This window comes from Notolepis coatsorum (assembly GCF_963971535.1).
Source record: "Notolepis coatsorum genome assembly, chromosome: 19".
Taxonomy (NCBI): domain Eukaryota; kingdom Metazoa; phylum Chordata; class Actinopteri; order Aulopiformes; family Paralepididae; genus Notolepis; species Notolepis coatsorum.
Genome location: NC_140183.1, coordinates 46,536,327 through 46,824,684, shown reverse-complemented (window position 1 = coordinate 46,824,684; position 288,358 = coordinate 46,536,327). Strand labels below are relative to the sequence as shown.

Below are 288,358 nucleotides of genomic sequence, written 5' to 3'. Positions count from 1 at the left end.
GGAACAGTGGCGGTGGCGAGGGTGTCGTCCACCGGGTAGCCGCTGTCGGAGCCGAGGAACAGAGTGCTGGAACAGTGGCGGTGGCGAGGGTGTCGTCCACCGGGTAGCCGCTGTCGGAGCCGAGGAACAGAGTGGCGCGCCACACCTTGGTGTGCGCGTCGGAACCGAGAGACGCATCGGGGTGCGTCTGCGAGGAGGAGTGTGCCAAGCACGAGGATCTTTGGAAAATGCGCGTTGGAGACTGGAGAGCGTGCCAAGCCCTTGAAGATGCGCGTTGCGCGCTGGTGACTGGAGAGCGTGCCAAGCCCTTGCAGATGCGCGTTGCGCGCTGGTGACTGGAGAGCGTGCCAAGCCCGAAGGTCTAGGAGATGCGCGTCTGCGCGCTGGTCGGGAGAGCGTGCCAAGCTCGAAGGTCTGAAGTGGAACACTGGAATACCTCCCGTAGAGGATTAGAGAGCGCAGTACAGTGTCTCCCTCCAGGCAAACGGCGACAGGTGGCGAAGGCTTGAGCGCATCTGGCGCGCTGGTCTGGAGTGGAACACTGGAATACCTCCCGTAGAGGATTAGAGAGCGCAGTACAATGTCTCCCTCCAGGCAAACGGCGACGGGTGGCCAAAGCTTGCACCTCGTCTCACGCCGGGCGCTGGTCTGGATGTGCGTCAGGACGACAGCTGCGCGGGGGGTCTGAAGTGGATGACTGGGATGCCTCCCGTGGAAGTCTAGGGAGCGCAGACCAGTCCCACTCTCAGGCAACGGCGACAGCAGGCGAAGGCTGGAGCATACATCTCTACGCCGGAGAATCAATACAGCATAGGCAGAACAGAGGACCTCCCGAAAGAGTCTAGATGTTTGAGAATATGATACGGCATGTTTACAACACGACCCCACGCCGAAACGAGGGGAAGAGCCCTGGTATTTAAAGCCCACAGGGGAACTAATTAGCCTGCCACCACAGGTGCGAGAGGTAATTGATAATAGTCCAGGTGTGGCCACTGAGAGTAAACGAGAGTAAAGAACGAGAGGGTGGGGGCTAGAGAGAGTGAGTGAGAAGGGAAAATAAACAGTATAGGCTTAAAGAAACAGAGAAAAGGTGGTGAGCAGCGGGCAAAACCTCACACCAATGGGCACATCCTAAAATGTTCGCCACCATTGGAGGGGCACATCCTCTATTTTTTTCACTCAAAAGGGCACTTTTGCATGATGTTTTTCAACTGTAGGGGCACATGGTCAAGTTTAGACCATTGGAAGGGCACTAATGGGCACGTCCTCTAGTTTTTTCCACTCAAAAGGGCACTTTAGGTTTAGGGCAATGTTTTCAACTGTGGGGGCACATGGTCAAATTTAGACCATTGGAAGGGCACCAATGGGCATGTCCTCTCATTATCGACACTCAGGGCATTTTAGCTAAATATATTCAACTGTGGGGGCACATGGTCAAGTTTAACCATTGGAGGGGCACCAATGGGCACGTCCACTAATTTCTTTCACTCAAAAGGGCACTTTAGCGCAATGTTTTGAACTGTGGGGGCACATGGTCACGTTTAACCATTAGAGGGGCACCAATACTAGGGCACATCCTCTAATCTTTTCCACTCGAAAGGGCACTTTTGCATGCCATTATTTAACCGTGGGGCACATGGTCAAGTTTAGACCATTGGAAGATCACCAATAGGGCACACCCTCTAATTTCTCGCCACTCAAAAGGGTACTTTAGCACGCGTTTTTCAACCAGGGGGGGCGATACCCCCCCTGAGTCCGCCAGTGCTGACGACAATGTGAAGGGTATAACTTGTGGTTGTCCAACACATGGCCTAAAGATTAGGCTATCCATCTGATAGCCCATAAAGATAACTCAATTATTAAAGGCCTATTCAAACAATCAATATGTTTTTCAAGTTTAGGCTGTTTGTTTGTAAGAAAAGAAAAAACTATAAAATAAATCTTAAACCTATATAGATTATATAAATCGTGAATATATATGTATACAGTATATATATATATATAGTCCATGTGCGAAGACAATGGGCTTGCCAGCACGTGGTGTTTTCATGGGATAAACATAAAATGAAATCACAGTTGTAATAACAACAGCTTGTATACTTCTCCCATCCTCCGAGTAGGGTATAACTGCAGTGCCGCAGCCCCATACATAGGAGGGGCCTGTACTGTGCGTTGGGGGCCTGTACTGTGCGGTGCACTACTGTGCATGCGAGAAACAAAGTGACACTAGAAACATAAAGTAACATACGGAAAATAGGACCTAATGTCCAAAATATTTTCTTAAATTGAATATCAATTGGATTAGGAGTAACCAAATAAACTAAGCATTCAATGCAACCAATTGTCTATAGACTAGAATTTTTATCTTAAAGGGGAACTATTTTACTATTTCTTTCACTATTTGGGCACTTTTACACAATTCCTGTGAGTCTATGGAACACCTCTGTAATATATATATTTTTTTTATTCATTGTTTTGTATTTCTAATCAAGTCCTCAAAAACAGCATTTTTCTACCTCAAGATCTTAAGCCGTTTTGAGCCTAGGCTCCAACCACAATGGTAATGGTTCTGGTTCGCCTGAACATTATCATGCAGCGGTGTCTCTCTGACATCACAAATCGCGCACATTTTCAGATGACTCAGTTCAGTGAGGGTGAATATTGTGAGAGGAGTATTGGAAGAATGCGCCAATATGAGAATTTTGAGACATAGATCATATTAATATAAGTTCACATAGCTAGGAAACAATGCTAAACACTCAAAAAGGCCATTTATAAGATAGTTCCCCTTTAAACTGAATATCAATTGGATTACCAGCCCTGACTGTTAATTACCTATATGTCCCTATGCCATAAATGTCATGTATGTTGTGTATGTCATAAATGTCTTCCTTGTGGTGTTCCACAAGGAAGCATACTAGGACCGCTACTCTTCCTAATTTATGCAAATGACATGTCGTCAGCCTGTGACTGCAACTTGTTCCTGTTTGCGGACGACTCAGCCCTGCTGGTCTCTGACAAGAACAAATTGCAGGTTGAAAAAACCCTCAGCACGGAACTAGGCAAAATCTGCATATGGCTCGCTGATAACAAACTATCATTACACATGGGCAAAACAGAGTCCATTCTCTTCGGTTCAAATAACAAACTCAGCAAGACCGACGGATTCTCAGTTACAGTGGGTGACAATATTGTCACAAGGAAAGACGAAATTACCTACCTGGGTTCCATCCTAGAAGCAAATCTTTCCTGTGACAAAATGGCATCCAATGTAATAAAAAAAGTCAACCAACGAACTAGATTCTTGTACCGGATCTCCTCTCTGGTAAACAAGAATACCCTGAAGACTCTGGCAGGAGCACTCATTCAAGGGTACTATGACTATGCGTGCACCTCATGGTACCAAAGCACCTCAAAGGCGCTTAAAACAAAATTACAAACATCACAAAACAAACTGGTCAGACTACTACTTGACCTGAACCCCAGAACCCACCTCACCCCTGCCCACTTTGCCAACCTAGGATGGCTTAGAGTAGACGACAGAGTACAGCAACTTGCAATGGGCCTGGTCTACAAGATACACTATACGACCGGGGTGCCCATGTACATGTCAAAATACTTCCCAAAGGTCAGTGAATACCACAACCACTACACCAGAGGAAGCTCAACAAATCATGTTAAACCCAGATTCGGCTCAAACAAGGGACTAAACACGTTTCGCAATTATGCCACAACAATGTGGAACGCCCTACCCAAAGCTGTAAAGGAATGTGAATCCCTGCCCACATTCAAAACCGCCCTTAAAGAGCACCTACGGGAGGCTGCAATTCGAAACTGGCCACCGTAAATGCCCAAAACCCCCACCACCTCCTAATAGACAGTCTCCTCCCCACCGCATGTATATATTCCCTCCCCGCCGTATGTATATTTCCCTCCCACCCACCCACCCCCTCCTAATGTACAGTCCCCTCCCCATCATATGTATATACTCTGTCAGGATCTAGGGGTAACAGTACTGTATATTTGAATACCGCCTATGTCACAAATGTATCAGTACTAAATACCTATATGTCCCTATGCCATAAATGTCATGTATGTTGTGTATGTCATAAATGTCTATATGAATTGAAAATGGGGGACCCTGATGGAAACAAGACAAACGTCTTTCTCAGGTCTGCATCCCCTTAACAATTGTATGTATTGAGCCGTACTGTATTGTACCCATTCTGCAATCTGTTAAATAAAGTTTTCATTCATTCATTCATATATGAATTGAAAATGGGGGACCCTGATGGAAACAAGACAAACGTCTTTCTCAGGTCTGCATCCCCTTAACAATTGTGTGTATTGAGCCGTACTGTATTGTATCCATTCTGCAATCTGTTAAATAAAGTTTTCATTCATTCATTCACTCTAGGGAGTCTAGGCTAACCCGCACAGTACAGGCCCCCAACGCACAGTGCAGGCCCCTCCTATGTATGGGGCTGCGGCACTGCAGTTTTATGCTATTGCATCCTCCTCCCTCTACAACGCATCACTCCTTCCCTCCCCCTCCCCCGAGATGCATCCAGCTGCAGAACTACAGCACCAGCAAGCTGGGGTCCCGCAGGCTGAGGTCCCGCAGGCTGAGGTCCTGCACGCTTCCATTGGCTGATTTGGGTCACGTGACCGTCCCACCCAATGGCTGAATTGGAGTGTTGCACTGCCGGCATTGGCTGATTTGGGTCACGTTGCACTGCGGGATTGATTGATTGATTGATTGAAAACTTTATTAACAGATTGCAGAATGGGTACACGTGACCGCCACAGGCCCTGATTGATTGATTGAAAACTTTATTAACAGATTGTAGAATGGGTACAGTGACCGATTGATTGAATGTTTGATTGATTGATTGATTGATTGATTGATTGATTGAAAACTTTATTAACAGATTGCAGAATGGGTACAGTGACCATGACAGGCCCGGATTGATTGATTGATTGATTGATTGATTGATTGAAAACTTTATTAACAGATTGCAGAATGGGTACAGTGACAGGCCCGGATTGATTGATTGATTGATTGATTTATTGATTGATTGAAAACTTTATTAACAGATTGCAGAATGGGTACAGTGACCGTGACAGGCCCGGATTGATTGATTGATTGATTGATTGATTGGTTGAAAACTTTATTAACAGATTGCAGAATGGGTACAGTGACGTCACAGGCCCGGATTGATTGATTGATTGATTGATTGAAAACTTTATTAACAGATTGCAGAATGGGTATAGAGGTGTGATAGGTGTGATAGGTGTGAGAGGTGTGATAGGTGTGAGAGGTGTGAGAGGTGTGATAGGTGTGATAGGTGTGATAGGTGTGAGAGGTGTGATAGGTGTGATAGGTGGGATCGGTGTGAGAGGTGTGATAGGTGGGATAGGTGTGATAGGTGTGAGAGGTGGGATCGGTGTGAGAGGTGTGATAGGTGTGAGAGGTGTGATAGGTGTGAGAGGTGGGATCGGTGTGAGAGGTGTGATAGGTGTGATAGGTGTGATAGGTGTGAGAGGTGTGATAGGTGTGAGAGGTGTGAGAGGTGCCTGCCGCCTTCACCACCCTCTGTAGAGCCTCTTGCTCTGCCTTTGTGCAGCTGGAGAACCACACAGACACACCGTAGGTCAGCACACTCTCTATAGTTACTGTCTGTACAATACTGCTGTAGGCCTATAATACTTATGTAAATAAGTAAGGCAATTGAAATATATCTGCAGTACAGCTCAATACACACAATTGTTAAGGGGATGCAGACCATGCAGTACTGTTACATTTGTGACATACAGTAAATATATACAAGGGGGAGGGAACTGTACATTTATGATGAATTGAAAATGGGGGACCCTGATGTAAACAAGACGGAAGTCTTTCTCTGGTCTGCATCCCCTTAACAATTGTGTGTATTGAGCTGTACTGCAGATATATTTCAATTGCCTTACTTATTTACATAAGTATTATAGGCCTACAGCAGTATTGTACAGACAGTAACTATAGAGAGTGTGCTGACCTACGGTGTGTCTGTGTGGTTCTCCAGCTGCACAAAGGCAGAGCAAGAGGCTCTACAGAGGGTGGTGAAGGCGGCAGGCAGGATCGTCGGGACTCCTCTACCAAACATCACCTCCGTCTTCACCTCCCGCTGCCTCCACCGCTCCAAGTGTATCATCAAGGACCAGTCTCACCCAGCACATCACCTCTTTCAGCTCCTTCCCCCAGGGAGGAGATACCGGTCCATACATGCCAAGAGTTCAAGATTTAAGAACAGCTTTTTCCCCCAAGCAGTCAGACTGTTAAACGCTCATTGACTGTCCCCTCACGTGCACCATGCACTTACCTGGACTTGATAATCACTGTTACCACTCATCATGCACTTTATTTAAAATATTCTGTTATGTACAGTGTTATATGTGTTGTTCATGTATGTATATATTGTACTATGGTCTGTGGGAGCTCCCCTGAAATTTCGTTGTATACTGTGCAATGACAATTATTCTATTCTATCTTGAATGAATGAGTTTATTTATTTCGAACATAAATTGAAAATAAATAATAATAAAAAACAAGTAATAAACAGATGAAAAAAAACAAGCAGTTCATGTACAATATTGTAAAATAGCTTAGACATAGCCTACTTGCATATAATAGTCATGTATAATAATTCCTTATTTCATGGCGATCCATATTTATTATGAAACTGGCACTAGGGCGCCATATGACCGATGACATGTACTGTGTGGTTTGTTTGGTAATTTAGATCCCCAGTATTTGGTGGCTTAGCCAACTGCTGCTCTCTGGGGTCAAACATAAGAAACATTTAATTGAGAATAGAATAAACACAAGTGCAATAAAATAAAATAAGAATGTGCGGGTGACTTCAAAGATTTGTGAAGCCCCATCTACAGTGTGACATCACAACCCCCCAATTAATTAATAATAATGGTAGTTTTCTCAGAAAGGTTGTTCATCACTGGGTAGCTCATCTTGTTTCTCATACATGGACCTGCTTTTAGCAACCCAGCACAATATCCAGCCCAATAATAATAATAAATATTTGTATAGCACATTTCATACAAGAATTGCAGCTCAAAGTGCTTCACCGCTGTGTAACGTTTATGAGATTTTAAATGTCTTTTAAATGTGTTTTATAGCTTTTTATGGGTTTTCTTGCTAAAGCTTGCTTGATATTGCCTTCAGTGATATACTGACTGGATTTAGTCTGGAAATCTGCTTGGATTACCTGCTTGGATAAACAAACAAGCCTGCTAGGAGCAGCCAGCTAACACCAGGCCAGGCCATGCCCAGGCTCCAGCAGCAGCCAGCTACCACCAGGCCAGGCCCTGCAGCAGCTCAGGCCAACCGGGCTGCACCAGGCCACCAGGCTAGTAGTAGCCTAGCTGCTACCAGCCATCACCACCAGGCCAGCCCCAGCCTACCAGCTACCAGCCACCAGGCCAGCCCCAGGCTACACCATCAGGCCAGGCCCAGGCATCACCAGCCCAGCTAACACCATCAGGCCAGGCCCAGGCTTCACCATCAGGCCAGGCCCAGGCTTCACCATCAGGCCAGGCCCAGACATCACCAGCCCAGCTACCACCATCAGGCCAGGCCCAGGCTTCACCATCAGGCCAGACCCAGGCTTCACCATCAAGCCAGGCCCAGACATCACCAGCCCAGCTACCACCATCAGGCCATGCCCAGGCATCACCAGCCCAGCTACCACCATCAGGCCAGGTCCAGGCTTCACCATCAGGCCAGGCCCAGGCATCACCAGCCCAGCTATCACCATCAGGCCAGGTCCAGGCTTCACCATCAGGCCAGGCCCAGGCATCACCAGCCCAGCTACCACCATCAGGCCAGGCCCAGGCTTCACCATCAGGCCAGGCCCAGGCTACACCATCAGGCCAGTTTAACTGTTTAACTGTGTAGAGGGGCATTTCTTGTACTGAAATACCGCACAGGGATAGCACACTGGATCCTTCTGAACAGCTGTTTCAGCTGGAGCATTTTATAGACAAACATTACGACAATATCAACATGTCGCAACAGAAGCCTGTGAAACTTAACATTCAGACAAAGTCACCGAAGATTACAGACTGTATTAAGCCCAAACTGAGTAAAAGATCACGTTCTGACATTGAAGATGCAGAGGAAGCTTCATTGGAGGAAGCGCTGACAATAAGAGAGGTTGACATGAATCTAACATTACAGGCCATCAATAAGAGACTTGATAAACTGGATATGTTGGACTTGATGATGCAGGAAATTAAGAGCCTCAAAGAAAGCTTGGAGTTCAGTCAGAGACAAATTGATGAGCTGGTCAAGGATAATGCTGAGCTGAAAGGAAAAGTGGAATACATGGGAAACAAAGTAGACATAATTGAGATAGACAACAGGAAGTTGAAGGAATCTCTTCTGGATGTACAGTGTAGGTCTATGCAAGACAATCTGGTTTTTACAGGGATAGCAGAGAAGGAGAGCAAGGACTGTGAAACAGTCATAAGGGAGTTTATGACCAGCTATCACACCTATCACACCTATCACACCTCTCACACCTATCACACCTATCACACCTCTCACACCGATCCCACCTATCACACCTCTCACACCTATCACACCTATCACACCTATCACACCTCTCACACCGATCCCACCTCTCACACCTATCACACCTATCACACCTCTCACACCTATCACACCTATCACACCGATCCCACCTATCACACCTATCACACCTCTCACACCTCTCACACCTATCACACCTATCACACCTCTATACCCATTCTGCAATCTGTTAATAAAGTTTTCAATCAATCAATCAATCAATCAATCCGGGCCTGTGATGTCACTGTACCCATTCTGCAATCTGTTAATAAAGTTTTCAATCAATCAATCAATCAATCAATCCGGGCCTGTGACATCACTGTACCCATTCTGCAATCTGTTAATAAAGTTTTCAATCAATCAATCAATCAATCAATCAATCAATCCGGGCCTGTCACGGTCACTGTACCCATTCTGCAATCTGTTAATAAAGTTTTCAATCAATCAATCAATCAATCCGGGCCTGTCACGGTCACTGTACCCATTCTACAATCTGTTAATAAAGTTTTCAATCAATCAATCAATCAATCAATCCGGGCCTGTGATGTCACTGTACCCATTCTGCAATCTGTTAATAAAGTTTTCAATCAATCAATCAATCAATCAATCCGGGCCTGTGACATCACTGTACCCATTCTGCAATCTGTTAATAAAGTTTTCAATCAATCAATCAATCAATCAATCAATCAATCAATCAATCAATCCGGGCCTGTCACGGTCACTGTACCCATTCTGCAATCTGTTAATAAAGTTTTCAATCAATCAATCAATCAATCCGGGCCTGTCACGGTCACTGTACCCATTCTACAATCTGTTAATAAAGTTTTCAATCAATCAATCAATCAATCAAACAATCAATCAATCGGTCACTGTACCCATTCTACAATCTGTTAATAAAGTTTTCAATCAATCAATCAGGGCCTGTGGCGGTCACGTGTACCCATTCTGCAATCTAAAGTTTTCAATCAATCAATCAATCAATCGCGCAGTGCAACGTGACCCAAATCAGCCAATGCCCGCAGTGCAACACTCCAATTCAGCCATTGGGTGGGACGGTCACGTGACCCAAATCAGCCAATGGAAGCGTGCAGGACCTCAGCCTGCGGGACCTCAGCCTGCGGGACCCCAGCCTGCTGGTGCTGTGGTTCTGCAGCTAGATACTATTGCCTCCCCCTCCCCCTCCCCATACTCCACCCCAACCTCTACCGACGCCAGACACTGCATGCTTAGCGCGGCATCCTTCTAGTGGCAGACCATGTCATTTCACACGCGTATCAGCTTCCCCCTCTGTAGTTTGGCATCTGGGGCACACTGGGGAACCTCTTGTAAAAGGACTATGAGTGTCTACAAAAAACGATTTTGTGTGTGCGTCTGATCCTGGACTCCCAAGCTGGAGACGAAAAGAAGGAGCAGCATATTCATGATCGCTTTGCCCCCGCGGCAGAGGATGGTCCCAGCGGGGAAATGAAACGATCTGGCTGTTCGACAGAAAGTGTTCACGCCATACCTGTAAATACGACAAGACGTTAAAGGATATCATGAAGGAGAACGGTGGATAAAAACGATTTTGTCAAATAGGTAGCATATCATTTCACAGAGAAAGGACACAGAAACCTCCGCCGTGCATGGAAAATCATTTTGAATTTTGAAAAGGACTGACGCACAGAACTTTATTCTTTCAAACAAATTAATATGATACATTTCTGGATCTTTTCTTTTGGCGAGACGCGGACGCTGGTTAATCGTAGTCCTCGCGAAGCCATAATCTGACCCTATCGCGTTCTCAATTTACAACCCACCGCTAAAATGAGTAGTTGAAAAGCTCACTTTCTCGTCAACATATATGCATTAAAATCGACAAAATTGCGAATATTTACAAACATTTTAATACACGACCTGACGACCATTAACTTCACAGCCAGACCACATTGGTTTAGTCTGGTGGGAGCATTAGGACAATGAGGTTTGTAGGCAAATAGCAACACCTTCCAGTGCACCAGGGAATAGCTAATGTAATAAACAGATATCTTATATTAATGAGTAACCAGCTCTATGCTCAAGTCAACATAAAGAGTTATCAGGCACTGCCATATTTCATTGTTTAGTAGTCTAGGGCTTTATTTCAAGGGCAAAAGTTAGGCTACAGTAGCTTCCTGTTATTCAGTTGTATGTACGTAATAAAAAATAAAGCAATAGCATTGGTATAATGCAGCAATAACACTGGGAATATGATCATTGTATTTCCCCCCTAAGACCAAAGACAGGTAGATTTCAGAGAAAATGCATACTTCCATTTGCAGTTGAATTCACACTGGATCTATCTGGCATTACTATTTTTCTCAGGCCATGTCTGTATAGACATAGGTGTTGGAGAATCATATCATAGTGTTATTGAATGTTCTATGTATAGAAGCATGCATTGTCTTCAGTCTGAACCGTTACTCAAACTCATTGCACCATGAGAGACTACTGCCTCTTCCATGATACACACACACTCCAGCAGCCACCTTAACAACATGCTCTATCCACTCAGCCTAAGTCTTCCAGAAGCTACTATCGTGAATCACTGATTGACCGGCTGAACCTCAATCTACTTCTCATTGGCATCATTCGGTGCATGCTGTTCCATTTTAAAGCTACACAGTGCCCCCCCCCCCATTAAACTTCCACTGAGCCAGATTATAAATTGTTGAATTTAGGAGCAGCACGAGACCGTAACCCGAAGCTGAGGGTACTTCCTCCCACAGTAACTCTATGACTCGCAGCCCTTCAGCTTGACCAGACCATCTCCAGCCAAAGAGTCTTATGATTTAGACAGCGCAGGTTGAAAGGTAAAGAGTCTCCTGATTTAGACAGTGCAGGTTGAAAGGTAAAGAGTTCTGATTTACACAGCGCAGGTTGAAAGGTAAAGAGTCTCCTGATTTAGACCGGGGAGGTTGAAAGGTAAAGTGTCTCCTGATTTAGACCTGGGAGGTTGAAAGCTACCACCACCAGGTGCTAAAGTGGCAGTGACAAGGTCACAGGCCGGATCCGACCTCCTCCTTTTCCCTGCCGGCACCCCTTCCCCCACCAGCCCAGAGTGGCAGGTCCAGCATCGGCTGAAGAGGAGGAGGAGGAGAACGAGACATTCGGGCGGACTGCGTTCTGAGCCCCACCACCATCACCACGAGATTTCCCACATAAACACTTGTAGGGGGGAGGGATCACTTCCTCTTGGTGTTTGGATGTTTCTATCATCACTGACGTGAAGGAGGGGTCCCCCTCCTCCTTGCTGAGATTCTAGCTGTGGTCATACCTGGAACAGCTGCTGAGGCTTGCCTTGTCTGTCTGTCTCTCTCTCTCTGTCAGGCGTGAGTGTGTCTGTGAGAGAGGGGAGTGTGTGTGTGTGTGTGTATGTGCTGGCATCATTGCTGGCCACAATCCTTTCCTCAGCCAGGATGCCTGACTCTGTACGGACGATGCTGTTGCTGCTACCTGTGGTCCTCCTGGCACTGCAAGGTGAGTGAGCAGTGGGTTTTTGTTGCCATGGCGATGCCCCCATGGTAACGCCTTGGCATGCATGAGCCCCCATCCAATCACCTTCACTTTGTGTATGTTTTGTGTTGTTTATTCATGAGTTTGCTGCTGTTTGGACTTGATGTGGCCCACTTCAGTTGTCTTTGTCTCTGTTGGTTCTGAGCTGGTTTGAAGTGAAGAGGAGAGGGTGATATATGCATCTAGTCAGTTTATTTGTGTGTGTGTGCAGACATGTGCTAGGGCTGCCCCCCTCTTGGTCAGTTCAACTCTTTAGTCAATCTGTCCATTTTTACGTTTGTTTTGATGTTGAATGAATTATTTCCTGAAAAGTGACACTCTACAATAATCGCTAGTTTTCATTTCTTTAGTTGAGGACCGCACTTGCGCATGAGAAGGCTCTTGATTTTGTGCTGACATGTATGTGTCCACGTTGTACCCTCATGTTGTGCATGTGGATCTGCGTACAGATGTGCCACGACAGTGCCAGTAGAGCCTCTTTTCCCTTATTGTGCTGAATTGCTCACTAAAAGCCTTAACCAGCTGCTGTTGTTTTCAGAGTAGAGTAATGAGATGAGGCCATGTGGTGGCATTAAGATGAAGGACACGCACACACACACATACAAACAAACGTATTAGCAGCAGCCATCGCAGTATGGCAGAGTCTAGAACAGTGTAGATTAGGCTTCACTCTTCCTCGGTGTATGTGTGTGTGTGTGTGTGTGTGTCACATCTCTGGCTTTCCAGAATGCTGAATCTTTGGATGGAATTCATATAAACCACACATTTCCTACAGCAACACATAACCCCCTGGGACGCCACATTACATCTTGTATACGTTCTCAATTAGGCAGTGCAGCAAGGCCAGGCATGAAGTAAACAGCCTTGGAAAATGAGTTCTTGCTTTAAAATGCTAATGCCCTGGCCGGGAATATGGCACAAATTCCCTGTGGTGCTATTCCTGCATCTGTACATGAGGGCTGTTGATCATCCATCTCTCCCTGCAGAATGCTATGACAGGGTCACGGTGCCTGGCCCTCCACGTGGAAACATTGTTTGGGTTGACTTCATGATTGCCTGGAGAAAGCACATACACTCCATGCGGATATCCGATTTGTAGATGGGATCTGTTCCTATGTGACGGCAGCGGTGATTGAATGAAGATATGTGTTGTTCTGACTAAATATCCTAGGCTTTGTTGTGTGATCATGATCACACAGTAATCGTGGGTTTGTTAGTAGCAGAGTCTACATTTCTCTGCAGTGTGGGGGGCATCTTTTAAGCTTTTATTATTATTATTATTATTATTATTATTATTATTATTATTATTATTATTATTATTATTATTATTATTATTATTATTATTATTATTATTATTATTATTATTATTATTATTATATATTTTTTTTTTATCAGGAATAATCTCAATCTCGCTGATGTGGCCGGGGCACTAAGAGAGAACATTAAAGGGAAGTGTCTTAAACCAGAGAATTACAGGCAGTTTATCCCCTTCTACCAGACACCCTTGTTCTCTCAATCTGACCCGACCTCTCCAAAATACACACACACACACACTCCCTGGTAAAAACACAACCATGTTTGTGACCACAAATGTGATTTATGATGACTTTTGAAAAGCTGTTGTAGCCCGACTCGTAGTTCAGTGTCTCCGGACATGCTCTCGCTACGCACTGTGCTGCGTGGAATGAGGGTTACGATAGTGCCAAGCTGGACAAAAAGGTCACAGAGTGAGAAGAGAGACATGAAGTAAGGCTGTTATACAACCCAGCTTGTGTAATGCTGCTGGGTAAACAGATGCTGGTCTGGTGACCCTATAGCCAGTGGGTGAGCTGAGGACAGGCCAGACAGACCATAGTGAGAGCACATCTGGAGCCAACCAGGGAGAGAATGTAGGACTAGAAACAGATTGAGCAAGAAAGAAAATACTGGCCTGTATAGTCAAGTGTTCCTTTATTAATCGCCTTGGGGAGATTCAAGTGTCATATCACTGCAGCATGGGGGAGGGGGGTGGTGGGTAGAGCACTAACACTAGCAGTATTGGGGGTTCCTGCTCAATGGGTAAAACATGGCACCAACATAGCCAAAACTGAAGGTTGTATATATCTCATGGCACTAACATTGCCGAGGTTAGTGATTCAATTCCCAATCGGGCCACAGACACAGAAATCCACGCACTCGAAATAAAAGCATTTATCGACACGTTATATTATTTCTCAACACGATGCTCAGTGTCGTACGGTAAGCGAGGTTCAAACCCACAGCCTCTCACACACCGCAAGCTCTGTCTCTCCTCCCTCCTAATCAGCTTTGAGGGACACTGAATCAGAGCAGTGTACAGGACGGCCTAAGTGCTCCCGCCCCCCTCCTCCGATGTGGCATAATGTAAACTGTCCTAATCAATCGTCTGAGTCATTCGTCCTTGCCTCCTGACAAGAGGCCACCGTTGAGTCTCATAAAGCTTAATCTCATAGAAGTGCAGCCTTGAAAAGTGGCCATACAGACCGACACAGACCCATCTGAGCAGACCCACTGGGCTGTACAAGGCTTGCTAAACAGAGGAGGTCAATGTTAACAGGATGGTAGACGTGGCAGGGTGGCTTCTTAGCCCAGAGCGGTTTTGAGATCCACTCCATGATATCAGCCAGACCTCTGTAATAAAAATTACATTATCCTCGACATACAAGCCTTTCGTTTACTTAGCCTATGGATAAGTTGTCTTAAGGTTGAACTGGAGAATGATTGGTTGGTTGGTTGGTTGGTTGATTGGCTGGATGGAGGGATGGATGAGTGGATGGGTGTGTGGTAGGGGTGGAAATCATCAGAGGCCCCCCATGATACTAGAGTCATGATATTGTAATATTGCGATATATTGTGATATTGCAATTTATTACCTTTTTTCAACTGGAAATTATTCTGTTTTAACTGGAAATATCTGTTTTTATCAAATAAGATATTTTTTGTCTGTTCACCTCACTCCAATCATTTCTATTGTAGCATAATAGGATTGTCAAGCAAAAATCTTTTTTACATTTTTATATATATGATTGATTGATTATTTTATTTCAGTGTCATGCACACAAAGTGCCCAACCCTCATGGGTTTATAAGACACCAAATGACTGTTGCAGTGGTCCATTATTTCATTACATTTAATTACATTACCTAAATACAGATTACAGCTTGGCCTTAAACAAAGAATTCTGCCTTCTCTCCCAAACCTTTTTTTCCTGCTACAATAAAAGTTCCCTTCCTGAAGCACAACTCAAGTTTTTCATATTCATCCCGGGCAAGAAAATCAACATGAATGGAAGACATTTTCCTAGACTAGAGAACATACTTCCCTTACATCCTTGTAGACGGGACAGTAAAACAAAACCTCATTTTGTTTAACCTCATTCTCAATTTCACCGTGATCACACACCAAACAAAGTCTGTCCTCCCCTGGGGTGGCATTAAATCTGCTGGTCTCTAGGGCTAGCGGTAATGTCCCTGACCGAATCTGTGCACATAATTACATATTATTTTAAAATATTGATACTTGGTGCCAGTGTATCGATATAATATTGCATACAAAATATTATCGCTGTATCAATCTTTTAGTGAAACGGGGGACCCTGATGTAAACAAGACGAAAGTCTTTCTCTGGTCTGCATCCCCTTAACAATTGTGTGTACAAGATACAAGATACAAGCGTTTTATTTGTCACGGCATACAGGTATACAGTAAAATGTGGGGGGTCTCGCCCGCAATGATGTGCATAATACAAGTAATAATATAAGAGTCCAACCAATAGAGCGACATAGTGCAATAAACAAGTAAACAAAGTAGGCATATCGGTATCTGTACATGAGCTATTTACAGAGCATGCCACAGGTCCTGTGGCAGTGCAGTACACTGTTAGCTACGGATGAGGCATTGGGTCTTTATGTACACTGCTATACAATGCTATATTATACGATCTCAAGCTATACTATTCTTGAAGTGATCTTTCCTTCTGTAAAGTGTCCATAGTGTGAGCGTGTGCAGCATGAGTGTGTATGTGCTCATGTTAAAGTGGCTGCTAGTGTGTGAGCGTGTACAGTGTGTGTGTTGTGTGTGTGCTCATGTGTGCTTGTGCGTGGAGAGTTCAGTGTTCAAGGCTCTGATGGCCTGGGGGAAGAAGCTGAGCCTAAGTCTCTCTGTCCTCGTTACTGTATTGAGCTGTACTGTATTGTACCCATTCTGCAATCTGTTAATAAAATGTTCAATCAATCAATCAAATTAGTGGGTGGATGCAGCTATTTGTCAGCTCTTACAAGGAGCAGCTGCTCCAAACATATCCCTTCCTGATTGATGCACTTATTTGAGTGGGTTCCAATCAGAACGACGGCTGAGAATGTGAATGGAGACAGTACAGCCTTCTCCTCAATCATGCCCCATCTGTGGCCTTTGTGTGAGACTCTGCAGGACTTAGGATGTGCCTCAATGGTGGCGTCTGAAGGACTTTTCATTTAGATTTGAATCATAGATTCAGTTGTGATTTGCAGTTTGCCTCAAATGGGATCTATTCTAATCCACTAATCTGGAGCATATGGAGATATCACAGAGGTTTGGTGCTGTAATCTGATTGGGTGGTGTATGCCCCCTGCTTGCTTGCCTTTTTCCTGCCACACACACACACACACACACACACACACACACACACACACACACACACACACACACACACACACACACACACACACACACACACACACACACACACACACACACACACACACACACACACACACACACACACACACACACACACACACACACACACACACACAACACACACACACCTGTGCCCTTGTTCTTCCAGCTGCGAGACAGGGGCTAGAAATGCTCTAGGTCTAGGGTGCCTTGGAGCTGCTGGAGGGTGGTGGGTGAGAGGGGTTGAGAACATTATATATTATATTGAGGGTAAAGAGTGGTTCTGTGACGGACATAAACAACCATTAGATGAGAAATTGTGTGTGTTCTCCAAATGACCCATCATATATCTTAGACTGCGTCGATGAAGTGAATCAGGGGCCGCACCAACGGGAGTTTCTGGGAAGGGAGAAGATGATTCAATATCATGAGATCAATGTGCTAATGTGATAGAAACAGAGTGATGGGCCAGACAGAACATCAAGGGCACTCTCAGATATGTGGTCAGAGATACTGTATATCAAACACTGTAACCAGGCTCCCATCAACACATAAGACGTACAAGAAACTGTGTTTGTAGAGTTAAAAGATTAATTATTAAAATTATTAATGATTAAAAGGTTTTAATCGTCTGATCATTTAGTTCATCATCCATTTGCACTGATGGATATAGGGCAACAAAAGATACCTCTACATTACATGTGACATGTAAAGTATCAATCTGGCCAAAGTTACTAGCCTACACCAGGCTTTCCCAACCATGGAGATCAGACCCCGAATGAGGTCACCTGATATGAGATGGTGTCACTTGGAGAAAAGTTGTTATTTTAGAATGGAAAAACCTTCGAGCAACAAGTAAAACCCCAAATGCTTCTTGCCAAGGAGTTGTCATTGTGGTTCTGTGTAGCTCAATAGGTAGAGTGCTTGCTGTTCTGAGCGTAGTTGAAACAATGCCTGGGTTAGGGGTTCGATTCCCCCTGCGGCCACCCATACTGAAGGTCATTCTCTCTTGTAAAGCACTATGCATCCTAGTATTAGAAAAGCACTATAGCAATGCAGGAATTTGTTAATTAATTTAGCAGCCCACAAATACAGCTTGATGTCTGTCCCCTGAGAGGTGAGGCATTGTATTTATCCCATAGGCCTTCCCTAAACATAGGGATAATGTGAACTCACAATTTAGTTGAGTATTACAAATGTTGGGGTTGTGGTGGAACCAGAGAAGTTAATCGTGCGTGTGGTCAAATCTTCATGGTTGATACAAATGTAAACATAAATCAAATACAATTTTAGATTCAGGAGTTCAGTAGAGGACTTGACTTTCTATGGCCAGGAGAAAGGATGAAGCACCTCCCTCCACCCTGTGAGTTTGCCTCTTAAGCTTTCTGGGAGAAAGGGGGTGGGGGAGGGACCAACAGGTGAGGGGAGAGGAATAATAATAATAATGATAATAATGCAGGACCTGTTCAGAGGTCTTTAATTGGCATGCAATTATCCTCAATGTTTAGCGGTTAGCACACACGGTTAGCATACACACACACACACACCGGAACACACACGCATGCATTGTCTCTTGTAGGATCGCCGATGCGATTCGTCTCTGCGATTAACCCATCCCATCGTTCTTCCCCCCAAGGGCAGCCGGGAGCAGACAGGCGTCGGCGAGGGCCGCGCCAGGGGACCAATCCAAGTGCTCCTGCCCGTCTTCGTCAAGGACGCCACAGCGTTAGCGATCTGTTGTTGTGCATGTTTTTCCATTGGGTTTATCTTATCGGGGGGAAACCCTTGCGAGCACGGGGAGAACATGCAAACTCCACACAGAAAGGCCTGGGAGATACCCCACCTGGGTACCTGGCATCATGGAAACCTGGTCCCCAAGCGGGAATCGAACCCTGGACCTTCTTGCTGTGAGGCGACAGTGTTAACCACTACACCACCGTGCCGGGGAGGATATAGGGAGGAGGGTGTTAAGAGAGGCCTTAGGCTTAGAGGGAACTTCCACATGGTCAAATTAATATTCTGACCTACATTTTGGGCCGTCTGCCATAAAAGTTTTGGAACCTCTTTCCTCCGTGTTGTTGCATAAATCCAAGGATGGGTGCTGTGGAGGAAATTAGCCGGAGACAAGGATATACTCAGTCAAATAGACTTGGTTATTACAGATTTACTAACTCAAACAGAGTATCGAAATACAAGTTAGTCAAGAGTTATGGCGGATGACTCCACAGGGTACAAGGCCAGGATACCAGCACTCCCAGAATAATGTTAACGTAGACCTTTATACTAGAGTTGTTCCGATACCGATACTGGTATCGGAAAAGCCGCCGATACTGGCTAAAATGCTGGTATCGGTATCGGCGAGTACCCTCTAATGCTGCGCTCCGATACCATATGACGTAATTTATCAACAACACTGTGGTCTGTTGAGTAAGCATTATAAAACAAACGTGTGCTTAATCGATTAAAGTGTCAATGCCATTTGTCATTTTAACAGCAGATACTTTCTTAAATGTCATCGTCCCGACAGAGCGGTGTTGACGGCGAGCTCATGGGTTCGCTTGGTGGCTGGTGTTATTAGCATTGAACGGCTAACCGAAAGCTAGCTTTAACATTACCTTGGCTAAAGTTGGGGCTATTCATATAATCCAGCAATAATGGCTGCAGACCTGCAAGCAAAGTACAGCAAGTTGGCAAAGGAGTATTCCAAGTTAAATCACAATGTCACCAGTAACGTTACAGTCTTCTATGGTCTTCCCATATACCGGTAGCTCATGCTAGCTAACGGTAACGTTGTCATTGCACAATTGCACGTCGCGTACACAATTAATGACATGTTGCGGACAGCCATATCGGCGACAATGTTTAGCTTTTAGTGCCAAATGATAAGAGTCTGAGGCGGAGTCTCAAAAGAGAATGTTGAATATTTATTGTGCAAAAATCAAAACAGATCCGATTCCGACTGCTACTGAACGGAGCCTTGTAGACAGACTGAGTAGGGTATATCTGCAGAGCCAGTGGGTAGCGAGTGCAGCAACGTATAATGTCCGTGTGGATCATTGGAGTAGGGTATATCTGCAGTGCTGAAGCCCCATACTCATTGATTAATGATACTAATACAAATCTATACAATCACCTGTTGTTGAATAAATACCATTACTTTCTAGTTATGACTAAAAAACAGTATATATAAAACAGTATTTGTTAAAAAAAAAAAAAAAAAATTATATTTATAAAAAATTTATATAATATCGTTTTTTTTTTTTTTTTATGTATGCACTGGTATCGGATAAGTATCGGTATCGGCCGATACCCAAAGCTTAGGTATCGGAATCGGATCGGAAAGGAAAAAATGGTATCGGAACATCTCTACTTTATACCTGACCAAAGGGGGTGTGGTCAGGTGATCAAGTAGTCAAAGTCAGCTTTATTGTCAGTTCCCATAATGTGCAAGACAAGCAGAAAAATGAAATTATGTTCCCCCCTTCCCACGGTGTATATAAAAAGATCTCGACAATATAAACATGAAGTAACATATAGGACACAATATACAACACACAATATACAGGACTAGGAAAGAGATATGAGGATTATTGGGTCAGGGAGGGGCTGGAGAAGGGGGAAAGAGGGGGAGACACAAATGGGTATTCGACATACAAAGGTAAGGTGGGGGAGGTGTTAAGACAAGATGTCTACCACAGTGCCATTTGCCGTTTTCACTTTGCCGCCATCTTTGTTTTCGTAAATGAATCGCTATGAACACGTTTCAATGAGCTGATGACCAATTCCCTTCCCTGCATTTCAAAACATGAGAACTATGGCAGTGGAAAACAATCTGAGTCAGGTAATCATGAGCTTGTACATACACAAGGATACCAAATACATCAACCGTACTGACCTTAACCATGATGAAATTGAAACTGTTTGGATTGAAATCTTATTAGACAGGGCGAAACCAGTACTAGTAGGCACAATCTATAGACCACCAGAACAGAGTGGCTTTTATGACACACTTGATGGGTGTTTAGCTGGGGTGGAGGGGGTAGAAAAAATTCTTATTGGGGACTGGAACACGGATATGCTGCGTAAATCAGCACCCGTCTTCAAGGCCTTCAGTAGGTTTTCTGATCTGCACGGTTTCAGCCAGCTAATAACCCAACCCACAAGGGTATGCGATTCGACACAAACCACCATTGACCTCATTTTGACCACTGACAAGTCAATGATCTCCAGTAAAGGGGTGATAGCATGTGGGTTAAGTGATCATTATATGATTTTCTGTACCCGCAAAAAGCTAAAACAGAAGGCCGGCTGTCACAAAACAGTCACATCTAGAGACCTCAAAACTTACTCTAGAGAGGCCTTTAACCTAGAACTGGGGAGCTTGGACTGGTCAGATGAACTCAGTGGTACACAGGTTGAAGAAACATGGCTTGGATTCAAAACCAAATTCACAGCAATACTCAACAACATGGCACCGATAAGAACCACCAGGGTTAAAAATCGCGCTGAGGCATGGATGCACACTGAAATACTGGCCGCTATGAAAACCAGAGACAAAAAATGCTCTGAACTTCATAAAAGTCAGACAAAGCTTTCCAAAAGCTCAAACAGTGAACTCCAAGCCCACGTGGTTGAACTAAAAATCCAAAGAAACAGACTAAGAAATGACGTAACCACCATGATCAGAACCGCAAAAAGAAATTTCATCAACGACAAAACTGAGGAAAACAAAAACAAACCCCGCGAACTTTGGAAATTACTCAATAATCAACTAGGCTGCAGTAAAAAACTTAAAACCAGATTCTCAAACATAAACATAAAGACGGACAACACGCTCATCACAGACAAGCTGGATGTAGCCAATTACTTAAACATCTTCTTCACAAACATAGCCACAACACTGGTAAACAAACTACCCTCCCACTCAGGGCATTATGGGGTAGAACACATAGTAGCATACTACAAAAACCTAGGGGTCCACAAAGACGACTTCAAACTTGAAATGGTAACAACCGATGAGGTACTCAAAAAATTGAGCGCCCTCCAACCTAACAAGGCCACTGGCCATGACAACATCCCCTCCAAATTCCTCAGAGACGCAGCAGCCGCCATCACCCCAGTCATCACACACATAATAAACCTCTCTATAAAACAGGGGCACGTCCCCAAGGACTTCAAAATTGCGAGAGTGACCCCTCTACACAAAAAGGGCAGCAAATTAGACCCAGGCAACTACCGCCCTGTTTCTATTCTTACCTCCATCTCGAAAGTCATGGAGAAAATAGTCTATGAACAGGTCGAAAAGTACTTGGCGGAAAAAAATCTAATCTACGAATTCCAATCTGGCTTCAGAACGTCCCACTCCACTGACACATGCCTCCTCTATTTGAACGACCACATCAAACAAGAGGTGGACGCGGGCAAATACTGCGGCATGGTCATGCTGGACCTACAAAAGGCCTTCGACACTGTCAATCACTCCATTCTAATGGACAAGCTAAAAGCAATTGGTTTTGATAGCTTATCAGTGAGCTGGATGCAATCCTACCTGGAGGGGAGAGAACAGATGGTAGAGGTAAACGGTACTCTACCCCCCCCCCCTCACAGTGAGCTGTGGTGTTCCACAAGGAAGCATACTAGGACCGCTACTCTTCCTAATTTATGCAAATGACATGTCGTCAGCCTGTGACTGCAACTTGTTCCTGTTTGCGGACGACTCAGCCCTGCTGGTCTCTGACAAGAACAAATTGCAGGTTGAAAAAACCCTCAGCACGGAACTAGGCAAAATCTGCATATGGCTCGCTGATAACAAACTATCATTACACATGGGCAAAACAGAGTCCATTCTCTTCGGTTCAAATAACAAACTCAGCAAGACCGACGGATTCTCAGTTACAGTGGGTGACAATATTGTCACAAGGAAAGACGAAATGACCTACCTGGGTTCCATCCTAGAGGCAAATCTTTCCTGTGACAAAATGGCATCCAATGTAATAAAAAAAGTCAACCAACGAACTAGATTCTTGTACCGGATCTCCTCTCTGGTAAACAAGAATACCCTGAAGACTCTGGCAGGAGCACTCATTCAAGGGTACTATGACTATGCGTGCACCTCATGGTACCAAAGCACCTCAAAGGCGCTTAAAACAAAATTACAAACATCACAAAACAAACTGGTCAGACTACTACTTGACCTGAACCCCAGAACCCACCTCACCCCTGCCCACTTTGCCAACCTAGGATGGCTTAGAGTAGACGACAGAGTACAGCAACTTGCAATGGGCCTGGTCTACAAGATACACTATACGACCGGGGTGCCCATGTACATGTCAAAATACTTCCCAAAGGTCAGTGAATACCACAACCACTACACCAGAGGAAGCTCAACAAATCATGTTAAACCCAGATTCGGCTCAAACAAGGGACTAAACACGTTTAGCAATTATGCCACAACAATGTGGAACGCCCTACCCAAAGCTGTAAAGGAATGTGAATCCCTGCCCACATTCAAAACCGCTCTTAAAGAGCACCTACGGGAGGCTGCAATTCGAAACTGGCCACCGTAAATGCCCAAAACCCCCACCACCTCCTAATAGACAGTCTCCTCACCACCGCATGTATATATTCCCTCCCCGCCGTATGTATATTTCCCTCCCACCCACCCACCCCCTCCTAATGTACAGTCCCCTCCCCATCATATGTATATACTCTGTCAGGATCTAGGGGTAACAGTACTGTATATTTGAATACCGTTATGTCACAAATGTATCAGTACTAAATACCTATATGTCCCTATGCCATAAATGTCATGTATGTTGTGTATGTCATAAATGTCTATATGAATTGAAAATGGGGGACCCTGATGGAAACAAGACAAACGTCTTTCTCAGGTCTGCATCCCCTTAACAATTGTATGTATTGAGCCGTACTGTATTGTACCCATTCTGCAATCTGTTAAATAAAGTTTTCATTCATTCATTCATTCATTGTAGTTCCCATATATTCTATATTCTGCCTGATTTGACTATTTCGGTTCTTGAAGTGGCATTTCTTTTATAGCTAGGTTTTAACATTGAAGTGAATGGGCACATCCACATTCATACCTCACATTACATCAGACTTGACCACTATGGCGGCGATGTGAATAAAGTGAATGTTTGTCTCATCAGGAGAACCTGCTGTAATCTACCTGTAGAAAGTTGTTGTTCTGAGTGTAGGTAGAGTTGGCGCTCTCACAACATGTCTCCAGACCAATGTCCCTCAATCTCTGTCTCGTTTGACCCTATTTGACCTTAACCCAATGTTCTCAAATTTGAAGTGAGAGAAATTTGATAATAAATGAATGAACGATAAAGGAACAACGCTCATAGAGACCATTCAATGTAGACGTGTAATACCTTTATATACTCTATTTATTGATCTCGCTCTCTAAAATAACACAATGATGATCACAAGGCACACAGAAGAAACCACGGATAAATCACTCGGAAGGCGAGAGAATGAGAGGAAGACAGAGAGACATAGAGACCGAGAGGAAGACCAGGGAGCTGCAGTCACCATGTCGGGCCTGTAGAGAAAGGGAGACCAATAACCACAGAGGTTCGTTAAGTGCTTTTTCCACTGGGTGTCAAAATGCTCTCTCATGCTCTCACGAATGACGTGCTGTATCGCTCATAAACAAACCTCACTGAGTTAGTGGGCATTAGTGTGTCCGTGTGTGTAGTTGGTTGCGTGCATGTGGGTATGTGTCAGTGCCAATTAAAGCTGTGCAAGGACAAACAAGCATTATGAACCAGGATGTAGACAGATCATGTTCTCCACAGAGACATCGCTGGATGGACGGGAGCAAAAGGACATTTTCGACGTCGATATTCTGTAAAGGACATTTCCAGTAAAGCCTGGACTACTTCTGTGGCAGAGAAAGGCTTTGAACGTGACAGTTCTTTACTTTTTCACATTTCTTTACACATTCACCAAGTTGAATAATAGGCCTTTGAGCTGTGGAATTTATGATTATTAATGAATGCGTCCCCATATGCACTAACAACTAGGGATGTGCATGACTGACAAATCATTTTCGAATTGTCTACTGTTCTTAAAACAGAATATTTTAATATTCAACCCCCCCCCTCCAACCACCCCCAAACATTATTTTTTAATTATATAAAAAAGATATTGTTACTTTCTGTTTCAGATTAAATTCAGTTAAAATGTTCAGTTTCAGTTAAATTCAGTTATTCTTTTTAATAGAATGGATCATTAAAATCGAAGGGTATTACACATAAATAGGCACTTCAGAATCTGAAGTTCAGATAATCCTTCAGAACGTTGATGGCTCAGCTGACCGACAATAAATCAAAATGACACCATTCACCATCGTAGTCTATAATAATAGAATTGCATTGGCCTACCAATCGGTTTTAATAAACAAACATAAACAGTAGCATGTGCATCTTTTAGATCAATTAGGCTATGGAAATTAGGCTGCCTCTAAATATAAAAAGGAATTAAATAAGAATGGTTTGCTTCAATAAAAATTTTAAAAGGATTTTATAAATAAAAAAAAAAAATTGACTCTGACATGAACATCGAATGTGGAAACTGGCATAGACTATTCGAATATTCTAACTCATCCCTACTAACAACAGGGCTGTTGCTGTGTTCTCAAACAGGTGTGTCCCAATGGATGAAAATCCTAGAGAGAGATGTAAAGATAAACAAAGAGAGACAAAGAGTTGTTTGGGACATGGAGTGGCAAAAGGCATGTTCTGTATAAGCCAGTGGAGCATGTCAATTTACCAAAATCAGTGGCCATGGCTGCTCTGGATGTGACAGCTCTGTGTAGTTAGAGAGTGGAGGAGACTCACCATTCGGGTCCGTTCCAGTCCGTTCCGTCCTCGTTCTGTCCTTGGGTGCAAACTTCCCCCCTCCCTCTCCCCCCTCTAGTTTGCGTACACACTCAGTCTTGGTGCGCTCTGGGTTTTGTTTACGGTTTGCGTTTTGAGCGTGTAAGCTTGCCGTAGGCGATGATGTCACGCTCGAAAATTTAAACACAGGAAGAGTGTTAACACGGCGGTGGAGACTGGATGCTGATATAAAAGAAACAAATAACCAATAAATATGAAGTTATATTTGAACCTCTGTTGTCAAGCCTTGTCAATATAACCCACCCCCCTTTTCTCACAAATGGAACTGGTGTCGTGCAGTCCGCTTGAGCGTTTTCCAAGGGTTAATGCTAAGCTAATGCTAGTTAGCTTACGCTAACGCTAGTTAGCTTAGCCTATTACTAGTCTATCTAGTCTACTAGACCTATCTACTAGTTAGCAGCTAACATTAGCCCATCACTCGCGGCAATTATATTGCATGTCAGTTGATGGAACTGGTGTCGTGGATTCCGCTTTGAGCGTTTCCCAGGGTTAACGCTAAGCTAACGCTAGTTAGCTTAGCCTGTTCAGCAGCTGTTCAGCAGCTAACATTAGCCCATCGCTCGCATGTCATTGATCTACCGGTCGACCACGGCCGACTGGTTGGGCACCACTGGTCTAATAGAAATAAATGCATTCGAACAAGAAACCAATGTATAGACATAGCAATGGCAAACAAAATCGCCAGGCCTAATGCGAGCCAGGGAAGTGTTGTGCTTTGTAACGTGGCTTCATGTTTTCATCCACTGAGCTGTGAGGCTCCACATGCTTGTTTGGTTGAGGTCTGAACTCGCAAATTGCCCATAAATATAGTTTTTGTGGGTATTGTCCAGTTGTTGCTGTGTGTTTTTATCTGCCCAAAATTCAAGCAAGCATGAAAGCATTACAGTAACGACGTTGTGTGTGTCACGCCCCCCGCTCCCACTAGCGCGCACCCGAGACCACCTATTTCAGCGGTCCAGGTTTGGAGCGAGTCAGCGTCCCGGGGGACGGGGGGGAGCGTTCTCAGTAGAATGAATGAATGAATGACACACCCTTTTCTGGTGTGATCCGGCGCTGATTCGACCCCGAATGGTGAGAAAGGGCCCTAACAGTTCAGTACAATGGTTCATGGAAAGTTCTTGGTGTCAAGGGAAATGTCATGGATGCTTGGCATTTCCCCAGGCTCTGTGTGTGTGTGTGTGTGTGTGTGTGTGTGTGTGTGTGTGTCACTGTACACAGGTAGCAAATCTGTCATGGAAACGGGTGTTCTCTCATCTCCTTTTCTCTCCACCAGTCACTTCCTATCCTTTTCTCTCTGTCCTCATCTCTGGTTAGCTGACCTTCCTACCTTCTCTATAGCCCATAGCAGTCACCTGAGAGCAGTCTGATAGCCTTTTCTGTAGCTAAATCAGTTCTTTAGTTATTTTGCCCCCCCCCCCCCCCCCCAGGGGCATACACCAGACTAAATTGATATGAGGGATTAACCACCCTGCCCCCTGTCAATAAAATCTCCTAATCCGCTGTTCCTGGAATATTCATTGCATAACCCTTTACCCCTGTCATCCACAGATTATGCAATGGATTTGAACATTGCATGCTATGTATGTGTGTGTGGCTTTACTCAGGGAGAATGGATGCTGTGTGGGCCTGGGTTGGTTCACCCTGCACTTTGAATGTGTCTTCCTCCCTTGGTCTGTTTATCTGTCTTGTCCTGTCCTGTCCTTTGTCCCCTCAACTCTCAGCTTTGAACAGTCAGCAGCATCGTTGCTTCCCTTGCACAATGTCCTCTCTCACCCCCCCTCTCTCTCTCTATCTCTCTAAGTAGCCTAATGCTATTGTGCTTGGTTGATTATATCATACGTCTCTCTCTCTCTGTCAATCTCTCTCCTGTCTGTGTCTTGTTGCTGCAGCTGTAGTGCATCAGCAGCACTCTCCCTCCTGTCTTACTGCATCCCCTGTATGTCTCCTGCCATTCGTTGGATGATCTGTCTGTCAAAATGTTTGTAATGCATCTGCATTTCAGGTCCCACCTCCTTCTCTTTGAGTGGTCAATATGTCAGCCATCTCAAGCCGTTATATGTGTGTGTGTGTGTGTGTGTGACGTGTGTGTTTGTTTGTTACAGCATGGACTGTTCTGCTTCCATGTCTATTAGGGCTGAACAATTCATTGAAATTGTATGGAATTATCACAACATGGCCTCTAGTGCAATATCCAAATCACAAAAGGCCCGATATTTTTAAAAGGCTAAATGTGTGTCAAAATACCATTCTGAATGAAGTAGTGCTGCTGAGACGTCTTGGACTACAGACTTAAGAAAACATCTTTGTTTGTTACAGATCTCCACAAAAATCACATCATGGTCATTTTAATTTCTTTCAGCGAAAATTAGAATAATGAAGCAAGAAATTGCCATTCCTTCCAATGTTGTGAATCATATTCATATATATCAGTAAAAGAATAATCACAATTAGATATTTTTTCCAAATCATTCAGAATCAGCCCTAATGTATAATGTCAGTGATCTGAGTCTCTCTCTCTCTCTCTCTCTCTCTCTCTCTCTCTCTCTCTCTCTCTCTCTCTCTCTCTCTCTCTCTCTCTCTCTCTCTCTCTCTCTCTCTCTCTCTCTCTCTCTCTCTCTGTAGTCTCTCTGGTTAAGTAGCTTATGTGATGGAATTGTGTTGTGATCTTAACTTTCTCTACTCCCCCTCCTCCTCCCTTCCTTCTTCTCTTCTCCTCTCTGCAGTATCATCAAGCATTAAAAGCCTATCCCCCCACCTCCTCCTATGCTTTGGTAGAAATGGTTGTTGTTGTAGAAGGCTGTGCTAACTCTCTCTCTCTCTCTCTCTCTCTCTCTCTCTCTCTCTCTCTCTCTCTCTCTCTCTCTCTCTCTCTCTTTCCTCCCTCATTCCTCATTCCTTCTTCCCCCCATTCCCCCTGTTTTTGCCTGTTTCTCCCCCTTCTTTCTCTGCAGTGTGGTGGTATCTTTCTCTCTCTCTCTCTCTCACTCTCTCTCTGTCTCTGTCTCTCTGTCTCATGAAAGTATTGCAATAATTGCATTCCAGAGAGTGCTTCAAAGAAAGAGCATTCTCTTATTGGCATTGGAGGAGGAGGAAGATGATGATGATGATGATGTGAAACTCAACCCAAACGACTTGATAATCTTTCAGAGCCACTGTTCTTTTGACCAGCCGTGTACTATGTGTCTCCCTGTTACCCTTCACCCCCCCTTCATCTTACAATTCAAAACAAAAGCATCCCCAAAGGTCAAAGTTGAAAATAGATCATTGATTGAGAGCGATGGTGGCGCGTCAATGGAAGCTGCAGGGTGCAGGTGTGAGAGAGAGAAACACTCACAGGAGTTACAGGTGTGTTACTGTCGGCCCGTTGAGGTAATGACGGCATATATAGACTCACGCTTCTATATATGGATTTAGCCCGGTCCGACTGCAAGGAAGTAGCGATTATTATAGCATCGCTCACTGCAATCTGTTTATTTCCCCTCAGTCTCTCAAGTCCAAACAGTCCAAATGTAGACTGCCTCAGAAATATAACATTTTAAATGTTTTATATTTTAACATATTGTGATTATCCCAATTCAAAATAAATCCTTAACTGAAATGATGAGTGGAAATAAAAAAAAAAATTAAAGCAAGAACTAAAAGCTACAGTATGCCCAGACAGAAAACAACCAGCATGTCATGAGCGATGGGAGCAAGCACGCAAATACAGAGTCACTTTGTTTTGTGACTAGTACCGTCCAGACAGTTTTGCCTGCACATATTTAAAATATTAGAAAACACCAGAGCTTTGCCCCTGTATCAACCTTTTTCTCAAGCCACGGGTTCATGAAAAAAAGGATGATGCCCCCCCCCCCCCATGGCTCTTGCCTCAAAACCAACATACCATACTAGAAATAGAGTAATACCTTGAAAAATAACATTGCTAACTGTATGTTCATCCTTTCTCCCCATGCTGTAGTGTCTCTGTGCCATGCTGCCTGTGTGGAAGTGGATTCAGACAAGGAGGCTGTGGCTCACGAAGGCTTCAAGCTGGGCTGTATCTCCTGTAAGATGAGGGGCGAGGTGCGTGCCACTGCCACAGTGGAGTGGCACTTCATGGCCAGCGATGAGGCCGAGTTTATCCCTGTGAGTACAGCCTGCTCAGGGACTCGTACTGTATTTAGCCAAGCATTGGAGCATGGGCCTTCATTCTGGGGCTTCCCCGCCAAGGGTTGCTGGTGCAAAACCCCAACAGGAGGGTCTAGAACTTGGACTCTATGGGTCGGCAGTTCTGTGTACGCAGTCACAGTCCTCATGGAACTGTTATGAGTTTCTGTCGAGTTTGACCTCTTAACACTTTGGATGCCCAACCCGAGTTTTCTCGGGTTTACCCCCCGCGGGTTGAATGCCCATAACGAGAATATTCGTTTTTTTTTTATTAGCGATCTGAATTCATATCTCAACCGAGTCTACCGTTGGTAAATCAGCCACTCCAGGCGCTCATATGTGAAAAAAGCGCCCCCTATCGTCTCCCAGATGGTAATTCACCCTTTTGCATTGGACTCAATGAAAAGGCATGAGAAAAAAAAACCCTGACTCCACATTTTACTTCTCACGCATGTGACCGGAGTCGATCAGCTTCATTCTGGACCCTCAGAGCAGCGGGATTATGTGTTGTACAGTATACACGGTGGATCAATAAAAGGATCGATTTTCGGAATGGCGATCAGGAATTGGAATAATCCATTTGGATACCATCTGATCTCAGGTAAGGAATCTATTTTACCAGTATTAGGATAATCAGACCCGTTTTCACGGAGATATACGCTTTTTCTTTTTTTTGTGATATGGCTGTTTGACTCTAAGAGCGATCAGGAACTGAGAGAATCGATTTTCAGCGCGCGGCACTAGCGTGCACACGTACACACATACTATCGATAATCTAGCGTTTATTTGAAAACTATTCATAAATAGGCCAACAAATGACAACGTTCTAGAATATTACAGTACGGGGCGATTATCATGGAATCCTCTTTTTTTTTCTCGTGAAAACGAGGGGGTTTCTAAATGCTATGAAACGGAAATGAACCGATAAAAAAACAATCTGCTTCGACAATGTTGACTGGAAATAGGTCATTGATAATGCGACGGGCAGATTAGACACATAGCCATAATTTAAAACATAGATTAGGCGATATTAATGTTAACATTGAAGTGGATGTGGGCATTCAAGCACTAAATGTGCGCCCCCTGCTGGGCATTCAAAGTGTTAACAGGCGCCCCCAAAATTGGCCATTGTATTTTTCGTTTTTGAGGACTTTTTGCAAACCAAAATACTATACTTTATACTATATACTACCATATGCATGAGCCTGGTCTCTTTTGAAAGATGACATTCTGAAGTTTCTGATACAATAAGGAAAACTCACCTTTAGTGCTAATGAAATAGAGTAACATAGGTCTGAACTTGAGTTATAGAAAAACTTGTTACTCACGAGACACATAGCCTGAAGTATTATGTAGTACATGTCGAAATTTCATAAAGATCCGTTCAGAAATTTGTGATTAGGAGTGATTTTGGTAAACTGTACAAAAGAAAAGCTCAGTTTTCAATTCATTCAGCGGTTTTTCTCTTCCTGTTTTCGCTTGTGACTTTTCACCTAGATCCCTGATTCGTACATCCCCAGGTGGGGTATCATTGGAAAGCCACACTCATTGGCTACAACCCTATCCAATCATTTTCGAGATCGCCAAATGATTGACGGAACTAGAGCCCCAAGAGTCGGGAGTAGTATTTGCGCAATACCGTGTACTTCGTGCAAGCCTCACATATCGGCATGTAACTCGAGAACCGCTGAGCGGATTTTGTCACCTAAAAGGGCTATCGACAGGTAACAAATGGGGCTTTAGTTCGATATATATATTGTATAGACAAATATGCACAACCGAGCCACTAAAGGTCGCCAAAGTGCAGGTGTGCAAATCGTCCTCAAGAGGGCCCACATGTGGGCCCCCACCTGATAAGAGTAACTCGTCTTATCCGTTCCAAAGATTTTAACCCTTTCACTACCATCTGTAGTGTGGTAGTTAACCCTTTGTCATGTGGCAGTGAAAGGGTTAACCTTCTGTATTGTCGTAGTGAAAGGGTTAAAAGGCTTTCTGTCTTCCATCCGCCACCATCCTCAATTCCTCCATGACCCAGAAATGGAAAGGTTTCTTGCCATATTTAAGGTCGTTCCAAAGCCATGGGAAACACACAGAGGAAGCCTGAGGTTTCCTCACTTGTCTCCTCCAGCATACATATGTGTGTCCTCATGCGGAAGCGTTTTTTTCCAAGATCTCGGCCATAGGCTGTTAAAAAGGACAGAATTGCCTTCCTCTTTGCTAGTTTCTGGAGACCCCGAACATTCCAGGAGCAGAGCTTAAAGCTTTCAGAATTAGACATAGCCATAGAATATTAGGGGATATGTAGACAGGGCAGACCTAGAAGGGCCTATAGGTACACCATCTTTGCTTATTTTCAATAGTAAACACACGTGTCTCGAGCCATACATTAAAAACATTAAAAACATAGAAATGCGGAACCAGTGGGCCTTTCCCCAACATCACAGGGACTTACCATCGATTCTACAACCCTCAAACCTACCATAAGTAGATTACTTTCTGGGGCGGCTATGTGGCGCAGTGGGCAAGGCGTTCGCCACCAATGCAGCAGATGCTGGGTTCGAGCCCAGCTCTCGGCATTGCTACCAGCTTGGCTGGTCGTTCATACTAATACAATTGGCAGTATTAGGGGGTGGGAAGCTGGTGGGTGGGGATCGGACGTTGTGGACAGCGACTCCTACAGGTCTGTTGGTGCGCCTGCGCAGCAGAATCAGGAAGCAACGAGGGCAGCGTGTCCCTCGCCGCTGAGAGATCGCGCTGTACAGGTGAAAAGATGCGACAGCTGCCTCCTCGTGTACCGGAGGGGACATGTGATGCAAGGCTTGGTCCACATTGCAGCCGGCCTGTGGGAGGCATGGCCTAACAGCGTTCGAGACAGGGGAGGGTAGAATTGGACAATACGAAATTGAGATGGGAGAAAAATTGAAAACGGGAGAAAAAGTAGATGCAAAAAAAAGTAGATTACTTTCTCAGTGGCTGCCTGAGAGAGAGAGGGAGAGAGAGAGATAAAGAGTGAGAGGAGCTTCTGTCGGGGAAACAAACACACGCATTTACACACACACAACCTGACCGGCGCGCGGGGAAACACAAACACACACGCATTTTACACACAACCTGACCGGCGAGTGTGGAGGGTCTTCTCCCTGGTAGACTCGTAGAGAGAGAGAGGGACCGCGCGCAGGAGTGTGTAAATGTGTGTGCGCACGGGGCTGGTGTGGGGCTATTCCCTGGGATATCACTGTCAAAATATCTTTGACTCCCACGCGCACGCCCATATTCCGATCCGTGCAATAATATTCACAGCGGTATATATTGTCATTTGAAACAAGTTACCAATGCATTGTCCCATGGGATTATGCCTCCCGCGGCGAAATTAATTAGTATCCCCCTCAATCTTTCTACCTCTCTCTCTGTGCCAGTCGCAGACTGTGGGCGACTGTCACTCAAAGCGCTTATGGGCAGAGCCCAGCAAAAACAGCTTGGAATCTTGAAGTCGAAAACTTTTGCTTTTGAGTAATTGATTAAAAATATAAAACAATTAATTTTTTGGAAAAAAACTTTACAGATGTGTTCCATAGACTCACAGGAATTTTGTAAAGTTGCCCAAATAGTGAAAGGAATAGCAATGCATGTCCCCTTTAACACAAGAAGAAGAAATCTAGAACAGGAACAATAGTAAAAGAAGGGGGGGGGGGGTTAGATAACCTTCATGTATATTACATTACAACAGGTGTGCAGTACATCCACCAGGCCGGGGGGCGATATTTTGTCCATAGGTCCGTTATCTCCTATGATTCGCTCAGAGTAGAGGTCACATAGTAACTTGCTGCTTTGACATAGTGCAATTAGACCTCCGCGTCAGGAGAGGGTGCTGTGCAAAAGTCCGTCCGCCATCTTAGCAGGTTCGTTTATCGACAGCAGGTCGAAACGTAGCTGAAAGAGCGTGGCTGATGAAGCCACGAGACCCCAGTTAGTTAAATATATAAACAAAAAACACCACGGCAGCATTGAGCCAAGACGTGGCGGGGCGTTAGTGTCACACATAAAAGTTATAAACGTAGTAATAATATCAAAAAGCATAGATTAGGCGGCCGAGTGGTGCAGTGGGCAAGGCGCTCGCCACTAACGCAGGAGATGCTGGTATCGAGCCCAGCTCTCGGCGTTGCTACCGGCTTGGCCGGTCGTTTATACTACCACAATTGGCAGTGGTAGAGGGTGGGAAAGCCGGTGGGTGGGGATTGGACGTTGTGGACAGCGACTCCTACAGGTCGGTTGGTGCGCCTGTACGCCTGTATCAGTTCCGCAACCGTTTCCATTTCCGGGGTAGGCCTGATTGGCCGCGACAGGCACGTGACCCGCCGAGGCCACGCCCCGCGGCAGCCCCAGGACGCGGCAGCCTCGCCCAGTTTTTTAACGTGCATTCTTTTGATTGTTTTGATGTGAAAAGTGATGCTGCATAAGGCGTCTGCACTTAGCACTGACTGAGAAAGTACATAATAGTTCTACTTTGACGTTTTAATGTTGGACCAAAGCAGGTCGCTGGAGCGCAACAGTAAGAAGCATTTGCACTGCAACACGTACACCTTACTGTAAATTGTACCTCATCCCATTTCTGCTTTGCACTATAGCGTATTGTATATTGGCACATTGCATAGTATATTGTATGGTACAGTAACGGTCTCTGGAGCGCAACAGTAAGAAGCATTTGCACTGCAACGCATACACCTTACTGTAAATTGTACCTCATCCCATTTCTGCTTTGCACTATAGCATATTGTATATTGGTACATTGCATAGTATATTGTATGGTACAGTAACAGTCTCTGGAGCGCAACAGTAAGAAGCATTTGCACTGCAACGCATACACCTTACTGTAAATTGTACCTCATCCCATTTCTGCTTTGCACTATAGCGTATTGTATATTGGTACATTGCATAGTATATTGTATGGTACAGTAACAGTCTCTGGAGCGCAACAGTAAGAAGCATTATGTACTTTCTCAGTCAGTGCTAAGTGCAGACGCCTTATGCAGCATCACTTTTCACATCAAAACAATCAAAAGAATGCACGTTAAAAAAAAAATAAAAAAAAATGTAAGGGATTCGAACTTGTCACCAACGGACCGCAGGAAGGCAGCGCTGCCAGTTGAGCTAGTTGTCGATGGTAAAAAAGGGGGGATTACTGCTACATAATGCTGCCGCGACGGAGCTCCGCCGCGACAATATTATTAAACAGCGGCTCTGTCATTGAAGTGGGAAAAGTGAGCCGTATTGTATATTAGTACATTGCATAGTATATTGTATAGCGTATGGTAACTCAGTGGGGAAAGTGATGACAATTTGCTGCTGCGGCGTTGAAGGCGGAAAGCGGCGGTGAAACACAGCAGCCTCGCCTTGCCGCGTCCTGGGGCTGCCGCGGGGCGTGGCCGCGGCGGGTCACGTGCCTGTCGCGGCCAATCAGGCCTACCCCGGAAATGGAAACGGTTGCGGAACTGATACAGGCCGTCTGTACAGCAGAATCAGGAAGTATCGGGGGCAGCGTGAGCCTCCCACGCGTTACTCCTCGCCACTGAGAGATCGCACTGTTCAGGTGAAAAGATGCGACAGCTGCCTCCTCGTGTACCGGAGGGGACACGTGATGCAAGGCTTGGTCCTCACTGCAGCCGACCAGTGGGAGGCATAGTCCAGCAACGTTCGAGACAGGGGAGGGGAGAATTGAAGGGAGAATTGGCGCGCGAAATTGGGATGGGAGAAAAATAGAAAATAAGGAGAAAAAATTGATAAAAAAAAAGTAAGCATAGCTTAGGGGAAATGCAAAATGAGATACGTTTATTTAGTTATTTTTTTAAGGGAAAGCTAGCGCTTAGCTCCCCAGCACCTAGTAGATGCAAAGAAATGTGCAACAACACAATAGTTATATAAGACAGAACGGGCCAACCCCACCCCTTAAGTCAAATGTCGAAAAAGGTAAACTCCCAAGCGACACCTAGCGTCACATAGTCATCCATATTTATATGAACGGAGAAAAATAAAAGGTGCTACACTGCTCAGTGTGTTAGCCATAGCGGTATGCTAATGGCCCAAAATCAAGCTACTACCGCGTCTCAGACTGATGAAGCCGGTGTCGGAGCCTCTTTGAGCCGGGTCGCGTGAACTCTTTCGGCAACCAACATGCGCTTCCGCGTTGCTCTGAATTGCTCTGATTGGCCGAGCGCGCGCATGAGCTGCCACAAGCTCAGAGGCAGGAATACTAAGCTCCCCCTTAAGCTCCAGGAGAGAGGAGAGAGGCTGAAAACCTGCAGTTCTTGCCCGACTGATGGGACCCGAATCCCGGATCCGATTTTTCTGATGAATACCCCCAAAACATGGAGGTCCCGAACGCATGGAAGTATTGATTGCGCCGTAACGAATCATTAAAAAAATATACCGTTAACTGGAATATGTTGTGCCTTTACACATATGTTGGATTATGTAATTGGTTTGTCATGACAAACTAATAAAAAAGCGATTTACCCGGTGGCTACAACAACACACAGTGACTACATGCGATTTTTTATTAGTTTGTCATGACAAACCAATTACATAATCCAACATATGTGTAAAGGCACAACATATTCCAGTTAACGGTATATTTTTTTAATGATTCGTTACGGCGCAATCAATACTTCCATGCGTTCGGGACCTCCATGTTTTGGGGGTAGGCTATTCATCAGAAAAATCGGATCCGGGATTTGGCTCCCATCAGTCGGGCAAGAACTGCAGGTTTTCAGCCTCTCTCCTCTCTCCTGGAGCTTAAGGGGGAGCCGCGCTCGGCCAATCAGAGAAACGCGGAAGGCGCTCGGCCAATCAGAGAAACGCGGAAGCGCATGTTGGTTGCCGAAAGTGTTCACGGAGCCGGGTCTTCAAGAAGTCTGCGGCGTCCTTAGGCAATGGAAGATATTTCCTCGTGCCATCTTCGGTCCTTATGACGAGTCTCGCAGGGTACTGGAGCGATGGTTTGAGTCCCTGCTGGTACAGGGGGCCCATGACGTCTCTGTAACGGGAGCGCGGTTCGGGTGTTCCACCACTTCGGGACAGTAGTCTTCGAAGATTAAAACTGGTTTCCAGTTCTCGAGCCTCCCGAATAATAGTCTCCTTGGTTCTGAAGCGGTGTAGGCAGGCAATCACCGCCCTCGCTCGGGTGGTGTAGCAAGCACTTCCTTGCCCAGAATTTCTACCAGCACCTCTGCAAAAAAATCATTGGGCCGGTCACTTTGAATAGACTCGTCTAGTCCTATTATGCATATGTTTGACCGACGGCCACGCGACTCAACAACGATTAGCTTGGTCTTCAGTTTGCTTTTTTTCCCCCTCCTCCAGAGCCACACACCTAGCCTCTAATTCCACCACCCTGCCGGACCATGCATTTAGTCCATCCTCCACAAAGGTCAGACGCTCGGCATGGTCAGCTACAGACATCTGGGGGCTATCCAGTTTGGAGTCGACTGTGGCGGCGGAAGCTCTGAATTAGAGCATGAGGTTCTCTATTAGTTTGGCAATGGCCGACATATCCGTCGGTGCGTCGTCACTTTTAGCTTCCTTCCTCAGCGTTGTGGACAGCGACGTCTACAGGTCAGGTCTGGGCGCCAGCTCAGCGAAAGGCAGCGTGACCTCCCACGCGTTACACTTCACCAATGAGAGTCCTCGCTGCCAGGTGAAAAGAGAGCCACTGGCTGTCTCCACATGTGTCGGAGGAAGCATGCGGTAGACTTCAGGGTTCCCTTGTACCGACCAGTAGGGGGAACATGCGCACAATGACCAGGTAGGGGAGGGGGGGAATTGGCATAACGACTAAATTGGGATGGGGAGAGAAAGAGAAAAGAAATCTGAGAAAGAGAGGATAAAAAGAATATAAATAAAAATACTTAAATAAAAAAAGAGGCTTTTAGCATTAGTTTAAAAAGTAGGGGAGTTGCAGCGTGGTAAAGCACGTCTACTCCATCCTCGACCGGAACCGGAACCTCCAAGAGGCAGGTGTTGATTCTCAAACAAAGGATATTCTTTTATTGTAAAAATGTGCAAGGCGTACACGCCGACAACGGCGTTCAAAGAAAAGGGGAGAATCCTTTGTCTCCAAAAAAGGGAAAGTAAAGGGGAGAATTCAAGTCTCCAAAAACACGCTATAGCATAACACGTAAACTGAACTGTATAACAAATGGGGAAAGCAAAGGGGAGAAAACGTCTCCAAAACACATAAAAAAGAAACACGCCGGGCGCATCATAACGTCATACGCAACAACACGGTAATCATGGTGGCCCCAAGAAGACGTCAAGTCAAGAGTTTTATTTGTCACGGCATACAAGTATACAGTGAAATGCGGGGGGTCTTGCCCGCAACGATTGTGCATAATACAATAATACAATAATAAGAATCCAATAAGATGAGAATGCGACATTTGTGCAATAATACAAGTAATAAGAGTACAGACATATCAGGTATATGTACATGAGTTTTACAAAAGCATGGTAAGACATGCTAGGTCCTGTGATAGTGCAATACACTGTTAGCTACGGATGAGGCACTGGGTCTTATGTACACTACTATACAATGCTATACTATACAATCTACAGTTATACTATGTGTCCTTATGCTAGCTTGCTATCCATCAGCTGAGCGTACCAATCTCTGTAGGGCCTTCTTGTCCTGTGCCGTGCTGTTTCCATACCAGGCAGTGATGTTTCCAGTCAAGATGCTCTCTACAGTTCCGGAGTAGAAGGACTGGAGTATCTTCCCCGATACTCTGAACTTCCTTAACTGTCTCAGGTGGTAGAGGCGCTGCTTCGCCTTCTTTACGACTGAGTCTATGTGTGTTGTCCATGTCAGATCCTCTGAGATGTGGACCCCCAGGTACTTGAAGCTCACCCTGTCCACGGGGTGTGTGTGTCCCCTGCTGTGTTCTCCTAAAATCCACAATCAGCTCCTTGGTTTTACCAATGTTCAGGAGCAGGCTGTTGTCCTGGCACCAGCGTTCCAGTACCTCAACCTCCTCCCGGTAGGCCTTCTCGTCGTTGTCAGAGATCAGCCCCACCACCACTGTGTCGTCCGCAAACTTCACTATGGAGTTGGAGCTGAACTTGGCCACACAATCATGTGTGTATAGTGAATACAGCAGGGGGCTCAGGACACAGCCCTGGGGGGACCCGATACTCAGGGTGATGGTATTGGAGGTCTGACCCCCCACCCTGACCGCCTGGGGCCTTTCACTCAGAAAGTCCAGTATCCAGGCGATCAGAGCGGAGCTCAGTCTGGTGGGGACTATGGTGTTGAATGAACAATGAACAACAGTCTCACATAGCCCCCCTTCTGGCAGTCTAGGTGAGAGAGGGTGCTGTGCAGTACTTGGGAGACCGCATCGTCAGTGGACCTGTTTGGCCTGTATGCAAATTGCATAGGGTCCATATCGCTGGGGAGGGAGGCACAAATGTAATCCTTAACCAGCCTCTCAAAACATTTCATGGCCACAGAGGTGAGTGCCACCGGTCTGTAGTCATTAAGACCTGTTGGGGAGGATTTCTTTGGTACCGGGATTATAGTAGACACTTTGAAACAGGCAGGGACCACGGATTCCGCCAGGGATAGATAAAATATGGTGGTGAACACTGGGGCTAGCTGGTTAGCACAGGACTTAAGTATACATCCTGTTATCCCATCTGGGCCAGCTGCCTTTCTGGTGTTCACCCGCATAAATGCTCTTCTCACACTGTGTTCCGTCAATGAGAGAGTGCCCCCGCCCCCCCCCGCGGATGCCCCCCCCTCCACGGCGGCCGGCGCGTCAGTGACGTTGTTAGCCGGTGAGCTAGCGTCGCTACTGTTTGCACGAAACCGAGCGTAAAAGGAGTTGAGCTGGTCCGCGAGAGAGGCGTCGGCACTCCCCATTGAGGGGGTGCTGACTTTGTAATCAGTTATCGTCCGTAGCCCTCGCCATAAGCCTCTTGTTTCATTCTGTGCCATTTGTGCCTCCATCTTGTCAGCGTATGACAAGATGTTTTCTGGTTTGGGAAAACCTGCACCTTCTTTGTGGGAACAATGCTATCAGCTAATGTTGCTATAAAGCTAACAACAGTATCCGCGAATTCGCTGACATCACTGGCGCTTCCCTGGAACATTTCCCAGTCGACGTCATCAAGTGTGTCCTGTAGCGCTGCCTCTGATTCGACGTACGGGTCCTCCTCCGGATCCAGTGCTTCAGCGGCACCGAAGGCCTCCGGTCCCGCCTACTGAACTTCCTCATCTCTTGACCATCCGCTACTCTCACTCTCCATCGGACGGGAGCAAGCGTGAGCGGAAGGTTTGAGCCGCAGATCATCTGCCATCAGAGAGACCACACCTGGGCTGGTTGGTGGTCTACCCAGGCTGAACTCTGCGGGGACGCCGGGGATCCTCCTCACACGTGAGGGACCCGCCACGGCCTCCGGGCGGCTCAAACTCTGCACTGCACATCGCGATGGCTCACCCGCCAGCCATGACAGCCGGTCCGGGGAACCCCCGCGATGAGCGGTGGAGGCCGAGCGATGGAAGCGCTGGTGGAGTCCTGAAAAGGACTTTTTTTGTGGTGGCGTTGCCATCTCTAAACTAAATTCACTATCGATACTACCTCTAACTCTCACACTGCAGGGATGCTTCTGAGCAAAAAACGTTCAAATGAAAGAACGAGGGAGGGGGAGCACAGCCACGCCACAGGGTTATATACGTAGCCAGAAGTTGGCGTGGCTGGATAGATGTAAGGTGCATGAGAAATACTTTTAATGTATACAATAGGTATAAACGAGCTAGTCCAAAAGGGCGAGCAAGACGCGCAGCCAGTAACAAAATATAACGTGTCACTGGAGTGGAAAGCTTCTTTGAAAAGGGAGAAAGAGCCAACGGAGTGCCAGAAAAAATATATCTGCATTTAAAAGAAAATACCAAGAGTCCTACTTAAACCACGGGATAATCGCAACAGGTGATTCCACACACGTTAGCTTTTCAGCTTTAGATTTTTTATGAGGGTTTGAGAAATGCGTTATAAATAAAAGTCATTATTATTATGAATATTATTTTTGCTAGCTAAGCTTTCTCCCAATATTCTGATCCATCAACAAGTTACTGTAACTTTGCTATTCTTTAACTTCAATACAATAATTTAGCAATATTGTTTTGCCTGCTAGTGCTAGTTACAAGTCATATCATATTTAATAGTTGGCAACCAACAGTCCAAATGATGTTTGTTTTAATGCAATTTAAACAAACAGGTGAACCTGAGTCAGAAAGGGAGAGGAGGGAGAAGCCTTTGCAGGAACCAGCATCATAGAATAAACTACAGGTGCAATATCGAGTGCCATTGTGTAAAGTGAATTAGAGCATAATACACCAATGCATAGTATGTTCAGGTTGGACTATTCATCATAAATGTGTGATTGCATTACAATAGTTCAAATTAATGCAATTTTTTTTTGCTCTGTGATATTTTATGCCCATCAACCAACAGTCCAAATGTCTGTTTAATATAATTTAAACACAGGTGAACCTGAATCAGTAAAAGAAAGGATGGAGAAGGGAGAGGCCTTTGCAGAAACCAGCATCATAGAATAAACTACAGGTGCAATATTGAGTGCCATTGTGTAAAGTTAATTAGGGCATAACACCATAGTGCATAGTATGTTCAGATGGACTATTCATCATGAATTTAATGAATGCTAAATTATATTTGATGCACATGTCAACCAACTGTCCAAATTATGTTGTCTTAATGTCTGTTTCATGCAATTTAAACAAACCGGTGAACCAGAGGCAGAGAAAGACAGGGAAAGGTTGGAGGAAGCCTAGAAGCCTAGAAGCCTAGTATGGAAACAGGTGTGTGTGATGACCAACCAGTGCCACTGCACAACAGAGTACAAACGGCACAAAAGGTAATTGGAGCATAGATATGTTGTACGTTTGAAAATGAGACCTATTGTTTTGCATATTGACTTGACACAAAGGTAAATTAGCGGATTGTGTTTTGTTATTTGATGATTCGTTGATTGATTCATTGATTGATTAGCTTGATGCATTTTAAATTGTATATGTTATTGCTTGACCGCAAATTCCTGGCCTGCTTTTTGTTGCCAGTCCGCCCCTGCTGGATGGCACAACATTTCTTACAACTCAACGAATCTAAATGTGAAATCCTCCTTTTCGGCCCCCCAAACCAAACCAGTGTTATCGCCAGCAGCCTGGGTAACCTGTCAGCCTGTTGCTTCTTCCCAATCCAACAGTGCAAAAATGCTTCCGCATTCGTCACCGCAGGCCACTACGGTAATGCGCCTTTCTTTTCAGGCCCGCTTAGACAAATGCTATGGCATTTCCGCGTACATTGCAACGACTTGAAACCTCGGCTGGCTGTCTATTGCCATTCTCTAAGTCAAACTCTAACCTTAACCAGCTCCTTAACAGCGCCTAAACTTAACCCTTCTAACCTTAAGCAACTCCGAAACAATGCCTAACCTTAACCAACTCCGAAACAATGCCTAAACTTAACCGGCGAAATGAACGCACGTTAAAAAATATTGCCATTCTCTAAGTCAAACTCTAACCTTAACCAGCTCCTTAACAGCGCCTAAACTTAACCCTTCTAACCTTAAGCAACTCCGAAACAATGCCTAACCTTAACCAACTCCGAAACAATGCCTAAACTTAACCGACGAAATGAAATGAAATGAAATGCACGTTAAAAAAAAAAAAAAAAAAAAATTGAAGGGAATCGAACTCGCCAGCAACGAGCCGTAGGATCCACAGCCATGCAGTCTTGCCAATTGAGCTATTTCTGGATACTGAATAAGGGGCGGTTACTGGCATATAATGAGCTCCGCTCGTGTCGAACCAAGGCGGGATCTCATGCGCATGCGCGGGCACCTCGCGAGCACGCCGGCGCACGCACGCACCTGAGCGAGCACGCCGCCGCCGGTGCACGCACCTGGGCGCTGGGCGAAGGAAAATGAAAGGCGCATTACCGTAGTGGCCTGCGGTGACGAATGCGGAAGCATTTTTGCACTGTTGGATTGGGAAGAAGCAACAGGCAACCTGTCAGTCCTAGTTCAGCCCTTTGTTAAAAACCTGGGTGCGTTCTTCGACCCCGTATTTCATTTTGATAAGCAGGTGGTGGTGAAGGGGTGTTTTTTCCAGCTTCGGACCATAGCTAGGCCATTCTCTCACCCTCAGACCTTGAGAGAGTCATTCACGCCTTTATATCATCACGACATGATTACTGTAACTCCCTGTACCTGGGGCTTAATAAATAGACCATGGCCCGCCTACAGCTACCCCAAAACGCCGCTGCTAGATTGCTCACAGGTACTCGGAAGAGAGCTCATATCACCCCTGTTCTTGCCTCCCTTCATTGGCTCCCAGTATGCTATAGGATAGATTTAAAAGTTATTGTATTCGTCTACAAAGCTCTTAATGGTAAGGGCCCCTTTTACCTAGCAGACCTCCTCACCCCCTATACCAACGCCAGGGCCAGTGGTGCAGTGGTGATTGTATCTCTGGTTGCACTGTGTTTTAATGACGTCACGTGCATACATGTTACCTCGCAAATAAAGACGATGCCTAATTGCCTCTAGGAATGGAATGTAACACATTTCATTCACAGGGTTTGTGTGAATGGTCCAACTGTAGTATTTGAACACACCTGACGACCTGAGCTGTTGTTATGCAAAGTAGCCAGGTGGGTACTTGGCGCAGAGTCGAGTGGAACGCATTCTTGTGTGCACGTGCTCCTGCTCAAAGACCTGGTGGAACAGCGTGCAACCCCGTCCCATGACCACTGCATCACTGGTCAGGGCCCTCAGATCTGCTGATAAGGGTCTCCTAACCTAACCACCCGTAAGTCCAACTTCAAGTTTAGGGGGGGCGTGCTTTTGCTGTCACAGCCCCTGACCTCTGGAACAGCATCCCCATGTCCATCAAATTTGCCCCCTCCATCGAATCCTTTAAATCTAAGCTCAGAACTCACTTGTAGTCCTTAGCGTTCCCTGACTCACTCGGACTCTTGCCTTGTTTGTTTTGACGTGTTGTTCTGTTCCTTTGTTTGTCTGTTGGTTGTTTATTTTCAGTTTATTTATACTTTAGGAATACTTTCTTAGCTACACAGCCCACTGTAAAGCACTTTGGTTGACAAGTGTCATGTTTAAATGTGCTATATAAATACATTTGATTGATTGATTACAACAAAGGACACTTTTGTGGGATTTGATCCTGTGCCAGCAAGGGTACATAGGGCTCCAGACACTAGGGTACATAGAGCTCCAGACACTAGGGTACATAGAGCTCCAGACACAAGGGTACATAGAGCTCCAGACACTAGGGTACATAGGGCTCCAGACACTAGGGTACATAGAGCTCCAGACACAAGGGTACATAGAGCTCCAGACACTAGGGTACATAGGGCTCCAGACACTAGGGTACATAGAGCTCCAGACACTAGGGTACATAGAGCTCCAGACACTAGGGTACATAGAGCTCCAGACACAAGGGTACATAGAGCTCCAGACACTAGGGTACATAGAGCTCCAGACACTAAGGTACATAGAGCTCCAGACACTAGGGTACATAGAGCTCCAGACACTAGGGTACATAGGGCTCCAGACACTAGGGTACATAGAGCTCCAGACACTAGGGTACATATAGCTCCAGACACTAGGGTACATAGAGCTCCAGACACTAGGGTACATAGAGCTCCAGACACTAGGGTACATAGGGCTCCAGACAATAGGGTACATAGGGCTCCAGACACTAGGGTACATAGGGCTCCAGACACTAGGGTACATAGGGCTCCAGACACAAGGGTACATAGAGCTCCAGACACTAGGGTACATAGAGCTCCAGACACTAGGGTACATAGGGCTCCAGACACTAGGGTACATAGGGCTCCAGACACTAGGGTACATAGAGCTCCAGACACTAGGGTACATAGGGCTCCAGACACTAGGGTACATAGGGCTCCAGACACTAGGGTACATAGGGCTCCAGACACTAGGGTACATAGAGCTCCAGACACTAGGGTACATAGAGCTCCAGACACTAGGGTACATAGAGCTCCAGACAATAGGGTACATAGAGCTCCAGACACTAGGGTACATAGAGCTCCAGACACTAGGGTACATAGAGCTCCAGACACTAGGGTACATAGGGCTCCAGACACTAGGGTACATAGAGCTCCAGACACTAGGGTACATAGAGCTCCAGACACTAGGGTACATAGAGCTCCAGACACTAGGGTACATAGAGCTCCAGACACTAGGGTACATAGAGCTCCAGACACTAGGGTACATAGGGCTCCAGACACTAGGGTACATAGGGCTCCAGACACTAGGGTACATAGGGCTCCAGACACTAGGGTACATAGAGCTCCAGACACTAGGGTACATAGGGCTCCAGACACTAGGGTACATAGAGCTCCAGACACTAGGGTACATAGGGCTCCAGACACTAGGGTACATAGGGCTCCAGACACTAGGGTACATAGGGCTCCAGACACTAGGGTACATAGGGCTCCAGACACTAGGGTACATAGAGCTCCAGACACTAGGGTACATATAGCTCCAGACACTAGGGTACATAGGGCTCCAGACACAAGGGTACATAGGGCTCCAGACAATAGGGTACATAGGGCTCCAGAGACTAGGGTACATAGGGCTCCAGACACTAGGGTGTAACAATAGGATTGTTCTATTTAAGTGCTGTTGCACGTAGGACGCTTTTAGAGGTGACACCGAGGGTTCGCTTAGGGTGGAACCAAGCTTATGTTGTAACCATAACAACTGTGAATAAAGTACAAGTAAGCAAGTCTGCTTTAACCCTTCATTGTGTACAGTCGGGACACGGACAGAACGCATTGAAACATGGTGACAGCTGGGTACAGATCGGGAAAGTAATTCGCGCGGTAGCGGGAGAAGTAAAGAGTTGAGCTAGCGAGCTGTCAGTGGCGAGCTGTCAGTGGCGAGCTGTCAGTGGCTAACACGGACTTCGGGGAGAAAACTCTTACTAGCTATCGGCGATGGAAGGGCTAAATGCGCTGAGACCTCCTGGTCTACTACTTTTGGACTCCAGCAACTTGGCGAAGGCATGGAAAAGTTGGAAGGAGGAGTTCACATTGTATACAGACCTTACCATGCCCGACGCTGAAGAGACAACAAAAGTCAAGCTATTTAAATATCTCGTCGGAGAAAAGGGCAGAGAACTATGGACAACTCTGCCGAGTCCGTCGGCGAAGACAACAGTGACGACTATTATCAAGCAATTTGACGAGTACTGCAATCCAAAGGTAAATGAAACAGTGGAAAGATACAGATTCTTTATCAGGAACCAAGGATTGGATGAAAACGTGGACAGCTATGTAACAGACTTAAGAATGCTTGCTAGTAGTTGCAACTTTGAGGACATTAGAGATTCCCTGATCAGAGATCGAATTGTATGTGGTACAAATAGCTCAGAACTGAGAGAGAGACTGCTCAGGGAGGATAGGCTGACTCTGGAAACATGCCTAAAAATATGTAGAGCGTATGAGCTGTCAAGGTCTAATAGCAGGACACTGCAACAAGGGCAGGCAGTGGAAGAGGTACATGCGCTAAAACAGTCAGAAGAGTGGAAAAAAGACAGCGAGGTTGACTGCATGTTTTGTGGGAAAACACATGAGAGGAACAAGAAGAAATGCCCAGCTTTTGGGAAAAAGTGTAAAAAGTGTGGGAGAGAAAATCACTTTGCGGCTAAATGCAAGTCAAAACAGGAGAGCAGCAAGAAAACTAGGAAAGTGCATGCAGTAGCAGAACAGCACAGTGATAGTGATTCTTATGAGGAAGACCTCTGCTGCATAACAGAAGTAAATAGAGAGGATGAAAATGTTAATCAGGTAAAAGACGGCCACAGGCAGGGCCAACAGCTTTTTGCAGGGATGATGTTGGGGGAAACGCTAGTTAACTTCCAAATAGACTGTGGGGCCACCTGTAATGTCATCCCTATACATTTGTTAAACCCTGACACACAGCTAGAACACACTGAGAAAGTGCTGGTGATGTACAATAAGACTAGGGTGATTCCTCTGGGTACATGTAAGGTTAGGATCAGAAACCCCAGAAACAACAAGCGTTACAGGCTAGAGTTTCAGGTGGTAGACCAGAGTAGCAGAATCCCTTTACTGGGCAGGAAAGACAGTGAGGCTATGAAGTTGATAAAGGTCCAGTACGAAAATATCCTAGCTATAGACAGCATAGTGAGGAAAGAGCAGAGTCCAGTGACAGGGGGAGAAAGTGACAGTCACATGACAAGGGACAGAATAAATGCTGAGTTTGGGGATGTGTTCACCGGAGATGGATGCATGGAGGGGGAGTATAAAATATAGATAGATGACAGAGTGCCGCCAGTGAAACTGCCAAAGCGCAGAGTGCCTGTAGCGATGATCATACCGATACAGGAGGAACTCAAGGATCTGGAGAGAAGAGGGATTATCACACCAGTGGAACGCAGCACTGACTGGATCAGCAGAATGATCTCATTAAGGAAGCCGAATGGGAAACTAAGGCTGTGCATAGACCCAAAACCTCTGAATCGGGCACTAAAGAGAAGTCACTATCCACTCCCGACTATAGATGACATCCTGCCGGAGATGTCAAAGGCAAAAGTATTCACAGTCTGCGACGTGAAGCACGGTTTCTGGCACGTCAAGCTAGAAGAGGAGTCAAGCTACCTGACCACATTCGCCACTCCATTTGGTCGCTACCGTTGGCTCCGGATGCCGATGGGAATAAGCCCAGCACCGGAGGTGTTCCAAAGAAAGCTCATGCAGGCCCTAGAGGGCCTACCAGGAGTCTATGTCATAGCAGATGATATGTTAATCACAGGGGAAGGAGCAACACAGGAGGAGGCAGAAAAGGACCACGACAAGAAACTCAGAGGCTTTCTAACCAGATGCAGGGAGCGCAACATCAAGCTGAACGCGGATAAGTTCAAGCTTCGACAAAAAGAGGTGCCCTACATAGGTCATCTGCTCACGGCTAAGGGGCTGAGAATTGACCCGGAGAAAGTACGGGCGGTCAGAGAGATGCCGAAGCCAACAGATGTAAAAGGAGTACAAAGACTGGTTGGGATGGTCAACTACCTGGCGAAGTTCTTTGACCACCTGTCAGATGACTGCGAGATTCTTAGACAACTCACACGGAAGGAAAACATGTGGGAATGGGCAGATGTCCAAGAGGAAGCGTTTCAAAGGCTGAAAGACAAGATAGCCAAAGCACCAGTCCTACAGTATTACAACAGAGAAGAGGAGTTGACGCTACAATGTGATGCGTCCGACACAGGACTGGGGGCCGCCCTGACACAGAAAGGTAAGCCTGTAGCATTTAGTAGTAGGGCGCTCACGCCAACTGAAAAGGGCTATGCCCAAATAGAGAAAGAGTGTTTAGCCATAGTGTTTGGTATGGAAAAGTCATCTCAGCAGAGAGGCTGAGCGCTATCAGAGCTGCAACAAAGGATGACCTAAAGTTACAGAGTGTGGCAAATAGAATACTGTCAGGGTGGCCCAAGAGGAAAAGAGACTTGCCAAGTGACATCAGGCACTACTATTCGTTCCAGGAGGAAATGAGTTTCCAGGACGGCATCGTTTTCCGAGGAGAAAGAGCCGTGATACCAGATGCACTCAGGGGTGACATCACGTACAGGATCCACTCCTCGCATCTGGGAGTAGAAGGATGTCTGAGGCGAGCGAGGGAGTGTGTATACTGGCAGGGGATGAACGAGGAGCTAAAGACCTTCATCGCTAAATGTGGTATATGCAGGTCAGTGGACCCAAAGCAACAGAGGGAGACACTACACCCACATGACATGGCCAGCAGACCCTGGGCCAAGGTAGGGACAGACCTTTTCTCGTTCCACAACAAAGACTACCTGATCACTGTAGACTACTTCTCTAACTTTTGGGAGGTTGACTATCTGTCTGACACTAAGAGCAACACAGTAATCAGAAAACTCAAGGCCCACTTTGCCAGGCAAGGGATACCTGATGTCGTTATGTCTGATAACGGGCCACAGTATGCATCACAAGAGTTTCAACACTTCAGTCAGAAGTGGGGGTTTGAACACAGGACATCTTCGCCGGGATACCCACAGAGTAACGGGAAGGCGGAGTCGGCGGTAAAGACAGCCAAGGGCCTGATGCTGAAGGCTGCAGCGGCGAGAGAGGATCCATACCTGGCTATGTTGGACCATCGTAACACGCCGAGCCAGGGCCTCAACACAAGTCCAGCACAGAGACTCCTAAGCAGGAGGACCAGAACCCTGCTTCCTACAAAAGACACTCTGCTGGAGCCAGAGGTAACGGACAATGACCAGGGACTGAAACGCAACAGACAGAGACAGGAAAAATACTACAATCGCACAGCAAAGGACATGGACACTCTGAAAAGAGGAGACAGTGTGAGAGTACAGCCTGGTGACACACACAGGACTTGGAGAGTGGCAAAGGTGATCCAACCAGTGAGCCACAGATCATATGAGGTGGAGTTAGAGTCGGGAGGTGTTCTGAGAAGAAATCGTCGCCACCTCAGACACGATCACACCACTATAGACACACCAGGTACAATCACACCTGCGTCACCAGTGACTGAGAAAGCCGGCCCGCCAGTCAACCCGGTAGGGAGCCAAGGTACGGTCACTACCAGGTCTGGTCGACAGGTTGTCAGGCCTCAATACCTGAAGGACTATACTTCGTGATTAGAGAATGGACTGGAGAGAGGAAAAAAAAAAAAAAAAAAAAAAAAGTGAAATGGGTTATGTGTGCACAGTCATGTTTTGAGCGGTTGAGTGTGGAGGGGTACTAATGAGCCATTTACACAGTGTTGTTGTTTGGATCTGGTGTAAGTAAGTAAGTAGAACACAGGTTAAGTAGCTGTAAGTTAAATATCGAGATTGTGTATATATCTGTACTTGGAAAAAGAAAAAGAAAGATGTAACAATAGGATTGTTCTATTTAAGTGCTGTTGCACGTAGGACGCTTTTAGAGGTGACACCGAGGGTTCGCTTAGGGTGGAACCAAGCTTATGTTGTAACCATAACAACTGTGAATAAAGTACAAGTAAGCAAGTCTGCTTTAACCCTTCATTGTGTACAGTCGGGACACGGACAGAACGCATTGAAACATAGGGTACATAGGGCTCCAGACACAACAGGGTCTTAACCACTGCACCATCTCTGGACACTGTTGATTCAAGACAGAATACATGCTAGACCCTCAGGCTTTAGTTGAACAGGCTACCTCTTTCATGAAGCTGTTTCCATCTTGAGAGGAGGATTGGAATATATTTTTGGGTCATAAACTAAATTACCATGGCCATGGAATATTATATGTCATCATGTTGCATCCATCTTTTATGAAATTGCTCCACAAACAAATCAGAGCTCACCGCCCAGTTTTTGATTGAGCACTTAGCCTAGCGATGTGTGCCTCTGAACGAAACAGATAGCAACACATCATTAACCACCACTTAGCCTAGCGATGTGTGTGCATCCGAACGAAACAAATAGCAACACATCATTAACCACCACTTAGCCTAGCGATGTGTGCCTCTGAACGAAATAGATAGCAACACATCATTAACCACCATTTAAAGGAGCACTTCGGCGATATTTAACCTTAATCCTATCATTCTGTTGTGATAATCGGACATGTAACTCACCAACGTGTTCTGTGTCTCGAGAGCTCAGCCGCATCGGCACCCCGATAAATTCCTCTGGGTGACGTCACAGAGAGGAGAGCAGACCTGTAGCGAACTGCAGACATTGGTCCTCATTCTCGAACGGACATACTTACCAGCACAACTTACCAAGGAATTCCTTCATAACGTACTTATTCTGCATTCTCGAACGGCTTCGTATTGTAAATTCTTTGTAGGATCTACGTAGGATTTACGTACTCGAAAAGGCAGTCGTAAGTTTGACAGACCGGTGTGCGCCCGTGGTTTCAACAGCTTTCTCTGGGACAAGTCATTGGGGATTGCCAATGCTACAGACATCCGTGGAATGAAATTATTATAATGATTAATACGACAATATTCGTATCATTAATAATTACATTTTGCATGTATAGTTCTGACTCAATGAGGCATTGTGAGCATTACACACACACACTGCAAGCTAAATAAATAAGAACTAAACCGATCGCCGCGGATATAGCTACTGTATAGTAGAATATACTGTATTAATATGCCATATACTGTCTTCTTCTCTACGATATTTATTGTTGGTTTGATGTATAACTTCCTATTGCTAAACAAAATAAATGCATTAGTGAGGCAGCCTGTATATGTACGTGCAAATTTAATCGTTCCAGCAGTAGTCATTCCAATGACTTGTTTTATTAGGTATTAAAGTAGTAAGTCCTACTGTAGAACATGAAATATTAGCATGACATCTCATTTAGTAATGTCAATACTGAACGACTCTTGACATGGCTCTCCAGCAGTGGTTCCAAAACCTCTCCTCGAGGCACCCCAGCCGTTCCGTATTTGTTAATTCCACCACCAGCACACCTGATTCAACTAATAGGGCTAGTTAAGTTGAATCAGGTGTGCTGGTGGTGGAATTTAACAAATACATTGAACGGCTGGGGTGCTTCGAGGAGAGGATTGGGAAGCACTGCTCTACAGACATCCGTATTAAATAATTTTAATGATAATAAATACGACTGTCTCGATGTATTGGCGTGCACCCGAGTTTGGAAGAGCCTTCTTTGGGACAAGTCCTTCGGGATTGCCATCACTTCAATATGACCGATATCCGTGGAATTACATCATTTTAATGATAATAAATACGACTATGTCTCTATGTATTGGCGTGCACCCGAGTTTGGAAGAGCCTTCTTTGAGACAAGTCCTTGGGGATTGCCATCACTTCAATATGACAGATATCCGCAGAATTAAATAATTATAATGATAATAAATACGACACTATTTGTATCATCAACAATCACGTTTGACATATATAGTCATGACTCAACGAACCATGTCCGAAAATAAATAAATAAGAACTAACACCCAATCGCAGCGGATATATAGTGGAATAATAGACTATTAATATTCCTTATTACATGGCCGAAATTCTTGATTGTGATTGGTCAATAGCGCTCAGCAGAGGTCCGTTATTACTCGATAACGGACCTCTGCCGAGCAATAATGGCCGCTGTTCGCAGCTGGAACAATCAAGCCCACTGACACACACTGCATCAGTGCAATCAGACACACCTGCCGGCTGCCGGCGATGACAGCGGAGCCACAACAGAACAGAACTGCGTCTGCATTTGATCTTGTCTTGTCGATGGTGTAAAATGAATTAGGTATATTGTTAGTAAGTTAGCCATGTAATAAGCGGGATAATGTATAGCTATACTCGGTCATTGTCGCAAAATAATTGACCTTCACTACGTTTAGAACACCTCGGCGAGGTGCCTCGGTATTCTAAACTCCGGTGTCGGTCAATTATTTTGCGACAATGACCTCGTAGCTATACATTATCCCTTACATATGCTGTCTTGTTTTTATGATATTATTTATTGTTGGTTTTATTTATTTCTTACATTGCTTGCGCACATCTAAGAGCCAGTAGAAACGGCTTGATTGTATATTACTGTTGCACTTTACTGTTACATTTGCACTCTGGTTGGATGTTGTATTGTACTTGTGCTGTAAAATGACAATACATTTGAATCTAATCTAATCAAATTTTGGAGATTATATAAAATATTATGATTTGGAGTCGCAAATTGCTATCACGCTATGGAGTGCACGCGCATTTGTGTACAGTATCCTCACAATATCTGCTGCATCGTTAATGAGCTAGAGATTTATATGGAATTCGTAATCTATTCTTAGCCTATTCCACTTTATCGCACAATTGGGTTATGCAGCAGGTGAGCCAGGCGGATTAGTGAAGTATACTGTACATACAGAGTGTCTGTGTGTATGTGTAATGCTCAGATTCCTCATTGAGTCATGACTATAAATGCAAAACTTAACACTTTAACTGCCGAAAACGCCGGAACTCGTCATTCCCCGCCATGCTCAAGTTGCCGAGGACGCCGTAACTCGTCTTTGATATCAATATTTAAAAAATCTGTGATCGAAATCATATTTCCCCTCCGCAGCCTTGACACACAGTGCTGATCTCCTCTCAACCCTCTAGCGGTTCAAGAGCGCCATCAGGTGGCCGATCGGCAGATCGAAACCGGATGTCAACCTTTGAACCGGCAGGACTCACTCCATATGGGGTCCGGGCACTCGCTAATGTTAGAGAGACTCTGTCTTCACACAGTGAACATCGATCGGTGGAAATAACTCGAAAAAACAACATGATTTGGACGTATATACTATTATACAACCTGGAAATAGATCGGGCATTTCAACATCCCATAATCGAAAACTGTCTACTCCACGCTGATTGCCCAACGGCCCGAGGAGAGTCAGAGACTGGGGTGAGTTTTAGCGTGTAGTATTACCGTGTTCGATATAAACTGCTATGATGAACATATGACCCACATTAGATGAATGGTATAACGTTGCCCACGGAATTATAAACGCCCCCTCGCCCATCCGGTCAACATCAGATGACGTGTAGTAAATTCTAGAAGTACGTCCAGTTGAAATTTTTGATCTCGCACAGATTCCTACCAAACTGTATTTGATCATCAATATAATGCATTTGGGGCTATAAATCACGTTCTGGAGAAAGCTGCAGAAAGAGATGAAAACATACTTATACTTTAGACCATATTTTAGTATGAATATGTGAATGAAAAAGTTTAACGTTGCTACACCATGAACAATACATATAGGACATTGAATGGGCCCTAATAATGGCAATCTAGCAATAGAATTTAAAAAGTTATAGCCCTGCAAAGAAGGGGAACTTCTCCATGTTAAATAGAGCTGGCAAGGGATGGTATATCATGAATTTAACCTTGGGCAATCAAAGTGTTAATTGTTGTATTTATTATCATTATAATTAGGGATGCTCGATATTGGCTTTTTTACCGATACCGATATTGTCCAACTCTTAATTTCCGATACCGATATGAACCGATACCGATATATGCAGGGTTCCCCCCCCCCAAAAAATGGAATAATTTCAGGTAATTAACATTACATATCTCTTGTTGTGGAATTAACACAACATTATGCATACTTTTGACAATAAATAAAATCAGAATTTGTTCTTACTTGCTTGCCTGGGTAAATAAAGGTTATAGAAATGTAAAAAAAAGGAAAATGTTAAACCGATACCGATATTTTCCGATATCACATTTTAATGCCGATATCGGCCGATAATATCGGTAGGCCGATAATATCGGACATCCCTAATTATAATTATTTAATTCCGATGATGTCTGTAGAATCGACTTGAACGCAATCACCATTTATCCCAAATGAAGCCTTTTACCAGTTCCATCACCTGTGCATTGTATGTTACTATTGATTCAAGATTCAAGATTGTTTATTGTCATGTGCACAGTTAAACAGACAGTTTGCCATACAATGAAAATCTTACTTTGCTAGTCCGCCCTTCACACAAAATCACACAATACTTAACTAAATACTTAACTAAAAAAATAACAATTTAAGTGCAATTTAATTACACTTTACTATTACATTTGCACTCTGGTTGGATGTTGTATTGTACTTGTGCTGTATGATGATGATACATTTAGAATCTAATCGAATTGTGATCAGTCGCAAATTGGTTCCGCCTACCTGTTGAATACAAGGAACAACACAGCAGAGATGCAACAGCTGACCTTCTCACCTCCTTATAATGATCTGGCGGGGCATGTCTGTATGCAAATGAAGATATATGTGAACGCGCCAACGTTTTTGAAGACCGTTTCAAGCATTCAGGAATCCGGAGGATTTTCCGTAAATCTGTTGGTACGAAATTTTTACCAAGATATTTACCAATGCACTCACGAAAACGTTCGAGAATGAGGACCATTGTTATTAAATATATAAAAAAAAATGCATTCAATTGATACAAATTTATCTAGCGCCACATCCGATCCGCTGCCAGGTCATCCTGTACACTATCCATAAAAACCAATATTTCCATCATTTTCTGGTCGGTACATGAGATTTCTCACACAAAAGTATGGAAATCCCATGATATTACCATTTATTATTTAAGCACAAAAGTGGTACCATGGTAATACATATGGCAGTATCATCGCTATGGCAGTATCATGGTAAATTATATGGCCACTACCAAGGTAAAACTGAAACTACCATCAAACTACGATGATACATGTTTGTAAGGGAACCCCACCCCTATCCATTAAAGAGTTTGTAATTGGGAGTGCCCACTTGACCGCTTGATCCCCTGCCCCTTCAAAATGCCTGTGCACTGTTCAGAATTCATGACAAAAACCCCACCTTTCTCTCCGGCAGATATACTTCTATGAGTATGAGTCGGGCGGTGATATCAGGGACGAGCGTTTCGACGAACGCCTGTACTGGAATGGCAGTAAGCAGACCGACGACCTGCAGGATGGCTCCCTCTTTATCCTCAACGTGACCGTCAACGACACGGGCACCTACAAATGTTTCTTCAACCGCATCCTCAACTTCGACAACTACGAGTTCCAAACCAACACCACCAAGTTAATCACTATCACTGTGGTGCCACGACGTAAGGAATCTCTAGACTGTGGAGTGTGGACCACATGGGGATGAAGGGAAGGTTTTTTTTTTTTTCTTTTTTACTGAATTGTTTTTAGTGTGCTGAATTGATTTCTTCTCATATCCCTCCCATACGAAAACCCCACTGACACATTAGCCTGGGATCTGATGCAGCATGTCACAGAATAGGGAGGCTGAAATGTTACTCATTGAGTAGTAGAAAACATTAGTCATTAATAGAACAACATGCAATGTAATGAATGAATTAGTGCAACATGACAGTGGGAATAGAGGCCTTTTCACAGCACCCATTTTGACATAATATCATTGCAGGGTAAACACAGGTGTAATTAATAACATTAATTATGGTCCTGTTCCATTTAGGTGTGTCACAGCCATACCAATGAGCCAGTACCCTGGCCCTGGCATAAGACCTAACAAGGTTAACGGGACCAATGTTATTAATTACACCTGTGTTTACCTTGCGATGACATGTCAAAATGGCTGCTGTGAAAAGGGCCAATGTACCAAAGAAAAAGAATGCTCATGAATATGTTTTACATCTTAAAACGTTTCAGTGTTGAAGCTTTCCAAAGAGGTGAGGACAGGGCTCTCACATAAACATGACCATTCAGCATGGGTCTGTGTTAGCTCAACGCTGTCCTCACTATATCGTGTAACCTTTAAAGGGTCCCCAGACCAAAACAATGACCATAAATGTCCATGAGGTGAATAGTGTGTGAAGGAATATACATTTTTGTCTAGTATTTATAGTCGTGTCCAGGGCTAAAACGTAATGTTTCCTCAAGTGGCCACAATGACTAGTGGATTCAGAATGTCACCACTCAATTTGATTTTTATTGCAGCCAAAGTAGTTTTTAGAACTGAAAAGGACTGATTGAATACAGGTTGGTTCCCTACCAAAGTGGCTGGTAGAATTGTCAGACTTAACAGCCACAGCCACAATTTACCAGCATTAAGGTGGTGATCATGTAATCCCTGGAGTGGCACCTAATTTAAGTTTCAGGTGTGAAGAGTGACACTATAGTGTGTGTGTGGTATGTTAGAGATAGTTCAACCACATTTTAATATTGATGCTTCCTTATTCCAAACATCATCTATATAGAGAAGCCATTAAAGAACTCTATAGAGAACCAATTTCTAATTAGGAACATTAAAAGGAAAGACGTATGACACTCAAATGTGGAATGTCCATGGTGCAGTGACTATCATGGGTGTCCATCTGTGAAACGGGACCGCAAATCTGTTGACAAGCCCAGCTGTGGATAGATGTCTTGTCACAGCCCTGTCACATCTGCTGTCACAACCTTCATTCATTCTCATCCATGTCATGGATTCCCTTATTGACTGTCATGTATAGCAATTTAACCATGGCAGAGAGAGAGGGAGGGAGGGAGAGAAAAAGAGATTTTATCATCAACCTTTACTGGGATTTATTTGGTCACAAAGAAGAAAAGGATTTTTATAAATGGAAGGTAATTCTATTTTTATTGAACCTTTATTTAACCAGGCAGGTCAATTAAGAACAAATTCTTATTTACAATGACACCCTGAACAAAGGGGCCTCTCAACGGGTAAACATAATTATAATAAATAGAATTTACTAATGCCAAAGCTTCTTTCTTTCACCATAGGATCGAGGCCTCTGCCAAGAACCTTCGCAAACTGCATGCTACCAAGTCCTCCCTCCTCACCCCCCCCCCCCCCTCCTCCCTCATCTTTCGCTGCCGAAGACTTTGCAATCTTCTTTGAGGAAAAAGTGGAGAACATCCGCAGCTCCTTCTCCCAACCCCCACCCATTCCAAATACTGAACCGAGAACCTCATCCTTCACTCTGTCATCTTTCTCTCCCATTACAGAAGCCGAGACCCTGACACTGGTAACGTCGAACCGTCCGACTACATGCCAGCTGGACCAGCTACCCTCCCCACTCCTCCAGACCATAGCACCAGACATCCTCCCATTCCTAACTGCAACCATCAACTCCTCACTCAACTCTGGGGTGGTCCCCACCTCCCTAAAACAAGCCAGAGTCACGCCACTCATAAAAAAACCAACCCTGAACCCCACCGCCATAGGCAACTATTGTCCTGTCTCTCTTCTCTCCTTCCTTTCTAAAACACTTGAACGTGCTGTATCCAACCAACTTACTGCTTATCTCTTACAGAATGACCTCCTAGACCCTAATCAGTCTGGCTTCCGGACTGGCCACTCCACAGAAACGGCCCTCATTGCGGTCACAGAGGCACTTCACTTAGCAAAAGCGAAAGGCCTCTCCTCTGTCCTGATTCTCCTAGATCTATCTGCAGCCTTCGACACAGTCAACCATCAGATCCTCCTCGTGGCTCTCGCAGGAATGGGAGTGGCTGGCTCTGCGCTGACATGGCTGACATCATACCTCAATGACCGCTCCTACCAAGTGTCATGGAGAGGGACCCTGTCGGCCACCCGCCCCCTGCGGACGGGTGTCCCCCAGGGCTCGGTCCTAGGACCCCTTCTCTTCTCCCTCTACACTAAATCACTGGGTAACATTATCACGTCTCATGGCTTCTCGTATCATTGTTATGCCGATGATACTCAACTCTTCCTCTCCTTCCCTCCCTCAGATATCCACGTCTCTGAGCGGATCTCGGCCTGTCTGTCTGACATCTCCGCCTGGATGACGAACAACCACCTCAAACTGAACCTAAGCTAAACAGAATTGCTCCACCTGCCGGCCAAATCCTCCCCCTGACCGACCTTTCCATCACAGTCGAGAATGCAGCTGTGACCGCGTCCCTGACCACCAAGAACCTTGGTGTTGTCCTCGACGACCAGTTGAACTTCTCTGCTCACATCGCAGCGACAACCAGAACCTGCAGATTCCTCCTGAGCAACGTCAGAAGGATCCGCCCCTTCCTGACAAAAGAAGCCACCCAACTCCTCGTCCAATCAACAGTCATCTCCCGCCTCGACTACTGCAACGCACTGCTTGCTGGCCTCCCGGCCACTGCCACCAAGCCTCTTCAACTCATTCAGAACGCAGCGGCCCGCCTGATCTCAAACCTACCAAAGTCGGCCCATGTCACCCCACTTCTTAGGGACCTGCACTGGCTCCCCATTGCTGCACGAATCCGCTTCAAGGCCCTCGACCTGGCATACCGTGCCGCAAAGGGAACCGCCTACCTCCGGTCAATGGTCTCTAACTACACACCCTCAAGACCCCTACGCTCTGCATCTTCTGGCCGCCTCAGACCTACTCCTATCCAAGCTCCGGGAGGGTCATCAAAGAGAAGTCGCCTATTATCAGTCCTTGCCCCACAATGGTGGAATGAACTACCCACCCCAGTTAGGACAGCCGAAACCCGTCCAATCTTTCGCCGTCGACTAAAGATGCACTTCTTCAACCATTATCTGAAATTAAAAGATTAAAATAAAAAAATCTAACCCTAACTAACCTTACTGTCATGTACTTGTCCTAATAAACTAACCTACACTGTAGCATGCAACACTTTGATGAACATTGTTACTCAGCTGATAGAGTTGTACCCTTGCTGATGACTTGTCGTACATAACTTGTAAGTCGCTTTGGATAAAAGCGTCAGCTAAATGACTAAATGTAAATGTAAATGTTATGCATACATCAAAAAGGTAAGGGAAATAATTAAAGCACATCAAACAAACTACCAAATAAAATTACAAGGTATGTAATACATGAAGCAGAACAGACAAGTCAGTGGGTTTTTCCTCAGAGGTGACCGGCATATTGTCACTGTTGGATGAAAACCACTTATCTCAATTTTTTTTTCTTTTTCTTCATTTTTACCGGAAAACTTATATTTACATGGTTCTCTATCATGTAAGCCAGTTTAATGACCCTAGGACCAATGTATGACTTTAAAGATACATGGATGTCAATCTGAAAATTATATTTCTTCTGAATCCCTGAAATGTAAACTTTTTGAAGATAAGTGTTTTTCAGCCGACAGCAACGATATGATAGACTAATTGTTTTGAGTTATTGCTGAGGTGTCCCCCAAGGGTCAATGCGTGGACCCCTATTAAATGAAAATTACCACCAAAGAATACTACAATACTTTTCAGTAATGAAGAAAAACATCCTTATTTTCAGACTGATGACCTCTGAAATTACACAAAGTGCCTTGAATGGGTTTCATTGGCCCATAGGGTCAGCTAGTACAGGGTAATGCAAACCTCCAATTCAAGTGAAAACATGTAAAATCTGAAAACAGTATTCCATCCAAAAACAGCTATATACATTTATCAGGCATACTGGCCTCTAGGCGCCATCTCATAACCAAGCTAGGATTAGCAATGACCTTGAAAAGTGGGACACTGAACCCATGTGGAAAAAGGAAAGCTTTATTTTAGCTGAAGCAGGAATCTTGAAATGAGTCGTGAATAATGAGGGTGATTAAATGGGGTGGGTAATGAGGTCGTTAAAATTCATGATGTGAGCCTTTTATGGTACAAATAAACCGAATATCTCCAACCCCCCACCTCACTCTCTCTCCTCCTTCTCTCTTGCTCTCTGAAGTCACCCGGGGCCTGGCGTCCATCTTGTCGGAGGTGATGATGTATGTGTCCATCATTGGGCTGCAGGTCTGGCTAGTGGTGGAGATGGTTTACTGCTATAGGAAGATAGCAGCAGCAGGAGAGGAGGCCTTGAGAGAGAGCGCGTAAGTAGTAATACATGCAAGGGCATAAAGTAGTACACTGGCGTGCACACACACACACACACCCCTGCCACACACACACACCCCTGTCTCATATTCTTGCCAGTTCCAATTCATTTACACACCCTACTGGGCTCCAGACGTCCTGATTTACTATGACCTCCTTCCTTCCTTTCTTCCTTCTCCTCCCTCCTGTCACATTTGGAATAGTTGTGACAGTAGTGTTTGTACAATCTTGTCTCTAAAAAGACATGTATTTTCTTTACCTGCTGATTTAATGCTAATTCTGCTTCTACTCACACTTTCCTACTACTTCCCAAACATCTTTCTCTTTCTCCTTCTCCTTCTTTCTCCTCCTTTTCCTTCTTGTTCTCTTTCTCCTTATCTTTCTGCTTCTCCTTCTCTTTCTCCTTCTCTCTCCTTCTCTTTCTATTTATCTTTATCCTTCCCCTTCTCTCTCTCCTTCTCTTTACCATATTTCTCCTTCTCCCTTCTTTCTCATTCTCTCTTCTTCTCCCCTCTCTCCTTCTATCTCTCCTTCTTTCTCCTTCTCCCTTCTCTTTCTCATCCTCCTTCTTTCTCCTTCTCCTTATACCTTGACTTCCTCTTTCTCCTTCTCTCTATCCTTCTTTCTACTTCTCCCTTCACTTTCTTTTTCTCCCTTCTCCTTCTCCTCCTTCTCTTTCTCTTTCTCTTTGTCCGTCTCCTTCTCGCAGGGCGGAGTATTTAGCGATAGCTTCGGAGAGTAAAGATAATTGTGCAGAAGGTGCTGGTAGGTGTGGATTCTCGCTCTGTTGGTTTTTACGAATTCATTTTCCCTGATTTTCTTTGCTTCCCTCTGTTTACTATTGAAAGCTGCACTGTGTGTAGACTAGTTTTGGGATAGAAATTTGAACCTCTGAAAGAGTCTGTGGAGGTCACCTACTTCTCACCATATTACAATATGTTTAATGTTTACTAAACAAGGAACATCTTCTATACTACAATATGTTTAATGTTTACTGAACAAGGAACATCTTCTAAACTACAATATGTTTAATGTTTACTGAACACAGAACATATTCTATATTATAATATGTTTAATGATTACTGAACGAAGAAGCATTTTCTATACTACAGTATGTTTAATGTTTATTTCGATGTTAGAAGTTCTAAGAATTTGCAGGTAAATATTCAGGAGGTCCCTTTTTCTTCCCCAAACTACATAGTGGAGATTGAGGGGTTTAATTTAAAGATCCAATCCATATGTATTTTAAACCCATAAAAATGTTCCCTATTGAATTACAATTTGCATAATGTGTTTTTTTGTTCAACTCAGAAGTACAGAGCACATCTCCACAGGAAAAATATGAAAAGGGTTCAAAATGTTCTGCACAAATAACAATCTGTATAGTCAAAGTCATGCCTCCAAGAGGAGTTGAGTGGAGGGGATCTTTAAGGGTGTTTATTCTTTGAGATCTAGTGTTTACCAGTCAATCTAGAATCAAATCTATGCATGTATTGAATCGAGAATCCATTATGAATCGAGACCCGTACACCCCTAGTTTCATTCCAAAAAATACATTTAGAAAATGTCAGTGGTAAAAATGTCAACAACATAGACTATCACACCCTGTGAGATGTTGAAAATATTTCCATTCCAACAGAAATCATTGTGTAAAGCTAGATAGGCTATGCTATCTGTTCTTTTTTGTCTACACCTTCCTGATAGCTTTGCTTTCGTATCTTCTTTCAGACCAAGGAGAGGTTTGAAAAGGCCACCTTGATGAATCTACTTCCTCACTATCATCTACTTCCCAACACCCTTGTCACTCCCTTTGTGGAAGACTAGGAATTCAGGACCACAGTTTGGAAGACTAGGATTATTCGCAAGGATTTTCTGCAAGACGAAGGAAAAGACTTCACTGCACTCCATTTGAAAATACAGAGTGGGTACTATGTCTGACATTGGTCCTCAGTGAGAGAGAGTGAGTTGTACTGGATATAGTTGTATATTCATGCAAAGAAAACCTTATGAACACAGAGATAGAAAAACGGTATACGTTGTATCGCAATTTGCATGCTTAGAAGCCTGTCGAAACTAACAAACTAAACAATGTGCTTAGGACATTGTGTCACACTGATTACTTCAAAGTAGCTTCACCTCAAATCAGGACACTTGCTGTGACAAACGGCTGCGATATTTCAATGCGTATTTATGTTGGCAATACATTCATCGCTTCAAGTTAAGATGTTTTAACATGAATAATTTACATGAAGGAGTAGGTCACACTCAAGAAACCCGGATAATGTGATGCCTTCCTTGAGGTTAGAGGATCAAATTGTTGTGCTTAAGGGGAACACCGCCCAATTTAAGAATTCATACACACGTTATTCCAATGGTATAAGACTGTCCAAAATGTTAGTGAATGCGGACAACTCTCACAAATCCAGAAACCTCAAACTTGTGATAGAGCTGCTACATGGACAATGGTAAAGTTGACACTGAGAGAACTCAGGATGTTCTGAGTACACTATTATAGAATAAAGCTTGTTTGGGTATAAAACGGAGAAACATTCTGTCCTTCCACAACGTCAGTCACAAACGTATTGCCAACAGAGCGGCTCCAGACTTCATACCTTCATATCATACCTGACCTCACAAGTTTGAGTCTGACTTCTTTGACTGCTGGCTTTGGAAGAGAGTAGCTCATGTTCACAAATATTGAGTACAAATATTGGATTTGCTAGCTGTTTATGGCCAATCAGTGTTGATGCTACAGGTAGCTTTTCACCCCATCCTGCTTAAAGAGAAACACTGGGCCATTTGGAGTGCCCTTGACTGGGTAGTGGCACTTCAGAACAGAGCTACAAGGGGAAGGGGTTGAAATCTTTACCTAGGAAATGGGACACCCCTTGTTACACCATCAGTAGTAAAATAATGTCATATATGTCATATCTGTAGTGATAGCGTAGATTTTGTACGTATCAGCTTATTTGTTTTTTACAGGGCCTAGAACGTAACCTACAGTGTAGTTTAACATATAATAATTATAGGCCTACGTATTTATTGTATCCATCAAAAACACTTTATTTAAAGCATATTTTGAGATTACATTAATGGTGTGCCTACAATATATATTTTTTAATATTTGTACTGAAATGTTGTGGAACTGAAACTTCTTGGAATAATAATAATAATAATAATAATAATTTAGGACCTGCTCCGAGGTCACCATTTGGCACACATGCGAACCATGCATACAATGCGTATCTGCGATTAATGCCATGCGTCTGGAGAGAAAGGATAGAAAAAGCTTTGTCGGGCGGCTAAGTGGCGCAGTGGGCAAGGCGCTCGCCACTAACGCAGGAGATGCTGTGTTCGAGCCCAGCTCTCTGCGTTGCTTCCGGCTTGGCTGGTTGTTCATACTAATACAATTGGCAGTATTAGGGGGTGGGAAAGCCGGTGGGTGGGGATCGGACTCCTACAGGTCGGTTGGTGCACCAGTACAGCAGAATCAGGAAGTATCGGGGGCAGCGTGAGCCTCCCACGCGTTACTCCTCGCCACTGAGAGATCGCGCTGTACAGGTGAAAAGATGCGACGGCTGCCTCCTCGTGTACCGGAGGGGACACGTGATGCAAGGCTTCGTCCACATTGCAGCCGACCAGTGGGAGGCATGGTCTAGCAACGTTCGAGACAGGGGAGGGAAGAATTGGATAATAGGAAATTGGGATGGGAGAAAAATAGGGGGAAAATGGGGGAGAAAAAGTAAAAAAAAAAAAAAAAAGCTTTGTCCAGTTGAGCAGTTTCACCTGATCTGACAACCATCATGTCCGCCGCCAAAAGAAACCTATAACGAAGGGTGGCTACGTGGCATAGTGGGCAAGGCACTCGCCACGAAATGCTGGAGACGCTGGGCTCGTCAGTTCGAGCCCAGCGCTCCACATTTGCTTTCAGTTTAGCTGGTCGTCCGTACTAATACACATTGGCCGTATTAGGGGGTGGGAAACTGATGGGTGGGGATCGGGCGTTGTGGACAGCGACTCCTACAGGTCGGTTGGTGCGCCTGCGCAGTAGAATCAGGAAGTGTCGGGGGCAGCGTGAGCCTCCCACGCGTTACTCCTCGCCACTGAGAGATCGAGCTGCGCAGGTGAAAAGATGCGACTGCTGTTACCTCAAGTACCGGAGGGGACTTGTGCTATGTATGACTTAGTCCACATTGCAGCCGGCTTGTGGGAGGCAAGAAACAGCGTCCGTGACAGGGGAGGGTTGAATTGGATGATACGAAAAAATTGGGATGGGAGAAAATATAGAAAATGGGAGAAAAAGTGGATAAAAAAAAAAGAAACCTATAACGAGTACTTTTTTCTGGATTTGGAGCAGTGGAAATTGTTGTAATCATGTTTGGAATCGTTTCGAGCAGCATCAGAAAACGCCGGAGGGTCAGTTGGAGGGCTACATGACAGCTACCCCTCGATCCAAAAAGGAATTGGGACACACTACCCTACACACAAAACAGAGGGGTAGGGCCAAGGGCGTATTGGGATTTGGCCAGTCTCAAAGGGTCAAACTGTCGTGCTGTTCCAACTGAAAACACAACTCCTTTATGAGGACTTTCTCTTTAAAAGGGGATATTAAACAGTTGACGATGATAATAATAATAATACCACTTTTGACTAAATGAATACTGGAATGAGAGTAAAACTACTTATATGTAACTGGAATATTTGGATGTTATTGCAGGTATTAGCTGTATTAAGACTTACGACTAATATATATATATATATATAATACTATAATAGACACTGGAACCAAACCTGTCCATTTATCTGGAGGCATCTTAATCAAGTAGACATACTGTTGTTTAATTTGTCTGCATTTTCCTCCAGATGTTATTGTGTTATTTCGCACAGATGTCTTGGTGTCTTTAAGAAACTAAGGGCTTCACAATAGCTATGATCTAACTGCCATGGGCAAACGTACCACACAACCTGCCCAGTGTGCCTCTCACAGTATATAAAGTATATGGAAACCAAAACTGAGAATGGCAAAGAGGTTTGAGTAGGCTTTCCCAACTGGGGTCATGAAATGGATTCCCCAGAAAAACTCTGAATCAAGGAATGAACTGAATATTTGATTGTCTTTTTCCAAATAGAAACTACTGCCAAGGGCTTTTGGGCTGCAGAAGAGCCACTATGAAAAGCCACACAGCCTTCTCGACCTATTCACAATTATTATCCTATTTACCAGTTCTGACCCCTTAACCCCTTAAAATATGAAACATATTCATGGGTACAACACGACAGCCTAATCAAACTATTACCACTTCACGTATAAAAAGGCAGATTGCCCTTACAAAAAAGTATCACGGCTGTTTGATGGTAATTTTTGTTTTATCATGGTACAAGCCATTGTATAAATAATTTATTATGGTACTGCCAAAAGTCAGGTAGCCTATCACCATGGTAACAATTTTGTATTTAAATAAAACCATGGTATAAGCTCATTTAAACCGATGGTATGTTGTCATCATGATAAGTAGTGGGCAGCTTGAATTGCCAGGTCCTAGAACCAGCGCTTTGGGGAGATCTTTTATTTTTAGATCATTAACTCTTTGGAATGGCCTGCCTCGGAACCTCTGCTGCATTTACAGTAGATTCACTTTTTAAAAGAATCTTAAATAGTTTTTAAATAGTTTTTAACACTGTAAAGTAATTTTTTGTTTTTGTTTTACACTAATGTAATTCTAGCTATCTTAATTGTTACAGTAGTTTCATTATGCATTGTGTGTACTGACTTTTAATCATTTTGTTTTTGCAATAGTGATTGTTTTTGTATGTTTTTTGTGTGTGTGGACCCCAGGAAGACTAGCTGGTTGCTATCGCACCAGCTAATGGGGATCCCTAATAAAATCAAATCAAATCAAATAATGATCAAAACATTTTGGAAATTCCATGACACTTTTTCATAAGGGTGGGATATTCTGTGGTTTCTCTCTTCATTCAAAATGTTGAGACGGTTTGAGTGAAAGCCAGAGTATTGCGTTACTACTCTGTACATTCAGGATGAACGTCAACTGTCAGCTAGTTCCTGTATGCTAGCACTAGGTGGCAGCATAACACTGCCGTTTTGCATGCATGCTGTTTTTTTGTACCAAGACTAGATTTTGATACAGTTGAGATATTGAAAGGGGAACATACCAGTAGATACTGTAAGTTTATATAATTGCATGCTTGCCAACGCGAAATAAGCGAAGGCTGAAATTAGAAGAATGATACCATTATTCACCTAATCATGTTTGCTTGAACAATTATTTCCAACTAACCAATATTAACTTATTCATTGGCTATACAGGCAATTTATACACACTGCTTTGATTAATTATATATTGGATATACCAGTAGCCTACATTATAATAGCAACCTTTCCTGCTGCAATGAACTGACTGTTAAACTATTGTTGAGCTCTCTACTCAATAGTTTTCTGCTTTGTCCACATTGTTCTTTTTAATACATTTTCACTTCATACTAGTAGTGGAAATGTAGCTTGCCAAAAATTTCACTAAATAAAACGTGCGTTAAAGAATAAGGCTGTGTCCCATTCCTCCCCTTGGCTCTACCACTTGGCCCTACCCCTCGTTTTGGAGTGCCCTCGATGGGGAGTCACGAAATGGGACAGCACTAGCACTCAGTTGCCAACAGCGTAATGATGCAACTCACCCACGCGCAGACTGTTTACATTACTTACAGGCAGCTTACATCAGAAGGACCACGAAGCTTGCTCTGCATACCATGTTAATTATAACGAATGTCTTCAGTGTTTATGCTTGTATATAAAAAGGTTTTTGGTATCCAAACTCTTGACATTTCGTGTTGTTATTTTGTAGCACAAGTGTTAATCAAATGTTAGTCAGGTTCTTTATATTCATACAGTATGTCAGTCAAATAGAAAATGAATGGGTGGGACTATAATAAAGCATATACAGTAGTACTGCAGTGTATTACATGATACTGGTAGTGGTAGTACATATTAAATTGTACTACAGGATACAACAGTGTACTTCATGTTACATGTTCATGTTCATGTTAAGGATGCTACATGTTACTAAAGGATGCTACATGTTACTAAAGGATAATACATGTTACAACAGAGTACTACATTTTACTAAACATTTAGTATTATGTATATTATTTATGCTTAGCATACACAAAAACCTAACAGCATTTACCAAAGACAAAAAACATTGTTATGCCAGCCACATTGGATTTAATCTTTCCATGTATTATTAATATTGGTCTTGAAATTCTGAAAATAATGATGTATAGGTTTATGTAATAAGAAAATAATAGTTTAAAAGATAAACTTGAATTTCATAACTTTTGTCTTCCATCTCTGCATAGCAGTGAGAGTTGGAGAGACAAACCATATGGATGTACTGGTTAAATTAGCAATTTTTTTATTGGTTTGTTATGACAAACCAATTACATAATCCAACATATGTGTAAACAACTAACATATTCCAGTTGATTCTTCGTTACGAAGAAATCAATACTTCCATTTGTATAAATTACTGGTACCACTCCGCCATTTTCTTTTTCTTTAGATTTGCCGAAATGTTTGCAGTGCATTCTGGGAAATACCCTCTTGCCCTCGTTATTGAGCCTGCATCTTGGCAGACTCCGTTTGTAGGGCCATATGGAGGGCTGAAACGAAGGTTATCCTATAACCCTAGTTATGATGAATTGAAAATGGGGGACCCTGGTGGAAACAAGACGAAAGTCTTTCTCTGGTCTGCATCCCCTTAACAATTGTATGTATTGAGATGTACTGTACTGTACCCATTCTGCAATCTGTTAATAAACTTTTCAATCAATCAATCAATCATATGAGTAATAGCGAGCGCTCTGCTCTATATTGGGATATTCCATGTCACCTACTGTGACCTTGAAAGTTTCCTGCTACAATGCACCTACACCTGTCTGGCCACACCCACTTCCACCCATGTATTTAAGCGAGGGGTGTGACCGTACTTCCGCTCTTCCCTAGTCTTGACCGTTATTCGGAAGACAAATAGGGGCCCTCAGTGAGTGAGAGCAGAGCGCTTGCTATTACTCATATAACTAGGGTTATAGGATAACCTTCGTTATATTTCGCAATAGCTCTGCGCTCTGCTCTATATTGGGACACAAGAGCGGAGCAGAGCGGAGAGCCCGACAAATGCACCCGCTGAGGTCCCCTACAACCATCAGAACACCAGGGAGGGTCCTGGCCCCCCCACCCCCCTAGTGAGGGGTGGGGGGGTAACAGGACACCGACTGTGCGAAAGAGGGGACAGCACCCAACAAACACACAGGGTGAGCAGACCGTGGGACTACCCGACCGCGCGCCCCGCCCGCTACCAGGGAACGTACGTGAAAACATAAGCCTGTGTTACCGCTTCTACACCTCGTGGTGTAGAAGCGGTAAACAGAAAGGACAGCGGGCCTCATTTCTTATTTTGTACGCATACCCAAAATACAGTGAATAGTCACACGTTTGTTATAACAAAAAAAACGTCACGCTCGAAAGAGGGACTTTTTATTTAACATAGTATTTTGAGGGGGGGGGGGGGGGGGGGGGGGAAGAAAATAATAGGGTGTTAAACATGAAACATGACAGCCGGAGAGGGGGAACAGAGGCATCATCTCCCGCAGCGTGTGGAGCGTCCTTGGGGGGGTTCGGGGGTGCAGCTTGCACTCGCAGGTCCCTACCTTTCCCCCCGGGCACAGGGTAGCTGGTACCAGGCCGAGGTACACTGTCGGACTCTCCCCCTCGGTGGCGAGCCTTCTTGCTGGCGCCAGCGGCTGCGCTGGCTGTAGCCCTACGGCGCCGTTGGTGGTTGGTCGCCGTGGAGCCGGGCCGGGGGAAGTGTTGGACGAGGACCGACCGCTGCTCCTCCATCTCCTTACAGGCGACCGTCACCTCGTTGATGGCGGAGCCGAAGAGCCCACCGTCGGAGAGAGGGGCCAGGAGGAGGGGTAGTCTCCTTCGCTCGTCCAGCGATGCCTGCTCCAGCCACAGGTGTCGCTGAGTCAGGGTAGCCAGGGCGCACATCTTCCCTGCAGCTATGGCCTGTAGCTGGGTTAGGTGCAGGGTGGCACCTAACGCCTGCACATGGAAGAAGCGCTGCTCCGGGTCCAGGTCCGCCCCGCCCGCCATCAACCCCAACTGGAACCACGCCAGCTGCACGATGTTAGAGGACGCAGCCAGGCTCTGCATCGAGGCGATGTAGGCCTGGTCGGACCAGTAGGCCAGCTGTCGGGCCAACCTCCCCTTCGGAAGAGGCTTCTTCCGGGGCTCCCACACCATCTCAGGGCAAAGGACGGCTGCCATCGGGTTGTCAAGCCGCGGCACGCCGTCCTTTAGACCCTGGACCAGACCCTCTACCTGCGTGTACGCCAGGTAGGCGGGGGTCAGGCCGACGATGAGGGGCACCACCTGTACCCCATGGCTGGGAAGGCCGGGCACACAATGCTCGACTCCCTCAGCAGGCGGCATTGGAACACATGGCCTACCATGTCGTCGGGAACAGGTGCCGGCAGGGGCATCGGTAACGGAATACCATTAGCACGCGTAGCTGCCGCCATCAGCTCAGGGAAGAGAGCCCGCAGCTCCCTAGACAGCTCCTTTTTCTGGGCAAGGTCTTATAAAAGACTATCTTTCATCAACTGGATGTGTTTTTACAGAAAAATAAGGTCCATAACGAATTCCAATCTGGCTTCAGGAGGGGCCATAGCACTGAGACAGCACTTGTAAAGGTAATCAATGACCTTAGGGTGTCTGCGGACAATAAAGAGATATACGCTCTCCTACTCCTAGATTTAACGGCTGCGTTTGACACAATTGATCACACAATTGTAATGCACTGCCTCGAGTACTGGATAGGTCTGTCAGGCACGGCCTTGTCCTGGTTTTATTCCTACTTAACAGGCAGAAGCTACTCTGTCAATCTAGCAGATTATAATTCTGACAAACACGACATCTGTTCTGGTATTCCGCAGGGCTCCATTCTTGACCCTTTATTGTTCTCCCTATATACTGCCGCTGGGTGGACTTATTACCAATCAGAGTTAACTTCCATTTCTATGCTGATGATACCCAGCTATACCAGTGAGCAGAGAGAATCGATAATTAGTAGACTGGGTAACCTGAATGTAGAAGATAACACTGCATTAAAGAACCTGGGGGTTATTATTGATTCTGAATTGAATTTCAATACACACATTAATCATGTTACGAAGATTGCCTTCTTTCATCTTAGAAATATTGCACGAATTAGAGCCTGTCCCTGGATGATGCAAAAACGCTGATCCACGCTTTTGTTTTCTCTCGGCTTGATTATTGTAATGCACTTTTTTCTGGCCTGCCAAAGAAAACAACTGACAGATTACAACTTGTCCAAAATGCGGCAGCCAGAATTTTAACTAGAACTAAGATGAGGTAACATATTACTATTACAGTTTTAGCTTCACTGCATTGGCTCTCGGTTGTTTTTAGGATTGATTTAAAGATTCTCTTGCTTGTCTGGCACCGTCCTACCTCTGTGACTGCTTACATATATATGTTCCAAACCGCCCCCTCAGGTCCTCTAGTGCGGACCTGCTCGAGGTGCCTACAATGAAATATAAAAAATATGGCGAAGCAGATTTTTGTTTCTATGGGCCGACGGCTTGGAATAATCTCCCACTACATATAAAACAGGCAGCCTCTGTGGATAGCTTTAAAGCACAGCTCAAGACCTATTTTTATACTCTCTATACTATTTTCTTAATCATGTTTTGCTATTTCTTTTTGTGGTTTTCTTTTCTTTACTTTCTTTTGCTTTATTGTCAAATTTTGTGTTTTTATTTTGTTGCTCTGTTAAGCACTTTGAGCTGCGTTCTATGTATGAAAGGTGCTATATAAATAAAGATTATTATTATTATTATTAAACCGGGTTTGTATCCCACCCCCCAGGGCAGTCCCAAGGGTTTCTTAATTGAGCACTTATCCTTCTCATTAGGGCACAGGTATCTTGTGTTTTATCTAGTGCTGTCAATCGATTAAAATATTTAACTCGATTAATCGCATGATTGTCCATAGTCAACTCGCGATTAATCGCAAATTAATCGAAAAAAAATTCTACCTTAAACAGATCTTTTTCAAGTTCCAAGTTTTAATACTCTTATCAACATGCGAGTCAACAAATGCTTGCTTTAAGCAGCCATTTAACACAAAAGGATGACCCTCATGCATTGCACATTTGCATCAAATTCAAAACAGAGTGATGCACAAAATAACTTTAAGAAAATAATAATTTAAAACAATGAATAAAGTGTGCATGAAATAATAGGGGAAAGAAAACGTTAGGAACTTGTTACATTCACCCACACAAGGGCTGAGTAATCACACACCCCCCCCCCTCTCGCTCTCTCACACACACACACACACACACACACACACACACACACACACACACACACACACACACACACACACACACACACACACACACACACACACACACACACACACACACACACACACACACACACACACACACACACACACACACACACACACACACACACACACACACACACTCCCAACTCTCTTTCTCTCTTGCCCCTTCCTCATCTCTCTCACCCCCCTCTCTCTCTATATATCTCACACACACACACACACTTCAGAAACAAACATATAGTATCAATGAAAGCATCAATAATACACCTGAGTGAAGTCTAGGAAAAAAATACGTTTTTTTGTTAATCGTGAGTTAAAGAAATTGTGGCGTTAATAGAATTGGGCGATAACGCGTTAATACCGCGTTAACTTTGACAGCCTTCATTTATTTTAAAGACATCCTATATTTGCCACTTTGCAACGCTTATCTGTGAACACCAACACATCCCACAGGCTTCTTGACAGATTAACATAGGCTGCACAAAACAAAGCCAGCTGGGCTATTTGAAGGCCAACAACATGGTGATACAGCTGTCCAACTATTGAACACACTTGTGCATTCCAATCTGAAGGGATCGCACCTGTGTCCTACATACCTAGGTTTTCTTGGAGAAAATTATGCAATGTACCATCTGTAACATATATATTAAAGGAAGAAAAAATAATGAACCTTCTTTCTGTCTTCTACTATTATGTACTATGCTACCTGTCTGTACTACCCTCTTACCCTGCCACCACAGAACCTGGACTAAGAACACCCCCCCACCCACACACACACACACTGACACACACAGACACACACTACCACTTTTCAAACTCACTGCCACTTTACTTACTGCCATTATTTAGTTTTATTTATTTAGTTTACATCATATTAGTTTACTGCCATATCCATCATCTCACTGCCACTTTACTGCCATTATTTATTATTCATACTTACTATGTACGACTGCTGCTAAAAGTTTTGCACTAAGTTCTCGTTTACCTCTATTTACATTCACTCATACATTCAATTTTTTTTAGCTACTGTCTTGTCTACATTGTATATAGTCCTGTATACTGTCCATATGTTACTTTGTTTATATTGTAGTATATGTTACTTTATGTTTATATTAGATCTTGTTTTTTATATACACCGTGGGAAGGAGGAAACGCCATGTCATGTCTCTATATGTCATGCACATTACGAGAGGTGACAATAAAGCTGACTTTGACTACTATGCTACTATGTACTACAAAGCACTCAGAGAAGCTCTCAAGTTTGGCACTGCTAGACGAACAATACCACTTACCCTTAGCTGCCAGAGGTGTAGCCCTGGCACCTGACTTGTTGTAAGTCAGGATGTGTAAGTCGCTTTGGATAAAAGCATCAGCTAAATGTAAATATAAAGTGGATTATAGTAGGCCAATTATTTAAAATAATATATTCCTTTATTGATCCCCTTGGTGAAATTCAGGGATTTAAGGACAAAAGTGGTACTACTGCAATCCATGACTCATTTATACACTGGAAATACTTTTTGGCAGGGTAATGCCAGTGTTTTGCATCATAAAACATGTGTTGTTATCTTCATGTGTTATCCTCCCTGCCTGGTGACCTTCATAGATCCCTGCTGGTAGTTTGGAATACAGTGGCTTTATTTTCTTCGCAAGTCAGTGTGGCATCTGGTTATGGCATGTAGTCACATGTTGTTTGGTTTGGAGGGAGTGTGTCTGGGAGCCAAGAAGAAACCAGGCTCACCTCACATTCCCTAAACAGGGATTCCTGGCTCTACTGTATGTTCCCTCAACCTGAATAGTTCTTTAGTTTATTTTATTTATTTACTGTATGTTGAGGAAACGTGACGCCTAAAACGGAGAGGAAATGCAATGAAGATCGAGAGCAAGCTCTCATTTACAATGGGGTCATCCCTATGTTCCCCGGGTCCTATGTTCCCAGATTGATTGATTGATTGAAAATCTTATTAATTTGTATTATTTTATTAATTATTAATGTCCGCCTTGTTTCGAACTGGTTATGCTTAGGCCCTCTTTCGAAGTCGGTTAAGGTTAGAGTTTGGAATCAGGGCTGGTGGTCTGACTATTTATCGCTACCAGGGAACATAGGACCCGGGGAACATAGACATGCTCCCTTTACAATGATGTCGAGAGGTACAATACATAATACAAAAACTAAAGAAACAGAAAAGTAAACCAGTGAAACAATTTAAATTAATTAAAACAACTACAGACTGAGGTGAAATGGTTGGCTATTATAGCTTTAAACTGACCAATGGATACTTAAATATTGAGTTTTGAGTGCAAAACATTCCACGTGTTGGAGGCACAGAAGTTAAAAGCAGGACCTTAAGCTTAAGCCAATCACCAGAGTATGGAGAGTTCCAGTCCAGTAATGAAGTGATGTATCTAATGGACTTAAAACTGCTAAATGGAATAATGAGCTGAGTAAAAGTACAGGAGTGAACCCCAACCTTACAGCCATATTGACAGATACTGCCGCAACTATGAGGTCACAGTGGTGCAACACTTCCAGGAAATCAACCAGTTGGGTGAGAGCCAGGGAGCAGCAGGTGGCCAACATGGCTGCCCCATGGTCAACACTAGTGTCAACCACGGTTATTAGAGTTAACTAAAACTAGGTGTGAACATTTTAAATAAAAAACGATATAAAGATCTTTATAAAGAAAAACAAAACAAAACAAAATAAAATACAAATATACAGAACATTTATTTAGTTTGAATCTTTGTCAATTTGGTCAAATTTGTCAATATAGCAAGCATGAGGGGGCATTGGTGCAAGTGTAACGGATATGTACCGCGATAGTGTGACCAGAGATGTGGCTGGCTCGGTAGCGGTACATGGAAGTAAAACTCACTCCCCAGAGGCATCCAAACTGAGCGCTTAGAGAGGAATTCCTCTCTTGGCGCAGCGGTTTGTGTTGCTTCCCCCCGTGCGGACGCCCGGGGCTCGACTCCCACTCAAGGCACGGTCGAAGTCGTGGCAGGTTCTATGTTGAACCGGCTACACAAATATTCATGGAGACCATGGGGATATGGGATGTCTACATGACGATGAGTCAATTGTGATGTCTGTATCACAAAATTCCTATTCCGAACTTCTTAAATCTTGCCCGACAAATACCCATAATAATGGTAAAAAACTAAAACTAATACTGACGCTAATAAAAACTAAACGAAAAAAAGAAATCTGTAAACTAAACTAAACTCAATTGAAAATTAAATATATAGCTGCCTGTACCGGTACCAAGTTTAGTATCAATCGGACTTACTAGTAGGAGTTATGACCTTTCAAAGTTCAAATATTTTACCTTTAATTATAGCGCCCCCATCAGGCCGATTGGGTCATAATTCTTGGACACCACTTGCACACAATTTCCAATCAATGGGTCAAATTCCATGCTGCTACCATTTACCATCTCACAGGATTTTGTGCAAACATTTCTGGAGAAGAAAAATAATAAGTCAACACAAAAACATTAGGGGCTGAAAATACAAAACTATAATAGCCCTGGTGTCAACATGTAGACTAGTATAGAACAGATACTACTCAGAATTTGAAGGCATACCAATGATGAATTGAAAATGGGGGACCCTGATGTAAACAAGACGAAAGTCTTTCTCTGGTCTGCATCTCCTTAACAATTGTGTGTATTGAGCTGTACTGTATTGTACCCATTCTGCAATCTGTTAATAAAGTTTAATTATAGGTTTAAATTGCTGGGGTGAAATTTACCTCAAGGAAACCAAATGTAATGTAAATTGTAAATTTGAGGATAGCAGGACGTTAAATGCACACAAGATTACTTAAGCCTTTCCTGAGCTAGACATTATCAAACAGATCTATAAGCAGACTGACTGTGGTGTTTTACAGTTCAGACAGATCTGGTACAGTAGCTCTGACTGTGGGGTTTTACAGTTCAAACATACACAGCCTCCGTCAGAGGAGAGGATAAAGGGTCTGTCGGGCAGCTGACCATATCTCCTCAATCACACACAGATGACCAGATACACATTCCACACAGGTTCAAGTTGAAGAAGTTTGATTTTAATGTACTGAATAATACAGGTACTTAAATGAATGTTCAATTCATCAAAACATTTAGAGACATACAAATATAGGCCTACAGTACTATGTAAGAAGAAAGCATCAAGTCATGTTTATCATTTTGGACTAAAATAGAGGAATGTTGCTCAAGGTTATAAAATGCAATTGTGCACACTTATGAACCGGGATTTGATTGAATAAGTGTTTAACATAGCTTTAACATTAGTTCAACATTAATAAAGTAGTCAAAACGTGGGCCAAAATAATAGCAACTTCACATTCACATTAGCGTTAGTTGGGTGTTTACAGGGAATATTAGCTAACGTTAGGTTAGTGCAGAACTAGCCCCCATGCTGCAATCCCGGAGCGTGCGTTAGCTAACGTTAGCTCACCACTAAAGCAAATGACAGACGGAAAATTGGCCCTAATGTCCAAAATAGCGAAGGTGCCCCGGCCTAAGGTACTTACATTTTTGGTTATTTTTCAACAAAGAAGAATGAATGTTAAATCAGAGCTAGAAACTCATACAAACATAATTATTTGCTCCACACGCATGCACACTATGAACATCGCATGCGCAGTAGTGCACCTCAGCGTACAGGCCCCAACGCCCCGCCCAATCCAAGTACAGGCCCCGAAGCCCCGCCCAGACATTGGGCCCTGCGGTTCTGCATATTTACCCTACTCAGTGGATCTGCTTTCACCACCAGGAACAAGGCCTTTCAGTAGCATTTATTTCATAGAGGCTAACTTACCTAGCCATGTAACGAGTTGAGATCAACGGCATTCAGTGGTGGTGACTGAGAGTCCTAAGAGAGACTGATGCTGGTGGTTAACATTTCACAAACCCAAACATCCATGCCAAAAACTAACTTAATTGTAGTGGATTACAATTATACTGGTGAAAAACATGCAAATATGCACACAATCTTGTATAATTATACTTGTGAGGACTATTGACTACATTGGTTACCTTAATTCAACCCACCACTACATCACACCACCAATGTAATAAAAAAGGTCAACCAACGAACTAGATTCTTGTACCGGATCTCCTCTCTGGTAAACAAGAATACCCTGAAGACTCTGGCAGGAGCACTCATTCAAGGGTACTACGACTATGCTTGCACCTCATGGTACCAAAGCACCTCAAAGGCGCTAAAAACAAAATTACAAACATCACAAAACAAACTGGTCAGACTACTGCTTGACCTTACTCCTAGAACCCACCTCACCCCTGCCCACTTTGACAACCTAGGATGGCTTAGAGTAGACAACAGAGTACAGCAACTTGCAATGGGCCTGGTCTACAAGATACACTACACGACTAAGGTACCCATGTACATGTCAAAATACTTCCCAAAGGTCAGTGAATACCATGACCACAACACCAGAGGGAGCTCCACAAATCATGTTAAACCCAGATTCGGCTCAAACAAGGGACTAAACACGTTTAGCAATTATGCCACATCAATGTGGAACGCCCTACCCACAGCTGTAAAGGAATGTGAATCACTACCCACTTTCCTTCGGGAGACTGCAATTCAAAACTGGCCCATGTAAATGTCCTAACCCAACCCCCTCCAATGTACAGTAAATGTCCTAACCCAATAATACACGAGACCCTCTTCTTGGAAAGTAAGGTTTCGTCAATAATCCAATGTACAGTTCCCCCCCCCCCCCCCAATGTAGTTTCCCCCTCTCCACCTACCCCCCCCCCCTCAAATGTAGTTTCTTCGTCAAATGTATACTCTCTTTTTTAGACTCTTTTTGTATCACAAACAGTACTGTATTTGTAAATCTGGTATGTCATAAATGTATAGATGTAGCAGTACTGTCTATCTGTATGTCATATATGTTATGATGATGAATTAAAAATGGGGGACCCTGATGTAAACAAGACGAAAGTCTTTCTCTGGTCTGCATCCCCTTAACAATTGTGTGTATTGAGCTGTACTGTATTGTACCCATTCTGCAATCTGATAATAAAATGTTCAATCAATCAATGCCGAACACATTAAAAAGGGAACAATTTAAGAATTCATGTTATGGCTGTAGTCTAAGACACTTATAATATGAGTAAACAAGAACAACAGTCTCCCAAATCCAAAAACTAAAGTGCAAAGACTCAAGCTTGACATCATCAGGTATGGAGTTTGGAGCAGCTCCGTAAGACGGTGAATGACGATAAAGCTGATCACACCCAGAGGAATGTTCCATGTATGTTTCGTTTCAGAACTGCTAGCACCAGTGCAGAATAAAGCTCTTGTGGGCATCACAACTTTTTGAGTCCTACTCCTCTGGTTTCTGGCTTTGGGAGAGTAGCTCATGTTATATTTCATATAGCTTTGCGCTCTGCTCTATTGGAACGGTCCCTTTAACACTTTGACAGCCAGTCCGTGTTTTCCTTTTTACCCCCTTGAATGCCCAAATCCACTCCAATGTTAACGTTAATTCAAGATTCAAGATTCAAGATTCAAGAGTTTTAATTGTCACGGCATACAGGTATACAATGAAATGCGGCTGGTCTTGCCCGCGACGATGTGCAATACAGTGGTACAACATATAATAGAATCCAATAAAAATACAGTGGTACAACATATTAATAGAATCCAATAAAACAGTGCAATAAACAGGTACATGGTGTGCCATCTCGGTATCTGTACATTAGTATTTACAGAGCATATAGGACATGCTAGTTAGCTTTAGTAGTGCAATACACTGTTCCTGATGTTATACTACTTTAAGTGGCCTTTCCTCTGGCCATAAGTGTGCGTGTGTGCGGCATGAGTGTTAAAGTGGCTGCTAGTGTGTGAGCGTGCTCAGCGTGCGTGTCGTGTATGTACTTGTGTGTGGATAGTTCAGTTCTGTGTCTCTCAATGTTCATTGTTCAAGGCTCTGATGGCCTGGGGGAAGAAGCTTAGCCTAAGCCTCTCCGTCTTAGTCTCTAGAATTCGCAGGCGTCTGCCTGACCTCAGCAGCTGGAACAGGCTGTTATTGGGGTGGTGGGGGTCTTTCATTATCCTGCAGGCTCTGGATTTGCACCTCTTGTTGTATAGAGCCTGCAGGGGAGGTAGCGCAATACCCGTGGTACGCTCGGCTGAGCGCACCACACTCTGTAGGGCCTTCTTGTCCTGTGCCGTGCTGTTCCCATACCAGGCAGTGATGTTTCCGGTCAAGATGCTCTCTACAGCTCCTGAGTAGAAGGACTGGAGTATCTTCCCCGATACTCTGAACTTCCTTAACTGTCTCAGGTGGTAGAGGCGCTGCTTCGCTTTCTTTACTACTGTGCCTATGTGTGTTGACCATGTCAGGTCCTCTGAGATGTGGACCCCCAGGTACTTGAAGCTGCTCACCCTGTCCACGGTAGCCCCGTTAATCCTCAGTGGTGTGTGTGTCTCCCGCTGTCCTCTCCTATAATCCACGATCAGCTCCTTGGTTTTACCAATGTTCAGGAGCAGGCTGTTGTCCTGGCACCAACGTTCCAGTACCTCAACCTCCTCCCGGTAGGCCTTCTCGTCGTTGTCCGAGATCAGCCCCACCACCACCGTGTCGTCGGCGAACTTCACAATGGAGTTGGAGCTGAACTTGGCCACACAGTCGTGTGTGTATCGCCTAATCTATGTTTTAAATGATGGCTATGTGTCTAATCTGCCCGTCGCTTATCAAAGACTCATTTTCCAGTCAACATTGTCAAAGCAGATTGTTTTTTTATCGCTTCATTTCCATTTTATAGCATTTTGAAAATCACTAGTTTTCGCGGAAAAAACAACACATTCTATGATAAGCGCCTTTTACTGTAATATTCTAGAACGTTGTCATTTGTCGGCCTATTTATGAATCGTTTTCAAATAAACGCTAGATAATCGATAGTATATGTGTGCGGACGCACGCTCGTGCCGCGCGCTGATAATCGCTGCTCTTATTTCCTGATGGCTTTTACAGTCAAAACAGCCATATCACATATAGGGGAAACGCTTATATATCCGTGAAAACGAGTCTGATTATCCTAAGACTGATAACATAGATTCCTTACCTGACATCAGATGGTATCCAAATGGATTATTTCAATTCCTGATCACCATTCGGAAAAATCAATCATTGTATTGATCAACCGTGTATACAGTAGAACACATAATCCCCGCTGCTCTTCAGGCTCCGGAGTGATGCCGGTCGATGCCGGCTGCGTGAGTGAGACGTAAAATGTGGAGTCAGAAATCCTTTCTCCCATTCACTTTCATTGAGTCCAATCCAAAAGGGTGATTTACCATCTGGGAGACGATAGGGGGCGCTTTTTTCACATCTGAGCGCCTGGGGTGACTGGATCTCCAACGGTAGGCTCGCTTGATGCAATATGATTTCAGATCGCTAATAAAAAAAAAAAAATATTCTCGTGAGTGGGCATTCAACCCGGGGGGTAATAGCACGAGAAAACTTGTGGGTGGCATTCAAAGTGTTAATCATATGCTATCATGAAAACTTTCAACCACATGCATGCTCCTCACCTGCCTGGCCACGCCGACATCCGCTCACACATAAGCGGGGCCATGGCCATACTACCAGCTCCTTCCCCACAGTCCGTGTATAGCACCTCTTCAAGATCAGTGCTGAAGTGTTCGACTCCGGCTGTCGGCGTTGCCTCCGGCTTGGGCCAGCCGTCATACTAACTCAATTGGCAGAGTTAGCGGGTGGAAGGCGATGGCTGGTAATCTGGACGTTGTGGACAGCGACTCCTACAGGTCTGTTGGGGACGCCTGCACAGCAGAGACAGGAAATGGCGGGGGTAGTGTGAGCCTCCCACACGTTACACCTCGCCAATGAGAGTCCGCGCTGGCAGGTGAAAAGATGTGACAGGCTGCCTCCTCGTGTATAGGAGGGGACACTAGGGGGCTTCTATCCTCCCTACAACCGGCCAGTGGGGCGAATATGCGAGCAACGTTCAAGACAGGGGAGGGGAGAATTGGCACAGTGGAATTGGGATGGGAGAAAAATTTTAAAAGAGAAAAAGTGGATAAAAAGAAATATCAGTGCTGAAGTTGTTAGTTAGTTATAGGAGCTGTGTTGGCATTGTCTTTTGTTTTTCCCTCTCTCACAAATTTACGGGAGAAAGAAAGGATAATGTCGTCACCACCGGAGAGTCTAGACTAGAGGATTATTCTGACCTCCACCGGCGCTTCACATTCGGGCTTCCTCAGGGCTTGCCTGCTCCACGTTTGTGGCAGGCAAGTGAGCCTCATCGGCGCCCGGAGGGGAGTGCGCGTCGCTGGGCAGTCCCCCACCAGCGTTGCTCTCCGGCTGTGCAGCTGGATACTATTGCCGCGAGAGGCAGTCGGCTGGCCGACGGTCTCTCTGGGTGGGTGGTGTCTTGCGACGTGGGCTCTCCGCCTCTGCTCGATCACGTCAATTGGCGGGGGCGGACGGTCTAAACAGATGTGTCAGTTGTGCGGGGTCGGCTGCTCAGGCATACGGCCCCGCAGAACAGCCGGCTCCAGGCGAGGATTCCTCCGTTACCTCTCCATCACGTCCGAGATACAGTAACTGGCTGTTAGCCTGTAGCTAACCATTAGCCGGTAGCTAAACCGTTGGCCTATGGCTGGCCGTTAGCTTGTAGCTAGATGGAGGGGACGGGGAGTTCTTGTTTGATGCCCCACGAAGACAGAGGCTTTGTCTTCCTGGGAGCCCCGATTCCGAATCTGGGTTCAAGTCCCCGCCTCAAAGGAGGGATGCCCACTGCCATCCGCACTGGACGTTGGCCCCCGCCTTTCAAGAAGAAAGTGGGCTGGCCTCCCAGCGCGAGGGATGCGAGCTTGCATGTTTTTTATCCCCAAGCTTAAGGCGGCAGCGGCCTGCATAAGCGGGGCTTCGCTGCCGACGCCACTGTTTCTCAGGCAACGCCGTCCTGTGAGGGAGGCGGGCGCTGTCTGCCTTTTTTCTTTGGGCTACAGAAGAGGCAGTCGGCTATTTGGAGTGACCAGGCCTGCATCGCTATTCCCCACCTTTACGCAGCTTCAGTTGCTGACCGTTAGCTAACGGTGGGCTGGTAAGAGCTAGCCGTTAGCCGGTAGCTGGCCGTTGGTCGGTAGCTAACGGTGGGCCTGTAAGGGCTAGCCGTTAGCTTGATTGCTAACAGTCAACCTGGAGTTAGCCGTTAGCTTGTTGCTAACAGTTAGCGATAGCCGTGGGGAGGTAGCGGGCCCTGGACACTCTGATTCAGCGTCATCTCTGGCAGAGGATGTCGTCAGCCTGCACCACGGCCGGCCGCAGGATGTGGGCGAAACGCCGGAGCAGGACTCCAGCCGTTGCCACTGCTGGCCCCGCCAGCAAGAGGCCTCGTCAACGACGTGGACCAGCCATTGTTGCGGCCAATCGTCCTGCGCCCGGGGGTCAGGTAGGACACGTTACCGCTTATGCCCCACTCCCCCCCCCCCCCAAAATGTTTTTGGTTGATAACACAAAGGGTCCCTCCTAGGGGGGAATGTTTTTGTTTAACAAAACGTGTTTACTTCACTGTATTTTGGGGGATACGACGTGTGCTATATAAACCCACAGCTACAAATGCTGGGGGCACCTTCTTGCTTGGGAGTTTGTGCAGATTTCTCTGAAATATGCTTGGTTGCCGTTGTGTATAACTTGCAAGGCCTGTGTTCTAGCAATTAGCCAGGGGCTTATGTCCTTTCTCTCTACCTAAGCCAGTGTTTTTTCTTACGTGGTAAGAGTTAACTTGACGGCTTCATTGTATGATGAGGGTTGTGTGTTTCATGAAATACGTTTTTAGGTTAATTTGAGTCCGCAACTGGTGTGCTATTGTTAGATTACAGAGTTGTACATACATACATAGCGTGTGAACCAAGGACTTTTTTGAGTCCCTCTCTTCAGTCTGTTATTTTTTCTTTGCTTAACACTTTGAGTGCCAGCCACGGCATAATTCGTTATTTCATGCCAACCGTTGAGTGCCAGAAACGAGATATGCCATTTTTTTTATTAGCGATTTCCATTCATATTTCATCAATCTAGCCTCACGTTACCACTGGCACTCTCTCTGAGCTCGAATTGGGAAAATACCACCCCCTATCATCTCTCCGGATGGTATTGCAACCTTTGGATTGGACAGAATCCACATTTTACTTGTCAGGCATGTAATCCGAGCCGATTGCAGTCTTTGTGGTCCATCAGAACAGCGGAGAATATGTGTTTCGACCACCCAGCGTTGGATCAATAAAACGCGATCGATATTTGGAATGGCGATCAGGAATTGGAATAATCTTTTTGGAGAACATCTGATCTGAGATAAGGAATCTATTTGACCAGTCTTGGGATAATCAGAGCTATTTTCACCTATATATCAGCGTGTGCCATATGTGTGTGTGTGCTGATCAGGAAATGGATAATCGATTTTTCAGCCCGCATAAGTACACATATACTATCGATAATCTAGCGTTTATTTGAAAACGATTCATAAATAGGCCGAAAAGTGTTTGTGTATGCCAGTAAATGCAGATTATCACGGAATCTTTATATTTTCCTTGAAAACGAGGGCTTTTCAAAATGCTATAAAACGGAAATGAAGCGATTAAAAAAATCCGTTTCGACAATGTTGACTGCAAACAAGTCATTGATAAGCGACGGGCAGATTAGACACATAGCCATAATTTAAGACCGAGATTATGCGTTCACAACGCTATCATTGAAGTGGGTGGTGGCATTCAACAGGGTTTTACCATGTTAACCAGTGGCACTGGAAGTGTTAATCAATGTAATAAGAGGGATCCTCTCTAGTAACAACAAACCACACGCTGTCCTCCACGTTGCTCAGTTCAGTCTCTTTCTATTTCACTGTCACCTCGTTCTACTTCACGTGATGTGTTGTCCTCTTTCCCCCAGTCTCTCTCTCTTTCTCTCCCCCTCAGGTCTGTCTGTGTGTCTGTCTCTCTTTCTCTGGCCTGTTGAGGCCCTGACTTAAAGGGGAACTATCTTATAAATGGCCTTTGAGTGTTTAGCATTGTTTCCTAGCTATGTGAACTTATATTAATATGATCTATGTCTCAAAATTCTCATATTGGCGCATTCTTCCAATTCTCCTCTCACAATATTCACCCTCACTGAACTGAGTCATTTGAAAATGTGCCTATATGTGATGTCATATAGTCACCGCTGCATGTTAATGTTCAGGCGAACAAGGCCACACAGTGGTTTAGGAGCCCAGGCTCAAAACAGCTCGAGATCTTGAGGTAGAAAAATGCTGTTTTTGAGGACTTGATTAGAAATACAAAACAATGAATAAAAAAAATATATATATTACAGAGGTGTTCCATAGACTCACAGGAATTGTGTAAAAGTGCCCAAATAGTGAAAGAAATAGTAAAATAGTTCCCCTTTAAGTGCAGAAGTGAAACAGTAGGCTGAAACTTTAGCAGACTCTAAGAGTGCATTCACAACCACAAACTCATACTCCCGCGTTTTTCTCTAATCTCTCCTTCGCGCTTTCTCCCCTGCACACTGATACAAATTACCAAAATGTGGCCAGACCGCCAATGCCACAACTGACTTCCTACTCACTGCATTTTGTAGCAGACCTCTGTTGCTCAGCAACATGACTGTTTTTGAAAACATTGCGTTTTGCGAAGCTGACATGGCAGCATGCCTGGATGTTAATAATGTATAATATATTAATACTGTTCAAATGAGACACATGGGATTTCAAAATGTTGAGATTGAGCAGCAACACTACCACCCATTAATGGGGTTTCAAAACCTAGTATTCTGCATGGAAACATATTTGGGTTAGGAGTCAGCAGCTTTGTAGATTGCATCATATAGCCTTGCCCAAACTACAGTATCATTATCATGGAGCATGATCTAAGGGTGTTAAACCACACTACTTTTACTGACAGAAGGAAAGGTTGTTGCTTTTAAAAAAGTGTATTCCAGTAAAAGGCGATTCATGTGGAATCTTAATTTTTTTCTGAAAGTTTCAAAAAACAAGCGTTTTTCAAAATGGTATAAAACGGAAATGAACCGATTAAAAAACAATCCGTTTCGACAATGTTGACTGCAAACAAGTCATTGATAAGCGACGGTCGTATTAGACACATAGCCATAATTTAAGATATAGTTTATGCGTTCACAAATGTGAGCGCTCTGTCATTGAATAGAGCGTTGGCACTCAACAGGGTATCTAGGGCACCCCTTGCTGGCAATCAAAGTGTTAAGGGTAGAGGTAAAAAATAGCAGGTGGCAAGTTTTTTCGCACATAAGCCAGAGCCGTGGGTAAAACCCGTTTTTTACACAAACGAGGTTATCGGCGGAGGTTGGCGTGCATGATGTAAAGCTTTTACTCTACAGAGGTAAGTATGTGCTTTCATGTAGCGCGCTATGCAACTGGTGTCACGGCTCTGCTTTTTTATGGCGTCGTATCAGGGGTGAGGTGTTGAGGGGGGTGGACAGAATAAACCTCCCCCCGGATATAGTTATATCCTTTACGAAACTGATTGGCCGAGAGATTGTTCCATTCTACCTATAGGTAGATAGGTGGGACACGGGCGGCTAAGTGGCGCAGTGGGCAAGGCGCTCGCCACTAACGCAGGATATGCTGGGTTCGAGCCCAGCTCTCTGCGTTGCTTCCGGCTTGGCTGGTCGTTCATACTAATACAATAGGCAGTATTAGGGGGTGGGAAAGCCGGTGGGTGGGGATCGGATGTTGTGGACAGCGACTCCTACAGGTCGGTTGGTGCGCCTGTACAGCAGAATCAGGAAGTATCGGGGGCAGCGTGAGCCTCCCACGCGTTACTCCTCGCCACAGAGATCGCGCTGTGCAGGTGAAAAGATGCGACAGCTGCCTCCTCGTGTACCGGACATTTTTGTCTCTACCGAGCGCCAGTGCACTAGGTTAGACTCGAGGACTCGCGTAAATCTCCGGGGGGAGATGACGGAGTAGATCAAACATTGGCAGGGGGGTTTCACGCCTGTTAGGTGGGCCACCGGGAGCGGTGCGTTCGCGTACTGACCGCCTTGGTGGCGCCCTCTGTGATGTTTTGGATCGACACGCGTACCTACCCCCCTCTTAGGACTGGGGGCGGCGGCGTGACAAAGGCACGGGACTTGTCCTGGTCGCGCCGGACCAGATCAGTTTAACCCGTTGTCCGCCGGGGCGCAGACAAGTTCTGGTACCCCGAAGGACCCTGAGCTTTTCCGGGGGGAAAATGCCTGGGCGGACCGGACGTCACAGGGGTTGATGTCATGAATGTGTGTCATATAGATGCCACTACGAGTTGCCCTTAACAGTGGTGTGCATTGGTCCATACTATGTTGTACCTTTTTGCACAATGTTAGGTGGGTCGGTCCTTCTCCATTCATTTCACCCCTCCCTCCCTGCTAAACCTGGGATGGGAGGGGGCTGTCGGGGAGGCTGCTTCTGTCAACTCCTCTATGCATCCCTGTATAGGTCCCGGTCCTCCAGGCCCAGGTCGGGCCTTGCCCTCGTTGACCTGTTGGCCTGGGTTAACCCTTTTTAAACCTGAAACGCCTTGAACTGCATTGTATAACCCGTGTATACGCGGTTATGTTTCCAGAGTTTCTTAATGGGTTAAGGGAGCAACCATTTTCTGTTAATAAACATAGGGGGGTGGTTGTCTCCCTGGTGTGTTGGTACTGGTAGCAGTCGACTCTCTGGTTGAGCCCGGGTCTGACCCCGGCTGCCCGAGAGTATGCCCCTGCATGTTTCGTGACGTCTGCCAATTGTGTCAAACTCTCTCTGAACCTCGACCCTGCGGGATTAATAAATTGGCAGGGTCAGGGTTCGTGGTGGAATCTGTTCGCTGGCGGAGTTGGCTAACTCCGACTCCGCGAGGTTCGTGGTCCCATGAGATTGTGACATGGTGCACGGCATACCGAACAGCCTTTCCGCCAGGATACTATTCTTACAGTAAGCCCCTTAGGCGCCCGTCTAGTCCGCAGTGCTCCGGGCGCAGGTCGAGTTCTGCTCTTAAGACCTGTCGGCCTGGATTGAGGGATCAACCTCCTTGGAGGGTTGTCTCCCCGGTGCACCAGCTGGCCCCACGACATTGTGGGGGGGAAGCCTCCTTGGAGTGCTTCGGAGCGGCGTGCCAGGGGGAGAAGGGCCTTCACCTATTTTAGGCCCTGTCCGATACGCTGGCGATGTGGGGGGTGGTGTCACCAGTGACCGTCTGGTGGGGTCTCGATGCCGCGGCCTCGTTCACCTCGCCAGGCCCCTTTTTCAGGGGGTCCTGGGGCCTCTTCCGCACCCCGCTGCTACGGCCTTGCCACAGGGTTGGGTCTTTTTGACCCCGACCCTGCGATGTTGGGGGCTGTGACAGTTTTTTTTTTTGCTTCACGTCCGTTCCCTGGTGGCGTGCGGGATGCACGTCTGAGTAGTCGCGGGCCCTTCTATACGAAGGTAAGTCCCACGGTCTGCTCACCCTGTGCATTTGAGGTACTGTTCCCTCTTCGCACAGTTCGGGTCTGGTCTCCCTCCCGCCCCTCACTGGGGGGGGGGGGGGGGGGGCGGCGTGGTCCGGATCCTCCTCGGTATTCTGATGGTTGTAGGGGATCTCAGCGGGTACATCTGTCGGGCTTTCCGCTCTGCTCCACTCTTGTGTTCCAATAGAGCAGAGCGCAAAGCTATACGAAATATAACGAAGGTTATCCTATAACCCTAGTTATAAGAGTATAGCGAGCGCTCTGCTCTGACTCACTGAGGACCCCACGTGTCCTCCGTTTCGGCGGTGAAAGACTGGGGAAGGAGCTGGTAGTATGGCCATGGCCCCGCTTATGTGTGAGCGGATGTGGGCGTGGCCAGGCAGGTGAGGAGCGTGCATGTGGTTGAAAGTTTTCATGATAGCATATGATTAAAGGAACAGTTCCAATAGAGCAGAGCGCTCGCTATACTCATAACTAGGGTTATAGGATAACCTTCGTTCACATTTGTTCTCAACATACACACACACACACAAACAATGAGACTCGTGGACAGAGGTGTTGCAGATTTTTAGAACTTTTCATTTCTCACCATGATGTTGTGTACAATCAAAAATCAAATCTTTTACAGTACATTCTCACCTCAGTCTCCCTCCCGCTTCCCAACCCGCCTCCCCTAATAAATAGTACGTCCTTTCATTGCCCACGGTCGGCCATGCACAGCAAGGCCCACACACACCTCCACAGCTGATATTCAGTGCACAGGAGAGAGAGAATGTGGGAGAGAGCAGGGAAGAGAGAGTTAGGTGTGCGTGTGAGAGGAATTGGAAAACTATGGGAAATAAATGGCTCTCGGTCAGAATAACAGACAGACAGAACAGGTGAACGAAGACAACAAAAACTAAATATTTTTAAAAGAAAGGGGGGGGGGGGGTTGGTGTCAACTGAAAGCTACGAACACAATACTGCAAAACAGTTTCCCTTTTTCTTCTTCCGGGTCTAGAAGGTTCTGGTTGGTCCTTTTGTTGTGGTTGTTGTTGTTGCCGTATGGAAAAGTCCAGCCCAATAGGACTATATGAGTTAGCTTGTTATTGCATCTACGTTACAACCTGGTCAAGTTTTCCAGTAACCCTGAACACTTCAAGTCTTGACTCTGTCAAAAGAGCCTGTGACCAAAATGCGAGACTCCCAAAACAAACAAACAAATAAAATCTTAAAAATCTAAATAATACAAAATGTAACATTGAGGACTTTCTTTCCAAGTGCACATGCACATCCGTCAAGTCAAACTCCATATCTTCTTTGCTTGTCTTTAGACTGCCCCTACACACACGCGCGCAAACACACACAATTTATTATTATATACTACTTTGTTTTCAAACATTCAAAAAGTACTAGAATCACTATTGTCATTATTGCTATGACCAGTAAATTATTCAGAGAGTTCACTTGTAGCTCGTTCTTGGTCCGCGCCGGAACAGCGAAACAGAGCACACAACTAATACACAGCAAGTGACTTCTTGAGAGCAGGACAGGACTTTGTTTTTTCTTATTTTTTCTTTTGTGGAAAAGTCATTGGTAATAAATACTGCAACGGTCCGACTGGCATTTTGGACATGGCTTGCTGTTCCAATGAACAACGCTGGCCACACCCACTCTGATGTGATGAAACAGAGCTAGGATGGAGGGGCTGGGAGATAGGAGTGTTGTGGGTCTCTTATGTAGAATTCACGCCCCTTTATACAGAGGATGAAGTGTCCTAGACGGAGATCAAGTTCAGAGATGGAGGAATAAATCCTCAATGGAGAGGACGAGCGAGGGGGACAGAGAGAGAAGGGGGGGGGGGGGGGGGGGGTTACTGACAGTCTCATTGCTGTCAGCACTCTCCTCACGTGTTCCTTCCATCCTCCCGTTACAACATCTTAGCAGACCCCCTGTGGAGAGTAGACGGCCCCGACTCCCCCCTCCAATCACGAGCAGGCTCTAGCTGGAGCCCACAGTATCTCCTATTTCATAGGACTTATTAAGAAGAAAAATAAAACTCCTCCCAACGTCCTAGAATCCCTGTGCCCTTCCTCTGTGAGAACGTCTCCATGGTGACACGTGACGCCTCCACGTCTCCATTTTGAAATGATGGGACTCTGACGAAATGCATTTCTGTGGAGGCTTTCGCAAATGGAGTCTGGTTCAAGTTCAAAGTCATTCTGAAATGCAGCGTGACATTTTTTTTTATATGTCTCTTGGATCCTCCTGTGGGGGTCTAGGTTGTAGGCAGCAGCGTGGTAGGTTTGTGAGGGGTGAGGGTGTGGTCTGAACTGGCCCTTTTCCTGTTGTGTTTATACATACAGTACACATGGTGGACTCACCACGGTAAAAGCTAGATTATTGCTGTGGTCCTGAGAGCTTCAGAATGAATTAACGTCAAGTCTGTCAACAGGAGTCACCATGGTTGGTCAAGGCTGAGGGATCATGTCGCCACTGCACGTCTCTCAGACCAGGAGAGTTTTGGGTAGTATAGTCCCCGCCCCCAACCCGGGTTCCACTTCCTGTTTTCAATTTGAAAAGGATAGAAGAAGGGGGGTGGAGTCCCCCTCACAACACCACCACCACCACCACCTCCTTTGTCTCCTTCCCCCAGGGACTAGACATCGATAGGACTGTTCTATGGTAGGGGAGGCTGTGTGAGGGGGTGGTGGTGGGGAGATTCAGGGCTCAGACTCAGACTCTGTGGGGGGTGGAGGTGATGGTGGGGGGTCCTGCTGCACCTCTGGGACCACAATGCCACGATGAAGCTTCTCTAAAGACTGCTTCATCTGAGAGAGAGAGAGAGAGAGAGAGAGAGAGAGAGAGAGACAGAGAGAGAGAGAGACAGACAGAGAGACAGAGAGGGGGAGGGAGAGGGGAAGAGAGATGGAGACAGAGAGAGAGAAAAAGACAGCACAAGAGAGACATTGGCACATTGGATTACATAATGCTGTAAAGTCATTCAGTTCATTAGAGTTCTCTAGTGAAAAAGCAGACAGTCACACACGTGCACTCATAGTTTTTATTAATATAGTTGTGAAGACAATTAACTATATTCCACTGACTACATTAATTCCCTAGCCCCAGCCCTTAACCCTCATTCTACCAATAACTCTAAAACTGACCTGTAGCCCTAAAATTGCTCATTTAAAAGTGAGGACCAACAAAATATTTTTCTCTTTGGTGAGGACACCACATACTTGCATATACACACACACACACACACACACACACACACCTGGTCGAGCAGCGTCACAGAGGACTGGAGGATGTGCTGCCATTTGCTGAGCTGAGCCTGGTGGAACTGTCTCTGGAGCTGTAAAATCTGGGCCCACTCTGCTGCTGTCTGGGGTAATGGACTGAGGAGAGGAGAGCGAGAGGATGAGAAGAGAAGGAGCGCGAGAGGGAGAGGAGAGGAGAGAGGGGTAGTGAAGAGGAGAGGGGGTAGATAAGAGGACAAGAGGGGAGAGAAGAAGAGGGCAGGGTAGAGGAGAGAGGGGGAGAGGAGAGGAAAAGAAAGGAGAGGAAAAGAAAGGAGAGGAAAAGACGAGTGGTTAGTTCATCTCCCCACCACCTCCTAATAGACAGTCTCCTCCCCACCGCATGTATATATTCCCTCCCCGCCGTATGTATATTTCTCTCCCACCCACCCACCCCCTCCTAATGTACAGTCCCCTCCCCATCATATGTATATACTCTGTCAGGATCTAGGGGTAACAGTACTGTATATTTGAATACCGTTTATGTCACAAATGTATCAGTACTAAATACCTATATGTCCCTATGCCATAAATGTTATGTATGTTGTGTATGTCATAAATGTCTATGAATTGAAAATGGGGGACCCTGATGGAAACAAGACAAACGTCTTTCTCAGGTCTGCATCCCCTTAACAATTGTATGTATTGAGCCGTACTGTATTGTACCCATTCTGCAATCTGTTAAATAAAGTTTTCATTCATTCATTCATTCATTCATTCATTCATTCATTCATTCATTCATTCATTCATTCATTCATTCATTCATTCATTCATTCATTCATTCATGCTGAAGTAAACTCAATGCTGCTGGGAACAAGTCACCAAACGGCAACACCCAGACAGCCTTACATAACCCTACCTCCCATAAGAATGACTCTAACCCTGAGAGAAACAAACTGCACTATTCTTGCTGTGCCAGATAAGAGATAATATTAGAGTCTTTATTAACTCATTGAACGCCAAAAACTAGTACACTCGTTTTTCAAAGCCAATCGTTCACCGCCAAAAACGTAAATACTTGTTTTTTTTATTATTATTCTAAACAGTCCGCCGGACCTTCTTGTGTGAATTGGAATTGAAATGACGATCGAATCCCAATAGGTGGCAGTATCACCTACCTTTTGAACTGGGCTAGTTTACTGTGGGGAAGGGGGTTGCTCACTCACTGCTGGCCAGAGTCGTAGCCACTAGCCTGTGGACTGTCTATGCCAGGGGTCAGCAACCTTTTTGACATGGAGTGCCTGTTTGAAATATAGTTGTAACTAGTGTGCCTCAACAATATTCCATGCATCGTAATTTTTTTTTCTCATAATCAGGTCTTTTGAATGATAATTTTTACATTATTACATCATTATTGTTATTGTTATTATTAACAATATTATTATGATGGTTGTATCAACCCTAAATCTGAGTTGGGGGGGGGGGGGAATGCAATGCAGACAAACAGCTGCATACAGTGCGACCATTTCACTCACATTTGCCCATTCATTTTTGGACACATCACACACCATTGGTGTGTGTACTGTACGTGTGCTGTCATAGCACCACCTACAGGCCTAATGGAGAACACCAGGATGTGAATGGAGGGTGAATGTGAGGTATATCGTGTAAATAAGTTTTGATTGATCGCAAGATTACACTGTAAAAAAAAATATAATAATAAGTTACCAGAACTTAAAAATATTGAGTTCAGTTACTGTGCATCAAGGTTCAGTTTTCAAGCCATAATAAGTTAACAGAAAAATAAGTACACAACCACATTATTTCAACCTAATAAAACTATGTTTATTGTCATTGTTTTAAGAACACAAGTTGACTTGGTAATACTCACATTTTGAGTAAAAAAATATGGCTTTTAACATGTGCAATGTTCAATGAAATAGAAAAATAAATAATACAATTTGTTGATTAATCCCACTGGTCACAATGGTGACCGTAATAATGTTTTTGTTATAAGGCTCTGCAAATGTTACTGAATGATGTAGCAATGTATTTCCATCTAAATTGAAATAATAAACAAATAAAGGGTCTCAATTAAATATGTGGTAGTAAAAAGAACCTGTGGGAGGATTTCAACAAGATAAATGCGACAACAGTGCAAAATATTTCACTATAATATTTCAAAAAAAAAAAAAAAAAAAAAAAAAAATGCTGCCCCCTGTGCCTATGCAAATGCCCCCACGTGCCTATGCAGGCACGCGTGCCTAGGGTTGCCTACCCCTGGTCTATGCAATGGCGAGCGAACTATTGGAGATTATTATGGAGGACAAAACGATCACACTTAAGGTGCATTTTCACCAGACTACATTGGACTCAGCACTTCTGGTAAATCATAAAAATACTATAGTCAAACCGGCAGAGCATGTAACATCTGTTCACCGCTCCGCGGTAGTCGCAGACACTAGAGTTGAGAGCACTCCAGACTAGGGCCAACTAACGTTCGGCAATGGCGATCGCCCACCCTAGACGAGCGAACCATTGGAGATTATTATGAAGAGGACAAACGGTGACGATCCATCCATAGCATAAGGTGCGTTTTCACCAGACTATGTTGGATTCTAGTATTTTCAAACAGGCTGTTTGGATGTAACGATAACGTTATCTGTTGGGCGCTGCCAGGGCCAACTAACGCTATTTATTGTTCTGACCCAAGACACTTCAGAGCAAGAGTGGATGGGGTTTTGGTGGACCTGCTGACAAAGGTAACGTCTATTTTACCGAACCCCATCATAAAACATGCCTTTGTAATGATCCCAGCATCAGTAAACGATTCCGCGAAGGGACCCCCCCCCCCTTTACTTTCAAATGAGCCATACTAATGTCTCCATAGCTATAATATAGAATATACGATGTGTCTGCAAACATCGTGAAAATGGTCAAACAACACTGGCGCCAGGGAGTACAGATGGAAAAACAGCATGGCAGTCAAAGAGTTAAGACAGCAGCGGCCCTGTGTGGCTTACCTGTCGGAGAGGGAGTAGGAGTGCCACGTCTCCAGTGTGTGGGCTGCTCTCTCCAGGGCGTACAGCTTGTAGAACAGCAGCATGTTCAGGGCCACCAGCACCACAAGACTGATAGACGGAGAGACAGATGTCATGTTCATGTTTTTTGTTCAATCAATGTCAATGAGTTAAATAAGCATGATCTCAATATTGACCAAAATAATAATCATGATTATGATTTTTGCCATAATCGAGCAGCCTCAACATTAGTGCAAAATGGCCACCGTATGAATACGGTCAATCAACTGTGGGGACAGTTTATGGTGGGAGGAAGCCCAATGAAGACGCCAACAGAACAAGTAGAAATGATACCATCTGAGAGACCACGTCACTTTCTGGACCCGGTATTGAATATCCAGATCCAAAATCACTTCTCTATGAACAGCGTTATTTATCTCTCAATCAAAAGGTTGTGTCCTTTTAGCATTTGATTGGTTGAACAATTATATTTGGTGTAAATCTAGTGTCTTTTAGTGATTTGGCAACTTGGTGAACATTTTTATTACAGTGTTGGCACCAAAAAGAGCAGAAGTATTTTGCCATCGGTCACCAACATTAGCTACTGCTAACAGGAAGTGAGCATTTATTCAATCTATTCTAAATTGGCTTAAAATTCCATAAATTAACGATCTTTACTCAGTTCAGAGAGGCTGTGATAGGCTATGATAGCCGCAGACCTTTCGTGATAGTTTGAAATCCTACTGATTGTTGCCACATTGATTGCCAGAAACAAGGTGTTTGCATCCGGCAATCTGCTAAGTATGCTGTGTTTTCAAGAGCATTCGTGGCGTAGTTACTTAGGTGGCCTATACAAGAGGAATGAGGAGGGAACAACAACAACAATGCTTCATCATTCTAAAACACTGACACGTCCATCAAATGAGCAACATTCAGTCAAGCAGAAAGTGATACAGTAGCGCGTCAAAGTCTCTGTACGGTACCTGACACAGATCCTATGCACATGAAGACGTGCAGAGAAGAGAGGAGAGGACAGAGAGACGGGAAGAAGGAAGGAGAGAAGCATAGGGAAGCCGTTAGTGAGCAGAAGAAGAAAAAAGATATGCAACCATATCTGAACGAGGACAAATTCAGATGCGGATTAAAGTGAAAAAAAAAATAGGAACACAGATATTTCTACCAAGTCAAACTATGTTCCATAGTATTGATTGGGCTTGGAGCCAGGTGTCAGGTGAAACATAACTAGAGGAATAAAACGATTATCTCAGAGAGGAAGCTCAGAACAGCATTCAGAAAGAGTAAGAACATGGTTAAAGGGGAACACAGTCCGATTTAAAGAATTTCTATTATAGTGTTCCTACGGCTCAGGACAGTACAATCCGTATGAGAGCTTAAGACTCAAACGTGTGACGTCATCAGGTATACAACGTGTGGGGAAGAGCAGAAAAGGCACCATGGAAGAGCGGCCAGGGAGATGTTCTGTTTCAGAGCTGATGGAACCGAGTATGAAAACTATCCAAACCGCAAAATCACTTTCCCATTCACCATCAATGGAGCAGCCCCAGACTTTATACCTGTTCATGTTCACAGGTAGTGATTTGACTGTCCTCGACCACAGGAATATACATAACGGTAATAGCCTATGGTTTCTTAAATTGAGCGGTATTCCCCTTTATGATTTTATTAGGATCCCCATCAGCTACTCTTCCTGGGGTCCACACATAACATATAAATGACAACAGATAAGACATTTACAGACAAGCAACCAAGTGGTAATGTGGTATTAAAAGTCAGAAAGTGACTATATACTTTCTATCAAACATATTACTATTACTACCAATCATATGGAATCATACATAGTACAATATACATTACAGTATATATTAATATGCACTCAATTCACAAGCAGTGAGATTGATTGTCCATAGTTATTAATCGTGATTAATCGCAAATTAATCACATATTTTTTATCCGTTCTAAGTCTACCTTAAACGGATATTTTTCAAGTTGTAATATTCTTATCAACATGAGTCAACAAATGCTTGCTTTATGCAGCCATTTAACACACAAAAGGATGACCCTCATGCATTGAAAATGTGCATCAAATTCAAAACAGAGTGATGCACAAAATAACTTAAAAGAAAATAATAATTTAAAACAATTAATAGTGTGCATGAAATAATAGAGGAAAGAAAACTTTAGGAACGTGTTACATTCACCCACACAAGAGCTGAGGACTCCAGCCCCCCCCCCTCTCACACACATTCCTAGCTCTATTTCTCTCTTGCCCCTTCGTCATCTCTCTCACCCCTCACTCTCACTCTCACACACACACACACACACACACACACTTTTGAGTCAGAAACAAACATAGTATCAATGAGAGTATCAATAATACACCCGAGGGAAGTCTATTTTATATAAAAAGAAAAAAAAGTATTTTCTTTATTTGTTTATATATCTTTTAACGTTAATCTTGCGTTAAAAAAATAGGTGTTAAAATAATTGTGCGTTAACATGTTAATAACACGTTAACTTTGACAGCCTTACTGTAAACTCTTACCCCGATTCATAGGCACTGGATACAAACTAAACTCTTACCACCTATTTGTATAGGCTACTAATATTCCTGTCACAAAAAATAAGATAAAATTAAACTAGAAGTAACTATGGGTATGTGTGTGTGTGTATGTATATGTCTAAATGTACAGAATGTGCTTACACATTCTTCTAATTCAGTTGACATCTTCTCGTAGGACTTACATGAAGCTGACTATGAGCAGGATGGTGGATATACTGCTCTGTCCTCCACGCACCCGCTCCCCCAGCCTCATATACTGAGCACCTAAAAACACAAGGGGAAGAGAGGGTGTTTAGTGCTCATTTCGATGAAGCAGTTCCAAATAACGCCACTAGGTGCCAGTGTATCACTGAACCTCAATGAATCTGAATGCCATTGCACCTTGGCTGCACTTCGCTGGAGGGGATAATCAAACTTTAATACAGACTGAGTCATGGACCAGATAAAACAAATAAAACATACAACATATATAAAATTACTAGTGCTGTCAATAGATAACTTTTTTTACTAATTAATCTCACATTCTAGATTAAAAATAGCATTTTTCTACTTAAGACCAAAGCTTGTAACTAGGGATGTCCGATATTATCGGCCTACCGATATTGGCATACAAATTTGATATCGGAAAATATCTGTATCGGTTTTCAATTTTATTTTTATTTTTTTACATTTATTTAACCTTTATTTACCCAGGCAAGCAAGTAAGAACAATTTATTATTTTATTTATTGTCAAAGTATGCATAATGTTGTGTTAATTACACGACAAGAGATATGTAATGTTAATTACCTGAAATTATTCAGTTTTTTTGGGGGGGAAAACCCTGCATATATCGGTATCGGTTGATATCGGTATCGGAAATTAAGAGTTGGACAATATCGGTATAGGTAAAAAAGCCAATATCGAGCATCCCTACTTGTAACAGATATTTACTTGAGTAAAATCATGGAATTAATGTAAAATCAACACAAAGAAAGTATATTTAGATTCAAAGACTGCTAATAGCTTTCTTTGAATACAGTTTCTTTCTGTGAAATACAAATGTTCAACAAAACCATCAACATTGACTCAGCTAGACCTCTTTCTTATATCCGAACAAGCAAATATACTGCTGAAAGTTCAGAATGTTGAAGATTTTTCACTCCATAGATTAATCTAGATACATTTATTTTAATGCTTTAAATAATTTTAATTAATCTCCAAAGTTAAAGCATTAATTTTGACAGCCCTAAAAATTACCACAACAGGCAAATATAACATCACTTAAAATACACATTAACGTCCCACAAATAGACAACTGTGCCAATGTCTCCACAACGATGAGTGGTACCGTGTGGCACTGAGCCTAATGTCCGTTAAGACCAGAGTGATCTAATTTCCAGAGTCATTTATCCGACAGATGAATTTATACATAAGATTTCTTAAAACAGCTTGAAAGGTATTGACACGTGCAGCCACAAACATCTCACTTGCACTACACAACCTTCACCATTGGGAGAGGGTTGACATTCCAACACTCTCAATTCATCACGAGGTTCAGCTTAGGTGTCTTACCGGCCTCTCTCCTGTCCCGGTCCTCTCCGATGCCCCTCTCGCCTCGGTCGCCCGTGCCCACTCCTTCCCTCTCCCGCTCGCCCTGACGTCGGGAGCAGGTGCGCTTCCGCCGGCGCAGGGCTGGGGGCGTCTTGGCCGCGTCACCTACCGCCTCGCCCGTAGTCACCACGGTAACCTCAGACTGCAGCAGAATCTCCAGCTTAGACACCTCGCTCTCTGGATGGACAAAAAGAGAGACAGAGAGAGACACGATGAAAGGAGGAAAAAGGGTCAGGGACAATAGAAACGCCTAAAGACAAAACAACTTCAACAATTGTGTAAACAATTTATCAATAAATTCAGTTGGCAATGTGGTCACTCAAAACGACACACACCCCACTCAAAACATAAACAATCCATCAAACCACATCGGATGACAAACAGGTTTTTCCAAAGTGTGACTCAGCCGTGTTTAGTCCCAGGAACTACTTTTCAAGGAACTAAAAGGTTCGTTCAGCACATTGTTGCCTGTGTTTCTACCGCAGTCTAAGGATCTGCGAAGATTAGGCAAATTAGTCCGCTGATGTGTGAAAAAGGTCTCAATCAAGCACTTTTAATGAACTTCAAATATGAGTTTTCACGCATAGAACAAACGTTTTTTGAAATGTGCATTTCCTGATTGACAAGATTACAGTGGTCTAGTAATAGGAATTTTCTAGGGGGACAGCTGTGACCGCGTCGCCGACCGCCAAGAACCTTGGTGTTGTCCTCGACGACCAGTTGAACTTCTCTGCTCACATCGCAGCGACAACCAGAACCTGCAGATTCCTCCTGAGCAACGTCAGAAGGATACGCCCCTTCCTGACAAAAGAAGCCACCCAACTCCTCGTCCAATCAACAGTCATCTCCCGCCTCGACTACTGCAACGCACTGCTAGCTGGCCTCCCGGCCACTGCCACCAAGCCTCTTCAACTCATTCAAAATGCAGCGGCCCGCCTGATCTCAAACCTACCGAAGTCAGCCCATGTCACCCCACTTCTTAGGGACCTGCACTGGCTCCCCATTGCTGCACGTATCCGCTTCAAGGCCCTCGACCTAGCATACCGTGCGGCAAAGGGAACCGCTCCCGCCTACCTCCGGTCAATGGTCTCTAACTACACACCCTCAAGACCCCTACGCTCTGCGTCTTCTGGCCGCCTCAGATCTACTCCTATCCAAGCTCCCGGAGGGTCATCAAAGAGAAGCCGCCTATTCTCAGTCCTTGCCCCACAATGGTGGAATGAACTACCCATCCCAGTTAGGACAGCCGAATCCCGTCCAATCTTTCGCCGTCGACTAAAGACTCACTTCTTCAACCATTATCTGAAATGATAAAAAAAAAAAAAAAAAAAAAATCTAACCCCGACTAACCTTAATGTCATGCACTTGTCCTAATAAACTAACCTACACTGTAACACGCAACACTTTGATGAACATTGTTACTCAGCTGATAGAGTTATACCCTTCTTGCTGTCTTGTCGCACAGAACTTGTAAGTCGCTTTGGATAAAAGCGTCAGCTAAATGACTAAATGTAAATGTAAATGTAAATTGTTGCTAACCCCACCCGCATAGTTATTGTACCTTTGGAAAGTACCTACCCCCAAGGAGGGGCCTTTTTCTGTAACATAATGTCATCAGAACTTAATTTAGACCCTGGTGGAAACACACAGAGTTTCTCAAAAGGTTCCTAGTTCCTAGGGGGAATTCCTGCGGTCTAAATTGTGATCAGGCCAGAGGCTGTGAGCATACAGGGAGACAAGAGGATTGTTCACACTGTGCGTCTGCGAGTCTGTCAGGGGGACAAGGGGATTGTTCACACTGTGCGTCTGTCAGGGGGACAAGAGGACTGTTCAGACTGTGTGTGTGTGTGTGTGTGTGTGTGTGTGTGTGTGTAAGGGGGACAAGAGGATTGTTCAGACTGTGTGTGTGTGTCTGTGTGTCTGTCAGGGGGACAACAGGATTGTTCTGTGTGTGTCTGTCCGTCGGTCTGTCGCCACAACACAGGTCATGAGCCGGGATTTGAACCAATGGTATTTTGATTTACATATCACATACACTTCTAGCCCGCTGATGCAACAAGATGGCCCTGAGCCTCCCCCATGTGTCTGTAGTACTCCCTGAGCCTCCCCCATGTGTCTGTAGTACTCCCTGAGCCTCCCCCATGTGTCTGTAGTACTCCCTGAGCCTCCGCCATGTGTCTGTAGTACTCCCTGAGCCTCCGCCATGTGTCTGTAGTACTCCCTGAGCCTCACCCATGTGTCTGTAGTACTCCCTGAGCCTCACCCATGTGTCTGTAGTACTCCCTGAGCCTCCCCCATGTGTCTGTAGTACTCCCTGAGCCTCCCCCATGTGTCTGTAGTACTCCCTGAGCCTCCCCCATGTGTCTGTAGTACTCCCTGAGCCTCACCCATGTGTCTGTAGTACTCCCTGAGCCTCCCCCATGTGTCTGTAGTACTCCCTGAGCCTCCCCCATGTGTCTGTAGTACTCCCTGAGCCTCACCCATGTGTCTGTAGTACTCCCTGAGCCTCACCCATGTGTCTGTAGTACTCCCTGAGCCTCACCCATGTGTCTGTAGTACTCCCTGAGCCTCCCCCATGTGTCTGTAGTACTCCCTGAGCCTCACCCATGTGTCTGTAGTACTCCCTGAGCCTCACCCATGTGTCTGTAGTACTCCCTGAGCCTCCCCCATGTGTCTGTAGTACTCCCTGAGCCTCACCCATGTGTCTGTAGTACTCCCTGAGCCTCACCCATGTGTCTGTAGTACTCCTCGATGCCGCTCCACGTGTTCTTCTCGATCAGCGCCTTCACTAGGCTCCACGGCTGCTTCCTGTAGCAGATATCCGACGACACTCTGGAGGGAAGAGGAAAGACTGTTGGAAAACTAACAAACAAACACTCAACTAAACAATACAATCCGAAAATTTGCTAACGTAAGAGTCTTTGTTATGAAAAATGTATTAAAAGGAGATGAATTTCTATTGTTAGGGTTAACTTGTGGAACAATGCTGATGTAAATATAAGAAAGAGTAATTAGCTTTTGGTTTAAAAAGAAAATAGTTTGTATAGCTATTTTTGAGGGTTATAAACGTGAATGTTTTTTATTATGTTATTATTTTTTGTTTTGGAGGGTAGCTTAACACTTTCTTCGCCAGGCTTATGTACATCATTATACCCCTCTCTGCCAGCTCTATTTGTCTATGGAGAAGTTCCCCTTCTTTGCAGGGCTATAACTTTTTAAATTGTATTGCTAAATTGACATTACTATGGCCCATTCAACGTCAATTATCTATCGTTCAGGACGTAGGAACGTTATACTTTTTCATTCACATATTCATACTAAAAAACGGTCTAAAGTATAAATATGTTTTTATCGTTTTCTGCAGCTTTCTCCAGAACGTGATTTATAGCCCTAAATGCATTATATTGATGATCAAATACAGTTTGATAGCGATCTGCGCGAGATAAAAAAAATTCAAATGGACGTGCTTCTAGAAGTTACTACTTATCATCTGATGTTGACCGGATGGGGGGGGGGTCGTTTATAATTCCGTGGCCAACGTTAGATGATTCATCTAGTGTGGGTGATATGATCATTAGAGCAGTTTATATCGAACACGGTAAAAAAAAACGCTGAATCTTACCCCAGTCTCCTCGGGCGAGGAGCAAAAATATTCCTATTATGGGATGTAGAAATATGCGATCCATCTCCAGGTTGTATAATAGTATATACGTCCAAATCATGTTGTTTATCGAGTTATTGGTAACGGATTGCTATCCATTGTGTCTAGCTCGAGTCCCGGGACTATTAGCGAGTGATCGGACCGAATTGGAATGAGCACCAGCTACGGTTTCCGGTTTGGGCGATCCGCCGATCGGCCACCAGATGGCGCTCTTGAACCGTTGGAGAGTTGAGAGGGGATCAACAGTAGATCTCAAGTCTCCGGGGGAGAAATATGATTGCGATCACAGATTTTTGAAATATTTATCTCAATGACGTGTTACGGCGTCATTGGCAGAATTAGCATGGCGGGGAATGACGAGTTTAGTTTCTGGCAGAGAAAGTGTTAATTTGATGAGAATATTTAAGGCGTACACTTTAAGACCACTAACAACATGGTTTGATCCCCAAGCATTAGTATCCTGGAGAAATTTTGAAGAAAATATAGTAGCTCCACATAAGCTGAAGGGCATAGTATACACCAAATTACCAATTAAGCAATGCGAACGGAAATTTGGCCCCATAATCACTCATGCGATACGGATATGGCGCGAAACACAAAAAAAATATTCGACGCTACATAAATGGCATAATCATACTCCCTTATTCAATAACAATGCACTCTGGATAGAAAAACAACCTATAAGATTCCCTAGATGGGAAAAGCAAGGCATACACTCATTAGGAGACGTCTTCAATAAACAGGGTTTTTGTAGTTTCAATGAAATACGCATTTTTTTTTTTATCTCGTCAAGTCCACATATTACTTTTACGCACAGTTATTGGCATGTTTGAAGGCTCACGGTGTTCCATTAAATATACCAATTGTACACCACAGATACCACAAATTCTTCTATGAAAGAGAGACATCAAGAGGTTTTGTTTCAGATTTTTATCATCAATTACTAACGTCCTCATATGAAACCCTCCACCTAGACTCAGTCTGGAGGAGGGATATACCAGACCTGGAAAGTGATTTTGATTGGCAAGAAGCCTGGGCAAATATTCGATTCACATCAAGGAACCCGGACCATCAACAAATCAATCTTAACTATATTCACAGGACATACTTGACTCCTATAAGACTGAAAAAAATGGGTCTTATACAAGACTCCAAATGCTCCTTATGTACAAATGGGGACGAGGGGACATTTATGCACATGTACTGGGACTGCCCACCAGTTAAGATATTCTGGAAAGAGGTGACCCAGCAACTATCAAACCTCTTAAATTGGAATATACCTGTACCGGATCTCCTCTCTGGTAAACAAGAATACCCTGAAGACTCTAGCAGGAGCACTCATTCAAGGGTACTACGACTATGCTTGCACCTCATGGTACCAAAGCACCTCAAAGGCACTAAAAAACAAATTACAAACATCTCAAAACAAGCTAGTCAGACTACTACTTGACCTGACTCCCAGAACCCACCTCACCCCTGCCCACTTTGACAACCTAGGATGGCTTAGAGTAGACGACAGAGTACAGCAACTTGCAATGGGCCTGGTCTACAAGATACACTACGCGACCAAGGTACCCATGTACATGTCAAAATACTTCCCAAAGGTCAGTGAATACCACGATCACAACACCAGAGGGAGCTCCACAAATCATGTAAAACCCAGATTCGGCTCAAACAAGGGACTAAACACGTTTCGCAATTATGCCACATCAATGTGGAACGCCCTACCTAAAGCTGTAAAGGAATGTGAATCACTACCCACTTTCAAAAACACTCTCAAAAAACACCTACGTGAGACTGCAATTCGAAACTGGCCCCTACAAATGTCCTAACCTAGTTGTACAGTAAATTACCAAGTAAGGCTTTGTCAGTATTCCAATGTACAGTGTAAAATGTGTGTGTGTCCCCTACCCAACCCCCCCCCCACCTCCAATGTACAGCCCTCACCCAACCCACCCAACCCCACCCCACCCATCCAACCTCCTCCAATGTACAGTTTCTACGCCAAATGTATATACACTCCTTTTCTGGACACTTTTGTATCACAAACAGTACTGTATTTGCAAATCTGATATGTCATAAATGTATAGATGTAGCAGTACTGTCTATCTGTATGTCATGTATGTCATATATGTTATGATGAATTGAAAATGGGGGACCCTGATGTAAACAAGACGAAAGTCTTTCTCTGGTCTGCATCCCCTTAACAATTGTATGTATTGAGCTGTACTGTACCCATTCTGCAATCTGTTAATAAACTTTTCAATCAATCAATCAAAACCCCTCTGTACTACTGCTGAATGATGTTTTTGAGTGTGCAGTACATCCACAGCTAAAGAGATTGGTTTTATCGGGTATCACAGTGGCTAAAAAGCTGATAGCATCACGATGGTTCCAACCGGAAAAAATGTGCCGAAAGGTCTGGATTATTACATATCTCGATGTGATCTATCAAGAAATATCTACAGCAAGAATTTTGGGTCTCAATGAATCCAAAATGACATTGTGGTTAGAAGTGGTGGAGAAAATAAAAGCTAGCATATAATGGTAATGTCTGGTTAGGAGCGAGGGAAAATGGATGGAATATCCAATGGGGGGGTCCGGAAGGGGGGGGTACGAGCTGGAGCATATGTGTGTAGGTTTTTAGATAACAGGTATTAGGGGTATATCCTATATAAGACAATTAACTAAAATGTGATTTCATTGGATGTGCACTGACAACTAATGCTTGTATATCTTATCGTGTGTTGTCATGTTTGTTTATGTGTTTGTTTAAAAAATAATAAAAAAATTAAATACAAATTTGATGAGAATATAGGACATACATATACAGTATAAGCATTATGCTTCAGCCTGTACCTTTACAGTCACAGCCATGATGACTGAAAAACTACTGAATACTACTATTACTAGTCAGAAAACTAGAAAACAAACACTCGACTAAACAAAACAGTCAGAAAATTAACACTGTGGGCCAGATTTGCTAATCATGCCACGGACAACCATTTTAGACCTTTCTTCCAATTCAGTGGGGAATTTCCAAACATGGAATAATAATGTGTAAATGAACACAACTGCAGCTTGTACATTTTTATTCCAGAGCTGCTATCTACAGTAAGATTTGTTCATTCAAACCTTAACTCATTGGACGCCAGACCCGATGATAGTCGGGTTAACTCGACAACCGTTCAGCGCCAATCACGAGTATAGTCGGGTTTTAATCGTTATTTATCTTATTAGCGATATCCATTCATTTTCATCCATCCAGCCTGATGTTATCGTTGGGAATGGGTCTGAGCTCGCAAAAGGGCAAATACCGCCCCCTACGCCTTCCGGCTGGTATTGCACTCCACTGGGAATGGTATCGTTTTTTTTTGGGACGATCCAAGCCGTGCGGGCGTGGTTTAAATAATCAGGCAAGGTAACTTGATTTCAACGATAGATCTGCGAGGCTGCCCCCCCCCCCCCCCCCCCCCTCATATGCAATGCTGTTGAACGTGGCATGGACCTCCGCGCCCAGTACTTCAAATGGCGATCAGATAATTGGATTATTTATTTTGCATTACATCAGATACAAGGTAAGAACATTATATATAAATTCGATAATCAGCCGAAAAATTACAACGTGTTTTGTGTATTCCACTAAAGGGCTATTATCGCGTCTTTCTCTGGAATTACTAGAATTCATCAAAACTATACTCGTATTCAAAACGGTATAAAACGGAAATGTACCGATGAAAAAACAATCCGTTTTGTACATGTTGACTGCAAGCAACTCACTGATAATCGACCAGTGTATTAGACCCATAGCCATAATTTAAGATATATTTAAGCACTCGCAAATCTCCCAGTCCTCCCATTGATTAAAGCGGTGGCGCTCTAGCGCCCTCTCGCGCACTTAAGCGGTGGCGTCCAATGAGTTAATTTCAACTTGAAAAATCTGTTGAGGTTGCCCACATCTGCAATGTGTGACACGCCAGTCAAAATAAATAATTAAAACGCAGATGAATATAAAAGGTAAGAAAGGATCAGTAAAACAGTTACACATCAATACAATTAGGCATCAATAAAAAACAAAACATTACAAGCAAAACGCACCTAAAAGAAAATCTAAAATCAGGGCAATGATCACTAATACCACTAAAGGCAGTAATTTTGTCAACTCTGTTTAAAAAGATAAGATCAATCTTTCCGATTTGGCCTAGACCCTAGTAGGTTCTGTTACCAGCTAGGATAAATTGAGGCCACCACTGAGACAGTCGGATGCACCACACAACCAATTCAGATTAAAGACACCAAAAACAATCAACACAGCATCAGCATCATACTGAGAAAGCAGATTCACTATTGTGCCAATGGAACCTGACTCGCCACAATCACAGAGACAGGTCCTAACTGAACCTTCAGTGCAAGAAGTTCAAAACATCTTGGTAGGGTGACAGCATTTCAATTGTTAAAAAGAAACCTTATTTAACATAAGTACCCAGCGCTCCTCCCCTGCAAACTGTCTACCCTGCTCTATACAAGTTGTAATCCAATAGAGCTATTTCCAAGTCATGGTCACTCTTTTTAAGCCAAGCTTCACTCAACACCAGGATGTCGGGATTAGTCTGCCGGACTAGTATATTTATGATCTAAATTCTTCATGATCTGGAAGCTTCTAAAGTAAACTTCTAATATGCAAGTGAATTACCCCTAATCCCATTCTCTTCTTAAAAGGTAAGTGGGGTAAATTGAGTGTCAAGAAAGGGAACAGAAATAGTGACAGGAGGCTCAGGGAATGCAATTAAACTAGAGGCATCAGCAGTATGACTTGGACAATGAACAGGGTATCTAGCGGTGATTCCAACAGGAATGATAGGAGGAGAGATATTCTGTTCAACCTTGAGAACAGGGGTGGGTCGGGTAGGTAGTCATGGTTAGTGAAAAGCTGTATACTTGATGGATGAGTCTAGCCGCGGTGCATGCCACAGCTTACCATGAGGGGCAAACTCAAATCTAAATTCTCTCCCTGGAGCTGGAAATGTGCAGAATGAATTTTAACAGGAGCGTGAGTAAAACAATAATAATATTAACAACAGCTTTAAACTACACCACACAAGAAATGTGTCATTACGAGGAGCTAGCCAGAATGAAGAGCACGTTCAATTTATTTATTTATTTATTATCATTACTTTTTTACTATTTTTTTTAAATATAAAGTTTGCCAATAGGGATGTATCAGTAGTATTGGCAGTGGTAGTAGTCGTAATAGTAATCCACTATATTTTTATTTTCTAAAAAATAAACCAGGTGTGCTGGTGGTGGAATTTAACAAATACATTGAACGGCTGGGGTGCTTCGAGGAGAGGATTGGGAAGCACTAGTCTAGTCGATTTTGTGTTTTGAGCACAAAGTTCATCATAGATCTAGCCTCTTTATTTTGCTCTCAAAGTGCACCAGATTGATGCATTTAACTTTAAAATGTACCCTAGAGCAAGGGTTCTCAACCTTTCTGCTGCCAAGGCACCCCTGTGTTCAATAAAATATTCCAGGGCACCCCTACATACGATAAAGACTTTTCCGGTCCTGTCGTTTTTGCTACAATGATGACAAAAGTGCTTGCTTTCAAAATAATGTTTATTTAAGAAACCGGGAAACACATTTGTGTGTATGCCTATATAATGCATTATTAACAGGTGTTTCAGGTCTAAATGGCTTAGTACTGTTGACATTACACTGCTTGTAGTAGTAAATCAAATAGCATATTTCTTTAAATAAAATTACAGAAAATTATCACTAAAGTGCTATCTGTTGCAGCTGCACACTTTTCCATAAAAATAGCATATTTGGATAAGTGTGACCATTTCTCAAACTGAAAATCATGTATTTTTTTTCCCTCAAAAAATATAAATAAATACAGAAAATAAGCACTTGTTCACTCAGTGGACATTTCTAGCTCAATGCGAGGTCTGCTGCTGCTGGCTAATAATACGGTCAATACGTGGGGAGATCTTTGACAAGGCAACACTCCATCCTCAAAGCTCAACTTGGCCCTATATTTTGTTTTCAGAGATGTCATGGATGAAAAGCCAGCTTCACACAGATATGTGGTGCTGAATGGTATCAACACCTTAACTGCTGCATCATGAGATACTTGGTACTCAGCACCACACTCTGAAACGAGCTCTCCAGGTGGTATCAGAAGAGATTTCAATGAGTTCTTCCAAGAGTTTGGATGGAGTCAGGAAGCTTTGTCTCAATGTTGTCTGTAACGTTTTTTTTTTTATCCAGAGTAACTTGGTGATCCTTTTCTGTGTTTTATTAAATAATGATTTTCAGATTTTGAGAAATGGTCAAACTTATCCAAATATGGTATTTTCATGGGAAACAGTGCAGCTGCAACAGATAGCACTTTAGTGATAATTTTCTGTAATCCAAAAATAATTCTTTTTTACATCTCAAGGCACCCCTGGCAGCTCTCTACGGCACCCCTGTTGAGAACCACTGCCCTAGAGGGTCGGAGGTTCACCCCCCATAGTCTCTGAAAATCCTGTGGGAAACACTGGATGGTGCAAGACCAAAACAAGCCTGCTTTAGTCAGAATACGGGGATCCCACCTGCTTCATGTGACGGTGACAGAACAAAACAAACCTGAGCCTGCTCTTGTGTTTGTTGATGGAGGTGAGGCAGTATCTGTGGATGGTGTAGAAGTAGTCCTGGTAAGGGATTCCGGAAGTGATCACCTCAGAGTCCACCACGTAGCACTCACCGCGCGCGCTGCTCTTATACAAGGTCTATAAAGTAGGAAGAGAGGGTAAGTAAGTAAGGATTTATTTGTATAGCAGCCTTCCCAGCACGAATGCACAAGTTTGCTTGTGCATTCACAAGTTTAAAAACTAAAAAGAAAATGAACAAGGCAATTCATAACAAACATACAATATAAAGACAGTGTAAAAACAGTGCTTCACAAGTTTAAAAAACAAAAGGGGCACCGTCAGGGACAGTGAATGACATATTATTCACACTCCAAACCCCAAACACTGGCTTTCACCAACGAGTATAAAAACTAGTATCTTAAGGGTGGCTTCAACTTCCAACTCAACTTCACTTCCTTGCAACAGCCAATGAAAACCATGAATTTGTTTTGTACCGTCATTTGGAATATTCAGGATGACATTGATGTCAAAGCAATACTGAAAGCTTCATTTGCAATCTCCAACCAATTGCACAAAAGATGCATAGTGTAAAGTCGGCCTAAAACTGTCAGTACTAGTCAACAATGGGTATATCCCCGAAACAGGACAATTCCTCAGTAACACTTTTGACCAACATAGACACATGAGGTCTATTGAGAATCATGTGAACGGCCTAGAAGGAGCAGGAAAAAAGGTTGTTCTTGAGAAATCGAAATGGAGGTCATATGGTTTCCTGTGTCTCACTCATATACTGTAGAACAGGGGTCAGGAACCTTTTTGACTGGGAGAGCCATAAAAGCCAAATATTTCTAAATATATTTCATTGAGAGCCATATGGTATTTTTAACGTATAATAAATTAAATATGTCTTACTTTTAATGCGACTTCTGGTGCTGCATGGTTTTGCTGATGGCCTTGTAATCTGGTTTATACGTGGTGAGGTTGAGCTTCATGCAGGCGTTGAGGCTTCCATCAGTTAAACGTGAGCGTAGGTTGGTCTTAATGTTCCTCATATGCGAGAATGACTGCCCACATGCATATGTAGAGCCAAACATGGTCAATACGGCGATACTCACGCTACATTGTGTGGTATGTCACAGGAAGCTCGTTCCAAGTTTTAAGAATCAGCTGGTCTTCAGGTTGAAGATCTTTTATTTCTGTCCACTTGTGTTCCCTCGCCAGCTCTGCTCGCTATATCTTCAGCTACAGATACTATTAGCTGTATCTTCAAAACTAATTTCTGTTTACTTTAAAATGACACAGTATTTTTAAGAAATATCACAAGTATTAAAAAAAAAAAATGTTTTTTTTTTTAACTAAAAAAATTCTGTGAGCCATATGCTGTCACCAGAAGAGCCATATATGGCTCGCGAGCCATAGGTTCCCGACCCCTGCTGTAGAATGTAGATAACAAAGATATCACAAAGTACCAACACATTTTAAATGTCATCATGATTGGACAAGCCATTAACACATTCGGGGCCAACCACGTATATATACGTGTTTCGGATCCAACGCTTGAGGGCCAACCACATATATATACGTGGTAAGGTTGTTTTGGCTTTTATTCCATTGCAATATCCTACTCAATGTCACAGAGCGGCTTACCCTACTCTTGGAATTCGGAAAAGTGCATTACCGCCCAGATCCTCGTAGGGGCGCTGTCTCGATAATGCAGTGTTCCCTGTTACAGACCGTTTTTTTTTTTTTTTTTTTTTAAATCATGAATGGACTTTTCTGTTAGCCTAAAGCTATGCGTGTAGCCGATCGCCTGGAATAGTTTTTGGGACACTGAATTCAGTATGCAGTAAAGGAATATAGCATCAGCCAATGGACATATGGATCTACCAGATGACGATCGATAACTGGGAAATCCTTTTTGCAGTCCAACCGGCCACAGGTAAGAGCGATTTGACGTCAATTTCAGCTTGGTCGGGCCTTGCTTTGACCCTAGCCATCCACCCGGTCAGCGAATGAGGCTACTGAGGCTAATGCCGTTATTGGTAATCAATAATCAGAAACGACATCCCCCGCCCCCCCCCCCTTTCATACTATGCTTGAGTAAATTGTAATGAACCAAAAGGAGAATATAAATTATAAATGTTTCTCTTTCTCATCTTTGTCGGTGAATAACACCATACTAACATTGACCAGACGTGAAAAACTGCCACTGAGCTCATTCAGCACCTTCTTGACATCAAGTGTACAAAAATCGAAGCAAATTAATAAAGGGCAGATGATTTACAGGGGGTTTTGTAGATACAGTACTGAATTTTGCCATCCGGACAGATGCAATTTGAAATATGAATATAGAATATCAGGCCTATAATTACCTTATTATGGCCATGTCATACATCTATGGATCGGGCCAAATCTCCTCTTTCCAATGGCCGAGTTAAATCTGGATTTAGTACCACCAGGCTCCCGTTACAGGGCAGCAAAGACTGTGAATGATGTCTACTGTAAGTACAGTTACTTTTGTATAATGTCCATAGCTCCGCCATTTTTTACCGGATTGCAACGCGTTTTTTTCTAGACGTTCACAGAAAGGTAAAGAAACAATATACGTTGCATTTTATGGCAATAACGTTCAGGTTTGTTTGACCATAATCACGAAAATCACGTCAATATTTTCTTTTCACGTCAGCTGGCTGCAGTTTCGACAGCGGTTGGTGTGAGCTGGGTAGTGTAGTTTTATGAAATTTCTACATCCAAAAGCCCTGGGTCTCCTCTTTCTTAGGACTACAACGATGTCATGACGGTGTCATTTTCTCGCATCTAAATCATCCGGGTCATCGAGATTTGTATGAGCTCAAATTTAGCTAATAACACTTATAATCATTGGTAAAAAAACGTAGTGATGAAAATATACACTTTAACTGCTGTTATGATAGGGTTAAGGTCTTTACTCTTGGCTACATTTGAAAAGGAAACGCAACATTACTTAACACATTGGGCGTCAGGTGGGCGGCTACGTGGCGTAGTGGGCAAGGCGCTCACCACGAATGCAGAGACACTGGGCTCGCCTGTTCGAGCCCAGCGCTCCACATTGCTTTCAGTTTAGCTGGTCGTTCATACTAATACACATTGGCCGTATTAGGGGGTGGGAAACTGATGGGTGGGGATCGGGCGTTGTGGACAGCGACTCCTACAGGTCGGTTAGCGCGCCTGCGCAGTAGAATCAGGAAGTGTCGGGGGCAGCGTGAGCCTCCCACGCGTTACTCCTCGCCACTGAGAGATCGAGCTGCGCAGGTGAAAAGATGCGACTGCTGTTACCTCAAGTACCGGAGGGGACTTGTGCTATGTGGGAGGCAAGAAACAGCGTTCGTGACAGGGGAGGGTTGAATTAGATGATACGAAATTGGGATGGGAGAAAATATAGAAAATGGGAGAAAAAGTGGATAAAAAAAAAAAACACATTGGGCGCCAGGCATTGTGCCCATCATTGTACCCAGTCTGCCAGCACTCTAACCCTATGGAGATGTTTACCTTCTTTGCAGGGCTATAACTTTACATTTTATTGCTATATTGACATTACTATGGCCGATTCAACATCGATTATCCATCATTCCGGATGTGGGAACGTTATATTTTTTCATTCATACATTGTTGTGTTAATACCTTCGAGAATATAAGTATGTTTTTAAGCTTTTCTGCTGTAATTCCAAAAACGCTAGTTATAGGCCCTGATGCATATGATAGATTATCGATTGGCGTTTTCTTTCCTATACACGCTATATAAAAAAATTCAAATGTATATGATCGGTATACATTATGCTTCATCATGCGTGAAGGAAAGGGGGGGGGGGGGGGGGTGTTTATAATTCCTTGATCGTCAGTAACAGCTTTATTTAGTATGGGTTGATATATTGATCAGACTGATTGCAAACAAGGAGATGGACAATCGGGCTGAAAATAACGTTAGTGTCCTTTTACCGTTCGCAGATGACTGGAGGAAAAAGATCGCAATAATTTGACGCCGATCTCCTAGATCCATTTCCGGTTTGTATGGCGCAATAAACGCCGAAATCATATCGATTATTGCGTTTCGAAAGCGATCCAAATGCACTCGAGTGTTTGTCTGGAGTCCCGTAACAAGATATGACTGCCGGAGGGATTTCCTCGATGCACCGACCGCCACTTCCGGTTTGACGTGAGTGTAACTCGCCTGACCATCCACCAGGCGGCGGTATTGAGGCGTTGCAATCTCAGACAGGGTGCCGCTGCAGTCCGGAGGGAGGCTGGATAAATTATGAATGCCATGGTGAAAAAATGAAATATTGATCCCAAAAAATCTCGGCCGGGTCGATCGGGCTTAACACTTTCAGTGCCAAAAACTAGTTAAGTAGTTTCTGGGCCTAAGTCATTCAGTGCCATAAACGACTTAAGTCGTTTCTGGGTCGTTTTTCCTTTTTTTTTCGATTTTAATACCCTATTCAATGTCAGGGAGCTGTATGTTGCCTGTAAAAGGCATACTGGGACTCTGAAGGTTAAAGCTCACAGCATGACATCACACAAATGGCCCATGTAGTGACACACCCTGCGATGAGGTGCCGCATTCCCTGGTTAGAAGTGAATGTGCCCGAAGCCATAAGACAGATTGGAGGCCGGTGTCTGTCGGGTGACTGACCTGCGTCTCCACCACGGGGGCCGTCTTGGGGCCCAGGGGGTTGTTGATGGCGATGGTGTAGCTCAGCACACGGCTGGTGTTCCCACTGCTGCTGTCCTGCTGCCACTCCCCTACCGTCAGGTCTGTGTGTGTGTGTGTGTGTGTGTGTGTGTGTGTGTAAGAGAGAGAGAGACAGAGAGAGAGAAGATAGCGAGAGACAATGATGATGAGAAAACAGACAAAATAACATGAGAAGATACAGAAAAGAAAGAGGTAGGAGAGATTGAGAATGTGTGAATGAAAAGAGACGATGAGGAGGGAAAAGCACAGAAGTGGGTGGGGGGGGGGAGAGAGTGAGAAAGAGAAGAGAGCGAAAGAGAGTCACTCCACACTCCCTTCACAAAAAGAAAAAAATGCCCCAATTAAAGCTAGACAAAGCCTGCAAGCTGGCAGGCAGGCAGGCAGGGGCACAGACTGGGGAACAACCACCAAGCAAGTGAACCCCACAGCTTCCCTCGCATCAAGGAAACCACAGAAAAACAGTTAATGTGGAGGTCAGCGTGGGCCCTATGCATCGGGCTACAGCACTCAGATTGTATAACTAACGGCTGAAGCGTGTTGTTGGATTGAAGGGACAATAGAGGGGGGGGGGGGGGGGGGCGAGAGCGAACGACGGAGAGAGGTTAACACAGCGTAAACAAACACTTTGGCCGGCCCATTATCAATACAGTAGCCTACAGTATGTGTGGAGAGAGAGATGGCAGGAAGAGACTGGATATTCATCTCCTTTCATTAATTAGATTACGTGGCGTGATGGATTGATTTAGAGCAATATAGCTAGGAAACAATTGCAGTCAAAAATCCCCCCCCCCCCCCCCCCCCCCCACCCCACCCTGCATAAACATAGAAACAACAATGCAATCCACTTCTTTTGTAGAATAGCAGGGATTTGGCTACATGCAAATTCTCTGGTCTGGCAAAGAGCAAAGAGAGACATGGGGAACTTGAATATCGCTGATGCGTGTAGCGCGGAGCCAGTGCAGCCCTGTGCATAACGTCTATTTGTGTGTGTGTGTGCGCTCAGTACCGGTGAAGTGTCGTTGTGAGAAGAGGTGCTGGATGAAGTGTGTGTCTGCGGAGAAGAGCAGGTCGTGCAGCTTGTCCACGCTCATGCGCACCACAGAGTTGATATGGAGACGGCCGTTCAGGTCGGAACAGAATGACTCCACTTCACCTGGAAGAACAGAGTTAAACGTTACATATTATTCTCCTCTTCAACAAGTTAATAGAGGTCTCTGAGGTCCCAAAAAACATGTCAGAATTTTTGTTGTTGCTGAAAACACCACTCAGATTATGCATTCTAGCATGTCTCTATACCCGTCTGTTTCAGTCCTGTTCTCGGCAGGCTGTTTCTGTGTCTGTAGCTTTAAATGTAAATGAGCTGCTGCTTCCCAACTCTGTGCTCCGGAACTGTGTGTGAACTCTCTTTACCCCTTGTAGTGGTAACATCAGTCTAGCATGTTAGGGTACTTTCTGATCCGAGCCCTTTTGCTTTGTTTACTCGGGGTAGTCCGGTTGGTTTGGGGTTGGTGTGAAAGCTCATTCCAACTCTGGCGCGGACCAAACGAGCAAACTCTGGTCCACCTGAAAACTTGAGTGAATCCTGGTGCGGTTTGTTTGAGGTGTGAAATTAAATCAGACCAAAGGCAGGAAAAGACCCAGAAAATCATGCATTTAACTCATTCAATGCCAGTCACGAGTATAGTGGGGTTTTGGTCGTTATTTCTTTTATTAGCATTCATTTTCATCCATCCAGCCTGATGTTATCATTTGGAATGGGTCTGAGCTCGCAAAAGGGCAAATACCGCCGCATACGCCTTCCAGCTGGTATTGCACTCCATTAGAAACGGTGTAGTTTCTTTTCAGGGACGATCCGAGCCGTGCGGGCGGGATTTAAATACTCAGGCGAGGTAGGCCTTTACAACGATGGCATGGAACAGTAACCCTGCCCGCCCGTTCATGTGTAACGCTCTGTAATGTGGGATGGACCTCCACAAGCTGTATTTGGAATGGCGATCAGATAATTGGATTTTTTTTTTTCCATCTACTTTTTCTCCTCCCTTTTCTGTGATTTTTCTCCCATCCCAATTTACCTCTCGTGCCAATTCTCCCTCCCCTGTCCTGATCGTTGCTCGCATGTGCCCCCCACTGTCCGGTCGTAGGGAGGATAGAAGCCCATCACATGTCCCCTCCGATACATGTGGATACAGCCAGTCACCTCTTTTTCACCTGCCAGCGCGGACTCTCATTGGCGAGGAGTAACGTGTAGGAGGCTCACACTGCCCCCGCCATTTTCCTGTCTTTGCTGTGCAGGCGCCCTGACCGACCTGTAGGAGTCGCTGTTTACAACGACCAGACTACCACCCATCGACTCTCCTCCCGCTGACTCTGCCAATTGAGTCAGTATGACTGCCGGCCCAAGCGGGAGGCAATGCTGACATCCGGATTCGATACCGGTGTCTCTTGCGTTGGTGACAAGCGCAATGTCCGCTGCGCCACCCAGCCGCCCTATAATTGGATTATTTCTTTTGTATTACATCAGATACCAGGTAAGGACTCTATATATAAAATCTTGCGTTGATCTGATATTTCTTTCTACCCCGATCGAAGCTGTCTCTGTGTGTGTGTGTGTGTGGCTGTTTACCATTGAGTGGGAGGAGGTGGCGGGGGAGCCCCGCGCTACGAGGGCCATTTCATTCTTGCATGAGGAAAGATAATAATGATAATCTAGCGTTGATTTCAGGAAGATTCGATAATCAGGCAAAAAATGACAACATGTTTAGCGTATTCCACTAAAACGCTATTATCGAGTCTTTTCCTGGAATTACTCAGAAGCACCCAAACTATATTCATATTCAAAACGGTATAAAACGGAAATGTACGGATGAAAAAACAATCCATTTTGTACATGTTGACTGGAAGCAACTCACTGACAATCGACTGGTGTATTAGACCCATAGCTATAATATAAGATATATTTTAAGCACTCGCAAATCTCGCATTGATTAAAGCGATGGCGTACTAGCGCCCTCTGGCGCATTAAGCGATGACGCAGAATGAGTTAATGAAGCCAATTGTGCAGTTTTTGTTATCATTTCCGTATATTTCCAAATGTGTGATTTTACATCACCAAAACTTTATTATTTTCACAACTAATACGTTAGAAATAGCCATATAATGGCTGTGATATTAAACAAATATCTCGGATGCATGATTCAGGTGACAGTAGCACATGATTGATTACTGACAATTCAGTTGGGAAATGTATAGTATTTCATAACATTTGTGGAAGCAAAGGTGGAGATCACATGATTTCTTTTGTCCACATATATAATCTCTTACCTAGCGATGCAGCTGAATTCAAGAGATCATGAGATTCTGTGTAACAAACCATCTGGTGCATCAGGTTATATAATCTCCCGTTAATTTTTTTTATTAAGTTGTAGCTATAGTGACATGAATGAAATTGGGCTTTGTATGTGTATATATGGGATATGTGTTGCCAGATTAGATTGAGAAAATGTTTTATCCCCTTCATACACTACATTTAATTATTTGTAGTGATGTCCGATATTATCGGCCTACCGATATTATCGGCCGATATTGGCATTAAAATGTGATATCGGAAAATATCGGTATCGGGTTTTCAATATATATATATATATATATATATTTTTTTTTTTTTTTTATATTTCTATAACCTTTATTTACCCAGGCAAGCAAGTAAGAACAAATTCTGATTTTATTTATTGTCAAAAGTATGCATAATGTTGTGTTAATTCCACAACAAGAGATATGTAATGTTAATTACCTGAAATTATTCCGTTTTTGGGGGGGGCTTGCATATATCGGTATCGGTTGATATCGGTATCGGAAATTAAGAGTTGGACAATATCGGTACATCGGTATCGGTAAAAAAAGCCAATCGAGCACCCCTAATTATTTGTGCATATCCTGGCAGCCCAGAGTAAACGTATCTCTTCAGAAATAAAATAAAAGAAATATTTCTGCAAGTTTTTTCACATGTTGGCAGGTATGGGATAAAAAATGATAGACCAATATAAAGGCTGACCTGCGTGATCACATGGCTTCGTTTAGAAAGGTTTAGTTCATTTGTTAATGTGAACAACTTCACTCTGATATTCTGTCCAATAGAAGAGCTGATATTCTGTCCAATAGAAGAGCCGATATTATGTCCAATAGAAGAGCGACCATTTCAACCGTGTGACATTTGTTGGTGTTGCTCGACAATGTTGCAACTTCTCATAAGGAATATTTAGGTACTAATGGGGGTATAATACAGGGTAGAGCAGGGATGAGGCAGCCATAGGAACCTGTGTCTCAAACGGGGGATAATATAAGATTAGGTAGTAAATATGTGAAGCCAATCCTTATGGTTGACGGATCAATATGTCGTTGGCCTCATACGGTAGTTGCCTAGGTCGTTCCCTTTTTTGTTAAATTGAGATTTTTGCCTGACTGTACTCACATTGCTGCATCTTCCTGGCTTATTGCCTGTGTCCTCGGCAGTCGCAACACTTGTTACTTTAAAAAAATCCCCATTTACCTGACTCACTCGTATGACTTGTGACTGACTTCTGAGGCTCATTTACAGTGGTCTTGGAGGATTACTTGGGTGGCTGCCATATGAGGCTGACGATATGGATTAGAAGGGGGGGGGGGCAGGGTTGATAAAGATAAAGGGGGGGGGGGGTTTAGGTGATAGATTAGTGAGGGGGGGACTGGGTATATTTTATTGTTGGGTTTTGGGTCCGTTTGTTATTTCGTCATTATTGTAGTTATTGTTGTGTTTGATTTTATTTATTTTTTATAAATTTGATCACAAAAAAAGACAATGTTGCAACTTCACCCGTGATTTGCACTATAGGTGTGAAAGCAACCATAGAATTGTTCACCTTTTTTTCTTCTAGTGTGCCAATTCCTGCAAGGTGTTAGTAAGTTTGTCCGAGGAGAGCAGCAGTTATGATTGGAGGATCAATAAAAGAAGGGCGGAGTTTGGGATAGGTCAGTTTAAGAGCGGAGAGTCATTAATACGAGTCACCGGCGACATCTTGGATGAAACCCATAGCCAGTGAGCTCCTGACCTGCCTCAGTTGAGTGGCTTGAAATATCCAAGTTTAATACGAACCCTACAGGCAATCGTGTCCTCAACTTGGTTGGTCATTTTAGATAATTATATCTAAATGCTACAATAGCACAAAAGCTCCCCTTTTCCCCACTAGCATAAATAGAACACAAGGTCCCTGGGGGGTTTTCAGCTATTTCATGAAAACTTGACTGACATGGCAGCGAAGCAGCACTCTGTGACATTGCTTTAAAGCTGTGGTTCCCAACTGGTTCCCAATTTCTGATGCTGCACTTTAATTTAGAAAGACATACCGTTCCCATGAAGCAGCACACCTCAGCAAAGTGCTGGTACATGAAAGCATGAAGCCTTCAAAAATAAAATGCCATGGTGCGCCAGGGTGGCACACCACGTAACGCACTGCTGTGCAACGCGGCCGTCCAGGGTTCGACTCCCGGACCCGGCGACCTTTGCCAAATGTCTTCCTCCCATACTTCCTCTCTCTCTGCCGGACTTGTCCGAAAAACCAAAATGCCATTTAGAAACTAAACAAGATAAGTTTGCCTTTTTATTTCATTGCGTTTTTATCCCTAGTTGCATTTCTTTTTGTATATTTCACGTTTTTAACAGTGCATGAAGGCATTGTGTATTACTGCACTATTTTTGGTGAAGTGAAATCTAACTGCACTTATCTGTAAAACTGATCGAAATTAATAGATTTTTATGTGCGAAAGATGTTGAAATTCATCAACATCGACACAGCCTTCACCTCTCTCTCGCACTATTTTAATACATTTAATTAAAAAAAAATAATAATAACTAGCTAAATGAATTGCATCTAGCCGTGGTCGATGTAAGAATCTAAATAACTAGAATAAAGTCCTTGCATGATTCAATAATTATATAATCGATCGTTATTCTGCCGTGACAAGAGTAGTATATTGTCGTGTTTTCACGTGCCCACGCATGTTGGGCCATCTCTCTTATCGCTTTCTCATTTCAATAAACTCTTGGCTACATATGCCTCGATTTAAGATAACCTCATAATCCCCCATGGGGATGTCAACCACACTACACAACAATAGTTTGAGGACATAAATGGTAAAAGGTAAATAAGAACATAAAGAAAACATGACAATAAAATATAATGAAATAAAGAGATAATATAATAAAGAGATAGATACAAAAAAAAGATAGAAACATCGAGGGCACTGTCCCCTCTTTCAATTAGTCGGTCGGTTTGGTTTTAGTCGACCAAGTCATTAATAATATTTGAGTGGCGACATCTGCCTGGATGGAACCCATAGCCACTAGTGTGTGACTCTCTGAACTGCCTCAGTCCAGTGTCTTGAAATATCCTGTCTGTGTTCAAAACAAACCCTACAGGCAATCGTGTCCTCAACTTGGTTGGTAATTTTAGGTCGGTGAGCATAATTATATATATATATAAACAGCTATAAAAAAGGAGGCTTAGTAGCACAAAAGCCCCCCGCATAGCACAAATAGAACACAAGGTCTGCTGGGGGGGGGGGGGGGGGGGGGGGTATGCAGAGCTATTTCATGAAAACATTACTGACATGGCAGTGAAGCAGCACTCCTTGGCATTGGTTTTATTACACTTTCAGAAAGTATCAAAATGTATTTAATATAGCTGTGGTCAAAATGTACGAATTCAGGATGCTTCGAACGTTCGCCTAAGTAACTAGAATCAAGTCCTTGCATGATTCAGTTATTATATAATCGTTGTCGTTATTGATCGTTATTCAGCCATGATGACAGTAGTACATGCTCAGCACATGTTGGGCCATCTATTATTGCTTTCTCCTTTCAATAAACTCTTGGCTACAAACAAAAAAGAGCATTCTTCCACATGCTGAATGAATTATTTCCTTAAAAAATTATTAGCAATCTCTGGTAAGCTCAATCATTCTACATGATTGCTTGTGGGAATTGGGAAACACCATTTTACAGATTTCTCGATTAAATCGACTAATCCACTACTCGACGAAGACCTATTAGTCGATTAAGATACCCTTCAGTAGAGGACAGCCCTAGAAGCATGAGCTTAAATTCCAGTTGGTAGTCGAGACGGCCAGATCAACACTCACTCTCTTCCTGCGTGTCCGAGGAGTTACTGGGGTCGGTGGGCAGGTCCTCGTCGTTGGTGATGTCCAGTGACGAGAGGTTTCCCAGGCTGGTGGACGGCGGGGGAAGCATGTGATTGGCCGACTCAGACAAGCTGTCGCCGCCCTCTTCCAAATTCTAAAAGAAGGCAAGGGAGGGTGTGGGTAGGGGGTGGGGAAGAAGAGAGGAATGCAAAAGAGGATGGTTACCGGCAGGTCGCTAAGGGAATCACACCACCCTCACATGACTTGGGCCTGTAACGTCTCCTGACTCTGTGGACCGCCGTACGCTTCATCTCAGCCTGATTTATGGCCAACAAATGGCTCCATTTATACCACTTTGACGTGGCGTTATCTATACTTGGCCGCATCAATATTAAGGTTGCACAACAAGGGTTACACAATGGTTGTTTTTGAGCTTAACTAATTCAAGGGAGAAGTATTGGGTTACACCCCCTTTTCCGCAATCCATGTCTTGAGGCTCAAAAACCTTTAACTCGTCTCATCTTCATTATCTACCTACCATCTCCCCTCCGGGACTGAAGTGGATTTAATGGGTCAAGTGAGTAAGGGACCATCATCGTTTTCACCTAGCCAGCGGATTTATAAACCGCATTAACCGCAGCTTTAAAGAATACTTTGAATCCTGGTTTCTTAAACCATCTCCTAACTAAGCCTTCTTCTGGTGGGTCCCAGCATGACAACGGAATGAAGGACAGAATACCCAGCATTCCAAATTCAGAAACAGTCGCTTTTGTCATGGAAAGAGCAGGTTTCAATGTTGATAATGTTTTGTACACTCAGTGTCTTATCAGTCACTGTGTCACGTGGTGTGTGTGTGTGTGTGCGTGCCTGCGTTTGAGACATGCTGATATCAGCAGTTCACACAAACTCTTATCCCAGTTTCATCATCCATCCTCCTCAGAGTTTCCGTTTTGCACATAGTATGCAATGCTTTTCATACATAGGTTTCTGTCAGTCCACCACAATATCACGCAAGCCTACTACAACTGTTATATTTCAGTACAGTATCAAGACTGGTTGTACCGCTTTATTGCAACTGTGTGAGTGTGAAACAGGGTGTAGCTGGAAAAACAGCATCCGTACTCAGCGAACCTACCCTGGGTAAAATAACATTTGGCAATGAGGTGGCAACATTAGTTAATAGTGCATGTTCTGTTGCATTTACACCCTCATTACCACAGCTGACTATGTATACCCCACTATTACCTCAGCCACACCAGCTAGCTAACACTACAGTACAAACTACCCGACTATGTATACCTCAGTCACCCCAGCTAGCCAACACTACAAACTACCTGACTATGTATACATCAGCCACCCCAGCTAGCCAACACTACAAACTACCTGACTATGTATACGTCAGCCACCCCAGCTAGCCAACACTACAAACTACCAGTACTCGTATTGGAAGAATTCAGCTCTCCCGATATACTTTAATGACACATGCTTTAGTGCAATATAAAACCTTTCGGGAGGGGAGGAAAAAGGCCAATTCTTTATGGTCAATGAAGATGATAGTAAAATTGCTGTGCTTAGCCGAGATGTGGAGGGATAGATGTTGTTTTTAACACAACAAAGCAATGGACACAATTGTTCCTGTAACTTGTTTTATAAACGGAGAGGTACTCTGACCAGCACTCGTGTATATACGTACACTGTGTGTACACTGTATATAATCTATTAGATATATACCTAATTACTCAACTTTCCTGGATCCGAATCATGTACATAATGAGTTTCTTTTGTTTGTTTTGTTGTTTGTATTAAATAAATCAATCAAATAAAGCACAGGTTTTGTCCACGTACAAATATGCTGATCTCAGCACTCACAAACGATGCCAGGGCCGGGGCTGAGGTGCTGGTGTGTGTGGTGGTGGAGGGCGCTGGGCCGCTGGAGCCGGGTGGGCTGGGTTCTGGGGGGTCGACACCGGTTCCGCGGCCCGATGAGAACGAGGAGGAGGAGGGCACCTCCATGGTCAGGCAGGAGGCGGAGGAGGAGGAAGAGAGGAGGGCGGGGACAGGGGTAGGGCCCGTCGTAGCACAGGGCAACAGGGACGCAGGAGAACTGGCCATGGAGGGACCAGACACAGAAAGGTCCAACAGGTCTGTGACTGAAACGGACTCGTCTCCGGGCCTGGGGGGAGGGGGTAGAGAAGAGAAGGGGGGAAGAGGAAGGGGAAAAAAGGGAGAGATGGAGGAGAGGAGGAAAGAGAAACGGTATGGATAGAGTGACGGAGAGAGAGAGAGATGTGTGGAGAAAACGTTGAGAAATAAAGAGGAAGAGAGAAGAGATGAATTGCACAGACAGGAACAGGGAGGAAGAGGGAGAAGGAGATTAGGAGAAGCAGGGAGAGAGAGGGGGAAGGAAAGAGACAGAGAGAGGGGGAGGGAGAACACAGCATGATGAACTGTTCACAGCAGTGGCTTTTAATTATGGGATCAATAGTACTTAGTGGGGAAAAAAATCAAAGAGGCACGCTCCATCCAAACACACGACAGCTGTATGCTAATGGAGAACTATTTGTCATTCTCACTCACACACAATGTAATTCACACACACACATAAAACAAGCATTTTCCAACAGTTAGTTCCGACCAAGTAATTTGATCGGACAAGAGGCATTCCACGATATATATCCTGATATACAGCACTGGGACATTTAACCGTCACATGTATATCACTCTGCTTAATTACATTAACAGTCATTATCTATCTTAGACTGTAACAAGCAGGACGTTAACTCATCAGAATCACACATAACAGACAGATTTCACTGGTTGCACAATAAATGAAAAACATACAGATAAATGTATGTGACACAAAGCAGCTGGCCTGCAGTAACGTATAAGACATACACAAAGCAGCTGGCCTGCAGTAACGTATAAGACATACACAAAGCAGCTGGCCTGCAGTAACGTATAAGACCTACACAAAGCAGCTGGCCTGCAGTAACGTATAAGACCTACACAAAGAACGAAGCAAGCTAGTGTGTCCAGTCCCAGTCGTAGAACTATTTGTTTTGGCAAAGTCAAATAAATGACTAAATGGCATGTGTAGCACTGTTGTATAAAAGCAATATTTGTAGAACTGTTGTATAAAAGTAATATCACACTAGAGGTTGTGCTGTTATACTGAATAGAGCACGGCTGGGATTATCCTCGGCACCTGGCCTGCAGCCTCGTACCTACGGCCCAATCACACTGTGCTGGTGTTCAGTATAAGAGCACTCCCTCTTGTGTGATATTGCTTCATTTGTGTCCTATACGCCACACTGATGATATTGATGTATAGACTATACTGATGTATGGATATAGAGTTACTGTGTTTATATATATCATGTGTTGTTTGACTTGCTGTAGTGGAACTAAAGAAGTGCTTAAGATACATATCGATTGCATAATGCAAATTGAACTAATAGTCATGGGACCTTTTTGACTGATTAATTGAAATCTGATCAATTGTCAGGCAATTATACAGAAGGATCTTTTTAAACCTAGTACTTATCAGAGAGGTGCTTTCTTCCCCCCGTAAGGTCCCCTTATAAGGGGACCCTGCTTGTTTTTATCATAAATCGATCAATACAGACCGTATTAGATCCCCATGTGGGGTATCATTGGAAAGCCACACTCATTGGCTATAACAGAACATTTTTCGAGATCGCCAAATGATTGACTGAACTAGAGCCCCGGGAGTCGGGGTGGTAATGTGTACTTTGGCGCACAGTCAAAGTGTATAATTTCATTTTTACCGCTTAACAGGTTAAGGAAATAACACTTTCAGCATGGAAAAAAGCAATTGACTCAAAATCTTGGTCAACTAAGACCAAATAGACAGAGTAATGGACGTGTATGTTGTGTATCTTTGCAATGTTGTCATCAGGACAAATTCCTCTACCTTCATTGTATTTAGCAAATTAAGCTTATCTGATTGTGATTACCAGGCATGCACACACACACTTACAGTAGGCCGTTCATGTGCTCGGCTGTGGGGGAGACGTAGTCGTCATCTTCACTAGTGAGGCCCAGCTCTGTGCCGTAACACTGGTGGACAATGTGCCATAACTCCTTAGGGGACAGGGGCTGGTAGAGAGACACAGATGCACATCTCTTCAGGCCGAGTTCTCCAGACTTGAAGTCAATTAACTTTGTAGAAGAAGTCTATCCGATTAGTCACACATGGAAAGTCACTTCAATCTATTCAAAAAGCATTGGCACCATTATTTCCTTTTTTGAGATATTGGAAGTAGTTGATCTGTTGTTAGCAATGCTAGTGGAAGTAAATGGGATCCGTTAGTATGGCTTTTATACAGGTAACAATGTTGTCAAATGGTTAAGAATTTGTTTAGAAGATGCAAAAAATTTCAGAGACACTGGTGCCAGTCGTTTTCAGACAGATTGAAATGTAGTCCTTTACATAGGGCTGTCTTAAATACTTCAAAGCTAGTAAGGGGGGGGGGGGGTTCGAAAATATTAAAAACAAAAATAAAAAATTCAATATATATTTTTACTTTTTTATTTTATTTTACCTGCTAAATCAACTCTGCCTGCCTCTCTTTGTTAACTACAACAAGCAATGCCGTTTGTTATTTAAGATGAGGTCGGACTCGGCACTGACAGATTTGTGTTCATTGTGCTGCTTTTATAAAGCCTCAAATGAACCACCGCAGAGACAGTGGGATCGAATCCAACTGCCAGCGGTACCTCCGGCTTGGTCGGTCGTCCATACTGACACAATTGGCAGTGTCAGTGGGTGGGAAATCCGGTGGGGTGGGTCCTGGTCGTTGTAAACAGCGACTCCTACAGGTCGGTCAGGGCGCCTGCACAGCGAGGGAGGGAACTGGGGAGGGTAGTGTGATCCTCCTCTCTGTCAGGTGAAAAAGAAGCGGCTTCCTCCACTTGGAGGAAGCATGTGATAGACTTCTGGGCTCCCTAGACCGGCAAGTGTGGGGCAAATGCGTGCAACGATCAGGAAGGGGAGGGGGGAATTGGCATAACGACTAAATTGGGATGGGAAAAAATACAGAAAAGGGGAGGAGAAAAAGTAGATCAAAAAAATAAAGCCTCAAATGACGGCTTACAATATTTCATGAAAGCAAAGTGTTTCGTTTGTCTAAGATTTAAAAAGGTTTAAACTTTACACCAGTGACAATTCTCTATAGTATTTTTTATAGTGTCCCGACCCATATAAAAACATGTCTTAATAAAAAATTAAGTCGAATTCTGCCTTTGTCTCCATTAACTACATATCAATATTTATATAATTGTTTGCTTTATAGACGAAGGTTGCAACATAATTATGTAATGTAATGTTGTTGGCTGTGTAACGGAGAGCAGCCGCCCACCTTTACATATGGTCCTTTTTTAAACAAACCAAACTCAGTCTTTTTTAAGTGGACCAAAAAGAGGACTGAGAAGAAATGAACCGAGTCCTCTTTGTGTTCACACCATCTCCTTTCCTGGTTCACTTCAGCTCTGACGTGGCTGTTACGGGAAGCGGTTTGTGCTTCATGGTGTTAAAATGAGATAATATCAACATCATAAAGCTGACATAAACATTTATTATTGAACTTGATCATGTCGTTAAATATGATCGGCTAATCATGATTTGTTTTCAAACACTAGCCCTTTAAATAGTGAGCCATCAGTATTGTCTTATGCAAATATATAAGATAACCAATAATTAAAAATAAGACATTTAGGTGTTCTTATTTAGTAAAATATTTGTAAGAAAGGGTGTGATTGGCTGTAGCATAACACATGACTACACCTGGTGTAACATGTCATAGAACTGGAATAGATAAGAGGCTGCACTGGTCAGTGTGAAGCGCCAGTCAGCAGTCCCCACCTCTGCTGTGCTCAGCAGTCAGTCAAGCAGCAAGGCAGAGACGAGAGAATGCACAGGGAGCAAGGCGCCCGAATATGAATTAATTCATATTAGTGCTGTCAGGCGATTAAAAATGTTTATCTAATTAATTACAGGATTTGTAATTAATTAATCTAATTAATCGCATTTTAATCGCATAACCATTTTAGGCCTGATATTTTATATTCTATAATCATATTTCAAATTGCATGTGTCCGGATGGCAGAATTCAGTACTGTATCTACAAAACCTTCTGTTTAATCATCTTCCCTTTATTAATTTGCTTAGATTTTTCAGGTCTGGTCAATTTAGCATGGTGTTATTCACAGTAAAAAAAAAATTAAAAAAAAATATTTGAATTGATATTCTCATTTGGTTCATTACAATTTACTCAAGCCTAGTAACAGACACAGTATTTCTGACACTGGGAATACATTCCCTGAGATCCATAGATGCAGATACCAAGAACATGCAAATAACCCATTTAAAAAAAAGTCTGTAAAATGTTTATTCTACGTTTTAATGGAATGAATGAGATAAAAAGATATATATATTTAATACTTATTTTTTTGTAATTAATCTTGAGTTAATTTTCATAACACGATAATTTGCTGTGTAATTCATTAATCTAATTAACGCGATAAACTGACAGCCCTAATTCATATACATTTTGAATTCAGCCACATCATAACAGTTCGATCAGTTAACATTTTGCCAGGTTCAATATTAAAAAGAAAAGCAAGCGACAGCCCTGGTCAATATACCGTGTAACTATGTCTCTACAGGTTGACACTACATTCCTCTGTTTAGCCATATCAACAACGTACATGTCCCAGTCCTCCGTGTACGGTCAATGGTCTTTCTTTCTGTACAGGGTGCACTATTCTGAGCTGTGAATTACTGGTCCTGTCGACCGAGCCAGCAGGGCCGCTGGTCAATGGGGAGGGGAGAGGAGGCAGTACCTTGTCCATCAGCGCATTCTGCCACAGACGGAAAACCATCATGAAGCTGCGATCCCTCGCTCCGAAAGAGGTGAAGAAGTGCTGAGTTGGCGAAACGACCGGGCAGCAGGTCGAGGAGGAAGGAAGGAGAGGAGGGGAGGAAAGGAGGGAGAGGAGGGGAGGAAAGGAGGGAGAGAGAGAGAGGGGATTTGATGGATGGTTATTTTCACAGGGGATGTTTTCTTTTGTCAGTGTCAAGTCATGGCAGAGAAGCATCAGCTAGATGGATATCGGTAAGAGTGAGAAACATGTAGAATAAGACCGATCAGACTTTTTCAGTCTCGAGACTGATACCGATACCTCGGCTTTGGGTATTCACTGATACAGAGTACCAATCCAATCCATTACATTTAACACATTGAGTGCCAACGACGAGATTAGTAGTCTTAACTCGCCATGCGTTGAGTGCCAATGACGAGTTCTCGTTTTTTTCTCGTTATTTCTTTTATTAGAAATATCCATTCATTTTTCATCCATCCAGCCTGACGTTAACATTGGGAATGGCTCTGAGCTCGAAAAGGGGAAATACCGCCGCCTATCGTCTCCCGGATGGTATTGCACATCATTGGATTGGATTGGCTGAAAAAGTGCATCGAAAAAATTACTCCGGTCCACGTTTTACTTCTGGGGCATGCATCTGGATACTATTGCATTGACTGAGGGGACTGGAAGAAGCGTCGATTATCTGTTATCTGATATTTGGAATGGCGATCAGGAATTGGATTAATCTTTTTGCAGAACATCTAAGGACTCTATGTTACCAGTTTTGAGTTAATCAGATGTTTTTTTCACAGCGATCACAACGTGTGTGTGTGTGTGCGTAATGTTAACGCTAAGCACGGCATAGATAATAGATTTTTCAGCCCGCTTCTCTAGCGTGCATAAGTACTATATATATACTACTACTACTACTACAACGTGTTTTGTGTATTCCACTAAAGGGCTATTATCGCGGAATTTCTCTGAAATTACTAGAACTCTCCGAAACTATACTCGTATTCAAAACGGTATAAAACGGAAATGTACCAATGAAAAAACAATCCGTTTTATACATGTTGACTGCAAGCAAGTAATTGATAAGCGAGGGGTGTTTTAGACCCATAGCCATAATTTAAGATAGTTTAAGCTTAGGGGGTCCAAAGACAGATTTGACTTGTAACTTTACCTGAGTGATAACCTAGTTGTTTGATGATTGTTGTAGTTTCTTATGCAGCCTTAACACATTGGTCGCCAAAATCGCTTTACAGCGTTATTGCCTGCCATGCGTTGAACGACAACAACGCTGTACAGCGTTTTTGAGATCAATATTTCATTTTTTCGCCATGGCATTCATAATTCATCCAGCCAACCTCTGGTGCTCCAGCGGGACCCTGAATGAGACTGCAACGCCTCAATACCTCCGCCTGGTGGATGGTCGGGCGAGTTACACTCTCAAAACCGGATGTTGTCATCGGTGCGTCAAGGAAATTCCTCCGGCAGTCACATCTCGTTACGGGACTCCAGACAAACACTATAGTGCATATGGATCGCTGCCATAACAGGGCTCTACAGTGCGACCATATTGCTTGCATATGCCCCTAAAAATATGTGTGTGCGAACCTGAAAAATCAATTACTCGCACGGCGTGCGAGTGCAGATTACAGCCCCAGTCGTTCTTTTTATTTCTCCGCTGAGAATCGTTAAAAGACTACAAGTCCCACATTGCACTCAAGCCAACGGTCCAATCACAGTAGAGTGACGTGACTAGTTTCATAGGAAATAAAGCAAATGACCAATCGGAAGCTCTCATTTGGCTTGTTTACTTCCTGCAAGTCGGCCATTGCGATCAGGGCTCCGATTGCGATATGCGAGCGTTTTCCGAGACACTAACTTATTATAGTCTTACCAATAGCAATAGATTTTAGAACACCTAGATTTAGCGATAGCAATAGTAATATAACGTTAATGCAACAAAACGAATGCCTTGCTTTGTTAACACTTTGAGTGCCACTCACGAGATATCTCTGGTTTTTAATAGTGACGTTGAATGCCACTCACGAGATTTCTCGATTTTTTTTTTTTTTTAGCGATCTGAAAAATTATTGCATCACCCGAGCCTACCCGAGTATAGCCGAGCGGCACCGGCGATCACTGTGGAAAAAAGCGCCCCCTGTCGTCTCCCAGATGACATAAGTGATTTTGGAATGGACTCAATGAAAATGAAATGGGGAAAAAAATCCGGTACTCCACATTTTCCAGTCCACTGATCCAGCCGGGGTTACCACAGTTCATTCTGGAACCTCAGATCCCCGCTGATCATGGAGTTCTACAGTATCGCGTTGGATCCATACACGTATTTTTTCGAATGGTGATCAGGAATTGGAATATACCAGTTGGATACCATCTGATGTCAGGTAAGGACTCTATGTTATCAGTGTTAGGATAATCAAAGTAAGTTTGATGAAGATATAGGCTGTTTTGTGAAATGTCTTCTTTCGGTTTCACTGTAAAAGTCAGAGAGGAAATCAACGAGGCGATTATCCGCGCGCGGCCGTAATGTGCTTGCGTGCACGTATAATATTGATCATCTAGCGTTTATTTGAAAACGATTCATAAAAAGGCCGACGAATATCAACGTTGTGGAATATTCCACTAAAAGACGATTTTCATAGAATGCTCCAGAATTAGCTGTTTTTTATATCAAAACGGGGGCTTTTCTAACTGCTCTGAAACGGAAACGACGCGATAAAAAAACAATCTGCCTTGACAGCACTGACTGGAAAATAGTCTTTGATAATGCGATGGGCAGATTAGACACATAGCCATAATTTAAAACATAGATTAGGCGATATTAACGTTAACATTGGCGCTGATGGTGGCATTCAGCCGGTAAAAAGGAAAACCAGGCGTGGCGCTCAAAGTGTTAATCATAACGTTGATGCAGTAGCATATGTCGTTGTGTTGACTAAAGGACATGATAACAACATAAGTCAAGTCAAGTCAAGAGTTTTAATTGTCACGGCATACAAGTCACGGCCGGAGTGCAAGCGGTGTGACGTAATTGGCAGACGCGACTGTCAATCAATGGTCTACCTGACACGCAAACTCATAATAAACAATGTTTCTGTACTGGAGGTGTACAGTATTTCAATAGGCAACCCTGAAAGGATTATTTTTCTAGAAGAGCAACACAGCCAAAACATAGGCATTGTATGCATAAAAGGGGCAAAAGCTAAAGTTAAGTGACTGTTACTTTTGTAGCAGTAGTTTGATTTGATAGTTTATTTGATAGGGACAGCACATGTTAATGAACATCAAGTACAAAATACAAAATGTAAACATGCAGGGTTGTAGCAAGAGCTAATTTACACACATGCACGCACAGTACAAATATACATTTATTTTTGAAAGAATTAAATAAACTGTTACTTGAAAAATTTTCACTGTGCTCCTAAATATTTTTGGGTGCTCCTAAATTTCTTTGTGTGCTCCTAAATTTTTTCATTTAGGAGCACATGTGCTACTTAGGAAAAAGGTTAGCGTAGAGCCCTGCATAACGCAATAATCTATATGATTTTGGCGTTTATTGCGCCATACAAACCGGAAATGGATGTAGGAGATCGGCGTCGAATAATTGGGATCTTTCTCCTCCAGTCTCATCGGCGCACGGTAAGAGGACAGTAACGTTATTTTCAGCCCGATTGTTCATTCATTTCACGGCAAACCATCTGATCAACGTATAAAGCCATAGTAAATAAAGCAGTTACTGACGATCAAGGAATTATAAACGACCCCCCCCCCCTTTCCTTCACGCATGATGAAGCATAATGTATACCGATCATATACATTTGAATTTTTTAATATAGCGTGTATAGGAGAGAAACGCCAATCGATAATCTATATGCTTCAGGGCCTATAACTACTGTTTTTGGAATTACAGCCGAAAAGATTTAAAAAATACTTATATTCTCGACGCTAGTAACACAACAATGTATGAATGAAAAAATATAACGTTCCCACATCCTGAACGATAGATAATCGATGTTGAATGGGCCATAGTAATGTCAATATAGCAATACAATTTAAAAAGTTATAGCCCTGCAAGAAAGGTAAACATTTTTCCATAGGCTTTCAACGGTGGCAGAGAATGGTATAAGATGGGCACAATGCCCGGCGCCCAATGTGTTAAGCATTTACGTTCACAATGGTGATGAATGCAACCTAAAGAATACTTGACTTATGGTACAAGCTTGAATGTAGAAGTGGTATATATATATTTTATATATATTTTTTTTTTTTTTTTTTTGTCTCTCTATGTTTGTTTGTTTTTGTGTAATGGGGAGGGGGGATGGGGTAAAACAAATTGTAAAATGGGAACTGATGTGAATTCAAATGATGTGAAATATACTTGTTGGTATTCCCAAATAAAATACATTTAACACATTCTGCGCCAGACCCGAGATTTCTCGGGTTATCTCGCCAGCGGTTGAGTGCCAAAACCGAGATTTCTCGGGTTATCGTTTTTTCTTTTATTCTATTTTTTTTTATTCATTACAGGCTCACGGACCTCTGTGTTACCATAAGAAATCATTCTGAGATCCAGAGAGTGCAATACCGGCCGCATCCTGCTAGGTGGCAGTATCGCCCATCCTTTGAAACCTTATTTCACACTGTGTGTCACATCCAATTTCGTCCGGGCGGAGAATTTAGACCAAGCCAAGTAAATCACTTCATCCGAGCACTTCGAAACGCATTCAGCACACTTGAGGCATATCTTGTGCCACTTCATGTCAGGGACCCGATCGACATCAATACTGGAAATCGCAATCAGACAATTGGAATATTCTTTTTGGAATAACCCCGATCAAAGGTAAGGACTATCTGACGTCAATTCCACCTTGATCGTACAATGATTTCATATCGATCCAGCCGATCAACGTATGTAGTATTCAAAACGAATGCCGTTGCTGGCGATCAAAGCATAAAAAAACGACCCCCCCCCCCCCCCCCCCTTTCATGCATTCACGATGAAACACAATACCTATTATATACCTTTGATATTGGAAATAGTAGCGTGTCAAGGCGAGCAACGCAAATGCTTTTAGCAAAATTCACATAACGCTCCATAACACAATTACCAGGAATTAGCCAGGATCACTCTGAAACTATACAATATTCACTACGGTATAACACATATAGAACGTATACCAGCGTTTCCGTTAGAACATATTCGTGCCGGTCTGAGTGTCCTGCAAGATTTCTATCACCGGACATATTCGAGATATTCCGTTCAGAGTTTTAAACAGCAGTCTATTATAATCACATTTTTATGAGCTAACGAATTCCGTTATAATTGGACATGTGTATTAATTACATCAAGCGAAGAATGAGAAATTGATTTGCAGAATCAAATTACTATCTCTCGCCTCTCAAGTTAGTGCGATACGCTACCAGCATCAAGCTCCCGCTGCAGCAGCTCTGTCACACGCACCCCCAAATGAATCTCGAGTCGACATCGCTTCACCTCGTTGTATCAGACACGTCACACATATCATAATGTTCAACTTCACATATACAGTCATTAATATATTCCAAATAAAATAAGTCCCTCGATACTCCGTGCTGCTGCTGACTTGAAATAAAATAGACCGATACGCAGTCGGTCCGACACTAAACAGCAGTCTGTTATAATCACATTTTTATGAGCTAACGAATTCCGTTATATTGGACATTTGTATTAATTATATCAAGCGAAGAACTGAGAAAGCAGAGAGACGGCAACATTATCGTGGGTTTGCGTGACGACTCTCTCCACCTCGCAACGACTTATTTGCAAAGAGTATGGCGCTGCAGAGAAGCTGTTCAGCTGTTATTGGCTCTTTTCTGGGAACCGCACAACAGCGCCCCCCACCCAACATTGGCTGAAAATGGCTGAATTGGAGTACTGCTGGAATATTGCATTGTACTGCTGGTACTGCGGCTCTACAGCTTCAGAAAAGTCCGCACACCCAGCACTAAGCTCTCGCCGACAACGTCGTTGTCATTATTAGAAGCAACGAGGAAACAAATGTAATGATCGTTTCGTTCATCGCATAGGCTATTTAATTTTAGCCTATTTTAATACAATTCAAATAATCAAATTGTGCTTAGACTCAGGGAATTATTTTCACCGGACATTAAGACCGGAGAGATAAAATATGTCGGACTTAAACAGATTTTGCCGGTAAAATACCGGTAATTACCGGCTAACGGAAACGCTGACGTATACATGAATAAATTCATTCTTTTTCACATGTTGAACGAGGGATAGTTACTGTCAAATGAGCCATAGTATTGTCTCCATAGCTATAATATAGAATATAGATATAGCCGTGCAAACACCGCGACGCACAGTGAAAATCCCTATATTTTACAGCGGTGGCACAATGAGTAAAAGGATGGCTAAAACGGCTGGCGCTGAAAGTGTTAATAATATAAAAATATATATTTGCTTTGATTTCTGTCATGTTAGATGTTTCTTGGTATCAGACTTTTGTATCAGGGAAATTCTCTGAAATACCGAAATTAGATTTTTAGCACGATATCGTACTGATATTTGATAACAGTATCGATGCATCCCTAGTCATTTTGTGGTTGAGTCTAGATGGTCGTCACATTGTGGCCCGTAACGGCGAGGAACACTTAGACTCGACCATTCAATTACATGCGCATTACATGATCTTTAAAATCTAATTTGGTTCGAGACTCAAGTGTATATAGTTCTCATTCCAAACAATAAAATATCTTAGTGATATGACCTTTCAAGAAGAAACTGTAATCTTTATCTGCCTTGTTAGTATGTGAACTACTAGTTATTTTCTTCATATTACACTGTCCCTATTAACACTTTCAGAGCCCTTGCTTAACCTTGATGTACCTGTTTACCCACCATCCACTTCAATGTTAGCGTTAATAACGCCTAATCTATGTTTTAAATTATGGCTATGTGTCTAATCTGCCCATCAATGACTCGTTTTCCAGTCAACATTGTCGAAGCGGATTGTTTTTTTATCGGTTCATTTTCGTTTTATAGCATTTTGAAAAGCCCTCGTTTTCAAGGAAAATATAAAGATTCCATGATAAAAGACATTTACTGGAATATTCTAGAATACACAAAAACTGTCATTTTTCTGCCTATTTATGAATAGTTTTCAAATAAACGCTAGATTATCGATAGTATATGTGTACGTATGCACACTAGAGACGCGAGCTGAAAAATCGATTCTCTTATTTCCTCATCAGCGATCGTGCACACACACACACACACACACACACACACACACATAGGGCAAACGCTGAGATCTCAGCGAATACAACTCTGATTATCCCAAGACTGGTAAAATAGATTCCTTACCTCAGATCAAATGTTCTCCAAAAAGATCATTCCAATTCCTGAACGCCATACCAAATATCGATCACGCTTATTGATTGAGTATTGGCTGCTGTGAATATATATTCCAGGCTGATTCCCATCCCGCAATGACTTCCATGTTGATTAGACGGATTGCCAGCACAAGGAACCAGCTGGCTCCGCCTCTACATATCTACAGATCCCAGGTCAGTCTAAGCGACTGACCTGCAGTTACACAGGGATAGACGATAGGGGGCGCTTTTTTCCCATTCTGAGCTCCTGGAGGAGCTGCTGTACCAACGGGAGACTCGGTTGATGAAATATGAAATCAGATCGCTAATAAACAAATAAAACTATATTTGTCGTCGTGGGCACTCAGTGGGGGGCCTAATAAAACGAGATATGTCGCCCGTGGCACTGAAAGGGTTAACTGTGATCTCTGTTCGTATGCTTTCTAGCTATGCTTTAGGGCTGGCGATTAATCGATATTATCGATCATTCGAATGAATGATTTGGGATCGATTTACAAAAAAAATTAAGATTTTTTAATTTTTTTTTCAATAGTCACCTTTTATTTGACAAAATGTGATGTTTGGTGAAAGTTAGATTTGCACTTTATTAATCCCAATAGGGAAATTCATTCTTGTTTGATGATCAAGATGTACCTTTTATTTGTTTTAAGTGAAGTTTGGTGAAAAAGCAGGTTATTGCACTATTAATCCCAATAGGGACATTCATTTTTGTTTGATCAAGAGTAACCTTTTATATTATATATATATATATAAAAAAAAAACTGTTTTATTTGACAAAAAAAAAGTATCAAACCAAGATGAATTCCCTATTGGGATTGAAGTGCAAACCTAACTTTCACCAATCTTCACTTAATATCTTTATAATAATAATAATATATATATACTAATAAATCGTATGCTTTCTAGCTATGCTTTAGGGCTGGCGATTAATCGATATTATCGATCATTCGAATGAATGATTTGGGATCGATTTACAAAAAAAACTAAGATTTTTTTTTTTTTTTTTTCAAGAGTCACCTTTTATTTGACAAAATGTGATGTTTGGTGAAAGTTAGATTTGCACTTTATTAATCCCAATAGGGAAATTCATTCTTGTTTGATGATCAATTTATTTATTATTATAAAGATATTAAGTGAAGATTGGTGAAAGTTAGGTTTGCACTTCAATCCCAATAGGGAATTCATCTTGGTTTGATACTTTTTTTTTGTCAAATAAAACAGTTTTTTTTTTAGCTCTCAAGAGAAGAAAATCTATTAAAATCATAAATCGGATTTAAAAAAAATAATCTGGGATTTTATTTTTAGGCCATATCGCCCAGCCCTACTATGGTTATATACAGTATGGTATTCCTATGATTCCTATCATACGATGGCTGGAGTTCCCACCCTCAGACAATGTCATATGTCCATGATCCTGATAGCATATGTTGGCACTGGTTTTCCACTGAGACCAGGTCTTGAGCATTGGGTTCTTCAATCATGGACCCAAATTTAAGAAATGTAACCCCAAAGGAATTTGAAATGGGCAAAAGCAGAAGTGAATTTAATTTTTTTTGCCAACTCCGCCCTACTGACGGTCTGGGGACAGTTTTATTTCACATTGCCAATTACGAATACTAAAAACGATACAAAATCTTGAATTCTAACAAACGTATGTGAACAGAATCTTGTCATTTATACAATTTAGCTTGTCCAATTCACTGTCTGTAATTAATGATGTGCTACTGATCTACTGTTTCCTTAACTATGCATGCAATCTGGTTTCAGTTTAGTATGAAGATGTAATTTGATCATTTTGAATATAAAACTATGATCTTGAAATTGAGAAACATTTTGAGATATGGAAAAATTTCAACAAAAACTGGCCAATCAGGTTAATTACATGCACCTTGTTTTGACAATTTTCGTCTGATTGCGTTTTCACTTAAAAAAATAAAAATAAAACTCCAGGTTTCACTTGGAAGCGGACCCAGACATGATGGTTTAGGTGGCTTGGTGCAGATCCCAGATGGACTAGGGTTCTCACCTCCCTAACCAAACCAGAGCTAAGGGGGTGAACGCTCCAGGGTTCCATTCAACCAGTCTGAACCAGGTAGGTGTGAAAGTGCCCAAAGAAACGCTGGTCATGTCAGTTGGCCGACATTCGAATTCAATGAAATGTGTTTCTGATAAAGACCTCATGTCCTGTGATTTGAGCCATTCGCAGAATTCCAGGATATCCCATGACTTAACCAGTGAGAACTTCCTGATTTGCACTTTCTGCAATAGAACTTCTCAAAAGAAATTCCATGAGACCACGACACGGTTCCAGTCTAATATGCGGGAGACGGTACAAGAGCTGAGCATATAAATCCTGGTGTCTGACCTTGTCGTGGTCTGTGCTGATCTGGATGGCGTTGGGGATGAGCTTGGCAGTCTTCTCCTTGGTCAAGGTGGTCACGTCTTTCAGCAGGATGGTGATCTGAAGGAGGACACAGCCAGACTTAAGGCGTGTGTGTGAGGAGGACAGAGCCAGACTTATAAGGCGTATGCACGAGTGTGTGTGTGTGTGTGTGAGGAGGATAGAGCCAGACTTAAGGTGCGCATGTGTGTGTGTGTGAGGAGGACAGGGTGTGTGTGTGAGGAGGACAGAGGCAGACTTAAGGCGTGTGTGTGTGTGTGTGTGTGAGTGTGTGTGTGTGTGGACAGAGCCAGACTTAAGGCGTGTGTGTGCGTGTGGACAGAGCCAGACTTAAGGCGTGTGTGTGTGTGCGTGTGTGTGTGTGGAGGACAGAGCCAGACTTAAGGAAAACTCCAACATTTTGGGAAATTAGCTTATTTAACATCTTCCCTGGAGTTAGACAAGAAGATACATACCTTTTTTGTCTCTCTGCATGCATTAGGCTTAGGGAACGCTCGCACCGTTAGCGTAGCTTCATCACTGGAAGTGGGTCAGACCTTTACCCTGAAGTTCCCTACAGTCACGAAATACACTCCAAATACAACTCCAAAACGTTCCTGTAAACATGTTGTGACCCGTGTATTTACCAGGTGGAGAAATAAAAAATAATTGAATTCGACATTTACGTTTTCTAAGGAGATATTCAAAGGATCCGAACCAATTGAAGTTATTATGGATACCATGACTGTGGTAAGTTTTCATTTGTGTTTTTAGATGGAAGGCTGTATTCCATCTGTCTAACGTTAGCGAATATTGTGAGATTGATGAATAGGACATAACGTTGCTGGACTATCGACCTAGTTAGCCCCTTTCGTGACTGCGATGCACGGCTACAGGGTTTGGGCGAGTGAATCCACACTTGTATTATTATTATGGTATTATTATAACAAATTTATTGTGTAACGCTAGCCCCTTAAAACTTACCAGTCATGGTATCCATAATAACTTCAATCGGTTCGGATCCTTTGAATGAAATGAAAATGTAAACAAACACTGGCCTCACGTTAGAAAGTAGCACTGGTGACGTGAAATCACTGAGCCGAGAGAGGAGTGGTTCGGCAAAAAATTGTTCCGAGTATATCTGCTTAGAAAACGTAAATGTTGAATATAATTATTTTTTATTTCTCCACGTGGTAAATACACAGGTCACAACATGTTTACAGGAACATTTTGGAGTTGTATTTGGAGTGTATTTCGTGACTGCAGGGGACTGTAGGGAACTTCAGGGTAAAGGTCTGACCCACTTCCAGTGATGAAGCTAAGCTACGCTAACGGTGCGGGCGTTCCCTAAGCCTAATGCATGCAGAGAGACAAAAAAGGTATGTATCTTCTTGTCTAACTCCAGGGAAGATGTTGAATAAGCTAATTTCCCAAAATGTTGGAGTTTTCCTTTAACACTTTGGATGCCAACGACGCTATAAATCGTTAGTTCATGCCGCCAGTTGAGTGCCGCCAACGACATATAGCGTTTGTTTGTCGTATTATTTTTTTTTGGCGATTTGAATTCATATTTCATCAATCGAGCCTCACGCTAGAGTCTCTCTGAGCTCAATTGGGAAGATACCTCCCCCTATCGTAACTGCACGCCATTAGTTTAGACTGATGAAGGGGGGGGGGGCCAGTTTCCTCATTTTACTTTTCCGTCAAGCCAACTGAAGAGACCCAAGTTGATCGCCGACCCGGAAAACGCGTGGAATATATATTTACAGTACCCAACGCTGAATCAATAAACGCGATCGATATTTGGAATGGCGATCAGGAATTGGAATAATCTTTTTGGATAACATCTGATCTGAGGTAAGGAATCTATTTGACCAGTCTTGGGGTAATCAGAGCTTTTTTCACAGATATATCAACGTGTCCCGTATGTGTGTGTGTGTGTGTGTGTCTGTGTGTGCGCGCTGATCAGGAAATGAGAGAATCGATATTTCTGCCCGCTTCTATAGCATGCATAAGTACACATATACTATCGATAATCTAGCGTTTATTTGAAAACTATTCATAAATAGGCCGAAAAATGACAGTTTTTGTGTATGCCAGAATATTCCAGTAAATGCCGTTTATCACGGAATCTATATATTTTCCTGAAAAACGAGGGCTTTTCAAAATGCTATAAAACGGAAATGAACAAATTAAAAAACAATCCGTTTCGACAATGTTGACTGCAAACAAGTCATTGATAAACGACGGGTAGATTAGACACATAGCCATAATTTAAGACAGAGATTATGCGTTCACAACACTATCATTGAAGTGGGTGGTGGCATTTAACCACGTTTTACCGTGTGTGTATGTGTGTGTGAGGAGGACATAGCCAGACTTAAGGCGTGTGTGTGTGTCTGTGTGAGGAGGACAGAGCCAGACTTAAGGCGTGTGTGTGTGTGTCTGTGTGTGTGAGGAGGACAGAGCCAGACTTAAGGCGTGTGTCTGTGTGAGGAGGACAGAGCCAGACTTAAGGTGCGTCTGTGTGAGAATTCGTGAGTCGGTTTCTGTGTGTAATACCCTTATCTTCCCAAGCACCTGGGCATTATCTATATTGCTCTGCAAATTAGCGCACATAAACTAATCCTTATCAGATTGGAGGTGTGATAGCTACCAGGCTGTTTGTGCACGTCAGTGTGCTTGTACAGTGTGTGTCTTACAGTGGTCTCCCAGCGGAAGATATTACTGTAGAAGCAGAGCCAGTTCTCAGACAGATAGAGACGACCCTGGAGCAGGATGTCCTTCTGCAGAGCACAAGAGTAGTCTGGAGGAAGAGGAGGAGAAAGACAGTTACTTACAGCCGTGAACCCATATAAGCCCATATTCAGACAGATGACAAAAGAATCAGGGGAACAGTTCAACCTGTAACTCACCCACTATGAGTCGTTCCGTATCAGGCAGCTTCTTAAAGATTTTACGGAAGTCCTCATTCCGCTGTTTGTACGTGGGACTGAGAACCTGGGAGGCAGAGGGGAGACAAAGGAAAACTTACTAACATACAGCCTTTGGCAAAGTGGTTGTGAACATAGTAGTTCGGTCTAAATGGAGAAAAAGCAAGACCGTGGATAAGTTAATATAGGAAATATTAGGTAGATGTGGTGAAATATCTAACCACAAACTACTGTGATATAAGAATAAGAAGATGTGCACCATAAAAAAAATAAAAATAATCATGCTTAATATTAGCACACTGACATCACCAACTAGAGGCAGGAACATCTCTGGCTCTAGTTTACCAAATATGTGATGGAAAGAGCTGTGATGAACCATCTGATCAAAATGTACTGTCTTAGACTCTTAACCCATTCAGTGCCAACCACGAGTATAGTCGGGTTAACTCGCCATCGCTTGCGTGCCAATCACGAGTATAGTCGGGTTTTAATCGTTATTTCTTTTATTATTCATTTTTCATCCATCCAGCCTGACGTTATCATTGGGAATGGGTCTGAGCTCGCAAAGGGCAAATACCGCCACCTATCATCTCCCGGATGGTATTGCACATCATTGGATTGGATTGGCTGGGACTGTGCATCAAAAAAATAAGTCCGGTCCAGGTTTTACTTCTCGGGCATGCAGCTGGATACTATTGCATTGAGTCCCCTCACTGGGAGCATTGTGGATTATGTGTTTTGGACTATAACGTTGGATCAATGGACGCGATCAAATGGTGATCAGGAATTGGATTAATCTTTTTGCATGACATCAGATGTGAGGTAAGGCCTTATGTTACGAATCTTGGGGTAATCAGATGTTCCTTTCTCTGCCATCGGAGCGCGCATGTGTGTGTGAGTTTCACGCCGATCAAAGTACAGAGAAGCGATTTTTCAGACCCCGCTTCTCTTCGTACATGAGGACACATACTATCGATAATCTAGCGTTTATTTGAAAACTATTCATAAATCAGCCGAAAAATGACAACGTGTTTTGTGTATTCCACTAAAGGGCTATTATCGTGTCTTTCTCTGGAATTACTAGAAATCTCCAAAACTATACTCGTATTCAAAACGGTATAAAGCGGAAATGTACAGATGAAAAAACAATCCGTTTCATACATGTTGACTACAAGCAAGTCATTGATAAGCGACGGGTGTATTAGACCCATAATTTAAGATATAGTTTAAGCGTTCGCAAATATCCCTGTCCTCCCATTGACTAAAGCGCTGGCATAGCGCTGGCTCTGAATGAGTTAAGACACACGTCATATGTGTGTGTGTGTGTGTGTTAAAATCTACAAAACACTTGTGTTTCAATGAATAGGTTCAAACTGTGCAATAATGAAAAATATTTAATTTTGAATAGGATTGTATTGAGGTAGACACAGTAGAGAGGTCACCATTTTAGAAGTAGGATGTACTTTTACATTACAGTCTGGAGGCATTTCTTACCAAGGGTTTAAAGTACCAACTGCTCAAGGATGCTATTACACAGCTTGAGTACAAATGTAAATTGCTGGTGTTTATATTTGGAAGCCTAGGTAATGTCCACAGATTAGTTGAGAGGGCTTCAGATGACAGGAATGTCCAAGACAAAACTAAGGTGTTGGCAAAATGCTGCTCTATATCTGTTATAATCAGCAGTCGACCATATTTGAAGGAGACACTGCTTCTTGTATCCATACACTCAATATATGTCATTTTGAGATTCCAGGACTTGTTTGTGCATCCATTATTGTTTGTGTCCAAGGAGTTTTGTCTCAAATGTGAACACAATTTAAAAATATTAAATGTGTGTGTGCAAGCTCCAGTGTGCTCTCACTGCTCCATTTGCCCATCATAATAAGAGAAATACAAGATCGTTTTGACACTGGATTTGTTTTGCGTTTAGAGGAAAACAACGTCATTGTTTTCATAGAGATACAGTACATTATTTTTCACCCATAACTGTGCTCAACAATCTCTCAACTGTCTCAAGCAGGCTAGTTATAGAATGGAAGAGAAAGCAGTCGGAAACTGGCAGGGTGCATTCTCCCAGAAGAACTGTGTGTGTGTGTGTGTGTGTGTGCACGCGCACAAGGCTTTGAAATGTTGAAACTCAGTGTTTGAAAGCTTGTAATCTAATAAAGAAAAAAGGATTTGCAATATTGAAATTAAGTTTTGAAGGCTTGCATAATGTTTTGATTAGGGTTGGGTATCGAGAACAGAGTACCGAGTGGTACTGGTTCGAACATGGTCAATACTAACTCAGACCGAATCATGTGGGCCATCAAAATGAGCACCAGAATTGTGAGGATCCATGTACTCATACTGTCAGCAGTGGGATACAGCCGTACGTTGGATCCGAGATGCTGGTTTTCAGAGGCAGGTCAGAGGGAGTTACGGCTCTGATAGAACAAGAGATGACATTCACCAAGTTTAAATTGGTGATTTGGTGTTTGCATGGTATTTATTGAAAAAGAAGAAGAAAAGTATCGGTTTTGGCACCAGAATCGAGAATGGGCCATCCCTAGTTGACAGGTTGAACATTATTTTCAAATCTCTGCAAAGATGGCGGCTATGTGGTGCAGTGGGCAAGGCGCTCACCACCAATGCAGGAGACGCTGGGTTCGAGCCCAGCTCTCCGCATTGCTATCAGCTTGGCTGGTCGTTCATACTAATACAATTGGCAGTATTAGGGGGTGGGAAGCTGATGGGTGGGGATCGGACGTTGTGGACAGCGACTCCTACAGGTCGGTTGGTGCGCCTGCACAGCAGAATCAGGAAGCGACGGGGGCGGCTTGCCCTCCCACGCAGACCCCCGACGCTGAGAGACCGCGCTGTGCAGGTGAAAAGATGCGACGGCTGCTTCCTCGAGTACCGGAGGGGACACGTGATGTAAGGCTTCGTCCACATTGCAGCCGGCTTGTGGGAAGCATGGCCTAACAGCGTTCGAGACAGGGGAGGGTAGAATTGGACGATACGAAATTGGGATGGGAGAAAAATAGAAAATGGGAGAAAAAGTAGATTAAAAAAAAAATCTCTGCAAAGATTGTTTTGCTTTTGGGTTTTCCTTCCTCATGACTGCAGCACTCTTTTTTACAGTGTTTCTCCAACACATTAAATGTGTTACCAGTAATATTAGTTTGATTTCGTATCGCAGACTGTTCTTTCAGAGCAAAGTTTACAACATGCACTTTTTTATTTATTTATTTTAATCTGTCCACACAGTTGTGAGTCATGTGATTTCTGGCAGCGTCGTCTCACAGCTCTGGTCTGAAACTCCAAAACTCCAAAAGGAACGATCAGGGGGGGGAAAAGCCAGGTTCTTGGAGGGAGGGGCATTTGCTCTTAACCGATTGTTTGCGCTCTGCTGAAGTAGTCCAATCACATGTCGTATTTACTGGGTTAGGTGGGATTGACAGACGGCTCAGCCAGTGACTGACATGCACAGGATATGCAAACAGGAGGCATGGTTCTCTGTGTCGTCTTTGCATTTTCATGGTATACCAACCTGTCAGTCTCCCCTAGCGTGAGGGATTATATGGTTGCGATTGTTTTGACAGGTGGAAAAAATTATGTTTGCAGATTTTTTTCATTCAGTCCATCAAAACATTATGCAAGCTTTCAGAACTTAGTGTCAATATTGCAGAACTGTTTTTATTCGATTTCGGGCTTTAAAACAGAGTTTCAACCTTTCAAAGCTATTTTTCTTTTTTCAGTATTGAAATATGACATGAGGATATTCATCCCATTATTTTATAGTTGAGGCTTTCAAGCAGTGTGTCCAGTAATATCAGCACATCCATTCATTCTTAATTATATCTCTAATCATACCAGCAAAACTGCCCTGAGAACATTACTCAGAAAAACCTTTTGTTTGCTGCCATTGGCTATAACAATTTCACAACACTATAATATCAAAACAATATTTTGCACACAAAAAAAGAAAAAAGTATTAAGGTTTTTTCTTTTCAGTCAAATCTTTTTCATTTAACATTTGTTAAAAATACTGTGATAATATCAAACCATGAACCCGGTATAGTGCATCGAATCATGTCCTGAGTATGTTGTAACACTCCTAATAGATATAGATAGGATAATAGGAACACTCCTAATATATATAGATGGGATAATAATAGGAACCATCCTAATATACAGTATATAGATAGGATAATAGGCTTCAGGTTAACACTAGAATGAACAGCTCATGCAGAAAGCAAGAAAAGTGGAAAGTAAGGGTCAGCAAATGCCCTATTTTCAGCACCAATTGTTCCAATTTTCACTGTCAAGCCGTTTCACTCTCCTCCCTCTAGGAAGAGCCTTGCATCAGCAGAATGAAGTGCCCTGAAGTGGAAACGCCTAATGAGAGGTTCTTCATGTATACTTACATTGTACCAGCTCTGCATTTTCTGCAAGGAAAAGAACAGCATTATTTCACAGGGGAACAGGTCACAGAGCTGTCTATAAAGCATGAAAAACAGTGGCCAAGAGAAGGTACGGGTTCACCGCTAATGGCTAGAAAAAGAGTCCTTCAAACTTGTTTTCCACGGGTATGGAGGGGCATACTGACCCTCAGGTGTGGAAAAACCTATTTAGAATACATTTTGATGCACTGCAAGACTGACCTGATGCCTGCATGTGATCATAGCTAGCCAATCAGCCACTAGGCTATTGTATGTAAGCCTGAGGCTCACTGTAGTGTTTATGTGCTATCCAAACTGTCAACACTTCTCAATTTTACAAGGTGGGCGTGCGTGTGTACGACGACGACGTGCATGCATATGCGTGTATGTATGTGTGTGTGTGTGTGTGTGGATGCGTCACTGACCTGGTCAAAATGAACACTCATGTAGGCCTATATAACCAGGTGCTACACTCAAAGCAATGAGACTAAAGGGGCTGAAACGCTGAAGCTAACAGCCTGCACCTGCACATACACTGACCATAAACAACCAGAATTTAAACCTAGCTCCATCTAGCTCTATCTAGCCCAGTGGATTTAGGCCTAGCACTACTATCTAGCCCAGTGGATTTAGGCCTAGCACTACTATCTATCCCAGTGGATTTAGGCCTAGCACTACCATCTAGCCCAGTGGATTTAGGCCTAGCACTACTATCTAGCCCAGTGGATTTAGGCCTAGCACTACTATCTAGCCCAGTGGATTTAGGTCTAGCACTACTATCTATCCCAGTGGATTTAGGCCTAGCACTACTATCTAGCCCAGTGGATTTAGGCCTAGCACTACTATCTAGCCCAGTGGATTTAGGCCTAGCACTACCATCTAGCCCAGTGGATTTAGGCCTAGCACTACTATCTAGCCCAGTGGATTTAGGCCTAGCACTACTATCTAGCCCAGTGGATTTAGGCCTAGCACTACTATCTAGCCCAGTGGATTTAGGCCTAGCACTATCTAGCCCAGTGAATTTATAGCGTGGGTACCCATCAGAGGACAGATGGATCATGGGATGAGGGCAGTTTAATTTAGCTCAAAATTGTTAGATGAAGATAATATTGCGTTACTTGTACAGTATTATTCTCTTTACACAATGCCTTTCACCCAAGTTTTAAAACTGGTCTAGCCTATATGGAGGACCACCTCTAAAACTACTGGTCTAGCCTGGAGGACAAACTCTAAAACTACTGGTCTATCCTATATGGAGGACCAGCTCTTACCTTGGCATTGCGGCTGAAGTGGCGTGAGGCGAGGGGGTAGGCGGAGGTGAGGGATGAGGCAGAGGGTATGGAAGGTAGGGGGCTGTCTGCGCCTCCTCCTCCTCCTCCACTGCTCCTCTCCCCACCTCCCTCACTCTCGCTGACCCTGCCACCCCCCAGGACCCTGCGTCGCAGGGAGGGAGAGCTACCAGGGGTGCTGCGTGGAGAGTTACTAGCCGTACTGGAGAGAGAAAAAAAGAGAGAACGAGAGAGAGATGTTAGCAGGAGGCAGAACTCTTTCATAATGGAGGTCTGTTCTGTGGTGCCTTCATCTCGCATGTCTGCCCATGCAGAAATACTGCTGGCGTTCTCCACTCCACAATGTAAACAACATGTCAAGCCGCTCAGAGGACAGAAACAAGGCCATCATTTCACTGAACTGTTCTGCCATTATCGCCATTTGAGCCCATTTTGGCTAGTGTGGCTGGCTAGAGATTTACAGCTGTTTACTGAGGGGTCTAAAGCCAGACTGTGTGAAGAAATGTTTTAACACAAGTTACACAACACAGGATAAGCCCTTTCCCTTCAAATGAAGAACAGGTGAGGTAGCCTATCACAAGTCACAACAGAGACATTTTGACATAGACTGGACTGGACCTCTCAACAGCAACAGTTGTGATTGGAGGATCAAGAAAGGATAGCGGAGCTTGAGATTTGTATTGTCTGCCGTCCTAAATATCTTATGCCATGGTCACTGTATTCCTCTGCCTGTGCCTGGCTGTTACAGTACGGTCTGCTGTACTGTCTCACTCTGCTCTGACGTTTTTATTAACAGACTCAACCAGGCAAGTAAGGACCCACGTTTATGCACATATCACTCAATCTGTACAACGCAAATTAAATCTTGAATGAATCACAGGGGCGAAGATGGAAGTGTTGTACACATGTATGAAAATTAGGAGTGTGTGTGATGAACGGGTGTGTTAATTCCACTGGTTTAAGCGTAGATCAAGAAGAGTGTGTAACCCTACACAACAACAAAACTAGACTGTTATCCAAGCCCCAAGGCCAACACCAACACTAATTAGACAGTCAAACCTGTATATATAATATCACTCCTAGAAATGGAAGATTCTGCCACAGACTGCAACAACTTTAACAGAAGGACACAAGACATTTGAATTCCGTTCACACACACACACCAGTGTGTTTGGGCTGTGATCGCCTTCTTCAACAGGGTTCTACTGCTGTCATAACATGTGCAACTCATGTTCAGGTCACAGCCTCACGAAAATGGCTATATTTATACCACAACACAGTTGCCATAGTTGCACTTCAAGTAGAATCAGTCAGTCCAGTCAGTCTGAGAATTCCACTCATGCACCTATTCATCATAGTCAATAGAGGCCTTGCACGGAATATGTGTGTAGTTCTTTCTTCCAAGATGGCTGCCTGTAACCATTGGTAACCACTTTAAAAATAAAATGTCTAATTTCTTGGCAGTGGTAGAGCAGGTAAAGTAAAATACTGGAAAAGCATATAACTGTTCTAAGATGTAATAAGACACCAACTTATTATGCTTTTGTTGATACATTTTAGCAATCATTGTTTTGTAATCGAAGAGTCATGTTACAGGCAGCCATGTTGGAAGACAGAACTACACAAACATTCCATGCAAGGCCGCTATTCAATTTACATTGGGTGACACATCATGCATCAGGTAGGCTATACAACTATCACTGTCCACAAGCACTTCACGAAAACCTAAAATTATACTATGAGAAGACAAAGCCATGGTCATTGCTAAATTTGAAAGTCTTATACAAGACAATGAGAAATAGAAAGGAGTATTCCCAAAGCATATCAGTAACTAGCCAACGTGATGAATACCCACAGGCTAGTGTGGTGCAGCACTCCTAGCTGTGTGAACTAATTTGATAATGTTGTTACTTACTCTAAAACAATAACTATGGGCCCACTCGGAGGCTCTGGTACTTTTCTCTTGTTCACCCTCTCTTTTGTGTTCACTTTTGTCTCAACATGAACATTCTGTTCCCTTCTTTTCACTGCCTCCCGCTCTCTTCCTTTTGTATTGTCTTCTCTTGCTGCTCTCTCCAGTCCAACTCAAGTCTCTGAAAAGTGCCAGAACAGCTCCTAGCCCGCCGGTCGGGCTGCCGTTGTCGTGGTGACCGGAGGTAGGGGGGCGGGAGTAACGGGAGTAAATATCAGCATCTCCAAGGTAACTCGAAACTCGGGAGCAAGTCAATCTCAATGTGGACATTTAGACTGGTGGTCAACATTCGCAGAGATGCTTTGTCCCTGGCTGCCCGGTGTATGGCTTCAGATAACAGCTCGAGCATATTATCCTCTCAAGGATAATATCTTCAGGCAAATATACAAGGGCAGCAGATTTCACTAACAAGCTTGGTTTGTATTGTAAACACATAGACTACTGAGACACAGATTCACACAAGCACGCGCGCGATTAACAGTTGCTTAATCGCGCGCGTGCTCGTGTGAATGTGTGTCTCAGTAGCCTATATTTTGTGTTTACAAACCCAGGCTAAATCCTCCTGCAGCACCAACGCAATGGAAGCCTCTTTGGGCAACACTGCTAGAACCTTCCCCGTGTTGTGGGTGTAGAACACCCCGCTATATGTCAGACACACACCGGGCACAGCAGAGGCAATTACAGCAAATCTGCGCAAACTATCTCATGTTAATGGTCGGCGATAGAAAAGAGTCGCGTGACATCTCCGGTCAACTTGCCGACTAACTGCACGCGCATTGAGGAGTGAATCAACCAAAGTCATATTGGAAACATTAACATAACGTACACCGAGAGAATGGCTGATTGATTTCACTCCAAACACAACATGGAGGCTGGTTGTTGTCAGTAGAAAGGAATGGGATAGCAGCATTACGCCTCGAGCCGTGAGACCGCGGAATGAACCGTATTTACACCGACGACGGTTGTCCCGAACTTGGCGACCGGCCGCATAAGCTCCGCGTCGGTCCTTTACAAAAGAGAATATTGTGCCCGTCTGTCCCATCCTGCCGTGTTCCTAGCAGCGGGGCGTGCAGCGTGCTACTGCTTCGACTACAACACGAAAGGGACGCCCAGGGACCTCCGTGTAGTCAGAGCATGCTGCACATCCCGCTGCTAGGATTCAGGAACATGGGTGGGACAGACGGGCCAATGTATTTACAACAATGCATCACTTACTCGAACATGTCATGAGGCGTTTGTGGTTAAAGCGATGTCCACGCACGTTGCTTTCTACTATCAATAGGCACCGATCTTGTGTGAACTAGCAAAGCCAGCAGACGCTACCGCTACTGTCCGTCCTTCTGTACCGTTATCCCGGGTTATCATTCAAAACGCATCGGGGTTCCATTATCCCTCGACTTTCAGTTCCCCATCGTGACACCCTGGCAGCCAGGTACCGGACCTCTGCTCCGATTCCGTTTGTGGGACCCGGCCGGTACGGAGCTACCGTTCCTGCGCCCATCAGTAATCCCCCGTTAGTGAACACAGAGGCGAGGGAGGAGGGAGGGGGGAGGAGGCGGTACCCAGCGAGAGAGAGGCCCAGCTCAGACTGTAGTGTGGAACTGGGGGTACCGACAATGGGAATAAGGTCAAAGTCTCTCATTATATAGTGTCTCTGATAAGGTGACAGGCCACAGGGTTCAGCACTGAGGAGTTATCAAATATAATATATAAAATCTCTCAATCAATGACAATTGGTTAATGAAAAAGGGAAGTTCAAATATTGGCAACATTTAGGGGGCACAAATAATAGTTTGATTATCTAAGAACTACACCCCTATGTTTATAACTCGTGTGAAAAAAATATTGAATTGACTTAGGCAGATAGAAGGGGATTTCTTTACTGTGTCATTGAGAATTAAAAGTAGCGGCCATTATGAAAGGATTTCCCTGCACTGAGACATCAGGGCTGAGACCGGAGTAGCTGATGATTAATCAACGGTTTGTTAACGCACAGCCTAGTTCCTTGTTTGTTCCAGCTTATTATTAAATGAAGTGCAGAGTGAGCCCGCTCAATGCTGTTAATTATAGAGCCAAGTGCAATCGATGAGAGTATCATAATGAAAAGACAGGGCAGATCTCAGCTTTTTGTGACACTGTAATTATGGAAGCTGCGGGTTGCCTGCCTGTAGTGAATCCACCTGGACGAGGCTGGAGCCCACCCAATCCCTTGGCCCTCAATCTCTCCCACCATCTCTCTGGATTAGAGACCACATCATAATCCACACTGGGTTTGGCCAGTCATCTACCATGTTCTATCTGTCCCTCCCTCTAATCTGCTTTCCTGAGGTTCACCAATGGCCTGCGGTAATCTCAGAAATTGTGGGCCAAGTGGGCATGGCGAGGGGAGCGAGACAGGGAATGTAGACTGGAGGAATCAAACCATTAAGAGGAGAAGTGCTTACTTTACATACTTTTTACACAGAAAACCACTTACTTCAAGAAAGAGTGACCAAAAAAAGGGGCAGTGAGTGAGGCAAGTCGATGACAGAGATCAATGTCTTTGAGCTAATTAAGAGAGTGCTGCTTTAGGAATACTCAGCACATTTCAGGAGAGCTGAATTTCAGGTGCCAGCTTTTTGCTTGAGAGATCGGGTCTAAACCCATTAAGCAAGTCTAACCTATGAATGTGGCAAACAAGGGTGACCATTAAAAATAGGCTCCCGACCATCCAATAGTCACAATGATGCTTGCCTGGAGACAATTGACATTTCTTTCCTCAGTCAAGTCAAGCTTTTTTTTTCTTCTATCCCAACCGTTGTTTTCCTCAGGCAAGCTAAGAGAAGGCGGAGCTTGATCAGCTGTGTTTGTGTATCAATAGTACAGTACACCTATCCAAACAGAAGAGCTGAACACCAGAGGAATGTCTGTGAATCTATTATTGGCTAGATGAGTCTGAGGAAAGCCAAGAGGTCACAGGGCTAAACAGATAAACAGGGGCAGAGAATTAACTATATGTAGTCAAATAATAGCTTTGCTCTCACCTAGGTTCACCAGTCATAGTAGCGTTCCTCTCACCTAGGTTCACCAGTCATAGTAGCGTTCCTCTCACATAGGTTCACCAGTCATAGTAGCGTTCCTCTTACCTAGGTTCACCAGTCATAGTAGCTTTCCTCTCACCTATAGGTTCACCAGTCATAGTAGCTTTCCTCTCACCTATAGGTTCACCAGTCATAGTAGCTTTCCTCTCACCTATAGATTCACCAATAGTAGCTTTCCTCTCACCTAGGTTCACCAGTCATTGTGCTCTCAATTTAGCCTATTTTCTCGGCACAATAGGAGGGAGAGCAGTGGACCCGTTAGAGAACCCTTAGGTTATATACAATATACAAAGTATGGAATTTCATGAAATATCAGGGCATCCTGGTGGAGCAGCAGGGTACTAAGGCACGTAAAAATAGGGAAACAATGTCCAGGCACGCACTCCAGGTTTTTCCAAATTTATTGGCAGCCTGTAATCATGACGTTTCGGGTGTGAACACACCTTCTTCAGAATGGCTTGCATGAAGCATGAAGGGTAAGTGACCCTAGTATATACAAGACAAACAGGAAGTGACAACATAGGAAGTGACAACACATTCCCATAAGAGATCTACAAAAAAGTACAAAATACCACTTACGCACGTACCACATGCTCACAACAATGTCTTCCCTGTCACTCCTACTATTTAATAGAGCAGAAATCACATTCAAAATCGTACAATTTTGTGACCCCGTTTGCAACCCCCCTAGATAGTGCAGCATAGACAGAAATGGTGAACTTTTGACACACAATAATGATTTTATTTCCACTTACAGGCTTGTTAGTTGTTTGGCTATTTCTATCTGTGATAAGGGGTGTGTGGGGTGGGGTGCGGCTGCTAGAGGATTTGGCAGGAAGAAAGCCCATCTGCCACAAAGTGAATGTTTGAGGTCCATGTTCGTTTTATTATTAGTTTGGTCGGTCAGTCTTAATGAAGATCGACTTGGGAAGGTAGGAAATTGTCTCATGGTGTTTATGGCCTTAAGTCAAGAAAATCCCTCGTTATAATTGCCACAGTCGGCTTTGGGTTCCCCTAGACTAGAGCGAAGCTGTTTCACTGAACAAAGCAGTGTTGGCCTGTGACAATTGTAGTATTGGTAATAAGCTTTTATTATTGTGAAACTCAACACGTGACATCCTTTATGATGATGTAACCTAACTACAATCATAATTTTTTAATAATGTGATGGGAATGGACCCATCTCAAACACTGCCCCTTCTTTTCCTGATCCTCTAATCACAATGTTGCTTTCGAGTTTGTAAGAGGAAGCAACAGTTGCAATTGGAGGATCAAGAAAAGAGGGCAGGGTTTGAGATCGGTCACCCTTGCAGTACTGTAGAAGATGCATGCATGCTTCTTTATCACAGTGGACAAACCCTGATCTGGCACTTCAAACGCCATTGAGGAGTACAAATTGGTTTCCAATAGACAATCACAGCTCCTGTAGCCCCAACAAAGACCAGCAGCAAACTATGTTGCCATCAGCTAAATAAACATGTTGGTTCTGTGCTAGAATAATTTAGTCCTCTATCGGATATCAGGTCGATTCTAGGCTGTAACATAATATAGGTATTGGAGAATTTCACTAATAGTAAGTGCCATGTTATATAGCCTATATCATGTTAGAAATCAGAGCGACTTAATTTTCTGCATTCTGGTCACATGAAAGATTAGATCTCTCCAATAGAGAAAATTGGATATCTCACGCATTTTTTTTTTAAATCTTTTTCCCCCTCCTTTTTCCTCCGATTTTTCTCCCATCCCAATGTTAGTCGTTATGCCAATTCCCAATCCCCTTCCTGGTCGCTGCGCACTTACCCCCCAGCAGTGGCGGCTCTACCACTAGGGGCGCTAGGGCGCCGACCCACCTGCTGGCCAGCTGCTGTTAAATCAGAGAACAAGACAATAAAACTTTTTCGTTTTTGTGTTTTATAGCCCTATAAATAATATAAACATGTTTAAAATTAATAATATTTACTCATTTTAAGTATGTTTGTATTTCCAATGCACAATATAACGTTATTATCTAAATTAAAAAAACATCGGTTTCATGGGCAGGAAGTGACGTTTTTTTTTATTTTTTCGTATTTCTCGCCCGGGCAAGAAGCGATAGCGCTCTGCGTGCGCGTCACAGTTTGATCGCTGTCTCCGTCACAGCCAATCAGTGCATACAGCGTTGTGCGTTGAAATATGACTATTATGTTGGAATCCGAGCGCGATTTGAAGCGGTCTAGCCAGCAGCGTGTGAACTTCCGTGAAGAATTTCCATAGCCGCATTTCGCGGAGACGCTCTCTGATTGGCCGACGCGATGCCAGTTTTTTTCCATTGCCGCATTTCTCGGGTTGGTTAGAGAGAGAATGCAACTCAGTCGACTCGTCGTCAACAACAACAGCAACTGTTACTACACTGAGCTTAGGCACTCTTTCAAAGTTGGTTAAGGTTAGAGTTTGTCTTAGAGCATGGCGATAGAACGCCAGGTAGTTTGCAGGTAGTTTGCAGGCTGTTCGAGGCGAAAATGGACAAAGACACAGCTCTTGGCTAACTAACAACAAGCTATATTATGGAGGCAGTGTGGAGGGACATGTATGGACAATGGATGGACATCAACACAGGCTGGATGGACAATGCCATGGAGTGGATATACTTTATCAACAAGCCAACAACAAGGTAGATTAGCGATCTTAACTCTAGTTTAATACATGATACGTTGTCTACTGATGCCGTTGTACTGCTAGCTGTTAGCTCCGTTAGCTTAGCTGGCCACTTAGTGCATGGAACGGAGTAACGTTAACGTTTAAACGTTATGTCGAGGTCATACAATACTACAGTCGACATAAGGTTAACGTTACCCCGTTTCCATGAAGTGTTTAAATAGCAGCAATCTTGTTGAAAATGTAACTACTAAAATGCTCTCTGATGCTGCTGATGCATAATGAATGAATGGTGAGTTGTTTAAAATGACAACATACATGTGTTAATTATTTGATTTGATTGATCCGAGAGACAGAGAGATCGTCTATGTTTGAATGAATGAATGAATGAGAACTTTATTAACAGATTGCAGAATGGGTACAATACAGTACGGCTCAATACACACAATTGTTAAGGGGATGCAGACCAGAGAAAGACGTTTGTCTTGTTTACATCAGGGTCCCAGATTTTCGATTCATATCGATAGTTTAATAGCTAGCCTTGGCTCGTTTAACAATATGCAAAATATGTGTACAGCCCTGTACTCATACTGAAGTTATTCTTGGTATATAATAGGTCTGATTGTGTAACGAATCGATTCCACGTCGCGCTGTGTGTGAGAGAGCAGCGTTTCCGTTAGCCGGTAATTACCGGTATTTGACTGGCAAAATATGTTGAAGTCCGAATATTTAAATATCTCCGGTCATAATGTCCGGTGAAAATAATTTCTCTAAGCACAATTTTATTATTTGAATTGTATTAAAATAGGCTCAAATTAAATAACCTATGCGATGAACGAAACAATCATTACATGTTGCTTCACGCTGATAAAGCGCGGATGGCGCCGCTCGGATGTGAATCTTTTTTTCTTCCTTTTTTGAGCCTGTCTGGCCACCATAATGACAAACAGGTATATCAGGCCCGAGTGGAAAGTTTAATTATCCTGGCTGAGGTGCGACATTATATCCACATTTTCCAGTTCACTGATCCAGCCAGGGTTACCAGTGACACAGTTCATTCTCATGGAGTTCTACAGTATCGCGTTGGATCCATACACGTATCGATTTTTTCGAATGGTGATCAGAAATTGGAATATACCAGTTGGATACCATCTGATGTCAGGTAAGGACTCTATGTTATCAGTGTTAGGATAATCAGAGTAAGTTTGATGAAGTTATAAGCTGTTTTGTGAAATGTCTTCTTTCGTTTTCACTAAAAGTCCGAGAGGAAATCAACGAGGCGATTTATCCGCGCGCGGCCGTAATGTGCTTGCGTGCACGTATAATATAAAAATATTGATCAGCGTTTATTTGAAAACGATTCATAAAAAGGCCGACGAATATCAACGTTGTGGAATATTCCACTAAAAGACGATTTTCATAGAATGCTCCAGAATGAGCTGTTTTTTATATCAAAACGGGGGCTTTTCTAACTGCTCTGAAACGGAAACGACGCGATAAACAGCCTTGACAGCACTGACTGGAAAATAGTCTTTGATAATGCGATGGGCAGATTAGACACATAGCCATAATTTAAAACATAGATTAGGCGATATTAACGTTAACATTGGCGCCGATGGTGGCATTCAGCTGGTAAAAAGGAAAACCAGGCTGACCGGCATTTCTCGAATATGTCCGGGGATAGAAATCTTGCAGGACAAACAGACCGGCACGAATATGTTCTAACGGAAACGCTGTGAGAGAGAGAAGGAGAGAGGGAGAGATCTGCCTGTGTTTGTAGACGGGCGAGTTTTGTTTCTAACTTTTCTATTTATATATTGTGTTTCAAGTTGTGAATTAGAGTCTAGACTATACTTTATTTGACTGGTTGTGTGTTGTTGTAGTAACAGCTGAGCGACTCGTTCATAAGAGCCGATTCATTGCCGTGAGCGTGAGTCGAATCGCTCACGTCTTGCCATGAGTGTTGCGTGGTACTGTACTGTACTGTACAAAATATTTGGTATAGCGCCCCTAGTGGCGAATACCCACCGGCCGCCACTGCCCCCCAGTCGGTCTGGGAGAGTGGAGGCTATCACGTGCTTCCTCCGACACACGTCCAGCCAATCAACCACTTCTTTTCACCTGGCAGCGTGGACTCTCACTGAGAGGGTGTAACGTGTGGAAGGATCACACTACCCCCCTTAGATCCTATCCGCGCTGAGCAGGCGCCCTGACCGAACTGTAGGAGTCGCCGTTTACAACAACCCGGACCCACCCCGCCAGCTTTCCCACCCTCTAATACAGCCAATTGTATTAGTGTGAACGGCCAGCCAAGCTGGTGACAACGCCGGAGCTGTGAGCTGGATTCGAACAGGCGAATCCAGCGTCTCCGGCGTTTGGTGACGAACGCAATCTCCGCTACGCCACCTGACCGCCGCTATCTCACGCATTTCTAACCAATGACTAAATGCCTGGGTCTAGACTGAAAGCAACAGATAGGATCAGAAGTAGCGGACAATACTTTCAAGTTAAGTACTCTGCACCAAATAAGTGTTATCAGTTCAATCCCTTCTTCTCACAGTCTAGAGGCTATAGCCTAGCCCTAGTGCATGTGGCTGCACAGCATCTTGTAAGAACATGCCTTCTAACATATCTCACATTTCTTTGTCAAGCCATTTCACTCAAGCTGGACTCTCCCAAGTCCCGTCGTTCAATCAAGAAGACACCCACACAACATGCTACTAATAGGACGGGGACTCCTGCATCAAAAATAGCCTACTTCAATGGTGTTTCCCAATAAGAATGGATCCTGGGCCCATATTTACCTCCTACAAGTGTAGGAATATTGATCTAGGTTCACTGCTCAGGTCACGTGACAATATACACCTTTTGGCTTATGAGCCATATACACCTATTGGCTTACGCGTCAATCTGTGCTTGGATCAGCAATTCTACTTTAAGATGCTTATTATACAGGCCCTGGTGTAAATGAGCTGTGATGGGTCTTTGCAGTCAGTTCCCAGCAGGCTGTTTAACTGTTGGTCAATTATCCTCACCTCTTTTCTATGGAAGATCTGTTGCACACAGAGCACAACACTGGCCAGACTTTGTAACAGAACAACCGTTGAGCAGAAAAATGCAAAAATACACAATAAATATAATCACATAGATGCCATGCCATACTAATACTATCATACCAGCCCACCGCTCCCTCCCTCCCACTGTCCACCAGCCACGCCCCATAGCCAACCCCATCCATCCCTACCACCCCTTCAGGTCCAACCACAATTTTTTTCGGAATACCTATTCAAAGAAAAAGGAATAAATACAAACATTACAAAACATCATAATATGAATACCAATAAAAGGGAAGAATAAATAAATAAAACAAGATACTTGCAGAGAGGGAATAAATAACAGCCTTTGTGTATCAGTTTAGTTGAAAGAGCAGGATAAAAAGAAAATAAAGAAAAAAGCATGTCTGACTCACATGACAGTTGGATTATATACTAATTTGAACATAAAAGGAGTAACATGTTGTGGACTGTCTCCAGAAATGTTCGAAAAGCACAGGCTTTACCTTCAGATTATACATTATATTTTCATTTGGTAACATGAGGCCAATGTATTATTAGTCCATCTACTGTAGCAGATGTACTGTAGGTGGTTGTTCATCTTTCCGTTGCATGGCTATACATTCGTTGGCGGTGATAACAGCAATTCTAATAAATGTGCATTTGTTTTTGAGTGACCTTTATCATAGATGTGTCGCCCCCTGTGGGTTATCCTTGGTTCTGTGGGGATAGAGGTCCAATATGAATTTAGACATGGGCAGGCCCGGAACATGCATCAATGTTCCTATTCCAATTACATCTTCGGCAGAACTGGGAATACTGAGGCTTAAGTTAAGGCTTTACTATGTACAGCCTGTCGGGGGCATAGTAATGAGATTGTATTGTGTAATTGTATGTTTAGTGTTAAAATAGAAACACTGACTAGAAATACTAAAACTAATAGACTTAACTACTGAACCCTGCATGGACTCTCACACTTTGCACCAAGACTCACATATCACTCATTCATATAGTCACACCTTCAATCATGCTTGTATATTATGTACATTTATATTAATTAATCATCTGTTTCGATGTTTATTTATACCAGGGTAGACTAGGACTTAGTAAGGACGGATAATTGTATATTTGTACAGGGTAGAGTAGACTTGGGTTGGCTATTTGTATTTGTAGTTTGTATATTATACCAGGGTGGGCTGTACATAGTGATATTATTGATAGTAAATCACATCAATCTTTCGCGGTCGACTAAAGGTAATGTACAGGCAAAGTGCAGTAACTTCAAATACAATGTTGTTTTCCCTCCAGCTTTCATATAACTTAACCTAGCCATTTTATTTGGATCATCATCATTCCAATATAGTCAGGTGTTAAATTTGATTTTCAAAATGGCTAGGTTAAGTTATGAAAGCTGGAGGGAAAACAACATTGTATTTGAAGTTACTGCACTTTGCCTGTACATTACCTGTATAATTATTTAAGGAAATCGTGCAGCAGAGTGCAGTATCTGCTTTTTTTGGGGTTAATTAAAATAATTACGTCATATTTTTGTATGCCTAAAGATTACTTCATTAATACATGTTAAATCTGGGTACTATCATCCATCTACTTATAACACATTTTGGATGGCAAGTCAACTTTAAAGCCATTTTTCTCAGCTTCACTGTTTGGAAGTTACTGCGGTCTGCCTGGGTTTTGAGTGTGATTTTGTAGTTACTGCAGTTTTTAAAACCCCATATCTCCAAAACTGAGCGACATTAACATCTGAAACTTGGTCACAAGATAAAACATTTATTGACAAGTTCAATTTCACTCATAACTCAATTTTGACTTTTTTCTAGTTACTGCGGTTAGCCTTGACAGGGCAGTGTGGAATATATCGCCAAGACCTCTTAATCTGTGTGTAAACAACGCCCCCCCCCCCTTCCAAACCTCCCCCTTCTCCCCCCCTTTTGTTCACCTGGTACTTAACCGCTCCCCAGTTGGGATCTTTTTACCTGACTGACGGAGCTGGTCTGTTTAGGTGAGATCTCCAGCCATATTCTCTATTGTTGTAATGATTTGATTGATCTGGTTAATAAACCTTACTAACTGGATCCACTGAGTGAGTAAGGCATTTGACTCTATTCCTATCTAAGTGTTATTATCCTACAGCAGTATAGCACTCAACACTTTGACGAACATGGTTACTCAGCTGATAGAGTTGTACTCTTCCTGCTGTCTTGTTGTACAAAACTTTTAAGTCGCTTTGGATAAAAGCGTCAGCTAAATGACAAAATGTAAATGTAAATTTAGCTGGCGCTTTTATCCAAAGCGACAAGCAAGTTCTGTACAACTGTTAACAGGTCGCGTGTTGCTTTTTAACAGCGGAGGAGTGCAAGAATGTGACAATGTGACCGCGGCAGTGCGGAAATAGGCTGTCTATTGCCATTCTCTAAGACAAACGCTAACCTTAACCAGCTCCTTAACAGCGCCTAAACTTAACCTTTCTAACCTTAACCAACTCCGAAACAATGCCTAACCTTAACCTTAACCATGCCTAACCTTAACCATAGAAAGAATATTGCCATTCTCTAAGACAAACTCTAACCTTAACCAGCTCCTTAACAGCGCCTAAACTTAACCTTTCTAACCTTAACCAACTCCGAAACAATGCCCAACCTTAACATTAACCTTAACCATGCCTAACCTTAACCGGCGAAAGAATACACGTTAAAAAAAATTTAAATTAAAAAATGTATGGAATTCGAACTTGAAACCAACGGACCGCAGGACCGCCGCGCTGCCAGGTGAGCTAAGCTTCGAATGAGAATCATGGCGGTTTACGGCTAAATAATGCCGCAAGCTCTGCCGCTCCGCTCCGCGGGGCGTGTCGCAGCCAATCAGGGAAAACGCGGAAGCATTCGGCGCACTCCTCCGCTGTTAATAAGCAATAGGCCAACAGGTCAGCATGAAGGGCGCAACTCTTTCAGCTGTAGGGCTGCAACTAATGACTATTTTGGTAGTCGACTAATCTGCCGATTATTTTTTTCGATTAGTCGACCAATCGAAAACCAATGTAAAAAAAAAAAAAAAAAAAAGTGGCTTCTCAGCTCTGGTCCAGCTGAAGACAGAGCAGAGGAACAGATTGGACATTGAGCATGACCTCAGAGTTGCTTGTCTACCATCACCCCAGACTTTGAGACTCTTGTCAGGACCAAACAACAACATCATAACATGATGATCCCATAGCAAATTAAAATAATGACTCATGAAAAATTTTAATTTGGATCTTAAGCCACTTTAAATGAAAATGTATTTGAAGAACAATACAGCAATCACTCATAACAAGATAAATAAATTAAATAATACAAATTAAAGTGGAAGTGTACTTTAAATAACTAAAAAAAAAATAATAAAAAATAAATAACTAGCAGCATCTGCCCCCAGCACCGCGGCTGATGGGGCTGTAACTTGGTCCAGGACCAGGAGGGTGACGTGGAACAGCTGTAAGGGGAGAGGGGGATGAGTCAGATCAGACAGACTTCTAGGTCTTTTGTTTGCTGTGTGTGAGAGGAGTCCGTGTGTGTGTGTGTGTGTCTTACTCTGATCGCTGTGTGAGTGAGAGGAGTGTGTGTACTGTGTAATTTGTGTGTGTGTCTTACTCTGATCGCTGTGTGAGTGAGAGGTGTGTACTGTGTAATTTGTGTATGTGTGTGTGTCTTACTCTGATCGCTGTGTGTGAGTGAGAGGAGTGTGTATGTGTGTGTCTTACTCTGATCGCTGTGTGTGAGTGAGAGGAGTGCGTGTGTAATGTATTATGTGTCTAGTCTGATCATCATCTCCTGCAGGGGAACAATGTTTTCAATGTCCAAAATTTGCTATGGGATCATCATGTTATGATGTTGTCTGGAACCCTGAGAAGCCACTCTCACAAAGATAGGTAGTGCACAAAAAAAAAAAAAAAAAAAAATGACTAATCGACGCAACAATTTCTTGCCAACGATTTTTTATAATCGACGTCGTTGATTATGTCGACTAATCGTTGCAGCCCTATTCAGCTGAGTAACCATGTTCATCAAATGGTGTTGAAAACGTGGGTGCTATAGTGGGTGATAGTATACAAGTCTCACCTGTTCACTCACACAGAGATCCAGTTGCAGATATTTTTATTTTATTCTTATGTTTTATTTTTATATTCTAGTCCTATTATCCTGCCTATAGTACCGCTCCTCCTGTTGCTGCTATGACACATGAATTTCCCCAAGGGGATGAATAAAGGTCTGAATAACGGTCTGAATAAAGGTCCATTACACTCGAGGTCTTCTTCAATTTACATTTCACTCCTAACACTTCTCACCCTATGATTTGAAAATATAAGACATAAACCCTCTTCCTCCCCGTTTGTCACGCACAAGTTTATCTAGAGGCAACTCTTCTAATGATTGTAGATGGCAATCTTGTTCCGAGATGATGATCAAGCGTCTGACGTGGAGCCTGGGCTGGAGGTATTTGAAAAGGTGAGATTCCGATTATTTTCAACCAAGAAACTATTCTTCGATGATCTGGTATCTGATCGATTCCAACCATAAACTGTTCAAATGGAGCGAGTTGTGTTTTTCTGGGTGCGCTGGGGTTCACTGCAGCTCTCCCACCTCCAATCAGAGGAGCCGACGTGGCACAACAGAAAAATAATGTTAACTAAAGTCAGACTTCTGTTCTTGATCGCCCAGAAAAAACACAACTTGCTCATTGGACTTGTGGTCCAATTAACAAGATATTGGTCAGAATCAATGACAGAACAATATGGTCTAGGTTGGAAAATGAAAATAATTCTTGAGAAGCAGACAATTGGCCCATTTCCTAAATCTCTAACAAAGATTTGTAAAATCTCAAACATAGGGCAATTTGACACCATATCGCATTTAGCTATTCAGTCTATGGCAGAATCAGAACCTTGGCCTTTTTGGTTTCATTTCTGAATGTTATCAACGTCCATCGCCTACATCTGGAGTCATTTTTCGCTTCATACTCAGCATAACAGAATAACCGGAGTACTGTTCTCTGAGCAAGCAGCCTACCATCTGAAGATGCACATAAAAACAGACTTGGCTGTTACTGTTAGGCCGAAAAGAGAGGAGCTTCTAGGATTGGCTTCTGTTCAAAGTTAGTCAAATACCCAGATTCACTGATGATCTGTGTGTGTGGTTACTTAGCCTGGTAGGCTAAATGTGCGCTGGGTTCTGGAATTTAAAGATTGAGTCAAATGAATATCGTGTTTTTCAAACTTGTTGCATTTCTTGACATAAATGTACCTAAAATGATATACCGTAACTGTTGGCCAATCAGTCACATCTAGCTGATCAAGCATCTATGTTATAGATGCATCTATATTATATATGCTTAATACTACTACTCCTATGCTGAGTCGTCTCACTCAGCTAGATGGGATTGAGTGATTGATGGGCCAATAGATTCTTTATAGTGTCAAGCCACACCCCCATAGCTTACTGATAATTGGCTGTGCTCAGAGAGGGTGCTATATAACAGTTATAACAAATCAAATCATACATCTGAAGGTGGAAAAAAATATACTTATGACATTAATATTCCACAATAAGCTATTTGTGACTTAAAACATCCATTATACTGGATCTTTAAAATCTCACAAGAGACAGATGACCCTCCATAATGTTAAAGCCCAATTTCTTTCTGATCTAAAATGTCTACTAAAATGTTGCAACTACATCAGGTCTCAAAACAGTAAATCCTCAGGTTTTGGATACAGTGTCAAACCATTATTAAAATCCTCTCCAAGGTTGAGGCATCTTTCATTAGACAAAACAAGATAAAGTGGGTCAATAAACGGCTTGGTAAATTAACAGGACAAGGGCACAGCTGTTGATGTGGAGGGAGGAGAGCTTGCCCTTTGACAGCCATGGAGCACACTGCAGAACTGCCAGGGGCCTTCTCCCATTGGACTGAGGTGACATCATCAGACAGAGAGCCCGCTTCCATTGGCTGAAGGTGATGTCATGCATCAGAAGCAAAATGAGTGGTGCATAAACCCCGCCTCTTGCTCCGTGTGACTGACGAGCTCTGTTTTTTCTGCTGCTACCACTGTCCTCTCAATGTCTTGACAACTCCAAGTTATGTTTTACATTAACTTGTGGGTTAGCCAATTGAAATAGGTAATTTGGTTCAATAAGTCATTCAACTTAATATTCCATTCTTCCTGAAAATATGAAGTAATATCTGTTTAATCATTCAGCTTGTGTTGACAATTAGCATATAGTCTAGCATTGCAATGAAGACGGCAACGTGCTTGCGCTCTGAATCCTGATCATCTCAGTGTTGACATGCTATTTTCTGTGCAAACATCAAACTGTGGCTGCTATGAATCAACTGGAGGTAATAAGGATGTTAACAGCATCATTTGTCCTCTGTGGTTTCAGCCATTAGTTAATTAACTCTGCCATTCATGTTCAGAATTGTTGTCCTGTTGTGACATTTCAGAAAGCTCGTCTGAATGTAGGGTTTAAATCTATCAGATATAAGCCCTATTTCAACACAAATTATATGGGAGATCTCCCATTACAAGCAAATCTGGTGTGTACCTTCATGCAAATTGGCTTTGGTTTTATAGAGCTACAAGCCCAAGTGGCTCATAACAGTCAAGCACATAGCACTGGTGCTGTGAACGCCCTGTTCCAAGCCAGTGAGCCTCAGCACTGCTGCTGTACAAGATAAATGGAGCTCGGCCCTGATAGGAGGACCCTGCCCGACTGCCCATGATGCCTCCGTCTGGGGTTGCCGTTCTTGAGGAAAACACATTTGCTAAGATAGTCCTGTATTCACCTGTTCACACAGACATGCTGTGAGAATGAGATACGGACAGGCAGGCACCCTCCTCTGTATTATTGATATGTGATTGGGACTGTAACAGCCAGAGCACTAACCTGCAGCTGTCCCCGTCAGAATCTCTGCTCAGCAGGCTCTTGAGGGACCAGCGGGAGCGCCGGTTGGGGGACGAGCTGCGCGACCAGGAACGAGATGGAGGCAGGAGGAGGTCCTGGGAGGGGCTGTCCCGGGCCAGCTCTTCCCTGGCCAGGGAGGGGGAAGGTGAGGGGCTCCGCTGCAGAGCGCTCCTCCTCTCCCCGGCATCCGCCTCCACTACGATCTGTGGCGTTCCCTGCAGGTGGCACTTGGGAGAGCTGCCTCGCTCTTGCTCTTCATCGCTCCTCTTCTTGTTCCGGGTCCTGCTGCGGTGGGGTCTGTGGTGGCGGTGGCGGCGGGTGGGTCTGGGGCTCGGAGAGAGGGACCACGACTCTGTGTCCGAGGACGGGGGGAGTACTTTCAGCGTGGGGATCGGGATCGGCTGGGCCAGAACACTGCCTTCTGGGCCTGCTGGCATGGACATTGTCATCCTCCTTAGGACTTAACTTCAGCTAACGGTCTATGTTTCTGCCAATTCAAGGTCCCGAATGAGGGCTTGTTACACAGAGGAAGAGGCGCAAAGGCTCACTGTGTGACTAACCAGGTGGTTGCAGTCATGCTTATGCTTCAAATTATTCTGAGGAACTTCGCTGGAAATCCTATCGTAATTTCTGCCGCGTGGCAAAATCAGCAGGCCATAACAGACAGTAAATTAAAATTAAGGCAAAGCATTTCTCAAATATCCAGTGCAGGTAAGCCGTTCAGGGAGACATCTTCATGTTAAGGCAGGAAAGATTATCCATAGAGTATCCATGTAAGAACAGTAGTCCAGCACACTAGGTTTCCTTCACAGCTAGTGTGTAGCACAGTCAATAATTCTGCTGCAAGAAGGCTGGGTGGCCTTTGTGCCTCACACCTCTTCCTCTTCCTCTTCGCCACCCCTCCCACTGTCCAGGGTCTCTCTCTCTCTCTCTCTCTCTCTCTCCTTCAGTAAAGCCTCCGCTCTCTCCTCCCTTCAGCAGACTTCACAAAGCATGCACTTGCACAATCAGGCTCATCATTGCAAAAGTTGAACTTTGAGTGAAAGACACATCTATGTCCGGTAGTAGCTGGGGGCTGAGGAGAACAGAGACTTTGTATTCAACAGGGTGCAGCAGCCTCATTAACTAACTAACTATCACACTATTTTTCGGAAAACTGCCCTTTTAAAAAATGCAACATTGCACAGTAAAACCGCTCAGTTGGATCAAATTATTGTGAGGCAAAGGCTATTTCTGTTGGATGATGACTGGACTACTGCCTGATCGTCCGCTTCTGCCTTCTGGGAATGGGAGGTATCAAATGACAGTTTGTGTTGTGAAATATTGTTCGCTTTAAGATAGCTGATCAATAGGCATATATATATATATATATATTATGATAGGGTAGCACATGTCCAGTGTTTGGATAACATTTTAGTCAGAAACTATGCGAGGTTTGCTCCTTTCAAATGATAACTCGGAAACAGTTTGACCAGATTAAATAGAAGACAGAGATAGAGACCATTTAAGGCACATTTGTCACCAGGCAGAAATAGATGAATTTCAGCCCTGCTGTTTAAGTGACACCCTAACAGGCCAAAGTCCAAACACCAAATTCACAATCCAGGAAGATGCACAGAATGTAATCTTTCTAGCGCAGTCTAGTTACCAAAAGAACCCCTAACTCTAAACGGCTCATGTTTGAAAGAATGAGCACATCTCCACCGCCAGCTGGGACACAAGATATTAATGATACCACATCGCTGAAAATCAGTGGGCCGAGTACAAGAGGTATCTGGAAACATTGTGAGATCACAATGTAAGATAACTAGATAAAATAAGATATTCCTTTATTGATCCCCTTGGGGAAATTCGGGAATGTGTGTCACTGTGTTACACTCCATTGTTTGCCTTCAAAGCGGGCACTTCTAAGCAAGGGCTAAGCAAGTTTGACAGTATTTGCAGTGATCTGTTTGAACAAGAACAATCTTGGCATGCTCTTGTTTGCTCAGAGTAATCTATCATAATCCCTGCGCTGAACCTCTCTCTCCAGCACCATCTCGGACCCTCACCGGACACGGGCCGACAATCAGACATATCGGGGTCAGGACAGATTTCAAGATGGCCTGCCCTAGTAATGCATCAAGGCAAATTGAGTATGAATATGGACTTGCACTGAATGTCTGGGTAGTTCTATTTCTTCCAGTATGGCTGACTGTAAATTGCCATTGGTCATCACATTCGAAAGAAAATGCCTAATTTCTATGCAGTGCAGAGTAGGTAAAACACTAGAAAGGTGTGATATTGCCATTCTGTGAGTTGTTTACTAGATCCAGTAATAAGACACCACATTATTATGTATTTAGCAACAGTTAGCAACAGTTGTCTCTTTCATTGCCATGTACAAAACAATGGTTGATGTTACAGGCAGCCATGGTGGAAGAAAGAGAACTACACAAACATTCCATGCAAGGCCTCTATTGTTATATATATGTATGCGGTATGAAACAAGTTTCCCCCGATTCTCATTTTGTAGTCTCCAACTACTTCAGCTTGCTTTGTTTACTTTATCTCAAGTAATCGGGGGGGTGTACGTATGTCTTAAGTAAGCAAAAGGTAATTAATTAATTGATTGTTACAAGTTTATTGCTTGACCACACTTTGGCTAGTAGTGAGAGTAATGTTTACTTCAGCTAGAAGGAGACAGTCCCTGGCAGAGAGTATGTGAGCTCCAGCAGGCCTAAGCAGGGCAACACTTCATGACAACAAGAGGCTGCAGTCCCTACCTCCCATTTGATGAATTTCCTCCGTTTCTGTTATCTTGTTCGGCCTCGAAAACAAGCCGAGCGACGGTGCGGGGTGTAACATTAAAATCCACCTTTTCACAGGAACACATCAACATCCTCTGAGAAAACAAGCTAGGTTGAAGAAGCAGCAGCTAACGTTACTAGGTAGCATTAGCCAGCTAGCTAGATAGCAGCCAAACACCCCGAAACTCTGCGTGCCGACAGCTCCCGAAAAGATGACTATCTAGCAAGCTAACGTTTCTAGCAAACTAATTACTAAGCCAACGTCATCCATTTTTTTACTTAAAAAAACATCCTGATATAAAAGTATTTAGCAACCTAATAATGGACAGCTAATGCTTTATAACTCTTAGCTTAAACTTCCAGACTGCGTTTTTGTCCAAAGTAAAATGGAAAAAGAAGTCAATGAGTTGGGTGTGCACACTTTGCACGGCGGGGGTAAAGATAATTATCATCAGCCAAAGTATTGTGTTTGCCGTCGTTTTAGGGTGGGCGGCGAACAATCGTTTACTTTTACTACTTTAATGCACGATAATTTCATAAATATGCGATTCGGAATAGCCGGTTATGTAATTAGATGTACGCTGCTCACCACTATAACATAATGAACACCCCTGACAAACTTTTTGGTACAGTCTGGGGAAATAACTGTTCAGAGGATGTAGGGGCAGCGCGTCTAGCCGAGGCAGACAACTAGGACGACCGTCAAGTATTAATTATGAAGAAGAAAGGATAACACTATTATATATTACCGTATTATCTATTCTGAACTGAACTCTCAAGTAAAAAAATGAATGCAATATGAAATTGTGTCGGATCGGCTGCTTTTTGCTAACAGGTCAGTACCACAGAAAGCGACAAATGTCCCACGTTCCATAAGAATTTCAAGGTATGAAAATGCCGATAAATACGCTAGAAGTTCATATTTCTCGGCCTCCAAATGGAAAACAAACTATTGCAAACAATTGAGCTTATAGTCACAACTGGCCTTCCATGTTCCATGTCCTCTCAATTAATTCCGGCCTATTGGGTAAACATTTAATAGCCCAATTCCAAACTTTAGTTATAGCCTAATCTAAAATTGTAAAGCAAATCTATTTCCATTGTTTCTGGGTTCAAATGAAAGGAGCTTCTGTCACACAAAAACGAATAGGTTTGTCTGGTAAATAAACAGGGGTAGTGCGACCCCTTGTGTCTAATAAGGTTGTGTGCAGTTATTATTTATTAACCGGCTATAGGGCCTTTGCCTCACAATATGACAGTAAAATATATTTAACATTTCTTTATCTCAAAATATGACATGGAAATGTTCATAGCAACACAAAAGTATAGCTGATTTGGTCTAATAGGCAAATTACCATTTTCAGGATCTCACCTCTTCGCTCCCTCTACCGCATTGCTTCCTGTGGTCACTCCACTGTCTTTCTCGCTCTCTCTCTCTGAACTAGTGAATTTCAGATGCAGCCTGTAGGAGATATGATATCATCTCTCCCAAGCCACATGCGCAGGGCCAAGGATAGGTCACCTTGACAGAAGGCTGAAAGCAAGAGAGGAAGTATTGACAAGAGCTTTTCATTCCAGATGATGGATATGTTGTGAGACATGAAGGCCTAAAGACACACAACACACACAAAAAAGTATGTATTTGTAGATTCTATTGATGTACTAAAACACAGATTTAAACCCAAGCAGTGCTTCACAGTTAAAAGTTTATTTTACTTTGAACACTTTGAACACACTTCTTTCCGTATTGGTTTCAAACAAAGTATTAGCCAATTTAAATTGTTCTACCAGATTAATTAAAAACAAGATCTATTTTTTCTGAGTTAGAGTTAGTACCTCTCATTCTCTCTCACTCTTCAGATAATAACCAGCAGCACCTGTTATAATATATATATATCAGACATACAAAAAAGTGGGAGAAATACAGGTTTTGGTGGAAAACAAATTAATTTAGATTATTTGACATTTGCCAATTTAAAATAGGAAATTATCATTTGTAAGCATAACTTACTGTATGCTACCCAGTCATTTGTGTAAGCTCTTCCTCTGCACCTGCTGTCAGTTTAGCCGTCCACCTTATTGACATTCAGCCTATTGTCTCCTTTTCTGTCCTTTCTATAGACGAATGGAACGCTGCGGTGACCTGGCATTTTTACATCCACCCCTCCCCTCATGCGTTTGCAGGGCATCCTCCTCCACCTGGCTCACTCCCTCCATAAACACTTGGGCGGCTCCGCTCCCATCTATGTGCCAACGTGGGGATGCAAGTTTGTGCTGCTCCAGTGTGACAGAGAGTTGTGCTACTGAGAGCCTCGCGGAGCTGAATGCAGGGGGCTGGAAACCCGATCGGAGCTAAAAATAAAGCCTGGCAGTATGTGTGGTGTGGAACAGAGAGAGCGAATAGAAAGAGGGAGGGAGGGAGGTGTGTGTGTGTGTGTGTGTGTGTTGTGTGTGTGTGTGTGTGTGTGTGTGTGTGTGTGTGTGTGTGTGTGTGTGTGTGTGTGTGTGTGTGTGTGTGTGTGTGTGTGTGTGTGTGTGTGTGTGTGTGTGTGTGTGTGTGTGTGTGTGTGTGTGTGTGTGTGTGTGTGTGTGTGTGTGTGTGTGTGTGTGTGTGTGTGTGTGTGTGTGTGTGTGTGTGTGTGTGTGTGTGTGTGTGTGTGTGTGTGTGTGTGTGTTTACGTATGGTGACAGTGTGACCCCACCCTCAGACATGCACATGTGCATAGACATACACACACACACACATACACAGGTTTTATCATATGTCAACATTTCCTGGAGGTTTGTTTTCCTCTCATGTGTTGTCAACTCAAGGTCTCTCTCAACACCCTCCCTCCCTCCGATAGCCACATGCGTACATGGTTGTGGGAGTGCATTACGCTGTCCATTACTTTGTCATCGTTATCATTCATGGGCTAACTCAAGGTTAGATGAGACCCATGGACAGTTCAGCCCCAGAGGACATCCTTGACATCTGGAATCACGTCCAAGTAACATGCCCCGGCTGACACAGACGCTCATACATCCCACTTGTCATGTCTTGTTATTACTCAAGTGCTAAATCAGTTGTCATTATTTTATATAATATATGAAGAATATTATTATTGTCATTATCTACTTTATTCTCTTTTTGTTCTTTATTACTTGGTTGTAAATTGGCTACACTTTTCATTGCATCTTTGACCTCTGATCTCTGATTTATTACTATTATTATTAGCTGATTCGTTCTGAGATGTTGCATCAGAGAGCACCAAAACAGTCTGTCATTACAAGACATGGCCTGTTGAATATGTTCAACCCACCAGCTCACAAGACGGGGCCTTCAGTCCATGTCTGTTTGACAGCCTTGCCTTTAATAGCCTTGCATGTCCATGTACTCTTTGGCATTGACTGGTCACCAGTATCTGATATCGAAGGTGATAACTAGACATGTGCCACAGTGGGTATATCCCCAAACGGCCCGAATTCCCAATCCACCTTTTGACCACACCCCTAATACTAGGCCATTGAGGAGTAGTTCATGTTTTTAGGTTTATGAGAATAGCGCCACCATGAGGCAAGATTACTCAGAATTTCACAGGCCTCCCTATTGTACGGCAAACATATTTCTCAAGTTTGGTGGAAATTGGACAGTGTGTTCACAAGTAACAAATCATTTCCTTTTTACTATACATTTTTCAAAAATGTCAGTGATATGGTTTGGCCTATGAATGATCTAAATGACACATTTGAAGATGTTTGATAAAAACCAGGTGAACAGGCTGAGGGGAGTAGGGGAAAAGTGTTTTTTCAATAATTCAAGATGGGGGAAATTCCAATATAGTGGACGTTTTTTATGAATAGACAAATCTCTGGATACCAGATTATCATGCCTGTATGACTAACGGATCAGGCGATAAACTAATTAGAAAGTTGACAGTTCGGCCTGATGGTGGCACTAGAGTAAAGGTCATGGGATCACTAAAACCAATTAGCTAAACTAATCTAACTAAAGCTTATGGTCACTTTACAAAAGGAAAGGTCACTTTAAGAATAGTATAGTATAACTTGAGATTGTATAATATAGCATTGTATAACAGTGTACATAAAGACCCAGTGCATCATCCGTAGCTAACAGTGTATTGCACTACCACAGGACCTAGCATGTCCTACCATGCTCTGTAAATAACTCATGTACATATACCGATATGCCCTACTTTGTTTACTTGTTTTATTGAACAATGTAGTTCTATTGGATTCTTATTATATATTACTATTGTATTATGCACATCGTTGCGGGCAAGACCCCCCGCATTTCATTGTATACTTGTATGCCGTGACAAATAAAACTCTTGACTTGACTTGGCTTCTTCCTCTAGCCTTCCTGCACCCCTGGGACAAAAAACGTCCCAACTGTAGATACTGTACATACTGTACTTGGGATAACCTTGTCTTGATTTATTGCATATCCCCTGAAATTAAGTCAGGCAGTTTTTCTGGGGCAAAAGATGAAGTCTGCATTTTTTTTTTTGGTCATTTGCAGCCATTATGTGAAAACTAGCCATTACTGTACTACCATTACTAGTACAGTACATTACTGTGTACTAGCCATTTTCACATAATGGCTGCAAATGACCATATGCACACACATTAATTTCTCAACATACGCATGCACACCACACTAAGACCTCCATAAACATTCTCAAATCATTTTAGATAAAAAATATTAGTAATCATGCATATGTAAATGCCCATAAAGGGGCCTAGATGAAAAAAATTATAAAAATCTAAATTCAATCTGCAATGGCGTCAGTTTCAAAAAACGTGTTTAACATGGGAGTCAATAGGGACGTTTTTTGACCAAAGGGTACACCGTGTGCAGTGTTTTTTACACTGTCACTGCACAAAACATTTTTATGTATCAAACTTATTTTTTTTTGCCAATCTTCGACACTCCAGGCTCTCATAATCCCACCCCAAAAAAAATGACATTAGCATTTATGGGATGGAAAATAATCAACCCTTGGTGTTTTTTGTCTTGAAAATAAGCCACGCTTCAATCACACAAACTGGTATTTAAGGGGTTAAAATCCTGAAAATGAATGAATATTTTATATGTATGTTAAGGACTGAATTTAATAATGGTATTCATACATCTTTTTTTTAAATAAATTCATAAGTAAATATATATATATTACATGTAAAGTACATGGGACAGAAAACGTCCCAAAGGGGTCAACGTGTGCAGTGTTTTAGTGGGGTGCAGGAAGGCTAGGGGTCATGAATCTGTACTGCAAATTTGAAAACGATTTGAACAAAAGGTATTTGAGATTCTCTAATTCTAAAATTGAAAGTTTGACCTGATGGTGGCACTAGAGGAAAGGTCATGGGTTAACCAACAGAGTTCATCCTCCAGTGTTCCTGAATCTACCGCACATTTTTTAAGATTTGAATGAAAGCTATTGGAGTTATCGCATTCACAAGTAGGATTATGTTTGGCCTGATGGTGGTGTTAGAGGAAAGGCCAGGGGGTCACCAAAATCGATAGGGTTCATCCGTTAAGGGTTATAAATGTGCACCACAAATTTGAAAGGATTCAAAATTATTAAGGCTAGTCAAGTTATCGCATTCCATGCGAAAGGTGGGCAGTGGTGTAATTCTATGATATTGTTTGGGGTTATAATCCCTATGGGTTGTGATCTCCGTAAAGTTGCCCAGTGTATCACCACCCTTATGGCTAGTGATCTCCTTAAAGTTGCCCAGTGTATCACCACCCTTGACAGGGGTTGTGATCTCTGTGTCAGTGCACAAGGGGCGACAATGGCTCAGGAGGTAGAGTGGTCGTCTGGTAATAGAAAGGTTCCTGGTTCGATTCCGGCTTCTCCTTGAGGAAGACATTTAGGGCTGGCCCTAGCATTTCAGCAGCGAGATTCTGAAAAGTGCCCCTTGCACGCGGCCGTGGCCGCTGAAACAGTCTTAAGCACGGGCGCACAGCAATAAGTACGGTATTGTATATTTAGTTCAGTGTAAAGCAGGGTTTTTCCTGGCTTGGAATGGGGCTTTGGTGGGTGATAATGTCCATTTCTTCCCTTCTTTTTTTCTCCTCCCCTTCCAATAAGCTGCTTTTCAGATGTCATGTTTTGACAAAGTTTACCAGACAACAGCAATGAGTCTGTGTTACCTTATTTGACTGAGATCTATGCTTTAAAAAAAAAGTTTTATTTTTGAGCATTTGATTAATAATGGAGGCTATGCTTCATGAGTAAATTAAACTCCAATTAACAAAAAATATATATTGTACCCAGGCTGTACTTTAGATGGTATATTGTATTGTATATTGTATATTCCTCTTTTACTTACTTTTTTACTGTATGAAGCACACTCTCAGGGGCTCATACAGAACCAAGCATTTCACCGTAAAGTACATGTATTTTATTGTGACAAGTAATAAACAAACTTGAACTTGAAAACTCTTCTTGTTGACCTGATAAGATAATCTGATAATCTGGTAGTAACATTTTGTACAAATAATTATTAGTAATTATTGAATGTACTGCACAGTCAATTAAAAATAAAGTAACATTTTAAAATGTGTACAACAAATTATTAGTAATTATTAAATGTACTGCACACTGTCACTGCCCCTTAGGCCTTAGCGGCACGGTGGTGTAGTGGTTAACACTGTCGCCTCACAGCAAGAAGGTCCAGGGTTCAATTCCCGCTTGGGGACCAGGTTTCCATGATGCCAGGTACCCAGGTGGGGTATCTCCCAGGCCTTTCTGTGTGGAGTTTGCATGTTCTCCCCGTGCTCGCAAGGGTTTCCCCCCCGATAAGATAAACCCAATGGAAAAACATGCACAACAACAGATCGCTAACGCTGTGGCGTCCTTGACGAAGACGGACAGGAGCACTTGGATTGGTCCCCTGGCACGGCTCACGTTGACGCCTGTCTGCTCCCGGCTGCCCTTGGGGGGGAAGGACGACGGGATGGGTTAATCGCAGAGACGAATCGCATCGGCGATTCTAAAGAGACAATGCATGCGTGTGTGTTCCGGTGTGTGTGCTAAAAAACTAACCGCTGTGTGTAATGTCGTTGCATTCCGAATAAAGACCTCTGCAACAGGTCCTGCATTATTATTATTATTATTAGGTCTGGGATCTTGACCCTCTCTGTGTAGGTATCCCACTCTTCAAGTAGAGCACACTCTTCCAGTCTGGGGATCTGCTTTGCAAGCTCCTGCATCTCCTTCACACCAAAGATGCATAACTCACAACCTGATTCCTCCAACACTGCCCCCCTTATCAGAATATCACACCAACTCACATACAAAAACACAAACCACACTTGCTTTAGTTAGATCTGGCTACATCATAACATTTGTAAATTTATTTATACGTAAATTCTGCCCTCTGTTCCTTTTCAATGTGTGTGTGTTTTATTTACAGTGTAAGAAATGAGCAATGTAAATGGGCTAGCAATTTGGGACAACTGTTCTATGCAGCCCCATAGAAGTCAATGGACACTGAGCTTCAACGTATGAGAAGTTAGTCGACTTGTGAAGTAGATGATTCTGAACGAACTCGTCTGTGAGATGAACATGTTCTAACCAACCGACCAACTGGCCCCGGTATTCACTGACATATTTAACCTGTCCTTAGAACAGGCTGTCATCCCCACCTGTCTGAAGAAGTCCACCATTATCCCTGTACCCAAAAAATCCAAGCCCGCTTGCCTCAACGACTACCGCCCTGTAGCTCTCACCTCCATAGCCATGAAGTGCTTTGAGAAGCTAGTGAAGGGCTACATCTGCTCCTCCCTCCCCATCAACCTGGACCCCCTGCAATTTGCATATCGCCCCAACAGGTCCACGGAGGACGCCATAGCCCATGTGCTGCACACAGCAGCATCACACCTGGACAAGAGGCAGGGGAACTATGAGAATGCTATTCATCGACTACAGCTCAGCATTCAATACCATAGTCCCCTCAAAACTCATAGCCAAGCTCAGGGACCTGGGCTTGAACTATGACCTCTGCCAGTGGGTCTTGGACTTCCTGACGGGCAGACCCCAGGTGGTGAGAGCAGGCAACTGCACCTCCTCATCCATCACTCTCAACATAGGGGCCCCCCAGGGCTGTGTCCTGAGTCCCCTCCTCTACTCCCTGTACACACATGACTGTGTGGCACAGTGGAACAACAACACAATCATCAAATTTGCTGACGACACAGTAGTGGTGGGCCTGATCTCTGCAAACGACGAGAGGGCCTACCTGGAAGAGGTAAAGGTTCTAGCGGGATGGTGTCAAGAGAACAGCCTCTCCCTGAACGTCAGCAAAACAAAAGAGATGATTGTGGACTTTAGGAGGTCGGGGGTCAGGGACTACAGCCCCCTCAGCATCGATGGGGCACCGGTTGAGAGAGTGAACAGTTTTAAGTACCTCGGAGTCCACATATCCGAGGACTTGATATGGACCACACACATTGACAGTGTTATCAAGAAGGCACGGCAACGGGGGCGGCTGAGTGGCGCAGTGGGCAAGGCGCTCGCTACTAACGCAGGAAATGCTGGTATCGAGCCCAGCTCTCTGCGTTGCTACCGGCTTGGCCGGTCGTTCATACTAACACAATTGGCAGTGTTAGAGGGTGGGAAAGCCGGTGGGTAGGGATTGGACGTTGTGGACAGCGACTCCTACAGGTCAGTCGGTGCGCCTGTACAGCAGAATCAGGAAGTATCGGGGGCAGCGTGAGCCTCCCACGCGTTACTCCTCGCCACTGAGAGATTGTGCTGTTCAGGTGAAAAGATGCAACAGCTGCCTCCTCGTATACCGGAGGGGACACGTGATGCAAGGCTTGGTCCTCACTGCAGCTGACCAGTGGGGGGCATAGTCTAGCAACGTTCGAGACAGGGGAGGGGAGAATTGAAGGTAGAATTGGCGAGGCGAAATTGGGATGGGAGAAAAATAGAAAGTAAGGAGAAAAAGTGGATAAAAAAAATAATAATAAAGGCACGGCAACGCCTCTACTTCCTTAGGTGCCTAAGGAAGTTCCAAGTGAGTCAGAAGATCCTTAAGAACTTCTACTCATGCACAATAGAGAGCATCCTGACGGGCAATATCACCTCCTGGTTTGGGAATAGCATTGCACAAGACCGTAGCAGACTACAGAGAGTGGCCCGTTCAGCCGAACGCACAATTGGAGGGGGGCTTCCCACTCTCCAAGACATTTACAACAAGCGCTGCATAGGTAAGGCTAAGAGAATAATCAAAGACCCCAGCCACCCAAACAACTGCCTCTTTGAACTGCTGCGGTCAGGCAAGCGATACCGGAGTCTCATGGCAAGCACAGAGAGACTCAGAAGGAGCTTCTATCCCCAGGCCATCAGGATGCTCAATGAACAATAACACTATGTAACAAACCATCAAATTCACCCACAGCACACACATCCACACGTACACACTCACTCTAAATAAACAACTCACTGTAGCACCCACTTTACTCACCTTGAACACTTAACACACTTTATATTTATTGATAATGAATGAATGAATGAATGAATGAAAAAGTTTATTTTTGGACATGTTATTCTCCATATTTCTCCAAACAACTCACGATATCTTGTTCCGTCGAACCAAACAATCATAGCAACAAATTAAAAAAACATTAAAAGAAAAACATTAAAAAAAGAAAAAAAGAAGGAATTATAAACAAAAGGTCAAGAGCAATGTGTTTGGTTAGCAGACATGTCCAAAAAAGGAGTAGAGGGAAGCTAAACTTATTGATCCCTACCCCCTTACATTTATCTTTGTTCTTCAATTAATTGTACTAGATATAACATAATTTAGTGTATTACAATATAGAATATACTTTTTACTTATATTAAAAGATTACAAGAAAAAAAAACTTGATTCACTTGACAGCAGTGAATATAGTACAGCACTACATACACAATATAACATAACGTTGTTTATCCTCAATACACATTTATGTATTTTTCCAATGTGTATTTTTTTAGCTGCTTTTTAAATTGTGCCACATGTTTACTCTGTTTGATGTATTCGGGTTGATAAGAGATTGCACATCTCTCTCATACCTCATTGCACCTCACCACCACAAGGTGGCACCACAAGCTAAGCTAGTGTATATTGTTGTAACTCAGTTACCTTCTCTGCTCTGCATTGTGTATACATTGTATATACTGTATATATGTATATTGAACATTTTTGTTTTGTTTACACTTGTTTACGTACTTGACTTTCTATTTTATACTTATATTATACTTATTTTATACTATATTTTTATTTTATCTAGCACACTCTCAGGAGCAAAACAGAAAGAAGCATTTCATACAAAAGTATTCTGTATGTCTGTATGACAACTAATAAAGAAACTTGAAACTTGAAACTAGAGTTAACCAGCAATGTTGGCATAAAGGGCATAGCTCAGGTCTTTACGAAGCCTGCAACATTTATCATGAACAGGTCCATCCTAAATGCACTTATACTTGAAACCTGTTGCCATTTCTTAGCTAATTTGAAGAGATGGTAAAAGAAAAAGAAATATCTGAAAAGTCAAGCTTGTGCTTTTAGGAGCACTGTACATGCTTCCTAAAAAGCTGAAGTATCGCTGCCCCACGTTGAATGAAATGGATGATAAACAGCCATCATCCATAACATATTATTATTATTTTCACCCACTACAGCAGGGGTTAGTCCAAGCTGATTTGAAGGGATGACTCTACTGTGGATGTAGAGGAATAGGCTTCCAGTGTAACTGGCTACATCAGTACATGTGTGGAAAACATTGTGGACTACAAGAAGGCCAGATATGACCTGCATAGATCCATCAGCGAGGCCAAGGGACAATATAGACAAAAGCTGGAGGGATTCTACTCCACTACAGATTCCTGGCGCATGTGGCAAGGCTTGCAACACATCACAGAGCAGGGGAGCAAGGGGGTCACTCACAGCCAACCCTCACTGCCAGATGAGCTGAATGAGTTCTATGCCCGCTTCGTCTCCAACACCAACCAACAGAGAGGGGTTTTGACCACGGAGCGCACACGGGACTCACCACTGTTGAGGAGAACAAACCCATGGAAGGCAGCCGGCCCAGACAACATCTGCGGCCGTGCCCTCGAGGTCTGTTTATCAGAGCTGGCTGAAGTACTTGCTGACATATACAACTTGTCACTAGCACAAGCTGTTGTGCCCACCTGCTTCAAGACCACCACCATCGTGCCCCTGCCAAAGAAAAACACTGTGACCTCATTATTAATGTAATCAGAATACATGTATCCTAACCCTCCCCATAGCCTTATACTTAAAGGGGCGACAGACAGTGTATCAGGAGGTATAGCTTCATCTGGTAAACGGAGGTTTCCCTGTTCGATACCCGCTCCTCCCGGGAGCGTGTCAAGTGTCCTTGAGCAAGATACTTAAATCCCTAACTGCTCCCGATGAGCAGGTTGGCACCTTGCATGGTTGCCTCCGCCGTCTGTGAGTGAATGGGTGAATGTGAGGCAATGTGAGGCATTCACCCATGATACAAGCTTCTATCCCCGCCCTCAGGATGCTCAATGACGCAACACTAACCCATCCATATTCATTGCACACACATTCCACATGCACTCATACTCACTTTAAACACTCACCTTTAACATTCACTCTAGACACTTTAAACACTTTTTAACACCACACCTATTTGATCTATTTATTACTAAAAGATTTGCACTACATCCTTACCTCATTTTTGCATTTAAAAAAGTTTGCATCCTTGTTTGCATTTGTACTTTAGTTTGTACTTTAGTTGTATTGTATAATTTGTATAGTGTTTGGTCTTTGTTCTTTTTACTTTTTTATACACAATCTCAGGGGGCTCATACAGAACCAAGCATTTCACTGTAATGTACATGCACCTTATGTGACAAATAAAACAGAACTTGAACAACTTGAACTACAAATCCAAGTCCATTTACCATTAAAATACCCCATCATCATCATCATCATCATCATCATCACCACCGTGATTTTTTTTTATAATTCACGCAACATCTCTCCAATTAAGGTATTTGCATTGAAGGCAAACTTGCTGTGTCTCCTGGTAGTCCAACATATTAGTCATTGGTTGGTTGGTTTCCACTTCTCATGTTCCGTCTTGGCCTGCGCTCCGCAACAGTTTGAACATTCAACACAGACAGGGATTCACGCGCTCTAAATATAGCTTTCTTAAATTGGACGTGGCAACATTACGGACGGTGGACATTCGTGACTACAACCAATAACTGCAAAGACTCGAGTTTTTTTGTCACGATTTCTGTAGTTTTCAATGTTGATATTATGCGTGCTTTTGGTAGGTTCTAAACTTGGGAAAAGACTAGATCTCTGCCGAGACTGTAACATGGACTGACATGATCGTAAAGTGCGAACACGCGTGCCGTGAGCAATAGGGATTTGTTTAGGGGAATAATGTGATTTTATTCAACATATAATTTTTTTGGATAGACATAACATAACACATAACTCAAGGGTAACTTTTAATGTTTTGTTCAACTGCCCAAACAAAAGTTATTGGAGGTAAAATGATTCGACATTTGCTTCTACTGGTTGTCTTGAACCTTTGCGGTAAGTGAGACCATTGTAATAATTGTAGGCTTAGGCTGTGTTGCCCTGTAAAAAATAGCTGTAAGCTATACTGTATAGTAGGATGATCAACTAAAAGCATAGGCCAGCATGGTTTTGCTATGTTTTGCCCAAGTGTGGTCGTTGTGTTTATTATTTATTTTTATCAGTATTGTTGCCAATAAGATCTGGCTCATTCACCTTTGGGACTATAATTTATAGTCCCAAAGGTGAATGATATAACCCTCTTGACTTTGAAGGCTCTTAGAATTCAGTTGTTATCTGCAGGACGGTGCACTGGTAGGACTGGTTGTACTCCAAACCTATCAATGATTATGTCATTAACAGAGTTACACCTACTGGGCAACAGTGCTGTTATGCCTATTACGTCCTCACCTATTCACATACTCTAATCTGAGTCAGATAGCCAGGGGTGTAAAGTACTTGAGTAATTGTACTTCGTTACAATACTTAAGTACTGTTTTGGGGGATTTGTACTTTACTTGAGTATTATTAGGTTTGTATACTTGTACTTTTACTCAATTACATTTCAGAGGAAAAAAACATACTTTTTACTCCTTACATTTAAAATGCAGACCTACAAAGTACAAATCTCGCCGGTCCAACCATTTTAATTAGTATATTTGTTACTCTGGCCGAACTAAAGTTAATCCTGCGGCCGCACTTTATTTAAAAACCCATGCTGATTGGTCCTTGTGCAAGACTAGAAAGCAGGGATATTTGATTAAACACCTTCTACCAGAAGAATAGACAGTCAGAAAAAAAGTTTTTACTTTTACTTTTTAGTACTTAAGTACGTTTAAAAGTAGAAACTTTTTTACTTTTACTCAAGTGTGTTTTTAGCCAGATACTTTTACTTGAGTACGATTTGGAGACGGTACCCATACTTTCACTTAAGGATAATTTCTGGGTACTTTTTACACCTTATGATACTCCATTGTGTCCAATGATGACTTCCTCCACTGCTCCATCAGTGGAACACTTTGATAGCTGCAAAGTCACCATGACACACTCTTTGCCACAGTTGACTTACTAAACAAATATTGTGGGCGAGTGTACAAAAACAAAACCTCAACCACTGTCCCCCGGTACAGTGTCTCAGTGCCATGGCGGCTGTGCGGAGGTGGACTCTATGACGGAGGCTGTCGCTGGAGAGCGCTTCCTGTTGGGCTGCATCTCCTGTAAGGTGAGGGCGGAGGTGGAGGCCAGAGCCACCGTGGACTGGCACTTCAAACCAGCAGGAGAGGAGGAATTCAATCATGTGAGTACTAGGCTATAGCATGACTGGACCAAATTACACTGTGATGGGGGGTTGTCCTGGTGTGACTTTAATTCAAAATGATCTATTCTCATGCTGCAATGTGCTTTTCACCTAATTTCTATTTGATTTCCATGTGAAGTATCTCATGGACTGGCAATGTCATTGCTGGCCGCTCTGCCCCTAGCGGCGTCTCACAAGCATGACACCCGTGATAAATGATTTGCATCTATGGCACACACACACAGAATTGATGATGGTATTGTGAAAACACATGCCTTAGTGTGGATCAATGACGGTGTACCTTAAAATACAGTATACCTCCCCACCATAGTGAGTAGCCTGCACACTCATGACCGGCCCTATCCATCCAATGAGGTATATGAAACAAGATTCAGTCTCTCCTCTCCTAGCAGTGTTATTGTGATAATGAGGTATATGAAACAAGATTCAGTCTCCCCTCTCCTAGCAGTGTTCTTGTGATAATGAGGTATATGAAACAAGATTCAGTCTCCCCTCTCCTAGCAGTGTTCTTGTGATAATGAGGTATATGAAACAAGATTCAGTCTCTCCTCTCCTAGCAGTGTTATTGTGATAATGAGGTATATGAAACAAGATTCAGTCTCCCCTCTCCTAGCAGTGTTATTGTGATAATGAGGTATATGAAAAAAGATTCAGTCTCCCCTCTCCTAGCAGTGTTATTGTGATAATGAGGTATATGAAACAAGATTCAGTCTCTCCTCTCCTAGCAGTGTTATTGTGATAATGAGGTATATGAAACAAGATTCAGTCTCCCCTCTCCTAGCAGTGTTCTTGTGATAATGAGGTATATGAAACAAGATTCAGTCTCCCCTCTCCTAGCAGTGTTATTGTGATAATGAGGTATATGAAACAAGAATCAGTCTCCTCTCCTAGCAGTGTTATTGTGATAATGAGGTATATGAAAAAAGATTCAGTCTCCCCTCTCCTAGCAGTGTTATTGTGATAATGAGGTATATGAAACAAGATTCAGAGTCTCCTCTCCTAGCAGTGTTATTGTGATAATGAGGTATATGAAACAAGATTCAGAGTCTCCTCTCCTAGCAGTGTTATTGTGATGATAATGAGGTATATGAAACAAGATTCAGTCTCCCCTCTCTGTTTCTCCATTCAGATCTTCCACTATAATCATCCGAAGGCCTCCATCCTCCATGAAAATTTCAGCGGTCGCCTGCAGTGGCACGGGACAGTGAACCCAGATGTTCAGATCGGAGCCATCTTCATTCACAATGTCACCTTCAATGACACAGGCCTGTACCGCTGCACTTTCCACCGGACCCTGTTCATTCCGCTGGCAGACATGATGGTCACTGTGGAGAAGGACGTGGAGCTCGCTGTGGTGGCCGAAGGTATGGTTGAAGTGCGTCACATAAAAAGTGGACTTTTTGTTCAGCTCTCTTTTGTCTTTCTTAACCAATTTTAGAATAGTGTCTTCCTCTTATATATACAGGTAGAGATTTTCCTTTATTTTTGTCATTCACACAGGCCATTGGTTACCAAAGTGGGGTCAATTCACACTCCTATGCAGAGCTGTTTCTATGCCTGTACGTCACAGCCTGCTAAACAGCTCTGCCCAAGAGAGCAAAAATCTGTACCAAATCCGGACATCCGCGACCAAATTCATTTGAAAGAAAATGCAGCTATAACTTTGAAATGGATGTATACAGAGTATAATAAATAACCAAAAGTGAAGCTTGTCTGAACATTTATGAGTTATGCAGTGATGTAGTTATCAGAAAGGTAAACGGGGGCGCCCCAGTGGTAAACCACATAGCGCGCTCAGCCGCGACACGGCCGACCCGGGTTCGATTCCCGAACCCGTCGTTATTTGCCGAATGTCTTCCCCCCACTCTGTCTCTCATTCCTCATCTGTCTCTCTCTACTGGACTGCCCAGTAGAAATAAAGCGATAAAAACGCCAAAAAAAAAATATATAAAAAAAAAAAAAAAAAGGTAAACGGACCATAGTCATTTCTGCATACAGAAACCATACCTTTATGGCTGAATTCATTGTCGTTTCCACGGACACAGTGAATAAACAATGCTGCACAGACTCTTAAATTATTTATTAATAAATTAATTATTAAATTACTTTGTCAACTCATTTTCTGTTCTTATTTATAAAAGAGACAAAAAAATATGGGGGGAACAATATTATAATATTATTTATTCAATATGCTCAGGGGACATAATAAGTAGTAAATGTAGTTTAGTTTACTTCCTCTTTGGGCAGAGATGTTTGACAGTGGAACGCAAATGGAACGTCGTCCAATTCTCTGCATAGGAGAATGGGGTCAATTCAGTCGGGGTGTCAGGCAAAATAATACCCATAACACAAGCCCAAGCGCCAAATCCGTTTCAGGAACCTCAAAAATATCAACCCGGACACTATGACCCTGGACCTCCAGCTTCTCTCCTCTGTCAACTTCTGATCAGCAACTGAGTCAGTGGACTTCTACAATAAATCCCTGAACAGTCTTCTGGATCTCCATGCCCCTGTTAAATCCAAAACGGTCACCTTCGCACGCTCAGCCCCCTGGTACACCAGCGAGCTGCGTAGTATGAAGACTGCTGGGCGTGTCCTTGAGCGGCGACTCAAGGTCTCAGGACTCACTGTACATAAATTGGCCTACCGTGAACACCAGAAGGCCTACTCAAAATCCCTCAGTCTGGCACGGTCCCAGTACTACTCTTCCATCATAAATGACAGTCCTGGAAACTCCAAGCAACTATTCTCCACCATCAACCACCTCCTCAAACCCCAAATATCACCTCACTCTGATTCTTCTGAGGAACAGTGTAGCAACTTTGCCACCTTCTTCAGGACCAAAGTTGACACCATCCGCTCCCTCCTCTCTAGCCCCTCTGCCCCTCCAGTCCAAACAGTTGAACCACAGCCGGCGACTACTCAACCTCTCTGCTGCTTTTCAATCATCACACAGCGAGAGGTTGAGGAAATCGTCAGGAAAATGAAACCTTCCACTTGTATCCTGGACCCCTTTCCCTCAGCCCTGGTGAAATCCAATATTGTCACTATGAGCCCTCTCATCACCAAGGTCATAAACCTCTCTCTCCAGGCTGGCCATGTCCCCTCTGCCCTTAAAACTGCAGTCATAAAGCCACTAATTAAAAAACCCTCCCTAGACCCGGAAATCTTGGCTAACTACAGACCTATATCCAACCTCCCATTCCTATCTAAGGTGCTGGAGAAGGTAAGCCGCTCAGCTTCAGGACCACCTAAACTCGAACCAACTTCTCGAGAAGTTCCAGTCAGGTTTCCGCTCTGGCCACAGCACAGAAACTGCCCTGGTCAGGGTCACCAATGACCTACTGATGACGGCTGATGCTGGCTCTCCTTCCCTCCTCATCCTCCTTGACCTCACAGCAGCCTTCGACACCGTCGATCATGACATCCTCCTTCACCGGCTCCAGTCCACCATCAGACTTTCAGACTCTGTCCTTGAGTGGTTCAGATCCTACCTCACCGGAAGAACGGAGTATGTCTCCTTGGGAGAGGCAGGGTCTGACACCCATCATGTCACCTGTGGTGTCCCACAAGGATCAGTCCTCGGCCCCACCCTATTCACCCTCTACATGCTCCCCCTTGGCTCTGTCATCAGCCGGCATGGAATATCATTCCACTGCTACGCTGATGACACCCAACTATACCTAAAAATAAACCCCACCCCACCCACAGTTCTGCCATCTTCCACGCTGACCACATGCCTGGAGGAGACCAAGGCATGGATGAAGCACAACTTTTTACAGCTAAACAGTTCAAAAACTGAAGCCATTATCATTGGCACCCCACACCAGGTTCGTTCATCCACCATCACCACCATCACCTTTTCCGGCCAAAACATCACCCTGTCACCAACAATAACCAACCTAGGGGTAAAAATGGACCCTCACCTGACCTTTGAGGCACACATAAATCAACTATACAAAAATTCTTTCTACCACCTTAGAAACATCGCCAAACTACGCCCCTCACTCACGCTGTCAGATGCCGAAAAGCTCATCCACGCCTTTGTTTCCTCCAGGCTGGATTACTGCAACGCACTCCTCATCGGGATTCCTAGCAAGAACATCCAAAGGCTACAATGTATCCAAAACAGCGCTGCTAGGATCCTGATGAGAGTGCGGAAATACCACCACATCACCCCCATCCTCAAGTCCCTTCACTGGCTCCCTGTCTCACTCAGGATTGAATTCAAAGTATCCCTGCTCACCCACAAATGCATCTACGGAAACGCCCCCCTATACCTCAAAGAACTCATCACCCCTCACTCCTCCTCTCGACATCTCCGCTCTGGCCAGGCAAACCTCCTCCAGCGCCCAAGGACAAATCTATGCACTATGGGAGATCGGGCTTTTTGCTCCTCCGCTCCCAGTCTGTGGAATGCTCTCCCTGACTACCTGAGAGCACCACAGACTGTGGATGTTTTTAAGAAAGGCCTCAAAACCCACCTTTTTAGTAGAGCCTTCTGTTGACCTTTTATCAATTTTTTTTTTGCTCCACACATTTTATGTTCTTTTACCAATTTATTTTATCAGTTTTATTATTCTATGTTTCTCTGCTATTTTATGTTTTAGTCTTGCCTATTTTTATATTCTTTCTTTCCTTTATTCTCGCTAGCTTTTAAGTCCCTTAACTGTAGCGCTCTGAGAGTTGCCCCGCAACTGTAAAGCGCATTACAAATGAAATCTATTATTATTATTATTATTACATAGTAAAGTGATAAAGGTCAACTGATAGAATAACCTATTCAGTTGTAGCTGCGACAGAACAAATGACTATGGGAGTCTGGAGTTTTTGATGAGAGTCTGGAGTTTTTGCACATTTGTACCTCTGATATTGTGCTCTTTGTAGTTATTAAATCAACATGATTCAACGCTTAGTCACATGCCTCCTCAAAAAAAAAAAAAAAAAAAAAAAAAAGTAAAACCCCATTTCTATAATGCTCTGTCATTGTTTCCTCCTACCTAGCCAATCGGGAGCTGACAGCGGTGATCTCTGAGATTTTTATGTACGTGCTGATCGTGTTTCTCCAACTGTGGCTGGTTGTGGTGCTGGTCTACTGCTACAGGAAGATCTCTGATGAGCATGAGGCGTGGGAGGCCCGTAAATCACTCAAGGCTCAAGCTGAGTTGAGTATTTCATCCTTATTTGACATGCTGATTGTAGTGATCCAACCTACTGTACTACGCAGTGACGTCATGACGTCACAGGCAGTAGCCTACGTTAGGATAACGTGAGGGAGTTATGGTGTGTAATATGACCTGCAACAACGTTCAGTAAAAGCTCTGATATAAAACCACTATCTCTTCATTATTATCTCTTCATAAAAAAAGTTTAAAAAAAATCGGTATCTCACTTGAATCGATACTCGGTAGTACCGACGTGTTTCGGTTTGGTACCTCAAAAGTACAGAATTCGGTACCCATCCCTAAAGGCCCTCCCATAGTCGAGCAGACTGTACACAGAGCAGACTCCGCGGAGGTCCGCGCGGACTCTTTGAGCTTTCATAGTCGAGCGGACCTCCACGGACCAATTTTCCTACATGTCACGCGCCAGTTTACACAATTGTCCCCACGCTGTTCAACATCTGTCATGTCGTCGTCATCCGATGTCAAAATAAAGAGTATGTTATCTCCGTTTCCAATATTTCGATAATAAAACGGGCAGTTTTACGCACTTGAATAACAGGTATATAGGCAGCGAGATGCAATGTACCGTATAGCCTAGGCTTGAGGTGGACAGCGCGTGGTGCTGAAATGAAACACACATTGCATGAAATAAAAGCACTAGTTTTATTTCAAAATATTGGAAACGGAGATAACATTCTATGTTATCTCCGTTTCCAATATTTCTAAATAAAACTGGCAATTTTACACACTTCATTTAGAAAAGCCATTCAAACATCTCTCTTGGCACGGAGCGAGTGGTCAGAGTAAAATGCAGATCGGCGTCACATTAAATGCAGTTCGATGTCAACCAAAACGCCAAGCAGCGTTTTGTGTGACACCAAGTCAGCGGCGCGGACGTCCGCGCGTCAGAAAATAGGAGCTTCGCACTTGGACTCTGCTGTGGGTCTGCTGTCCGCTGAGATCAAAGCTCAAAGAGTCCGCGCGGACCTCCGCGGAGTCTGCTCTGTGTACAGTCTGCTCGACTATGGGAGGGCCTTAACGATGAGAGCAGCAAAGATCAAGATCTTCTCTTATGGGTCAGACAATGCTCTGCCCATCACAGGTGTCTTAAGAGTGCAGTGTCCAGGCGAAGGACAGAAACACGGAGGCAACATTCTACGTGCTGAAAGGAAATGGACATTCGCTCCTGAGTTATGACACAGCTAGTAAGCTTGGGCTTATTAAAATAATTAACAGTGTCAACCTCGCCACCCGCAGCGTGGCAGATGAACTGATTGACAGCTACCCAGAGCTGTTCACTGGCATTGGAAAACTAAAGGATTTTCAGGTGAAGTTACACATAAACCCTGACATACAGCCAACGTGTCAACCACACAGGAGAGTGCCTTTTCACGTTCGACAGAAGGTTGAGGAAGAATTAAAAAGGCTGGAGGATGATGACATCATCGAACGGGTGAGCGGACCAACAGCTAGAGCTACATCCTGACAGTCGGTATATCACTACCTTCACCACACACCTGGGTCTGAGAAGATACAAGAGACTGAGTTTTGGTATATCATCTGCTGCTGAGGTTTTTCAGAACGCCATATGTCAATCCCTGCATGGCATCCCTGGTGTCAAAAATCTCAGCGATGACATCATAATATATGGTGCAACCCAGAAGGCCCATGACGACGCTCTGACAGCAGTGTTCGCCAGACTGAAGGAATGTGGTCTCACACTCAACCGTGATAAGTGTGACTGTGAGTACAACAAAGAACGACTCGAGTTTTTTGGTTTTATTTTTTCCGCAGACGGCATCTCAGCGGACCCCCGGAAAGTGACAGCGATACATCAGGCCGCTGAACCCAAGGACCCTGCGGAGATCAGGAGCCTCCTTGGAATGGCAAATTACTGTTCAAGATTTATACAGGATTTCTCTACCATCACTGCACCCCTCAGAGAGCTAACAAAGGCGCTGGGGTGAAGAACAGTCAAAAGCACTACAAACTCTCAAGGAGAGTCTCACAAGCAACACCACCATGTCATACTTTGACCCGAAAAAGGACACTGAACTGGTCGTGGACGCCAGCCTGTTTGGTCTGGGTGCCATCCTCTCTCAAGGAAAAGAGGGTGAGAAACGTGTCATAGCGTATGCCAGCCGCGCGCTCACTGACGTTGAGAGGAGATACTCACAGACAGAACGAGAAGGTCTAGCGATTGTGTGGAGTTGTGAGCACTTCCATCTATATATCTACGGACATCCATTTACCCTAGTGACTGATCATAAGCCGCTAGAAATTATTTGGAACAACCCAAGGTCCAAGCCACCTGCCCGGATAGAGAGATGGAGACTCAGGCTCCAGCCCTATGACTTTCGAATCATCTACAAAAAGGGAGCGGACAATCCAGCGGATTACATGTCACGCCATCCGATCCCCATACAAACATCCACGAACACAAGAGCCTCGAAAGTTGCAGAGGAATATGTCAACTTCATATCTCTGTTCGCCACACCCAAGGCGATGACGCTGGAAGAAATAAAAACAGAGACATTAAAGGACAACACGCTACAACAAGTCAGTGCCCACATTAAGAACGACACGTGGCACAGAGTGACAGATAAAACGCCAAATGCTCATGCACTACGGCAGTATAGACATGTCAGCACGGAACTCACACTCTCAGCGAGCGAGGACATTATACTCCGGGGAAGCAGGATCATCATGCCCCTGTCCCTACAGCAGAGAGTCCTGGAACTTGCACATGAAAGCCATCAAGGCATTGCAAAGACCAAAGCCCTCCTCCGAGAGAAGGTGTGGTTTCCCAACATTGATCAACAGGCTGAAGCCCTCAGTCGGAACTGCCTAGCGTGTCAGGCTACAACTCCAGTCACAAGAACGGAACCACTCAAGATGTCAGAGCTACCAGAAGCGCTGTGGCATTCTGTGAGTGCAGATTTCTACGGTCCCCTCCCGTCCGGAGAATACCTGCTGGTGATCGTAGATGACTACACATGCTACCCTGTAGTGAACATCATCCGTTCTACATCTGCCAATGTGGTGATACCCAGCATGGACAGTGCCCTGTTTAGGATACGCCGAGTCGTCCGGACAGACAATGGACCTCCGTTTAACGGCTCACAGTTTTCCCAGTTTGCCAGTTACATGGGATTCCATCACAGGAAAATAACACCTTTGTGGCCGCAGGCTAACGCCACCGCTGAAAGATTTATGCGTACTCTTGGCAAGATCATCCGGATAGCCCCGATGCAAGGTCTGCCATGGAAGCAGCAGTTGAACATCTTCCTCCGTGAGTACAGATCTACACCCCACTGCACGACAGGAAGATCACCAGCAGAACTGATGTTCCAGAGACCAATGAACACTAAGATACCATCCGCCTGTCGTATCACCATTCCTAATGATAGCGAGGTGCGCAAGAGAGACACTGAGGCGAAGTCTAAAATGAAAGCTCGTTCTGACAACCGACGACATGCTACACAATCCAACATCGTGCCAAGTGACACTGTTCTCTGTCGTCAGCCGAGGCAGAACAAACTCACACCACCCTACAGAAAAGAACCACTCACAGTCACAAGCGTGAAAGGCTCCATGGTGACTGCTGGACGGCATGGCTATGCCACAACGAGGAACAGTTCATTCTTCAAAAAGATCCATCCCGAGGCACAGCAGCATCCGCTGCCACATCTAGACCCAGACATGGATCCTGATCCGGACGACAATGAAGATGCTGAACCAGCACCGCCGCCGCCCAGATATCCAGTCAGGCAGCAGAGACAGCCTCCAGCTTACCTCCTTGACTATGACTAAAGGACTGTGAATGAGTCATTTTGAAAGAGACTGTTCAACCTCACAAATATCCTTCAGAAATGTTTCATGGTTCATCTATGCATGTTATAATCATAATGGTATGATGTTTGAATACTGACGCACACCCGTTCTATAGTGCAAAGATGTACAGTATATGCTATACTAGATCTAATGATTACTGCCTAAAGGTATAATTGATAGCTTAAATGTTTGATTACATGATTACAGAGATGCAACAAGTATAATGTTTATTAGGCAGCATTATTCCTGAGTTTCATTTGACACTAAGTTGTGATACCAACTATTTGACAAAAAAAGGAGTAATGATCCAAACTACTGTACTACGCAGTGACGTCATGACGTCACAGGCAGTAGCCTACGTTAGGATAACGTAAGGGAGTTATGGTGTGTAATATGGCCTGCAACAACGTTCAGTAAAATCTCTGATATAAAACCACTATCTCTTCATTATTGTGCACCACAAACATTACACTGATGAGAGAGTGTGTCATAGATTAAGTTCTGATACCAGTCACACTTTACACTCCCAACTGATGCAGCTTGGTTTAGCACACCGGGGGAAAACTCTGTCATGGGATTCAAAATTAGGGTTGTGGGCCTGTTTCATTTTGGTCCCCACATAACAATGTGTTTTACTTAGCCTGGGCCCCAGACTAAACAAAAGATGTACTCAATTTGGACTACTCTATAGTATACTCTCTCCCAGACAAACAGTTATTTTTTAATTGTCTTAGGGCCTTGTGTCCACACAGTGTCTCTTTCTGGCAGAAAGCGCTGTCAAGGTGCTGGAAAGCGCCAGTTCAGAGGTTTTCGACATAAAAAAAAAACTTGGAAAGGCCGCACAGAAAAGGTGCTCTGAGAGTGCTCTGAGAAAGAAGAAAGCATTACATTGGGCGCAGTGCCTTTCTTTAGGCGGCTGCATACTCTCTCCTCATTGGGAACATTTGAAATAGACACAGGTACTTGAAGAAAGACACTGTATGGACACGAGGCCTCCTGCACTTTGCATGAGGTGTAGAGCTTCCCAGTTCCCACTCATCTAGGTTTGTAGAGCTTCCCACTCTTCCATGTTTATAGAGCTTCCCACTCATCTAGGTTTGTAGAGCTTCCCACTCTTCCATGTTTATAGAGCGTCCCACTCATCTAGGTTTGTAGAGCTTCCCACTCTTCCATGTTTATAGAGCTTCCCACTCATCTAGATTTGTAGAGCTTCCCACTCATCTAGGTTTGTAGAGCTTCCCACTCATCTAGGTTTGTTGTCTTTCTCTCACTTTCTTGCACCTGGATTTGTTTCAGTCGATTAACTGTCTCTCATATTTCCAGACCTTTAGAACCAAAGGACAACTGTGATGGAGTGCAGCTGGAGTAACGATTTGGCGAGTCCCTTCCTGGTGAGTATATGCATTTCATAGACCAGCAATGATGTCACTCAATGTCAGTCATTCACTCACTGTTAGCCGCTCTGTCCCTAGTGGCAGCTCACAGGCATGGCGCTTTAGGTCCTTAGATCTTCTCATGCTTCCAATTATGATGAGTCATCAATGGTCAGATTATTATTGGCTTTCAGAACATGCAATTTGGAAAAGTATCATAGCAAAAAGGTAATAGCAGGCTAGGGATTTTTTTTGCAACTGGATGTTTTATTATTATATATCTTAATTTCTATTTGTATCCACCAGGTAAACAGAACATCTGGGAAGCTCTACAGTTGTCAACCACGATTACCACAGCAAAACAATTTAAGAGGTTGAATTCCTTTAGTAGACACACAATAGGCTGTACAACCTGTACGACTGACTGTACACATACTTGCGGCTATTCCAAGTGGTGAGAAGACTTGACGGATGGAGAGCAACCGTTAGATGTAAATAAAGCAAGGAATGTCATGCCGTAGCGGATCTGGAGCGTCAGAGCTCCTGTTACAGCTGCTCACTCCCACCTGAGGCATTGTATTCTGGATGAGTCAAATGGAATTCTTCATATGCCAATGTGTTGTTAGATTAAAAACTATATTGAGTTGCATGAGCATGCACTGTTAATTGCACCGATAAATGTTTTTTGACAATAACTAAACGTCTACTGCCATTGACCAAACACCAGAGTACAGAATTATGTTCTTTTTAAATGAATGAAAAACATTTCTTGATCATAAGTTTGACGTGTACCCAATGTTGTGGAGCTCAACCCTACAAAGTGAGCTTGTTCATTTTCTGATTCTGCAGGCTTGTTGCGGTTATTAATCATTCTTACCAGATGGTGGCAAACTACCTGTATCATTTAACTAAAGGATTGTTCTACAAGGCTACACTTCACAAGTAGGTTTACAAGCTCCTAATGTCAGTGTAAGAAATGGCAGAAGTGCTGCTACGATCAATAGTATAAAATAGTAACAGCCTGGGCGGCTGGGTGGCGCAGCAGACATTGCGCTCGTCACAAATGCAAGAGACACTGGGTTCGACTCCGGCTGTCGGCGTTGCCTCCGGCTTGGGCCAGCCGTCATACTAACTCAATTGGCAGAGTTAGCAGGTGGAAGTCGATGGGTGGTAATCTGGACGTTGTGGACAGCGACTCCTACAGGTCGGTTGGGGACGCCTGCACAGCAGAGACAGGAAATGGCGGGGGTAGTGTGAGCCTCCCACACGTTACACCTCGCCAATGAGAGTCCGTGCTGGCAGGTGAAAAGATGTGACAGGCTGCCTCCTCGTGTATCGGAGGGGACACGTGATGCAAGGCTTCTATCCTCCCTACAACCGGCCAGTGGGGGGCATATGCGAGCAACGTTCAAGACAGGGGAGAGAAGAATTGGCACAGTGGAATTGGGATGGGAGAAAAATAGAAAAAAAATAGGAGAAAAAGTGGATAAAAACAAATAGTAACAGCCTGTTTGTTTTGCCACACGTTGGTCTCATTAGTGCTTTAAAAATCGTTTTTCACTTACTGTGTTTTCAGTCTTTTCAATGTGAGTAATTCTGTCTAGTATTTGGATTTCAGAAGCCTCTCGAGACCCACAAGCTTTGAATGTAAAATACTTTCCCCATTTTGTCTGTGGACTTGCAGAGAATGTCATGCCTTTGTGAAACTGAATAAGGGCAAATAAATAACGATCACGATCAATAAAAATCTTTGCAGAGGCATGCATCTCTATCTTTCTTGCTGTCCATTCCAGGCCAATTCATTGTAGGCTTCCGGCAGGAAAAAAACACACCCACACACAGATCCAGGACTGGGACAGTGGGTGAGAGAAGGACGTTTGGAGGTGACTGTACTGTAATTTAATCAGCAGCACTGTGTTCTCCCCATTCTCCCTCTGGTCTCAAAGCAGCTTTGTTTTCCTGCTTTAATCAAGCTCCACCCCACTGCATGGCCACACACTCCTATAGAGACGCAGCACGTACACATGGTCAGCATGGGAACACAAGTGTTTCTTACACCCTGATACGCACTCATCTGAACTACTGTTGCATGTTTTTGACCAGTATGACCAGTATAAACATAAGTGTTTTATCGGGCGGCTACGTGGCGTAGTGGGCAAGGCACTCGCCACGAAATTCTGGAGACGCTGGGCTCGTCGGTTCGAGCCCAGCGCTCCACATTTGCTTTCAGTTTAGCTGGTCGTCCGTACTAATACACATTGGCCGTACTCTGACAACTCTCCCTAATCTAAAAAAAACTAGAGTGCTAAAACTCAAACTTGTGATGTCATCAAGGATAAAGTCTGGAGCTGCTCCATAGAAAATGAATTGGGAAAGATGGTAGAGGTGACACTGAGAACACCCAGGGGATTGTTCTGTGTATATGGGCACATTTTCTGTTTCAGATCTGAGAACAGAGTCTTACTTCTCTGGTTACTGGTTTTATGAGAGAGTGACTCATGTTTACACCTATTGACTGAACTTTGGAAATAACCATGGAATGGCCATGGAAATAACATTTAAATGTGGGTGGTGTTCCCCTTTAAGTTGCATGAAATACTTGCCAGTAATAGTGAATCCAAAGCTATTAGCTTACTTAGCGAATCCTGTGGTTTTGAGTTCTGGCTGGTTTTGGTTCTGGTTCTGAGTGAACTGGGAAACTTTAGACAGGCAGCTAACGGCAGAACCAGTGTCTTGAAACTAGCTAGTTTGAATCCACACCACAACATGCAGGCAAAAGGCTCAGCGTTACCCATTTCTAAACACAAATCATTGTCCTCCTCCAGTATTTAGAAACCGCTAATGGGCCATGTTACCTGTGAAATGGCTCCAGTGCCAGGTGTGTTGCGATAATAATTGCATAATAATAATAATAGTTGCGATGATAATAGCATAATCCGAAGTGCTCGAGGACAATGATTTTGTGTTCGAAATCGGTATCCCTTTTGCCTGCATTTTGTGGTGTGGATTCAATCTTTTTGGTTTCAAGACCGTTCGCTTCCGGCCAGAACTCAGCTAAGTAAGCTAATGGCTTTGCATCAACTACACCTTTGGCAAGTATTTCATATTACATAATGTCCAAGAATCCGAATTATCCCTTTAACTTATGCAAAAGTAATCATCGTGAGTCAGTGAACCAGGACAGTGGTCTACTTTAGTTGGGACTCACCGCACTGCTAACTACTGAGGCTTTGACCTTGCCCTACGACCTCCTTGTTTCATTAAATGTGTTGACATGCTGAACATGTCGCATGTCTCATCTGCGTATATGTATGAGCAAGGAGGGAACAGAGTGTGTGTGTGTATGTGTGGTGGGGTGAAAGAGAGTGAGTATGTGTGTGTAGTTGAGAAAATCCAGACAGCCAAGCAGCTCATATTCCTATGGGACGTGGAGAAACACAGAGCAGACTTGCACGCCTGCAGGAATAATAATCTTCCACTAAAGGCAACATGAACTAATAGTTGACCATTGAAAGGTAGGCCATTACCTTGCTACTTACTTTTTAATACTTTTTCTTCACAAAATATGCCATTTGGTGGACCATGACTTCATACAAGTAACCTTAGGGTACCATTAATAAACTCATTTGAGCTGTACAAGATCATCTTTTACTATATTCATTCAAACATTCATTTGGGGATTTTTTTTTTTTTTTTTTTTAAAGTTCTACATCTTTTCTCTCCGAATTGAGAGTCTGCCTGTCATAATTGCATATTTATTATAATATAATATTAATATAATATATATATTAACAGCTTACTTTGCGTTATTCATTTTGTGGAATATTTGTCTTGATGTTAATGAAGCATTCTGTAATTGCTGTTTTCTATCATTTCCTTTCATCTCGCGGCCCCCTGGCAGCTCACCGAGGGGCCCTCGTTGAAGAACAACGCTCTAAACTGACATGTGTCTCCCGCTTTGTATCTGGAAGGTCAAGCAAAAGGCATTTTTTCATCTGGTGTTCTCAGTAAGAGAGAAATAACTATACAGTAAGTTTTACATATAAAGCAGATGTACTATGGACTGAAATTATTTTCTGAATTCAAGCCGAATCGGCTCTTACAAAACCTGCTATCCCTCCACAGCTGCACTTCCGTCCATGCCCAGCAGAGGTCAGGAATGTTACACATCAATGGAACAGAGCTGCAGTCTCTGCTGCTCTCCTTCCTGCAGCACTGCCTGAATGGAACAGGTGCTTTTGTTCCAGTGCTCCCTCAAAACTACACTACCCAGCATGCTGTGTTAAATGTGGGCGGGGCCGGGGCTCACAGCCAGTCTCAGGGCATAATGTATATACTGCTGGTGGTGGGCCTGTTCAGCTTCTTCACATTTGGCATCATGCTGAGCTACATTCGCTCCAAGAAGCTGGAGAACTCGCATGACCCCTATCACCAGTACATCGCCCACGACTGGACCAAGGTGATGACGCCCTCCAGGGCCGTCGCTCAGGCACTGCATGGGATTGTCCCAAGTAACAGAGCAAATGGCAAGGAGCCCGTCATCATCTGCAACCCTGCAGCCCTGGAGCATCTGCCAGGCTAGACTGAGAAGGACATTGAAATGTAAACCAGCATCAAAATGACAAAATCATGAGAATATTATTCTAATAATCAGCTCTAGCGCAATATTTTGATTTACTATAACTTTTAATGTTACATGGCAACCAAATGTGACATTATGTTTTTTTTATTATCTCATGTTTTAGATCCATAACTTCACAATTATACACAATAATTACAATTTAAATCATCGTACAACTGTCCTCTATTACAGCCAGTACCTATTTTCAGTTCCTCATCTTCTATGAAGGCAAGAAAATAATTATCTTCAAAAGGTACAATCATCTTTTTTTGTGCAATAAATTCCTCATTGTGTCCTTTAACAAAGGTAAAAAAAAGTTAGTTATATGTCCTGAGGTTATCTGTGGTGTGACAAGCTGGGACAGGCCATATAAACAGGCAGACGAGTGGAATGGAAGACAACACGTGTAGGTATACATGCAAGACAAGTCATTATTAATATGTTATTATCAGTTTGGGAAATATATTTGCTTGATATTGCAGCCGATGTATGGGAAACTGAGTACTGCATTAGCATACAGTAAGGTAGGGCTGCTCAATTATGGCAAAAATCTAAATCACGATTATTAAACACGATTACTCAATGGTTTCATATGATGACTGAATTCATTTTACCTTTCTTCTCAACCAAAGGTCGCCTTTCTGTCATCTTCTACAAGTTATCAAAGACGTTTCAAAATAACTGCGCCATGGCTCCCTCCTCCCTCTCCGCTGAAACTACAGTTTGGGCTTGGGGGGGGGGCGCAACGCTGTGAAGGAAGGGTGTGCAGCATTTATAACACAAGACAAAATGAGGGCAACACAGCATGGGGCACAATAATTATTTTATCTCGGTTATCTTGTTTTCATGATCGTGGGAAGCCAAAATCTTATTTAAATTTAAACTATTAATCGCCCAGCCCTACAGTGAGGTTGTGTGATTGTGTTCCACTCATTCACCATTGCCAATAACTAGATTTCAGGCTGAATATATTGGCACCAAATAAGCACATGTCCTTGTCTCGGTCTGCATTCCTGTTGAACAGACTGTAATAATTTGTAAAAGTGGACAATAAATACAATTTCAAATGAGATTACAGTCCCTTAGATTCAAGGTATCAAGGAGTATTCATCTGAGTAAATTCTGCATCCACGACATCAGGCTGCGTTTAGCGTCTTTAGGTCTCCATGCCACATTGGTTCTCCCTTTCTCTTCCTTCCTCCTCTCTCTTTCCTTCTCCCTCTCCTTGTCATGTCTGCGCTGACGTGCCCCTTTCTCTGCTTGGTCGATCTCCCGGGCCAACCTGAATTGAACCATCTGATCTGCATGTTGAGCAATGGTACTATGAGGTTAAAATTATCCACCATCTTGTTGAGTTTCACCAGCTCCTCCCCTACGGAGCCACATAGCTGCTCCCACTGAGCACGCTCCCTGGGGTTCATGGAGTCACTCAGCCTGGCCCTCCCCTCCAGCAGCCTCTCACGCATCTGAGCGGTGGTCTCACGGATGTCCCGCTGTGTAACAACCCATGCTGGCTGGTAGCCATTGTCAATGAGGATGCGGTTGAGGTTGTGGGTCATAGGGTCGGCATACAGGTTGTGCTGGAACTTGCTGAGGGGCTTTCCGTCTCCACTCAGGTTCTGGAAGTCTCCGCGGCCATGGACTCCTGGATCAGGTCCTCCACCAGCCTTTCCACAGCCTGGGTGATCTTGATCTTACGGCTGCGTTGACGCATGTCCCTCTCCAACAGCGCCCCCTCAGCAGCTGCAGCCGCCTCATGCTCCCTCTGTCCGTAGTCCAACACCTGCTCTGCAGCCCGGTCCACGTGGATTTGCCGGTACTGCCGTTCACGCTGGCTGGGAGTACCAAAACCTACACCCTCGTAGTTGAGGTAGTGTCTGTGTTGAGGTGCCACAGCTTTTGACTTCTCCTCATCCACCTCTCCCTTTGCTTCATCACGCTCCTTGGTCCGGCTCTTGTGTGCAAGGACGGCACGGTAAGCCTCTTCAACTCGGGAAAACAGGACTGCATCTGCTGTTGCAGCCCCAGAGTCGGGGTGGTACAGTTTGGCCATGCGCAGGTAGGCGTCTTTCACCTGTGCAGGGCTGCTGTGCTCCTCCTCTGGCAGCTGCAGCAGTCAGTAGCTTTCCCGTACATTGTGACTAATGTTGGGGCCGGAGCTGAGCCTTCGCAGCAGCAGGGAGTGGGACTTCCAAGCCAGAAGCAACAGACAGCAGCCTTGGTAGAAGTTACTACGGGCAACGAATAGCTGGAAGCTGAAACTCATGTCTGCCAGCAGAGCAGTCACACACCTGAAGAACAGTCACTGAATCAACAGGCAGTTGATTCAAACTAGACTCATTCAATTAGTCGACACGTTTTCATTTTGACATGACAGTGTATAAGCCAAGGTAGGGTCTCATAACAGGTTTTGTATACAGCTATGCGTGCCAACAATTTCAAAACGAGGTCACACAAGAAAATTTCTGGCTGAGTATAATGGTAGCCCACAATAAGCTAGCTACCGTATGCCAACTTTAACTACCGGTAACTACATTTGCCACTATTGCCTTTAAACAATAGCTATCGACTGATATGCACAAACGAAGTCAGTTAACGTTATCGAACAAGGCTGTGTTTGTGTTTGCTAAGCAAGTTGTAACGTGAATGTCATATAACGTTACGTTACAACTTAACGTACCATGGCTAACTATCTGCAGCTAGCCAACTACAGTCCAATTTGTATCATTTCGTACGTAGGCTACATGAAAAAAGCTATGAGCACAAACCTGTTCAGTAAATAGCTGTCAATCTTGGTACATGTATAATTTACTCATGACATATTGCACAAAATTAGGGTCATTCAAAGACATGCTTGTTTAGCTGTCAAGCCAGCTTAATTAAGGTATTCTATTTCAGGTCTGAAATGGACTATAAACTTATATAAAGGATAAAGGTTCCCATTGTAATTTCATTGTAAAAGGTTTTCTGCATGAGATGTTGATGAAGCAGTTAAAAGACAGTGCATAGTATTTGCTAAATATATGTCAAATAATAATACAAGTCTATATAATATAATATATCAATCATATTATATTATATAGACTTGTATTATTATTTGACATATATTTACCAAATATAGTATATTATGTAATATACCAAACATTTAATATGGCAGGGGAAATTACCTACACTGTAAAAAATGCATGTTTTTTCACTGGAAATTCACTGTATATTTTACAGATTACTACTTTACTTCTACTTTAAGTGTAAATGCCATACAAATACAGTGAATTACCTTTTATCAAAATATTAACCATTAAATAAAGGTTGTAATCTGTAAATGTATTTAATTTTACTGTAATTTGACAGCAAGTATTTGGCAACCATTGATGCCAGACATTTACCGTTTTCTTGCAGCTTTTTTTCTTACAGTGTAGAGTGCGTTTCAAAACATTACAGCTGGCCAAAACTGCTGGCGGTTTGGCCCTCCCTAACCTCAAATATTATTTTTGGGCTGCTCAATTTAGACCCTTGCACACCTGGATTACAGATGATTTGTCATCAAGATGGTTAAAAATGGAAAAAAATACTTATCTACACAGAAACAACGTACTACCTTATTATTCTCTGGACATAAGATAAGGGAGGACTCAATAGGTGTGTGGTCCAGATTTACGATACAAATATGGAGAGAGGTCCAGAAAGAGTTCAGGTTGCCTTTAACATCGGGCCTGACCTCAATTGGTTTCATTGGGGACTTTACACCATCAACTTTGGATGCAGGATTCAGTGGATGGAGGACAAAGGGTCTGAAATTTGTTCACCAACTTATTCACTCCGGCCAGCTTAAATCTTTCGAACAACTCAGAGTGGAGTTTAGCCTAGTACTGACTTTTTCAGATGTCTCCAATTAAGTATTTTTTTTGAAAACCAGGAAGATTGGGACAAAATTCGACACCCTTCTGCAATATTATAGCTAATATCCAAATTGATGCTTCAATACAAAAAATTCTTTCTAAATTATATCAAAACCTAATATCAATGAACCCCAACGACTCGCTATACATTAAGTTGAAGTGGGAGGCTGAGCTCCAACAGGAGATCTCACAAGAGGAGTGGTTCGATGTTTGTACTGAAGCACATAAGGTGACTAATTCTAATTCCTGGAGAGAATATAAATGGAAGGTCATTAGGTTTTTCAAGACCCCCTTATTGACTGCTAAAGCAGGTACGACTCCCACAAGCGAATGCTGGAGGGGATGTGGTGAACAAATACACATTTTCTGGACATGCCCAAAATTATGTCACTTCTGGGATGATGTATTCAGGGATGTAAAAAAAAGTATTCGACATGGACATCCCACAAGATTTCAAAACTGCCATACTAGGAGTCATATACCAGAGGGCATTGAGGGAAGGAAAAGTGTGTATCTTCTTCAAATACTGTTAACTGCTGCCAAGAAAATGATCACAATTAATTGGTTAAAACCCAGTCCCCCAACACATAACCAATGGCTAAACAAAGTTAAAGAAATTCAGGACATTTCATTTTCTTTTTTAAATGGTTTGATCCACACATGTAGTATATTCTGGTTTACCTTTTTTTTTTTTTTTTTTTTTTTTTTTTTTTACGCCCCTTCCCCTTCCCCAAGCATAGCTGTCTCTTAATGACACGGTACAGACATGATGTTAGTTGAGAACGAGTTGTAAAGTATATCTGCATATATGTACTGTCTTGATTTTGTGCTGAATAAAAAAATATATGAACCAGTATATTATGTAATAATAAATAATAATAAACTGTACTTTTGAAGAAGTCTTTATTCATCATGCAGTGACACACACATGCAATGGGTGGCACACACAGTAACACACACATGCAAAAAAAATTATTGGGTCGCAGATTCAATTTAGTCTCTGCGCTTGATCCATCCCGTCGTCCTCCCAACTGGTAAAATCAGACACATTTATGATATCTAAATAGACATCAAGGTCTATTCAGGTCTTTGACGAGAAATGATTGGTTCTCCACCAGAATCTCATAGAAGAGGTCCTTGCCGCTTGGCCCACTGGCGTTCAGGGGACCGCTATAGAGCGCCCTCATCTGGTCTTGACTGGTGCTCTTAGACATCACCAGATTGTAGTCTTCCTGGGTGATGACACCCCGGGCAAGGAGTTCATCCAAGATGGATGCCACCATGTTCACCCGCTGGATCAGGGTGGCCCGGTGCGTATCCACAAAGGATGCTAAGGAAATGAAAACACACTTGTTGGTGACCTATTTCATCTATCATGCTGCAGTCATCATGTTTTGAAGCTTTAACAGAATAGCATACCCTTACGAAAAAGTATCATGTATTTCCAAAAAGGCTTCATGGTATTTCCATAATTCTTTTGTCACTACCACCATACTACGGGGATATTATGGGGGGGGGGGGGGGGGTGGAAGGAGACGTGTGGTTACATTTCCGGGGTCTTCTGGACTAAAGCAAGGGTGGGGGTAGTTTATTGGCTTGGGGGTTGTTCTGTTTTGGGTTGCAGGTGTTCTTAATGGAGGGGGGGGGTCATAAGAAGTGAAGAACATAGGGTAAAATTGGAGCAGTCTGTTGGCTTGGCCAGCTTGTTTTTGTTTGGGTGAAAATATCAACCCCCAGGTTAGCCATAACTTATGGCTAAGACCGAGAATACAACGTTTAAACCCTGGGGTTAGCCGTATGACAGCGAATAAAACGTTTCAACCCCCAGGGTTAGCCGTACGACAGGGAATACAACATTTAAACCCTGGGGTTAGCCGTATGACAGCGAATAAAACGTTTCAACCCCCAGGGTTAGCCGTACGACAGGGAATACAACATTTCAACCCCAGGGTTAGCCATACAGCAGGGGTGCGTTGCTCATGGGACGGGGTTGCATGCCGTGCAACCGGCTCTGTGAGCAGAAGCACGCGCACACACATGCACGGATGTGCATGCGCGACTTTGCGCGTGCACTGCACACAGGAATGCGCTGCACTCGACTGATGCACCAACTCGCTAAGTCCCACCGGGCTACTTTGCATAACAATAGCACAGGTCGTCAGGTGTGTTCAAATACGTTCTAAGGTACATTCACACAAAACTTGTGAATGAAATGTGTTACATTCCATTCGTAGAGGCAATTACTAGGCATTGTCTTTAGTCTGTGCGTACGCGAGGGAACATTTATGCGCATGTGCGGGAGCGTGCGTGCACGTGGCGTCATTAAAACACTGTGCAACCAGCTTTGAAATCACCAACGCACCCCTGCCGTACAGGGAGTAAAACACAGCAACACTACAGTATTATTTAAGCACAAAAGCGGCACCATGGTGATGGCATACCATGGTAAATTACATGGTCAGTACTATGGTAAAACTGAAATTACCATCAAACTATGATGATACTTTTTTGTAAGGGTACATCTGAAAAATTCTATAGCATGGTTTACATAATGTTTACACATTTTAAAACATTATACTCTGCATGCATACTGACTTCCTGAAAAGTCATTGTTTGTTATTTATGAATTTAATACCCTGTCATTGCTCCTCACAAATGCCATACATAAATATTAAGCCTATTCAAGGGTATGATGTCAATGTTAAATAATCTAACTTTTCTGTGTAGTTGACTTGCATGCTGTAGTAGTAAACTAGACATGAACCCAATTCTGAATTGAGTTTCAGCAATTAACAAGGCAGGCGGTTCAAGGGCACTTAGTTGGGGGGGGGGGGGGAATGCTACAATATAGTTTAATGCATGATTCTGAAGAGGAATATCAAAACCCACACATTTGACCGTAGAATACCTCACAATCTCACATACCTCCCAGTCCCCTGGCTGCAGGCGGTGCTCCTGCACGCGAGGATCCTGTGGCTGAAGCCGAGGTTGCTGTGGCTGAAGAACAGTGAGAGATTATGTAAGATTGCGCAACCATGTTGTATTCTTATTTAGGGTATAGTTAGGCCTATAGAAAATGTAGGCTAAGTTCAACACGTTTCTCTATAAAAAAACAGCATATATTTACAATTACAAAATAGCTAAACTTTGATTTGATTAGATTTGTTGATTTGAAGTCTTTATTTCGAACATGCAATGAATACAACAAAAAATAACAACTTTGGTTGGTAACAGGTGTTGTTCAATCTATTATGTAGTCGGAACCAAAAGTCATTAGTTTGCAAAAATGAATAACCTAAACTGTAAACTGTCCGTGTACTACTGATAAATCATGTGGTATAAATGTACAACTGCTTGTGTGTTGAGATTGTCGATTCACGCTTTACTTTCATTTTTGTTTTCCTTGTTTGATATTGTTTATTGTTTGTTATAAATGTGGTTTAACAGGGGGGAAATAATTAAAAAATCTAAATAGTAAAAAAATATATATATAATAATAACTCAAACGAACGTGCAAAAAAGTATGCATTTTGCAGATAAGTAGACCATGGCATGCATTGGCTGATTTGCAGTCATATTATTATAGCCTGTGAAGCTATTAGTATTACTCACTTAGTACAGTACTCATGGCTACGAAATATCTGCAGCTCCTTTGTCTTGTGGCTATACAGTTATCAGTAACCCGTAGGGAACATTTATTTGAAGTGTAGCCTATTCTAAAACTTACTTGTCATTGCAGCCTCCAGGTCAGTTGCAATCTGGTTGCAGCCAATCGCCATCAATAATTTGACAGTCACTTGAATTACACCAGCTTCAGTGAAGGTTGAAACCATTAGATCTGCAATGTCCAAACGATCCATATTTTGTACCGTACCTCGACGAACGCGCGGTTCTTCTCTACGGTCAACTAATTGGTTCCGAAATCTCTTGAACTGTGTTTCGTCCATGTCGTCCAATGCTTCCCTTATAACACCGTTGACCGTTTGCATGTCTGTTCAAACGGTCTGTATTGTTGTTTTGATGACAAAATTTATATTTCTTCGTTCAGTGCAAAGGGCGTGGAGAAGTGAAGAGAGAGAGAAGTGCAGCAAAACGAAAGTATATAACGCTTTTGATCGCGCCACGCCTCTTTTTGAGGGGGGGGGTTGAGTAGTGTGTATGTTTCGACATGCTGCCACTACTTCCGTATAGCAAATCAGCCCATGGGTCTACTTTAACTTATCTGCAAAATGCATGCTTTTTGGCACGTTCGTTTTAGTTATTATTATTTAATTTTTTTTTACTATTTCGATTTTTTTAATCATTTAATTTACTCCACCACTTTATTGTATATATTATCTGAATGAATGAATTTAACTCTTTTGGACTCTTTTTGTATCACAAACAGTACTGTATTTGCAAATCTGGTATGTCATAAATGTATAGATATAGCAGTACTGTCTATCTATATGTCGTGTGTATCATATATGTTATGATGAATTGAAAATGGGGGTGGTGTAGTGGTTAACACTGTCGCCTCACAGCAAGAAGGTCCAGGGTTCGAATCCCGCTTGGGGACCAGGTTTCCATGATGCCAGTTACCCAGGTGGGGTATCTCCCAGGCCTTTCTGTGTGGAGTTTGCATGTTCTCCCCGTGCTCGCAAGGGTTTCCCCCCCCGATAAGATAAACCCAATGGAAAAACATGCACAACAACAAGATCGCTAACGCTGTGGCGTCCTTGACGAAGACGGACAGGAGCACTTGGATTGGTCCCCTGGCGCGGCTCACGTGGCGCCTGTCTGCTCCCGGCTGCCCTTGGGGGGGAAGGACGACGGGATGGGTTAATCGCAGATACGCATTGTATGCATGGTTCGCATGTGTGCCAAATGGTGACCTCGGAGCAGGTCCTAAATTATTATTATTATTATTATTAAACAAGACGAAAGTCTTTATCTGGTCTGCATCCCCTTAACAATTGTATTGAGCTGTACTGTACTGTACCCATTCTGCAATCTGTTAATAAAGTTTTCAATCAATCAATCAATCAATCAATCAATCAATCAAACATATTGCAGAATGGGTACAATACATTACGGCTCAATGCATACAATTGTTAAGGGGATGCAGACCAGAGAAAGACGATTTTCTTGTTTACATCAGGGTCCCCCATTTTCAATTCATAGACATTTATGACATACATGACATCATGACATTTATGGCATAGGGACAAATTACATACAGGTATGTTACATTTGTGATATATATGATATGCAAATATACAGTACTGTTACCCATAGATCCTGACAGAGTATACATGATGGGGAGGAGGAGACTGCAGGAGGGGGTGGGTGGGTGCAGCATGGGAGATCTGTCTGTGTCTGTCCGCTAATGTCGCACCAGTAACGTCCAAAGCAAATTCCGTAAAGTACTTGGCAAATAAGATCTTTCTGATTCTGACATTATACCACATGATTTCTCAGTAGTACACGGACAGTTTAGGGTATTAATTTGTATGCAAAAACTGACTTTTGGTTCCGACTGCATAATAGATTGAACAACACGCTAAAACAATTGACTTATCACGATGCACTAACGGTACCAAACAATGAATGAATGAAAACTTTATTTAACAGATTGCAGAATGGGTACAATACAGTACGGCTCAATACATACAATTGTTAAGGGGATGCAGACCTGAGAAAGACGTTTGTCTTGTTTCAGAAAGACGTTTGTCTTGTTTCAAACCATACCAAACCCGTTCCGACAGTTTTATACAGTATACAGCCAAATACAATGGCTGCGTCAATGGAATGGTGTCTGTGTTTTCCCCGAAAGCAATGTACCCGGATATACCGGTGTAATAATTGACGCTCCAAACATTCCATAGCAGTTGTGTCTTGTAGAACACACAAGACGGAATGTCACTTGACTGTATACGTTATTCCAACTCCAAGGGTCAGTTTAGCATAGCAGTAGCGATCATAACAGTAACAGGGAACAGGATGAAGTCCCCATCTGTTATTTGGATACAATATTTGGCAATATAAGTGCAGGCACTGTAGGCCTACTGTCTTTGGAAAAAGCGACCAAGGTTAAACTACAGCTCCAGTTGCGTCTCTGATGATAATAATCACTGCGGTCAAGTGAGCCGTCTTTCACTTTTGCGTGGTCAACTCACTTGACCGCAGTTGATAATCGATATACTGAAATAAAGGCCTAGGCTATACACAGTACATTTCGGAAAGTAAATTGTACTCTGCGGAATTTACTGTACTTTTAGCCCAAGCAAGAAATGTATGGATATGTAATAGATAGTTCACAAAATATTACTGTTTCCATGCGTAAGGCAAATCATGTATGGACTGTATTAACTCGTAAAAATGCGGGAGAGCCGTGGGACTGGTGTGCGCATCCCTTACGACATATTTGACCCTATATAGACTACTCCACAATAAGAGGTAATTGGTGAATGCCACGTATGCACAATTAAAATATTATATACGCGCAGTTCTCGCATGATGTCCATTCCAAGTCCAAAGAATGCGGAAGCGCCCTTGCACTCTTCCGCTGTCATTAAGCAACACGCCGATCAAAATCCAGTGCGGATGGCAGGGCTGATGCTTCAGTAATGAATAGCAAATGCGCAGCCACATACATTCAAACAGAAACAGCTGGCATTCATGCCATAACAATTTGGGTGGTTAAGAACTTCTCTCAATAGCACATTTAAGAGAAATCTATTCGTTTTTGACGGTTGAATGATATACCTTTACACAGATGTGGTGCATAATGATAGGCAATTTCTGAGAAATTAGCATGAATGAATGAATGAATGAAAACTTTATTAACAGATTGCAGAATGGGTACAGTATAGTACAGCTCAATACATACAATTGTTAAGGGGATGCAGACCAGAGAAAGACTTTCGTCTTGTTTACATCAGGGTCCCCCATTTTCAATTCATCGTAACATATATGACATACATGACATACAGATAGACAGTACTGCTACATCTATACATTTATGACATACCAGATTTGCAATTACAGTACTGTTTGTGATACAAAAAGAGTCCAGAAAGAAAAGAGTATATACATTAGGCGTAGAAACTGTACATTGGATTGGGTAGGTGGGGGTGGGGGGGGACTGTACATTGGAGGTGGTTGGGTGGGTGGGGGGGGGGGGGGGGGGGGGGTTGGGTAGGAGTGGGGGGGGGGGGGGTTGGGTAGGAGTGGGGGGGGGGGTTGGGTAGGAGGGGTGGGTGGGGGACACTGTACAACTGTACAAACAACACTGTACATTGGATTATTGACAAGACCATACTTGGTAATTTACTGTACATTGGAGGGGGTTGTGTTCGGACATTTACAGGGGCCAGTTTCGAGTTGCAGTCTCCCTTAGGTGTTTTTTGAGAGTGTTTTTGAAAGTGGGTAGTGATTCACATTCCTTTACAGCTTTGGGTAGGGCGTTCCACATTGATGTGGCATAATTGCGAAACGTGTTTAGTCCCTTGTTTGAGCCGAATCTGGGTTTAACATGATTTGTGGAGCTCCCTCTGGGTGAGTTTAGATGTCCAGCATATAGAACAAGCTCAGCATCACTTTTCAAACCAGTGCAACAAAAGGTTTTCCATAGACTCCCAGAGGCACCAGCAGCTTCCAACTGGATTCTTCAAAATTATAATAAAACACGTTTCCCGGTCTCTGATCGGCAGGCAGTGGCACTGTATGTAATATTATATGAGGGTGGTGTTATAGCATCCCAATTTAACCCCAGGAACACAGGCCAAACAATCGGATTGGTTGTTTCGATTTTGGAATGTCTGATTAGGGCCTGGGGCAGTCAGATACTGGATCTTTTTTTGTGCAATAAATTCCTCATTGTGTCCTTTAACAAAGGTAAAAAAAAAGTTAGTTATATGTCCTGAGGTTATCTGTGGTGCACAAGCTGGGACAGGCCATATAAACAGGCAGACGAGTGGAATGGAAGACAACACGTGTAGGTATACATGCAAGACAAGTCATTATTAATATGTTATTATCAGTTTGGGAAATATATTTGCTTGATATTGCAGCCGATGTATGGGAAACTGAGTACTGCATTAGCATACAGTAAGGTAGGGCTGCTCAATTATGGCAAAAATCATAATCACAATTATTTTGATTGATATTGAAATCACGATTATTAAACACGATTACTCAATGGTTTCATATGATGACTGAATTCATTTTACCTTTCTTCTCAGCCAAAGGTCGCCTTTCTGTCATCTTCTACAAGTTATCAAAGACGTTTCAAAATAACTGCGCCATGGCTCCCTCCTCCCTCTCCGCTGAAACTACAGTTTGGGCTTGGGGGGGGGGGGGGGGGGGGGCGCAACGCTGTGAAGGAAGGGTGTGCTGCATTTATAACACAAGACAAAATGAGGGCAACACAGCATGGGGCACAATAATTATTTTATCTCGGTTATCTTGTTTTCATGATCGTGGGGAAGCCAAAATCTTATTTAAATTTAAACTATTAATCGCCCAGCCCTACAGTGAGGTTGTGTGATTGTGTTCCACTCGTTCACCATTGCCAATAACTAGATTTCAGGCTGAATACATTGGCACCAAATAAGCACATGTCCTTGTCTCGGTCTGCATTCCTGTTGAACAGACTGTAATGATTTGTAAAAGTGGACAATAAATACAATTTCAAATGAGATTACAGTCCCTTGTACCGGATCTCCTCTCTGGTAAACAAGAATACCCTGAAGACTCTGGCAGGAGCACTCATTCAGGGGTACTACGACTATGCTTGCACCTCATGGTACCAGAGCACCTCAAAGGCGCTAAAAACAAAATTACAAACATCTCAAAACAAACTGGTCAGACTACTGCTTGACCTTACTCCTAGAACTCACCTCACCCCTGCCCACTTTGACAACCTAGGATGGCTTAGAGTAGACGACAGAGTACAGCAACTTGCAATGGGCCTGGTCTACAAGATACACTACACGACCAAGGTACCCATGTACATGTCAAAATACTTCCCAAAGGTCAGTGAATACCATGATCACAACACCAGAGGGAGCTCCACAAATCATGTTAAACCCAGATTCGGCTCAAATAAGGGACTAAACACGTTTCGCAATTATGCCACATCAATGTGGAACGCCCTACCCAAAGCTGTAAAGGAATGTGGATCACTACCCACTTTCAAAACCTCTCTCAAGGGACACCTACGGGAGACTGCAATTCAAAACTGGCCCCTGTAAATATCCTAACCCAACCCCCTCCAATGTACAGTCATTTACCCAGTATGGTTTTGTCAATAGTCCAATGTACAATTTTGTTTGTTTGTACAGTGTCTCCTCCCCCCCCCCCCTCAATGTACAGTTTTGCTTGTTTATACAGTGTGTCTCCCCCCCCCCCCCCCCCCAACCACCTCCAATGTAAATTACCCAGTATGGTTGTCAATATCCCAATGTACCCAACCCCACCCACCCAACCTCCTCCAATGTACAGTTTCTACGTCAAATGTATATACTCCCTTTTCTTGACTCCTTCTGTATCACAAACAGTACTGTATTTGCAAATCTGGTATGTCATAAATGTATAGATGTAGCAGTACTGACTATCTGTATGTCATGTATGTCATATATGTCCTGATGAATTGAAAATGGGGGACCCTGATGTAAACAAGACGAAAGTCTTTCTCTGGTCTGCATCCCCTTAACAATTGTGTGTATTGAGCTGTACTGTATTGTACCCATTCTGCAATCTGTTAATAAAGTTTTCAATCAATCAATCAATCAATCAATCAAACCTTAGATTCAAGGTATCAAGGAGTATTCATCTGAGTAAATTCTGCATCCACGACATCAGGCTGCGTTTAGCGTCTTTAGGTCTCCATGCGACATTGGTTCTCCCTTTCTCTTCCTTCCTCCTCTCTCTTTCCTTCTCCCTCTCCTTGTCATGTCTGCGCTGATGTGCCCCTTTCTCTGCTTGGTCGATCTCCCGGGCCAACCTGAATTGAACCATCTGATCTGCATGTTGAGCAATGGTACTATGAGGTTAAAATTATCCACCATCTTGTTGAGTTTCACCAGCTCCTCCCCTACGGAGCCACATAGCTGCTCCCACTGAGCACGCTCCCTGGGGTTCATGGAGTCACTCAGCCTGGCCCTCCCCTCCAGCAGCCTCTCACGCATCTGAGCGGTGGTCTCACGGATGTCCCGCTGTGTAACAACCCATGCTGGCTGGTAGCCATTGTCAATGAGGATGCGGTTGAGGTTGTGGGTCATAGGGTCGGCGTACAGGTTGTGCTGGAACTTGCTGAGGGGCTTTCCGTCTCCACTCAGGTTCTGGAAGTCTCCGCGGGCCATGGACTCCTGGATCAGGTCCTCCACCAGCCTTTCCACAGCCTGGGTGATCTTGATCTTACGGCTGCGTTGACGCATGTCCCTCTCCAACAGCGCCCCCTCAGCAGCTGCAGCCGCCTCATGCTCCCTCTGTCCGTAGTCCAACACCTGCTCTGCAGCCCGGTCCACGTGGATTTGCCGGTACTGCCGTTCACGCTGGCTGGGAGTACCAAAACCTACACCCTCGTAGTTGAGGTAGTGTCTGTGTTGAGGTGCCACAGCTTTTGACTTCTCCTCATCCACCTCTCCCTTTGCTTCATCACGCTCCTTGGTCCGGCTCTTGTGTGCAAGGACGGCACGGTAAGCCTCTTCAACTCGGGAAAACAGGACTGCATCTGCTGTTGCAGCCCCAGAGTCGGGGTGGTACAGTTTGGCCATGCGCAGGTAGGCGTCTTTCACCTGTGCAGGGCTGCTGTGTTCCTCCTCTGGCAGCTGCAGCAGTCAGTAGCTTTCCCGTACATTGTGACTAATGTTGGGGCCGGAGCTGAGCCTTCGCAGCAGCAGGGAGTGGGACTTCCAAGCCAGAAGCAACAGACAGCAGCCTTGGTAGAAGTTACTATGGGCAACGAATAGCTGGAAGCTGAAACTCATGTCTGCCAGCAGAGCAGTCACACACCTGAAGAACAGTCACTGAATCAACAGGCAGTTGATTCAAACTAGACTCATTCAATCAGTCGACACGTTTTCATTTTGACATGACAGTGTATAAGCCAAGGTAGGGTCTCATAACAGGTTTTGTATACAGCTATGCGTGCCAACAATTTCAAAACGAGGTCACACAAGAAAATTTCTGGCTGAGTATAATGGTAGCCCACAATAAGCTAGCTACTGTTGTGGGAGATTAATAATATAATAATGAGCAATAACTTGTTCTGAGTCCAAAAGCTGAAATAAGGAAATAGAAAATAGATTTAATTCCTCACATAGATCAATTGATAAGGAATGCACAGTTGAAGATCAGACCATGTAAACAAATGTCCGATCACCAAGTGAGAACGATCTCTCGTTCCCCAAGACCGTTAATACAAAATTAATATATACATATGACGTGGAAGGAACTGGAACATCACTCTGAGGATTGGCTGAAATGACTATTATGGCTGCTTTACAAGGAAAACAGAGCGGATCCCATAACAATGTCACTTATGGCCTTATAGCAAGGATCAACATAGATCATAACCAAATTGTTTTGACTGGCTAATGTGTGCTTCTCTTAAAGAGAAACGCACATCCTACGTTGATATCTGATGACAGCGCCCTCTCATACAATACCACAATGGTATGATAATATATTTCCACGACAGTTCCCTCCTTTTGATGATGTAATCAACATTATTATCACCATATAAAACAAAACAGAAATAATTATCCCACTTAAACAACTACTACCACCAGCCCCTAGAGGGAGACAGCGGCCTACATATAAAGGCGGTCAGGCTGAGGGACGGTGAACACAGGATCTCCATCCCAGTGAGGTGATGGAATGTCCAAGTCGTGAACCCAGCACAGCATCAGGCTGAGGGACGGTGAACACAGGATCTCCATCCCAGTGAGGTGATGGAATGTCCAAGTCGTTAACCCAGCACAGCATCCCGGCGCTGGTCACAACACAACACAGGTCCAGATGGAAACATCTCTCCTCTCAAGCTGGAAAGAAACACAAAATCCCAGGAAAAGTATTTTGCAGAAAAATAACCATCCACCGAAAACCCCAGAACATATCATAATAACAACAACAATAGCCATAATAATACTAAAATAAGAATAATAATAATAATAATAATAAAAATAAGAATAATAATAATAATAATAAAAATAAGAATAATAATAATAATAATAAAAATAAGAATAATAATAATAATAATAATAATAAAAATAAGAATAATAATAATAATAATAATAAAAATAAGAATAATAATAATAAGAAAAGGAATTAAAAAACAACAAAACTGACAGACACAAAAACTTTCTTGGAACTCTAAGGACAACACAGCCTCTAATGCGTAATATTAACCACAACTTGCCTCTTGACAGTGCAGAATCCGGAGATGAAACAGGGCACGTCCACACCATTCCAAAAAAAAAAAACCCCGCGGCGATGGGACATCTCAGAGGTAGACAAACCAGAGCTTGACACCCACGAACAACACTATACTAGCTACCCCTCGTCTTCTTGTCGCAGTGGGGGGTTCTTATGCACTGGAACTTCAATGGGCAGCAAAAGATCCCTGTTATACAGGTGTCCCGCCGTGCCAAAAAATCATGCTCCCGAGAGGGCTTTTAGAAAAGCCTGTCTCTACCCACGGACGCGACCTATCACCCCCCCACCCACCATCCTATTGTTCGTGGTCCAACAGTCATGGGCTGGGAAAGCGTCCACAGCCGGCCCGGTCTGCTCCCCGCGTAAGCCAATCACCGGTGGGAATGGAACAGCAGGACACGCCCCATCTCTCCCTCGGAAAACAAAAAGAGAAAATACATCACACACTAATTCCAGCATCAAACGATTCAACATGCCAAATATTTAAGAAATAATGTACCAGAATGTGTCTGCCATGTGTCTGGCAGTGTGTGTGGCTCAACCTCAAATCTTGCAGAGTGCCTTGCCTAAAGCTGTCACATAAAAGAAAATAGACATCACACACTGTCTTCATCCTCAGATGAATCCGAAATCTCCCCCCCTTCTGTGTCACAACGAGCAGAAGGGGAAAGAGAAATTTGAGCTCTAACCATGGTATTTGCCACTGACCTGTCTATCACTCGTCTGATAAGGCCCTTGAAACAAGGTATCACACAACAGCCAACAAACACAAATAAAATCACAACGACCAAAACCGCAGTGGTTATTGTGGCAGCCAGCCTCTTCCATTTACCGAATAGATTCTCAAAATATCCTGAAAAAGGATCACTAACACCCGAACTCTCAGCCAGTTCCTGTTTGAGCGAGCGTAGCCCCTCCAAAGCCCTGTGCACAGAACCATTCGGACTTGTGTTTGAAGGAATCCAGGTGCAGCAGGTAACCCCTATCATCACGCAGACCCCTCCCCTTTCAGCCAGCAGCATGTCCAATGCCATACGATTTTGCCACGTCATTAGAGAAACCGCACTGAGTTGCTCGGCCACCCCCTCAATTGCAGAGTGAGTCAAATTCAGGTACCGCTGTTGATTAAAAAATATTAGATTAATCCAGGCTACGTTCTTATTAATAGTAGGCCAAACAAAAATGGATTCAAACCCCGCTGCTATCTCACTCCTGGCCTTAAACTCATCAGGAACCCCCCTAGGCACCATAATGGAATCAAACCAAACGGGAGAAGCCGGGACTCCTGGCGGAGAGAGAGCACGTCTCTTCACATGATTAGCTGTGAGGGGTTCGATGGACGCAAGTTTACCTATGAACACAGGCATTGTTAACATCACTGGACTACACGTGCCTGACCAATCAGCGGGGAGAACTTGTATCAAACCTTTTGCAGCGCCACAAGCCCACCACACGTCAGACCTAGCTCGGGGCGCGAAGTTAGACAGTGTAGGAACATGCTGTGACAACCGAGAGGGAGCCCCCTCCGAAGTGGAATATGAAGAAATGCCATTCTCCTCCATCACCCAAGTGGAAGTGCAATAAGGGAATCTACCCCTAGGGCTACTCTTCCCAGACCTTATTGCTGTGAAACACTCATAATCCCCCTGTGCAAAAGTAGAGGGCGGTGGTGATGAAATGGCCTTTGGAATGGGAAAAAGAAGGTTGAGCCCGGGACAGAACCTATCTGTTATAGTGGCCGCGGCGGACATTAACAAGCACTCAGATGCATCACGTGAGTTGGTTCCATTTAGTGGAAAAGGAGCCGTAGCCAGCGCTGGTCTAGCTGCTGCACATACATAGCAGTCATCTTGTAAGTGATACTGAGCCGTATACTTTGCCCAACTGAGCCAATAATTGTCGTTCGCGTGTAACTCCGGTCCCTGCATATCACTACCATGGGGAGTGGGGTGGTCGCCTGGTTGGGGGGGAAGTGGGGTTGGGGGAAGTGGGGTGGTCCTCTGACGTTGGTCTAGGGTGTTTGATCCCCCTGCCACTAGGACTCTGAAAACAACCATGATATCTTTGCCAGCACGTTCTATGCCTAATACCCAATAACCGTCATCTATTTTCTCCACAGATCTTACTGTTATAGCCAGGCTAATACATGAGCCTCTCCCGCTCGAAGAATGGCAGTCGGGAACCTCCTTATCACTGATCATGTCAGAGTCAGAAATGGTCCACCTAGCACCAAAAGGAGTGTCAACATTAAAATACCGAGCCAGTAAGGAGTGAGCGATTATGTGAGATCTAGTGGAGCAAGGGCTTATGCAAATGTATTTGCCAAATATATCCTCAGAGGACGCATCCTCCCTACTCCTCTCATCAAGAAAATCTCGCATATCCACCGGCATGTCCCCCAATGGTAAGCTAAACGTGGCCGTCTCCCCCTCGATTAAGGTCACTACCGGAAGAGTGGCCGTGGTCGTGCTTGAAATTGAGAAAATACACATGATCACTAAGGGGAAAAACACAGGCCCTACTCTGAGGCCAGCTATTGCCCTCCTGCATGTCATGAGTGACAAAAGTATGATGTATGTAAGAAATGAGAAATAAAAACAGGTGACCTTTGTGACACGCACAGTCAGTGTGGCTGAGCACCCCATCCTGCTAAGATTACAAGTCACGTTAACTGCCAATTAATTTGTTCCCTCAGCGTTATCGGAGGCCTCTGTGTGGCTCGGACAGATTTTACAGTGGGCTGCGTGAACCCAGGATGGTCTCTCTGCCACACGGATAGCCGTATGGGTGGTTAAAAGAACTTGAAACGGACCTAACCACCGTTTGGATTGCCAGTTCTTCTTCCTAAAATCTTTAATGACCACAAAGTCCCCTGGTCGTATTTTGTGGAGGGGTTGAGAGGCTGGAACCGGGAGCGCTGCTTTCACCCTCTGCCTGATTTTCTCCAATGCCTGTGATAAAGACATACAATACGTTAGTAACGCGTCTTCACACAATGCTGTTGAAGGAAGAGGTTCCCTTGGGTTACTACTTCCCACACATGGGGGCGTGGCAAACAGTATCTCATAAGGAGAAAGCCCAGTTCTTGATCTCTGTCGCATCCGCATGTACATCAGCGCTATAGGTAATGCTTTCGTCCATGGCAAATTAGTCTGTGCACATATTTTCGCTAATTTGTTTTTGAGGGTTCCGTTCTCCCTCTCTATCGCCCCCCCACTCTGCGGGTGATAACTACAGTGAAACCGTAAACTGATCCCAAGAAACGCGCTAACCTGTCGTATAGCCTCATTATAAAAGTGCCGCCCGTTGTCCCCGCTGAGAAAGCGGGGGCACCCCCACCGGGGGACGACCTCAGTGAGTAGTGCCTTCGCTACTGTAGCAGAGGTGGCCTTAGAAGAGGGGAACACTTCAATCCACTTTGACCACATGTCTACCATCACCAAACAAAATTTTTTCCCCTCTGATGGAGTCAATTCAATGAAATCCATCATCACATGTTCAAATGCTCTAGTGGGGGGCGGATGTGCTGCAGGTGGAACGTTTGTGCCCCTCCCTACATTGTGGGTGACACAAATAACACAAGCCTGACAATATTTCTGGGCATACGCTGAGAAACCCCTCGTGTACCACTCTGTGTCAATCAATGCCTGCATACCTCCCTTCGACACATGGTCTAGGCCGTGCGTCAGTTTTGCATACGCTGGAAACAGTGCGGACGGAAGACATGGATTACCATTTGACCCCACCCAAATTCCGCCCTCAAATACTGCCCCCGCTTTATGCCATGCTGCTCTCTCCTCTGAAGTGGAGGCATCCTGTACCTCAACCAATGGGGAAGGGGAGGGGTCTAAAACTAGAATATGGGGGTCCCCCTCCGATACAAAAGGTAGAGTTGCTGCTTGTTTTGCCGCAGCATCTGCTCTGCTATTTCCCAACGCCACCGGGTCCCGTGTGTTCCTATGCGCTGTGCATTTGCACACTGAAACTGCTGCGGGTAATAAAATGCTGTCTAAGAGAGCCAGAATTTTTTCATGATGCATAATCAACTTCCCAGAGGATGTGAGAAACTTCCTGTGCCTCCACAACGCCCCGTAGTCATGAATTACCCCGAACGCGTACCTTGAGTCTGTCCAGATTGTTATCACCTTGCCCCTCCCACTTATGCATGCCTGAGTCAGTGCAACAAGTTCAGCAACCTGCGCGGAGTAGTGTGAGGGGAGAGGACCAGATATCACTGTTTCATAGTCAGATACTACAGCATAGCCTGCCCTGGCCCTGCCTGTCTCTGGATCCCTAGAGGCCGACCCATCTGTATAGAAAACAAAATCAGGATTACTTTGTGGGACGGACGACAGGTCAGGCCTGGGTGTGCAAATCTCATTTAACTCTGCCACACAGTGGTGTGGCTCTCCATCGCCAGGAGATGGCAGCAGAGTTGCTGGATTAAGTACTGTGCATCGTTTCACAGTAATATTGGGCAAATCAAGCAATGTTGTATGATATCTGAGATACCGAGCCGCTGACAAGTGACTCGTCTTATACTCTAACAAAATGTGAGCGACTGAATGGGGTACCAAAAGAGTGAGGTCACTGTAGCCCACTATATCACGTGAGGCTGTGACAGCCTTCTCAGCTGCTGCCACGGCTCTCAGGCAAGGAGGGAGTCCCGCCCCTACTGGGTCGAGCCTGCTTGAGTAGTATGCTACAGGGCGGAGCCTGTCTCCATGTGCCTGCAAGAGGACAGACGTCATATGACCGTTTTTTTCATCTACTGTCTGTGTGAAAGGCTGTGTAGGATCTGGGATTCCCAGAGAAGGAGTGGTCTGTAACGCTTTTTTTAATGTTATAAACGCCGCCTCTCCCTCTGACGTCCACGTGACCTTGCCGGTCGATATCAGACCCTTTCCATGAATCATATCGCCTAGAGGGCTCGCCAACTCTGAATAATTTGGAATGAACGATCTGCAAAACCCACAGGTGCCCAAAAAACACATGACCTGCTTTTTTGTTATTGGTCTCGGTAGTCTGACAATTGCCTCAATTCTGTTAGGTGATAGCTCCTTTCCCTCTGGAGTAAGAATATGACCCAGAAAGGTGACACGCTGTTTGACAAACTGTAGCTTCGTTAGACTAGCTTTGTGACCCTCCTCTGCCAAGTGATTCAGTAGAGTGATAGTGTCCTCTCTGCACTGCTCCTTAGTAGGAGCTGCTATCAATAAATCATCACAATATTGCAAAAGAGCCGTTCCCTCCGTAAGAATCAAAGGGTCTAAACTCAGCCTTAGCGCTTGATGGTAAATGGTTGGACTATCACAAAACCCCTGACAAAGTCTAGTAAATGTGTATGATTTATCATTGAACATGAAAGCGAACCAAAACTGACTGTCTTTGTGTACCGGAACACTAAAAAATGCATTAGATAAATCTACCACTGAAAACCAATTAGCATTGGCTGGGATCTGGCTCATTATGGTGTGCGGATTTGGCACATCCGGGGCCCTACTCTGGACAGCCTGATTGACGGCCTTGAGATCCTGAACAAATCTCCATTCTCTAGCCTGGCCTTCTCCTCTCACTTTCTTAACTGGGAATATAGGCGTTCTGACTGATGAATTTGAACATGGCACTATTACTCCTTTCTCAAGTAAAGATTCGAACACCGGTCGGATCCCCTCCACAGCCTCTTTTTTCAACGGATACTGCTTTCTTACAGGCCTATAGTCACTTTTAGGCACTATGACAACAGGCTCTGCATTTTTAATGAGCCCCACGTCATACTTGCCACATGCCCATAGAACAGGGTTCACTCCCACAAGCTCATTAGGCACCCCTGTATCTACCCACAACTCATCACTGTACTGTTGCCCCCCTTGAGTGTCCTCCGAGTCAGGGAGCATGTACACACTTCTTATCGCTTTGCAAATAAACGGTGCTATCGACATTTTGTAAATGCCCTGCAAGGCAGAATACATCACCCCGGGTCGCTCAGTCGGCCCCCAATCAGACACGTCGTTACACCTTGCGGCTAAAGAGCTCAAGTCCTCCCATCTGTCCGTCACATGTTTTGACAAGCACATGTGAGGCCTTGAGTCTGGCATGCTATAGATTTCCCCCTGTTCCCGATTCAGCTCCACCCCCATTATACATCTCTGATTATCCCAATACAGAGCAGAACAAAGGATTTCATCATCTATCTTGGAAAAGAAAAGATCACTAAATTCAGGGTCCGGGTCTTGTGATACCTGCGCCGTCATATGTATCTGGTGTGCCCCCATAAAATCCGCGTCTGGCGGAACAACTGAGCGAGCCATCTCAATTAATTGAGACGCCATCTCCATTTCTGCCCACCATTGGTACAAAAATGAAAAAGGGAAATATGATTTCAAAAGTGTGTTCTCTGACTTTGTCACTTCCACCCCGCTCGGCGTTGATATTAATTGGATACCCAGCAAAATCATTAAATCCCTCCCCAAGAGATTAAACGGACAAGCAGATGAATATAAAAATGCATGTTTAAAACTCAAGTCCGCCTTTCCTCCATCCTGAATGACACAAGACATCGGCAATGTATAGTTTTCTCTGATTACAGCCCCTGATGCCCCCCTGGAAAATGCATAGCGCCCGCTTATTTTTGCCCCTGGACAACTTTTTACCGTAAGCACGCTATGTGTTGCTCCTGAGTCAACAATGAATGTCACCGGTGCATTTGAAATATACAAAGTCATAACTGGCATCTTTAAGTAAGCTGTATTTTCAAACTTTAAATATGTTTCTACAGCTAAAACAGGCACTCTACTCTCAATATGTGAAATGGCTTCCGCTATCAGTGTGTGCATTCCTTCACTTTGTTTTTCATTGCACATTGCATGTGTGCGAAGTCGGTTGAGAGTGTGTGTGTAGTGTGTGTTTATACTCTGCCTGCGGTCGCTGCTCTGCCCGGCCCTCCTCGCCTCGACACCCATCCGCTGCGACCCCCCTCCTAGTCAATGCGATGGCTCCACTCCATGTTCCTCTCCCCCTCTCTCTCCCGTTCTACCTCGTCCTCCTTTCCGGCGCTGTTGATGAACCTCAGCACGCCACTGCTCCTTTTTCCTCTCCCATTGATCCTTTTGATCGCAATCTTTGTGCCAATGATCGTTTTCGCCACAAATGAAGCACCCCCCTGGGCGTTGCCCCTGTTTTTTATAGGCCTTTCCCCTCTGATATCCTCTCGGAACTGTCTGGCCAGCTCCATCCTCCCTCGAAAGTTGTGTGACAGCTCTCACCAAAGTCAACTGTGATTCCTCATGTAACTTGCTGGCCTTTTTCCCTTTCTCCTCCAGGTCTTCTCTGTATCTTTGCTCAGCGTGCCTTGCATGTTTTCTCACATCTGCCAGCCTGGCATCCGCGACACACACACAAGAGTCCTTCACTTTTCCTGCGATAGTTGGAATCAGCCCATCTAGAAATGCTCTGCTCATGTGACTTTCCCACACATCAGCCTCGACCAGCGCATCACGTGCTTCCTGTAATCCGCTGTTGACAGTGAAAACCCCATACAGTCTAGTGTAATAGTCCTCTGTGCTTTCACTTACAATCTGTTTGCAAGCTGTGATTTTTTTCATGTCCACTCTGAGTGGGAAAGCCTCAATTATTCTGTCCCTTACTGCCTGTATGACAAGAGTATAAGGTCCATTGCTATCATGCGTCCAATCCCTGTGGCCCATTCTCACATCTCCGTCACCCAGAGCTGACTTAATCTTTGCGTAATGAGTTGGTCCCAGCCTCCTCATTAGCAGCCGCCGCAGTTCTGTGTTAGTGGGCATGAATTCCTGGCAGAAACTCAACAGCTGGTCCGCAAAACGCTGGCCTGATGCAGTTATGTCCGGTAAATGCCCCATAGCCTTTTCTCCGTCCTCATAATTCCACGGGCGGTGAACGAGAATCACCCCATCAGGCCCCGCTACCTGAACCATAGGAAATTGGTTACTGACGAGTAGCGGATCTACCTCAGAAGGGGCCATGGCATGTTTCATCATCTGGTCACTATAGTCAATTCTCTCCTGTTCCCTCATATTTCCCCCCCTGCTCCTCTTTTGTGGAGTCTCATCCGAAGACAACACCAACGAGGAAGGGTCCCCTGATGTGGACCTCGCCCCCATTATGACTTTTGACGTAGCCCGTGTATTTCGTTCCACGGACAGCTGGAGCTCCCTCAGCTGTTTGGAAATGTGGAAAAGGTCATCCGTTGTTGTCAATCCAGCCTTTGGCGTGTTCGGCTTAGGTGGCGTCGGAGGCTGCCACGGCACTGGCGGAGGGGGAGGTAGCTCTCCAGGGCAGGAGGAATCAAAGTGTGGCAGGAGAGGCGCCGGTAGTCCAGGTGGTTGCCACAGGGGAGGCTCAGTCGCCGGTAGTCCAGGTGACTGACGCAGGGGAGATCCAGTAGCCGCCGCCGGTAGTCCAGGTGGTTGACGTAGGGGAGATCCAGTAGCCGCCGCCGGTAGTCCAGGTGGTTGACGTAGGGGAGGCCTCACACACGGAAGGGCATCGAGGTCAGGGTCCAGACAAAGCAGCAACTCCACCGCCGTGGGGGAAGAGACAGACAGCAAAATGTTATCCTCTACATCGTCTGCAGGCAAAAGCTTCATCGTTCTTTTTCCCTCTCTCCTCTCTGCCTCCCTCTTCCATAGACCTAAACAAGCCTCTTGCTTCTCTAAATCCTCCATAACTTCTATTTTAACACGCTTCTTTTTCCTCAACCGACTCCTCACTTCCCTCAATGCTTCCTCCAACTCTTTCAACTTAGTCAATGAGAAAGAACCCCCTATCGGAAAATTGTTTTCCTTTACCCACTTGTCGACGTATGCCACAGAATCTAAACCATAAGTGCTTCTCATATACTTCACTCTTCCACTTTCCTCACCCTGTGGCCCCGCCAACTTGCTCCTGCTTCTTCCCATAGCGCAAATAAAATAAAGATAACAAATATAACAAAAACAAACCAAACAAAACAAAACCAAACAGAAAATAAAAGTTAAAAAAAAAAAATAAAAATAAAAACCCACAATAAAATATGTGGCAACAAATCGTTTCCTCTGAACACTTTCGAGAAAAAAGCTCTGTGGAGTAGCGTATCACGCCTAATTATCGGATACAATGCCCCTATCTTATTTCCTTTCAGAAAAAACTGCAGTATGACCAGATAAGACAGTGGAAACCAATCACACGACCCCCTGACCCCCTATCTTTTGGCATCCCACGCACGGTCCAACTTCCCGCCTCCTTGTTAGGAAAACAACCAAAAAACCCAGAATCAGTGCCTAAAATCCTTTCCACTATACTCCACAGTACATTCTGCACACGCCTACAATATCGGATACAAATGTAATTCACGCCTAATTATCGGAACATACCTCTTAATTTAAAGTGTCCAGAGGAAAACCATAAAAAAAGTACCCCAAAAAAAACAATACTATGTTCCAGCCCTAGACAACATCTGGACTCAGAATCTCAAAATAACTTCCAACTCCCGCACGCATCCATATGGGTTTACCTGCCAGAGATGACAAAACAGTCGGTGTCCAGGTGTCCCCCCTTCTCCTGAATCCTTTCCCCGGAGGCTTAGGGCAGGGGATAATTTAGTATTCCCCTGGATTGCTCGTCGGCAATGCACCACTCTGAACTCCCGCTGTCTGGTCTATCTTGACACCCTAATGTAACTGTAAATCCTCGTCGCCATCTGTTGTGGGAGATTAATAATATAATAATGAGCAATAACTTGTTCTGAGTCCAAAAGCTGAAATAAGGAAATAGAAAATAGATTTAATTCCTCACATAGATCAATTGATAAGGAATGCACAGTTGAAGATCAGACCATGTAAACAAATGTCCGATCACCAAGTGAGAACGATCTCTCGTTCCCCAAGACCGTTAATACAAAATTAATATATACATATGACGTGGAAGGAACTGGAACATCACTCTGAGGATTGGCTGAAATGACTATTATGGCTGCTTTACAAGGAAAACAGAGCGGATCCCATAACAATGTCACTTATGGCCTTATAGCAAGGATCAACATAGATCATAACCAAATTGTTTTGACTGGCTAATGTGTGCTTCTCTTAAAGAGAAACGCACATCCTACGTTGATATCTGATGACAGCGCCCTCTCATACAATACCACAATGGTATGATAATATATTTCCACGACACTACCGTATGCCAACTTTAACTACCGGTAATTACATTTGCCACTATTGCCTTTAAACAATAGCTATCGACTGATATGCACAAACGAAGTCAGTTAACGTTATCGAACAAGGCCGTGTTTGTGTTTGCTAAGCAAGTTGTAACGTGAATGTCATATAACGTTACGTTACAACTTAACGTACCATGGCTAACTATCTGCAGCTAGCCAACTACAGTCCAATTTGTATCATTTCGTACGTAGGCTACATGAAAAAAGCTATGAGCACAAACCTGTTCAGTAAATAGCTGTCAATCTTGGTACATGTATAATTTACTCATGACATATTGCACAAAATTAGGGTCATTCAAAGACATGCTTGTTTAGCTGTCAAGCCAGCTTAATTAAGGTATTCTATTTCAGGTCTGAAATGGACTATAAACTTATATAAAGGATAAAGGTTCCCATTGTAATTTCATTGTAAAAGGTTTTCTGCATGAGATGTTGACGAAGCAGTTAAAAGACAGTGCATAGTATTTGCTAAATATATGTCAAATAATAATACAAGTCTATATAATATAATATATCAATCATATTATATTATATAGACTTGTATTATTATTTTACATATATTTACCAAATATAGTATATTATGTAATATACCAAACGTTTAATATGGCAGGGGAAATTACCTAGTGCGTTTCAAAACATTACAGCTGGCCAAAACTGCTGGCGGTTTGGCCCTCCCTAACCTCAAATATTATTTTTGGGCTGCTCAATTTAGACCCTTGCACACCTGGATTACAGATGATTTGTCATCAAGATGGTTAAAAATGGAAAAAAGACTTATCTACACAGAAACAACTTACTACCTTATTATTCTCTGGACATAAGATAAGGGAGGACTCAATAGGTGTGTGGTCCAGATTTACGATACAAATATGGAGAGAGGTCCAGAAAGAGTTCAGGTTGCCTTTAACATCGGGCCTGACCTCAATTGGTTTCATTGGGGACTTTACACCATCAACTTTGGATGCAGGATTCAGTGGATGGAGGACAAAGGGTCTGAAATTTGTTTACCAATTTATTCACTCCGGCCAGCTTAAATCTTTCGAACAACTCAGAGTGGAGTTTAGCCTAGTACTGACTTTTTCAGATGTCTCCAATTAAGTCTTTTTTTTGAAAACCAGGAAGATTGGGACAAAATTCGACACCCTTCTGCAATATTATAGCTAATATCCAAATTGATGCTTCAATACAAAAAAATCTTTCTAAATTATATCAAAACCTAATATCAATGAACCCCAACGACTCGCTATACATTAAGTTGAAGTGGGAGGCTGAGCTCCAACAGGAGATCTCACAAGAGGAGTGGTTCGATGTTTGTACTGAAGCACATGGTGACTAATTCTAATTCCTGGAGAGAATATAAATGGAAGGTCATTAGGTTTTTCAAGACCCCCTTATTGACTGCTAAAGCAGGTACGACTCCCACAAGCGAATGCTGGAGGGGATGTGGTGAACAAATACACACATTTTCTGGACATGCCCAAAATTATGTCACTATGGGATGATGTATTCAGGGATGTAAAAAAAAGTATTCGACATGGACATCCCACAAGATTTCAAAACTGCCATACTAGGAGTCATATACCAGAGGGCATTGAGGGAAGGAAAAGTGTGTATCTTCTTCAAATACTGTTAACTGCTGCCAAGAAAATGATCACAATTAATTGGTTAAAACCCAGTCCCCCAACACATAACCAATGGCTAAACAAAGTTAAAGAAATTCAGGACATTTCATTTTCTTTTTTAAATGGTTTGATCCACACATGTAGTATATTCTGGTTTACCTATTTTTTATTTATTTTTTATTTTACGCCCCTTCCCCTTCCCCAAGCATAGCTGTCTCTTTATGACACGGTACAGACATGATGTTAGTTGAGAACAAGTTGTAAAGTATATCTGCATATATGTACTGTCTTGATTTTGTGCTGAATAAAAAAATATATGAACCAGTATATTATGTAATAATAAATAATAATAAACTGTACTTTTGAAGAAGTCTTTATTCATCATGCAGTGACACACACATGCAATGGGTGGCACACACAGTAACACACACATGCAAAAAAATAAATTGGGTCGCAGATTCAATTTAGTCTCTGCGCTTGATCCATCCCGTCGTCCTCCCAACTGGTAAAATCAGACACATTTATGATATCTAAATAGACATCAAGGTCTATTCAGGTCTTTGACGAGAAATGATTGGTTCTCCACCAGAATCTCATAGAAGAGGTCCTTGCCGCTTGGCCCACTGGCGTTCAGGGGACCGCTATAGAGCGCCCTCATCTGGTCTTGACTGGTGCTCTTAGACATCACCAGATTGTAGTCTTCCTGGGTGATGACACCCCGGGCAAGGAGTTCATCCAAGATGGATGCCACCATGTTCACCCGCTTGATCAGGGTGGCCCGGTGCGTATCCACAAAGGAGGCTAAGGAAATGAAAACACACTTGTTGGTGACCTATTTCATCTATCATGCTGCAGTCATCATGTTTTGAAGCTTTAACAGAATAGCATACCCTTACGAAAAAGTATCATGTATTTCCAAAAAGGCTTCATGGTATTTCCATAATTCTTTTGTCACTACCACCATACTACGGGGATATTATGGGGGGGGGGGGTGGAAGGAGACGTGTGGTTACATTTCCGGGGTCTTCTGGACTAAAGCAAGGGTGGGGGTAGTTTATTGGCTTGGGGGTTGTTCTGTTTTGGGTTGCAGGTGTTCTTAATGGAGGGGGGGGGTCATAAGAAGTGAAGAACATAGGGTAAAATTGGAGCAGTCTGTTGGCTTGGCCAGCTTGTTTTTGTTTGGGTGAAAATATCAACCCCCAGGTTAGCCATAACTTATGGCTAAGACCGGGAATACAACGTTTAAACCCTGGGGTTAGCCGTACGACAGGGAATAAAACGTTTCAACCCCCATGGTTAGCCATACGACAGGGAATACAACATTTAAACCCTGGGGTTAGCCGTATGACAGCGAATAAAACGTTTCAACCCCCAGGGTTAGCCGTACGACAGGGAATACAACATTTCAACCCCAGGGTTAGCCATACAGCAGGGGTGCGTTGCTCATGGGACGGGGTTGCATGCCGTGCAACCGGCTCTGTGAGCAGAAGCACGCGCACACACATGCACGGATGTGCATGCGCGACTTTGCGCGTGCACTGCACACAGGAATGCGCTGCACTCGACTGATGCACCAACTCGCTAAGTCCCACCGGGCTACTTTGCATAACAATAGCACAGGTCGTCAGGTGTGTTCAAATACGTTCTAAGGTACATTCACACAAAACTTGTGAATGAAATGTGTTACATTCCATTCGTAGAGGCAATTAGGCATTGTCTTTAGTCTGTGCGTACGCGAGGGAACATTTATGCGCATGTGCGGGAGCGTGCGTGCACGTGGCGTCATTAAAACACTGTGCAACCAGCTTTGAAATCACCAACGCACCCCTGCCGTACAGGGAGTAAAACACAGCAACACTACAGTATTATTTAAGCACAAAAGCGGCACCATGGTGATGGCATACCATGGTAAATTACATGGTCAGTACTATGGTAAAACTGAAATTACCATCGAACTATGATGATACTTTTTTGTAAGGGTACATCTGAAAAATTCTATAGCATGGTTTACATAATGTTTACACATTTTAAAACATTATACTCTGCATGCATACTGACTTCCTGAAAAGTCATTGTTTGTTATTTATTAATTTAATACCCTGTCATTGCTCCTCACAAATGCCATACATAAATATTAAGCCTATTCAAGGGTATGATGTCAATGTTAAATAATCTAACTTTTCTGTGTAGTTGACTTGCATGCTGTAGTAGTAAACTAGACATGAACCCAATTCTGAATTGAGTTTCAGCAATTAACAAGGCAGGCGGTTCAAGGGCACTTAGTTGGGGGGGGGGGGGAATGCTACAATATAGTTTAATGCATGATTCTGAAGAGGAATATCAAAACCCACACATTTGACCGTAGAATACCTCACAATCTCACATACCTCCCAGTCCCCTGGCTGCAGGCGGTGCTCCTGCACGCGAGGATCCTGTGGCTGAAGCCGAGGATCCTGTGGCTGAAGCCGAGGTTGCTGTGGCTGAAGAACAGTGAGAGATTATGTAAGATTGCGCAACCATGTTGTATTCTTATTTAGGGTATAGTTAGGCCTATAGAAAATGTAGGCTAAGTTCAACACGTTTCTCTATAAAAAAACAGCATATATTTACAATTACAAAATAGCTAAACTTTGATTTGATTTGATTTTTTGATTTGAAGTCTTTATTTCGAACATGCAATGAATACAACAAAAAATAACAACTTTGGTTGGTAACAGGTGTTGTTCAATCTATTATGTAGTCGGAACCAAAAGTCATTAGTTTGCAAAAATGAATAACCTAAACTGTAAACTGTCCGTGTACTACTGATAAATCATGTGGTATAAATGTACAACTGCTTGTGTGTTGAGATTGTCGATTCACGCTTTACTTTCATTTTTGTTTTCCTTGTTTGATATTGTTTATTGTTTGTTATAAATGTGGTTTAACAGGGGGGAAATAATTTAAAAATCTAAATAGTAAAAAAAAATATATATAATAATAACTCAAACGAACGTGCAAAAAAGTATGCATTTTGCAGATAAGTAGACCATGGCATGCATTGGCTGATTTGCAGTCATATTATTATAGCCTGTGAAGCTATTAGTATTACTCACTTAGTACAGTACTCATGGCTACGAAATATCTGCAGCTCCTTTGTCTTGTGGCTATACAGTTATCAGTAACCCGTAGGGAACATTTATTTGAAGTGTAGCCTATTCTAAAACTTACTTGTCATTGCAGCCTCCAGGTCAGTTGCAATCTGGTTGCAGCCAATCGCCATCAATAATTTGACAGTCACTTGAATTACACCAGCTTCAGTGAAGGTTGAAACCATTAGATCTGCAATGTCCAAACGATCCATATTTTGTACCGTACCTCGACGAACGCGCGGTTCTTCTCTACGGTCAACTAATTGGTTCCGAAATCTCTTGAACTGTGTTTCGTCCATGTCGTCCAATGCTTCCCTTATAACACCGTTGACCGTTTGCATGTCTGTTCAAACGGTCTGTATTGTTGTTTTGATGACAAAATTTATATTTCTTCGTTCAGTGCAAAGGGCGTGGAGAAGGGAAGAGAGAGAGAAGTGCAGCAAAACGAAAGTATATATACGCTTTTGATCGCGCCACGCCTCTTTTTGAGGGGGGATTGAGTAGTGTGTAAACCCTTGTTTCGACATGCTGCCACTACTTCCGTATAGCAAATCAGCCCATGTAGTCCATGGGCCAGAGGCCAAAATTTCACTTGTCGGTGCCACTCACGGTGAATAAACGTACATATCATTTTTTCAAAGATCTATGTCTGTAGATGATATTTTTGTATGATAGCCCTTCCAGAGTGGTAGCTTAATCTTAATTATCAGGTCATGAAGTATACCTACCCCCTCAGGAAATTGCATTTCAGATGCTGGCGCATATCCTGTTTAGACTCACGTAGAGGACATCTGTCAATGTTTCACAATATTGTGTTTGGTATCATTTTAAAGGGGACTATGTAATCTTTCATTCAAGCTAAGATGTGAATCTTTCTGACCAATATAGAGGTCACTGGAACTCTTTGAACAGTCAACAACACACATTTTACACGATTTTCGCCTAAATGATATACTATCTTTTAGCCTTGTGTCATCTAGGAGCAATAGGGACACAACATACAAAATCTACAACACTCTCAGGACCATAAGGATTCAGGAAATGTATAATATGCCTATACTATTTCTTATCAGGGGTGATTGTGAGCCTTAAATTAGAAGAGCGGTATTAGGCTCCTATTAAAACTATACAGAACAGCCACTAGGATAATGTCACAAAGTGGTCTGTCTTTATCATACATATACAGGAAGGAGCAACAGGGGCACAAAATACAAAATCTACAACACTCTCAGGACCATAAGGATTCAGGAAATGTATAATATGCCTATACTATTTCATTGTTACGGGTCATTGTGAGCCTTAACCTGTCCATGAATGAACTTGCCATCTGACATTACAAAAAATCTAAAAAGATAAATGGTTATGATCAGGGCTGAAGTTGAATTAAAGATTTATGACTGTTTAGACTGCACTACTCTCTGTCACAGTGATCTCCTGGTTGTTCCCCACTTAGGTTATCTAACTATCGCGCCGCCGCAACCAGAAACACTGGCCTGACCTGCTTCTAAGTTCAGTGGCCTGACTGAAAAAAAATTATTTGCTTTTTTGTAAATGTTTTCAAGTACCACCAGCAGTACCACCAAGTACCACTAGTGGTACGCGTACCACAGTTTGAGAACCACTGCCTTAGAGTCTTCCTGTGCTATCTACTCTCTGGCACTAATGATCCTGATCATGCATCCCAGAGTGTTTTGCGGCTCATACAGTCATTCGGCCATGACATGGTATATGCAGTGACAAGCATCATGCAGTGCTTAGACCTGACAAAGATTGTCTGTGTCTTTGACCAAGCCCTGTATGCAAAGGCTGTTGAGATCACATGGAAACATGCTGGCAAGTTCCAGAATATCATCATCAGACTTGGGGTATTTCACACCATCTGCACACTGCTGGCAATCATAGGAAAGCGTTTCCAAGATGCTGGACTCCAAGACCTGTGCATTCAGTCTGGCATGATCGCAGAAGGCTCCATTGCTGGGGTCATGGGTGGCCGCAAGTACAACAGGGCAGTGCGACTACACAAGCTCTTGTATGAGGCTCTCATGCGACTGACATGGAAGGGTTTCCTCTCTTGGTTGGAAACAACTGAATGAGATGGTTTATTTGGATGAAACACTGAAGGTAATTGACAGCCTTGGGGAAAATGTCTCACAAGCCACTTTGAAGGAAGCCCTCGAGAACAGCTCTTGTGCACGCATCATAGAACTGTTTGAAGTCTACCGCAAGTTCCTCAGAGGTGGGAACAGCAGCCTCTCCAGCTTCTGGGTGTCCTATTTGGATATGGTCGAAATCTTGCTGGGGCTCATCCGAGCATCCCGAGAGGGAGACTGGATGCTACACTTGGCAAGCATTCGAGCAATGATCCCATGGTGCTTTGCCTATGACAGGATGAACTACGCACGCTACCTCCCCTACTACTACGCCCAGAGGTCTCAACTGTACATCACACACCCAGATGTGTACACAGAATTCATGAAAGGAGGTTTCTCTGTCCAACTGGGCCCCACTAATCCCTTTGGCAGGATCCCAGTTGACCAAGCTATAGAAGAAACAGTGAACAAAGACACCCAGACAGCTGGAGGGACGAAGGGATTCAGCTTGAAGTCAGGAGCTGTGGCCAAGTATTACCTAACCGCTGAGTATAGAAGCATGTACCTCAGACAGCTGAGAGACCTGACAGATCAAGGCACGTCCAAACTGTCCCATCCAGATCTACAGCGTCCAAGAATCAAGAGAGATTAAGCCGATGTCCAGTCTCTTCTTGACCTTATGCAGAACAAGTGGTTCAATCCTATGTCCCCTGATGAGAACGATCTGGTTAGCCTGTCCACTGGCTTCATGGCTCCACCTGATGTGACAAGAGATCTCCTGAGAGCTCATGAGATAGGAGAAGAGGCATACCAGGTATTCAAACAAACAAGGTTAGATGAGGACCCACCATCTTTAAAGTTTATGACAAGATGACCAAGCAAAGCCTGAAGACATTCTCCAGTGTCGGCACAAAAAAGCTAAAGGAAAGAAAGGGCAGGATGTGGTGCTGAGGGCAGACAGAAACCTGTTCAGCCACATGATCCTGTTGGCTGAAAGCAGGAAGATAGACATGAAAGATGTCCTTGCCCACCCACTGGGCCCACTGCCATGGGCACTTGCAAATGCTGATGGGTCTCTACGAAAAACAAACAAGGCTGCACTTGCCAGAGAGCTGGAACAGAATGTGTCTCCTGTTGAAGCGATCCCAACACCATCCACTTCCATCATTGATGGGATGAGCCTGGTCCAGAAAATGAATGGCAACAACAAAACCTTTGGACAGGTGGCAGAGTCACTCTTCACCCAGGTCCTCCACGAGGGGGCACAGAGGTTTGATGTTGTGTTTGATGTTTACCGCCAGACTTCAATCAAAGATGCTGAATGACAAAACCGGGGTGCAGACACTACGGTCCAATACAAGAACCTGGCAGGAGGACACCACGTACAGCAGTGGAGAACTTTCCTGTGCAGTCCTTCCAACAAGACCAGTCTCATCAAGTTTCTGGTGGAAGAGTGGAACCTCCCACAATACAGAAAGAGGCTGCATGGCAAAGTGTTGTACACAACCTGTGGGGAAACCTGCTACAGGTTGACAGATGGTGGGTGTGAAGAAGTAGCAGAACTGCAATCAACACATGAAGAAGCTGACACTCGCCTGCTCCTGCAGGCATCAGATGCTGCAAACATGGGCTCAAAAGCAGTCATCATCATAGCTGAGGACACTGATGTCATGGTGCTTTGTCTTGCCTTCCAGAAGGACATCACCTGTTCCATCTACATGAAGTGTGGGACCCAGAACCGCACACGATATGTGAACATCAGCAAACTTGCAAGCTCAGTTGGAGACAGCCTCTGTGACAGCCTAATTGGCTTACACGCCTTCACTGGCTGTGACACTGTCAGTGCATTCGCTGGCCGGGGGAAGCTGAATGCCCTGAAGATGGTGAAGAAGGATACTTCCTACCAAGAAACCTTCAGTGGACTAGGGCAGTCATGGGATGTGAGTGAGGAGCTGTTCCAGAGAATTGAGGAGTTTACATGTCACATGTACTCTGCTAACAGCAGCACAGTAGAGGTGAACCAACTGCGCTACCAGCTCTTCTGTACCAAAAGGGGAGAGGTCGAGTCCAGCCAGCTTCCACCATGTAGGGACTGTCTCTTCCTGCATGTTGAACGAGCCAACTATCAGGCAGCAATCTGGAAGAGCAGTCTGCAGTCTAACCCTGTGGTCTCAAGTCCTACAGAGCATGGATGGAAAGACGATGAAGGCAAGCTGGAAATTTACTGGATGCGCTCCCCACCTGCACCAGATGTAGTCCTGGAATTGCTAAGATGCAAGTGTGTCCGTTCATGCAAAATGCCAAGCTGCACATGCTTATCAAATGGACTGGCATGCACAGATATGTGCAAGTTACAGACATGCAGCAACCAAAAACTGCAGGATGATCCAGAACCTGACTTCGAACTCGAGGAGTCAGAGACGAGCAGTTTGAGTGATTCAATGTACATTTAGTATATAATGTTGTTCTGTTTAATAGGTTGTTCATAAAACTCTAAGTGGTTCCTTATCTCATTGTGGTGTCCTTTATGTCCTGTATATGTATGATAAAGACAGACCACTTTGTGACATTATCCTAGTTATCTGACCCAGTTAATAATGCCCATCTAATTTAAGGCTCACAATGACCCGTAACAATGAAATAGTATAGGCATATTATACATTTCCTGAATCCTTATGATCCTGAGAGTGTTGTAGATTTTGTATTTTGTGCCCCTGTTGCTCCTGTATATGTATGATAAAGACAGACCACTTTGTGACATTATCCTAGTGGCTGTTCTGTATAGTTTTAATAGGAGCCTAATACCGCTCTTCTAATTTAAGGCTCACAATCACCCCTGATAAGAAATAGTATAGGCATATTATACATTTCCTGAATCCTTATGGTCCTGAGAGTGTTGTAGATTTTGTATTTTGTGTCCCTATTGCTCCTAGATGACACAAGGCTAAAAGATAGTATATCATTTAGGCGAAAATCGTGTAAAAATGTGTGTTGTTGACTGTTCAAAGAGCTCCAGTGACCTCTATATTGGTCAGAAAGATTCACATCTTAGCTTGAATGAAAGATTACATAGTCCCCTTTAAAATGATACCAAACACAATATTGTGAAACATTGACAGATGTCCTCTACGTGAGTCTAAAGCAGGATATGCACCAACATCTGAAATGCGATTTCCTGAGGGGGTGGGTATACTTCATGACTTGATAAGTATGATTAAGCTACCACTCTGGAAGGGCTATCATACAAAAATATCATCTACAGACATAGATCTTTGAAAAAATTACATGTAAGTTTATTCACCGTGAGTGGCACCGATATCTGGTCTGGCCCATGGACTAATGGGTCTACTTTAACTTATCTGCAAAATGCATGCTTTTTGGCACGTTCGTTTTAGTTATTATTATTTAAAAAAAAATTACTATTTCGATTTTATTTTATCATTTAATTTACTCCACCACTTTATTGTATATATTATCTGAATGAATGAATTTAACTCTTTTGGACTCTTTTTGTGTCACAAACAGTACTGTATTTGCAAATCTGGTATGTCATAAATGTATAGATATAGCAGTACTGTCTATCTATATGTCGTGTGTATGTATATGTTATGATGAATTGAAAATGGGGGACCCTGATGTAAACAAGACGAAAGTCTTTATCTGGTCTGCATCCCCTTAACAATTGTATGTATTGAGCTGTACTGTACTGTACCCATTCTGCAATCTGTTAATAAAGTTTTCAATCAATCAATCAATCAATCAATCAATCAAACATATTGCAGAATGGGTACAATACATTACGGCTCAATGCATACAATTGTTAAGGGGATGCAGACCAGAGAAAGACGATTTTCTTGTTTACATCAGGGTCCCCCATTTTCAATTCATAGACATTTATGACATACATGACATCATGACATTTATGGCATAGGGACAAATTACATACAGGTATGTTACATTTGTGATATATATGATATGCAAATATACAGTACTGTTACCCATAGATCCTGACAGAGTATACATGATGGGGAGGAGGAGACTGCAGGAGGGGGTGGGTGGGTGCAGCATGGGAGATCTGTCTGTGTCTGTCCGCTAATGTCGCACCAGTAACGTCCAAAGCAAATTCCGTAAAGTACTTGGCAAATAAGACCTTTCTGATTCTGACATTATACCACATGATTTCTCAGTAGTACACGGACAGTTTAGGGTATTAATTTGTATGCAAAAACTGACTTTTGGTTCCGACTGCATAATAGATTGAACAACACGCTAAAACAATTGACTTATCACGATGCACTAACGGTACCAAACAATGAATGAATGAATGAATGAAAACTTTATTTAACAGATTGCAGAATGGGTACAATACAGTACGGCTCAATACATACAATTGTTAAGGGGATGCAGACCTGAGAAAGACGTTTGTCTTGTTTCAGAAAGACGTTTGTCTTGTTTCAAACCATACCAAACCCGTTCCGACAGTTTTATACAGTATACAGCCAAATACAATGGCTGCGTCAATGGAATGGTGTCTGTGTTTTCCCCGAAAGCAATGTACCCGGATATACCGGTGTAATAATTGACGCTCCAAACATTCCATAGCAGTTGTGTCTTGTAGAACACACAAGACGGAATGTCACTTGACTGTATATGTTATTCCAACTCCAAGGGTCAGTTTAGCATAGCAGTAGCGATCATAACAGTAACAGGGAACAGGATGAAGTCCCCATCTGTTATTTGGATACAATATTTGGCAATATAAGTGCAGGCACTGTAGGCCTACTGTCTTTGGAAAAAGCGACCAAGGTTAAACTACAGCTCCAGTTGCGTCTCTGATGATAATAATCACTGCGGTCAAGTGAGCCGTCTTTCACTTTTGCGTGGTCAACTCACTTGACCGCAGTTGATAATCGATATACTGAAATAAAGGCCTAGGCTATACACAGTACATTTCGGAAAGTAAATTGTACTCTGCGGAATTTACTGTACTTTTAGCCCAAGCAAGAAATGTATGGATATGTAATAGATAGTTCACAAAATATTACTGTTTCCATGCGTAAGGCAAATCATGTATGGACTGTATTAACTCGTAAAAACGCGGGAGAGCCGTGGGACTGGTGTGCGCATCCCTTACGACATATTTGACCCTATATAGACTACTCCACAATAAGAGGTAATTGGTGAATGCCACGTATGCACAATTAAAATATTATATACGCGCAGTTCTCGCATGATGTCCATTCCAAGTCCAAAGAATGCGGAAGCGCCCTTGCACTCTTCCGCTGTCATTAAGCAACACGCCGATCAAAATCCAGTGCGGATGGCAGGGCTGATGATTCAGTAATGAATAGCAAATGCGCAGCCACATACATTCAAACAGAAACAGCTGGCATTCATGCCATAACAATTTGGGTGGTTAAGAACTTCTCTCAATAGCACATTTAAGAGAAATCTATTCGTTTTTGACGGTTGAATGATATACCTTTACACAGATGTGGTGCATAAAGATAGGCAATTTCTGAGAAATTAGCATGAATGAATGAAAACTTTATTAACAGATTGCAGAATGGGTACAGTATAGTACAGCTCAATACATACAATTGTTAAGGGGATGCAGACCAGAGAAAGACTTTCGTCTTGTTTACATCAGGGTCCCCCATTTTCAATTCATCGTAACATATATGACATACATGACATACAGATAGACAGTACTGCTACATCTATACATTTATGACATACCAGATTTGCAATTACAGTACTGTTTGTGATACAAAAAGAGTCCAGAAAGAAAAGAGTATATACATTAGGCGTAGAAACTGTACATTGGATTGGGTAGGTGGGGGTGGGGGGGGACTGTACATTGGAGGTGGTTGGGTGGGTGGGGGGGGGGGGGGTGGGTAGGAGTGGGGGGGGGTTGGGTAGGAGGGGTGGGTGGGGGACACTGTACAACTGTACAAACAACACTGTACATTGGATTATTGACAAGACCATACTTGGTAATTTACTGTACATTGGAGGGGGTTGTGTTCGGACATTTACAGGGGCCAGTTTCGAGTTGCAGTCTCCCTTAGGTGTTTTTTGAGAGTGTTTTTGAAAGTGGGTAGTGATTCACATTCCTTTACAGCTTTGGGTAGGGCGTTCCACATTGATGTGGCATAATTGCGAAACGTGTTTAGTCCCTTGTTTGAGCCGAATCTGGGTTTAACATGATTTGTGGAGCTCCCTCTGGGTGAGTTTAGATGTCCAGCATATAGAACAAGCTCAGCATCACTTTTCAAACCAGTGCAACAAAAGGTTTTCCATAGACTCCCAGAGGCACCAGCAGCTTCCAACTGGATTCTTCAAAATTATAATAAAACACGTTTCCCGGTCTCTGATCGGCAGGCAGTGGCACTGTATGTAATATTATATGAGGGTGGTGTTATAGCATCCCAATTTAACCCCAGGAACACAGGCCAAACAATCGGATTGGTTGTTTCGATTTTGGAATGTCTGATTAGGGCCTGGGGCAGTCAGATACTGGATCTTTTTTTGTGCAATAAATTCCTCATTGTGTCCTTTAACAAAGGTAAAAAAAAAAGTTAGTTATATGTCCTGAGGTTATCTGTGGTGCACAAGCTGGGACAGGCCATATAAACAGGCAGACGAGTGGAATGGAAGACAACACGTGTAGGTATACATGCAAGACAAGTCATTATTAATATGTTATTATCAGTTTGGGAAATATATTTGCTTGATATTGCAGCCGATGTATGGGAAACTGAGTACTGCATTAGCATACAGTAAGGTAGGGCTGCTCAATTATGGCAAAAATCATAATCACAATTATTTTGATTGATATTGAAATCACGATTATTAAACACGATTACTCAATGGTTTCATATGATGACTGAATTCATTTTACCTTTCTTCTCAGCCAAAGGTCGCCTTTCTGTCATCTTCTACAAGTTATCAAAGACGTTTCAAAATAACTGCGCCATGGCTCCCTCCTCCCTCTCCGCTGAAACTACAGTTTGGGCTTGGGGGGGGGGGGGGGGGGGGGGGGGGGCGCAACGCTGTGAAGGAAGGGTGCGCTGCATTTATAACACAAGACAAAATGAGGGCAACACAGCATGGGGCACAATAATTATTTTATCTCGGTTATCTTGTTTTCATGATCGTGGGGAAGCCAAAATCTTATTTAAATTTAAACTATTAATCGCCCAGCCCTACAGTGAGGTTGTGTGATTGTGTTCCACTCGTTCACCATTGCCAATAACTAGATTTCAGGCTGAATACATTGGCACCAAATAAGCACATGTCCTTGTCTCGGTCTGCATTCCTGTTGAACAGACTGTAATGATTTGTAAAAGTGGACAATAAATACAATTTCAAATGAGATTACAGTCCCTTGTACCGGATCTCCTCTCTGGTAAACAAGAATACCCTGAAGACTCTGGCAGGAGCACTCATTCAGGGGTACTACGACTATGCTTGCACCTCATGGTACCAGAGCACCTCAAAGGCGCTAAAAACAAAATTACAAACATCTCAAAACAAACTGGTCAGACTACTGCTTGACCTTACTCCTAGAACTCACCTCACCCCTGCCCACTTTGACAACCTAGGATGGCTTAGAGTAGACGACAGAGTACAGCAACTTGCAATGGGCCTGGTCTACAAGATACACTACACGACCAAGGTACCCATGTACATGTCAAAATACTTCCCAAAGGTCAGTGAATACCACGATCACAACACCAGAGGGAGCTCCACAAATCATGTTAAACCCAGATTCGGCTCAAATAAGGGACTAAACACGTTTCGCAATTATGCCACATCAATGTGGAACGCCCTACCCAAAGCTGTAAAGGAATGTGGATCACTACCCACTTTCAAAACCTCTCTCAAGGGACACCTACGGGAGACTGCAATTCAAAACTGGCCCCTGTAAATATCCTAACCCAACCCCCTCCAATGTACAGTCATTTACCCAGTATGGTTTTGTCAATAGTCCAATGTACAATTTTGTTTGTTTGTACAGTGTCTCCTCCCCCCCCCCTCAATGTACAGTTTTGCTTGTTTATACAGTGTGTCTCCCCCCCCCCCCCCCCCCCCAACCACCTCCAATGTAAATTACCCAGTATGGTTGTCAATATCCCAATGTACCCAACCCCCCCCACCCAACCTCCTCCAATGTACAGTTTCTACGTCAAATGTATATACTCCCTTTTCTTGACTCCTTCTGTATCACAAACAGTACTGTATTTGCAAATCTGGTATGTCATAAATGTATAGATGTAGCAGTACTGACTAACTGTATGTCATGTATGTCATATATGTCCTGATGAATTGAAAATGGGGGACCCTGATGTAAACAAGACGAAAGTCTTTCTCTGGTCTGCATCCCCTTAACAATTGTGTGTATTGAGCTGTACTGTATTGTACCCATTCTGCAATCTGTTAATAAAGTTTTCAATCAATCAATCAATCAATCAATCAATCAATCAATCAATCAATCAAACCTTAGATTCAAGGTATCAAGGAGTATTCATCTGAGTAAATTCTGCATCCACGGCATCAGGCTGCGTTTAGCGTCTTTAGGTCTCCATGCGACATTGGTTCTCCCTTTCTCTTCCTTCCTCCTCTCTCTTTCCTTCTCCCTCTCCTTGTCATGTCTGCGCTGACGTGCCCCTTTCTCTGCTTGGTCGATCTCCCGGGCCAACCTGAATTGAACCATCTGATCTGCATGTTGAGCAATGGTACTATGAGGTTAAAATTATCCACCATCTTGTTGAGTTTCACCAGCTCCTCCCCTACGGAGCCACATAGCTGCTCCCACTGAGCACGCTCCCTGGGGTTCATGGAGTCACTCAGCCTGGCCCTCCCCTCCAGCAGCCTCTCACGCATCTGAGCGGTGGTCTCACGGATGTCCCGCTGTGTAACAACCCATGCTGGCTGGTAGCCATTGTCAATGAGGATGCGGTTGAGGTTGTGGGTCATAGGGTCGGCGTACAGGTTGTGCTGGAACTTGCTGAGGGGCTTTCCGTCTCCACTCAGGTTCTGGAAGTCTCCGCGGGCCATGGACTCCTGGATCAGGTCCTCCACCAGCCTTTCCACAGCCTGGGTGATCTTGATCTTACGGCTGCGTTGACGCATGTCCCTCTCCAACAGCGCCCCCTCAGCAGCTGCAGCCGCCTCATGCTCCCTCTGTCCGTAGTCCAACACCTGCTCTGCAGCCCGGTCCACGTGGATTTGCCGGTACTGCCGTTCACGCTGGCTGGGAGTACCAAAACCTACACCCTCGTAGTTGAGGTAGTGTCTGTGTTGAGGTGCCACAGCTTTTGACTTCTCCTCATCCACCTCTCCCTTTGCTTCATCACGCTCCTTGGTCCGGCTCTTGTGTGCAAGGACGGCACGGTAAGCCTCTTCAACTCGGGAAAACAGGACTGCATCTGCTGTTGCAGCCCCAGAGTCGGGGTGGTACAGTTTGGCCATGCGCAGGTAGGCGTCTTTCACCTGTGCAGGGCTGCTGTGTTCCTCCTCTGGCAGCTGCAGCAGTCAGTAGCTTTCCCGTACATTGTGACTAATGTTGGGGCCGGAGCTGAGCCTTCGCAGCAGCAGGGAGTGGGACTTCCAAGCCAGAAGCAACAGACAGCAGCCTTGGTAGAAGTTACTATGGGCAACGAATAGCTGGAAGCTGAAACTCATGTCTGCCAGCAGAGCAGTCACACACCTGAAGAACAGTCACTGAATCAACAGGCAGTTGATTCAAACTAGACTCATTCAATCAGTCGACACGTTTTCATTTTGACATGACAGTGTATAAGCCAAGGTAGGGTCTCATAACAGGTTTTGTATACAGCTATGCGTGCCAACAATTTCAAAACGAGGTCACACAAGAAAATTTCTGGCTGAGTATAATGGTAGCCCACAATAAGCTAGCTACCGTATGCCAACTTTAACTACCGGTAACTACATTTGCCACTATTGCCTTTAAACAATAGCTATCGACTGATATGCACAAACGAAGTCAGTTAACGTTATCGAACAAGGCCGTGTTTGTGTTTGCTAAGCAAGTTGTAACGTGAATGTCATATAACGTTACGTTACAACTTAACGTACCATGGCTAACTATCTGCAGCTAGCCAACTACAGTCCAATTTGTATCATTTCGTACGTAGGCTACATGAAAAAAGCTATGAGCACAAACCTGTTCAGTAAATAGCTGTCAATCTTGGTACATGTATAATTTACTCATGACATATTGCACAAAATTAGGGTCATTCAAAGACATGCTTGTTTAGCTGTCAAGCCAGCTTAATTAAGGTATTCTATTTCAGGTCTGAAATGGACTATAAACTTATATAAAGGATAAAGGTTCCCATTGTAATTTCATTGTAAAAGGTTTTCTGCATGAGATGTTGACGAAGCAGTTAAAAGACAGTGCATAGTATTTGCTAAATATATGTCAAATAATAATACAAGTCTATATAATATAATATATCAATCATATTATATTATATAGACTTGTATTATTATTTGACATATATTTACCAAATATAGTATATTATGTAATATACCAAACGTTTAATATGGCAGGGGAAATTACCTAGTGCGTTTCAAAACATTACAGCTGGCCAAAACTGCTGGCGGTTTGGCCCTCCCTAACCTCAAATATTATTTTTGGGCTGCTCAATTTAGACCCTTGCACACCTGGATTACAGATGATTTGTCATCAAGATGGTTAAAAATGGAAAAAAGACTTATCTACACAGAAACAACTTACTACCTTATTATTCTCTGGACATAAGATAAGGGAGGACTCAATAGGTGTGTGGTCCAGATTTACGATACAAATATGGAGAGAGGTCCAGAAAGAGTTCAGGTTGCCTTTAACATCGGGCCTGACCTCAATTGGTTTCATTGGGGACTTTACACCATCAACTTTGGATGCAGGATTCAGTGGATGGAGGACAAAGGGTCTGAAATTTGTTCACCAACTTATTCACTCCGGCCAGCTTAAATCTTTCGAACAACTCAGAGTGGAGTTTAGCCTAGTACTGACTTTTTCAGATGTCTCCAATTAAGTCTTTTTTTTGAAAACCAGGAAGATTGGGACAAAATGCGACACCCTTCTGCAATATTATAGCTAATATCCAAATTGATGCTTCAATACAAAAAATTCTTTCTAAATTATATCAAAACCTAATATCAATGAACCCCAACGACTCGCTATACATTAAGTTGAAGTGGGAGGCTGAGCTCCAACAGGAGATCTCACAAGAGGAGTGGTTCGATGTTTGTACTGAAGCACATAAGGTGACTAATTCTAATTCCTGGAGAGAATATAAATGGAAGGTCATTAGGTTTTTCAAGACCCCCTTATTGACTGCTAAAGCAGGTACGACTCCCACAAGCGAATGCTGGAGGGGATGTGGTGAACAAATACACACATTTTCTGGACATGCCCAAAATTATGTCACTTCTGGGATGATGTATTCAGGGATGTAAAAAAAAGTATTCGACATGGACATCCCACAAGATTTCAAAACTGCCATACTAGGAGTCATATACCAGAGGGCATTGAGGGAAGGAAAAGTGTGTATCTTCTTCAAATACTGTTAACTGCTGCCAAGAAAATGATCACAATTAATTGGTTAAAACCCAGTCCCCCAACACATAACCAATGGCTAAACAAAGTTAAAGAAATTCAGGACATTTCATTTTCTTTTTTAAATGGTTTGATCCACACATGTAGTATATTCTGGTTTACCTATTTTTTATTTATTTTTTATTTTACGCCCCTTCCCCTTCCCCAAGCATAGCTGTCTCTTAATGACACGGTACAGACATGATGTTAGTTGAGAACAAGTTGTAAAGTATATCTGCATATATGTACTGTCTTGATTTTGTGCTGAATAAAAAAATATATGAACCAGTATATTATGTAATAATAAATAATAATAAACTGTACTTTTGAAGAAGTCTTTATTCATCATGCAGTGACACACACATGCAATGGGTGGCACACACAGTAACACACACATGCAAAAAAATAAATTGGGTCGCAGATTCAATTTAGTCTCTGCGCTTGATCCATCCCGTCGTCCTCCCAACTGGTAAAATCAGACACATTTATGATATCTAAATAGACATCAAGGTCTATTCAGGTCTTTGACGAGAAATGATTGGTTCTCCACCAGAATCTCATAGAAGAGGTCCTTGCCGCTTGGCCCACTGGCGTTCAGGGGACCGCTATAGAGCGCCCTCATCTGGTCTTGACTGGTGCTCTTAGACATCACCAGATTGTAGTCTTCCTGGGTGATGACACCCCGGGCAAGGAGTTCATCCAAGATGGATGCCACCATGTTCACCCGCTGGATCAGGGTGGTCCGGTGCGTATCCACAAAGGAGGCTAAGGAAATGAAAACACACTTGTTGGTGACCTATTTCATCTATCATGCTGCAGTCATCATGTTTTGAAGCTTTAACAGAATAGCATACCCTTACGAAAAAGTATCATGTATTTCCAAAAAGGCTTCATGGTATTTCCATAATTCTTTTGTCACTACCACCATACTACGGGGATATTATGGGGGGGGGGGGGGGGGTGGAAGGAGACGTGTGGTTACATTTCCGGGGTCTTCTGGACTAAAGCAAGGGTGGGGGTAGTTTATTGGCTTGGGGGTTGTTCTGTTTTGGGTTGCAGGTGTTCTTAATGGAGGGGGGGGGGTCATAAGAAGTGAAGAACATAGGGTAAAATTGGAGCAGTCTGTTGGCTTGGCCAGCTTGTTTTTGTTTGGGTGAAAATATCAACCCCCAGGTTAGCCATAACTTATGGCTAAGACCGGGAATACAACGTTTAAACCCTGGGGTTAGCCGTACGACAGGGAATAAAACGTTTCAACCCCCATGGTTAGCCATACGACAGGGAATACAACATTTAAACCCTGGGGTTAGCCGTATGACAGCGAATAAAACGTTTCAACCCCCAGGGTTAGCCGTACGACAGGGAATACAACATTTCAACCCCAGGGTTAGCCATACAGCAGGGGTGCGTTGCTCATGGGACGGGGTTGCATGCCGTGCAACCGGCTCTGTGAGCAGAACCACGCGCACACACATGCACGGATGTGCATGCGCGACTTTGCGCGTGCACTGCACACAGGAATGCGCTGCACTCGACTGATGCACCAACTCGCTAAGTCCCACCGGGCTACTTTGCATAACAATAGCACAGGTCGTCAGGTGTGTTCAAATACGTTCTAAGGTACATTCACACAAAACTTGTGAATGAAATGTGTTACATTCCATTCGTAGAGGCAATTAGGCATTGTCTTTAGTCTGTGCGTACGCGAGGGAACATTTATGCGCATGTGCGGGAGCGTGCGTGCACGTGGCGTCATTAAAACACTGTGCAACCAGCTTTGAAATCACCAACGCACCCCTGCCGTACAGGGAGTAAAACACAGCAACACTACAGTATTATTTAAGCACAAAAGCGGCACCATGGTGATGGCATACCATGGTAAATTACATGGTCAGTACTATGGTAAAACTGAAATTACCATCAAACTATGATGATACTTTTTTGTAAGGGTACATCTGAAAAATTCTATAGCATGGTTTACATAATGTTTACACATTTTAAAACATTATACTCTGCATGCATACTGACTTCCTGAAAAGTCATTGTTTGTTATTTATGAATTTAATACCCTGTCATTGCTCCTCACAAATGCCATACATAAATATTAAGCCTATTCAAGGGTATGATGTCAATGTTAAATAATCTAACTTTTCTGTGTAGTTGACTTGCATGCTGTAGTAGTAAACTAGACATGAACCCAATTCTGAATTGAGTTTCAGCAATTAACAAGGCAGGCGGTTCAAGGGCACCTAGTTGGGGGGGGGGGGGGAATGCTACAATATAGTTTAATGCATGATTCTGAAGAGGAATATCAAAACCCACACATTTTACCGTAGAATACCTCACAATCTCACATACCTCCCAGTCCCCTGGCTGCAGGCGGTGCTCCTGCACGCGAGGATCCTGTGGCTGAAGCCGAGGATCCTGTGGCTGAAGCCGAGGTTGCTGTGGCTGAAGAACAGTGAGAGATTATGTAAGATTGCGCAACCATGTTGTATTCTTATTTAGGGTATAGTTAGGCCTATAGAAAATGTAGGCTAAGTTCAACACGTTTCTCTATAAAAAAAACAGCATATATTTACAATTACAAAATAGCTAAACTTTGATTTGATTTGATTTTTTGATTTGAAGTCTTTATTTCGAACATGCAATGAATACAACAAAAAATAACAACTTTGGTTGGTAACAGGTGTTGTTCAATCTATTATGTAGTCGGAACCAAAAGTCATTAGTTTGCAAAAATGAATAACCTAAACTGTAAACTGTCCGTGTACTACTGATAAATCATGTGGTATAAATGTACAACTGCTTGTGTGTTGAGATTGTCGATTCACGCTTTACTTTCATTTTTGTTTTCCTTGTTTGATATTGTTTATTGTTTGTTATAAATGTGGTTTAACAGGGGGGAAATAATTAAAAAATCTAAATAGTAAAAAAAAATATATATAATAATAACTCAAACGAACGTGCAAAAAAGTATGCATTTTGCAGATAAGTAGACCATGGCATGCATTGGCTGATTTGCAGTCATATTATTATAGCCTGTGAAGCTATTAGTATTACTCACTTAGTACAGTACTCATGGCTACGAAATATCTGCAGCTCCTTTGTCTTGTGGCTATACAGTTATCAGTAACCCGTAGGGAACATTTATTTGAAGTGTAGCCTATTCTAAAACTTACTTGTCATTGCAGCCTCCAGGTCAGTTGCAATCTGGTTGCAGCCAATCGCCATCAATAATTTGACAGTCACTTGAATTACACCAGCTTCAGTGAAGGTTGAAACCATTAGATCTGCAATGTCCAAACGATCCATATTTTGTACCGTACCTCGACGAACGCGCGGTTCTTCTCTACGGTCAACTAATTGGTTCCGAAATCTCTTGAACTGTGTTTCGTCCATGTCGTCCAATGCTTCCGTTATAACCCCTTTGACCGTTGCCATGTCTGTTCTAACGGTCTGTATTGTTGTTTTGATGACAAAATTTATATTTCTTCGTTCAGTGCAAAGGGCGTGGAGAAGTGAAGAGCGGCGAAATAGTGCAGCAAAACGAAAGTATATAACGCTTTTGATCGCGCCACGCCTCTTTTTGAGGGGGGGGGATTGAGTAGTGTGTATGTTTCGACATGCTGCCACTACTTCCGTATAGCAAATCAGCCCATGGGTCTACTTTAACTTATCTGCAAAATGCATGCTTTTTGGCACGTTCGTTTTAGTTATTATTGTTTAAAAGAAATTTACTATTTCGATTTTTTTTAATCATTTAATTTACTCCACCACTTTATTGTATATATTATCTGAATGAATGAATTTAACTCTTTTGGACTCTTTTTGTGTCACAAACAGTACTGTATTTGCAAATCTGGTATGTCATAAATGTATAGATATAGCAGTACTGTCTATCTATATGTCGTGTGTATGTATATGTTATGATGAATTGAAAATGGGGGACCCTGATGTAAACAAGACGAAAGTCTTTATCTGGTCTGCATCCCCTTAACAATTGTATGTATTGAGCTGTACTGTACTGTACCCATTCTGCAATCTGTTAATAAAGTTTTCAATCAATCAATCAATCAATCAATCAATCAAACATATTGCAGAATGGGTACAATACATTACGGCTCAATGCATACAATTGTTAAGGGGATGCAGACCAGAGAAAGACGATTTTCTTGTTTACATCAGGGTCCCCCATTTTCAATTCATAGACATTTATGACATACATGACATCATGACATTTATGGCATAGGGACAAATTACATACAGGTATGTTACATTTGTGATATATATGATATGCAAATATACAGTACTGTTACCCATAGATCCTGACAGAGTATACATGATGGGGAGGAGGAGACTGCAGGAGGGGGTGGGTGGGTGCATGGGAGATCTGTCTGTGTCGGTCCGCTAATGTCGCACCAGTAACGTCCAAAGCAAATTCCGTAAAGTACTTGGCAAATAAGGCCTTTCTGATTCTGACATTATACCACATGATTTCTCAGTAGTACACGGACAGTTTAGGGTATTAATTTGTATGCAAAAACTGACTTTTGGTTCCGACTGCATAATAGATTGAACAACACGTTAAAACAATTGACTTATCACGATGCACTAACGGTACCAAACAATGAATGAATGAAAACTTTATTTAACAGATTGCAGAATGGGTACAATACAGTACGGCTCAATACATACAATTGTTAAGGGGATGCAGACCTGAGAAAGACGTTTGTCTTGTTTCAGAAAGACGTTTGTCTTGTTTCAAACCATACCAAACCCGTTCCGACAGTTTTATACAGTATACAGCCAAATACAATGGCTGCGTCAATAGGAATGGTGTCTGTGTTTTCCCCGAAAGCAATGTACCCGGATATACCGGTGTAATAATTGACGCTCCAAACATTCCATAGCAGTTGTGTCTTGTAGAACACACAAGACGGAATGTCACTTGACTGTATACGTTATTCCAACTCCAATGGTCAGTTTAGCATAGCAGTAGCGATTATAACAGTAACAGGGAACAGGATGAAGTCCCCATCTGTTATTTGGATACAATATTTGGCAATATAAGTGCAGGCACTGTAGGCATACTGTCTTTGGAAAAAGCGACCAAGGTTAAACTACAGCTCCAGTTGCGTCTCTGATGATAATCACTGCGGTCAAGTGAGCCGTCTTTCACTTTTGCGTGGTCAACTCACTTGACCGCAGTTGATAATCGATATACTGAAATAAAGGCCTAGGCTATACACAGTACATTTCGGAAAGTAAATTGTACTCTGCGGAATTTACTGTACTTTTAGCCCAAGCAAGAAATGTATGGATATGTAATAGATAGTTCACAAAATATTACTGTTTCCATGCGTAAGGCAAATCATGTATACTGCTGATTTAATGTATCTGACAGACACATATCGACATCATCTGCCCCAAACACGACAGACCCAAAGGTGGTAAGTGCTTGTGTAAACAACACGATAAGCCCCTGGCCCTTGCCCTGCTGCATATTTCCGCCATTAATTGCTCGGCGTTTCCCGCTATCATGACTCTGATCTTCCCTCTCAGCAGGCAGCGCAGTTTCTCCTCCCGCCTGACAATGCAGCTGCCTCAACAGGTCCTCACTTGACTGCGTAAGTATACAGGTGACACTGACCCCTCATTAGGCCAGTCGTTTTATGCACAAATGGAGCACAACCTAGAACAACATTTCAAAAGAAGCAAACGCAACTGATTGTGTATCTTCTTCAATATGTCCTGAGTGAGGGAAAAAAAAGTCCCAAGGAATCCCATGGGGGGAGTTTTGAAAAGGACCCAAATACAATCATACAAAACGTCCCTTTTAACACAAAGGTGAATAGGGTTACTTACATTTCTATATGTTCGGGAAACGCCGAGCAATTAATGGCGGGAAGATGCAGCAGCTGCATGGGCTTATCGTGTTTACACAAGCACGTCTGTCGTGACTCGTGTTTGGGGCAGATCAAAGCATGTCTGTGTCTGTCAGTAGCCTACTACTGTCTTCAGTGTAAATGCTTGTTATACTCATTGTTTTACCATTTAATTAAGTTTAATCTGTCAGAGTTCATTACTTACAATAAGAGACAAACAAAAAAATTTATTACACGCTTTTTTTTATTGTTTTCTTTTCATGAGAAATTGTGTATAATCTAATTAATTATGTATGTGATCATTTGCATAAATCACAACAGATGTAAACATTGAATAAAGCCAGGTGAAAATGTCTTGTTGAATGTTGTTGACATTTGACAGTAAAATACTTTTAAGGTAAATGTCTGAATGTCTGCCTCGCTACCATCATCTGCACATCCTTAACTCATTCAGCGCCAGAGGCCTGCCCTAGAGCATCTTAGTTCCTGGGCCAACGCTCTAAGAGATAGGGATAAGTGGCAGTGTTTGCAGGGCTATATATTCTATTATAGCTATGGATACAATACTATGGCCCATTTGACAACTATCAACTATCTATCGTTCAATATGTGAAAAATAATAAAAATGTTCATGCATATACGTTCGCGTGTTATACCGTGGTGAATATAAGTAGTTTCAGATTGATCCTGGCTAATCCCAGAAAACGGCGCTATATGGAGGAATACGGGAATTTCACTAAAAGTGTTGGCGTTGCTCGCCTGGACACGCTATTTCCAAATCAAATGTATATAATAGGCAAGGCCAGATTAAGACTTCAGAGGCCCCTGGGCCAGATTCTTGTGGAGGCCCCCCCACACACACGTGCACGCACGCACAGTGGCGTTTTTATATGTCACTTTAAAAAATATATAGAATACCGTAATTCCTCTAATAGTAACCCCGGCTTGTATTTGTTTCAACTGTAGTGGATACCAGGCTTGTATTAGGAGGAGGCATGTATAAGAGAGAGGCCTATATTTATAATTTTCGTATCTCTTTTATTTTTTTTACTGAATGAATGAATGAATGAAAACTTTATTTAACAGATTGCAGAATGGGTACAATACAGTACGGCTCAATACACACAATTGTTAAGGCAGGGGATGCAGACCTGAGAAAGACGTTTGTCTTGTTTACATCAGGGTCCCCCATTTTCAATTCATATAGACATTTATGACATACACAACATACATGACATTTATGGCATAGGGACATATAGGTATTTAGTACTAGTACTAGTGTGTAGTGTGGAGGCCCCTAGTCGCGTTATTTCTAAACCTAGCCGCATTTCTGGCAAGACGCTCTCTGATTGGCCGATGCCTGTTTCTACACTGGTTAAGCTTAGGCACTCTTTCGAAGTTGGTTAAGGTTAGAGGTTGTCTTAGAGCGTGACGGGCTGACGGCAAGTTCTTTCGACGGTTAAGCTTAGGCACTCTTTCGAAGTTGGTTAAGGTTAGAGTTTGTCTTAGAGCATGGCGATAGAACGCCAGGTAGTTTGCAGGCTGTTTGACGAGGAAATGGGCAAAGACACAGCTCGTCACGCGATTGGGCAAACATGTCAGTGGCCAATCAGAGAGCGTCAGTCAGTACAGTAGGCCTACAGTGCCTGCACTTATTGTGCTGAAGGGTCTGCAATTAGGTAAAATTAGACCTAAAATAATCCCCCTTTAAGTTCACCAACCTGTTTAATATGTGGGAGTTAAGTTATTATTTACCACATAATGTTACACTGTCTGCCTATTGATGGCATCTCAGGTTATATGACGGTGCTGCCATCTAGTGGGCCAGAGGTGGTTTAGTGTTCCTTCGTAAATGCGTCACTTCCTCTATGAGGTTGTTGACGTTGAACTTGACCGGACACGTTAGAGAGAAACGTACACCCAGCGTTGCTCTCGTTAACGTTATAGTTTGACGGTGACCAAGTATGTAAAGTGGCTTACCAAGCGGACATTATACCACCAAGAGAGAGTGAGTTTTAGTACCCAGCTAATTTGATGTTTAGTAAACGTCTGGGATTAGCATATTACAGCGGACTATAGTATTCCCCATCTATCGTTACCAGTTAGCCGAAGCTAGCTAGCTCGGCGCTAATACCTAAAGTAGCTTCGGCTCATGCTTCGATAGCTGCTCTATACTGGACATATCAGTCGATATATAACACAGACCAGAGAACATTTAGATAGGGTCTGTGTCGCTGTAAAAGGACACAACTACTCCTAAGAAGTAGCCATAGCAGTAGCCTGTGGTACAGAGGGGACCAGCGTGTCTGCAGCAGCTGTCGGCGTGCGCCGTGCAGCACCACGGAGCGGAGCGAGACACTCGGATCCACCACAGCGGTGCATCTGGTCTGCAGGAGCAGACTGGTGGCGCCTATTGGACCGGGCAGCGTCTTCCCGCCCTCATCACCACGCAGCGGTCTACTACTCCTCATCACAGAACTCATCCGGGTCCTTTTCTCACCCCCCAGGATTATTAACTCTCTCCATCTCTCTCATCCTGCAGAGGGAATTGTTCCTCTGACAGTGGTAACCGCGGCAACGTTTGGCCAGAACACTTTAATAGAACTATTTGGGCGCCCATCTAAATTTAGTAATAGTATTTAATTAGGCATTGTGTAACGTGATAACAATATTTTGTATGTATCTTTTTTCCCCCTTTTTTGCTTATATAAAAGCATTATGATTCAAACAGTTTCCTAGCTCTTTCTAGTTTAGGTGACTCCATTTTAAGTTATTCACTCAGTTGTGTATTTGGTACAATTAGTTTAAGAGTTAAGGCATCCTACCACACCCCCTAAGGTGATAATTATATACAGTCCTCTAAGCTCCCGCACAATTTGGTCACTTCGAGCCGGAGTTAAACCAGATAGGATGTCACGAAAGAGCGAGGTAGGTTCAAAGGGTCCCCCCCCCCCCTTCCCTGAAGGGAAGACACGTGCTCCTAGGGAGCGTAGATTACCCTCCCGACTAGATGACTGTGTCCTGGGTACACCCAGTAGCCCTAGTTCGGAGAGCAATCAGCATGTGCTAAACACATCAGCTGACCGGACAGTAGGGGACTTTACAACCCAGACGGCAGGCACACCCCAGCTAGTAGAGGGTGCTGCTGCCACACCACAGTTAGATCAGACGGCAGGCACACCCCAGCTAGTAGAGGGTGCTGCTGCCACACCGCAGTTAGATCAGACTCTGAGAACAGAGTCAGACCCGACTGACACCCCCCAGCGGCCTGAAGAGAAGAAGAGACACCAGGTGGCAGTCTCGTGTAGTAAAGACATAACTACCTTCTCGCCACTGGATACCGCCAACCAAGATGAGTATGAGCAAGATGAGCCTGAAGAAGAAGAGGAGAGTGACTCCGCTGAAAACGACTCGCAACCTGGAGAGGATATCAATCCCCCAGACAGAGTGGAGCCACGCGGCAGGCAGGACTTCAATCACTTCCAACCGGGAGAGTTCTTCCTAGACACTCGCAGAACTAGTAGGCCCCCCAGCAGAGCACAAAGCAGAGGGAGCGTTATCAGCCAAACAGAATTCATATTCCAATGCATGCAACAACAACGCGAAGATGCGCTCAACAGAGAGAGAAGAGCCGCGGAAGCACTGGAGCGGGAGCGCGATAGAGCGGCAGCCCAGGCCTTGGAGTACACCCGGCTCGCTACCGCCCAACTGCAATCGGCCTCTGCCTCCAGGCAATCATCAAGAGCATCCACTAGGAATAACTCACCCCAGCGCCGCCAGCCTGAAAGGGAGGAGCACCCGGCTACGTATCCCCGACCCCGAAGAAGGGACAAGGCCGACTCCGAAGACCTGGAAAGGCGACTGGCTCGTCTGCAGGAGGAATATACGGCACCAAGAGAGGTGCCACCCCGCTCTCAATGTGAGCGGCTACCCGCCACACACAGAGCAACCTCCAGATCCCATCAACATTGGCCCGTAACTGCACCGGCCCCTAGGTACGACCCGCTCCCACAGCGCCCACCAGGGAGCGCCATCCCATTCTTCAAAGACAATTCTAGAAGTCAGTACCATGACATGAGGATGTGTCTGGAGTTCCTCCTGGGCGCCGCCAACCACAGCGAGCAACAGAAGTTCCTCGAGCTGTCTATGCACTGTAGGCTGCCTGCGGCCAAGCTCATATGCACTGCCAACGCATACTCCCCCACCCCCTATACTTCGTCTCTCCAGGCCCTGGACGAGCGCTGGGGACGCCCGTGGGACCACATATTGGAGGAGATCCACGAGCTGGGAGAAATGGCAGACATAAAGGATGACCACGCCCTGGACGCATACTCCTTGAAGGTACAGGCTCTGGTGAGCCTCCTGACGTTTCAAGGAGCCGCCGGCCGCACTGAGCTCTATGCAGGCTCCAACGTAGAACGCTTCGTCAGGAAGCTTCCAAAGGAAAGGGAAGAGAGGTTCCGACGGGAACACGAGCGTCTCCACCCCCAACAGCCACTGTCTACCCTGATGGAGCTCTCAGAGTTCCTGAAGTCGGAGATGAGGCACATCCGCCTCCCCAAGCGGGAAGAGCCGAGAGGCAGTGGACGAGACAAGTCCGACCGAACGGGGCGGCCCGTTAGGGTGCTGACCACCGTACATGAAACATCAAAGGAGCACCAAGGGCCCCCGAAAGGCCAACGAGGCTTCTCCTCCCAGAAGAAAGGAGAGAAGAAGACTCCGCCGCCATGCCAGTGCTGCACAGAGGTCCACTGGCTAGACAACTGTCCCGTGTTCAAGGAGAAGACTACAGAGGAAAAGAAACAGTGGATAATAGAGAATAAGCGGTGCTGGAAGTGCGCCCGTGAGCACAGAGCAAAGGACTGCACCCTCAAGGGACCCTGCAGACAGAGCGGGTGCGGGAAGATCCACCTCACGGCCCTCCACGACCTCAACAATAGAGACGACAAGGCTAAGCCTTATGTGGCGGAAATCCGTGATGAGCCCTCTAGAGAGCTACGCAACTACTACGTGGGCCCCGTGAGAGGCAGCACTCCCCGCGTGCTGTTGAAGATTGTGCCGGTGGTCCTGCGGAACCGCGACAAGACTCTGGAGACCTACGCGGTTATTGACGATGGCTCGGAGCGCACGCTGCTGATGCGTGAGGCTGCCATCACCCTTGGACTCGTGGGCGACGCAGAGGAGCTGGATCTCCTCACCATCCAACCAGGGCGCACCACTATTCAAGGAGAAAGTGTGGCCCTCACCCTCACACCGGCCGGACGGCCGAAGGAAGTCTTCAAAGTGAGCCGCGTATTCACAGCTGCCGGGTTGTGCCTCTCCAGTTACGGCTACCCGATGGAGTCCCTCATGAAGAGGTACCCACATCTCCGAAATCTGGGGATCAACGCTGCAATGGAGGTGAAGCCCACCCTCCTGCTCGGCTCCGATAATGTGAACCTCACTTTACCCAAGCACATCATCCCGGGTCCTCCCGGATGTCCCGTCGCCCTGGAGACTCCGCTAGGCTGGACCCTGCAGGGCCCCATCAGTCTAAGAAATCTGAACGCCCGTCAGACCCACTGCCTCATGCAGTCGGAACCAAAAGTCAGTTTTTGCATACAAATTAATAATCTAAACTGTCCGTGTACTACTGAGAAATCATGTGGTATAATGTCAGAATCAGAAAGGTCTTATTTGCCAAGTACTTTACGGAATTTGCTTTGGACGTTACTGGTGCGACATTAGCGGACAGACACAGACAGATCTCCCATGCACCCACCCACCCCCTCCTGCAGTCTCCTCCTCCCCATCATGTATACTCTGTCAGGATCTATGGTAACAGTACTGTATATTTGCATATCATATATATCACAAATGTAACATACCTGTATGTAATTTGTCCCTATGCCATAAATGTCATGATGTCATGTATGTCATAAATGTCTAGCTATGAACTGAAAATGGGGGACCCTGATGTAAACAAGAAAATCGTCTTTCTCTGGTCTGCATCCCCTTAACAATTGTATGCATTGAGCCGTAATGTATTGTACCCATTCTGCAATATGTTTGATTGATTGATTGATTGATTGATTGAAAACTTTATTAACAGATTGCAGAATGGGTACAGTACAGTACAGCTCAATACATACAATTGTTAAGGGGATGCAGACCAGAGAAAGACTTTCGTCTTGTTTACATCAGGGTCCCCCATTTTCAATTCATCATAACATATATGATACACACGACATATAGATAGACAGTACTGCTATATCTATACATTTATGACATACCAGATTTGCAAATACAGTACTGTTTGTGATACAAAAAGAGTCCAAAAGAGTTAAATTCATTCATTCAGATAATATATACAATAAAGTGGTGGAGTAAATTAAATGATTAAAAAAAATCGAAATAGTAAAACATTTTTAAATAATAATAACTAAAACGAACGTGCCAAAAAGCATGCATTTTGCAGATAAGTTAAAGTAGACCCATGGGCTGATTTGCTATACGGAAGTAGTGGCAGCATGTCGAAACAAGTGTTTACACACTACTCAATCCCCCCCCCCCCCCCTCAAAAAGAGGCGTGGCGCGATCAAAATCCAGTGCGGATGGCAGGGCTGATGCTTCAGTAATGAATAGCAAATGCGCAGCCACATACATTCAAACAGAAACAGCTGGCATTCATGCCATAACAATTTGGGTGGTTAAGAACTTCTCTCAATAGCACATTTAAGAGAAATCTATTCGTTTTTGACGGTTGAATGATATACCTTTACACAGATGTGGTGCATAAAGATAGGCAATTTCTGAGAAATTAGCAAGAGTGAGTTTAGATGTCCAGCATATAGAACAAGCTCAGCATCACTTTTCAAACCAGTGCAACAAAAGGTTTTCCATAGACTCCCAGAGGCACCAGCAGCTTCCAACTGGATTCTTCAAAATTATAATAAAACACGTTTCCCGGTCTCTGATCGGCAGGCAGTGGCAGTGGCACTGTATGTAATATTATATGAGGGTGGTGTTATAGCATCCCAATTTAACCCCAGGAACACAGGCCAAACAATCGGATTGGTTGTTTCGATTTTGGAATGTCTGATTAGGGCCTGGGGCAGTCAGATACTGGATCTTTTTTTGTGCAATAAATTCATCATTGTGTCCTTTAACAAAGGTAAAAAAAAAGTTAGTTATATGTCCTGAGGTTATCTGTGGTGTGACAAGCTGGGACAGGCCATATAAACAGGCAGACGAGTGGAATGGAAGACAACACGTGTAGGTATACATGCAAGACAAGTCATTATTAATATGTTATTATCAGTTTGGGAAATATATTTGCTTGATATTGCAGCCGACGCTGTGAAGGAAGGGTGTGCTGCATTTATAACACAAGACAAAATGAGGGCAACACAGCATGGGGCACAATAATTATTTTATCTCGGTTATCTTGTTTTCATGATCGTGGGAAGCCAAAATCTTATTTAAATTTAAACTATTAATCGCCCAGCCCTACAGTGAGGTTGTGTGATTGTGTTCCACTCATTCACCATTGCCAATAACTAGATTTCAGGCTGAATACATTGGCACCAAATAAGCACATGTCCTTGTCTCGGTCTGTATTCCTGTTGAACATAATTTGTAAAAGTGGACAATAAATACAATTTCAAATGAGATTACAGTCCCTTGTACCGGATCTCCTCTCTGGTAAACAAGAATACCCTGAAGACTCTGGCAGGAGCACTCATTCAGGGGTACTACGACTATGCTTGCACCTCATGGTACCAGAGCACCTCAAAGGCGCTAAAAACAAAATTACAAACATCTCAAAACAAACTGGTCAGACTACTGCTTGACCTTACTCCTAGAACCCACCTCACCCCTGCCCACTTTGACAACCTAGGATGGCTTAGAGTAGACGACAGAGTACAGCAACTTGCAATGGGCCTGGTCTACAAGATACACTACACGACCAAGGTACCCATGTACATGTCAAAATACTTCCCAAAGGTCAGTGAATACCACGATCACAACACCAGAGGGAGCTCCACAAATCATGTTAAACCCAGATTCGGCTCAAATAAGGGACTAAACACGTTTCGCAATTATGCCACATCAATGTGGAACGCCCTAAGCTGTAAAGGAATGTGGATCACTACCCACTTTCAAAACCTCTCTCAAGGGACACCTACGGGAGACTGCAATTCAAAACTGGCCCCTGTAAATATCCTAACCCAACCCCCTCCAATGTACAGTCATTTACCTAGTATGGTTTTGTCAATAGTCCAATGTACAATTTTGTTTGTTTGTACAGTGTCTCCTCCCCCCCCCCCTCAATGTACAGTTTTGCTTGTTTATACAGTGTGTGTCCCCCCCCCCCCCAACCACCTCCAATGTAAATTACCCAGTATGGTTGTCAATATCCCAATGTACCCAACCCCCCCCACCCAACCTCCTCCAATGTACAGTTTCTATGTCAAATGTATATACTCCCTTTTCTTGACTCCTTCTGTATCACAAACAGTACTGTATTTGCAAATCTGGTATGTCATAAATGTATAGATGTAGCAGTACTGACTATCTGTATGTCATGTATGTCATATATGTCCTGATGAATTGAAAATGGGGGACCCTGATGTAAACAAGACGAAAGTCTTTCTCTGGTCTGCATCCCCTTAACAATTGTGTGTATTGAGCTGTACTGTATTGTACCCATTCTGCAATCTGTTAATAAAGTTTTCAATCAATCAATCAATCAATCAAACCTTAGATTCAAGGTATCAAGGAGTATTCATCTGAGTAAATTCTGCATCCACGACATCAGGCTGCGTTTAGCGTCTTTAGGTCTCCATGCCACATTGGTTCTCCCTTTCTCTTCCTTCCTCCTCTCTCTTTCCTTCTCCCTCTCCTTGTCATGTCTGCGCTGACGTGCCCCTTTCTCTGCTTGGTCGATCTCCCGGGCCAACCTGAATTGAACCATCTGCATGTTGAGCAATGGTACTATGAGGTTAAAATTATCCACCATCTTGTTGAGTTTCACCAGCTCCTCCCCTACGGAGCCACATAGCTGCTCCCACTGAGCACGCTCCCTGGGGTTCATGGAGTCACTCAGCCTGGCCCTCCCCTCCAGCAGCCTCTCACGCATCTGAGCGGTGGTCTCACGGATGTCCCGCTGTGTAACAACCCATGCTGGCTGGTAGCCATTGTCAATGAGGATGCGGTTGAGGTTGTGGGTCATAGGGTCGGCGTACAGGTTGTGCTGGAACTTGCTGAGGGGCTTTCCGTCTCCACTCAGGTTCTGGAAGTCTCCGCGGGCCATGGACTCCTGGATCAGGTCCTCCACCAGCCTTTCCACAGCCTGGGTGATCTTGATCTTACGGCTGCGTTGACGCATGTCCCTCTCCAACAGCGCCCCCTCAGCAGCTGCAGCCGCCTCATGCTCCCTCTGTCCGTAGCCCAACACCTGCTCTGCAGCCCGGTCCACGTGGATTTGCCGGTACTGCCGTTCAGGCTGGCTGGGAGTACCAAAACCTACACCCTCGTAGTTGAGGTAGTGTCTGTGTTGAGGTGCCACAGCTTTTGACTTCTCCTCATCCACCTCTCCCTTTGCTTCATCACGCTCCTTGGTCCGGCTCTTGTGTGCAAGGACGGCACGGTAAGCCTCTTCAACTCGGGAAAACAGGACTGCATCTGCTGTTGCAGCCCCAGAGTCTGGGTGGTACAGTTTGGCCATGCGCAGGTAGGCATCTTTCACCTGTGCAGGGCTGCTGTGCTCCTCCTCTGGCAGCTGCAGCAGTCAGTAGCTTTCCCGTACATTGTGACTAATGTTGGGGCCGGAGCTGAGCCTTCGCAGCAGCAGGGAGTGGGACTTCCAAGCCAGAAGCAACAGACAGCAGCCTTGGTAGAAGTTACTACGGGCAACGAATAGCTGGAAGCTGAAACTCATGTCTGCCAGCAGAGCAGTCACACACCTGAAGAACAGTCACTGAATCAACAGGCAGTTGATTCAAACTAGACTCATTCAATCAGTCGACACGTTTTCATTTTGACATGACAGTGTATAAGCCAAGGTAGGGTCTCATAACAGGTTTTGTATACAGCTATGCGTGCCAACAATTTCAAAACGAGGTCACACAAGAACATTTCTGGCTGAGTATAATGGTAGCCCACAATAAGCTAGCTACCGTATGCCAACTTTAACTACCGGTAACTACATTTGCTACTATTGCCTTTAAACAATAGCTATCGACTGATATGCACAAACGAAGTCAGTTAACGTTATCGAACAAGGCCGTGTTTGTGTTTGCTAAGCAAGTTGTAACGTGAATGTCATATAACGTTACGTTACAACTTAACGTACCATGGCTAACTATCTGCAGCTAGCCAACTACAGTCCAATTTGTATCATTTCGTACGTAGGCTACATGAAAAAAGCTATGAGCACAAACCTGTTCAGTAAATAGCTGTCAATCTTGGTAATCAATTTACTCATGACATATTGCACAAAATTAGGGTCATTCAAAGACATGCTTGTTTAGCTGTCAAGCCAGCTTAATTAAGGTATTCTATTTCAGGTCTGAAATGGACTATAAACTTATATAAAGGTGTCGTGGAATATATTATCATGTCATTATGAGTCTCTGTTATTTTATCATGTCATACAGCTTGAGTTTCAGTCCAACCAGATTTACTGGTTAATGTGTGTATGTCTCTTTAAGATACTCTATCATTCTCTCGCCGTAATGAAGTTACTGTTCCTACCAGCCATAGAGCTATAACCCAAGGTCATGGGAACTGTAAGATGGAGCTGTTTTTCCTTCCAGGCTTAGCCATAACATAGTCGTATTATTAATTTCTCTAACCAGCCATTTTGTTTTCTTCTACGTAATTTCATGTATTCAATTGTGTGTCTGACGAGGCCTCGAGGCCAGTCCCCTGTCAGACGCTAGTGGGTTAACATGTCTGCCTCTGGGGGGGTGACTGGTCTGGCAGCGTGGCCACGCTGTCATGAACTTTCTTTATTAAATAAACCTTTCTATTATTATTAATAATGACTCAGAATGATTAATGTAAGCGGCTCATCGTTTGTCCTTTAATAATTCCCATTACAGATGGCGACGAGATGTTTTTTTAACCGATGGGTGTCGAGGTCGGCCGCCAAACGGACTCTGCAGAAAGGGTAGAGAGAGATTTAGGATGCGGTATGTGTCACATTATGCAAAACACGCCCCTTTTAGTTTGATTGATTGTAGCCACGCTTGGAGCGTTCTGATTGGCCGAGAGGTTTAAGGGGGCGGGACTTAGGGTAGGTTATTTTGAGATGATTTATGACCCCCTAGGGCTTCTCTGATTGGTCTAGGATGTAAGGAGGCGGGACATCCGGTTTTGAGGGAGGGTCATCCGGTTTTCGGAAGGGGAGGAGTTTTTTTTTTATTTTATTTTTTTTCAAAAAGAGTGTATTCCATGGTTTTCACAATATGTATTTCTGTATTTCCAAACGTTTTCAGAATATATCTTCACAATTAAGTTTTACAAGGTTGAATACATTATGTGTATTCCAAAGTCTTAAGAATATATCATCACAATTAAGTTTTACAAGGTTGAATACATTATGTGTATTCCAAAGTCTTAAGAATTTGTGTATCTTCAGAAAGTGCATTTATTTCAAATGGTGAGTGTATCTTCAGAAAGTGCATTTATTTCAAATGGTGAGTGTATCTTCAGAAAGTGCATTTATTTCAAATGGTGAGTGTATCTTCAGAAAGTGCATTTATTTCAAATGGTGTGTGTCTCCACTCTGTAGGCTGTGTGTTCTCTCAAATGTCTCTCAGTAGACTGAATATTTCTCCCTCTGTCTAACTGCAGCTTCTCTGAAAATTATGATAGTGACATCCCCCGTAGATGTCATAGGAGGCTGGTGAAAGACTACGGCCAATGAGATGACTCAAAACCATCTGCCAAAAGCAGATTTATGACTCTGCGACTTCCCGTTTCTGTAGACCACACCGTCCCCCCAAGGTGTCTGTGTGTGTTTTCTTAATGCCAGATGCCAAATGTCACAATCTTTAGATAAGTGTATTCCAAATTACAAATGTAATGTGTCTAATGTGTTTAAGCAAAAGTCTAAATAAATGTAAAATAATTTTTTTTGTATTCCAAATTACAAATGTATGTATGTATATTAGTTTCATGGATAAAGTCATACTCTTTATACACTTGTGTTTAAGCAAAAAGAAAATTACAAATGTAATTTGTAAAATTAAAAGTGCACCATTACATTAGCATGCAAGGTTCTAGGGTTTGAATATTTCGTTAATACAGGTGTTTTATATTATACACATTAATTATTTTAGAGTTATTATTAAAAGAGTTGGGCTAAAAATATAAAGTACAGAAAAGATCTATGTGTGACAGTGTGTCTGTGTCTCTGATCGGGGGTGTGAACAGGGCTCTCTCTTAGGTGCTAAAACACAGCATGGGAGGCTTGAAGATTAGGGGACAACTCAATACACATTTACAGTCATCATTCAAATGGTTTATATCTTTTGTAACATGTACAAGTAATGTACAACATTATACTCATAGCATATTTTAGTTCACACAATGTTTTCACACATATTTTAAAAGATTTCCCATAAACATGCATTATGTCCTAATAAACTAACCTACACTATAACATACAACACTTTGATGAATATTGTTACACCGCTGACAGAGATGTATTATAATTATAATTTGGATAAAAACGTCAACTAATTGACTAAATGTAAAAGTAATACCAACTATTTGACAGTTTGGGTGGTGATTCTTATTTTCTTATTTCGTAAAACTAAAATTAAAAGGCTACAGATCATAGAAAAACTTATGTCTTGTTTACATCAGAGTCCCCCTTTTTTCAATACATCCAGACATTTAGGACATAGCAGATTTACAAATACAACACTGTTTGTGAAAACAGTCCAGAAAATATCTGTCCAAGCTGTTTTAACTGTTTCAACCATCTTTAATTAAGACTTATTTTGGATATAGATCGCCTCAAGGCCTGAATGTCCATACACTGTAGCAATGCTAAACCTGCATTTTCAGGTCAACTTCCCCTTTTTAGCACGGTTCAGACATAGCCACCCCCTCTTTTAATGTCACAGTAACCTGAAATAGCACAGAGTGTGGGGAAAAGGCCTTATTCAAAATAAAAAACTTTGAAACTGTACCCATTCTCCAATCTGTTAATAAACTTTTCAATCAATCAATCAATATATGATTAGGTATAAAAGTTAAAGACATGATAGATTAGAGTTGGGGCGAAAATATAAAGTGCTGTAAATATCTGTCTTTTTGAGGATCTGGGTGTGAAAGGATCTGGGTGCTGCAAGGAGGTGTGAAAGATTAGGGACCAAACAACCTCTGTATATTTGCTTGTAATACTCTGCATTTACTCTAAACAAAACTAAAGTCTGTATTACAGCTAACTCTTTAAGTTTCAATAGTTTGGATTTAATACATAATTCATTGGTATGTTCTCTTGAATCTACATTGTGAACTATTCTTACTGCTCTCTTCTGTAATATAAATAAGGGCTTTATGTTGCTTTCATACGTGTTACCCCACACTTCCACACAGTAACTCAAATATGGTAGGATGAGTGAACAATATAATATTCGCATAGAATTATAATCAAACACATTCTTTGCCTTGTTCAAAACAAAACACTCTTGGCTACCTTATTTTTTTATGTACATTATATGTGGCTTCCATGTCATTTTCTCATCCAACATAATCCTTGGATTCCTTTGTCAATACATAATGCCACATTGTCCTTCTTTCGATTAGTAAATATCATACATTTCGTTTTTCCAAATTTAGGGATAGCTTATTGTTATTAAACCATATCTTAAGTTTACACATTTCATTTGTAATTTGGAATACAGACATTTGTATCGACAGCAAATAAAACAAATTGCAATATGTTTGACACTTCACATATATCATTAATATATATAAAATAAAAAGTATGGGCCCCAGGACCGAACCTTGAGGGACAACACATTCAATATAGTTGGCTCCACCTCAAATGTAATGTTCAGAAAATGTGTATTTTTAGGTCTTTGCTGTTGCTGTCATTTTGACCATCTAGCTAAAAGAGGGGTCAATGATCGCAAATGAATACATGGTAAAAAAAGGTCTACCAATTGTCAGGCAAGAATGCACTTCTAATATGTTACACACTAGTAATACAGCCATAATATTTCCAAATAGTATTGTTCTAAACAGTGTATTACAAATACAGTGTATGTGTAGCTAATGTAGACAATAGGCAATTATATAATTGTCACCTGAAAACATATTGTTGTCTATTTTCAAGATAGCCACTTAACCAGTTAATCGCCACCCCTCTCACACTGCATGTTTGTAATTTAGAAATTAAAATGTGATGATCAATCGTATCAAATGCTTTTTTAAGTGTATTTCCTATTCCTATTGTGTAATTCCTTTCATCTACGGTTGTGGTTATTTCTTCATATATATTCATTAAGGCTAAGGCTGTTGATCGATTTGCCCTGAATCCATACTGACTCTCACTCAGAATCTAAGAATCTAAGAATCATGAATCAAGAATCTTGAAAAATTGTGAAAGCAAAGACACTGGTCTGTAGTTGGTAAAACTGTGTTTGTCCCCAGATTTAAATAGAGGAATAATAATTATTTGAAAAAATTAATAGAAATTTCCCACAGGGATAAGGTTTATCTTATCTAAGTGTGCTAGTGTTTAATAGTGTATAGGGACATAGTGTGTAATAGTGTAATATTGTCATAGGGTAGTCCTAGTATGTAATAGTGTTATATAGTGTAATATTGTGCAAATGTGTAATAATGCAATAGTGTAATAGTGTGTAATAGTGTAATAGTTTAATACATTATTTTGTTTCCTCAAACAGACATGTTCATGTAACTTGCATCAATCCAGTTTTCAGTCACCTTTTCAGTCACCTTTCAGCCAACTGTGTTGAAGATTTGTAGCATGGTCCTAGGATAAACATAAATTATAGACATCTAAAATCATGAAACAGGTCGATTTTTAGTAGATTTAATCAATAGTCAGAAGGATAATGCTATTTTAGTCAAGGGTTGAGATATATCACCCCCATGACACATCCCTATTTTGTAAGACAAACAGTTTGATGTTGTAATTTCAGTGATTAGGCTCGCTTGCCTGTATACATTTTTATCAGTCTGCTTTTGGTGTATTTTTTAGGTGTTTGGTTATGTTTTTATCTGTCATTTTGATCAGGTCTAGCTAAAAGAGGAGATTTATGATCTCAAATGACTAAGGTTTACCAATTGTCATGCATGAATTTCAACTCTAACGTGTTACATAAGTAAAACAGACTATTTGCAAACACCATTGTTCTAAAACAGTGTATCTACTATAGACAGGTTGTATTTATATTTTAACTAAATGTAAAAAAACATGAGAACACAATCCTAGTGAATTCTGAATTTGATGTTTATTGGTTGAATAAACATAAATTATAAAACATCTAAAACCATGAAACTGACTGATGCACTTAAAACAGACATGTCAACATAGTTTTTTTTACCTGTTTGCACAATGATAAGGTATAAAAACAAAGTGCTTCAATACAAATGTATTTTTTTTGAAGTTTAGTAATATCAAGCCCCAAATGTATTTTCTTTAACCTGATCTAAGGTACATTATACAACTCATTTATGAATTACTTTGCAGCGTCTAGTTTTTTTTTATCACCCCAGAGTTTTATGCTCTCAATATTATGGATATGCATTAAATCCTACACACGATAGGAAATATTCAATCAACTCAAAGATGATGGTTCTAAGGTAAATAAAATGTAATTCAGTCAACATAGTTAGTGTATAGTATGGCTAACATGTATGAAAGTTGTTGATACAATATTATAATTCATAATTCAATTCAAAATAATTACAGGCGAGGTTGTTTGATTTTTGTCCCGATGATTGAAGGAAATTCATTTTTAAGAACTATTTAACATGAAATATCTTAAAGATGTATTTTTATTCATTATAACCATGAAAATAATGCAATGTTAGGTTTTACCGTGATTTTAGTGTTCACAGATAGGAATGTATCATTCACATTCAATTATCCAAATGTACTCTGAACAGACTTGTGAAGTTAGAGGTAATGTATTATTCACATTCAATTATCCAAATGTACTCTGAGTAAAATTTACTCTGCGAAATGTACTCTGCGAAATGTACTCTGCGAAAGTTCCCTGCGAAAGTTCCCTACAATATGCAGGGTTTTACATACACTACTAGCAAAAACAATTCATATTGTTTCAGTGATGGCCTGGTTGATAGCTACATTGTCGACATGTCTTATTTTTTATTCTTATTTCATTGTATAGTGAATCCAGGGGTATAGTGGAGCGATTATATTTTGTTTTTATAATATTTTATAATATCAAAACATGTCTTATGTTCTTATATATCTACAAGTCTTAGAATGCTGTAAAAAGAGTCCTACTAATATATTTCACTTAAAAAACTTGTACAGAAAGATAAATTTCCGACCCCCGGAGCCCTGTCAGAGTGTATACAGGTTCTGTACAGTATACCATATGCAAATCCCATATGGTCTAGCGGTAATGATGCCCTGCTTTCATCAGGGAGACGCGGGTTCGACTCCTGCTATGGGAATAACACTTTTTTCTATACATAACAAATGTGTTGGTATGTTTTATTGTAACTGTTTGACTGTTTGACTGTTTTTAGTGCAACACTACTGTCACCAACATCTAAGAAGGGTCTAGGGTTATCTCCTCAACACTAGGTCGGAGATGCATTTAAGTCCTATAGTTTTTTCCATACTTTTGCAAGGATATGACTGTGTTGCATTAATTTATTTTTAAATTTGGTGGACTTTATGGTATTTTATGGTTTATTTATGATTGTGATACTTCTTATTGAATTGTTTAAAGAATATGTGTTTAACCAGAGTATAGTAGGACCTTACAAATTTGATTTGATCCCAACAACTGGTGACATTTCGAAGTCTTTAAGGGATCACATTCACATAGCTGAATATAGTTGCACAACTGGATAATATTTGTATTATTACTAGGATGAACTTAAAATCATTCAAAACAATTATTACATAACAATTATTACAATGAAGCGTAGTTGTGTATATTATAAATGTTTTTTTATTAAAGAATATTACAAATCATGCTGCAACCTTTTTTATCAATAATATAAGCGTGCATAACATCAATAATGTGATTAATATCTAAAGTTTCTAAACACTTATGATTTTTCAGCTTAAAAGCCGTAACATCCACTATTACGGTGTATAAACACAACAGGTGTGCTCTGTTAAAATGACCATTCATATGATCTAAAATAGTAACTAAGCCGTTTTCAGATAGAAGACTTTCATCCTCTGAGAGTGTCTCTATCATATATTGCCAATTATTTAACAAGCCTCTCTCTCTCACCAGCTTCAACATATTTTCAAAAAGTCTTAAGCGCAGGCTATTGACATTCCCGGTTACCCATCGATGTACAATTGTCCTGACAGCTCCGCGGCTGTCACTAAGGCTTTAAGAGTAGATACTTTGATTGGGAAGTGGAAGGTTTTTCTTCTAGTAGGACACAGTCTCTTAACCGTACCCCCGGTTGGGGATGGCAGTCCTGATGCTATGTTGGTTACATCAACGATAGGTATTTCTTCGGGGTCAGGGTGGAATACATTAGATTCTGATGTAGGAGGGGTGTAGCAGGGGCTATTAGGAGGGACATCCCTATGCCTGACGGGGTTTGGCGGTGATAAAACCGGCGACGAAGTCTCCCAAGGACCCGTGTACCAGGGGCTATTAGGATTCGTACACCTGACGGGGTTTGACGGTGGTGAATCCGGCGATGAAGTCTCCCAAATCGTTGTAAGAGGGCTGTATCTAGTCCTAAAGCTGTCTAGGAGGCTTTGCAATGACGGAGTTTTAGTTGAACCATACAGGGGTACGGGTAATGTCTCAACTTCCTCGTCTGGAGCGTATAGTGGAGACATGCTATCTAGTGTATCCAATCCATTCTTAGAAGGATCAGCCTCATACCAAGCAAAGTTTGATCGCGTTGAAGGAGGGTCCATGAATCTAAAACCGCCAGCAGGTAGTGTCTCAACATCGTCAGGCGTGTTTAGTGGAGACAGGCAATCTAATGTATCCAATGCAGAGTTAGCAGGATCAGCCTCATGTGCCACATACAAAGCCATGGTTGCTATCTAAAACTACAAATGCACTGTAAGTCTTTTTAAAGGAGGATTTAGGGTTGACACGCCCCTTCCGGCGCCCCCTCGATGGGGGTCAAACGCACTCCATCTCCTCTGAGTCGGTGTATGGGAATAGACGTCTTTTTAAATGAACCAGGTCTGTCCTCACCTTAATCCCTTCGTTAGTAACCAATCCGCAAGTCCGTAGACATTCTAACCAGGCCGGTACCGGTACTGAGAAAAGGATATACTCATGACTTGTATTAAGGAACCTTGAGAAGATGGTTAGATTAGTCTCTACACCAAAAGCCAGAGTACTTTTTATAGATATCCGCCCGTAATACACATACCCGTAGTCTATCGAGCTTATTACCAGGGTGAATATCTCCCCATCCTTAAGCGATCTACCCACTAATCCATCCATAGCCTCATACGAATCTTTTTTCATTTTCCAAAATTCCGTCTCCGATAGGTCTATCTCAGATCTTCTTCCAACACCCTGGAAATTCTCCAAGGAGGTCTTGTAGAAGACAACTCTCTCAAATTTAACATCATAACAGAATCCGAGTACCCCATCCCTGAGGGGCCATATCTCTTTATAAAACACGCTACCAAATTTGGATGGTGCAAGTAACTCTGCCTTAAAATGCGCTACTGGGGCAGACGTGCGTATAGTAGATGTAGCTAGACTGCTCGCCATTTTTTCTTTTCTAGGGTCTCTCCAAGAGGGAACTCTCTAAATATATAGGTTTCTATCCTACACATCTATAGCGTCATACAGACCCGTCCTAAGCTTCATCCCCACCCCCAAACAGAAATACACACCCTATATCAGCTGTTGTTTAAAGCATCAGGATCGTAGCATAGGAAATGGGGAATTTCTTCAGTAGGACCACCAGCTGTATTACGAGCTCTATAAACTATGATATCGCATTGCTTTTAAAGCATGCTATAGCTAATAAAGTCAACGATGCCCACTTGTACACTGTAAACGGGAATGTCAATAGCCTGCGCTTAAGACTTTTTGAAAATATGTTGAAGCTGGTGAGAGAGAGAGGCTTGTTAAATAATTGGCAATATATGATAGAGACACTCTCAGAGGATGAAAGTCTTCTATCTGAAAACGGCTTAGTTACTATTTTAGATCATATGAATGGTCATTTTAACAGAGCACACCTGTTGTGTTTATACACCGTAATAGTGGATGTTACGGCTTTTAAGCTGAAAAATCATAAGTGTTTAGAAACTTTAGATATTAATCACATTATTGATGTTATGCACGCTTATATTATTGATAAAAAAGGTTGCAGCATGATTTGTAATATTCTTTAATAAAAAAACATTTATAATATACACAACTACGCTTCATTGTAATAATTGTTATGTAATAATTGTTTTGAATGATTTTAAGTTCATCCTAGTAATAATACAAATATTATCCAGTTGTGCAACTATATTCAGCTATGTGAATGTGATCCCTTAAAGACTTCGAAATGTCACCAGTTGTTGGGATCAAATCAAATTTGTAAGGTCCTACTATACTCTGGTTAAACACATATTCTTTAAACAATTCAATAAGAAGTATCACAATCATAAATAAACCATAAAATACCATAAAGTCCACCAAATTTAAAAATAAATTAATGCAACACAGTCATATCCTTGCAAAAGTATGGAAAAAACTATAGGACTTAAATGCATCTCCGACCTAGTGTTGAGGAGATAACCCTAGACCCTTCTTAGATGTTGGTGACAGTAGTGTTGCACTAAAAACAGTCAAACAGTCAAACAGTTACAATAAAACATACCAACACATTTGTTATGTATAGAAAAAAGTGTTATTCCCATAGCAGGAGTCGAACCCGCGTCTCCCTGATGAAAGCAGGGCATCATTACCGCTAGACCATATGGGATTTGCATATGGTATACTGTACAGAACCTGTATACACTCTGACAGGGCTCCGGGGGTCGGAAATTTATCTTTCTGTACAAGTTTTTTAAGTGAAATATATTAGTAGGACTCTTTTTACAGCATTCTAAGACTTGTAGATATATAAGAACATAAGACATGTTTTGATATTATAAAATATTATAAAAACAAAATATAATCGCTCCACTATACCCCTGGATTCACTATACAATGAAATAAGAATAAAAAATAAGACATGTCGACAATGTAGCTATCAACCAGGCCATCACTGAAACAATATGAATTGTTTTTGCTAGTAGTGTATGTAAAACCCTGCATATTGTAGGGAACTTTCGCAGGGAACTTTCGCAGAGTACATTTCGCAGAGTACATTTCGCAGAGTAAATTTTACTCAGAGTACATTTGGATAATTGAATGTGAATAATACATTACCTCTAACTTCACAAGTCTGTTCAGAGTACATTTGGATAATTGAATGTGAATGATACATTCCTATCTGTGAACACTAAAATCACGGTAAAACCTAACATTGCATTATTTTCATGGTTATAATGAATAAAAATACATCTTTAAGATATTTCATGTTAAATAGTTCTTAAAAATGAATTTCCTTCAATCATCGGGACAAAAATCAAACAACCTCGCCTGTAATTATTTTGAATTGAATTATGAATTATAATATTGTATCAACAACTTTCATACATGTTAGCCATACTATACACTAACTATGTTGACTGAATTACATTTTATTTACCTTAGAACCATCATCTTTGAGTTGATTGAATATTTCCTATCGTGTGTAGGATTTAATGCATATCCATAATATTGAGAGCATAAAACTCTGGGGTGATAAAAAAAAACTAGACGCTGCAAAGTAATTCATAAATGAGTTGTATAATGTACCTTAGATCAGGTTAAAGAAAATACATTTGGGGCTTGATATTACTAAACTTCAAAAAAAATACATTTGTATTGAAGCACTTTGTTTTTATACCTTATCATTGTGCAAACAGGTAAAAAAAACTATGTTGACATGTCTGTTTTAAGTGCATCAGTCAGTTTCATGGTTTTAGATGTTTTATAATTTATGTTTATTCAACCAATAAACATCAAATTCAGAATTCACTAGGATTGTGTTCTCATGTTTTTTTACATTTAGTTAAAATATAAATACAACCTGTCTATAGTAGATACACTGTTTTAGAACAATGGTGTTTGCAAATAGTCTGTTTTACTTATGTAACACGTTAGAGTTGAAATTCATGCATGACAATTGGTAAACCTTAGTCATTTGAGATCATAAATCTCCTCTTTTAGCTAGACCTGATCAAAATGACAGATAAAAACATAACCAAACACCTAAAAAATACACCAAAAGCAGACTGATAAAAATGTATACAGGCAAGCGAGCCTAATCACTGAAATTACAACATCAAACTGTTTGTCTTACAAAATAGGGATGTGTCATGGGGGTGATATATCTCAACCCTTGACTAAAATAGCATTATCCTTCTGACTATTGATTAAATCTACTAAAAATCGACCTGTTTCATGATTTTAGATGTCTATAATTTATGTTTATCCTAGGACCATGCTACAAATCTTCAACACAGTTGGCTGAAAGGTGACTGAAAAGGTGACTGAAAACTGGATTGATGCAAGTTACATGAACATGTCTGTTTGAGGAAACAAAATAATGTATTAAACTATTACACTATTACACACTATTACACTATTGCATTATTACACATTTGCACAATATTACACTATATAACACTATTACATACTAGGACTACCCTATGACAATATTACACTATTACACACTATGTCCCTATACACTATTAAACACTAGCACACTTAGATAAGATAAACCTTATCCCTGTGGGAAATTTCTATTAATTTTTTCAAATAATTATTATTCCTCTATTTAAATCTGGGGACAAACACAGTTTTACCAACTACAGACCAGTGTCTTTGCTTTCACAATTTTTCAAGATTCTTGATTCATGATTCTTAGATTCTTAGATTCTGAGTGAGAGTCAGTATGGATTCAGGGCAAATCGATCAACAGCCTTAGCCTTAATGAATATATATGAAGAAATAACCACAACCGTAGATGAAAGGAATTACACAATAGGAATAGGAAATACACTTAAAAAAGCATTTGATACGATTGATCATCACATTTTAATTTCTAAATTACAAACATGCAGTGTGAGAGGGGTGGCGATTAACTGGTTAAGTGGCTATCTTGAAAATAGACAACAATATGTTTTCAGGTGACAATTATATAATTGCCTATTGTCTACATTAGCTACACATACACTGTATTTGTAATACACTGTTTAGAACAATACTATTTGGAAATATTATGGCTGTATTACTAGTGTGTAACATATTAGAAGTGCATTCTTGCCTGACAATTGGTAGACCTTTTTTTACCATGTATTCATTTGCGATCATTGACCCCTCTTTTAGCTAGATGGTCAAAATGACAGCAACAGCAAAGACCTAAAAATACACATTTTCTGAACATTACATTTGAGGTGGAGCCAACTATATTGAATGTGTTGTCCCTCAAGGTTCGGTCCTGGGGCCCATACTTTTTATTTTATATATATTAATGATATATGTGAAGTGTCAAACATATTGCAATTTGTTTTATTTGCTGTCGATACAAATGTCTGTATTCCAAATTACAAATGAAATGTGTAAACTTAAGATATGGTTTAATAACAATAAGCTATCCCTAAATTTGGAAAAACGAAATGTATGATATTTACTAATCGAAAGAAGGACAATGTGGCATTATGTATTGACAAAGGAATCCAAGGATTATGTTGGATGAGAAAATGACATGGAAGCCACATATAATGTACATAAAAAAATAAGGTAGCCAAGAGTGTTTTGTTTTGAACAAGGCAAAGAATGTGTTTGATTATAATTCTATGCGAATATTATATTGTTCACTCATCCTACCATATTTGAGTTACTGTGTGGAAGTGTGGGGTAACACGTATGAAAGCAACATAAAGCCCTTATTTATATTACAGAAGAGAGCAGTAAGAATAGTTCACAATGTAGATTCAAGAGAACATACCAATGAATTATGTATTAAATCCAAACTATTGAAACTTAAAGAGTTAGCTGTAATACAGACTTTAGTTTTGTTTAGAGTAAATGCAGAGTATTACAAGCAAATATACAGAGGTTGTTTGGTCCCTAATCTTTCACACCTCCTTGCAGCACCCAGATCCTTTCACACCCAGATCCTCAAAAAGACAGATATTTACAGCACTTTATATTTTCGCCCCAACTCTAATCTATCATGTCTTTAACTTTTATACCTAATCATATATTGATTGATTGATTGAAAAGTTTATTAACAGATTGGAGAATGGGTACAGTTTCAAAGTTTTTTATTTTGAATAAGGCCTTTTCCCCACACTCTGTGCTATTTCAGGTTACTGTGACATTAAAAGAGGGGGTGGCTATGTCTGAACCGTGCTAAAAAGGGGAAGTTGACCTGAAAATGCAGGTTTAGCATTGCTACAGTGTATGGACATTCAGGCCTTGAGGCGATCTATATCCAAAATAAGTCTTAATTAAAGATGGTTGAAACAGTTAAAACAGCTTGGACAGATATTTTCTGGACTGTTTTCACAAACAGTGTTGTATTTGTAAATCTGCTATGTCCTAAATGTCTGGATGTATTGAAAAAAGGGGGACTCTGATGTAAACAAGACATAAGTTTTTCTATGATCTGTAGCCTTTTAATTTTAGTTTTACGAAATAAGAAAATAAGAATCACCACCCAAACTGTCAAATAGTTGGTATTACTTTTACATTTAGTCAATTAGTTGACGTTTTTATCCAAATTATAATTATAATACATCTCTGTCAGCGGTGTAACAATATTCATCAAAGTGTTGTATGTTATAGTGTAGGTTAGTTTATTAGGACATAATGCATGTTTATGGGAAATCTTTTAAAATATGTGTGAAAACATTGTGTGAACTAAAATATGCTATGAGTATAATGTTGTACATTACTTGTACATGTTACAAAAGATATAAACCATTTGAATGATGACTGTAAATGTGTATTGAGTTGTCCCCTAATCTTCAAGCCTCCCATGCTGTGTTTTAGCACCTAAGAGAGAGCCCTGTTCACACCCCCGATCAGAGACACAGACACACTGTCACACATAGATCTTTTCTGTACTTTATATTTTTAGCCCAACTCTTTTAATAATAACTCTAAAATAATTAATGTGTATAATATAAAACACCTGTATTAACGAAATATTCAAACCCTAGAACCTTGCATGCTAATGTAATGGTGCACTTTTAATTTTACAAATTACATTTGTAATTTTCTTTTTGCTTAAACACAAGTGTATAAAGAGTATGACTTTATCCATGAAACTAATATACATACATACATTTGTAATTTGGAATACAAAAAAAATTATTTTACATTTATTTAGACTTTTGCTTAAACACATTAGACACATTACATTTGTAATTTGGAATACACTTATCTAAAGATTGTGACATTTGGCATCTGGCATTAAGAAAACACACACAGACACCTTGGGGGGACGGTGTGGTCTACAGAAACGGGAAGTCGCAGAGTCATAAATCTGCTTTTGGCAGATGGTTTTGAGTCATCTCATTGGCCGTAGTCTTTCACCAGCCTCCTATGACATCTACGGGGGATGTCACTATCATAATTTTCAGAGAAGCTGCAGTTAGACAGAGGGAGAAATATTCAGTCTACTGAGAGACATTTGAGAGAACACACAGCCTACAGAGTGGAGACACACACCATTTGAAATAAATGCACTTTCTGAAGATACACTCACCATTTGAAATAAATGCACTTTCTGAAGATACACTCACCATTTGAAATAAATGCACTTTCTGAAGATACACTCACCATTTGAAATAAATGCACTTTCTGAAGATACACAAATTCTTAAGACTTTGGAATACACATAATGTATTCAACCTTGTAAAACTTAATTGTGATGATATATTCTTAAGACTTTGGAATACACATAATGTATTCAACCTTGTAAAACTTAATTGTGAAGATATATTCTGAAAACGTTTGGAAATACAGAAATACATATTGTGAAAACCATGGAATACACTCTTTTTGAAAAAAAATAAAATAAAAAAAAAACTCCTCCCCTTCCGAAAACCGGATGACCCTCCCTCAAAACCGGATGTCCCGCCTCCTTACATCCTAGACCAATCAGAGAAGCCCTAGGGGGTCATAAATCCAAAAAGGGGCGTGGCTACAATCAATCAAACTAAAATGGGCGTGTTTTGCATAATGTGACACATACCGCATCCTAAATCTCTCTCTAAGGGTGAATCCTGGAATTCCGGGGGAGCGCTGTCTCGAGGCTCCTCCGTGCGAGACACCGAGGGGAGAGAACCAGCTGCGCCGTCCGCTTGGCTGTCACCTCCGGCATGAACCTTGGGGAGGCGTGATGAGGAACACTCGGTGAGCTGTTGACATTCTGATTTCTGTTTAAAACATTTTTTGTTTTTAAATTTATAATTAGAGGTCTAAACTAGAACATGGTGCCGGTCAGAGCTATTTTTTAAATGTATATTACTATGTGCTCTGCAGTGGTTATTTTTTTCATTGTATTGGTGTATTACTGTGCTTGGTAGACTGGCGATGGTTTTTTTTCTATAGTTTCTCAATCTTGGTACGTCCCGAATGTATTAGGCAGGGATTAGGCTCGTGCCTTATAGACGGGGTGCGGGTGCCTACCACGAGTATAATAAAATATGTTGACGACGAGAAGAATTATGGGATATTTTTTTTAATTAGGTTAATATATATTTTAGAGCGATGGGGGTCGAGTTGGCCGCGAGCCGAGGCGCTATGCGGGCAGGTTGAAATCTTGGGTTTCAGGGAAAGCGCTTTCTTCTTCTCAATACTTCCCCACACATGGGAAGGGAGTGAGGAACCGCTTGCTAGCGTCCGTTTGGCTGCCAACTACGGCTAGAATCCATGGGAGCGTGGGGGAGATATTCGGTGAGCTGGGCATTCTGTTTAGAAGCGGTTATTTATAAAGTAGCCATTCTGTTTAAAAGCGGTTATTTATAAAGAGGCCATTCTGTTTAAAAGCGGTTATTTATAAAGAGGCCATTCTGTTTAAAAGCGGTTATGTATAAAGTAGCCATTCTGTTTAAAAGCGGTTATTTATAAAGTGGCCATCCTGTTTAAAAGCGGTTATGTATAAAGTAGCCATTCTGTTTAGAAGCGGTTATTTATAAAGTGGCCATTCTGTTTAAAAGCGGTTATGTATAAAGTAGCCATTCTGTTTAAAAGCGGTTTTTGTTTCTATCTATAAAGTACTTATGCGAGTGGGGTATTGAATATAGGATAATGTGTGTAACCCCCCTGTGTTTCCTTGAGTACTGGGATTTAAGGGGTATGTTCTGGCTGTACGCTGTTTACAGAGCTTTTTGTCTCCGAGTGCTCAGGAGGATCCAATTTTTGGGGGCTACATAATTTGTACATAGTATTGTTTTTTTGGGTACCTTTTTTATGGTTTTCCTCTGGACACTTTAAATTAAGAGGTATGTTCCGATAATTAGGCGTGAATTACATTTGTATCCGAAATAACAGGCGTGTGCAAAGTACTGTGAGTATAGTGGAAAGGGCAAATAGTTTTAGGCACTGATTCTGGGTTTTTTGGTTGTTGCACTGTTTTTGGGTTATCACAAAGAGGCGGGAAGAGGGTCCGTGCGTGAGGATACCAAGTGCGTGGGATGCCAAAAGATAGGGGGACAGGGCTTATGTTGTGTGATTAGTTTTCCACTACCTTATCTGGTCAAACTGCAGTTTTTTCTGAAAAGAAATAGGATAGGGGCATTGTATCCGAAATAACAGGCGTGATACGTATCCGAAATAACAGGCGTGATACGCTACTCCACAGAGCTTTTTTCTCGAAAGTGTTCAGAGGAAACGATTTGTCGGCCACATATTTTATTGTGGGTTTTTATTTGTTGTCTTTTATTTTCTGTTTGGTTTGAGTTTACCTAGAAAATGGAAAATGTGGACAGTTTAGAGGGGCCAGAAAGGGGGGCCTGTGGGGTCATGACGGGAGAAGCTAAGAATCTGTTTTTCTGTCTTTTCTCCCACGGTGTGCCCGGGGCTGGATTTTGGGCTCGGTGTCTTTCCGTGTGCGTCACCGTCACCGGCCGTCCCGTCTCCTATCCGCTGGTCTCGCCGGCGACCATCAACTCCGGTGCGCCGGGCATTGGTGTAAAGACCTATAGAGCCTATAAGGAGGTGTTCGAGGGGGAAAAAGCACAATGGCGTGCGGAGGTGCAGGACGGGACGGGCCCACAGCGCATTGGCTGGACGCACGGCGGGGAGACATCGACCTGAGCTCAGGCAAAGTATAGCGCACACTCACATGCACGCACACAGATCGATGGAGATACAGGTACAGCAATATATTAAGGCCATGTGAACAAATCGCTGACAATGGGCCTTCTGAAATTTGTATTAGTAGCTCCAAAGTTATCATAAAGTGTATAGGGTTTAGGTATACCTTTGAGACTGGGATTTAAATACATTTCAATATATACCCTGTTTTGAATCAACATAAAAAAAAAAAAAGAGAGCAGCCATAAAGGCACAAATATGGGTAATTATTTTTATTAAATACAGGATAGAATAGAAACAAGTGCATACGGTAGCACAGGCTGTGCACGCTGTTATATTACATAGAAATATTTTCCTCTGTCTGTGTAGGCACACACACACACACGTTTACATGCACGCACGCTGTGATAGGGGATAAACAATTTGCTATTTTATCTGCATCGTTTGTGTTTATCTGCATCGTTTGTGTTTATCTGCATCGTTTGTGTGTGTTGACATTGCCATGGGTGAATTTACGTCAGTTAGTATCTTGTTATTGACAGTAGAGCTGGACTGTTTTTGCTCATCATCACATTGTATCAGCCACCAAAATACTCATCAATATTTACATAGATTGACACTTGTGTCTGTGATCAATACATAGCTACTGCCGGAGAAATTGGGCTGCTAAATGAGGATTAGAGATCAGTAACGTTTTGGTGGTGTTCGTTCAGTGATAACAACATTGGCTAAATAGCTAACAAAATGAATACAACATATAGCGTGGCTAACGACACAGAACAACGTTAAAACAAGTGCATGCATGATTGTTTACAATAAGCGGGTGGTCAAAGGACTGACATAACGGGTAGATTACCTGCACACCACGGGGCACACAGGGGTTCCGCGAGGTGCCTGATGGGAATGTTTCTTTAAGAACAACTATTGAACTAAACAAATAGTCTATCTAGTGCTTCATGTGTATACAATAAGTGCTTAATCTAATAACATGAACTAAAAAAAAAGAAGTCGATCAAAATATCTTCACACGTTTCGTAAAGTTATTATAGGAACTTTATCAACTTGACGTCCGCGGCAGGCGTCATTGCTTTTACCAACAGGGTTCCCAACGCGGCTCTGGTTCGTTATCGTTTACAAGGGAATACAAAGCGGCTGTCGTGATAATCACACAAGAATACTTCCGGTCCGGTCGGTGGGCTTCATAATAAAAGTCTAGAACACCGGAAAAGACGGAGCGGTGGGCTTCAAAATAAAAGTCTAAAACACCGGAAAATAAGTTTATTTTGTACAGCGTTTTCCTCCACGAGTACTCGAGTACATCATGTGATCAATCGATCTGGATTATTTTTGCCCATCCCTAGTTTATCCTGTGCAGCAAGTCATATTGCCACACTGCCAGCGAGAGAATGTTTGTTGACATTCCTCATTAGAACATCTGAGATTAGAGTGTACTGGAGGCCCAGAGCGAGGGAGAGGGGTGACCTCTTTAATGCAACAGTAGAGAAACGTTTTGAAGTGTGTGTAAAGGTTAAACGCAGTTGTCATGACAACACGTCGCATGACAACCAGAAGGCGGGTTTATTGTTGAAAAGGATCCCCATTAGCTGTCGCCTGAGCTGAAGTCTCCATTCCAATAGAGATAGTGTATATTTTGGTTAGGGAGGGGATTAGGCACCCCGAACCTCTAGCCAAAAACAGGCGGCAGTGGGCTCGCAAGAGTCTGGGCGCACGTTAAACACACACTATAGTGCTGGGGAGAAACTGAAGGCCCTCGTGCGTAACGAGGTATGAAATAACATACCACTGTGGTACCGTCTAGTCGGCCCAGGAAACGTCGCACGTAAGTTGGTGTGGGCACTGGGTGGTACGTGGACGACAGTCCACACCTAGGAGCAGGGCGGTGCACCGGAAGGGGCACAGCTCCTGCCGTGAACAGGCAAGGCTGGCGAAAACGGTCAATATTTCCATGCCCGGAGCAAGCGGGGTGGGGACAAGACCGTCGGTTTCTAAACTGAGTGGCTGATAGGTACTACGGACAGTCAGCCGCTTGGGGTCCTGACTTGATGACGGACTATGAGGTCGCTATCGACTGGGTCGCCAGCCGGTTGGGAGAGCGTTATGACCCTGTTTATAGTCACAGACACGCGGGATGTGGGACCGTGAGTGACTGGACAACAGTGGCATGAATGCACCTGGCTCAATGTACAGTCAGGCCACAGTAACCTTACTAACCGATACAGGGTTAGTAGGCGAGTTGTGCTTCTGTGATCAGCAGGTTTGAAAAGAACCACTGGGAAGCAGAAGGATAAGGGGTGTCAATTCAGAGGAATCTGGATTGTCTCTCCTAAGGTTGGAAAGGGACCCAGCCTTAAACTGCACCTGAAGGTAAAATAAGGGGACTGCTTCCGTTCATGAGAGGAGACCTTACCGCCGGAAGTGGAGACCTGCATCTCTGTTGGGGGAGAGGGGCCGACGTCGGACAAGGCAGTCCTGAGAAAGGAGCTGGTTGTTGCGTCGTAGCGGACTGCCTAAACCTTACGGGGAGAGGTGCATCTAAGTAGGGGAAGGAGTGCATCCGAACGGGAGGAGGGTACTCTTAACTGGAAGGAGGTTAAAAGGGTCAAAGCGCTTTATTTTGCTATACATTGTGGCGAGGGGAAGCCACTGTATATATATATATGTATATATATATGTTATGTGTATATATATATATATATATTGGGGGGAGAGACAGGTATAATGGGGGGGCAGACATCATTATCAACATCAGCTCACATATTTAAGTAGTGCATTCTTAGGTGGTATTTGAAAGACACTTTACTATTCAATTTACTTATGTTCAGTGGGCAGTTATTCCAATGATTGATGGCACGATGAACAACAGTCCTCTTTAAAGATTTTGGTATTGTATGAGAGGGCGCTGTCATCAGGTATCAGCGTAGTATGTGCGTTTCTCTTTAAGAGAGGCACACATTAGCCAGTCAAAACAATTTGGTTATGATCTATGTTGATCCTTGCTATAAGGCCATAAGTGACATTGTTATGGGATCCGTTCTGTTTTCCTTGTAAAGCAGCCATAATAGTCATTTCAGCCAATCCTCAGGGTGATGTTCCAGCTCCTTCCACGTCATATGTGTGTATTAACTGTCTTGCCGAACGAAAGATCGCTCTCACTTGGTGATCGGACATTTGTTTACATGGTCTGATTACCAACTGCGCATTCCTTATCAATTGATCAGTGTGAGGAATTAAAACTATCTTCCATTCCTTATTTCAAACTTTGGCCTCAGAACAAGTTATTGATTTAAAATTCCTCCTTAAAAGTACAGTGGGGCTCAATACACACAGTGATCGAAATGTGTTGGCTTAGCAAAGGGCGATAGAAGGAGTGGTTCAGAGGCAGGATGTTTAGCACACTGCCAGCGAGAGTGGGTTTTTATTTTTTGTTTATTTGGTTTGTCCAGTTCTATTCATATGTGATTTGGCATAGTATGGAATGTTGCCATAACAATGACAAAATGGAGCTATAATTTTGAAAATGGCTTTATCCAATGTTCAGATTTCTGTCCTGGAATTATATGCAAATTAGTGCATATTTAAGTAGATCAGGCCTCATGTGCATGTTTGAACATACAATTGTGATAAAAAAAAAAAAAGAAAAAGGTAGTGTCTTAATGTAAGTAGTGAACTGGGGAAGTTTCAGTGTGATATATATTAGTTCACCTGCAGTGTCTCCCCTTTAAGTTCAGTTCAGTCTTAGACCTGTCCTCTGGTAAGGTGAGAACTACAACATGTCACCCCTGAGTGACAGTGTGATTGAATGACCTTCGTCCAGCTTCAGAATACAGTTTTTTATTATTAATTCTTTATTTTCTTTCTCTCTCTTTAATCTTATTCGTATGTCACAGGAGTGCACGTGATTGTGTTCAGTTGTGTTTGAGCCATGTACTGATAACATTACAAGTTATTGCTCATATTATATTATAAATCTCCCATAACAATAAGTATCAGAAAGAACAATATCATCTAAGAATGATTCGTTATTAAAAGATTTAGCTATGTACTGATGGTTTTTTTTTCTTCTTTCTTTTTTCTGTGGTGGGGTCTCGCTGAACGGTCTCTTCACTCTGCTTGCGGTCCGGGCACCCATCTCTGACCAAGAGGAGGACGCGCAGAGGACCACTGTCTGTACCAGGCTTCTGCAGTTACAGCGGTGACACATGGACAGTACTCCGTGACCATCAGATCTGTGAGACGGTTTCCAGAACCTGACGGGGGAACCGACTACAGCTGATTACGGGGAGACAAGCTGGCCCAGCTAATCTACTGGACCAGAGCTCCACTCTGCAGCTACAGCATGGACACTGAGACAGTTTCTAGCAGGCCTGTTCCATCAGGGCCACAACCAAGGGCCTGAGTGGGGGGACCGACTACAGCTGGTTTCTGTGAAAGTAAGCTGTCCCAATCTGCTCCAAAACTAGGAGGCAGAGGGCCTATCGGCTAGTGAACGATGGGGCGCTAAGACCATCAACCGACAGCTGACTCCAGTCTGATAGGATCAGTGGTCCTGAGATAAAGATCTTAGAGACAGTTTCCAGCAGGTCTAAGCCATTCACCGGACAGGCTCCTTGCATCGGAGGGGAGGATCATCAGGACCGAGCCACGGCATACATGGACTGCAGAGGGGGGGTGCTTGGACCAGCGACCGGGGGAGGGAGAAGAGACCGTTTCCGGGATGAGGCAAGTTTTACCCACAATGCTTAGGTTTGAACCACAATACATGCAGATATTACAGTATCGTCCTAAAAGATGTTAGGTAATGATGTAATGAACTTTCTTTGATTCAGGTGGAGATTTTGTAATATGTTGTGCATTATAATAGTAACCAGTTATTTTTTCATTCTTTGTGAGGAGTCTGCAGATTGTTTTTGTTTTGTTTTGGCTATCTCCCGGAGAATGCAGTCACGTGTATTCTGTTTTCGCTATGTTATATTTCGTGAGCGCAGTCTATCTTGCAAGGTACTGCCCTGTGTTTTCTTTTGTGATTTCAATTTTTCAGCTTGGTGGTGGGAGAAGTATGGCCTTGACAAAACCAGAGACTGGACACTGTACCCTTGAGTCCTCCGACCATCCGTCTGGGCATTTGCAAAGAGACGCTAATGAGGGTTGCTGTTATGACAACTTCTCTTTTGCACGTGACACGGGGTCTATGCAGAGGACCTTTTGTTTTTTAGATAATAAAAATAGTTTTTGCTGGGTTATTATAATCTGTGTTTGAATGATAATATTTTTTGTTGTCTTTATGAAATGATAAATGATTGTGATTAATAATTATCAAGAGGAGGAAACTGTCGTGGAATATATTATCATGTCATTATGAGTCTCTGTTATTTTATCATGTCATACAGCTTGAGTTTCAGTCCAACCAGATTTACTGGTTAATGTGTGTATGTCTCTTTAAGATACTCTATCATTCTCTCGCCGTAATGAAGTTACTGTTCCTACCAGCCATAGAGCTATAACCCAAGGTCATGGGAACTGTAAGATGGAGCTGTTTTTCCTTCCAGGCTTAGCCATAACATAGTCGTATTATTAATTTCTCTAACCAGCCATTTTGTTTTCTTCTACGTAATTTCATGTATTCAATTGTGTGTCTGACGAGGCCTCGAGGCCAGTCCCCTGTCAGACGCTAGTGGGTTAACATGTCTGCCTCTGGGGGGGTGACTGGTCTGGCAGCGTGGCCACGCTGTCATGAACTTTCTTTATTAAATAAACCTTTCTATTATTATTAATAATGACTCAGAATGATTAATGTAAGCGGCTCATCGTTTGTCCTTTAATAATTCCCATTACAAAGGATAACGGTTCCCATTGTAATTTCATTGTAAAAGGTTTTCTGCATGAGATGTTGACGAAGCAGTTAAAAGACAGTGCATAGTATTTGCTAAATATATGTCAAATAATAATACAAGTCTATATAATATAATATATCAATCATATTATATTATATAGACTTGTATTATTATTTGACATATATTTACCAAATATAGTATATTATGTAATATACCAAACGTTTAATATGGCAGGGGAAATTACCTATAGAGTGCGTTTCAAAACATTACAGCTGGCCAAAACTGCTGGCGGTTTGGCCCTCCCTAACCTCAAATATTATTTTTGGGCTGCTCAATTTAGACCCTTGCACACCTGGATTACAGATGATTTGTCATCAAGATGGTTAAAAATGGAAAAAAGACTTATCTACACAGAAACAACTTACTACCTTATTATTCTCTGGACATAAGATAAGGGAGGACTCAATAGGTGTGTGGTCCAGATTTACGATACAAATATGGAGAGAGGTCCAGAAAGAGTTCAGGTTGCCTTTAACATCGGGCCTGACCTCAATTGGTTTCATTGGGGACTTTACACCATCAACTTTGGATGCAGGATTCAGTGGATGGAGGACAAAGGGTCTGAAATTTGTTCACCAACTTATTCACTCCGGCCAGCTTAAATCTTTCGAACAACTCAGAGTGGAGTTTAGCCTAGTACTGACTTTTTCAGATGTCTCCAATTAAGTCTTTTTTTTGAAAACCAGGAAGATTGGGACAAAATGCGACACCCTTCTGCAATATTATAGCTAATATCCAAATTGATGCTTCAATACAAAAAATTCTTTCTAAATGATATCAAAACCTAATATCAATGAACCCCAACGACTCGCTATACATTAAGTTGAAGTGGGAGGCTGAGCTCCAACAGGAGATCTCACCAGAGGAGTGGTTCGATGTTTGTACTGAAGCACATAAGGTGACTAATTCTAATTCCTGGAGAGAATATAAATGGAAGGTCATTAGGTTTTTCAAGACCCCCTTATTGACTGCTAAAGCAGGTACGACTCCCACAAGCGAATGCTGGAGGGGATGTGGTGAACAAATACACACATTTTCTGGACATGCCCAAAATTATGTCACTTCTGGGATGATGTATTCAGGGATGTAAAAAAAAAGTATTCGACATGGACATCCCACAAGATTTCAAAACTGCCATACTAGGAGTGATATACCAGAGGGCATTGAGGGAAGGAAAAGTGTGTATCTTCTTCAAATACTGTTAACTGCTGCCAAGAAAATGATCACAATTAATTGGTTGAATGAATGAATGAATGAATGAAAACTTTATTAACAGATTGCAGAATGGGTACAGTACAGTACAGCTCAATACATACAATTGTTAAGGGGATGCAGACCAGAGAAAGACTTTCGTCTTGTTTACATCAGGGTCCCCCATTTTCAATTCATCGTAACATATATGACATACATGACATACAGATAGACAGTACTGCTACATCTATACATTTATGACATACCAGATTTGCAATTACAGTACTGTTTGTGATACAAAAAGAGTCCAGAAAGAAAAGAGTATATACATTAGGTGTAGAAACTGTACATTGGATTGGGTAGGTGGGGGTGGGGGGGGAACTGTACATTGGAGGTGGTTGGGGGGGGGGGGGGGTAGGAGTGGGGGGGGGGGGTTGGGTAGGAGTGGGGGGGGGGTTGGGTAGGAGGGGTGGGTGGGGACTGTACATTGGAGGTGGTTGGGTGGGTGGGGGGGGGGGGTTGGGTAGGAGTGGGGGGGGGGGGGGGGGGTTGGGTAGGAGTGGGGGGGGGGGGGGGGGTTGGGTAGGAGGGGTGGGTGGGGGACACTGTACAACTGTACAAACAACACTGTACATTGGATTATTGACAAGACCATACTTGGTAATTTACTGTACATTGGAGGGGGTTGTGTTCGGACATTTACAGGGGCCAGTTTCGAGTTGCAGTCTCCCTTAGGTGTTTTTTGAGAGTGTTTTTGAAAGTGGGTAGTGATTCACATTCCTTTACAGCTTTGGGTAGGGCGTTCCACATTGATGTGGCATAATTGCGAAACGTGTTTAGTCCCTTGTTTGAGCCGAATCTGGGTTTAACATGATTTGTGGAGCTCCCTCTGGTGTTGTGATCGTGGTATTCACTGACCTTTGGGAAGTATTTAGTCATGTACATGGGTACCTTGGTCGTGTAGTGTATCTTGTAGACCAGGCCCATTGCAAGTTGCTGTACTCTGTCGTCTACTCTAAGCCATCCTAGGTTGTCAAAGTGGGCAGGGGTGAGGTGGGTTCTAGGAGTAAGGTCAAGCAGTAGTCTGACCAGTTTGTTTTGAGATGTTTGTAATTTTGTTTTTAGCGCCTTTGAGGTGCTTTGGTACCATGAGGTGCAAGCATAGTCGTAGTACCCTTGAATGAGTGCTCCTGCTAGAGTCTTCAGGGTATTCTTGTTTACCAGAGAGGAGATCCGGTACAAGAATCTAGTTCGTTGGTTGACTTTTTTTTATTACATTGGATGCCATTTTGTCACAGGAAAGATTTGCTTCTAGGATGGAACCCAGGTAGGTAATTTCGTCTTTCCTTGTGACAATATTGTCACCCACTGTAACTGAGAATCCGTCGGTCTTGCTGAGTTTGTTATTTGAACCGAAGAGAATGGACTCTGTTTTGCCCATGTGTAATGATAGTTTGTTATCAGCGAGCCATATGCAGATTTTGCCTAGTTCCGTGCTGAGGGTTTTTTCAACCTGCAATTTGTTCTTGTCAGAGACCAGCAGGGCTGAGTCGTCCGCAAACAGGAACAAGTTGCAGTCACAGGCTGACGACATGTCATTTGCATAAATTAGGAAGAGTAGCGGTCCTAGTATGCTTCCTTGTGGAACACCACAGCTCACTGTGAGGGGGGGGGATAGAGTACCGTTTACCTCTACCATCTGTTCTCTCCCCTCCAGGTAGGATTGCATCCAGCTCACTGATAAGCTATCAAAACCAATTGCTTTTAGCTTGTCCATTAGAATGGAGTGATTGACAGTGTCGAAGGCCTTTTGTAGGTCCAGCATGACCATGCCGCAGTATTTGCCCGCGTCCACCTCTTGTTTGATGTGGTCGTTCAAATAGAGGAGGCATGTGTCAGTGGAGTGGGACGTTCTGAAGCCAGATTGGAATTCGTAGATTAGATTTTTTTCCGCCAAGTACTTTTCGACCTGTTCATAGACTATTTTCTCCATGACTTTCGAGATGGAGGTAAGAATAGAAACAGGGCGGTAGTTGCCTGGGTCTAATTTGCTGCCCTTTTTGTGTAGAGGGGTCACTCTCGCAATTTTGAAGTCCTTGGGGACGTGCCCCTGTTTTATAGAGAGGTTTATTATGTGTGTGATGACTGGGGTGATGGCGGCTGCTGCGTCTCTGAGGAATTTGGAGGGGATGTTGTCATGGCCAGTGGCCTTGTTAGGTTGGAGGGCGCTCAATTTTTTGAGTACCTCATCGGTTGTTACCATTTCAAGTTTGAAGTCGTCTTTGTGGACCCCTAGGTTTTTGTAGTATGCTACTATGTGTTCTACCCCATAATGCCCTGAGTGGGAGGGTAGTTTGTTTACCAGTGTTGTGGCTATGTTTGTGAAGAAGATGTTTAAGTAATTGGCTACATCCAGCTTGTCTGTGATGAGCGTGTTGTCCGTCTTTATGTTTATGTTTGAGAATCTGGTTTTAAGTTTTTTACTGCAGCCTAGTTGATTATTGAGTAATTTCCAAAGTTCGCGGGGTTTGTTTTTGTTTTCCTCAGTTTTGTCGTTGATGAAATTTCTTTTTGCGGTTCTGATCATGGTGTTTACGTCATTTCTTAGTCTGTTTCTTTGGATTTTTAGTTCAACCACGTGGGCTTGGAGTTCACTGTTTGAGCTTTTGGAAAGCTTTGTCTGACTTTTATGAAGTTCAGAGCATTTTTTGTCTCTGGTTTTCATAGCGGCCAGTATTTCAGTGTGCATCCATGCCTCAGCGCGATTTTTAACCCTGGTGGTTCTTATCGGTGCCATGTTGTTGAGTATTGCTGTGAATTTGGTTTTGAATCCAAGCCATGTTTCTTCAACCTGTGTACCACTGAGTTAATCTGACCAGTCCAAGCTCCCCAGTTCTAGGTTAAAGGCCTCTCTAGAGTAAGTTTTGAGGTCTCTAGATGTGACTGTTTTGTGACAGCCGGCCTTCTGTTTTAGCTTTTTGCGGGTACAGAAAATCATATAATGATCACTTAACCCGCATGCTATCACCCCTTTACTGGAGATCATTGACTTGTCAGTGGTCAAAATGAGGTCAATGGTGGTTTGTGTCGAATCGCATACCCTTGTGGGTTGGGTGATTAGCTGGCTGAAACCGTGCAGATCAGAAAACCTACTGAAGGCCTTGAAGACGGGTGCTGATTTACGCAGCATATCCGTGTTCCAGTCCCCAATAAGAATTTTTTCTACCCCCTCCACCCCAGCTAAACACCCATCAAGTGTGTCATAAAAGCCACTCTGTTCTGGTGGTCTATAGATTGTGCCTACTAGTACTGGTTTCGCCCTGTCTAATAAGATTTCAATCCAAACAGTTTCAATTTCATCATGGTTAAGGTCAGTACGGTTGATGTATTTGGTATCCTTGTGTATGTACACACAGACGCCACCTCCATACTGGTTCCTATCCCTCCTGACTATTGAGTAGTTTTCAATTTCAATCTCTGGATCCTGTACAGATGAGTCTAATTTTGTTTCTGTGAAACACAATATGTTAGCCTTACCGTTTAAAAACAACTGTTTGATTTCAGCCAGTTTAGGTCTCAGGCTATTTGTATTAAGATGAAATATGTGTAGTCCATTTTTGCTGGTAATCAGATTGACGTTGTCACACTTGAGGTAACTCTGTTCATTTGAGTCCTGTCCTGTGGTGGGGGGAGGGGGGCGTTGTTGCTGTTTGTGCCGTGGGTGGAGAGGGGGGGAGGGGGTGATTCTTCTTTGTCCTTTTCTGGAGTCTGTATTCCTTTGTGTGAAAGCCCGCGATGTGGGGGAGACGCAACTGGAGCTGTAGTTTAACCTTGGTTGCTTTTTCCAAAGACAGTAGGCCTACAGTGCCTGCACTTATATTGCCAAATATTGTATCCAAATAACAGATGGGGACTTCATCCTGTTCCCTGTTACTGTTATGATCGCTACTGCTATGCTAAACTGACCCTTGGAGTTGGAATAACGTATACAGTCAAGTGACATTCCGTCTTGTGTGTTCTACAAGACACAACTGCTATGGAATGTTTGGAGCGTCAATTATTACACCGGTATATCCGGGTACATTGCTTTCGGGGAAAACACAGACACCATTCCTATTGACGCAGCCATTGTATTTGGCTGTATACTGTATAAAACTGTCGGAACGGGTTTGGTATGGTTTGAAACAAGACAAATGTCTTTCTGAAACAAGACAAACGTCTTTCTCAGGTCTGCATCCCCTTAACAATTGTATGTATTGAGCCGTACTGTATTGTACCCATTCTGCAATCTGTTAAATAAAGTTTTCATTCATTCATTCATTCATTGTTTGGTACCGTTAGTGCATCGTGATAAGTCAATTGTTTTAGCGTGTTGTTCAATCTATTATGCAGTCGGAACCAAAAGTCAGTTTTTGCATACAAATTAATACCCTAAACTGTCCGTGTACTACTGAGAAATCATGTGGTATAATGTCAGAATCAGAAAGGTCTTATTTGCCAAGTACTTTACGGAATTTGCTTTGGACGTTACTGGTGCGACATTAGCGGACAGACACAGACAGATCTCCCATGCTGCACCCACCCACCCCCTCCTGCAGTCTCCTCCTCCCCATCATGTATACTCTGTCAGGATCTATGGGTAACAGTACTGTATATTTGCATATCATATATATCACAAATGTAACATACCTGTATGTAATTTGTCCCTATGCCATAGATGTCATGTATGTCATAAATGTCTATGAATTGAAAATGGGGGACCCTGATGTAAACAAGAAAATCGTCTTTCTCTGGTCTGCAGCCCCTTAACAATTGTATGCATTGAGCCGTAATGTATTGTACCCATTCTGCAATATGTTTGATTGATTGATTGATTGATTGATTGAAAACTTTATTAACAGATTGCAGAATGGGTACAGTACAGTACAGCTCAATACATACAATTGTTAAGGGGATGCAGACCAGATAAAGACTTTCGTCTTGTTTACATCAGGGTCCCCCATTTTCAATTCATCATAACATATATGATACACACGACATATAGATAGACAGTACTGCTATATCTATACATTTATGACATACCAGATTTGCAAATACAGTACTGTTTGTGATACAAAATGAGTCCAAAAGAGTTAAATTAATTCATTCAGATAATATATACAATAAAGTGGTGGAGTAAATTAAATGATTAAAAAAAATCGAAATAGTACATTTTTTTTAAATAATAATAACTAAAACGAACGTGCCAAAAAGCATGCATTTTGCAGATAAGTTAAAGTAGACCCATGGGCTGATTTGCTATACGGAAGTACATTTACATTTAGTCATTTAGCTGACGCTTTTATCCAAAGCGACTTACAAGTTCTGTACGACAAGACAGCAAGAAGGGTACAACTCTATCAGCTGAGTAACAATGTTCATCAAGTGTTGCGTGTTACAGTGTAGGTTAGTTTATTAGGACAAGTGCATGACAGTAAGGTTAGTCAGGGTTAGATTTTTTTTTTTTTTTTTTTTTTCATTTCAGATAATGGTTGAAGAAGTGAGTCTTTAGTCGACGGCGAAAGATTGGACGGGATTCGGCTGTTCTAACTGGGATGGGTAGTTCATTCCACCATTGTGGGGCAAGGACTGAGAATAGGCGGCTTCTCTTTGATGACCCTCCGGGAGCTTGGATAGGAGTAGGTCTGAGGCGGCCAGAAGATGCAGAGCGTAGGGGTCTTGAGGGTGTGTAGTTAGAGACCATTGACCGGAGGTAGGCGGGAGCGGTTCCCTTTGTAGAAGTAGTGGCAGCATGTCGAAACAAGTGAACTCCCCCCTCAAAAAGAGGCGTGGCGCGATCAAAAGCGTATATATACTTTCGTTTTGCTGCACTTCTCTCTCTCTTCACTTCTCCACGCCCTTTGCACTGAACGAAGAAATATAAATTTTGTCATCAAAACAACAATACAGACCGTTAGAACAGACATGGCAACGGTCAAAAGTGCTATAAGGAAAGCATTGGAGGACATGGACGACAAGCAGTTCAAGAGATTTCAGAGCGAATTAGTTGACCGTAGAGAAGAACCGCGCGTTCCTCTAGGTACGGTACAAAATATGGATCGTTTGGACATTGCAGATCTAATGGTTTCAACCTTCACTGAAGCTGGTGTAATTCAAGTGACTGTCAAATTATTGAGAGCGATTCGCTGCAACCAGATTGCAACTAACCTGGAGGCTGCAATGACAAGTAAGTTTTAGAATAGGCTACACTTCAAATAAATGTTCCCTACGGGTTACTGATAACTGTATAGCCACAAGACAAAGGAGCTGCAGATATTTCGTAGCCATGAGTACTGTACTAAGTGAGTAATACTAATAGCTTCACAGGCTATAATAATATGACTGCAAATCAGCCAATGCATGCCATGGTCTACTTATCTGCAAAATCCATACTTTTTTGCACGTTCGTTTGAGTTATTATTATATATATATTTTTTTACTATTTAGATTTTTAAATTATTTCCCCCCTGTTAAACCACATTTATAACAAACAATAAACAATATCAAACAAGGAAAACAAAAATGAAAGTAAAGCGTGAATCGACAATCTCAACACACAAGCTGTGAGGTTTTGTCCGCTGCTCACCTACTTGGGGTCGGTTACAAACCATAACACAAGCAGTTGTACATTTATACCACATGATTTATCAGTAGTACACGGACAGTTTACAGTTTAGGTTATTCATTTTTGCAAACTAATGACTTTTGGTTCCGACTACATAATAGATTGAACAACACCTGTTACCAACCAAAGTTTAGCTATTTTGTAATTGTAAATATATGCTGTTTTTTTTATAGAGAAACGTGTTGAACTTAGCCTACATTTTCTATAGGCCTAAGATGAGATGTGGTGCATTGTGTATGTAATTTTTTTTTATTTTACCTACTTGTTGTCCTCTGCATTCTCTTTACCCTTTGTCTCCCATTCCTCCCTCAGACTCATCTCCCAGAAACAGCCCCAGCCCCAAACCAGATCTGCGATAATAATGAATAAATACACCCACTGGCTTGAAGTACCTTCTGCCTCCTTGTCTCTCTGTATGAATGTTCATGGGTTCCATTCAGACATTTACCTTAACATTAACTATTTTAATGTAGTAGGTATACGATTCAACAAGACATTTTCACCTGGCTATTTTCGTATGATTATATTTGGGTAATTTTCAAAACTTTCCCCTCATGGTATTCTTTGGGACTTTTTTTTTTATCAATCAGGACATATTGAGGATACAAAATCAGTTGAGGTTGCTTCTTTTGCAATTTGTTCTACCTTTTTTCATAAAATGACTGGACTACATGTGCTAAACTCCCCGTGCCCCTACATGGTGACATAGCACTTTTTGTCGATTCCCCAGCCCCCTCCTGGCCAGTCAAGGTATTACAGTAACACTCCCCTGACACAGACCTAAAGGCCTCTACATGCTACAGCAACTGCGAAGCAACTGCAACACAACATCGACAACGCAACAGTGTTGCAGACACTCTGCCTTTATGCTTCTGCAACATCTGCAACCATGTTGCGTTGAAGTCGCGCTGATGTTGTGTTGCAGTTGCTGTAGCATGTAGAGCCCTAACAGTGATTGATTGATTGAAAATTGTATTAACAGATTGCAGAATTGGAACAATACAGTACAGCTCAATACACACAATTGTTAAGGGGATGCAGACCAGAGAAAGACTTTCGTCTTATTTACATCAGGGTCCCCCATTTTCAATTCATCATAACATATATGACATACATGACATACAGATAGACAGTACACAGTACTTACAGTGATTACAGTGTGTGTGTGTAGAGCGTCTGTAATTTAGATTATGTTTGCTACATCACAGGGCAACAGTCTGACAGTCATTCTCTATTGATCAGAATTCAAGATTGCTTCTGCCCCCAGGGTAGAGGGTCATGTAATCTTTTTACATTTACATTTAGTAATTTAGCTGAAGACTTACAAGTTCTGTATGACAAGTCAGCAGGAAGGGTACAACTCTTTCAGCTGAGTAACAATGTTCATCAAAGTGTTGAAACTTGGGTGCTGCAGTGTAGTAGTAGAATCAATCAATCAATCAATCAATCAATCAAATGTATTTAAATAACA

At 43.1% G+C, this 288,358-nt stretch overlaps 7 protein-coding genes and 3 pseudogenes across 13 annotated transcripts; 2 read left to right on the top strand and 8 right to left on the bottom strand.

The window, feature by feature from the left end:
• Positions 1 to 12,066: 12,066 nt before the first annotated feature.
• scn1ba (sodium channel, voltage-gated, type I, beta a) lies at positions 12,067 to 61,970 on the top strand (the record flags this gene model as incomplete). Its single annotated transcript, XM_084336639.1, has 6 exons — positions 12,067 to 12,127; positions 29,722 to 29,888; positions 55,383 to 55,623; positions 60,172 to 60,313; positions 61,027 to 61,082; positions 61,957 to 61,970. 6 exons carry the CDS (start codon positions 12,067 to 12,069, stop codon positions 61,968 to 61,970), a joined length of 681 nt encoding a protein of 226 aa, XP_084192765.1.
• A 25,917-nt stretch (positions 61,971 to 87,887) lies between these two features.
• On the bottom strand, positions 87,888 to 166,057 carry gramd1a (GRAM domain containing 1A; the record flags this gene model as incomplete). 4 transcript variants are annotated; one of them, XM_084335651.1, is made up of 19 exons in its annotated part: positions 87,888 to 90,084; positions 90,534 to 90,654; positions 93,519 to 93,626; positions 96,279 to 96,360; positions 97,650 to 97,865; positions 100,417 to 100,520; positions 107,983 to 108,125; positions 112,657 to 112,778; positions 113,723 to 113,869; positions 119,890 to 120,043; positions 121,735 to 122,062; positions 123,890 to 124,008; positions 126,754 to 126,834; positions 136,559 to 136,654; positions 139,276 to 139,379; positions 139,489 to 139,573; positions 143,919 to 143,939; positions 145,205 to 145,424; positions 165,683 to 166,057. In XM_084335651.1, the coding sequence occupies 19 exons, from the start codon at positions 165,796 to 165,798 to the stop codon at positions 89,977 to 89,979; spliced, it is 2,475 nt and encodes an 824-aa protein (XP_084191777.1). In that variant the 3' UTR covers positions 87,888 to 89,976. The 4 variants fall into 4 exon arrangements, with proteins under 4 accessions (XP_084191777.1, XP_084191775.1, XP_084191776.1 ...); XM_084335649.1 differs by lacking the exon at positions 165,683 to 166,057 and adding an exon at positions 162,900 to 163,366; XM_084335650.1 differs by lacking the exon at positions 165,683 to 166,057 and adding an exon at positions 162,900 to 163,366 and having other exon boundaries at positions 121,759 to 122,062.
• An 11,830-nt stretch (positions 166,058 to 177,887) lies between these two features.
• LOC311245787 (sodium channel regulatory subunit beta-1) lies at positions 177,888 to 191,694 on the top strand. The gene is made up of 6 exons (XM_084335770.1): positions 177,888 to 178,306; positions 179,419 to 179,585; positions 180,736 to 180,970; positions 184,611 to 184,770; positions 189,929 to 189,996; positions 190,285 to 191,694. The coding sequence occupies exons 1-5, from the start codon at positions 178,222 to 178,224 to the stop codon at positions 189,972 to 189,974; spliced, it is 693 nt and encodes a 230-aa protein (XP_084191896.1). The 5' UTR covers positions 177,888 to 178,221; the 3' UTR covers positions 189,975 to 189,996; positions 190,285 to 191,694.
• A 4,012-nt stretch (positions 191,695 to 195,706) lies between these two features.
• Positions 195,707 to 196,865, bottom strand: LOC311246486 (dnaJ homolog subfamily C member 28-like; annotated as a pseudogene). Its single transcript has one exon. The product of its transcript is annotated as a dnaJ homolog subfamily C member 28-like (transcript).
• Positions 196,866 to 199,384: 2,519 nt separating this feature from the next.
• On the bottom strand, positions 199,385 to 202,587 carry LOC311246188 (apoptosis-associated speck-like protein containing a CARD). Its single transcript, XM_084336307.1, has 3 exons — positions 202,226 to 202,587; positions 201,424 to 201,495; positions 199,385 to 199,828 (listed from the first exon to the last, which is right to left on the bottom strand). Exons 1-3 carry the CDS (start codon positions 202,485 to 202,487, stop codon positions 199,569 to 199,571), a joined length of 594 nt encoding a protein of 197 aa, XP_084192433.1. The 5' UTR covers positions 202,488 to 202,587; the 3' UTR covers positions 199,385 to 199,568.
• A 5,724-nt stretch (positions 202,588 to 208,311) lies between these two features.
• LOC311246485 (dnaJ homolog subfamily C member 28-like) lies at positions 208,312 to 209,471 on the bottom strand (annotated as a pseudogene). The gene has a single exon. The product of its transcript is annotated as a dnaJ homolog subfamily C member 28-like (transcript).
• A 13,678-nt stretch (positions 209,472 to 223,149) lies between these two features.
• LOC311246750 (apoptosis-associated speck-like protein containing a CARD) lies at positions 223,150 to 226,327 on the bottom strand. The gene is made up of 3 exons (XM_084336979.1): positions 225,994 to 226,327; positions 225,171 to 225,263; positions 223,150 to 223,584 (listed from the first exon to the last, which is right to left on the bottom strand). The coding sequence occupies exons 1-3, from the start codon at positions 226,253 to 226,255 to the stop codon at positions 223,325 to 223,327; spliced, it is 615 nt and encodes a 204-aa protein (XP_084193105.1). The 5' UTR covers positions 226,256 to 226,327; the 3' UTR covers positions 223,150 to 223,324.
• Positions 226,328 to 236,534: 10,207 nt separating this feature from the next.
• Positions 236,535 to 237,694, bottom strand: LOC311246484 (dnaJ homolog subfamily C member 28-like; annotated as a pseudogene). Its single transcript has one exon. The product of its transcript is annotated as a dnaJ homolog subfamily C member 28-like (transcript).
• A 2,272-nt stretch (positions 237,695 to 239,966) lies between these two features.
• On the bottom strand, positions 239,967 to 243,152 carry LOC311246749 (apoptosis-associated speck-like protein containing a CARD). Its single transcript, XM_084336978.1, has 3 exons — positions 242,819 to 243,152; positions 241,995 to 242,087; positions 239,967 to 240,401 (listed from the first exon to the last, which is right to left on the bottom strand). Exons 1-3 carry the CDS (start codon positions 243,078 to 243,080, stop codon positions 240,142 to 240,144), a joined length of 615 nt encoding a protein of 204 aa, XP_084193104.1. The 5' UTR covers positions 243,081 to 243,152; the 3' UTR covers positions 239,967 to 240,141.
• An 11,139-nt stretch (positions 243,153 to 254,291) lies between these two features.
• Positions 254,292 to 255,446, bottom strand: LOC311246483 (dnaJ homolog subfamily C member 28-like; the record flags this gene model as incomplete). The annotated part of the gene is given in 2 exon segments (XM_084336637.1): positions 254,292 to 255,296; positions 255,300 to 255,446. Coding segments are annotated over 2 exon segments (1,152 nt in total).
• Between the last annotated feature and the right edge of the window lie 32,912 nt (positions 255,447 to 288,358).

Excerpts from the sequence above, each read along its gene's own strand:
- LOC311245787 (XM_084335770.1), top strand. The coding sequence starts at position 178,222 with ATGTTTTGTTCAACTGCCCAAACAAAAGTTATTGGAGGTAAAATGATT. Across the intron at positions 179,586-180,735 it reads GAGAGGAGGAATTCAATCAT|ATCTTCCACTATAATCATCC; the intron begins GTGAGTACTAGG and ends TTCTCCATTCAG. Across the intron at positions 184,771-189,928 it reads TCACTCAAGGCTCAAGCTGA|ACCTTTAGAACCAAAGGACA; the intron begins GTTGAGTATTTC and ends TCATATTTCCAG.
- LOC311246188 (XM_084336307.1), bottom strand. The coding sequence starts at position 202,487 with ATGCAAACGGTCAACGGTGTTATAAGGGAAGCATTGGACGACATGGAC. Across the intron at positions 201,496-202,225 it reads CCTGGAGGCTGCAATGACAA|CCACAGCAACCTCGGCTTCA; the intron begins GTAAGTTTTAGA and ends ACTGTTCTTCAG. Across the intron at positions 199,829-201,423 it reads TGCAGCCAGGGGACTGGGAG|CATCCTTTGTGGATACGCAC; the intron begins GTATGTGAGATT and ends TCATTTCCTTAG.
- LOC311246750 (XM_084336979.1), bottom strand. The coding sequence starts at position 226,255 with ATGCAAACGGTCAACGGTGTTATAAGGGAAGCATTGGACGACATGGAC. Across the intron at positions 225,264-225,993 it reads CCTGGAGGCTGCAATGACAA|CCACAGCAACCTCGGCTTCA; the intron begins GTAAGTTTTAGA and ends ACTGTTCTTCAG. Across the intron at positions 223,585-225,170 it reads TGCAGCCAGGGGACTGGGAG|CCTCCTTTGTGGATACGCAC; the intron begins GTATGTGAGATT and ends TCATTTCCTTAG.
- LOC311246749 (XM_084336978.1), bottom strand. The coding sequence starts at position 243,080 with ATGGCAACGGTCAAAGGGGTTATAACGGAAGCATTGGACGACATGGAC. Across the intron at positions 242,088-242,818 it reads CCTGGAGGCTGCAATGACAA|CCACAGCAACCTCGGCTTCA; the intron begins GTAAGTTTTAGA and ends ACTGTTCTTCAG. Across the intron at positions 240,402-241,994 it reads TGCAGCCAGGGGACTGGGAG|CCTCCTTTGTGGATACGCAC; the intron begins GTATGTGAGATT and ends TCATTTCCTTAG.